Source organism: Balaenoptera musculus, chromosome 5 (genome assembly GCF_009873245.2).
Source record: "Balaenoptera musculus isolate JJ_BM4_2016_0621 chromosome 5, mBalMus1.pri.v3, whole genome shotgun sequence".
NCBI lineage: Eukaryota > Metazoa > Chordata > Mammalia > Artiodactyla > Balaenopteridae > Balaenoptera > Balaenoptera musculus.
The window spans coordinates 86,750,242-87,038,599 of record NC_045789.1 but is presented as its reverse complement, the minus strand read 5'-3'; the positions used below and the strand labels follow the sequence as shown (position 1 = coordinate 87,038,599).

At 39.3% G+C, this 288,358-nt stretch overlaps 1 long non-coding RNA gene across 1 annotated transcript; it reads left to right on the top strand.

Annotated features, from left to right (window-relative positions):
* Positions 1–54,659: 54,659 nt before the first annotated feature.
* On the top strand, positions 54,660–204,400 carry LOC118895697. Its single transcript, XR_005020005.1, has 3 exons — positions 54,660–54,948; positions 185,056–185,154; positions 204,309–204,400. It is a non-coding gene; the product is annotated as an uncharacterized LOC118895697 (long non-coding RNA).
* The last annotated feature ends 83,958 nt before the right edge of the window (positions 204,401–288,358 follow it).

The following is a 288,358-nucleotide window of genomic DNA, read 5'->3' as shown; positions in this document are numbered from 1 at the left end:
GAGTAGCAATACTTATATCAGATAAAATAGACTTTAAAATAAAGAATGTTACAAGAGACAAGGAAGGACACTACATAAAGATCAAGGGATCAATCCAAGAATAAAATATAACAATTATAAATATATATGCACCCAATATAGGAGCACCTCAATACATAAGGCAGATGCTAACAGCTATAAAAAAGGAAATTGACAGTAACACAATAATAGTGGGGGACTTTAACACCTCACTTACTCCAATTGACAGATCATCCAGATAGAAAATTAATAAGGAGACACAAGTTTTAAATGACACACTAGATCAGATAGATTTAATTGATATTTATAGGACATTCCATCTGAAAACAGCAGATTACACTTTCTTCTCAAGTGCGCACGGAACATTCTCCAGGATAGATCACATCTTGGGTCACAAATCAAGCCTCGGTAAATTTAAGAAAATCGAAATCATATCAAGCATGTTTCCTGACCACAATGCTATGAGAATTAGAAATAAATTTCCAGGGAAAAAACATAAAAAATACAAACACATGGACACTAAACAAAACATTAATAAATAACCAAGAGATCACTGAAGAAATCAAAGAGGAAATTAAAAAATACCTAGAGACAAATGACAACAAAAACACGATGATCCAAAACCTATGGGCTGCAGCAAAAGCAGTTCTAAGAGGGAAGTTTATAGCAATAAAATCCTACCTCAAGAAAAAAGAAAAATCTCAAACAAACAACCTAACCTTACACCTAAAGGTACTGGAGAAAGAGGAACAAACAAAACTCAAAGTTAGTAGAAGAAAAGAAATCATAAAGATCAGAGCAGAAATAAGTGAAATAGAAACAAAGAAAACAATAGCAAAGATCACTAAAACTAAAAGCTGTTTCTTTGAGAAGATAAACAAAATTGATAAACCTTTAGCCAGACACATCAAGAAAAAGAGGGAGAGGACTCAAATGAATAAAATTAGAAATGAAAAAGGAGAAGTTACAACGGACACTGCAGAAATACAAAGCATCATAGGAGACTACTACAAGCAACTCTATGCCAATAAAATGGACAACCTGGAAGAAATGGACGAATTCTTAGAAATGTATAACCTTCCAAGACTGAACCAGGAAGAAATAGAAATATGAACAGACCAATCACAAGTAATGAAATTGAAACTGTGACTAAAAGTCTTCCAACAAACAAAAGTCCAGTACCAGATAGCTTCACAGGTGAATTCTATCAAACATTTAGAGAAGAGCTAACACCCATCTTTCTCAAACTCTTCTAAAAAATTGCAGAGAAAGGAATACTCCCAAACTCACTCTACGAGACCACCATCACCCTGATACCAAAACCAGACAAAGATACTACAAAAAAAGAAAATTACAGACCAATATCACTGATGAATATAGATGCAAAAATCCTCAACAAAATACTAGCAAACAGAATCCAACAACACATTAAAAGGATCATACACCATGATCAAGTGGGATTTATCCCAGGGATGCAAGGATTCTTCAATATATGCAAATCAATCAATGTGATACACCATATTTACAAACTGAAGAATAAAAACCATATGATCATCTCGATAGATGCAGAAAAAGTTTTGACAAAATTCAACAGTCATTTATGATAAAAACTCTCCAGAAAGTGGGCATAGAGGGAACCTACCTCAACATAATAAAGGCCATATATGACAAACCCACAGCAAACATCATACTCAATGGTGAAAAACTGAAAGCATTTCCTCTAAATCAGGAACAAGACAAGGATGTCCACTCTCACCACTATTATTCAACATAGTTTTGGAAGTGCTAGCCACGGCAATCAGAGAAGAAAAACAAAGAAAAGGAATACAAATCAGAAAAAAAGAAGTAAAACTGTCACTGTTTGCAGATGACGATACTATACAGAGATAATCCTAAAGATGCAACCAGAAAACTACTAGAGCTAATCAATGAATTTGGTAAAGTTGCAGGATACAAAATTAATGCACAGAAGTCTCTTGCATTCCTATACACTAACAATGAAAGAGAAATTAAGGAAACAATCCCATTCACCATTGCAACAAAAAGAATAAAATACCTAGGAATAAACCTACCTAAGGAGGTAAAAGACCTGTACTCAGAAAACTATAAGACACTGATGAAAGATATCAAAGATAACACAGACAGATGGAGAGATATATCATGTTCTTGGATTGGAAGAATCAATAGAGTGAAAATGACTATACTACCCAAAGCAATCTACAGATTCAGTGCAATCCCTATCTAATTACCAATGGCATTTTTTACAGAACTAGAACAAAAAAATTGTAAAATTTGTATGGAGACACAAAAGACCCTGAATAGGCAAAACAATCTTGAGGTAAAAAAACGAAGCTGGAGGACTCAGACTCCCTGACTTCAGACTATACTACAAAGCTACAGTAATCAAGACAATGTGGTACTGGCACAAAAACATAAATATAGATCAATGGAACAGGATAGAAAGCCCAGGGATAAACCCATGCACATATGGTCATCTAATCTGTGACAAAGGAGGCAAGTATATACAATGGAGAAAAGATATTCTCTTCAATAAATGGTGCTGGGAAAACTGGACAGCTACATGTAAAAGAATGAAATTAGAACACTCCCTAACACCATACACAAAAATAAACTCACAATGGATTACAGACCTAAATGTAAGACCGGACACTATAAAACTCTTAGAGGAAAACATAGGAAGAACACTCTTTGACATAAATCACAGCAAGATCTTTTTTGACCCACCTCCTAGAGTAATGGAAATAAAAACAAAAATAAACAAATGGGACCTAATGAAACTTAAAAGCTTTTGCACAGCAAAGGAAACTATAAACAAGAGGAAAAGACAACCCTCAGAATGCGAGAGAGTATTTGCAAACAAATCAACGGACAAAGGGTTAATCTCCAAAATATAGAAACAGCTCATGCAGCTCAATATTAAGGAAACAAACAACCCAATCCAAAAATGGGCAGAAGACCTAAATAGACTTTTCTCCAAAGAAGACATACAGATGGCCAAGAGGCACATGAAATGCTGCTCAACATCACTAATTATTAGAGAAATGCAAATCAAAACTGCGAGGTATCACCTCACACCAGTTAGAATGGGCATCATCAGAAAATCTAGAAGCAAAAAATGCTGGGGAGGGTGTGGAGAAAAGGGAACCCTCTTGCACTGTTGGTGGGAATGTAAATCGATACAGCCACCATGGAGAAGAGTATCGAGGTTCCTTAAAAAACTAAAAATAGAATTACCACATGACCCAGCAATCCCACTACTGGGCATATACCCAGAGAAAACCATAATGAGTTAACCCACATTGGGTCATGGGGATGTGTGAATAAGGGCGAAGCAAACCTGAGGTTGGATAGATATTGAGCAGTGTCTTCACAGCTGTAATTCAGGATGTATTACCAGGTGGTGTTCAGAGTTGATTTGATGTGGGAGTGATGGGGGGCTGCAGATAAAGATTTGCGAGGCTGCTGTGATAGTCTGGGCAAAAGTGAGGAGAGTGGTCCTGAGAGTGGGTGAAGGCAGCACAGATGAACTAAAGGTGTCATCTTCATGGTGACTCCCCCAAGCCCCCTCCTCCTCTCATCTGGACCCTGTGACTGCCTCCAGACAGGTCTCTGCTTTCGTTCGTGCCCTCTACACAGCAGCCGTAGCAATCTTTGAAAACACATATGTCCAAATCAGAACAAATGGCTCTCTTTGCTTTAAGCCGTTGAGTGCCTTCCCATTTCACATATAAACCCTAAATCCTTACCATAGCCAAGGAGACCCTAGCGCATCTGGTGCCTGAGAAACTTCTCTGACCTCATCTCCTACCAATCCCGTCTTTCCCTCTGCTCCAGCCACGCAAGTATCCTCTGCTTTTTTGCATACAGCTCGATCCGGCCCCAGGGTCTTTTGACCGGCTGTTCTCCCCAGCTCTGCCATTCTCACTCTCTTCCCCCACACTGCTGCCTGGCTGGCTCTTTCTCATCTCTCAAACATCACCTCTTCTGAGAGGTCTTCCTTGACCACCTGTGTTAAGTTGTCAGACAGCCCATCAACCACCTCTCTCCTGTGGACATTTCTACTGTTTACAGCACGTGTGCTCCCTGAGAGTGGAAATCTTCTCCATCTTGTGCACCTGTGTCCCTGGTACTCAGAGTAGTGTGGGACACACGTAGGAGTTCTGTATCTAGTTGTTACCTGCATGTGATGAAATGAATTAAGGACTCAGTATTGCTGCAGGGGGAGGAGCTGATGTACCTTCCTCAAGGTGAGACATAAGGAGACTGAAAGCAGGGCTCAGTGCCAGAAATGCATCCAGGGGGCTCGGCCCCTGGTTGAGAAATCAAAGGCCACATAGAGCAGACATCCACATCAGATGGGAAGATGGGAGCCTAGAGCAGGATCTGGAGAACAGATGAGGTGATTGTAGACAGGAGCAAACTCAGGGTGGGAAAGTGCCTTCCAGAAGCCTGGCACCATCTGGCCCTGCTACTTTCGGGGTGGAACGGTCCTGTTTGCCCAGTTACGGGTTGTTTTTAAAGCCCTGCCTTTTGCATCACCAACTACCTTATTTAGTGGCTGATTAGATTTCGAGGGGCCAGGGAGAATCAAGGATGCCACTCAAGTTCTTAGCAAGGTGACAGTGACGTGGGTGGTTCTGTTGATTGAAGGGGGTCACAGAGGAGAAGTAGTTGGTTTAAGACATATGGGAATGAGCTGCTTGAGGTTTTATGGGCACTTCTCCAGGCCTCCTGTTCCTGAGAATGTGAATGTAATAAAGGGTGGTTGCCTAATCCTGCTGTGACCCCACTTTCCCTTCCCCTCTTGTGGTCTGGCTGAATCACTTATTTTTCATGCTGTCTCAGGAGCACCCGCTCCCACCCCCCTGCAGGGCTCCTTCCGCCTGGTGACACTTCCTCTGGCCCCTTCTGTCTTCCTTTGGGATAGATCTGTGGGCCGTATGTTTCTGGATTATACGGAAGTAAAATCGGGAATGGTTTTTTTTTTTTTCCCAGTTGTGAATTCTGGCGTGACGGAATTGCTTCTGTAGCAAAAAATAAAGAAAGCTGATGTAGAAATGGAAAGCTGCCCTCTACCTACTGCTGAAGGCTTAGTCTGGTATTTACAGGAAGCCATGCTTGGAGGATTTCACCAAGCTTTACAAGTACATTTAATTAACCTCGTAGGGTGCTGGAAAGCTGGAGGAGGGCACAAACCATTGGTCCTTGTACAGTGGATGGAGAAACTGAGGCTGTGCTTATTCTTGCAAAGAATCAGTGAAGCAAAGCAAGGCCTGACCCGTCGCCCTGTTACCGCTCAGAAAGGAGGGCAGGCATCCTTAGGGAGCTGCTCAGCACCTCCTTGGGGGCCTGCGAGTCAGGTCTGTGGTTTGCCCACACCCTTACCTTGCATCAAGAACCTCAGGCCAATCGAGCACGTGGAAAAGAGCCAAAGCCTTAACCGTGGTGCCTGGCTGGGGCAGCTTTTGATAGGAGCAGCTGATCAGAGAGAGCTTTTCTGGGTGAAATGCCTGTGTAGAAAGACACTTCACATTGAACAAAGATGAGGCAAAAAACCTGGAGAGTTCATGGGGTAGGAAGGTGGTGACACAGAGCCAAGATCCTTTGGTGGCTAGGTAATTCTAACCGCTTGGAGCTCCAGAATGAACGATTCCTTTCTCCTGGCTGCGTGCCCTGCCTGCATTTGCCCTTGGCTACGATGCTCTCCATCTCCATTTCCATCTGGTGACTCATTCATTCTTCAAGTCCGCTCGTGCTTCATCTTCCTGAAACTGTTCCTGGGTCCTGGTTGGAGGGAAATGCACGTTTCCATTGCAGGGTTTGTGTACTTGCTGTTCACTCTGCCTGGAGGCTTTTGCAGAGGTATTTGTCTAGCATGTTCCCTCACTTCTTCCAGGTCTCAGCTCCAACTGGACCTCCTCAGAGAGACCTTCTCAGATCACCCTGTTTATAATAACACCTGCACTGATCCCTTCCCCTGCTTCATTTTTCTTAGAGCCATTAATATTACTTGATTCTCTCTCTCTCTTTCCCTCTCTCTCTCTCTCTCACACACACACACACACACACACACACACACACACACACACATCTATCTTCCTGCCTACCTACCATCTATCTCATTGTCTATCATCTATGCAAATTTTGGTCTGTCACCTTCATGAAAGTATAAGCTTCATGGGTAGAGTAAACCTAATGGTCTTGATCATAGCTGCTCTCCAGCTGTGCTAGCCTAATGCCTGGCACATAGTTTGTTCAATGTTAAAATATTTGCCAATGAATGAATTAATGGATGCCTGAACTCTGTGCATCCACGGTACCCTCTTTTGACCTGTATTGTATACTTTCATACACTGTAGTTTTTCTATATCTCCCCCTTGAGAATATAAGTTTTTTTTTTTTTCCTTTTTTTGGAGAAGGGAATACTCCTGTAATTTCTTTTACAGAATTGTTCAGTCCCCTTGCTCAGAATCTGGCACAATGCAGTGCTCAAAAATATAATGGATTGGTAACTGACTGACTGGCTGAGTGTTCTGGTGAGAGACAAGGTTGGACCAAGGTCATGGCTGTGAGGACAGGGAGGAGGTGCCAGATTCTGGGGCAGACTCAGTAGCAAGCGATGACAACTTGTATAGGAGAGGAAGGAGCAGGGGGCGTTCTGCTTGACTCTGACAATTTCAGCAAGAGGGATTGCGTGGGTGGTGATGTTCACTAAGATATCAAACACCAGAGAAGGTGCAGGTTGTTAGGGGAAGATGGGGGATAACTCATCTTAAGTAGTTTGCATTATCTGACCTCCAAGCAGAGATAAGCCCTCTGTGTTCTTTTTTCCTACTTCTGAAATAAAAATAATTTTCCTCCTACCTTTCTCACGAGGATGTCATTTAAAAAATTTATTACATAAATAATTTTGTCAAAAAAGTGTTGAGTGCTTTTGATGTGCTGAACTTTATGCCAAGACAAAGGATAAAAACGATGCTTACATGTTTGCCCCCTCTGTCTCTGAGTGCCTTTTCTCTTTATCTCCCTTTATTAAGCGGAGTTATCACTTTCAAGGTACCACTGGGCATGTTCTCTTATACAGAAACTAGTCCAAGGGTTTCTTTTAAGCCCCCAGGGGACTGATAGGAATTTGGGCTCAGGGAGTCTGACTCAGTATATAAAACTGCAGTTGTCTGAAGTGGGCCACTCCCCAGCTGAACTGAAATGAAAGTAGAATTCTTGCCTTCTCAACAAGAGGAAATGTGCATGGTTACTTTCTATCCCAACCAATAACTCTTCAGCAATGGTAAAACTTCCCTTTGGGGATCTTGACTGAATCAGTCTTTTTCTTCCCCTGAACATATTTTTTAGCTTAGGGTATATTCCAATTTAGAGGCCAAGTGAGTGTGGTTGGGTGACCTGCTCAGGTCAAGTGCATTCCATATTCTAATGCCATTAATCATTTTTACTCAGAGTCCCTTTCACTCAGGTTTCTTTTGCCAGTGAAATGCTCCATTTAAAGTTCCTTGGGGAAAGTCCCTCATAGAAAATGTCAAAGAGGAGACACTGTTTGACTTAGTTCTTCAGTAACCTTGGAGAGTTTATTATTCCTTGTTCACACTCTAATATTTGCTTTATTTCCTTTCTCTGCACTCTTTCAAAAAGGAAATACTGATGTAATTGAAATGTAAGAGCATGAAAAGGATGAGAAGCAAATATGATATGAATGCGGGCTCAATAATGATGTGAGCATCTGATTTGTCTAAGAGCTTCCTGGTTACCAAGGCAAAGAGGGAAAAAAAGCAAATGCACATTTTCATTATCACAGAGAAGCACTCTGGCTCCTTAGAAAGGACTTAATTTTTCTTGGCATAAAATTTTTAGGGAAAAAAAAGTAGGAGGGATTTTATGTATATGATAAGAGTTCTATGATGAGTTTAAAAGTAGTTTTCAGTAGCTGTTTCACTTGTAATGATCAAGAGTGTCACATTAGTGTCTAACTCAGCAAATTGCTTGTGCCAGAGAGGAACTATTATGAGGTAATCATGTCAACTTGGGTTGCTCTAATTGGTCTCAGAGATCCCTGAAACAATCTGTCTCCAAGGGTAATCCACGAACCTGCGTTTGAACGATGGGGGTGGTTGTTAAAATGTAGATCCTCAGGCCCCGCACAGAACTATGTATCAATATTAGAGTAGAATCCTCCCAAACAGAGGTTGAGATAGGATTTGAGTAAAGTAGGCTAGGTGAATTAAACCCTGGAGGAGAGTGGGGAAGGAAACAGGGAAGACATGACAGACAATAATTAGTGTTTTAGTAAGGGACCGACCACTCTGAGCAACTGGAGGTTAATACCTGGGAGAAACTCTGTGGCCAGGGTGTACTTATCACCCCTGAGGGGTGAGGAACCTGTATTGTTTAGTCACCAACTTCTAGTACTTCTTAGGTAAAGGTAGCTTCTGGGGGGCATTAATATCCCAGCACTTCTGCCCTGATTCACAGATGGGCAAAGTAAACCTTGGCAGCCAGGAAAGCTGATGCAGGCAAAGCCAGACAAAGAAATGCAGGTCTGAAATTTGGACTTCTGGCAGCATTCACTGTGGTGGCAGAGAGGAGTGTATTCATTTTGTACGGCTGCCATGACAAAGTACCATGACTGGGTGGTCTAAAAAACAGAAATTTATTGTCTCAGTTCTGGAGGTTAGAAGTCTAAGAGCAAGGTATCGCAAGGGTTGGTTCCTTCTGAGGGCTCTGAGGGAGAGTCTCTTTCACTCCTTTCTCCGTGTTTCTGGTGGTTTGCTGGCAGTCTTTTGTAGGCCTTGGCTTTTGCTGTATTAACTTCATCTTCACGTGGCATTGTCCCTGTGTGCCTCTGTGTCCAAATTACTTCTTTTATAAGGTGTTATAGGCTGAATTGTACCTTCCCTAAATCGAAATGTAGAAGCCCTAACCTCTGGTACTTCAGAATGTGACTTTAGTTGGAGATAGGGCCTTTAAAGAGATGATTAAATTAAAATGAGGTTGTCAGGGTGGGCCCTAATCCAATCTGACTGCTGTCCTTATAAGAAGAAACTTGGACAATAGGGAGATACCCAGCAATGTGTGTGACAGAGGAAAGGCCATGTGAGGACACAGTGAGAAAGTGGCCATCTACAAGTCAAAGAGAGAGGTCTCAGAAGAAAGCAACCCTGCTGGCCCCTTTATCTTGGACTTCCAGCCTCCAGAACTGTGATAAAATATACTTCTATGGTATTTTGTAATGGCAGCCCAAGCAGACTAATTAATAAAAATAATAGTCATGTTGGATTAGGGTCCCTCTCTACTTTAGTATGATCTCATTTTAACTTAACTAATTACATCTGCAATGGCCCTATTTCCAAATAAGGTCACACACCGAGATACTGGGGGTTAGGACTTCAAAATACAAATTTTGGGGGGCAAAATAAAACCCATAACAGGGAGAATATTTGGGTGGATGTTTGATGGGATGGGCTGTAACAACTGAATCAGAACATTTGAGGATAGGCTCTGGATATCTGCATTGCTAACAGAGTTTCTAGGTAATTGGTTACATGCCAAATTGTAATTGGTCAATTGTAATTGGTTACACACCAAAATTTCAGAATCAACTACCTAGAACATGGGCCATTATTTTATCTTACCCAAGTATCTATTTTCTCCACTTTACTTTTGGTAAGAGTGGGAGGGCAGACAATCTGAGGCTTTCCATGAGTATGAAAAGCCAGTTTTGCTGCTAATAGAGAATTCCTGATCTTCAAATACCACCACTGCATTATAACTGGTTAATTGCATATCTGTCATCCTCCACTGGTCTGTGTACTCTTTTTATGGTAGACATTGGATGTAGTTCAGCTTTGCATTTCTTGTTCCTAGTACATTGTAGGTGCTCATACATGTTTGTAGGACTGAATCTGTCAATAGACTACCGATGATTGCTTGTTAGGTGAGTGAAAATGATCTGTGCATGTTGGCCAATAACCGTCTGTTGAATGAAGGAATAGATATTAAGAATGACACAGTCTCTGCTTCTTAACCCCTTTTTACCAAATGATATTGTAGGCCACAATATCCCCAGGGTTTCATCACTGTCAACCCTAATAGAGGAAACCAGGATTCTCCTACTGAAATTTATTTTACTGGAATTTCTTTAGGGAAATAAATCTAACGATGACTAGAATTTAATACATTCCCAGGTGTTTTTCACTGTATTACTTGTTAAGCAGGCTTCCAAAATTGACATATATATATTTCATTCTCAGTAGTCTCTGTTCAATTAAGAATGATAATGATAAAGAATAAATAATAAGACCAACTGCAGAAGGCATTCTAGCTGTTCACAAATATTTTGGCTCTTCTCTCCTTCATGTATAAGATAGGATTATACCTCTCGGATACCTTCAGAGTTAAGCATGGCTTTGTTACTTGTTTTAGCCAATGAAATCTGAGCAGAAAGGATATTGCTTCTGGGTAGAAACTTTAAGAGCCAATGGGAGATTTACTTTCCCATGTGGTATTGATCATGAAATCACCTGTCAAGATGAAGCTTCCATCAGCCTGGATCACTGTGTGATGACTAGATATCCCTCACCCCACCACAGTATTGGGTATGTAGTGTGAGTGAGATTAAGGTTAAGCCATTGAGGTTTTGTTTTTATTATTATATTGTAAAAATATCTCTCTTTTTGCATGATAGAATTATATGTGTGGAATGTGATATGAGGCACCACCTGAATATTTGGCCCATCACTAGAGATAAAAAATTAGAAATGTTGAAGTAAGCAAATCATGGTAACCATATACTAATACTTATCTACTTCTGTTTTGTTAAGTTATATGACTTCTATTATTTTTCTATTCAATTATATGTTATTTATTTCTACAATTTTATTTTCTACTTAAAAGAAACTTGCTACAGTAACTGTCTACTAGATCTAAGTTTGGGAATGTCAGAGTAAGGTCCTCTGAAAATCTGCTCCTCTGTGAAAGCAATGAGAACACTGGGAATACTATCAAAATCAATTTTTTCAAAACTCTGGAAATTAACTAAGTGCTTGCAACAATCTAAGGCACGTTTGTTCAAGGAAAACAGCTGAATCTTGGTAAAAACCATGAGCCTTGTGGTGTTTTTCACTTGCCTTAATTCCATCCCTTTTCCCCATCCTTGTGATAGCTTAAAAAATAAACACTCTTGCAAGCATGACTGTTGTGAAAACCAGCAGCTTAGCAGTCACTGGAGAAGGTAGAATGGAATTGGAGTTCCCTAAAGTCTCATTGTCAGTATTTGACCTATCTGGCAGCTTATTGAAAGTTTCATTCTCAGAGCATTATTTAACTTGACTCAGAATTCACTCTGCAAACAGCCCTATCTGCAAGGCATTTGTTGAAAACAGGCAGGGACAACTGTTTAACATCATAGCTGCCAGAGGTGGTGTTACCAGTTGGGGCTAACAGGAGGCTGATCATAAAACTTAACCACAAAAACTGGGGAATGAGATGTCCACTGAGGGCTTTGGAAAGCTCTGAAACATCCCTAGAATCTAGAAGGAATCTAGAAGGCCTGCTTGAGAAAGACCTGAGGGAACTCTAAGCTGCTCTAATTTATGGCTGAGATTGAAGCTCTGCACAAACAGGATATGAAGGCTGAAGCAGAATTGTATGCCTTTCCAACATACATAGAGAGCCCTTAGGCAAAGACTGGGAGACTTATTGGTTCTAAGAAGTTAAGGAAATAATTAGCTGACCACTATGTCACCAAGCAGAGACATCAGTGACTGCATAGAACAAAGAACACAGATTTTACAGAATTAGGCTAGGGAAGTCACTGAGTCAACAAACAGCAGCAGCAGCAACAACAACAACAACAAATCTTGAAGAGTGGAATCTGATTACCATAGTTGACACACTATATTATTTAAAATTTGCAATTTTTGACAAAATGTTATGAAACACACAAAGAAACAGGAAAGTATGGCCCATACACAGGAAATAAGCAGTAACTAGGAACTGTCCACAGGTGTTCAACTTACTAGAAAAATACTTTAAATCAGCGATTGTACATATGCTCAAAGAAGTAAAGGAAATCATGTCTAAAGAACTAAAAGAACGTAGGATAATGAAGAATATAGAAATGATAAAAAAAGAACCAAATAAAAATTCTAGTTGAGAAGTAAAGTAACTGAAATCAATTTATTAGAAGGGCTAGATTTGAACTGGATGAAGAAAGAATGAGTGAACTTGAAGACAGGTAAGTTGAGATTATCTAGTATGAGGAACAATAAGAAAAAAGTAAAGGGACAGAGCCTCAGACCTGTGGTAGATCATTAAGTGTGTCAACACATTAATAATGAGAGCCCTAAAAGTAGAGGGGAGAGAGAAAGGAGCAGAAAGAGTATTGGAAGTAATAATGTCCCAACCCCCCAAATTTGATAACATTTATTTGTACATGCAAGAAGCTTAATGAACTCCAAGAGGATAAGCTCAGAGAGATCTACACCAAACACATGATAATCTAACTGTCTAAAGATAAAGACAAAGAATCTTGAAAACATTCAAAGAATCTTGAAAAAAAGAGAGAAGTGATTCATCATGTACAAGGGTCCTCAATAAGATTAACTACCTTTTCACTATAGAGGTCAGAAGAGATGACATATTAAAAATGTTGAAAGAAAAGATTTGTCAACCAAGAATTCTATATTCAGCAAAACTATCCTTTACAAATGAAGGTGATATTAAGATATAGCCAGAAAAACAAAAACTGAGGAAACTCATCACCAGGAGAATTGCTCTACAAGAAATATTAATGGAAGTCCTTTGAGCTAAAATAAAAGGACATTATACATTTACTTGAATCCACATGAAGAAATAAAAAGAACACTGGTAAAGGTAATTATTTAGGCAAATATTAGGTAACTATTTTCTGCTTTTACTTGATTTAAAAGGCAATGACATTAAACAATAATTATAAAACTGTGTGGGTAAGCTCATAATGTATAAAGATGTAATTTGTGTGACAATAATAGTACAAAGTAGGGCATAGGGAATGGAACTGTATTGGAGTAAAGTTTTTATATACTATTGAAATTAAATTGGTATTAGTGAAAGCAGACTGTATTAAGTTTTAATTGTAATCCTCATGACAACTACTAAGGAAATAATTCACAACATATAGTAAAAAAACAAATGAATTAAAATAGTATACAAGAAAATATCTATTAACACAAAAGAAGGGACTAGAGGGACAAAAGAGACATAAGGTACACAGTTAAAAACACCAGCAAAATGGTGGACATATAACCTACCTTATCAGTAATTACATTAAATGTAAATAGATTACATTCTCCGATTAAAAGACAGATTTGCAAAATGGATTACCAAACTATGATTCAAGTATATGCTGTGTACAAGAGACATACTTAGGTTCAAAGACACAAATAGGTTGAAAGTAAAGGGTGGAAATTATATATCATTCACACAGTACTTAAACAAGAGCTAGAGTAGTATATTATCAGACAAAATAAACTTTAAGACAAAAACTGTTGCTAGAGAAAAAAAGAACATTTTATAATGATAAAACGGTAACTCCATCAGGAAGTTATAATAATTATACATATATATATATATATATATATATATATATATATATATACTTAAGAACAAAGCCCCAAAATACATGAAGCAAACACTGACAGAATTGAAAGAATAAATAGACAATCTAACAATAGTAATGTTGATAATGGATAGAACAATCAGACTTAAGATCAACAGAGAAATAGAAGACTTGAAAAACACTATAAACCAACTAGACCTAACAGACATTTATAAAACACTGCACCCAACAATAGCAGAATACACATTCATCTCAAGAGCACATGAAGCAGTCTCCAGAATAGACTATGTGTTAGGCCACAGAACAAAACTCAATAAATTTAAAAGGGTTTAAATCATAAAAAATTTGTTCTCTGACCACAGTGGAATGGAATTAGAAATCTATAACAGAAAGAAATTTGGGAGGTTTACAAATACATGGTAATTAGACAACACACTCTTAAATAGCCAATAGGCCAAAGAAGAAACCACAGGGAAAATTGGAAACTACTTTGAGATGAATGAAAATTAAAACACACAGTAGCAAAACTTATGAGATGCAGCTCAGTCAGTGACTAGATTTAGAGCTTTAACCATCTATATTAAACCACTTATATTAAACCATCTATATTAAAAATGAAGAAAGACCTCAAATCAATTTACTAATCTTAAGAAACTAGCAAAACGAGAGCAACTAACCCAAAGCAAATAGAAGGAAGGAAATAATAAGGACTAGGAAATAAATAAATAAAAGAAAGACTACAAGGACACTAGAGAAAATCTTGAAACAAAAAGTTTATTCTTTGAAAAGTCCTGCCAAATTGACAAAACTTAAAGCTAACTGACAGAGTGAAAAAAGAGAGAAGACTCAAATTATTAAAATCAGGAACGATAGAGAGAAAATCACTACTGACTTACAGAAATAACAAAGTTTATAGGGAATACTATGAACACTTGCATGCTAACAAATCAGATAACTTAAATGAATTGGACAAAGTACTAATGTCTTCACAGATTGTCAGTAGTTTGTGAATGCAATATAAACCACTGAGTTGTACACTTTAACAGGGTGAACTTGAATCACATGTGAATTATATTTCAACAAAGCTGTTATCAAAAAAGTCAGATCACAGTTTTTCCTTCGTGCTTTCTTAAATGCCAACAAAAGTGAGTGGTAACTTGGACATTTTATAGGGTAAAGGTAACTGCCCTTTGAATATCTGTATTATGGGTCATTTCAATCTCTCTTTTTTTTTTGGTGGGGGAAGTAGAGTGGGAAAATGGAGAAAACTTTAGAGGAGAGCAAAGTCAGTTGATTTATTTCTATACTTCCCATCTGTTTATCTTTTGTACATATCTCTTATGATCTTCTGTTTTTGCTTGTACCATTTTCTGTCAAACTTTGAAAAGTAACATGACTTCTTTGTAATTTCATTTTTTTTTTCTGAAATACAACATCAGAACTCTGAATACTTTTGAAAATGTTGTATAGTTTTTATCTTATTAGTTTATATGCCAATTTTCTAAATATATAGAACAGAGAAGAAATGGCTCCATGAAAAGTTTTGGGCTTTGAATCTGACAATTAGTTTCTATATAGTTTACAAAAATAAGTACAAGGTATTATTCCACTGAGGGAGAATGATCCAGATCATAAAATTTCTATTTCTATTCCTCGGTTAATCATAACGTATTAGAAACACAGACTTTAATGCCCCAATTTTACCCCTCTTATGTAGTACAAATTGTTTCCCAGATTGTCTGGTTTCAATTTGAAATATTATGCTCATAAAACTCCAAGGAGCACAATTTCTTTGTAACGCCTTTCCTCTCATCACTGCCTCTGTGTATAATTTATATAGCGTCTCTGACATTCTCTGTGCTTTGTGTAGCTGATATTCCAGTGTTAGGTCTTTACCCTGAAGAGCCTAGAATTCAGAATCTAAAGTTCCATGCACTATGAACAATAAAGCAAAAAATGATGGTGGTGGGTGGAGGTTTCAAGGTCTCTAAATCTGCTCTAACAAGATTCTCAAATCATCATTGAAATGGGTCCTTTTTATACTCAGTAGCCAGAATTAAAAATGGGAACTTGGGTAGCCCCAGTTCTTTTTCCTACTGAACTATGATAACTGGTCAGGCTCTATTTTCCTAATTTTCATGAAAACTTATTAGAGTGGCAGGTTGTTTAATTCATAACAATGAATGTCTACTCCTGGGTACCATATGTGCTATTTTATCTAGCATGTAAATTTCTTGGGGGAATAGCCTATGTGCTTTGTATTTTAAAGATTCTTTCACCATGTTAGAAACATAATTGTGTAAATCTTATTATTTCAGTAAGAAAAAAATCCCTAGCAAAACATTTAAACAAACCAAAAAGGGAATTTAATGACTTAAGTACCTGAAAAGTTAAGGGGTTTTCTCCTTCAGGTGTGGCTGGTTTCAGGCTCAAATGATGTCACAAATGATTGTCAGGTCCTGGTATCTCTCCGTAATTCAATTCTACTTCCTATGGTTTGTTTTAATGGTTGTTAGCTTAGGTCTCTCCTCTTGGTGGCAACCTGCCTCCAACTAATCCAGGCCAGAAGATGAGAAGATAAGAGAGCCTTTCTCTCTGTTTCTCTGTCTCTGTCTCTCTCTGTGTTTCAAGCAAAAGTCATTGGTTTTAATTGCTTATCCATCCCTGACCCATAATGGTAGCTGAGGAAGTAATGTTCTCACTAGCCAGGCTAGGTGTGGAATTAATATAATCTAAACACCATCAAATGAGAGTGAAAGAAGGAGTATTTCACTGAACAAAATTGAGCTATTGTTCCTATATAAGAGCGAGGGATGCTAGCTAGTCTATCAGAAGAGATAGTTGGCAATCATTTACTGACAGATGAATCTGGACCATTTAAATTTGGACTATCATTTGGATTTCTCAGATCCTCATCAGAAACTGCTGAGAAGACAAAAAACACATTTATTTTCATTAAGTCAATATCCACTAAGAATGCCTGCTAATACAGGACTGTTCAGAACCTTTAGTATCAACAGCCTTGTTTTCAAGTCTGAATTAATCATAAGAAATTTACACACTGATGCACACAGTATTCATGGTTCTGTTTAATCAATTATCTAGATCAGTGTCACCTGTTTAGCCAGTCTTTCTGGATCTCATTTCTTCCACTTTGTGCAATAGTATTTGGAATCTGGATAATGGCGGTGTCAAATGATGCTATTGAATGAGGGTAGTTAAGTAGATGTCTCTAGAGTCCCTGTTTTCAAATGGGTAACAGAAGAGTGCAAGACTGGTGATAGGACACGACATTTCTTCTAATATGTTCCACCACTTTGGGATGGTTTTCTGTAAATTAAATGATCTCCTTTGCTCTTCCTTTAGGCCAATTCCCTTGCAAGGGAAGACATTTATTTCCGACTTAAGGCGTCATCACAGGGAACTGACAGTGCCTTCTGGGGAGACCTAACTTCCCTCCTTTGTGTAGCAGTCTCTGAGGTCCCAATTCGCAATTCACCAGTTAAATCCCAACTCCAGGTTAACTGTGCCTATTAATTTGTAGACAAAAATAACAGTTAAGTAACAAGAAGGAAGTGTGCCCTTAAGGGAATACCCGATTGCTATACTGGAGTCTCACCAGGACCACCTGCATCAATTTAAAAACGGTTTTTACCAGCACAGGAAGAATTTTCTGCAAACGTTTGTGTTTGTGTAGCTTGTTTACCTCAGCCGGAAATTGCAGCACATTGCAACTTGCAGAGTGTTTACTTTGTTTCCTCTAAATCATACTCAGTGGTAATTATTGGGATCCAGATTTTGTTGGTCTTGCCTGAAAATGGTGGGAAGTAAACTTGGACTGGTTTCAGGCTCTTGAGACGTGGATGAAATAGGAAAGGTGTGATTCCAAATGATTTCTGGAAGGAGAGAGCAGGAAGAGTTCCTGTGGTTTGAGCCCCTCAAAATAGTCTTTCCCTCTTGCTTTGGGAGGGGTAATCCCCTCTCTGAGTAGTGTATCTTAAGAAGGATGACCCTTAGGTACTACATAATTCAGAATATCAAAGATTCTTTTATGCTTATTTGACTCCATTTAGTAAGTCACAATGGTCTCTAGGTACTTCATAAAGAATTTGTAGTAAATTTTTGGCATAAAAATTTTCTTGGTCTTGGTCCTGCAGTTGACAAGAATTTCAGCATCTCTGCATACCTTCTTTCTGGAGAATCCCAGGGAATCCAAATTTTATAGTACCTGGCAGGAGGAGGGGGTGGGATGGCTTGCACATATGCACCAGGGTGCCAGAAGCTGTAGGATGTTGGGAATTAAAGCCACAGAATGCTAGATCCGGGATGACTCTTGCGGAGCTTCTTCAGTATTTTTGCACGTGGAAATTAAAAATATTTAAAAAATATTTTCTATGCACATAGTGCTGAAATAGTAGGATGGTATGTGGCCAGAGAAAGCCACATGGTTTACCTCTAAGAAGCATGAGAGAAATTTGCTACGATTTAAGAACTAACCTTCAATCTCATAAACTTAGTAGCCTCCCTTTTTGAGTCTACTAAGAGAAGAGTCTTTCTTTTACCCACGTGGATTCGCATTAAAAAAGTGTGGCAGTAAAAGTAATATTCACAAAATATTTCATTTATTTGCCTACCTTTTCCATTGCCCTTGCAGTAAAGTAAGGCCATATGACTAGTTTTTGCTGGTGGTCTCTGAGCAAAAGTTGTATTTTCCTCTTCTGGGTTAAGACATAGAAGATTAGATGTGAAATTCCTGTACAATCTCTTTTGCTGCTGCAATTCAGAAGGCCTTGTGTTCCACATGGTTCAGCTCAACAGGGTGGATTTTTAGCTCTTGATTGAATATGTAAGAGCACTATCCCCCCACCACTGCACCACAATGGACTTGTAGCATGTTAAGGCACTTAGACCTTGGGGTTATCACTGCAGCATAATTCCGCCTAATATACCAAGTGTATGAGATCACTGTACAGAAATCAAAGGCTAATTTTAAAATGTGCAATGGTAAATGTAAGTGTTAAAGGGCTGCACATCTAAGTCCTTAGATCAGTGCTTTCTTTCCTTAAAGCAGATCATGTGTTAGTTTCCTAGGGCTGCTGCAACAAATTAGCACAAGACTGATGGCTTAAAACAACAGAGATTTCTTCTCTCACAGTTCTGGAGGCCAGAAGTCCAAAATCAAAGTCATGGCCGAACCACATCGACTACTCTGAAGGCTCTAGGGGACATCCTTTCTTATCTCTTCCAGCTTTGGTGGCTTCTGGCATTTCTTGGTTCATGACAGCATAGCTCCAATCTCTGCCCCCATCTTTATATAGCCTTCTTTTTTTGTGTCTCAGTGTCTCAAATTTCTCTCTCTCTCCTTTCCATTATAAATCCAATGACGTTAGTCACTAGAATCCAGAATTCTAGGCACTAAATCCACTGACTCTAAATCCAGGATGATTTCATCTTGAGCCCTTTAATTTAATTACATCAGCAGAAACCCTATTTCCAAATAAGGTCACATTTACAGGTACTGGCAGTTAGTACTAGGACATTATCTTTTCGGGGGACATAATTCAACCCACTAGAGACTACATGGGAAATCCCATCACAATCAAAATGTTGCTTGTTTAACATGGGCTCTGAATAAAAGGGAATTAGTTGCATGAGTTATTCTATTTCCTTAGGTTGACTCTGCTTATCTCTTCTCTAATCCCCTTTTATTAGTCTTAAAGTCATAACTCCAATCTTATTTTCCTAATTATTTCTAAATTCTTTGATGATTCCTCACCAGAACCTTAAGTACTAAATGTATCAAGAATTTGCCTCAGTAGTGAGACAAACTTCTTCGACCTTGTAGCTGCTTCCTCCATTACTTTTTTCCTAGCTCATTTTCCACCATGCAGATTTAATGGGCATTTTTTCACATTCTAAAAATCTTGAGATTCTTAACAAGGTATTGATATACGCTAGAAGTAGTGGAGAATATATGCTTTCTTCACTTTTTTCATCTCTTTTTCTCCCTGAGTGTTTTTAACAACGTAGGATAATTTTGCCTTTTTCTCTCTACTGCTAATTTTTTCCTTATTTCTTATAGCCTTTTTGATATAGTTGCCTCTGGCATTAAAACATACCAAGACTACTGTTTTCTCCTGCTTCATACTATGTAGGAGCCAGAGTTAGGAGCAGAAGCCCACACTAGAAATAGGATCCTTGGCTTTTATTTTCTACTTCCTGTGAGAATGTTTGCATTTAAAATCCTGGGATCCTGGGTATTTGCTGGTGGAGTGAAATCACTTGTCCTTTTTTTTTTTTTTTTTTAAATTAATTAATTTATTTTTTGGCTGTGTTGGGTCTTCGTTTCTGTGCGAGGGCTTTCTCTAGTTGCGGCAAGCGGGGGCCACTCTTCATCGCGGTGTGCGGGCCTCTCACTGTCTCGGCCTCTCTTGTTGCAGAGCACAGGCTCCAGACGCGCAGACTCAGTAATTGTGGCTCACGGGCCCAGCTGCTCCGCGGCATGTGGGATCCTCCCAGACCAGGGCTCGAACCCGTGTCCCCTGCATTGGCAGGCAGGTTCTCAACCACTGCGCCACCAGGAAAGCCCTTTTTTTTTTGTTTTAAAGAGAGATATGGAAGAGACTGTCCATCTGTCCATCAAACCCATTTTGTCTTCTTTCTTAGCATATGTCTACACCATATTTACCGTACTCTCTCACAGCTAAGTGTAGCCACATTTCTGAGTTCTAGCCAATAAGTTATCAGCAGAGGTGATACATGGCAGTGCTACTCCGTGTGTGGTCCAAACACCAGCAGGGTCAGCATCACTGGGGGGCTTGTTGGAAATGCAGATGCTTGATCCCCATCCCAGACTTCCTGGATCAGGGTCTCTGGGGGTGGGGCCCAGAAACCTGCAAACCTGCTCTCCAAGTATGTTACAGTTTGAGAAGCTCTGATGTAAACCACATCCAGATCTGCTCCTTAAAGACTTCTCTGGGATACTTCAGGTTTTTTCTCTTTCCTGGCTTGATGCAGATGGATTGCTGCATCATCATTTGCAGAAAAGGTTGCTCATCAATTAGGAACACCATTCTCGATTTCCCAAGAATAAAAAATAAACACCTCTTGAGTAAAATCACTAAGATTTTGGCATTTAATTTGAGAGTAGCTCATGTTAACCTAAACTGTTACAGTGATGGATGGGAAAATGACTTATTCAGGTAACATGAGTGAGTCACTTTTTATGTAGGAACATCTTACTTAGTTTTGGGTTGTCTTTTAAGCCAATTACTTAGAATTTACTGACCATACTCCTTTCTCTTCATCTCTACTGAGTATTAAAATATCCATGATTATTGATTTTCATATTTCAGTTTTGTTAAATTTTGAACAATTTAACACTCACGCAAGCATGTAGGGGTTCATGCGTTAGGTCAAATGCTGGAGAAGGAGCACTAGTGAAGTGACCAGTGTGTGAATCCTGGTTTTGTTATTTTCTAGATGTGTGACGCTAGGCAAATAATATAATTTCCCTGAGCCTTGGATTTCCATTCCTCAAACTGGATGGAGTGAACAAGAGAGATACGGCCTCAGCCTTTATGCATCTTACTGTCCAGGGGAGCAAGAGGGAAAAAAATCAAATAAGTAAATTATTCAGTGATTATAAATTGTTTTTTATTGCTGAGAGAGAATACTCACGGGATATGTGGGGAGTGTATATTTTACATTCAGGGATGTCCTCTTTGAAGATGTTTTATGTAAATTGTGACCTGAGAGGTAAGAAGGCTCTAGCCACTATGATGGTGTTAGGGTGGGTTGTGGTGGTGGGATGGCAGAAGGGAGGAGAAGGAAAAATGTCCCTTCCCTTCTGACTTGCTGAGATGACTTCATTTTTATAAGATCAAGATGGTGATGGGGATCATATTTTCTTTTTTGTTTGTTTGTTTGTTTTTTGTTTTGTTTGGCTGTGCAGCATGCAGGATCTTAGTTCCCCGACCAGGGATCAAACCCATGCCCCCTCGTAACCACTGGACCGCCAGGGAATTCCCGATTGTGAGAATTTTAAAAGATTTTTTAAAGGTTATTTATTTATTTATTTATGTATTTATTTATTTTGGCTGCGTTGGGTCTTCGTTGCTGCGTGTGGGCTGCTGCATGTGGGCTTTCTCTAGTTGCAGCGAGCGGGGACTACTCTTCGTTGCAGTGCACGGGCTTCTCATTGCAGTGGCTTCTCTTGTTGCAGAGCACAGGCTCTAGGCGTGCGGGCTTCAGTAGTTGCAGCACGTGGGCTCAGTAGTTGCAGCACGCAGGCCCTAGAGCGCAGGTTCAGTAGTTGTGGCGCATGGGCTTAGTTGTTCCGCGGCATGTGGGATCTTCCCGGACCAGGGATCGAACCTGTGTCCTCTGTACTGGCAGGTGGATTCTTAACCACTGTGCCACCAGGGAAGTCCCAATCATATTTTCTCACATCATCAGGGGTATTTCCATTTCTGACTGTATGCTCATTATTGTGTGCAAGAAACAGTAGATACTAAAGTAAATGACACTTGTCTCTAGAAAAAGTATCTCCTTATCCTTCTCTCAGGTTGATGGTGTATGAGGCTGAGTCAATCATATCTATAGTTGGGCTGGGTCTCATGCTTGCTCCAGTTTCCTTTAGAGCCAGTACACCCTGGTTTCAAACATTTTGAGGATGTCCCTTCAGCAGGGCTTAAGATGTTAACACCAGAACGACTCTGGGAATATTTTTGATGCTTTACAGCTCAGCCACCAGCTTTCTGAACAATGGGGAAGCTCTCTCTGCTTTACAACTTGGCTGCCAACTTTTCTGAGTCAGTGGGGAGTTCTCTTTGCTTTCCAACCCTGCCCTCTGGCTCTATCCATCTAGAAAAATCTCTCTCCCCCACTTGTGACAGCTGCCCTGTCCCCAGTCTTTGTTGGGCAGCTGCAGTGAAGTCAGTGAACCCTGCCTGCAGCCTTCCTTGCATTCCCTGAAGACTCCTTGTACCTACAAGGGATGTCTCCTTCTCTGCTCTGTGATTTTGGTGTGTACCTTTGTGCCCTCAGAGAAGGACTTTGAGGAAGTTTGGGAAATGGGTGCAGAATTATTCCATTACTGGGGCCCCTCAGGATTTTAATTTATATCCCTGGCTCATGTGTGCCCATTAAAAGTTTGTAGAAAGTTCATCTGGTTTCTCTTTATCTCCATCTATTGCCAATTCCCCCCCACCCCCTATTCTCATTGCTCTAACAGGGGTGAAAGCAACTGTGGTGTCTTTTCTCTGAGGAAGGACTTTCCACTTTGTGAAATTTAGTTCGTTTAGGTTTCTTGGAATCTTCAGCTCTTAGAATTTTTTAAAAGACTATTTTGTATGTAGCTTATTTTGCCCCTTTTTGTTGCTTAGAGTGGGCATGATACTCTCTTGCAACTTTCTACACCCTAACGAGAAGCAGTAGTCTTTTCAATGAGTTTCCTGTATGCGAATCACTACTATGCATTACCTGGGTATTTCCAAGCTCCCCAGCCTGTTGGGTTAACACAGCCCTTTTCCATTAAGTTAAATTATTCGGGATCCCAATAGCCCAGATGATGGGAGACTCACACTGTCTCCTAATAACCCAACATAATCTTGGGAAACACCATTTTTCCACTCACCTCTTGCTCTCATTTCATGTTTCTGTTGAATTCTCTCTAGCCTTTGCATCTCACTTCTTGCTGCTGTTCCCTTTGCTTTGACTTGTATCAATCTCACATGAATGAAAGCAGGAAAATTCATAGGACAGAAAGAGCTAAAAGGGTAGAGGGAACAGGATAAGGGAAAAGGAAATATGAGGTTGGGGAGGGGTCTGCACTGGCTGGTATAGGGAATGACCAAGTGGGGACATTCTGAAACACAGGTATGAGAGCCCGTGTTCCCTGTCTTTTTAATCATGTAAAAGAGATGAATTTCAATTTCCACTGCTGTCTCTCTCTTTTCTTAGAATTATGTTTTATTATTGAGTAAAGAGCTGCTTGAACTCTCTGTGTGGTCATTCCTCGGGGGTAATGATCAAGATGGTAATTGATGAAAAGAATGGCGTGATCCACAGCCAACACCCCTACAAGTCCATCTTCCACCTACAGGCGGGTGAGTGGACCCACTTGGGGAGAATATCTGGTTGGAAAAACAGCATGGTTCATTCCCTCTCCTCCCCTCCTTGCATCCTGGATAAGTCTACTCCAAGAGTCTATTCCCCCAACTTCACCATCCATAACTGGTTCTTGTAACAAAGAACTTAAAGAGAAAATTTTGCAAGAGAATAACCTTCTGAAGTGATTCAGAAAAAACTCTTCATCTTAGGGAATAACTGTACTGTCATTGAAATACAAACTCACTGTGGGTTTGAAAACATTAAATATGACTGGAAGGTAAGATTTAATACTGGGAGGTAAATTTCACAAGGGCATCTTCATGAAAGAAAATAAAAAGCCTAAACCACAATGATGCAGTAAAACAGGACAGAGAAAAAAGGAGACTACAAAGGTTTCTCAAGGACAACTTTTGTCTGCAGTTCCTTTAATGGACTCGGAGCTGAAGCTAAAAGAAAGGATCGTATGTGTGGCTGGTGGCAGGTGGCTTTGTCACATCACATATCCACCTCCAGCCTCCAGTTTATTCATCCTTGTGCGTATGGATGTGGTTTCTCCAGGAGTTCCTTTACTAACAGAAGGGGCAGCTGTAACACAAAGCTGATGACTCAGAGGCCTCTTAGAGCTGACTGAAGACAGACATAGTCTTTTTCTTCATGGCTTTTTGCCAAGTATGCTGCTATTTGCACTTTGAAGCAACCCATCTCCTCTGGGATACCACAGCCTCTTTGTTCAGGTATTTATCATAGTGTTTGGCACTTTGCATTGTATTATCTTTCTCTCTGCTTTGCCTCTCCCACTAAATCTGCACTTTTTACAGGAAGGGACTCTGTCTTGTTTGTGAAACATCCCCAGAGCCTAGCACAGTTCTTGGCAGGCTACAGATGCTCAATAAATATTTGCTGGCGGGATGAGTAAATAAATGTATGACGAAATAATTAATATACACATAACACATTGAACATAATTTTGCGAATTAAAAATACAACAATCCCTGAACACCAAAACTAAAATGCAAAACAATACTTTGATTTCTAACATTTTTGTAAGTTTGCATTAAAAGTTCCTTAAGTAGTTCATCAATTGTGTTAGGAAGGAATTTTGTTTGATTGCTAGGAACTGAGAGCCGATTGTAGGAGCTTAAATGAATTGGGAGTTAGTTTTCTCCTGTAAAATAAAATCCAAAGTTAGGGAATTCATAAGCAGGTGGGGCAGTGTCATGAAGTTGTCAGGGACTGAAACTTTTTCTCTTTTTCTGTCCAATCCATCCTTAGTGTGTGGCTTCCATTGTCAAGGTTCCCAGGGGCTGCTGGAGATCCTGCTAGTATGTCTGCATCGTATCCAAAATTCATACTGTCAGCTTTTTATTCAGCTCAGTTTTACCTAGAGGAGTTTTCAATGTCTAGGTAGAGCAGAGTTTCAACTTGGGTTTCAAAAGTTATACAGAATCAAGACCAGGTCCTCAGGAAGACGAGTCCCATCTTCACAGAATTATAAGAGTGCTAGCTTTCATACTTGTGCTGGGGAGTGTGATTGCCCAGCATCCTTGCCTTGAGCCTGCACAAATTCTGTGGGATAATTTATACTCCAGAACAGCACTGAGGGTTCAGACTGAGGCTGGGACTTGACCTGAAATGGCATCTTTGCTTGGCTTCTCCCCTCCTAAGCCCTTATCCGTTTCTCCTGGAAGCACTTTCTTAATAAATTGCTTGCGTGTGAATCCTTGTGTTCGGGTTTGCTTCTGGGGAACCTGACCTAAGATAATGCCTGCTTAGGAAAAGCTGAGGCGAAGTTCAAGATCAAGCATGAGTAACCTGCATCCTAAGGCAGTCTCTATGCCTGGTGAAGACACAGGCATTTGCTGAGGGGAGAAAGGCAGTGTTCTCTTTTCCTAAACCCTGTGTGGCCTGTGCTGGGTGAGGCACCCCCCCTCCTGGCTGGAGCCCAGTGGCCTCTGCCTTTGCTGAGGCCCTTGGCTCCCAGTCCTTTGATGAGACCCAGAAGCCTTTGCTTTAGACTTTCATGTTGAATCTGCCACATGGAAGAAGAAGCAGCTCTGAGTAAAGTGATCTGCGCTGCCGCCAAGATGATTAATGCCTCTTTGTCTGGCCTCGGTGGTTAAAGCCTACTGCACATCTGTAAAAAACAATTGCACGGATCAAAGTAAACATTTAGGCACCAAAAAGACCATAACACCCTGTCTGCACACTCACATCCAAGGCCCCAAATTGGGTGCCCTCGTACATCAGAAGCTTCAACAAGTCCATGAAGACTTTGTTGCCCCATATCTCATCCCTTATCTATTTCCCAATGTTCTTGACTCATGCACCAGAAGTTAGCTGTCCCCTGAATTGAATGTATCCTCCCACCGAAATATAGGACTTTCCTTCACGGGGTCCCGCTGCTGTCAGATATAGAGTAGGAAGTCATGGAGGAGATTGCATGCTTCTCAATCACAAGGAGAGGTTGGGGGAAGGGATGTTGGAATCTGTTGGCGAGTTTATCCTCCTAAACTTACCAGTCAGATACATCATCTCATTCCCCTTCCCATCATTTTGAATTGAATGGATTTGGAGGTAGAGAGGACCCAGGAGATTTATACTAATGGAGCTCCCTACAACATGGAAGGAAACATGAGGTGTGGGAAGCAAATATTCCTTCTTATATTTTCAAACAGCACTTTGAATTTTCAGTCTCTACTCTCCTCCATGACCAGGTGCTTCAGGAGATGCTATCTCAGCCCTAGCCCCAGCCCAGGGTGGAGAATCAGTTTGGTCTAAGCCCATCTTGTTGGTGCTATTCTAGTTGGCTATGATTGGATTAGGAAGATGGAAATTGATGAAGGTAATTCCCCCACCATCCACTGAGGCCACCGCAAGGACTGAATCCTGATCTGGATATATATTTCTATTTGTGTATACTGATTTTTCCATTTCTGTTGCTATTATAATATTTTGTTAGCTCAAGCTTGTATAAAACTAATAAGCCTAGATAATTTTTACATGGACAGTTATTAAACCAGATTATTTCTTCCATGCTAGTGTCTGTGATTTTTTTGAACTTAATTCAAGTGCGATATAATCTTTCTTCAACTTCAAAATACACTAAAATGGAATGAAATCTACTTCTGTACACCTGTTTGGTAACCAGCGGAATTTTGGTTCCAGAAAAACAGAATTGTGTGGATTGTGAGTCACTTCTGCTCTGGATAATCAGAAAGAGGAAACTGGAAGTTGGGAATAGAAATGGGAGGTAAAGCAGATGGCAGAGGGAGGTTAGAGATTTTTGCAGTGAATCCTTGGGGAAGACAAAGGAAAATGAAGCACAGCAAACTCAGAAGGATATTCAGGTGACATCTGTGAGGAAGAGTTGAGGAGTTGAGAGCTGAGATGCGAGAGAGAAGATTTGATCCAAGGAGGGAGTAGAAAGCATATTCTGAGTCATGCAATCAGGAAGGCACTGATCATTTGGGTGGAGAACCAGGCAAAGAAAAAAATAAGTTTCAACTTCACTGAAATTTTAAGAAACTCAAAAATTTCAAGAAAGTTAAATGGAAATTATTATTATAGCATCCATTATTATTAATTTAATAATGTCTTTATTCTTTTATTTTCATGAATGCAAAATATATTTTAAAGGGCTTTTATAGGTTCAATTCTGATTTGTTTCTTGAATTCTGGTTTTTGATATTATCTTAATTTCCCAACCTCAAAATCTCCGACAACGAGGATTTTCTGAACTTCAATTCAGTGTTTGATGAGATGACAATATTTACATTTATCTCCCCTAAATTTCGTCTCATCAGTTCATAAAAGAAAGATTGAGAGATTTGATCACTTACAATTACAAACTTCTGCATAGAAAAATGCATCATGAACGGAGTAAAAAGTCAAACAATGGACTGGGAGAGAATATTTGCAGCACATATGAATGACAAGGATTAATATCCCTCATCCAAAAAAACCTCTCTCAAGTTGATAAGGAAATGACATACAAGTCAACTGAAGACTAGGTAAAAGGCATGAATGAGCACCTCAGAAAAGCAATGATATGTGGACAGTTCACAGGAAAAGCTGTCCAGCTTCTCTAGTTATCAAGGAAATGCAAATGAAAAGAATGAGAGACCATATTGGTCAGCAGATTGGCAGACATTTAAAAAGTTGGTAACAATCAGTGCTGGTGAGGATGTGGGGAAATGGGACTTCTTATATATTGCTAGCGGGTTTATTAATTTTTATATACTGTTGAAAAACTATTTATTTAAAAAATGAGTATATCCTTTGACCCAGAAATCTTTCCCAATCTCCTGGTAATTCACCCCACAAAAACAAAAGTAAACTAACTAAGGGTATATATATATCCTTAGTAAATAAACAAAGATGTTTATTGCAACATTTCTGCAGTGGAAAAACTTGGAAGCATCCTGAATACTTGTCAGTTAGGGAGTGGATGAATGAATTATGGGGCATCCATATTACGGAGCCTCAATGAGTTATTAAAAATAACTATGTGTTTCTCTATGTTGTGTAATAGGAATTAGCATAGTGCTGTAGGTCAATTATACTTTACAAACAAACAAACAAACAAAACTCATTGAAAAAGAGAGAGAATTTGTGGTTACCAGAGGTGGGAGTGGGGGAGCAGGAATTGGATGAAGGCAGTCAAAAGGTACAAACTTCCAGTTATAAGATAAGTAAGTACTAGGGATGTAATGTACAATGTGATAAATATAATGAACACTGCTGTGTTTATATGTGAAAATTGTTAAAAGAGTAAATTCTAGGAGTTCTCATCACAAGAAAAACGTTTTTTTTCTGTTTCTTTACTTTTGTATCTATAAGAGTTGATGGGTGATCACTAAACTTACTGTGATAATCATTTCATGACGTATGTAAGTCAAATCATTATGCTGTCCGTATACCTTAAACTTATACAGTGCTGTGCATCAATTATATCTTGATAAAACTGGAAGAAAAGAAAACATCTTAAAAGACAAAAAAGCTCATGTGTTTCTCGAACATATTTTGCGTGTTGTCCATAGAATAATCGCATGGCTCACTGTCTCACTTCCTTCAAGTCTTTACTGAATTATTACCCTGTCAGAGTGGCCTTTCTTGATCGTTTCATCTAAAGTCACTGTCTGTACCATTCTATCCCCTGGTCTTGCTGTAGTTTCCTTAATAAGACTTACAAGTATCTGACCTTGTGTTATGTGTCTGTGTTTGTTGGTTGATTGTCTTTCTCCCCTACTAGAATGAAATCTCCATGAGAGCAGGGACTTAGGAGACTTTGTTCACTTTTGCATCCTCAGTGGCTAGTCCCTGGCACATAATAGGTCTTCGGTGAATTTTTTCCCATGGGTGAATCTATAATATTGGCCTAGAAAGCGATGCTTCCTTCCCTTTCCTTGCCCCCATGTTGTTCCTGAGAGCACTCCCCAGTGAGCTTCCTGCCTGCTCACCCTATCTCAGGGTTTGCTTTCCTGGGAACTTGCTCTGAAACAACGTGCACACACATATATGAAGAATCTTTTCAAAACATAAAAATGCAATAATTTTCTCCTCCTCTATTTGCTAATCTGAAGGACCGTCTCAGCCCCAAAGTTCCCCATGGGGTTGGCTGAGACCTTGGTTGAGACTTTATCATAAACCAACATTTTTTTCTCTGCTGAATTCTCTTTCCTTTCTTCCTTTCCATAGATCCTGACTTCTCTGGAATGTATTCTTTTATTCCACATCCCTTCTACTCATTTGCTTTTGAGGAGTCAGGAGGCAGATGCTTTCTTCCATTATCAGCTTTCTGGTCTTTACCTACAAATATTAATCGTAAGTTACTAGCAGCCCTATTCCCTCTTTCTAGCTTAATCCTTGCAAAGTGTCCCCTTCTTTCATGGAATTAGGGTCAGAAGCCGTGGGAAAATTGAATCAAATCTGAGATAGGTTTAATAAAGCGGTCACACTGAATTTCTACTCTCCCTGATTTTTCTCTTCTTCACGATGTGGGAGTCCTAGATCAAATTAAACTGCTGGGATATAGAGAAAGTGAAATGTAGAGGGAGGATGGGGAATGGGGGAGTGCTAAAGGAAGGCCAAGGCCGAATGCAGCTTGGGTGGAAGTGGGCAGTGGTCATTCATTCCTACAGATGCCTCTATTTCATTTACCCATTAAACATGGATGAAGAAATGTATTATCTGCACTATCACATCTATCTCAACTCTGGACAATGATGACGTTTCAGCTTTTAAAATTTGGTAGAGGAAGGTGAATAATTGCTCTTTAACATTTCCTAACTCTTTTATATTTTCCTGGCCACACTCTTTTTTTTTTGATGATGACATCCTAAGAAGTTGAGCCACATATTCTACTACTACAGTATAAGACTATCCAGCCAAGATGACGAGGCAGAAAGGTCAAAGGACAGAAAGGTTTTTAATAGATCAGCGTAGCATCCATTAGCACAGCTGCCTAATAAACAGTCATATTGTTGTTTGCAAATGGCATTAAAGCTGTATTTACACTTACAAGGAGAATGCTGCTTCAGCATATTGTTAATTAGGACACTACCCGAGGCTACTGCAGATTAATCTCAAATATGCTTAATGCATGGAGTAGTCATGATTAAGTAGCACGTAAGATTGGTCCAGAATGAGAGGATTTGAGGGGAATCTTGCTTTGCCTCCTTGGATAAGCAGCAGCAAAACTTGTAGCTGAGTGCCTTTAGCACAGAGTTCACTAGCTCATCCTAATAAGTACCATGGTGTTAGGTGATCAAGAGATGATAGATAGACATTCAGTAATACCCTTTCAATTACCCTTGTAAAACTGCTATTTAGAGACCTCAGGGGTATTGGATCAAGACACCAGCAGGCTAATGGTCAAGATGCCTTTGGAGAGAGCTTGGCGCTTTAGAGCTTGCTCTAAAGTCTGAGCACCACTTGGTGGCACTGACATTTCTCCCTTAATTTTTATTTTTTATTTTATTTAATTAATTTATTTTTTATAAATTTATTTATTTATTTATTTACTTTAGGTCGGGTCTTTGTTGCTGCGCGCGGGCTTTCTCTAGTTGCGGCGAGCGGGGACTACTCTTTGTTGTAGTGCGCGGGTTTCTCATTGCGGTGGCTTCTGTTGTTGCAGATCATGGGCTCTAGGTGCATGGGCTTCAGTAGTTGTGGCACACGGGCTTAGTTGTTCTGCAGCATGTGGGATCTTCCTGTACCAGGGCTCGAAACTGTCCCCTGAATTGGCAGGTGGATTCTAAACCACTGCGCCACCAGGGAAGTCCCTCTCCCTTAATTTTTAGAGCGCTTGCCTAGAGGTGACCCACTGTGTTTTTCCTGGGGATCAGTGGAATTATTATTGGTGCTAGGCTAGTTTTCTTTTATTTTAAAATATTTCTGCAGGTTGCCATGTGGCTGTCTTTGGCACTGCCCTATTGTAATAGTATGGACTGAACCTCCACTAGGCCCAGCTTTGTGGGCCTGTGCCTTCTCCAGCTTTGTTTTGCTGTGTCCTTCTCTGGATCGTACATCCAGCTCAGGTGTCATTCTACAGCTAAATGTTGCAGCTCCTGCATGGACCGTGCGAGGTGTTCTTTGAAATATGACAATGAACAGGACTTAGTTGCAGCCACAGGCAACTTCAAGGGTGACTTTGGGGAAGGGGCTTTATTATCCCCCTAATTCTCACCACTGTCCCAAAGCCATCCAAACTAAACATGTATTAGGGTTCTCTAGAGAAACAGAACTGGATAACTATCTATCTACCTTCCTTCCTTCCTTCCTTCCTTCCTTCCTTCCTTCCTTCCTTCCTTCCTTCCTCCCTCCCTCCCTCCCTCCCTCCCTCTCTCTCTCTCTCTTTCTCTCTTTCTTTCTATTTATTTTTTTGGCTGTGTCGGGTCTTAGCTGCGGCACGTGGGATCTTCGTTGAGGCATGTGAGATCTTTTTAGTTGCGGTGCGTGGGCTCTTCATTGCAGCATGCAGGGTTCTCTCTAGTTGTTGCATGTGGTTTTTCTCTCTCTAGTTGTTGCGTGCAGGTTTTCTCTCTCTAGTTGTGGCGTGTGGGCTCCAAGTGTGCGTGGGCTCTGTAGTTTGCGGCAGGTGGGCTCTCTTGTTGAGGCATGCGAGCTAAGTAGTTGTGGCGTGCAGGCTTAGTTGCCCTGCATCATGTGGGATCTTAGTTTCCTAACCAGGGATGGAACGTGCATCCCCTGCATTGGAAGGCGGATTCTTTACCGCTGGACCACCAGGGAAGTCCCCTTTCTTTCTTTCTTTCCTCCTTTCTTCTTCCCTTCCTTCCTCTCTCTCTCTTCCTTCCTTCTTTTCCTTCTTTCTTCCTTTCTTCCTTTCTTCCTTCCTTCCTTCCTTCTTTCCTTCCTTCCTTCCTTCCTTCCTTCCTTCCTTCCTTTCTCTCTCTTTCTTTCTTTCCTTCTTCCTATCTATCTAATCTATCAAAAAAAGATTTATTACGAGAAATTGGTTCATGGGACTGTGGAGGCTGAGAAGTCCCATGATTTTCCATCTACAAGCTGGAAACCCAGGAAAGTAAGAGGTGTAATTCAGTCTGAGTCTGGAGGCCTGAGAACTCGGGGAGCCAACGGTTTAAACCCCAGTCTGAAGGCTGAGAAGATGAGACGAGAGCTCAAGCAGGCAGGCAGGAAGCAAAAAAGGGCAAATTCCTCTGTCCTCTATGTTTTGTTGTGTTCAGGCCCTCAGCAGAATGGATGAAGCCTACCTGCATAGGGGAGGGCAATCTACTGAGTCCAGTTTCCAATGCTATTCTCATCTGAAAACACCCTCACAGGCACATTCAGAAGTAATGTGTTATATATGGGCATCCCATGGCCAGCTAAGTTGACACATAAAAACAACCATCACAGAGTGGTAGCAAAACCTGGGAGCTTGCCATGCAATCAGCTTCATACAACTCCAAAGGAATATACAAAAGGGAAGGAGAACCAGTGTGCTTGCTACACAAATGGAACTTCAAGGTAAATCCCCAGCCTCTCTTTCTAATCAGATTATCAACCCTAGTCTCCACTGCCAGCTGAAATTCAGGAGGCTCACTGGACCCACATAGGAATGATAGTCTGGCAGAAGAGGCAGGGAATTCCCAAACAACCTCAGTCAAAAGCAGAGTGTGGAAGGGACTCTAAATTAGGCATAAGTGCTGTGAGAGAAGAGAGATTGGGCAAGGAGTTTTGACTTCTGTAATAGACAATATTCAAGAGTGGGTGTGTCTATTGATCCAAAGTAGAGTTTCCTTCTGGAACAAGAAAAGGGATATATAACAGAGCACCATATTTTTCTGACTCAAAGAAAGAGCAACACAGAAACTCACAGAAGTTAGCGCTAAGTAAGCTGCAAGGAACCCGAACTGCATTTCATCTTAGAGCCCTGGGGGAGGGGCTCAGCCGGCTGGGTCCTGTTAAACCACGGGTGAAGAACTGAAGCCTGAGGTTAAGGCTTCAGACTCATTAGTTGGGAACTAAAGGCTGAAAACTAAGCTGTCTGTGTTTGGTCTGAAGCCCTGGCTTGCGACAGTGAGCTAATCGGCTCTCCCCAGGCCTCTGTCAAGAAGGGCCTTTCCTTTAGTGAAAATGGGGGATTATGTCCCTGGGAGGTTATAGAGCTTCTCTTAGGGCGGGAAGTAAATCAATACGGATGCTGGCAACAGAATCACATAATTCTGCCGACTTGCAGTGGTGTCTCAAATATTATCCTGAGAGCCGTGGAGCGACCCCAGGTGAAGTGTAGTGTGTGTGTGTGTGTGTGGGCATGCCTGTGCACACACAGAATCTAAAAGAGCTCGCCTTTCATCCTTCCTTGGACTCCCAGAGCACTTTGTGTGTTTATTACCCCATCATGCCCTTTACTGGGGTTGTATGTGCCCTCTCCACGCCCTCACTGGACCGTGAGAACCACAGGAGCAAGAAAAAACGTTCTCGGTTTGTTGTATAACACGCACTGTGCCAAGCACGCGACTACGCGTGGGCACACGGAGTTGCAGCGTCCTCCTGTAACAGGGCACAAAGTAAGGGGGTCGGGGGAGCACACGGAGAACAACCCACAGCCCTCAGGTTTTTTGTGCCCTGCCAGCAGTACGGTGACGTCACGTTCGCAGCTGTGGTCATTACACACTATTTGGAGCTCCATTTTCCAAATGGTGCTCCGTGGAGCACTGTTTAGCGAGATGTTAAAAGCATTTCTGCAAATAAATGAAACAAGTAAGTAAAATTTTAAAATGATCTGTATTCAAGTAAATCTATGATACACTCTAGTACTGCTGGTGACCTGTGCCTTTACGGTTTTTCTTTGTGTTGCTCTTGTTTTTTTTTTTAACCCAGCTAGATATAACTTTTATTATTTATTTATTGCATTGGAATGTAGTTCACGTACTATATTACGTTAGTTTCAGGCATACTACATCATAATTTGACATTTGCATACATTATGAAATGATCACCACAAGCCTAGTAACCACCTGTCCTCATTCAAAATTATTACAATATTATTGACCATATTTCTTATGCTGTATATTACATGCTCATACTTTATTTATTATAGAACTGGAGGTTTTTGCCTCTTAATCTCCTTTCTCTATTTTGCCAACTCCCCACATCCCTTCCTTCTGGCAACCACCCAGTTTTTCTCTGTATCTATGAGTCTGTTTTCATTTTATTTTGTTTGTCTGGTTTTTTAGAGTCCATATATAAGTGAGACGTGTGGTATTTGCCTTTCTCTGTCCGACTTATTTCACTTAGCATAATACCCTCTTGATCCATCCATGTTGTTGCAAATGGCAAGATATCTTTTTAAAGGCTGAGTAATATTCCACTATGTGTGTGTGTGTGTGTGTGTGTGTGCGTGCGTGCGTATCTGTCTTGATACTCTGAGCTGCGGTTCTCCATATAAATCTAGAAAGGTATACTCTACGAAGTGCAGGGAGTCAAGCTTTGGCATCAGCTGGGCCTCTGCCTTCCTCCTCGGCTGTATGCTCACAGACCTCAGTTTTCTCATCACCACACTGGTGATAATCATATCTATCACATAGGATTAGTGTATGCATTTGATGAATTCATTTAAACTATCAGCCACATATAAGGGATTCAGAGGTAAGATTCTATATCTTTTGTCTTACCTATAATGCTTAGCACTGTGCTTTGGAAATGACATATCCAACAGATATTGAATATTTGGTGAATGAATAAATGAGTTATTAGAATGTAATTTTCTAAAGGTTTTTCAAATAGGTGGACTTAAGTCTGTTTTGTCCTTCCCTGACTAAGCTTCCAATTTCATGAATTTAAAAGTAAACCTACTAAGCTATATTAATGTCAAGCACAGTATCTGGTACATAATTTGTGCTTTCATAAATATTTAGTAACTGAATTAACAAATAAGCCATTGAGTCTGAAATCTACAACAGCTGGATCTGGTATGTAGGCTAGGTGGCATGATTAAGAAAAACATTTTAATTTCATGAAAATTTACTTTTTTAAAAAAATACTGATCTATCGAGGTATAATCAATATATAAATAACTGCCTATATTTAATATGTACAACTTGATAAGTTTGGACATATGAAATACCTGTGATACCATCACTGCAATCAAGGTAATAAACAAATCTAACAGCTCCCAAAGCTTTCTGTGTCCTTTTTTCCCTTGAGTAATTTTTTTTTTTTCTGGTGGTAAGAATACATTACTACTCCTCTGTTAACTGCTTTTGGAGTGCACAATGCTGTATTGTTAACTACAGGCACTGCATTGTAGAGCAGCTCTCCAGGACTTATTCATTTAGCATGACTGAAGCTTTATGTCCATTGAACAACAATTTTCCATTTTTGCCAAGCCTATATCGTCCATTTGTGAAAATCTGTTCTAGATCCCGTAGTGCCTGCTAAGCTGTCTGATCTCATAAACCATCTCTGTTCACCTTCTGTTTGAAGTGTGCAGTTTGTCAGCTTGACTTCTACGTCTTTGGGGTTCTCTGTCTAAGTCCCATCATGGGTACAAGTGAGACTGGGTCATGCATGGAGTGTGTGTGTGTGCGTGTGTGTGTGTGTGCGTGTGTGTGTGTGTGGCAGAGCTGGGGGGGGGAGAGCCGTGGGGGACAAAAGAAGTAAGAGGTGTGCTTGATAAAAAATACCTGCTTTCCTACTGTTCTACTTTTCTACGTTCCTATTTTAGCACCTCACCCTGTCCTATTCAACATTCTAAACTTATTTTTAACCCATTCCCCAGCCTGCACCATCCTATCTCCAGAGATACTACCCATATTCCCACTCATTTTGAATGCAATGTAAAGCATAATAACTCACACACATATGGTGCTTTCTTTTTCATGTTACTTTCATGTGTATTATTCTATTTAGTTATCTCATTATTCCCATTTTTCAGATGAAAATTATTCCCATTTTTCAGATGAAAAGCAAATATAGAGAGGTAAAAGTGATCAGCTGGGGGTCTCAGGCCAGGAGAGAGTGGTTGTATTTGGAATTAAATCTTTCGTTCAGAGAGTCAATTACAATCGTCTGCAAGTTGCATTATTACGTTAAAGGAGATGGGGTTGGTGGCCTCTCTCTCTCTTTCTCCTTACCTCTTCTTTCTATTTCTGACCATTTGACCCAATCAGCTTGGTTGTTATATTTGATATTTACATTTTTTTCCTTTTTGATTTTTCTTTTAGAGCATCTTCCAGTTTCTCTCCTAGAACTGGCTTGTTTCCTGGAGGACTGCTTAGGTGACCAAACTTCCCTCTCCAGCCCGCCTTCTTTTTCTCTCTGTAGTTTTGTTCTTCATCTTAGTTAGCTGGTATACCAGCCAGGTGGTGGTTCAAGCCAGAATTCTCAAAGATACATTTACATCCACAAGAAGAACTTGATTTGTTGTGTTGGAAGATGTCAAACAATTGCCAGAAAGGAAACCAGTTGTGTTCTTTCCATGGGCTGGGCTCTGTATGAGGCATTTAAGTGATATAATCATGCGATTCAGTGGAACAGACTGCTGGTGTGGCTGGCTCTCACCCTGGAGGAGGTGTCTTTTGAGATTAACCTGGAACGAGGGGGATTTAAACAGGTGAAAGGACAAATTAGCAAACCAGGAAAAGTGCTAACCAAGGAGCTAAGAGCCATGTAGCATTAACGGTTGCATTTCTTGTGTATTCACAGCACAGGTTTTGTGATTAGTTCCTGTAATAGAGAGGGTAAGACTAAGCTGCTGCAGCAGAGACCCGACAGTACAATGACCTAATGAACACAGAAGTTTACTTCTCTCTTATGGAACAGTCCTGGTGTGAACAGTCCAGTTCGGTTGGTCTGCCGTCCCCTGGGGCACTGCCATTTTCTGCATGGTTGAAGCTGGTTTGATGCCACATTCAGGTTCCAGCCATTGGAAAGGGGTGCGGGGAACATGGGTGAGGCACATTCCATGTCCCACAACCCAGGTCAAAGGGACAAAATGAGGCTGGGCGTGTCGTCTAGCTAGGCTGTCACGTGCTTACCTTCAATTCCATTCCATTCAACTTGGCAGGTTGAGAGAATGGATTTTGTGGGTAACCTGCAGTCTCGCTGCCTTCCCAGCGATTTCCTCCACTCCTTTTAAAGTTTGTTGGGAGTGACCGTGACCGTGGGCTTTCTGGGAGCAGGAAGGAGTGTGTGGCAGGCAAGAGGAGGGAAGATCCTTCACAGAATCCAATGCTGGGCTGTGACGCTCGCACTGTATGTTCCCACTGACCGCACTGGACAGAGCCATTCTACTTCTAGAATCAAACGACAAAAGGAGACTTTTTCTAATTTGTAGAAACAACAAAGTTAGCCGTTAGATTGGAATGTTTGCAACTTAAAATTGTCTTCTGGTAATTTTTCATTAAAACTTTGGCACTTGCTAAGGCTTAAATGCAGATAATGTGAAGAGATGAGAAAGTAAATGAACACGTGACGTATCAAGAGGATGTTGATGCGAAGAGCTTTCCCAGCAGGACACAACCCTCTCAGTTCACATTTTATTTTATTCCTACTTGGGATTTCACTCCGCATACACATCATGCAGTCATGTTTCCTGCCAGAGGAAGCGTTTCCTATCCTGTAAACTGAAATGAAGCTCATCAGTATTTTGCATGAGTGGCAAAACCTTAGCGGTTCCCAGGCACTTCTCCACTTGAGTGTGTCTGAGAACTGTTTGTTTAGAAGACACGAACGACCTGCTGTTTCATTTGCTTAGAATAAACCCACCAACTGCCTCTGATGGCAGGTGATATGGGGTGCGAGGTGAGGGCCTCCCATTCAAGGATATATCCTGAGAAACGCTGCTAGAATCTGTTCTCAAGTGGAAGAGAGGACACACACACATACGTACACACACTTGCTTTAATACCTACAACACAATCCAAACTGGAGGCAGCGTGGGCTTGGGCACCAGATTTTTTGCTCCTACCTTCTTCCCTGAAGCACATGCCAGTTGGCGGCAGTTTAAAAGTTTGTATTTAAGAAGCTTAATTTTTTTTTTTCTTTCCAAAGAGCAAGACTCTTCTGGGCTGTCCTCTTCTTCAAATGCAGCCTGGTGGGAACGAATCCTGTAAAAATGAGAAACAGACCATCTCTTATCACGCCTGAGAGGGTCAGGGAAGGGGTACTTCGCTGCTCTGCCTTGTGACGTTTTCCCTCGGGGTCCCATCTGCCTCATCAAATTCTGCCTCTGACTGGCTGATATCAGCCCCCTGGGAGTTGTTCTCAAATCTAAAATCAATAAGCAGAGCTGTCAATCACCCCAGGCCTCCTCACCTGTGAGAGGCTGCCTTTCTTGACTGGGGCTTTCCGCAGATGCTCAGAATTGCATCTTTACAGCAGCTCACTTGGTCCTCAATGAAGTTGGCTAATTCTCAGGATTAATTGCCTCATTAATGAGGGAGATTCACATAGTACAAATGCTTTTAGCCAGGTTGTCAGATACCTTTGAAAGGGTTTAATGTCAATAAAAGTTTCAATGTTGCCATTAGTTTAGTTAGGAAAGCATTTAACAACTCCACTTGGGCGATCATTGCTCTGGGAAAAGACCCAGGCAGGCTACCTGCTAAATTCAGGGCTCCACGGAGACAAGAACTTGGATCCAAATGTAGAGAGGTTACTCTGTGAGGCCGGGGAAAGTGGAGGAGGTGATAGAAAAGTGAAAATGAATAAAAGCTAGATCGAACTTGAACATTACTCGTGTATTACTTAGCATGAAATTAAGCATGCCATTTGACTTACCAAATACTTGGCTCAAATTTGAAAGCTTCAGCATTACAATTTACTGACATCCTTTTGTACCTTATTATATCCTTCCTGCCCCACGACATTTGTATCAACTTTTCTTTCTACATTGATGTTTTTCTTCAGGTATTTGCAGTCACTCCTTCTTCAACTTCTTTTGATTCTTGATTTAAGTGTTCCCACCATGGGGAGGTTCTTTCATCACCCTCTTAAAAATAGCTCTGTCATCACTCTATCACCTTTTTCTTCAATACTGGCATGAGGGTAGGTGCTTATTTGTTTATCATCTGTTTCCTCTGTGGAACAGAAGGACTGGGTTTGTTCTGTTCACTGCTGTATCCCCAGAGCCAGGAACAATTCTTGGTATATTGTAAGTGCTCAATAAAAATATAAAAATCGAATAAATGAAATACTAATAATAGAAATAATATTAATAATAAGATAAACTTCCCAAATACTCTCATCCAGAAATAAACACCATTCACATGAGGAACCCATCTCATTGCAGATATTGTTCTATATATATACTTCTATTAAAATAGGATACAACTATCAGTGCTCTTTTAAGAGAATTTTAACTTTAATTTCATTTGAATTGAACAGAAGAAAAAAATGAAGATAAAAGGTGAAATTTTAAATGGATTTTTTTTTTACTGTAAGAGATGTTATTTCCTAAAACATTCCATTAAAGAGATTATGCAAAATATTAACAAGTTGGAATCACTATCATTTTTTAAAAATTTACAGTTGGAATTTGAGTTTCTACCATAAAAGATTAGTATTCTCACATTCCCTCTTTCCCAATTTTTAAATGTATATTATTTTTTAAATAATGTTCACAGTTTACTTTTTCTTTTGTATCTATAATTCATGCAGTTGTCAAGGATTTGCTTTTAAATGGAGTCCCTACCTACCATCAGTCCTTTCTAACGTGTTCTTCCATCCTTGAAATTTACATTTGATGAAACTCTTAACTGACTGGATTTTTTTGGCAAGTGGATTTTCCCAGCAGGCCCATGGGGTGGCACTGTAGCATTGCTGTTAACAGGGAAGTTTCCAGAGTCACCACCCGGGGATAACATCTCAGCTCCCCCATTTCCTAGCTGTGTGACCTCGGGAAAGTTGCTTACTCTCCCTGTATCTTAGTTTCTTTATTTGAAACATGGGGATAATAATAGAGCCTACTCCATAGGGCCGTGGTATGGATTAAAGGAGATAATGCTCTTCACACAGTGCTTGGGACCCAGTAAGCCTGTGCCTGAATTCCCTTTGAGAGAGATCTCATTCCTTTCAGGGTTGTCTGCCTGAAATATTTCTTACCAGGCCTAACTGTGGAGACCAGCAGATCAAAATTTCTTTCTTCCCTAGACCTCACACTTAAATTACACAAATATTGTCATTTCCTATGCCCAGTTCCCTCCAGTGAGGACTTGCAAGTTCAAACATTAGGATCTCTGACACTTAGAGCCATGAAATTGACTGACAGGGAGTCAAGGCAGCCAGCAGAGGGAAGACCTAGGTGGACATGGGAGGCTGGCCCGGTGCTGTTGAACCACTTTGGAATCATTCTCAGGAGCCGGGCAGCTCAGGAGAAGGTCTGTAGCCTGGATTGCAGCCACAGCCTGCATCTGACAAGTTTATTTCCACAGTTGGATGTGATTTGCCTTAATGCTAGTATCCCTTCTGCCAAGGTGCATGCTGTTTGCTCAGATGTTGGTCACATTTTGATAATCATTTAATCTTTATTTATTCTGTGCACCCTGTGGTGTAGATAATCATCTCTGCCTGCTAGAGGAGGACACCTGCTAGAGTCAATATGGAACCTCAGGACCCCTTCCTGACGGGATTCTTCTCAAGAGATGGATATGTTGATTTAAATGGAAAGTTCCTCACAAAACTGATTTGTAGACAAGACAGGCAAATGAGAAAAATGGGGAAATTTTCTTTATATTTTCACTTGAGGAATTCTGATTAAGTCTTCTTCTTCTCCTTTTTTTTTTTTTTTTTTTTGCTTACTATTATGCCTACGTTTTGGTCATTTCTTTATCACCTAACCCTTGACATAAGTATACTTGAACTCATCTATTTCTTTAACTGGACTAGAGAGATGAGAGAATTGAGAAGAGTAAAACAGTTTAAAAGGATTTTCAAATTTCATCAGTGAATCCCTGCACCGAGTCATAAAAGAAATAGGCATTTTAAATTTAATTTGTGTTCATTTTTAATCTAAGAAGTTCTTTTTTTAGGCTTTGTTATAAGGGTTATGGTGGTTTGACAAAAATAAATGAGGATGCTTTCTATATTCTTTTCTGTTTAAACAGTACTTAAATAGTATTAGAATTACATATTTCTATTTTATTCATGAGCTTTTAAAAAGTAATCTTTTTAATTCTCAAAAGAACTTTGTGTATTTTGTTCTTGGATGTACTTACTAATTTTTCACCATGGTACTTTCAAAACATATGGATTATTCTTTTTTATAAATTTATTTAAAAAATACAAATTATTCTTAATCAAGAAAAATATTACTTGGAACTTCCCTGGCGGTCCTGTGGCTAGGACTTGGCGCTTTCACTGCAGTGGTCCCGGGTTCAGTCCCTGGTCGAGGAACTAAGATCCTGCAAGCCATGGGGAGTGGCCCCAAAAATAATAAAAATAAATAAATAAAAAAAAAATAGGTACTTAAAAAAAAAAGAAACACGTTACTAGAACTTTAGACTCTTGCTATGAATATTATCTTCTTTGGTCTGTGAATCAAAAATTCAGTCAAGGGAGGTAATGTAGACAGAGTAGACTGAAGGGCATTTGAGAGGTCCTTTCATTCCAAATCATCAGAGAGGGGGTGAGTGGACCTCCTAGCCTTGACTTTCTGCTTGACACTGAATTGGACTTTGTGCCCTCAGCTTACATTGAGGGATGTCCTGAAGAAATCAAAGTTTTGTAGGGTGATTGCTGAAGACACTGTACTCTGTGTTACTCCTCTAGGTGGACCTAGACAAGCTCTTTCATTTAGACCTATGCTGTCCACATGTGGCTATTGAGCACCTGAAATATGGCTAATACAACTAAGGAAATCGATTTTATTTAATTTTTAAGTAATTTAAATTTATAAATGAATACTCAGTGATTGGAAAACTTTTAAGTATGTTGGAACTATTTGGTTATATGAATCTACTTTTTCTACTGTACATTTTGTGGAATCTAGATATAGATCAAGTATTTCCAATGAAAATTTAGTGCTTCTGAGAAGTGCTATGAGCATAAAACGTACATTATATCTTGAAGACTTAGTATGTAAAAAAACCCCTCATGATTAATTTGTATATTGATTATATATTGAAATGATAATATTTTGGATATATTGGGTTAAATAAAATGTTATTAAAATTAATGTTATTTTTCTTTACATTTTTAGATGTGGTTATTAGAAAATTTAAAATTGCATATGTGACTCACAGCATATTTCTATTGGACAGCACTGGTATTCACTAAAGTTCCAGGAAAAAACTTTGTTTCTTCTAAGGAAATTGTATGTATTTTTTCTTTTCTCAAAGAAAATATGGATATTATAATCAAATTAATTTATCTAAAAAGGTAAATTCTTGGCCATCAGAACATCACAGCCCCATTTTTGGCTCAGTATTATTTCCTCTAAGATCTCGTCACTTTTGTAGCTTCATTTAATTTTTCCTGCTGGTCTTATTTTCCTGCTATGTCTGTATTTTCTCTTGCTGTGATTTAATTTGGTTTACACGTGTCTAATTTATCATGTTGGGTGAATTCTTGTGAGCAACACCAAATTATGCTGTAGAGAGCCCATCTTCCTCATGTGCTTCCCTGTGAACCTGTCCAGGTTACAAACATGGCAGGACATGAAGGATGGTCGATTAAACCCTCAGGTTTGAAAGAAAAGAGGTAGAAATACAAAGGGATTGTCATTTTGAAAGCCCAAAGCTCCATAGAATTCAACACAAGTCTTCTATTTTTGAAAGCTACTAGGTTTGTGGTCAGATTCTGGAGATCTAGAAATCTTTCTGGGAGTGTTTTTTTTTTTTGGCCATGCTTCGATGCTTGTGGGATCTTAGTTCCCCAACCAGGGATTGAACCCAGGCCCTGGCAGTGAAAGTGCAGAGTCCTAATCACTAGGCAACCAGGGAATTCCCTGGAGTGTTTTTAATAGAAGAACCTAGCATTTCACTAATTGAATGTTGCCAGTTAACTGATAATATCAGTGTTGCTGACTGTTATCATAAAGAAATGATTTCCTGTTGCTGGAAAATGCTGAGGTGAAGCTTAAATAGAGGAGTACAGTATGAAAGATGTTGATAATATGGCCACATGATGCTACCATGATTGATTGGCTATGATATGGAATTTATAGGACTTCAATCTTTTTGCCTAGTGAAACCCAGCTGAGTGGTTCCCTATAATGATTGTATTTTGGGCTCTGTTAAAAGATCAGTTACTCTTATACATTAAGTTACGACAGTAAAATGAGCCTTGATTTTGAAGTCACAAAGACATAGGTTTGAATTCCAACTTTTCCCCTTCCCTGGTAAGTGACTTTTGGTAAATTACATAAAACCTTCCTGGGCCTCATTTTCTCATCTTTGAAATGGAGATGAAGGTAGCTATCTCCTGTGAAGTCACGTGTGAATAGAATTTGGGGTGCGCCTGGGCATGAATAAGTGCTCAAAATCACATACTTCTTGTGGCTTCCCTCCTTGCTCCCCATTGTTTTCCAGGCCACCATTTGTTATGCGCGAACATGTGAATTTCCTGACCACTTCCACCTCCCCTGACTGCTACTTCCACCATTGTTTTCCTGGTAACTAACATCTATTGAACGTTTACTCTGCGCCAGATACTGTACTCTTATCTCGTCGAACAATCTGTTGGACAATCAGGACATCAGAGTTTAGAGAGGTTAAATAACTTGCCTAGGGAAATTATTATTCCTACATGTAATTAGAAAGAAATAGAACAGAAATGCAAAAGTTCATCTGTCTGACTCCAAAGCATATGAACCTTTCATCAAACACATTAGTAGCAATAATCCATTGACTTCAGTTCTCTGAAACAGTGGTTACGAAAAAGGTTCTGAAATTGCAGGTCAATTTCTCTGAAGAATTTTGCCTGCCTTTAGGGAGCAGCTGCCCCGTGATTGGCTGGGGCCAGCGTGTCTTGGGGCTCAGCTGAGTCCTTTCTGGTGAAAACTACAGAAAGAAGAAAGGGTAAGTCATCTTATGAGATTAAATTTTTTATTGAGAAAGTGGCACATATATTAACTGTTATAAACATAAAATACCTCAATTAGGATGAGAGTTCAAATTATAATATATTCAAGCCTAGCTTTAGGACTTAGTTTATAAAGTAACTAGCATAAGCTCTTCTCTTTAAATATTACTTTAAAAGGTAAGGATAAAAGGCTGTGCTGGATTCTTCCCTGTTTAGTGAGTGTATGATTGTTGGTTTGCAAACTGGCTTCCTGACCTGGAACCAGGGAGAGACTGAAGAAAGAGGCAACCTCTCCAGATTGGTAGGTGGCACATTTAATAGGCCAGGGAACTGACATACGAGGCTGGTCTTCCGCAAGACAAGTAGATCTCCACGCCCATCCTCCAGAATCTTAAATGTTTATGTAGTGGCCTTAAACGGGACCAGTCCCTTATACCATACAGATGGTCTTAACAACACATGCTCTCTCAAGCCTGCATCGTTGAAAATGGCTCCCACTGTGGGAACGGTGGGCAGTGTCAGGGAGGAAGAAATTTTCCTCTACCCTTCTAGGTTCTTCTGGCCGGTCTAAGAATTAAGTTGACATAAGACAGATTAACAGGAGAAAATCATACAAAATGTTTATAACATGTGTACATGGGAGAGACCCAGGAAAACTGAGTAACTCACCAAAATGTCCAAAGCCCTCACCTTAAATATGATCTTCAGCTAAAGACAAGCGAGGATGTTGAGGGTAGTAGTTTGAGGCTTCAAGGGGGAGGAAGGTAATTCACATGGAGATGGAAAAGCAAATGTTTGGTAAATAAATGTTTGCTTGGCCAAGCACAGACAATGGACATAGAGTGGTCTCGGATCTCCACCACCCCATCCAGCCCATATACTATCTCTGGTGATGGCTCTATTCTGGGAACAGGCCTTTTATCTAAATTCTTTAGGTAACTTAGGAGGAGGTATTGTAAAAAGAAAGACTTCCTGAGTCTTCTGATTCTTAAAAATAATCAGCCTAAATTACTCCTCATGCCAAAGAGACACATCTTGGGGTGACAAATTTTGTTCCTCTACAACAGAAAGTACATTCTAAGGTCAGAGAAAGGGGCGAGGGACTTCTGATTGCCAGGGTCCAGCTTGCAGGTCAACTGGTGGTCACATCCTCCTAATGACCTCCTCCAACAATGATGCTATCATCTATTATTTTTTTAAAAATTTTATTTATTTATTTATTTATGGCTGTGTTGGGTCTTCGTTTCTGTGCGAGGGCTTTCTCTAGTTGTGGCAAGTGGGGGCCACTCTTCATCACGGTGCGTGGGCCTCTCACTATTGGCCTCTCTTGTTGCGGAGCACAGGCTCCAGACGCGCAGGCTCAGCAATTGTGGCTCACGGGCCTAGTCTCTCCGTGGCATGTGGGATCTTCCCAGACCAGGGCTCGAACCCGTGTCCCCTGCATTGGCAGGCAGATTCTCAACCACTGCGCCACCAGGGAAGCCCGCTATCATCTATTATTAAGCAAGTATGTTATGCAGTAAGCACTTCTTCCAATGTATATCTTCCAGCTTTTAGTAGACGAAATTTAGATGGCCAAAGTTAAGCAAAGCACACCACGACAAACCAAAAACTGATGAGAGAAACGTAATTTTGTTTGGCTCTAGATTTTCTTATCTCACATCCTCAGAATCTCTCCATCTTCATGTATGACTCCTTTCTAAAGAGGAAAGAGCCTATTCTTGCTAGTTATTTTGAGAACATATGGACAGGATAAAGTTTATTTGTTTAATCAGATATACCCAGTAAAGTTCATTCATTCATTTATTTACTCACTCATCAGAAAAATATGTAATGATCACTCTATTTGAATAATTAAATTATAAACTTTTAACTGTGAGCCATGCCCTGTTCTAGGCACTGGAGATAGAGTGAAGAATGTGTGGATATTAGAGTTTTTCTTGAAATCAAGTTTTGAGAGAGGAGACAGTAAGTGACCATGATGAGGTAAGGGGTGGACATGGAGACCCTGACGAGGGGATGGTGTCATAGAGAAAGGGCAGACGTTGCAAGGAAAGATGGAGACACCAAAATGCACTCTTTCCTTCAAACTGCCTCACATATAACAGACATTCAAAAATTATTTGTTGAATAAACAAACAAATTTTGTCAAGAATTGGTTCCTCTCCAAAAATGTTCCCCACAAGGCTTATATCATTGCACTGCTTCCCAATCCCATTGAAGGTATGCTGCACGGGTAATGGTGGCATCGAGAACTCTTATTCAAGATTCTCTCTCCTGAGAGGCTTTAAATATCATGGTCAAGGATAAATGAAAAGCGAGGTCAAGAAGATTCTCAAAATGTTTCTTTGTAAAAACTGCAAACATAAATACCAGTTTGACTTGTCTGTTGTTGTCAATCTTGTTTTTTGTTTTAAAATATGGATTTTGAGATCTATGTGTAAAGTTCACTTATCAGAAGGAAGTCTTTCTGACTCAATGTTCTTTGTTTAAGGGGTGCTGCCTACCCAGTCTGGGGCAGCAGAATCAAAGTCATTGCTTCTTTCAACATGTTCTGCAAAATGCTTGCCAACATCTATGTATGCTCTGTTGTTTTCAGGGTTTACCTTTATAGCCATTTCTTGTTCATTGCCATGTGGGATGTGTAAGGTAAAATGTTGGGTTCAAAAGTCTCATCATGGATGACAAGCCATTTTTAATCACTCACTCTTTTCTTTTGAGGAAGTCAACATTTTGTCATTTTGAGAAGACACTTAAGAGTCTAAATATATGCTTTTACTTATTACAATTGCCACTTTATTACTTGGGGAAAGTTTAGGTAAGATAAGAACAGCAGACTGATCCCCAAGAGGAAAATAACATTTTGCTGTAAACCAGTTTCACTGCAAACCTTGGGGTGTTAGATTCTTGAATGAATTTAGACTATACTCATTATAACTTGGTATTTGTCATTTCATGAGATAATCTCATTCGAGCTAAGTTGTATGCCCTTTCTTCACGGAGAAAATTTACGAAAGGTAGTGATTTCTGGCTGAGTGCCATGATGCTGTGTTTTACATGGGGCAGGAGGAAGTGGAGTGCTGAAGAGGGTATATGTAAGACCACAGGGATTCATGGGGGTCCCACATCAATATGGTGATATGCTTCCATTGGCTAGAGAAAGTTGACTCAAAGAGCTGTTAGAGTTGGAGAAGGAAACAGTTATTGATTAAAAAAATTTTCTTTTATTGTGCTAAAATGTAACATAAAATTTACCACTTTAACCATTTTTAAAATTAATTTTTATTGGAGTATAGTTGCTTTACAATGTTGTGTTAGCTTCTACTGCACAGCAAAATGAATCAGCCATACATATACATATATCCCCTCCCTTTTGGATTTCCCTCCCACTTAGGTCATCACAGTGCATTAAGTAGAGTTCCCTGTGCTATACAGTACGTTCCCCTCAGTTGTCTAGTTTATACATAGTATCAATAGTGTATATGTGTCAATCCCAATCTCCCAATTCCTCCCACCCACCCCCTTCCCCCTTGGTATCCATACATTTGTTCTCTATGTCTGTCTCTATTTCTGCTTTGCAAATAAGGTCATCTATACCATTTTTCTAGGTTTGACATACATACGTTAATGTACAATATTTGTTTTTCTCTTTCTGACTTACTTCATTCTCTATGACCTAGGTCCATCCACGTCTCTACAAATGACCCAATTTCGTTCCTTTTTATGGCTGAGTAATATTCCATTGTATATATGTGCCACATATTCTTTATCTATTCATCTGTCGATGGACATTTAGGTGGCTTCCATGTCCTGGCTATTGTAAATAGTGCTGCAATGAACGTTGTGGTACATGTCTCTTTTTGAATTATGGTTTTCTCAGGGTATATGTCCAGTAGTGGGATTGCTGGGTCATATGGTAGTTCTATTTTTAGTTTTTTAAGGAACGTCCATACTGTTTTCCATAGTGGCTGTATCAATTTACATTCTCACCAACAGTGTAAGAGGGTTCCCTTTTCTCCACACTCTCTCCAGCATTTATTGTTTGTAGATTTTTTTGATGTGCACAATTTCATGACATTAATTATATTCACAATGTTGCACAGCCATCACTACCATTTCCAAAACTTTTTCATCAAATTCCCTCCTGCACCTGCCACAGATACTCTGTAAGCAATTAATCCCCCATTTTTCCCTCTTCCTAGACCCTGGTAACCTCTAATATTCTTCCTGTCTCTATGAATTTGCCAGTTCTAGATATTTCATCTAAGTATATTCATACAATATTTGTCCTTCTGTGACTGGCTTATTTCACTTAGCATTATGTTTTCAAGGTTCATCCAGTTTTAAAATGTGTTAGAACTACATTCCGTTGGATGGCTGAATAATATCCCATTGTATCTATAGAGCATATTTTATTTATCTGTTCATCTGTTGATGGATATTTGTGTTGTTTCTACCTTTTGGTTATTGAAAATAGTGCTGCAGTGAACATTAGTGAATAACTATGATTGGGTTTTTCTTTTCAATTCTTTTGGGTATATAACTAGGAGTGAGAATTGTTATATCGTATAATTCTATGTTTAGCTTTTTGATGAAATGCCAAACTATTTCCACAGAAGGTTCTACCAGCAATGTACAAGGATTCTGATCTCTCCACATCATTACCAATGCTTGTTACTTTCTGGTTTTTTGTTTTTTCTTGGATTATAGCCAAAGTAGATGTGAAGTGATATCTCACTGTGATTTTGGGTTTTGATTTGCATTTCTCAAAGGACTAATAGTGCTGAGCATCATTTCATGTGCTTATTGGCCATTTGTATATCTTTTTCTTCAGAGAAATATCTGTTGAAATATTTTGCCCATTTTTAATTAGGTTATTTGTGGTTTTGTTCTTGAATTGTAGGAGTTCTTTACATATTCTGGAATTAAACCTTTATGAAATATATTATTTGCAAATACTTTCCCCCACTCTGTATATTTTCTTTTCACTTCTTTGATAATGTAATTTGATGCACGGAATTTTTTTATTTTTGTGAGATCCGATTTATCTTCTTTTTCTTTTGTTGCTCTTACTTTTGTTTTTATATCTAAGAATTCATTTCCAAATCCAAGGTCAGTCAGATTTACCCTTATGTTGTCTTCTAAGAGTTTTATAGTTTTACCTTCTATATTTAGGTCTTTGATTCATTTTGAATTAATTTTTGTATATGATGTGAGGTAGGGGTTCAACTTAATTCTTTTGCATGTGGAAATCTAATTGTTCCTATCACTGATTCTTTACTCCTCTCACAAATGTTTTTTCTTTCTTGTCAATATCTTTAAAACTTTAAGAATTCATCTTAACCATCACATAAAAATAAGACAAAATAAACTTCTTATTACCTCACATTTTAAGGGTTAACTCCATTTCTGACATTTATTGTTTAGAGAGAAGCAGCGTCCACAAACTGCTTTTTTCTCAGTAGGACCTGAAAATTGCAACTTCATTTTCTGAGGGGACTAACGTGTGACAGACAGCTTGTTATGGAACTATAAACTTTTATGGATAACTTGGAATAGAGCTTTTCTAAAGTCCTTTAGGGTTAGATAGTCACGTGTACAGTTTCTTCAGATGTCAGAAATAAGGCTGACTGGGTTGTTTGGAAGCCATTGATATCATGGGGATATTTTAGCATCCAGAAGATAATCAATAAGTATATACTGATTGATGGGCTTGAGGAGAGATGCCTCTGGCAGAATCTCAGTCCCATTTTGATTTTGACAGCTCAGGGCCCATGACTGTGTCTGTTCATCTCTCAACAATTTTCTTTGCTCAAGGAAAGTTGTGGCCTTTCTTTTTCGGTAAAACTTTTTCCATAAAGAAGGGTTACAGTTCCTATAGGGAAGCTGCAACTTTCCCAACTTATTTTATTTCAAGAAAATGTAATGAGCTTCTATTATGTGTTAAGAGTTATGCTAGGTATTGGGAATCCCAAGAAGAAAAAGAAACAGTGCTTGCCCCAGGGTAGCTCAATAATGCAGTGAGGGAAATAGATATGTATGTATTCGGGTGTACTAAGTTATTGAAGACCAAAGATAGTACTTTCCAGAAGTACAAGAGTTGTGATATTTTATAGGGGTGGCCTTTGGACCCCAAATGCATGGTTCAGATACTACCTCTACAACTTACTAACTGTGTGTGTGGGAGCTGGTTACTTAACCTCTACGAGCCTTAGTTTCCCACTGTAAAATGGAGGTAACCAAATTTAACTCAGAGGATTTTTACAATACAGTAGAGATACAGAAATACAATAGGTGAATGTTTCTAGCTGGCACACAGTAATTGCTTGAGAGCTAATGTTTATAGAGTGCCCATGCAGTTCCAATCTCTCTACATGATTATCTCAAGCAATCTATGGCACAGATACTATCCCCATTTTATTGATGAAACTGATTATGGAGGTTAAGTTGTTTGCTCCAGCTCCATAGCTAGTGAGCAGGGGCATTGACATTTGAAGCCAAGTGGTCTAGTCATAGAACTTATATTCTTCACCACTATTATATACTGCCCTTCACTGGAACAAGTCATGTCCCGTGGTCCCATGCTTGAAGGAGTAATTATTTAGAGGTGGGATACTCATGGAAGGCTTCCTGGAGGAATTAGACCTTGAGCCTGGCCTTAAGGTATAACAGAAAAACTTTAGTTATTATTTCTCTTTAAACTCTAGTTTAAACACATGGTGTTGTGTTAATGTTATGAGGATAGTGAACAGTATTTTGATTTTTAAAAAATGCCCTGTGGTTAAACCTTGTATGCCAACTTCCTCCTGATATTTATTAAACTTGACGATGCTGCATTTCTCTAACCATCACATTTCACTATTTAATACTGTGAATGACAGCATCTCCCATAAGAGCTGTGGTGCAAAGGAGTGGATAAGGCTACAGTCCAGAGGCTGTCACTCAGGGTTAGTGCTTTCACCACCTTCAGCAGGATGTGAAAATCATAGGTTAAAAGGGGGCAGAAGTTGAATTTGCTTCTTCAGGGCTATCCCTAGTTACCCAGTAAATACTCTTGATACTGGATAAACGTCAAAACCACCCCCCCAAACTTTGCAATCTGATAAAAATGACACCTTACACTGCTCAAGTGAGAACTCTAGGAAAGCTATAAGTTCATCTGTTTCCTTGTTGATAATAGGCACAGCTCATGATTATGGGCATTTGCCCAATTTGTCCCCACTAGGACTGTAGAAGCATATTCTCCTGAAGTGATTGACAGCACACAATATATTGAGATCTTTTTATTCCTTGTATTAATATAATATGAACTGTGAGAAGATGAAAGCCCCATTTACATAACCTGAGATAAAAGGAGGTGAAATATTGTAATTATCCTTTCAAGCTAAATTTTCACTGCTATTTAAATTAACCTAGGTGAAGAGCAAGTTAAATCTAAGGAGAGCTCTTGCCCCATGAAATCTACCTGTGAAATCAGGAGTGTTTATAAACTGGTCAATCAATTAGTTATTTGCTGTTGAGATGCAGACTTCAAGCTGAAAATAATGACAACAAACCCGGGAGTGCTGTGATGCTATGGGGCATTTAAATTTTTCTCCAATGACGTTCCATTTTTATTTAGGTAAAATGGACAAGATTATTACAGCTGGCTATGCTTTCTTGGTTTTTCAAAGTAGTGAGATGGAGAGAGCAACGATCCGGAGTCAGAGAATGTGGATTTTGGTTTGAGCTCTGCCACATGCTAATTCTGTGACCACATGAAAGTCACTACCCATCTCAGGTCAGTTTGCTTAAATTTCAACTGGTCTAGATGCTATCTATATACTCTACAATGCTGTGATTCTCAAAGAAAACTTATGAGTGCCTATCAGAGAGATAGTTAAACTGATATTTTAAAATCCACTATATCACATAATCCTTACAATCTAACATTAATCAAAAAAAAATCCCTGAAGTTTCTGCTCTAAAAACCAGAATGTTCAAATACTTGTTTTCATTTTAGTATAAGAAGAAGTATCGGAGGACAAGGAAGCTATAGCTTGTCTGATGCTTTGAATCCCATTAAAAATTAAAAAAAATATTAAAATCAAATTGGTTATTTTTTTATTATTCTGGAAGCTACCGTTAAATTCTTTGGAGCTTTACAAGAAGAAGAGTTCAGAAGATACTTGCTTTTTTTATTTTTAATTTTTAAATTGTTATTGAAGTATAGTTGATTTACAATGTTTTGTTAGTTTCAGGTGTACAGCAAAGTGAATCAGTTATATGTATACATATATCCACTCTTTTTTAGATTATTTTCCCATATGGGCCATTACAGAGTACTGAGTAGAGTTCCCTGTGCCATACAGTAGGGCCTTATTAGTAAAAGATACTTGGTTTGATTATGTACTCCTGTGTAACAAATCAACCCAAAACTTAGTGGCTTCAAGTACAAACATTGATTATTTCACAGTCGGAATGGATCAGGAATCTGGATGAGACTTACCTGAGTGTCTCTGGTTCAAGGTTGTGTGGTTTCATCACGCTGCCTGCTGGAGCCACAGTCTCATCTGAAGGTTCAACCTTGGAAGGTTCACGTCCAGGACCTCTTATGTGGTTGTAGGAAGATGTGGTACCTTGTAGCCTGTTGAAATGAGGGCCTCAATTTCCTGCTGATTAAAAGTCTCCTTTCTTGGAACCCTCTTGCACTGTTGGTGGGAATGTAAATTGATACAGCCACTATGGAGAACAGTATGGACGTTCCTTAAAAAACTAAAAATAGAACTACCATATGACCCAGCAATCCCACTACTGGGCATATACCCTGAGAAAACCATAATTCAAAAAGAGTCATGTAACACAATGTTCACTGCAGCTCTATTTACAATAGCCAGGACATGGAAGCCACCTAAGTGTCCATCGACAGATGCATGGATAAAGAAGATGTGGCACATATATACAATGGAATATTACTCAGCCATAAAAAGAAATGAAACTGAGTTATTTGTAGTGAGGTGGATGGACCTAGAGAGTGTCATAGAGAGTGAAGTAAGTCAGAAAGAGAAAAAAAAATACCATATGCTAACACATATATATGGAATCTAAAAAAAATGTGGTTCTGAAGAACCTAGGGGCAGGACAGGAATAAAGACACAGACGTAGAGAATGGACTTGAGGACATGGGGAGGGGGAAGGGTAAGCTGGGGCGAAGTGAGAGAGTGGCATGGACATATATACACTACCAAATGTAAAATAGATAGCTAGTGGGAAGCAGCCACATAGCACAGGGAGATCAGCTCGGTGCTTTGTGACCACCTAGAGGGGTGGGATAGGGAGGGTGGGAGGGAGGCTCAAGAGGGAGGGGATATGGGGATATATGTATATGTATAGCTGATTCACTTTGTTATAAAGCAGAAACTAACACACCATTGTAAAGCAATTATACTGCCATAAAGATGTTTAAAAAAAAAAAAGAAGGAAGTCTCCTTTCTCAATTCTTTGCACTGTGAACTTCATAGGACAGCTCAAAACATGGCAGCTGAATTCCTCAAGGTGAGTGAGGGAGTGAAAGAAAATGAACATCCAGGACAGCAGCTACAGTTTTTCTATAACCTGATCTCAATAGGGACATCCCATTACTTTTCTACATTAATTAGAAACATGTCAATAATTTCAATTTGCCCTTAATGAGAGAGGATTATGTAAGGCTGTTAAACCAGGAGATGGGGATCACTGGGGTCATTCTAGAGGCTTTCTACCACAACATTAAATATTCCTCCACCTTGTTTACTTCAGGACAATGGTTATGGATGTAGAAAGTGATTATTCTCTGTCTCTCACTGGAGGAAAACAATAATCTTTACAAAGTAGATGCCATTTATTTAGGGAAGGTAAATTCCAGCTCTCCCTTGAAATATGTGAAATATTGGTAATTTCAATGACTTTAGAGGACTGTGGATGTATGAAAATCAGTTACCAAATAACATCAAGGGTATAAAGGAGAAGCAAAGATGGGCCACCTTAAGTCTTGTTTGTTGGCTACAGGTAGCTTGTGATCATAGTTTATCAATCTTCTCTTTGTTCAGAAGTCACATGAAAACTCGTATCTTTCAGCTTGATTATTACAGTAGCTTCTTCATATACTAGACATGGTGACGAAGGCTGTTATTTCGGACCAAATAGCTAAGTGGACACAATTGTCTCTTTGCCCTCTTTCTTTTTCTGGTATTCTCAACATGTCTGCCAACTCCTGCTGGCAAGAAAAGATATGAAACCAGTAACTTGGAGGCACATCAAAGTATTAGCTCATCCAATGGTATTTGCATTTTAAGCCTGGCTTTGTGGAATGAAAAGCTTTGTGGACTGATGAAGGAATTTCAGTAAACAGGTGGGAATGGTGTTTTCTCTCCAGAGGGAGCCTGCAGAGGGAAAAAGCCTCAGTTCACACGTAGTAGGAATTACTTGCCCTTCTTAAAGATAAAGTCCTATTTCTAGTTCCAACCAAGTGTCATGGAGGAGTGTGCTGAGTTGAAGGTCATTATGTTTCTGCGGCACAGCAGATACAACCTCTGTTTCCTGGTGTTTAGCTCTTATGCATTGTGAAGGAGAGAAGGAAGGGACAATACATATTGAGTTGCTGGAGAAGAGCTCTATTCTTTCTTTTATTCAACTGAGTGAAGATTCCTGAGAGACAGAAATTGTGGAAAATAGTGAATAAGGTGAGTTTGGCGATGGGGCTAGGACGGAAGGAAATTGACAAAAATTGTGTGCTGTGCTTTTCATAATTTTCTTTATTTTTTATTCTTGAAGAGTAAATATTATTATTTCTAGTTTTTAAATGAGAAAACTTGTGCTTAGAAAAATTGGGTCATTTTCTCCCTCCTTAAAATGAGGATAACGCTAGTCTTTCCCTCATAGGGTTGTTGTGAGGATTAATTGGATGAACACCTGAAAGTGTTGGATAAATGCTTGTGTTGTTCTCATTACTATTACTGCTGTTTGACAAAGTCACATAGTTAGGAATTAGCAGGGTAAGAATATGAACCAAGATACCTTATTCAACCTTTTCTGCTTCCTCTAAAATAAATAATTCGATAGTTCATGACGGGAGGTTGATTCAGGTGGGTGAGAGAGCAAGGAAGGAAGGGAAAGAATTGCAAGTAGTAGAGGAAAGAGGCTGTGAGACGGTTTATGTGACAAGAGCAGATGAAGGGTGTGGGAGTTGATGTAGGCAGACATGAATTGCTGGAGGGTTTTAAAGTCAACTGTGATTTATTTGAATTTGATATGATATTGAATGTCAAGGGAGGATGTTGGGAGGGTGCATTATTTGGTCAAAGCAGGGGTGGGAAAAAAGTGTTACGGGTGACATTCTCAGCTATTAATAAAGAAGGGAGGGCAGAGGACAAGAGGCTTCTTTTAAAAATAAACCGAGACCTGGAATAGGAGGGAATAGCAGGCAGATGATACCTTAGAATGGGTCAGATAAACACTGGGCTGCAAAATGCTGCCTCAGTTCTTGGCCATTGTTACCCCTAGACTTAGAGTCTATGATGGGTTTCATTGAGATAATTGGCACCTGCAGACGATACCTGAGCACTGTGGGAATGAGTGGTTTTGCATGGAGCCAGAAATCCAGTGAGACTTGCCAACACATATTCTGGGTTTTATATTTGCCATTAATGAGGACCAAATGAGGTGTGGGTTCCTGCAAAAGGCTGCACAGATGAGGTTTGCAGAATTACAAAAGTAGAATTACCCACAGAGGCAGGGTGATTGCCAGCCTGAAAGTGTGGTGAAAATCTCTGGAATTCATGGCTTCATGACTCGCATTGGGGCCAAGATGGATTAATGTAAATTAGAGGCAGTGGAAAGTGCTGTGATGGTGAGGAGGATGCCTGTAGTGACAGAGGGTTCTAGTCTTGAAGGGACCTTCAACCTAAGCTACAGGTTTGGGTTTTGTTTAGTGGAAGAGAGAAGTGAATGCTATGCTTCTGTTCTCTTCTCTGTGTAGTGGAGAAATGCCCACTCCAGTGGGATGAGAAGAGGTGTTGTCCCCTGTTTGCATGTACTAACTGTGTTCCTTTCAAGGGAGATACCACCTTCTTTCAGCAGGGTCACAATTTCTTGTGACCTTGATACTTCATGGGAAGAAGTATTACATTCACCCGAGGCTTCCTGAGAGTCTACCAGATTCAGTAGGTGATCTCCCTCCCCAACCCTCAGTCCCACTCAATTTCTGAGCTCATCAGACCTGGGTAGGAAATGTATCAGCAACCTCAGCTTCTCTACCTGGTAGGATCTGGAACGCAACTTGCTGCTTTGGACACAGATCATAAGCATAAAGGATAAGCCCTCCCTCAATCCCTCTGAGAGACCTGTTTGTTGTATTGCCGGCCTCTGACTGGGAGTCCTGTGAATCAACAGATCATCAGGAACCTGCTCTAACCACCAACACTATTTTTAGTGGAAGCATTTGTTTTGTTACTTGCTACCTTATTGGATCCTTTCAGATATTGGCAACTGCTTGAGTCATCTTATTTCATGTATATTTTCTCAGTTCTTGACACTCCAATTTAGGCTTTCTTGCCAGCTGCAGGGTTCAGATTGTAGAACTCCCATACTCTGAAGGCAGCAGAGCCCCCTGGAGGTAAGAAGAGAATGGCAAGGGATGGGAATCGCCTACCGCGGGCTTCCCAGTCTCTTCCACATCATGATAATACTTGCACTGCTCAGGCACACAGGGATAAATGAACTAATCTTGCTGGAGGTTCTGGCCTCCCAGGCTCCACCCTTGAGGACCAAAGGGATTAAGATTCTGTTAGGTTTCACACTGGTTAAGAAGTTGTAAAACTAATATAATGTTATATGTCAATTATATCTTGATTAAAAAAAAGTTGTGGTCTATCTGATCATGGGCAACATTATATTTATTTGAGGGACGTAGCCTAAGGCAGAAAACAATTTTCTCTCAGTGAGCATTTATAGTTTGGGGACTATGATGGTCTCTCTCCCTCTGTTCTGATCACCACTGCCTACTTTGTCTGAACCAATCTTGCTTAGTTCATTCTTCTTCCTCTTGCTTCTTTAATTCTCCGTTCTCTCCCTCAGCCAACTCCTCACCTATACTCCAATTTTTAGCCCATTTCTACCAGTTTCCCTCACCTGGAATGTTCTCTGTAAGCACATCTTGATCTCCTAGGGGAGCAGCATGTGGTGTGCTTTGGCCCAGTTGAAAGAGCAAAGGATTTTGAGTTAGATTACCCAAAATTTGAATCTCAGTTCTGCCACTTATTAGCTTAATGACCTTGAGCAAATTACCTGTATAATGGAATAATACAATGTCTAAAAGAGATGATATAGTTAAAATGGTAGACATAGCTCAATAAATATCTGCTATTGTTAATTATTTATCTTTCTGTCACTAGTTAGCACTGTGTTGGACTATAGTTATTATGCAACCTCTGACAGTGTTTCTTTACTTACATCAGGGATTAGGAGTGTATTTACATTTATGTAATTCTAACAACTGCAGTGACCTAGTATTATGTGCCAATCACAGCACAATAGAAGCCATACATCAGGAGAGCAACAAACATGGGCCTAATGATACCAGCAATAACCTGAAAGGAGGGAGGAATTGGAAAATATCTAATAAAGTTATGTGAGAACTCAAAACTGTGTGTTAGTCTGTTTGGGCTGCTATAACACAACACCATAGTCTGGGTGGCTTAAACAACAGAAATTTAGTTTTCACAGCTTTGGAGGCCAAGAGGTCAAAGATCAAGGCAATGGTAGATATGGTACCTGATGAGAACCCTCTTCTTAGTTTGCAGAGAGCCATCTTCTCACTGTGTTCTCACATGGTGAAGGGAGAAGACAGAGAGAGAGACATCATCTTTCTCATGTTTCTTCATAAAAAGGCACCAATCTCATTTATTAGGGCTCCACCCTTTTGACCTAATTATGTCCCAAAGATCCCATCTCCAAATATCATCACACTGGGAATTTAGGCTTCACTGTATGATTTTTTTGTGGGGGGGAGCAAACATTCAGTCCATAGCAAACTGAAATGATAGTTTCAGCTGTAAAGCATGCTGGGAACTCAGTAGCAGACAGCGCAGAAAGAAGAAGAAGTTGGGACCAGGTGGGATTAGGGTTAGTGAAAATTTGTCAGTATCTAAGCAGTGTGGAAACACAACTGATTTTTGTGTATTAATTTCACATCCTGTAACTTTACTGAAGTTTGTTTATTAGTTCTAATAGTTTTTTCAGTAGAGTCTTTAGGGTTTTCTATATAGAATATCATGTCGTCTGCAAATAAAGACAGTTTTCTTTCTTTCTTTCTGATTTGGATACCTTTTATTTTTTTTTCTTGCCTAACTGCTCTGGCTAGGACTTCTGGTAATATGTTGAATAAAAGTGGTGAGAGTGAGCATCCTTTTCTTATTCGTGATCTTAGAGGACCATTGAGCATGGTATTAGTTGTGGGCTTGTCATATACAGCCTTTATTATGTTAAAGTATGCTCCCTCTATACCCAGTTTGTTGAGAGCTTTTATCATGAGTGGATCTTGTCATACGATCAGTTAATTTACAACAAAGGAACCAAGAATATACAATGGGGAAAAGATAGTCTCTTCTATAAATGGTGCTGGGAAAATGGGACAGTCACATGCAAAGGAATAAACCTGGACTGCTCTCTTACACCATACACAAAAATCAACTCAAAATGGATTAAAGACTTGAGCATAAGATCTGGAAACCATAAAACTTCTAGAAGAAAACACATGGGCTAATCTCCTTGACATTGGTCTTGGCAATGATTTTTTGGTTTGACACCAAAAAGCAAAGGTGACAAAAGCAAAAATAAACAAGTGGGACTACATCAAACCAAAAAGCTTCTGCACAGTGGAGAAAACCATCAACAAAATGAAAAGGAAACCTATGGCATGGGAGAAAATATTTGCAAATAACATATCTGATAAGAGGTTAATATCCAAAATATATAAAGAACTCATACAACTCAATAGCAAAAAAAGCCAAACAATCCAAGTAAAAATGGGTAGAGAGACTAAATAAACATTTTTCCAAAGAAGACATACAAAAGGTCAACAGGTACATGAAAAGGTGATCAGCATTACTAATCATCAGGGAAATGCAAATTAAAACCACAATGAGACATCTCCTCACACTTGTCAGAATGGCTACCGTCAAAAAGACAAGAGATAACAAGTTTTAATGAGGTTTTGGAGAAAATGGAGCCCTTGTGCACTGTCGTTGAGAATGTAAATTGGTGCAGCTAGTATGAAAAGCACCATGGAGGTTTCTCAAAAAGTTAAAACATTGAACTACCATATGATCCAGAAATCCTACTTCTGGGTCTATATCCAAAGGAAATAAAAACAGGATCTCGAAGAGATTACTGCACCCCTGTGTTCATTGCAGCATTATTCACAATAGCCAACATATGGAAACACCCTAAGTATCCATCAGTGGACGAATGGATAAGAAAGATGTATATATTCAGTGGAATTTATTCAGCCATAAAAAAGAAGGAAACACTGTCGTTTATGACAACATGGATGAACCTTGAGGGCATTATGCTAAATGAAATGAGCCAGACAGAGAAAGACAAATACTGCATGGTATCACTCATATGTGGAATCTTAAAAGAAAAAAAAAGTCAAAAACTCATAGAAACAGAGAGTAAAAAGTGGTTGCCAGAGGATGGTGAGTGAGGGAAATAGGGGAGGATTGGTAAAAGTGTACAAAGTTTTCAGTTATAAAATGAATAAGGCCTGGGGCTTTAATATATAACATGATAACTATAGTTGGTAACACTATATATCTATGTCTTATATTACACGTTATTACATAACTTATGTGATGTTTTACTATACATAAGTTGTATTATCTAATTAAAATTTTCTAAGAGAGTCGAATTTAAATGTTCTCACCAAAAAAACCCCCTCAAAAAACCAAAAAGACACAAGATGGATATGTTAATTAAATAGATGGTGGAATCCTTTCAAAATGTATATTTATATCATATTTATGTATCTCATATCACCATGATGTATATTTTAAATATCTTACAATTTTATTTGTCAATTACACATTAATAAAGCTGGAAACAGTCCAATTCCTTATTGCTACATCAAACTGTTTCCTTGGCAGCAGCTGAGCCATCACAAATTAGTTAAATTATGTCCAATGAACTCTGCTTGAAAATGTAGGGGAGGAGGTGATACACTTTAGGCATATTTAAACAAAAAGCTGACACTTAATCATGTAAGTTTCAGTTATCTGGATAAATCACTTAGGTGGACTAGACAGATAGAAAAAAGGAGCCACTGTAATGCTGTGTCATATCAGGTGCACTCTAAGCAATTACATCAAATATTGAATATTCACTTTTAATCTTGTCCCTCGAGTGGTGACATCAGCCTTTTGCTTCTCTTTCTCGGTAGAGATCTGTTCACAGTGTCCTGGATCTTTGCAGAATCTCTCAGCTTGTTGTTCAGACCCCAAATTTACTTTGTTTCCCCAGTTTGTGGGCTTTGAGGTCATGATGCTTTTTCTTAAAACAATATTAAGGATGTTAAGATTTCAGTAACTGAAGCTTCAGAAACTGAAGTTTCAGTAACTGAAGATCCAGATATGGGTTTTCTGTAGCATGATGAGAATGCCTTTAAAATCAATCTGTGAGAGTTGATCAACTGTGTCAACTACAAGTTTATAGATACTTATTCTGAATTTTTTATCTGATATCAGAAGTTGGTCACTTGTCTTCTCTTAACCTCCTTTTTCCCCTTAAGTTGTATACTTTTCCCCTGGCATAACATCAATTTCTTCAGCATTGCAATTTTGATTTGTCCATGAAATAAACATCTGTGGTCCTCTACGTAATGCTCTGGAATATTTTTTTCCTTTTGTATAAAATGCTTTGATTGTTTCTGAAATCATTCTGAGGATCTTTAATGTGTCCATTCCATTTGCCCTTGGATTCTTAGATAATTTTCTGAAAACATGAAAAGTAAGGATGGTTACCACCTTACAATTTAATCTTAAAGCTAGTATCAAAATCCAAATTCTGCTGAGACATATTTTAAAGAGTATTTCTATTGGTTGTTAAAATAACAGAGCATATTATTTTAAAAACAGCCACTTTGCATTTGAATGCATTTTGTGTTTGTGTTTGAACCATTTTCCAATTCCTCCCTTCCTTCTTCACTTTTCCTTCCTTCCTTCCTTCCTTCTCCCTTCTATAAATAGTTATCAAATACCCACGTGTGGCAAATCCTGTTCTAGGGGCTGGTGTGTTTCATAAGAACAAGGATGTCAGTGTGGCTGGAGCAGAGTAAAGAGGTGATGGTAGGAGGTGAGGCTATAGAGGCGGAGAGGTGACAGGGATCAAGATTCTGCAGGGCCTTAGAGGCCGTTGTAAAAATGTCACCTTTTTGTTCTGATGAGATGGGGGCCATTGTAGGGTTTGAGCAGCGGAGTGACATCATCCAGTTTACAGGATCACTCTGGTAGTGTGTTGAGAATAGACTATAGAGGGAAGAAAGATAGAAGCCGGAAGCCTAGCTAGGGAGTTTACATAATAATCTAAGCCAAAAGTGACGCTTCTTGGACCAGGGTGGAGATAGTGAGAAGTGGTCAGACGCTGGATGTATTTTGAAGGTAGAATCAACAGGATTTGCAGGTAGAGTAGACATGATGAGGAGAGTAGATGAGGAAAAGACAGGAGTCAGGGAGGATTCCAAGGAGTCTGATCTGAATAACCCCCCAAAAAGAAAAGAGTTGCTATTATGAGGCAGGAAGAATGAAGTTCAGTTTTTGACAGGTTGGGTTAGGGGTGCCTATTAGGTGTCTAAGTGGAGATGTTTTATTCTACACAGTTTAATTTAAAACTCTAGAATTGATGGGTGAGTTTGGATTGAAGATATACATCTGGGAGACTTCCATCTATAGTTGGTATTTAAAACCATGAGAATAACTGAGATTTCTAAAGTGACTGGTGACAGGGAAGAGTTTGGAGGGCTGGGCTATGGGCACCTGCGTTTGGAGAGTAGGGAGATGAGGAGAAACCAGCCAAAAAGAAGTGAGTAAGTGAAGAAAATGTTTCCAGGGAGACAGTAATAAACTATGCCACATCCTGCCCTTAGATACATTAAGATGAGGACTGAGAGCTGCCTATTGAGCACGGAAATGTGGGGGATTGGTAGCATCAACAAGAAAAGACAGTTTCACTGAGCTGTTTTGCTGGAAAGAGGTGCAGAGAGGGTGGTTGGAGAAAGATGAGAATTCAAGGTAAATTGATATTTAACTAATGTCATCAAAATGAACGGCAAGGGAAGGCGGCAATCTGAGTGACCCAGAGTATCTTAACTGCCTTTCATTTTGTCCGAGAAGACTGAATATCCTGTTCGCTCTTTATTAATTTTCTGAGATTTACCAAACATCAAACTTGGACTTTCAGGTCTAGAAACTTTTGTGATGAAGGGATTTTGCTAAGGGAACATCTCTGTGGTTAATTAGACTATTAGGGCTCAATCTAATCAGAACCCTGATAAGAAGCATTAAATATGTTTCAGCTATTTTGACTGATTTTTAAATTAAATTATTAATTCATTTGTTCAAAATATTTATTAAGCACCCACTATGTATGTGTGAGTGAACTGCTAAGGACAGAAAGATGAGTGTGGAGTAACCTTTTTTTAAAAATTAATTAATTAATTAACTTATTTTTGGCTGCGTTGGGTCTTCGTTGCTGCGCGCGGGCTTTAGTTTCAGCGAGCGGTGCGCGGGCTTCTCGTTCCGGTGGCTTCTCTTGTTGCGGAGCACGGGCTCCAGGCCCTCGGGCTTCAGTATTTGTGGCAAGCGGCCTCAGCAGTTGTGGCTCGCGGCCTCTAGAGCGCAGGCCTAGCAGCTGTGGCGCACGGGCCCAGCCACTCCGTGGCATGTGGGATCCTCCCAGACCAGGGCTCGAACCCGTGTCCCCTGAATTGGCAAGCGGACTCCTCACCACTGTGTCACCAGGGAAGCCCGCTTGGAGTAATCTTGAAGATATGATAAGCACATAAACCAATAATGACAGTACAAATTGATTTGGGCTACAATGGAGGGACTTTCAAAGTGCTGTAGTAATGGTAAACAGCAGAACCCAGCAGGACTAGCTGAAAGATTTATAAGGCCACTAAAAGGAGAAAGGGGATTTAGACCTCCAAGAGAGGGTTGAGCTGGATAATGTTGAGAGGTCCTTGAAAATTTGAACTTCATGAAAACAGTGAATGCAGTCCTCTCTCTGGGCAAGAAGAGCCGGGCTCACATGTCTGTGGGAAAATATTTATCAGGATACAAGGCGAGAGAGGTTGTGCCCCTCTGTGTGTGTTAACATGGCTGGAGAAGGTCAACTGATGCCCTAAGACCAGCTCAGCAATGGTTCCCCCTCAGCCCTTCCATCCCTTACAAGAAGGAGCTTAAGGTCTATTGCACAAATTAGCTGGTGAGTTAAATGCCAGCCAGATCCAGCCAGCTGTGTTTACACTCAAAGGGGAGTGGAAACTCTCATTTCATGACATGGAAACAAATGTTATGTCTAAGGATACCTTCAAACCAAAATTTTAAAATTTAATCACTCACCATGTCCCAAAAAACATTCTTTTTAAAGCAACGTAGATCAAAGTTAAACATGACAGATAAAGATAATGATAAAAAACATCCATTAAAGTTGAGATTGACTGTGAAAGAGTTAAGGACATGCTAGCTAGGGAGAAAAACTCCGAGGTGCCTCCTTTCCCTTCCATTCTGCCCTAAGCACGTACTTATTTTGTTTAATGGTGAATTCAGGGCTCAGTGTTTAATGCTGGTCCACAGCAACATGAATCAGATTTGAAGCAGGGTTTAAGGAGATAGTTATTATACATGGCTGAGCCCAGAGGGAAAGCCAGGATAACTGTGGTGATTTGAAAGGATGCAGATCTGGGTAATGATTTACCATTTTTTCCTTGTGGTATGCTAAGAGCTCAGGACCTGGCAATTACTTCTTTGGACAACCACAATCACAACAGCACTACAATTACAGGATGAAGAAGAGTTAACTTTTTGTAGAGAACTTAATATATGTTTGACATCGAGCTACATACTTATCATGAATTATCTCACTGAGTCCTCATAACACATTTTCAGTGTTAGTAATATTGCTATTCATACTTTATAGGTGAGGAAATTGAGCATCAGAGAGGTCAAATGGAGCGGGGATTTGAATCCAGGTGTGTTTGGCTCAGTCTCTATGCTACAGAGTTATCTGTGTCCACGATGCATCTTGCCTGTTACTCTGTAAACCCCTTTCAGTGGAATTGCATCTAGTTGACCCTGATAACCCTGTGATGCCTACCTACCACTGTGTCTTGCAGGTAGTAAGTTTGTTGGATGAATGAATGAATGAATAGAGCCTGTATCAAAAATTACACTTTCCCTTAAGAACTAGTATCTTGTAATTTCTAAAGTAGCATTTTATTTGTAACAAAACTCTTGGAAAACGGCAATAATAAAGTAATAAACAACCGACTATCTAAAATATTAGTTTCGACATCATCTTATTTATTTTCAATATTGCTGTAAGATTCCTCATTTAAAAAGGAAAAAGTCTCATTAAGCAAGAATCTTAAAACAAGCAGTGTGCAATGAATTTTTGTGTATGTATATATATAATATATATATATATATATATATATATATATTTCTTCCATGTGGTGATGCTTTGTGCACTTAATTTTTATCTCTAACACAGAATTAAATTGTTTAGCGACCTGAAAATTGAAAATTTTCTCTGTATCCAGAAAAAAAGGATCATTTCTGGACTGAGTGTGAATAAATGTTCCCTGGTTAGCACTTTAGTTCTTCACCAGTCTAATGTCAGAGATTTGTATTTTGTGGATTAATTATTAGTCTAGGCAAAGACTATGTGCTGTCATGATTCACAATCAATACTCAGACTGTTTTGAAAGAAAGATAATTTGGTGTTTTGAAACGGAGATAATTTTGTGTTTTCTGGCTCATTCTTCAGGGATAAAAATAAAGTGGAGAATATGCACTTCTCATCTTTATTGCAGTGGAGACAGCAGTTGATTAATTAAGTTGTCACCCAACTGTAAACAACCTATGTCAGTTATTTTACAACTTTAATAAAGTTTTTAGAAATTTACATCAAAATTTTAATCAACATTACATGGATTATTTATAGTACCCAGATAGTATCTGTGTGTTGTATTTATAAGCATTGGGCATGGTACAGAATTTCAACCTTGATTCTTTATTAAATTTTAATTCTCAGACTTAACTCCTCTAGGTGAGCACAGGGAGGAAATAACAAAGTTCTTGTCTTTGGACAAGACAAAGAAGTTCTTATTTTGGAAATGACAGTGCTCCCCAGACCTGTTAGGGCCTCTTGGAGCCCAGTAGGAATGCCTCACGGGAGTCCCCCAAGTCCTCCATGACTTTGACACTTGCTTTCTATTTTTGCCTGTTGAATTGCTGAGTTTACCAATATTCCTATATACTCAGTATTGTCCCAGCTAACTAGGGGTAAAAGTACTTTACAACACCCACCAAATACCTTGGAGGAAATAGATTATCCAAAGTCAAAGGATGATGGGGGAGAAACGCAGAAAACAGCAGGAGGGGATTGAGGAGGTGGAGGAAGATATCTGACACATAAAAAATTCATGCTGAGCCTTCCTAAGCTGCTCAAATGAAGAGTGATCAAGGCAAAACTAATGTCTTCGTGTCATTTAGAGGAGGAAAGACATACTTTTTAGAGCATACTTTTTATTCTGAGAATATATGTGAAGGGAGGGGAAAATGGGGAATGCAATTAAAATAACATTTTTGTACAGCATGTGCTGTTTAGATTGGCACTCATATTAATTCAAAAAGGGGAAGATTATCATCAAATATTTAGCATCCTTTTGTGTACTATAACAACTTCAGTAAACAGTCTCTAACTTTTTGGAGTTATCTTTCTAAGGCAGAATTAAGATACCGTAGGCAGAAATCTGACCATTTAAAGACAGGGACAGTATTCTCTGTGGCTTGAGATAAGCATAATAAACAAATCTCTTCTTATGCAGGAGCTGGGTTTGCTAGTTTGAAAAGCAGAACTTTCAAAGCCTGAGTGTATCACAGGCATGCTTCCCACAGGATAATTGTTCTATTCATTTTAAAATAGCTTTGTGGGCTTCCCTGGTGGCGCAGTGGTTGAGAATCTGCCTGCCAATGCAGGGGACACGGGTTCGAGCCCTGGTCTGGGAAGATCCCACATGCTGCGGAGCAACTGGGCCCGTGAGCCACAACTACTGAGCCTGCGCATCTGGAACGTGTGCTCCGCAACAAGAGAGGCCACGATAGTGAGAGGCCCGCGCACCGCGATGAAGAGTGGTCCCCGCTTGCTGCAACTAGAGAAAGCCCTCGCACAGAAACGAAGACCCAACACAGCCATAAATAAATAAATAAAAGAACGTGAATTTCTTTAAAAAAAAAAAAAAAGCTTTGGATGACTGAGGCCCCTTTGCAAAGGATTATTGATACCTTGGTAAATATTGAAGAGCCAGAAAAGTGTTTCTCAAATTTGCCAATGGGCAAATGGTTTTACTTTTGGGTTAAATGGTGAATGTGCTTCCTAAAAGAGTGCAACATCAATAATGTTTTTGCTCTTTGTCTAATTTAACTGATTAGTAACCACCAAGTGCTCTAAGGATATAACCATTCCTTCAAATTTCCCCTGAGGACGTTGCCTGTACACTGGCAGCTAGTGGGCCACATGGCCCTGGAGATATATTTTGTTTGGCTTACAAAGGGCTCTTGTTGATTTTTTTAAAAAAACAAACCAACATTTAAAAATTGGGAAATCGTATCTAAATACCTAGATTTATGCCTTGTCATGAAAAATATGGCCATACCATATTTTCACATAGGCACAACTTAGTTGGAGTTAAGAAATGGCTGCCTTTTTTGTTACCCAAATTCTTCAGTTTCCTGATTTTTTTTTTTTTAATTTTTATTTATTATTTATTTATTATGTTTATTTTTGGCTGTGTTGGGTCTTCGTTTCTGTGCGAGGGCTTTCTCCAGCTGCGGCGAGCGGGGGCCACTCTTCATCGCGGTGCGCGGGCCTGTCACTATCGTGGCCTCTCTTGTTGCGGAGCAGAGGCTCCAGACGCTCAGGCTCAGCAGTTGTGGCTCACGGGCCCAGTTGCTCCGCAGCACGTGGGATCCTCCCAGACCGGGGCTCGAACCCGTGTCCCCCGCATTGGCAGGCAGATTCTCAACCACTGCGCCACCAGGGAAGCCCTGATATTTTTAAATATTTCAATCGTTTTCCTCTTCTAAGAAGACTTTGGAGACATTCTTTTTCTTCCTAATTGGTTCTCCATCTCCATAAAATTTTAATACTATGGATATGCTATATACCTGTTTAGGTACTGTGGCCCTTTGGAGGATCACAAACTGCTGTGATATCTAAGGATTTTGTGTTCTTAAGAACCAATTTTTGCCCCCTTGGGAATGATATCACCTCGTGGAACACACGTGCCGCTCTAAACCCTATGGTTCTTCAACACGGAGCCTGAATATGTTTAGTGGGACTGAAAATAAAATATATATGACAAAATTGGAACACCATAATCCTATACCACCTCTACTTTACTACTTTATGTTCCTGGCCCATGTGGACATTTATGTTTGCAGTCTCTGATCTATTTGGAATAAAAATAATCTCTGAGACCTCTAAGGGCTTTGAAAGCAGGCCACTTGCCTGAGATGCCTGAGCTAGATAGCTATGGGCTTCTATCTTGAGCTGTGGAGTGGCCATTTTCTTCAATGATTTCCTTAGGTGAATGCAAGATAGGTGCTTTTTAATTCAGAAAAGAAATAATTGAGAATGTGTCCTGGTCTTGATCTAGTGAATTTCTTTACTTAACTGGTAGGTGTTTGTGCTCAACAAATATTGATTGAAACTTACTCTAATGCTAGGTCACTGACACCAATGAAACACTGCATCGTAAACCAAGCACGGCGATGAATTTGATCTTGAGAATCTTCTTCTGGTTCTCCAGTCTAACCATTGGGTGTTTGGTAAGAGTTATTAATTAGTGACTTAAAATAACCAACATTTAAATGCTGAAAATAGAAGTATTAGTAAAAGTAGGAGGCGTCTACTAATTCACTGATCATTGGTGATGGTTAGTAGGCTGAAGCAATTTGTCTGTGATATGTTCTTCCTTGCAAATGAAGCTTGTATGTTTGTTGGACAGAACAAGAAGATACAGAACAGTAAAATGCTAACGGTAGGAATTTAGATATTAGGAAGAATTATCTTTTGGCTTCATGAAAGCAAGGCTAGGGTTCAACTGTTGGGGTTTATTTGATAATTAGGAGATGGGCTAGATCAGAGGACTATTGCCAAACTGTATGCATAATGCCCACTGGCACATTTTGACGCTTAGTGTATGTAAAATGCGGTAAGCAATACTATTTTTAAAAATATTTATTTATTTATTTGGCTATGTTGGGGCTTAGTTGCGGCACGTGGGATCTTCGTTGTGGCATGTAGGATCTTTCACTGTGGTGCACAGGGCTTCTCTCTAGTTGTGCCTGGGCTTAGTTGCCCTGCAACATGTGGGATATTAGTTCCCCGACCAGGGACTGAACCTGGGCCCCCTGCATTGGAAGGCAGATTCCTAACCACTGGACCACCAGGTAAGTCCCACCAATACTATTTGGAGAGAGTTTTTTCCTATGTGTGTATTACATGTTACAGAAGTATAGGTGGTATGAAAAAAATCTCAGCTTTTTTTTTTTTTAATGTACAAGCATTGAATGAAAGATTTTTTAAAAAAATATTTATTTATTAAGGCCGCGCTGGGCCTTAGTTGTGGCACATGGGATCTTCATTGCGGCATGAGGACTCTTAGTTGCGGCATGCATGCGGGATCTAGTTCCCTGACCAGGGATCGAACCCGGGCCCTCTGCATTGGGAGCATGGAGTCTTACCCACTGGACCACCAGAGAAGTCCCAATTCTCAGCTTTGAATAGAATAAGTATAGGTCAACCACTATTACAGTTAAATACTATGTAAGGACTTGTTTCGTTACTAGTGACAAAATTAATTCCAATGACTTACTCAAAAAGGGGTGAAAATGTAAAATAGTTTGTTCACATTTTTGAAAAGGAGAGATTTGGATCTAGGTGTCAAACATAGATTATTTTTCTAATTTTCAGTTCTGTTTTCCTTAGCAATGGCTTTCTTCTCAGGCTGGGTCCTCTAAAGGTGGAGAAAGATGGCCTCCAGCAGCTCTGGTTTGACAAACCTACTGACAGCAACCCCAGAGCACAGAAGTTTCCCCTTCTCAAGAAGGCCAATGAAAGGGCCAGAGCAGGTTCTCAATGGCCTGCTTAGGTCATGCGATGGTTACAGGGAAAATCACTGTAGCCAGGGGTAATTTGACTTTGGCCTGGCAAGAGTCATACATCCGTTCTTGTGTTGGTGCTTGAGTCAGCTCAACCTGAAATGCATGGGCTTAGAACAGAGATTGTTCTTCAAGTGAAAATAGGGCACAGTTGCCAAAAGTAGGGGAAATTACTGCTGGGAAAACAAATCCTGTAGTTGTTCACCATAGATACCTTAAAATAGTAATAAATACCATCAACTGTGAATTTTCTGAGATAATAAAATCTACCTTTAATTCTAAGAGAATTTATTAATGTCTGGGTGGGTAAGGCTGGGTTTAAACTCCTTTTATTGTCATTAGTGAAAGATAATTTCAGAATCATGGATTTACCTGAGGAAAACAAAATTTTCCTATTCTAAAACAATGATTGAACTTACCCTAGGAAACTGAGTTTGTGTCTGAAAATATTTTTATCATCTTCTGTTGCTGATTCCTGAGTTAGAATGAGAAGAGGATCTTTCTCCTCTTGCAAGATGAACAGTGTAAAACTTGCGAATCCTGACACTTAAAGCAAATCAGGATCTGAGAGGTCAAGAAGGTCACATCTTAGAAGACACTGGATGAATCCAGGAAGGGATGAATTGGACACATATTAAAAACTCTGGAATCTGAAGTAGATGGGAAGACTTTCTTTGTAATTGGATTAGAGGATTTCACCTACAACTTTTTATAACAAACTGTCTAGCATCTAATGTCTGGTATTTAAATATAAAAAATGTAAATGTAAAAAAAAAATCCAATATTACATATTCCTTATCAACACATATATAGTAAAAACATGAAAAAAATATGCTTAGGAAAGATAAATGTTAACTTGAGGCCAGTGGCTTCTTCTGGGGAGGGAGAGAAATGAATCAGGGAAGTTTACACAAGGACTTTAATTGTATCTATACCATTTTATTTCTGTGAAAATAAAGATTTAAAGCAAAAAAAAAAAAAAACCTCTGGAAAGATAAATAGTAAAATAAGAGATGGTCATCTATCTAAAGGGATAACAACAGGAACAACAGTGAGAAAGTTTTTTTGAATACCTTTTTATATTTTTGATGTTTCAGTCATTCTTAACTATTTAAAATTTACAAATAAAAATTTAAAAGTTATTGGTCTATGACAGAAAAATCCTTTAAGTCATCATGTTACCGAGTCCTTCATGTTATCAAGTCATCATGTCACCTGCACGGCAGGCCAATAAATTGAGAGACTAGTTGTTGGGGCAAGGAATACTGACTTTATTAAGAAAGCCAGCAGACTGAAAAGATGGTGAACTAGCGTCTCAAAGAACCATCTTGCCCTGGGTTTGGATGCTAGTTTCTTTTATAGAACAAAGAGGGGGGAGGTAAGGAGGTAAAGTAAAAAGGCAATAAGTTGCTGCAAATATATCCTGGTTCCAGCCAAACTCCTGAGAGGATGTGTTAATTTCTTCTTGCCTACAGCCATTCACAGGTGGGCCTAGTCAGGATGTTTTCTGTGAGCTAAACAAAGGTATTTTAGCTTAATGCTCAGACATGGGAAGAGGGTTCCCAGAGATGGGCCATTATGTATACTTTAAGCAATAGGCACTATCCCTTTAGTGATCAACTTGCAGCAAAAGCGATAGAATACAAGATTAAGTAAAAGCAGTAGATCCAATATGGAGTCAGTTTTGTTCTTCCCTGTTACAATCATGTAAGCAAAACATGACCTAGTGTTTCTGCCATGTCAATTCTGATCATGTCTCTGTGTGCTTCATGGGCAAGCCATAGTTTTCCTGAAGCTTCAGACTGTGGCTCTTCTGCCTGGGATACACAAGAGACTTGCAAATCAGCCTTTCTAGGTGTACATTTCCAACCCCTTAACGATGATGCTTTTCTCAAGGACAGAAGCCTTGATGGCAAGCCAGTGAGATACTCTAAGCAGAGAAGAGAAAAATGACATTGCCTAGTGGGCAGATCAGAAAACCGTGGGCTCACAAATTCTGTTAAAAATCTGAGGAATTTCTCCATTTACAGCCATCTATGCTTTCACTTATGCAAGGAATTCTTTCTCTTCTATATGAATTTCTCCTGAAGAATGTTAATTCAAGTAGACAAAAGCCCCAGAGCATTGGTCTGTATATTCTATATGGAGAAATGATGTTTTAAAAAAGATTTTTGGAAAGCTTAGGCTGTTGGAGAGTCAGCACACCGAGAGGGCTAGCTTTCAGTTAGGGAGAAACTTGGCTAAACAGAAGGATTCATTTGTGAGGATTCTAGGAAACAGAGGCTTTGCTAGCAGGGGTGGTGGTTCCTGTGGTTTCTTGGGCTTGCTCAGGTGTTTTCTGTATTTGAATCACGGACATTTTAATGCTGTGGGGTCCCTTCCGGATTGCATGTTCTCCTTCCGTTTTCCCTGATATCCCATACTCAACACCAATAATGCAAATTGACAAATAAAAATAAATCAGTTTGTTTTTGAAACTTCTTGAAGAAGCAAGATAAATCTCCACCCAAATTAAATCCGTCTTTGAGAATGATACTTTGAAGAGGAAGAACTTGCCAACTCTGAAATCTTCTTGGAGTTGTGCTGACAAAGGATTGTGTTCACCTTGCTTTACCTTTTCAATGGCCGAGAAGTCATATCTAATTTTATTTCCTATTCAGAGCTGTTACCTCCTTCTCTCTGTCTTTATTTTGCGGGCTCTATGTTGATCTGGCACAAATGTGCAGCTGTTTTTTTTTAAAATGATGATGTTATCTGTTTAGTATTCCAACACAATTTAAAATCATTTGCCTCAGCACATTTGAATCAAAAATCCTATTAAAGATGCAATATTCCTCTGCTACCTAAAAAGGTAGTGCATTCATATGGCATTCCTTTCTCAATCAGAATATAATACTGTATACCTGTTCAGAGTGATGTGATTTCCAGCATTGAATCTGCAGTGCTTAAATGGGCTGTTCACCTTCCTATCATGGAAATTTGTTATTCATGCATAATTTTCTCCCCTACATTTACAAAATACATTAGCAGCCACGTGATCTTGCCCTGGCTCTGCTCTGTAGCCTTTTCATTTGAAATCTTCCAACTTATTATTTTTGCTCCTACCGTCTGATAGAAATCATGAAATTGCTGAGTTAAGATAAACACCGTCTGTTTCTTTCTTCCTTTTTTTTTTTTCTCCTAAGCATGATTGGAGATGGTAGTAATAAAGGAAAAGAGATAAAGAAAGAACAAGTTGATCATTTACCTTAAAGCAAAAAGTTCTGACCACTGGATTGATGAGAAGCATGTGTAATTCTAAATATTTTGCATCTGCTTAGCTGCCTAACTGCATGGGTAAATGAGCTGTAAGAGAAAGAACGCAGCTGAAACCTAATATCCGTTTCAGCTAGTTCTAAAACACTGACGGTAACACGAGAGGCTGCGTTTCTCCTCTGGTAAATTTTAAACTTCTTCAGAGGTCACTGTTTATTAAACAAGGCAGGCTTTCTGTTTGGGCAGACTTTTCCAATTACACAGGCTTGCCTGCAGTATCTGGAGATGGAATCAGAGACCACGCATGCGTTCTGGGCTGCGCCAGGCAGCCCAAAGCCGGCAAGTCCAACGCCCAGCCTCTCTCAGTGTGCTGCAGTCTAGGGTTGTTTCCAAATTCATTTGACATGTTTTCTGTGTGGTGAATATGTGGGAGTAGGTTGCCTGCAATAATAGGCTGGCTGGGATTGCCTGTGTAAAGCTCCTGGAACTCACCAACATCAGTTGCATCAATTGAAATCGTTATGTTGCTGTTGTTCACAAAGTGTGTGTGCGTGTGTATACACAGGCACATGCATGCATGTGTGCACACGTGTGTGCATGTGTGCTCGTATCCACACACATACATCTGTAGCTACTCAGGACACTGTTTTTTGTGTTTTTTTTAACATCTTTATTGGAATATAATTGCTTTACAATGTTGTGTTAGTTTCTGTTATATAACAAAGTGAATCAGCTATACATATACCTATATCCCCCTATCCCCTTCCTCTTGCGTCTCCCTCCCACCCTCCCTATCCCACCCCTCTAGGTGGTCACAGAGCACCGAGCTGATCTCCCTGTGCTATGCAGCTGCTTCCCACTAGCTATCTATTTTACGTTTGGTAGTGTATATATGTCCATGCCACTCTCTCACTTCGTCCCAGCCTACCCTTCCCCCTCCCCGTGTCCTCAAGTCCATTCTCTACGTCTGCGTCTTTATTCCTGTCTTGCCCCTAGGTTCTTCAGAACCACTTTTTTTTTTTTAGATTCCATATATATGTGTTAGCATACGGTATTTGTTTTTCTCTTTCTGACTTACTTCACTCTGTATGACAGACTCTAGGTCCATCCACCTCACTATAAATAACTCAATTTCGTTTCTTTTTAAGGACATTGGTTTTTTAAAGAGTTAGTAATTGTATAGAAATCTGGGACTAAATTATAATGGTACATTCATCAGGGCAAGAAAATCCACCTAGGTTGCCTTGGAAGATGGCTAATGGGGGATAGACTGTTGGTGGGGGTAGTCAACATAGTTAGCTCATAGCTGGGCAATCCCAGTTGTGATAATTATGAGAACAGCAAACATAGTACTACCATATAGTAATAATAAAAACAACAGCTTAATGTAATATGTATAATCTGTGCCAAGCTTTACTGGGCCAAGTCTTTCATGAGCACAGTTTCATGCGATGGCAAGAGCATGGGTTCTAGAGCCAGACTCTGGATTTGAATCTTGACTCTATCACTTACTAGTTTTGTGATTTGGAACAAATCAATTAACCTCTTTGTGCCTCAGTTGCATCAACTGTAAAATGGGAATAACAATTATACCTAACTCTACCAGATTATCTGTCGTTAGCTTGCTGCATCTGTACCACATTCTGAGTCTCCTGTGCACTGTGAAGAAGCCAGGAACTGTCGTTCCCAGAATATCCTTTCACATACGGCTTTGGGTATCATCTGCCAAGGAGAGGCACTGGTGTGAGATTTTCCTGGCAGAAGAGAAGTGTCCATTATGTCCCAAAGGTGGTAGCTACAGGCAGATGTGTGGGTAGGAAGATGTGAGGTTCAGAGTGACTTTCAGGTGGGGCTACTGAGAATCATCTGTCTCAGAGCTGCCCCCCAAGATAGACAGTGAGAGCTTCCCAGAGGTCCTTAGGGCGTGCAGTGGTCTCAGGGTGGGTGCTGAGCCCATTTGCATAGATGCATCAGGTCTCAGTGGCTTCCCTAAGATCCATTGCCCAGCTTTTCCAAAAGACTGTGTAAGCCCCTAAAATTCCCTGCATTGGAATTATTGATACTTGGCACATTCAAAGTAGCTTTTGTTTTCCTGACCAAATGCTGACCGGCTAACACATTACCTCATGGGATTGTTGTAAAAGTTTTACAGGTTAAAACAAGTGCTTGGACTAGTGCTTTCCACTGTGGCTTAGTCCATGAGAAGTGGATGCCTTTTCTCTTAAACTCGACCAGCTTACGTGGCCTGGCACCAGGCAGGCCCCATTTGCAGACCACTCCAGAATTTTGGATCATTCTAGCCCAATCTGGGGAAAAGGCAAGCACACTTTCTGTCTCCTTCATAATGAATCTGGACAAAGTGAATTACCACCTATGCTGATAGAAAAAGATGACTGACCTATGACCAATAAGATGTTACACCAGTCCAAAGACTGAGTACAAACTTCAAAGAAGAGTTTTTGACAGTAACCTAGAATATCATCAGATCTCTTTCTAAAAGCAGAGATAGCGATTGACATTGTGGAACACTGAGAAGTGGAACATTTGGAATCAGACAGATATGGGTTAAAACGTTGGCTTAGTGACCGCACTGAGCCTGCAAACCTTTTGACACTTCAGATTTCTCATCTATGAATATGTAGATAATTATATTTATCTTCCAGAACTGTGCTCAGCATTTGAAAGACAATGTCTGCAAAAAAGCTGAGCATATAGTATGTGTTGAATAAATTTGATTTCCCCTTCTATTTAAATAGTTTGTCCAAATATCCTCTTTGACAGTAATGAGGAACATAGGTTTGATATAAGGATTAACATATGTGAGTATATATGCTTAGAACAGATTGTGGAACATCAGAAATGTTACATGGGTGTTAGCTAAAATAAGCATTTCAATTTCATCATTAAAAGAGATAGACATTTAACAATGAGGTGTGGACAACTCATAATTATAAACTATAGAGGCTTAAGGACAAACCTTGCACCTTGACTTGTGTGACAATGTCAATAATGGTGGGAGCGTTTCTAAATTATATTTTTTCTAAAAATAGAGAACTGAATACATCCTCCTCAAAAATGGAAACTTTACAATTAAATTAGAAGGATTTTAGCAAGTGTCATACTCCTGCCCTAAGACTTCCTTTGAACCAGGTCAATGGTTTGAAAGATTCATGGATAGCTGTGGAATTTACATCCTGGTATGAAAATTCAAAATGGTGGCTGGCTGGGGCACAGATGATTCTGTGCAAAACTCTGAATTTTTGTCATTTGCAATGGTGACATTTTTCAAGTGACATTCCTGTAAATACTGAATAATAATATATCCCAGACAGAGCCCTCAGGCGACAGGAGAAGAGAATGAGGACGGAACAGAATTAACACTGACAAGAGTGAGAGAAGACATGTAAGATAAATAGCAAGTGCAGCCCTGTCAGAGGAGCACGGGCCGCAGAACCGCTCAGATGACTGCTTGATTGATGGAATCGGCGGTGGAGGAAATGTCCAGTAATGTAGCAGCAGATCAGTATTGAGAGATGAATCATCCTGCAATTGTACGCTTCTATCTCAACCCTAATGGGGTTGAAAAACAGCGCAGTTTTGAGGGAGGTCCTGAGATAATTGTTTTCTAACAACCTGTTCCCGTGTATCGGCAAAGTAGTTAAATCAAACTCAGGACAGCATTGTGATGCCACTGGTATAAGGACAGGGAGAGCAATGGACTTTCACCACTGAATGGGAATTTCAGCAGTTCTTGACTATTTGCCAATCTAAAGGCGAGAGAGCCTCTTTTGGTTGCAAATAGAACGCATGGCCTTTTTTTTTTTTTTTCGCTTAGATTCCGTATATATGTGTTAGCATACTGTATTTGTTTTTCTCTTTCTGACTTACTTCACTCTGTATGACAGACTCTAACTCCATCCACCTCATTACAAATACCTCCATTTCATTTCTTTTTATGGCTGAGTAATATTCCATTGTATATATGTGCCACATCTTCTTTATCCATTCATCTGTCGATGGACATTTAGGTTGCTTCCATGTCCTGGCTATGGTAAATAGAGCTGCAATGAACGCATATTCCCCACACCAGGCTGCCGCCTCCCTTGCCTGTCTTGCTCGTGAATTTTCACGGGTAATTCCCAGAGGAACCTCCTGGTCATCAGCCCAGAACATGTCTTCAGGGACATCGGGAAAATTGTTTTCTAAAGAATGCTAAACATGACCTAACTTGAGCTAGCAATTATTTAGGAAGGAGAAAGAGTAAGGGAGGAAGGACACTCACTGTCATTTACTGAGTGCCTACTGTGTGTGTGCTAATAATTAAGAGAGAAGAGGGTTAGTTGTACAACTTCAGGAATCCCAAAGGATGCAATCAGGTGGATCAATAGGAGCTGAATCTGTGAAGATGCATTAACTAAAGGCAGAAAGACTGTTTTCAGAGCATATGATTCTCAGCTTCTGACCGTGCTCAAGCAGGGATGGGGTGAGCATTTGTCCAAGTTGGAGAAGGCATCCTCAGACAAGGGGACTCTTGAGACCTTTTAAAGCATCACAGTCTATGGATTATGGGATATTCTTACATTGCTTTTTGTTCACAACAATTTAAGGGTAAATGCTACTCAGAGACAGAGAGGTGACCTCATTGACAACTTACTTCCTATTTTAATCTGGGTGACTGTGTTGGGTTAACCAAAAACGTGATCGGATAGGATTTGAAGGAGCTGAAACTCACTTTTCCACAACATATTCCTCTAGATTTGCCTAGCATTTATGACATTTGAAATGCTTTTTATATCGAAGAATGTGACAGGCACATAGCAGGTATATATATGTATTATATATATTATATATAATATATAGATATTTTATACATAAATATATACACTATATATAAAGTATAAGGGTGGATATATAAAATAAAATCCATTCATATATAAATCCATATATATAAAATATAAGGATGGATGAATGTAAGATTATATATATACACACACAATTTTAATAAAAGAGTACAAGTTTACCTTCACATGATCCTGAGAAGTATGTCGTCTGCCTATTTTACAGATGAGGCTATTAAAGTAAAGCAAGCTATTTCTACAAGCTAGTCTTAAAATTGGGATCATGCTTCCCCCAACCCTTATTTTTTTTACTTATGATTCTTCCAAAGAAGTGATTTTTCATGGGTTGTGTGCACCTTTATTCCTCCTGCAATCTTAAGAAACCAAGGCACCTAATGGCAACAAAGGTCTGTTTCACCATAAATACTTTGAGGTCATGACTCTGTCTAATTGCTAAAGTAACCCAGCTAAATATAATTCTGAACTATATCTCTCCAAAACAGACTCTAAGTCTTTCTGCCAGTTTCCGAATAGAACTTTCTCGGTTCTGGGCTAAGTTTACCCAGGCACTGAGGCAAAGAACTCTGATGCTTAATTTAGAGGAGTGGCTTGAGTTTAGATTAGATCCTTGTAATTGTTGGGACTCTAACAGGATTTCAACTTGTTGTTATCTTTACTTGTGGACAGAGATTTGCAGGGAGCTCCCTATAGCTTTGTAGCACCCTGAGATCCATTTTAATCCTAAAAAGATGTTATATTCACTCTTAGAATATTAAAGCTGGAAGGTAATCCTTAGAAATAATCTAGTCTTGCAACTTTATTCTACAGAAGTGGAAACTGAGGTCTAAATATTTTAAAAAAATCATCAAAGCTCACACAAAGATTGTCAAAGGTCAAATCTAGCCATTAATGGGAAATTTGAAACTCAGTCTTAGGTCACGTTCTGGGTTGTGTGCTAGAGTGGCGAACTTATTCCTGTTTGCCCAGGACTTTCCCAGGTTTAAAATAGAAAGTCTTATGTACTAGAACCCCCTGTAGTTCTGGGCTAACGGTGATAGCTGGTCACCTACCTTGCGCTCTCTCCAAGGTGTCAGTTACTTATTTCACTGGCATTAGTACAAAATGGACAGAGCTGGAAGGGAATCACACATTGCAGTTATTGGTGATATTCTAGAAACTAGATAGACAGATCCCAAGAGTTCTATTTGAGCTATCTGGTATGGAGCAAACACTCAACAGACATTTGTCAAATCAATTAATGAGCAGATGCAAGATCCTTGAAGTAGGAGTATCACTAGTCTATTTTTTTCACTGGTACTCTAATTCCCATCAAGAGTTATCAAGGATTTTCTGCTTTTTAACTTGCCCAGATTTTGATCTTGAGTTACTTGGTAAGAGGAAGCCGTGTGTAACCTACAGGGCTGCTGTTTTGCAGATGGTTCTTCCCTAGGTGTTTTTCACAATGTTTTTGAATCATCTTGCCAATATTTCAGGAAAGGTGGCAAAAAGAAGGGAAAGAAAAGCTATCATAATGAGAAGTGACAGGAAGGCAACTCCCTCATAGGGGTTGTCAGGGAGAGAACTGTTGAATAATTCAAATAACAGATTTACTTATTTCTAAGCCATTTCCCATCCCAGCTTTGGAGATATCTGTAGAATAGCTCTGGACTAGGAATTATCCAAGACCTGATTTCATTGCTGCCTGGGGAGGGATCAGTTGAAGGGACAAGTTCCTTCAGGTGACTTGGGGAAATCGCCATGGTTTGAGGTCACTATCAGAATTTTTTGGGTTGGCAGGCCCTGGTTGCTTCTTCCTTGCCCCAGGAAAGTGTGGACACAGCCAGCACCTCATAGGTCTCAGGACAAAAGGTACTGAGCTCTTTAGGGTAGATCAGCAATTTTTATGGCAGCTGCTCCAGTATTTCCACTGGCTGTTCTTTGTTTTTTGCAGTTGGGTCTGGGCACGGATAAAAGTCGGAACTGGCGGTGAAACTCACATAGGTTATGAATCTAGGTTAAAGTAATTTGGCTCCTTTTAAGGAATTTCTGCAAAAGTTTAGAGGTTGTAAGTGGTGAAAGGTATATTTTTGGATAATCTGTGAAATCCATTTATCCATATTATCTCTGGCCTTGTTATCACAGGTCACTGAGGGTTGGCTATACTTGTTCCTTATCTGCCCAAGAGGACTCGGGGAGGATTTATTATCCCTTCCCACTAAATCCCTGACCATATGTGAATCAATTTGCCAAGCAGCCTCACATCTGCTTGGGGACACCCCTGAGAGATGGTCCTGTCATAAGAGTGTGCTGTTAAGTTCTCACTATTACAAATACCACCTCACATTTGATAAGCTTTCACCTTTTTTTCAGGGTAATTTCACAGGTATTATATTTTTATCCACAAAACTCTTCAAGGAAGGTAAAAGTGGTATTAATATCCCCATCTTCGACAGGTAAGAAAATGGAGCAACAGAGAAATGAGGTGATTTTTCAGAACTTATTCAGGTCAGAGCTGGTCCTAGGACCCAGGTCTTGCATCACCCGGCCCTTGTTTACCAAGTCTTATATGAGGACCAGGAATTCAAACACTCACCTTTTCTGCTAGTGCTTGCAAGCTCCTCTAATATTACTAATTGAACTGTAACCATTTGATGAGATGGGTCTGAAGAAAATTCTTGCTTTGTTGGAAATTCTTATTGGAAAAGTCCATCAAACTTAAACAAATACTAGCTTATTGTCAATCTGAAAAATGAAGGGCTACTCAAATCAAGCTGAAGAGGAGTTTGTGTTGAGTAAGCATTTTTTCGATGCTAGTCACTGTGGCAAGTGCTTCCTGTACATTATCTGTGATAATGCTTGTGAGGTGTTTATGCCAGTGTCTGTTTTGTTTTGAGATAGATAGGGGCACTCAGGGGATGTTTAGGACAGCTAAGGCTTCTAAATTACAAGGTTTTATAAGCTACTTGGTTTGGCTACAAATATACACAAATACATATATACTCAAGTGATAAGCCAATCCAATTTAAATAAAATTCAATAAATATAAGCTGGGACTCACTCATTGTGCTGGACACTAAAAGAAACATAACCCCCTCTCAAGGAGTCTGTGGTCTAATGAAAGAAACAGAACACTAATTAAAATATGGGCCAAAAGACAATGGGCTGGCATAAATATGTTAGAAACAGCCCACAAGAAGGTAGACTTCATGGGCGGGAAGCATGATTATATTATTTATGGCCGTATCCCCAGAACTTAGTTGTCTCTTAGATTTGGTGAATGAAAAAGAAAATGAACTAATGAATAAATCATTGTTCTAGGGAAGCATGTTAGAAAGAACTATTCTAAAACGGTTACGGAAGGTTTTGTAGGAAGTGATGGTTGAACTTCAAACTAAAAGATGAGTAAGATGTCAGTGTATAAAGTTGGGAGGTCCTGGAAGAGAAGAGAGCTAACGAGAGGAATGTTTGTGAGAGCGTGGAGCATTTGGGGATTTAGAGGCTGACAAATAATAGGCCTTGGAGTGAGCTCTAGAAGGCTGGAAGGGATGAGGGGGAAGTCTGAGAGATGAACTAAAGAGGTAGGAAGTACCAAGCTAAGGCTTTAGATTATCTTATGCTATAGGGACCCAAAATGTTCTTTAAAGTAATAGAGCAGGCTCCAGTTTGTGCTTTGGTAAAACCATCTCTTGTGTCTCTGTGGAGGAGAGTTTAGAAGTGGGGAAGGCCCGGGGTCAAGCCAACCACTTACCCATTTAAGAAGTAATTAAATCCTTAATTGCCTTTTCAGCAGTAATGGGGGCCGGAGGCAGGGGAGTAGATTTCAAAATCACTAGAGAGGTAAAGGGTAGAGTTTGTTGACTCACTAGATGTGGGTGGCGAGGAGAGGGCGGAAGGTAAAGATGACTAAGGTTTCTAGGTAGGCCCTTGGGTGAATATACTCAAATTGCACATTTACAGAGTCTGTGGGTTTCTGAAAAACCCAATGATTTTAAACCCTGCTAACTAGAGGGAAAACTCTTAAATTAGAAATGCAATTTCCGTTCCAAATTCATGAGTGCTTTCTCTTACAGCTTTGCTATCTTTGGTTTCTATCAGTGTATATTAAAAAGGGTCAAGATGATGTCTCTTTTCATTTTGTGAAGAAATCAAGGATGATAATAATTTTTGTTTTGACATTTGCACAGTTTAGTCATGTCTCATAACCAGCTTTTTGGGCTTCGCTAACTAACGCAGTGACCAGAAGCTCCAAAATGGGATTTAGAAATCTCCAGATGATACCCAATTAAAAAGTGTTCCAGGCAAAAAAGTAGCAAACCTTGTTTTGAAACGTACTCACAGTTCCATTTCCCTAAAATAGGGAGGGTGCTTGGCAACTCCAGGCTGATGCTAATGCTAAAAGCATTTGACTGCAGCCATAATTATGGACAATCAGCTATGAACCAGAATTAGGATTATTGGCAATTACATCGTATGACTCAGGGCATGATAGGTTCATGGGTTTCTGTCCACCATTTTGCTTGAGGCAGATATAGGGTTCCAAACTTTAAAATTCAGCACAGAAGAGGCTAGGAAAGAAATTGCCTCCATGAGCTTCTTGAAAATATGAAATTAGTTAGTTGATCATTGTGACTTTTATCATTAAGATCACACTGAGTAAATGAGAAACTCAGAATCCTAAGACTTTAAGTTAGGATGAACTTAATTATATAGTTTTTTAAATTGAAGTATATTTGATTTACAATGTCATGTTAGTTTCAGGTGTACAGAACAATGATTCAGTTATATTTATATATACACACACACATACATATATATATATATATTCTTTTTCAGGTTCTTTTCTCTTATGGGTTATTGAGTATAGTTACCTATGCTACAGAGTAGGTCCTGGTCGGTTATCTATTTTATATATAGTAGTGTGTATATGTTAATCCCAAACTCCTAATTTATTCCCCCCTTCCCCCTTTGGTACCCATAGACCCACAGACATAGGATGAACTTTAGAGTTAATTTATTTTAATCATTTTACTGAGGAAACTGAGGCTCAGAGAAGGTAAGAGACTTGCTCATGGTTATGAAAGTCATCGATAATAAAACTAGAAGAAAGGAATAGGCATTCCAGATTGATGGTGCAAGCTTCATCCAAAATGATTTATCCAATTTTATAAAGATATTTCATGCATATGCGTTTGTGACTGCTGCTAGCATGTTTTATCTTTTTTTTAAACTTGTTTTTGCTTATTTTTAATTGTGAAAAACACATAGCATGAGATCTAGTCTCTTATCAAAATTTTAAGTGTATAGTATTGTTAACTATATGAATATTGTTGGACAGCAGATTTCTAGAACTTTTTCATCTTGCATGATTAAAACTCTATGCCCATTGAACACCAACTCCGCAGTCCCCAGCTCCCTCTAATCCTTTGTGACCACCATTATACTTTCTGCTTCTATGAGTTTGACTACTTTAGATACCTCATATAAATAGAATCATGAAGTATTTGTCCTTCTGTGGCTGACTTATTTCACTGAGCATAATGACCTCAAGGTTCATTCTTGTTGTAACATGTGTCAGAATTTCCTTCCTTTTTCAGACTGAATAACATTCCATAGTATGTATGTACAGTTTCTTTATCCATTCAACTGTCAATGGACATTTAGGTTGTTGCTAAGCCTTGGCTATTGTAATTAATGCTGCACTGAACATGGGAGTACAAATACCTCTTCTAGATCCTGTTTTCAATTCTTTTGGATAAATACCCAGAAGTGGGATTGCTGGATCATATGGTTGTTCTATTTTTAATTTTTTAAGGATCATCCATATTGTTTTCCATAGCAACTGCATTTTACATTCCCACTAACAGTGCACAAGTGTTACAGTTTCTTCACATCCTTGCCAACACTTGCCATATATATAATGGCCATTCTGACAGATATGAGGTGATATCTCATTGTGGTTTTGATTTGTATTTCCCTGATGATTAGTGATGTTGAGCATATTTACATATACCTGTTGGCCATTTGTATTTCTTTTTTAGAGAAATGTCTATTCAAGCCTTTTGCCCATTTCTTAATTGGGTTATTTTTTTTTTTTTTTTTTTTTGCTGTTGATTGTAATAGTTCCTTATAAATTTTGGAGATTAACCCCTTATCAGATATATTGTTTGCAAATATTTTCACCTATTCCATAGGTTGCCTTTTTGCTCTGTTGATTATTTCCTTTGCTGTGCAGAAGTTTTTAGTTTGAGGTAGTCCCATTTATCTAAATTTGCTTTTTCTGCCTGTGCTTTTGGTATTATACCCAAGAAATCATTGCCAAGGCCAATGTTATGAAGCTTTCTTCTGTGTTTTCTTTTAGGGATATTGTAGTTTCAGGTCTTATGTTTAATCATTTTGAGTTGATTTTGTATATGGTGTAAGATGAAGGTCTGATTTGTTTTCTTTTGCATGTGGATACCCAGTTTTGTCAACAGCAATTGTTGAACACTGTCCTTTCCCCATTGTATATTCTTGGCACCCTTGTCAAAGATCAGTTGATCATGTATGGGTGGGTTTATTTCTGGACTCTATTCTGTTTCATTGGTCTATACATTTGTCTTTATGCCAGTACCATACTTTTTTGATTACTGTAGTTTTGTTGCCTTTGTATCTACTTTGCTAAATTTATTAGTTCTATGTAGACTCTTTAGATTTCTGCATATGAGTTCATGTCATCTATGAATATAGACAATTTTACTTCTTCTTTTCTGATTAGGGTGACTTTTATTTCCTTTTCTTGTCCTATTTCTTTATCTATGATTTCCAGTGCTATACTGAATACAAGTTATAAGAGTGGGCATCCCTCCCCTGTTCCTGACCTTAGGGGAAAATCCTTCAACTTTTCACCATTGAGAATTGATATTAGCTGTGGGAGTCTCATATATGGCCTTTATTATGTTGAGGTACATTCTTTTTTACCCAATTTGTTGAGTTTTTTTTTTTTAATTATGAAATTGTGTTGAATTTTCTCAAATGCTTTTTCTGCATTTATTGAGATGATCACGTAATTTTTATCCTTTATTCTGTTAATGTGGTGTATCACATTGATTTTCATATGAAACATCTTTGCATCTCAGGGATAAATCCCACTTGGTCATGATGTATAACCCTTTTAATGTGTTGTTGAATTTAGTTTGCCAGTTTTTTGTTGAGAATTTTTGCATCTAAATTCTTATAACTAGGTTTTTAAAAAATCCATTCATCCATTCTACTTATTTTGATAGGAGAGATTAATCCATTTACATTTAAACTAATTACTGATAGGGAAAGACTTACTATTGTCATTTTGTTAATTATTTTCTGGTTTCTTATAGCTTTTTTTGTCACTCTTTTCCTCTTCTGATGTCTTATTTGTGTTTTGTTGATTTTTTTTTTATAGTGACGTGCTTCTCTGATTCCTTTCTTATTTTCTTTCTTGTTTTCTATAGGTATTTTATTTGTGGTTACCATGGACTTTACATAAAACTTCTTATGGTTATAACAATCTATTTTAAGCTGATAACTTCAATGGCTGACAAAAGGTTTATTCATTTACTCCCCTTCCCACCACCTTAAAAGATTATTTGCTGAATGACTTTTGCTCAAAGCCTCACCATTACCACTCCCATCTGATCCATTATCTTTCTTCTTAGGTATTGCCATATCCTCTTAGGGTCTCTCTGCTTTCTTCTATGCTCTTTTCTCCCTGACTGGCCTCCTCAACTTGCCCAGTTATTCTCTAAACAGCAGCCAGAGGGGTCCATCTAATGCTAAATCAGATTATGTCCTTCATTTGCTTATAACCTACCACTGGCTTTCTATTGCAAAGGAAAAAAGCCAAAGTCTTTTCAATATTTATAGGTCTCCGCAATCAGCCCCTGACTCTGCACCTCTGTGGTCACTCAATTCCAGCCATACCGGCTGTTTTGCTGTTCCATGACCACACCAAGTGTGCTCCCTCCTCAGAGGTTTGTACTTGCTCTTTCCTCTCTCTGGGAATGCTCTTTTCTATAACCATGTGGTTTACTTTCTCACTTCCTTCTGATCTCGGCTCAAATATTGGCTTTTCTGGCTACCCTGTATAAAATAGCAATTCTCTACCCCTCCTACACAGCTTTAGTTTTTTCCATAGCAATTATCATTGCTTAGTTTAACATATATTATTATTCTCTAGTCTAACATTTTACTATTATTGTTATTGTTATATTATTTGGTTGTTAACTCCCACAGCTAGAATGTAAGCTCCATGAGGGCTACAATTTTGTTGATTACATTCACTACTGTATCTCTAGTGCCTAGAACAGTGCCTAGCTGCCAATAAGCATGCAGTCACTCAATAAATATTTGCTGAATAAATGAATGAAAGTATTAGCACATGGATGCTGTTGGATATAAACTGAGGTGTACTCAGGGGAAAGTAGCCAGATCAGAGAATTCCAAACCATAAGAAATTATTGTTGATTCTAACTGTAGTCAATTTTCCCCTTACAACTTATAACATATGTGGATGCTGAGTCTGCAGAAGACAAGGCATAGTGAGTGGCTTCAGATATTTGAAGGACTACTTTGTGGAAGTAAGAGGTGAAGTTACTCATGGATTCCAAAGACTAGAACACCAACTCACAGGAAAGGAGCTATAGAGAGACATGCTTATTAAGCAAAAGGAAGAAGGTGCTCTCTGACCATTCGCACTTTCATAAAATGAATGGGCCACCTTGCTTAGGTAGTGAGCTCACCATCATCAAAGGTGCTCAAGCAAAGACTGGATGAGTAGTTAGTGGAAGGTGGAAGCAAGATCCAGAAGACCTCTGAGGTCTCTTTCAACCCTGAAATTTTAGAATTCTACAAACATGAGAGGAAGCAAGAGTGTCTCTAAAAAAGTATCTTACTACAGTGTGATGGCCATTTATTTTATATCATCTAGTATAATATTTTTTCATAGCTGGAGAGTATTCCATTATGCGGGAGAATCCAAAAAAATTTTAGCAAATACCTAATGTTGGGTATTTTAAGTTTCTACATTAAAAAACATTAGACCTGAGTTGGTCCCTTTCCTAGGGGGACATGCTAACAACAGTGGACTGGTGGAATTTCAAGGACAGCTTCCCAGAGCAGTATACGTTCAGGCAAAACTGAGAGTGGGTATCTTCATTTTTTGGTCAAATCCTTTCTCTGTGTTGAATACTACAATCCAGTGGCTAAGCCACCAATCTATTGTGATGGAATAATGAGGGGGGGAAGATATCTGGGGCCGTGAGTTTTTCCTATGTCTTCTAGGTCTGAACTTCTCATATTCAATGTGTACACAATCACTGGGGTTTTTGTTAAAGATTCTGATATAATAGGTCCGGTATGGGGTCTGTGTTTCTGTATTTCTAACAAGTTCTTGAGGGAAGCTGACCATTTTATGAATAGCAAGGTCCTAGTTCATATTCCTCAAGGGGCTCTCTATGAAATTGCCTTTCTTTGGAGTCAGAGGCAGCAAATCGCATCTCATTCCTAAAAACATTTGGAATCATTATGATGTTTACTTTGTATCAAGCAAAGCAATGACAAGTGCTTACTAATGAAAATAAGCTGTTGAAAGGAACTGCCAATTAGATAGAAACAATTTAGCTTGTATCTCACTCTCAAGGACAAAATTAGTCATGCATGGTATTTCCACTGGAAAAAAAGTGCTTTAAGTAAATTATTTAGCATTTATATTTGGTAGTGGTGCATGCCTAATAAAATCAGTGGTGAAAACAAATAATTATAGTATGTTATTGGCATCACCTAGAGTCTAGACCTGCTGCCCTGTTGTGGGACTTGGTGGATGAAAAATCCTGACTCTCCTGTGGAAGGGACAGAGACTTTCAATACATTTGTTTGTGGCTTCCCAAAGTGTGGCCTCGCTTTTTGTGATTAGTCGAGTCAGTCTTTTTGCTTGTTAAAAGTACCTGCTCTCAGGAAGTCATGTGCTCACCTCTATTGTAGCAGTTGAACACAGTATGTAGCAATTGCCTCTTTATTTTTCTGTTTCTCCCACTCTGTCATGGGAATGACAGGGACAGCATGCTGTCCACTGTACAGGCTAATATTAGGGAACTAAACAAATATCTTTCGGACTGAAAGAATGAAACTTCATTTGGGAAGAAGAAGCTCTATATGATAGCCCTGGTCATGCCGTCAGCTGCCCTGCAGACCTTGTCTAAAGCTTTGTGCACTGATAGTTCTTCTTGCACCAGCTCAGGGGTTGCCCCTAACATAAAAGCCCTATGTCTTTGTTTTCCCACCTCATATGAGCATCAAAAGAGGAGAATAAAAATCAAAACACTCTGAAGAACTGAAAGATGAATTTGAGAAAGAAAAATAATGACTGTACTTAGGGTGTATGCATGTGTATGTATGCATTTTTAGATGTTAAGAAAATACTACAAAAGTCTCCATAATTAAAATACTATATAACTCATACAAGCCAAGAAACAGATCTAAATATATAGAGAGTATGGATAGTTTAATATATAGAGAGTATGGGTAGTTTATTTCATAGATGTCTTGGAAAAAAATGGCTATCTGTTAAAACAAGTAAGTTAAATCTATCTTTCACATTCTACACTAAAAACAAACAAAAAAGCCACACCAAAACCAAACCATAACCCAGTTGGCTTATCTAAAGAAATGTTAACAAATGAAACAATAAAAGATCTAGAAGAAAATCTAGGTAAATATATTTTTGATGGTGGGGTAGGAAAGGCATTTAGCACTTAATGAAAGAAATTTGAAACTGATTTTCATGTTTGAGACAATGATGGTGAATTTCTAGTTTGGTGAGCATGTAAGAAATAGATACTCTCATATATTGCTGGATGGATTGTGAAATGTACTTACATTGGTAAAGTGCAGTTTGGCAAACATAGATCAAAAGGTTTCAAATTTTACATAGTATTTGGTGCAGCAGTTTAATTTCTAGAAAGTGGTCTTAAGAAAATTATTATAGATGTAGGAAAACGTTGATTTTGTAGAAAATGATTAGAAGCAATTTATCAATAAGAGGTCAATCAAACAAATCTTTATGCAGCCATGTGATGGAATACTATTCAGCCATAAAAATGATGCAGAATATTTAATGATAAGGAGAAGTGCTGACAGCACATCGTTAGGTAAAGTAGAAGATCAGAAAGCTAAACAGAAAATGTGGTTCCTACTTTAAAGACAGGAAAGATATATGTGCAAAACTAATAATGGTTATCTATTAGTTTTATATCATTATGAATGATTTAGTTTTATATAATTATGCTTTTTATATTTTCATATTTTCTTCAATAAACATATTTTACTTTCAGAATCAGGAAGGAGTGTTAATAAGAGAACAAAACCCTCTTATAGATGAAAGAAGCATTGTTGTAATTATTAAAAATGAACAGATGCTAATATTAACAATTGCACAAATTAAGGTCAGGCTTACAGTACTGTTGTCAACTGTTTTTTTCTCTGTTAAATTAGGTTTAAAAAATTTTTTTTCAAAAGTAAACAAAGAAACACGTTGAACAATACTTGAGTAATCCAGAAAAAAATCGCTCTTTTTATTGGTAGGATAGACCACGTTTGCTGTGGTAACATCTTCAAAACTCAGTGTCTTAAAATATAAAGGCTTATTTTTCATTCAGGACACATGTCTATTGTGGATTTTTAGATGGGAGGGAAAGTGGGAGATCTGCCCATCTTGGTCTCTTAAGAGATTACTATCTTAAATATTGTCAGAAACTGGCACAGTTAAACAGAATGCAGGAGAATCTCACATTGGCTCAGAAATGACATATGCTTTTGCTTACAACTCATTGGCCAGAACTAGTCATGTGACCCCACCAATCACATGGGGCTGGGAAGACAGTCAGAAATAGTTAACGAACAGCACAGCATTCCTGATTTCTACCCCCTCTTCTTTCCTTCTCTGGGCAGGGGGGTCTAGAACTAAAATCTGAAGGCTGGCAGGGTCATGATCTGGCAATGACCATGCTCAAGGTTGAAAGGATTAACATGAGCAAAAGAACAGAGCTGAGACAGAGAAAATATTGAGCACATTTCTAGGGAAGTTTGAAAAATGCTCTGCATTTCTCCTTCCCTACTATGATTAACATGGAATTCTGTAGGTTGTTCTTCATCTGTAAAGTAAGGGGTTTTGACTTTTAGGCCTCTACAGCCCTTCATAGCTTAAAATTCAGCATATGCTGAAAAGAACACTAATAAGAGCTAACTCGGATTTTGTGCCTTTTATGGGCTTCCTACTTTTCCAAGTTATTTCTTTGGATTATCCATTTGTTATGGGCCAATTTGTGCCCCCCTACCCCGAATGCATATGTTAAAGCCCTAACCCCCAGTACCTCAGAATGTGACTATATTTTGAGGGAAGGCCTTTAAAAAGGTAATTAGTTAAAATGGGTATGTTGGGGTGAACCTTAATCCAATATGACTAGTGTCCTTATAACAAGAGATTAGGATAGAGAGAAAAAGAGTGAGAGGAGAGATGCTAGACACATGAACACATACAGAAATGACCATGTGAGGACACAGTGAGAAGGCAGCCACCTGAAAGCCAAGAAGAGAGGCCTCAGGAAGAGACCAAACCTGCTGACACCTTAATCTTGGACCTCTATCCTCCAAAACTGTGAGAAAATATATTTATGTTGTCTAATAAGCCACTCAACCTGTGGTATATTGTTAATGACAGCCCTAGCAAACTAATGCATCATGTAATACATATGAAAATCCTATGAGTTTGGTACTATTTTCTTTTCCACATTTATAGGGGAGGATACTGATTTCAGTGAGGTGAAGTGACTTGCCAAATTGATACATTTAGCTCATGGTCCTAACTACTACACTTTAATTGAAGCAATGAAAGTAGAAATGAAGTAAGAAAACAAGGCTTTCACCTAATAACAGGTAACAGTTGTAGGACATTTGGCAGGCACAATTGTGTACACTTTATATGTGCGCATTTTTTTAACAGTAGCTGTCAGCTATTTCTGTGTAACAAATTATCATGAAATATAGCTGCTTACCTACAACAAAACATTAAATATCTCACAGTTTTTGTGGTCCAGGAATCCAGTCACATTGTGGCTGGGGACCTCTGACTCAGTGTCTCTCACAAAGCTGCATTCAAGGTGTCAGCTGTAACTGTGGTCATCACAGGGCCTGACTGAGTCCAAGCTTGAGGGAGGAGACAGATGGGCCCCTGGGCTGGATGCTAGTGTTTATGAAGTGGAGTAAAATTGAAGCTTTGTTTCCCCCCAGACACTCCAAGGACAAAGCTAGTGGCAGAAGCTGAGCTCTGCTGGAGTAAAGAGATGAGATGACCACTCCTGAGTCAAGGAAAACTTCCCCATCTGCACATGTGCAGGAAGGCTCCTTGGGGGTCAAAAAGAAGGGGGCGCCACCCCATAATAGGTGATGTCAAGACCCCCATAGGTCTCTGTGGTGGAATCCATCTTAGCAAAATGTTGCGCATGAATGCTGGGGAGGGTCCTAGGACAGGTCAGATGTGGAAAAAGAAACAAGATAACTGGCCAAAGGTAAACCAACACCCGGAAGGACTGTCTTATATAAGTGATTTAAATTACCTCTTTACTGCACTCCTCCTCATTAGAAAGGACGCCCACACCCTTTCTCTCCTCATGTGTATTTCTGCCTTGTTTCAGTCTTAAACAAGCTGTTTCTCTGTGTGCTCTCTCACTTGTTGTGCTGTCTCTGATAATAAACTTTGTACCTGTTTTTACACTTTTTGACTTCTTTAAACATTCTTGCTTTCAAACAGGGGCAAGAGCCAGGGCCACTTTGCTTCTAGCCTCTAGCCCCTGGTGGTCTAATGGCTAGGATTCCTGGTTTTCACCCAGGCTACACAGATTCAGTTCCTGGGAAATAAGATCTCTCTTCAGGACCGCTCACTGCTGTCTCTCCGAGATCAAGCTCACTCACATGCTTGTTGGGAGGATTTAGCTTATTGTACTGAGGGTCCCAGGTCCTTGTTGAGTGTTGGCTAGAGGCCTCCCTCAGTTCCTTGCCATGTGCAGCTCTCATGTGGCATCTCTCCACATGGCAGCTGGCTTTCATCCGAGCAAGCAAGAGAGAATAGAGGGGAGAGCAAGACAGAAGTCTGTCTTCATAATCCAATTTCAGAGGTGATGTCCCATCACTTTGCCATGTTCTATTGATTAGATGTGAGTCACTAGGTCTGGCCCATACTCGACAGGAAGGGATTACAGAAGGGTATGAATACCAGAAGGTGAGAGTAGTGGCTGTCTACCACAGATGAGCAAACAGAAGCATGGAAAATATAGACAACTTTCCCAAAGCCACACAGCTAGTAAGTGGCAGAGTCAGGATTAGAACATGGCTAGTCAACTCCAGGGCCTGTGCTTTTAAGATTTATGCAACCGTGCTCACTATGCATAGCAGATAAAATGTTATCAGCAACTATGTCTTAAAACCTCTTTGGACTAGAGGCGATGGGCCAAATCCAGAGTCACACTGCCCTATCCACAAGTCAGTTACGTACTTTGGGGGCTGAGGGGTCTGCTATCTATGTTGGGGTCAGCAGAACACTTTCTGTAAGGAGCCATGGAGTACTTTAAATATTGTGGGCCACATGGTCTCTGTTGCAGTGATTCAACTCTGCTGCTGTAGCATAAAAGTAGCCATAGGTAAGAGTTAAATGAATGGGCGTGGCTGTGTTCCAATACAATTTTATTTACAGAAACAGGCAGTAGGCTGGATTTAGCCTACGTGATATTGTGTGCTAACTCCTGGCCTGAATCACTGTGGGCCCACAGATGTACCAAGGAATTCTTAATTTTATAAAAGTTAGAGTTACTTGCTTTATTGGGATGTCATATGTCACTGAACCAAAAGATGGAGCAAAAGCCATTTTGAAGCAATAGAAGCAGCAAAGGTTGATATATTTTTCCAGGGTCCTCATGCCCTGAAGATACCTCTTGAATGTGTTCACCCATCGTCACTCCTTGTGCCTTGGACAACTTTTTTGCACTTGGTGGAAGGAATGCTTCCTTGCATTTCCCTTTGAACTTTCATCCTGTTGTATTCTGGCTTGAAGTTTCTTTTTTCTGCCTGAGTCCTTTCCTGTTCTTATCAACTTCCTTGCCGTAGGCCCAGCATTTTTCAGGTTGTTGACAACTTTGCATAATATCCATTATGTTCCCTTAGATGGAAGGGGCCCATGGTTCCTGGGAATTCCAAAAAGTCATAAGTTCCCCCATTTCTGAACAGAATGTATGCAAACTCCAGGAAACACCCTAGGCAAGGGATAATCATGCAACTTTCCTAAAATTAAGAGTGAGCCCTGGACCCTAGTGAGCTCTAATTTTGGAATATGTCTTTATTGATACAGACAGAATTTAGGAAGTAAGGCGAGTGGAGTGCTTTACCCCATTAGGGGAGCAGACCCAAGAATGTGAAGTTTCCTGAAGCCAAAAGCCACCTGGTGACAATGTAGAGTCTTACAAATGATCCCCACGAGACTTAAATTATAGTTTAAAGAGTTAAGTACTTATTTCAGGATCTCAGCAAATAGCCAACCAGCAATTTTATTTTTAGTATGTTTTCTTTCTCACTGGAGAAAATGATCTACTAGAAAAAATAATATTTGCAGCCTTTGCCTCAGCCTTTATTCTAATGCTGGGAATAGCTTCAAATAATATGATGAACAGTTTCCTAGCTCTTTGCCTAGGGCACTGTTAGTCTTTTATACATATTTATTTTATTTTATTTTGTGTCTTGGACCTTCTGACACTTAATAATATAATAATATAATTTACCTTGATTACACTGCAGATGGGACTCTCCCTGACTCAATTTAAAAAATTAATGCATTTAATTAGAGTAGAAGTGTGCAATAAGACACCAGGTGACTCAGCTAAGTAAGAGAAGGGTTCCTAATTACACTTCTAAATCAAATTGTACTCTGAGTGCCCTTCTGAGGTTAAATCCCGCAGAAGTTTGGGACCATTGAGGATTGCTGACTCAGTTTTCCCAAGCTGAGAATGGAGGGGAGGGGGTGATCTGTATTCAACATACCCTGAGTTTCTAAATATTTGAAACTAATATTCACTACTCTTCCTAAAGTATAGTGTTTAGGGATGCTTAGCCATGAGTGAATCTCTTTTTTTCTCCCCTTAGACAGTTTTCTGAATTCCATTTGGTATCACCTGCTGTTTTATTACACATTTTCTCATAATTGCTTTTGTGTAAGCAGGGTTTGTGGGATAAAGAAAAAAATGACTAATCATATCTCAAGATGTGGACTCCAGAGTATACCTCAGCATTATTTTAGGATTATTTAAAAATGTATTTACTGCATGCTTTTCTTCTTTCTCATAACAGTATTTCTCATTAGAATAGATTTATTTATCACTTTTCTCTTAATGTTGTAGTTTGTGACATGAGAATCAATTATAGACCTTTTCAGAGGGACTTTTTAAAATGACTAGATGATGATTTCTCCCCTGTGCCATTTGTTAGTGTCACAGGGATGAAGAAAACTTTAAAATGATTTTTCTGGGTAAGAAACTAAGATATATTCTTGGAAAGGGTGTGGATTATGCTTTCAAGGGGCCAAGTCTAATTACCAAGTTTCAAGGAGGAAATAGTTTGAAATAAAGCCTCAAATTGGTATATTTTGATAGAGATGGTGATTTGGAGGCGGTTGACTTGGTTGATGAACATGTTTCAAAAGTTTCTGGTCATTTGTTTGGAACTGGTTTCATTGGAATTAGGTTGGAATCTTTTAATTCTGAAGTTCTAAGCAGGGAAATAGGAGTGAATGGATTCAACGATGGGTGTGAATTGATCACAGAGTACTAAACTGAGTCAAAAGGCTTTCACCTAAAAATCTCAAAACATACTGTTGACTTAAACATGGGCCCTGGATAAGTGATTAACATTCTTTTGTTGGAACTTGAAAATGGAAAACAGAGATTATATGGAATTAGAGTGGTGGAAATAGGAATTCAAGAAAGGAAAACAATAATGGATTTCAAAACACTAGGGGTTCACTATGACCCAGAAGAAATGATGAAAGTTGAACAGGTATTAAGAGAGGGTCTTGATATCCAGAGGGTGATCCATGGACCAGCACTGTTGGTATCACCTGGGAGCTTGTTAAAAATGCACAGTCTTGGGCCTCACCTGAGACCAACTGCATTTTCACAAAATTCTGGGTGATTTGGTACAAATTCAGGTTTGAGAAACATCACTTTAAAGTAAGATATTAAAAAGATTTTCCCTTTACCAACAATGCTTCGGTAGCATAGGGTTACATTTCCTTCTCTGTGCTTGGAATCACACTATATGATTCTACATTAAATAATACATAAGCATAGTAGTGAAAATGTTGTTTTATAATTTTTAGTTTGTGCATTAATGTATAGGTAAAAGCTGGTACACTTGATATTAGAATTATAGAACAGAATGTAAAGGTCATAAATGTAGACAATTTAAAATAACAACAATTAAAGAAAAGAAATAGAGAAGAAAAGAGAGGTTAAAAAAAGAAGTAAAGAAAGTAATTTTCTCATATTTCATAGCAAGCAGTCAACAGATACTGGTTAAATTTGAAAATCCAGAAAACAGAGTTTATTTGTCATATTTCAAGTCATAAAAGAAACAAATATAACAACATAACCAACAAAATTTGAAGAGCAAGTCAGGGAGGGAAGTTGGAAGGCAGTGTAGATGAACTAAATTCTTCAACCTTCACAGCAAGGAGCTAACAGTTGCTATCCAGGGTTGATAAATCACAAAATAAAGGCAGTAGCATGTAGCAAATATGAGTCATATTCCAAAAATCCTAGTGGGTGAGAAATGTCCCATTTCTTTCTTCGAATCTAATGAAATCAAACTACAATATCTATGCTGCCAATTTGGTAAGAATTCAGTGACAGCTAGGCTGAGAGATTTCCCTCTCCACCTCCACCCACGTAGTTAAAGTATGGGCCAAGTCTGCTTCCTCTTCCTCTGGGACACATAGAATTTCCCAGGCTCCCTGGCAAGTGGTTATGGCTGAGTCACTGAGTTTTGGCTTTTGGAACATGAGTGGAGGTGATGTGTGCTGCTTCCAGGCCAGGATCTCCCAATCCTCTTCCCTCTTTGCTGTTTGAATCAAGAGGCCACTGAGGTCTGAGAGGAGAGTGCCGCCATAAGAGGGAAGGAGCTTGGGTTGGGGGAAGGCTGATTGGGACCATCCAGGTAAACTTGAGCAAGCAATAAATTTCTATTTTTTTTGGTCTCAAATACCATAATTTTCTTTTATCATTAGATTAGCCTTTTTGAATAACACAAAGATCATGGGGGTTTCACACAAAGCTGATTTCTGAGGATTCCCCACTTGCCTCAGTCAACAAATCACTGTGGTCCCTTGATGTCAGGCATTTGCTCATTTTTATGTCATGCGAGGACATGGGCATTTTTGCTGAGGCTGAGAAACCCAAGGACTGGGGTCTAATTTACTAAAGGAAGAACTGAAAACTCAAAGTGCTACTCTGGGGGGCCTGGATGAAAAATGGAGGGAGAATTTACCCTTCACTCTGTGTTCTGGTTATTGCTTGCATTTGTAAAAATCAAGTACATGTGATATTTTATAAGATTATCATTAAAAGTACTTCTCCTCTCTAGTCATTGTAATACTTTGATGCTTAAAGAAATCCAGCAAGGACTTAGATAAATGAGATATAAATGGAAATGATGTGTTAAGATTCTGATTTGGCTTAAAGTTTTCTCCTGAAACAAGTTCAATGACAAGGGTGGAATAAGCAAATTGCAACTTGTATAAAATGTGTCTAAGAAGTGACCTTATATGAGAAGGTCCTTTTACTTCTTTGAGCCTTAGTTTCCTCACCAGTCTGATAGTCATGCTACCATTTGCTCTCCTTTCCCAAGTTGCTATAAGGATCAAGTTCAATTAAATGTATAGAAGATTTGCTTAGGACTTAATGATAAATTGATATAAAAATAGAGACACAGAAATAAACACTACCATGTTCCTCCTCACATGGAGCAAAAACTCTAGTGGATGGGGGGGTAGGAAGACATGTACAAAAGCAAATGAATCTATGGATGTGGAAGAATTTCAGAAACTATGAAACATGACTCTAAGATGTTATTAATTTTCCCTAACTTCATGTAGCTGCAGACTTTCTAGTTGTTAAAGAGATAGAAATATATTCTTAATCATGGGTCCATGTAAATCTCTTAGTTCGTAATCAGAATTGAAAAAATTGCTGCAACTCTGGCTGCTCCTAGAATGAATAAATAGTTCAGGAATGAATTTCTCTTGAGGAAAAAGGGAGAAATGTGTTGGTCACATTTTAAAAATCCATGTGTTCAAAATGCCTGCAAACTTGGTCGCCCCTACCCTACACAGTTCAGAATTATTTTTTTCTTCCCTTCCATTAAGGAGAAGGGATGCAATCTTGAAATTGTGTTCTCTTTTACTCACTGAAGGAGTCAGAAAAAAAAAAAAAAGACATCATTCTTTCATCCTTTTATGGTCTTAGCTTCTTCAGATTAGTATCAATTAAACGTTTTTTTTTTAATGTGCCAGCTCTGTGCTGGGTCTCTGAGAGCATTGACTCATTCAGTGTCACTCACAATGAGGCTGGGAATGCAGGATGATGTAAGGTGGGGATGCACAGTGAAGGATCCTGTGTGCTGTATTGAGTAACCAGCACTCTGTGTTCTAGGCATTGAAGAGCTGTGGACAGTTTTGGGGACAGGCAAGCATATTAGTCAGGGCAGATGCAAAGTTCCATCCCAAATAGACCCTGAGAGTAGTGACTTAAAGTTTACAAGAGTTTATTTCTTCTCGTTTTTCACATCTAGGAGGGCAGCTTGTTCTATGTGATCATCTCAGCTCTTGCTAAGTCATTTCTTTTTCATCCCCTGAGCATTGTCTTTTGCATCTTCAAAGCTGCATCGCTGCTGCCTTCCGGGTTCCAGGGAAGAGGAAAGAGAATGTAGAGAAAGTATGCCTGTTGACTGAAGTCCCAGGCATAGAATTGGCACACGTCAGTGCTACTCACTTTCCTTTGACAATAACGTAGTCTTGTGGCCACAGCTAACTGCAGTTGGGCTGAATAGCCAAGATCTGGCTGCAATTCTATTATTAGGGTGACTTTTGTGGACACCTAGTCATGTCTACCATAACAGGAAATTAATCAGATATATGATTTAGAAAGAAAATTCTGATTTTTTTTTTTTTTTAGTATTCTCTGTAGCATCTAGCACAGAGCTGTCTATGTGGTAGGCATTCCATCAATAACTGTTGGCTCATTAATTGACTAATAGATTGATACACCCAGGATGAGGCTTGAGGGCTATCTCATTTACTTCTGGTGACATGTAAAGATCCACTGATGGCACCTGCCCAGCGATGCCTTCCTCAACACGATATAGCAAAGACGCTGCTGAAGGTCTGTTCTACTCTGTTAGAGTCATGTCTGGGGAATTTATAGCCCTCATGAGACAAAAGGGAATGATTCAAGACCCCGAATCAAGAGGTTGGGAAATGATCCAATGTGCCATTGTACCTGTTGCCCGGAAGGGGCTAACGACTGTTGTTATGTTACATTTAACCCACCAACCACAATTTATGGAGAGGGATTTTATGTGGTAGTCAAAATCAGGTTTTTTGTTTTTTTTTTTAACATCTTTATTGGAGTATAATTGCTTTACAATGGTGTGTTAGTTTCTGCTTTAAAACAAAGTGAGTCAGTTATATGTATACATATGTTCCCATATCTCTTCCCTCTTGCGTCTCCCTCCCTCCCACCCTCCCTATCCCACCCCTCTAGGTGGTCACAAAGCACCAAGCTGATCTCCCTGTGCTATGCGGCTGCTTCCCACTAGCTATCTATTTTACATTTGGTAGTGTATATATGTCCATGCCACTCTCTCACTTTGTCACATCTTACCCTTCCCCCTTCCCATATCCTCAAGTCCATTCTCTAGTAGGTCTGTGTCTTTATTCCCGTCTTGCCACTAGGTTCTTCATGACCTTTTTTTTTTTTCCCCCTTAGATTCCATATATATGTGTTAACATAACTGTATTTGTTTTTCTCTTTCTGACTTACTTCACTCTGTATGACAGACTCTAACTCCATCCACCTCACTACAAATAACTCAATTTCAGTTTTTTAAAAAGCACTCTTTTCCTTCCCTTCTTCCTTGTAGTGGTTAACCCAAAGGGTGAAGGTGGCAAAAGAGAGAAGCCTGCTTTAATGAGTAGGAGTATTTTATGCTGATATTGTTTAGAGCACCTGTTCCATGGTAATAATACAAAGCAGACTGACTTTTAGTCAGTTTAAAAAATTGTTTTAAAATTCTCTGTAGATAGTGAACCACCTTATTGCTTGTATCAAGGTGAGCTTCTCCCATGTCCCTTACTCCTTGGTATGCCACTCATTCTCTTCCTCCTTTCTTCTTTTCTCATTCTCCTTCCTTTACAGTATTGGTTTATTCTCACTGTCTTCTTCATCTCTCTTCCCATTCTCTCTGAAGGCTCCACCAGCCGGACTTCAGCTCCAACCACTTCATCCAATTAGCTCATGTCGAGGTCACCTTGCAGCTGCTACTTCTGACTGTTGACTGTCAGTTCTTGTTTTACTTGACCTATCAGCAACATTTATCACTCCTGCTCACTTCTTCCTCCTGGAAACTCTTGCTTCTCTTGGTTTCTGGGCACCATCCCAACTTGGGAGGTCCTCACTGGGCTTTCTTCAACAAAATCTTTTCTTCTTGATTTCCAAATGTTGGAGCATGCCAGGACTCAGTTCTTTGTCCTTTTCTCTTGTCCATGTACACCCACTTCCTTGATGATCTTATCCAGTCTCAAGACTTTTTAAATAGCACATATAAATGGTGACTCCTAAGTTTCTATCTCTAACCCAGACTTCTTCCTTGTGCTCCATATTCATGCATACAACTCCACCATTTTGCATCGCCATTGAAAAGACACCTCAAACATTACATGTCTATACCTGACTCCTCATCTTCCCTGCACAATCGATCCATTGCCAGTCTTCCCATCTGAGTTTATGATAACTCTAATTGCTTAGGCCAATAATATAAAGAATCATCTGTGACTCCTTTTTTGTTTTCATAGCCATATCCAGCTGGTTGGGAAATTCTGTAGGCTTTTTGTGGAAAATGCACCAAGAATATGACAATTATTACTATGTGTGCTGCCATCACCAAACCAACATCATCTTTCACCTTTCAACAATAAGTTACTGTAGTCTTCTAGATGGTCTCTAGATCCCATCCTTTTCTCCTACCTCATGTCTGGACAAAGAAGTAAAGGTGTGGAAATCAGACCAAACCAATCTTCTGCTCAAACCTTCCCTTGGTTTTCCTCTTTACTCAGTAGAATTACCAAAGCCCTATGATCTGCCCCTTTATCTTAACCTTTCTAATCTCATTTTCTGAATCTTTCTCCCTCTGTCACTCTTTCAAATATACTTGCCCCCTCTTTACTCCTCCGTGCTCCAGGTGTTTTCACAGCAGTTCTCCTTGACATTAGTTATCTTCCTCCAATATTGCATGACTTGCTCCCTCAACTTTTCCAGACTTTGCTCAAATATCATTTCAGTAAAGTCTTTTGTTACCATACTTTATAACATTACAATATTTCTGATCTTCCTTGCTTGTCTTTGCCTCCGTAGCAATGTACTATATTTACTATTTTTTTATGTTATTCACCATCTTTCACCCACTAGAATATAAGCTCCATGAGGGCAGAGATTTTTGACGCCGTGCCCTCAATGCCTAGACAGTGCCTGGCATATGGGAGGAGCTCAGTAATAAAGTTGTAACTGCAGTATAGTTGATTCTGTATTTGTTGAATGAATGAATGGTGCTTCTGGCTCCTGTCCTCTTGACAGTTCACCCCCTCTCCAATTTCTTGCTTTCCTCCAATGCTTTCCCTCCAACTATGACGTTTGGTAATTTTTCTTTTACCAAAAGTTTAATAATTTCTCTTCACCATCCATTCATTTATCCAGCTCTACAACAAATATTTTCTGAGCGTATCTTTGTGTACTGAACTGTGCTAAGAGTCTAAAGTGAGTAAGAAACAGTTTCCTTCTTCAAGCTCATTTCCTGTGGATGCCTTGGATTTAGGCTTGGCTGCTAATGAGTGCGCCTGTCAGATAATGAACTGAATCCACCATCTCTCTATACCTTTCTGGAAGTCATTGTCACTAGTGGGGTGTGCAATAGCTTTTGGCTGGATTGGGAGAAAGGGCTGAGAACCATTTGTCTTCAGTAGTGATGCTTCTTCAGGAAACGCATGATCTGCTGATTGGGAGCCTCACATTCATCATCTGTCACCTTGGCCCGAGTGGGAAAGATGAGAGGGGATCTCTCACCTTTTTTGGTCAGGCCAGGCAATCACGTGTGTGCCCCTGCTGGATGCGGGGCTTTTGTGGGGAGCAACATGAAGAGGCTCTTGTTTGTTGCAAGAAGACATTGCTGCTCCCTGAGCCTCCCTGCTGTGGAGTTGTTAAGTCCATGCTAAAAGTAAGGACTCTTCTGTTAATGATCCAGGTTACTGGTCCTCCCTTCTTACCTGCCCAGCTCTGATGCATGCCTGGAGGCCAAGGAGCCTGCAGTATGTGGGCTGGAATAGGGACCTTGATTCATTCAGGGTGAATCAGCCCCCTTCAGTTGAACCTCCGCATCCAAAGGCCAGTCTTCATTCCTAGGAGAAGGAACACAAACTTTAGGGTCAAAATAAACCTTGAATTGCATCCTGGGCTTTGTCATTTTCTAGCTGTTTGGCCTTGACTCTTTGAGCCTCAGTTTCTCCATCTATAAATTGGGGATAATAACAGCTACTTTACTGTATTGCTGAGAGGATTTAGTGATTTAATGCTTGCAAAACACTTACTTCAGAGCCTGGCATATAATAATCATGAACCATATGATGGTTATTATTATTATTTAAGAAGTTACTATTATTTTACTTGTATGGAAAGTTAATTGTTTCTGTTGTGCTAGTTGTCAGTTATTTTTGTAGAGTGTCTCAGAGGCACAGGCTTGAAAATATTATCATTGGCACAAAACAAAACAAAACAACAGCAAACCATCCCAGCAGGCTCCCAAGGCTGATACTTGTTTTCAATCACTGTGGTTATGAAAAAGAGAGAGAGGGGCCAGGAGAACCCTTATTCTCTTGTGGATCCCGGTGCATTTGAAGTGCTTCAAATAGCCTCCTGTGACAGGAGGAGTTGCAGGTAGCTCCCCACCCCTTAAGGGCAGAAAGCTTCTCTCATCTGACAAAGGAAAGGAGTAGGCTTCCTGGCCTCTGTTCTCCCCACACTACCTTTGTCCTCCCCAGATGCCTTCAGCCACTTTGCACACTCAGGGGCTGGTTTCTGGACATCCTGCTCTATTTTTAATGCCAGCTCCAAAAATGGGCCCAGACATCTGCTTAGAGGCCAATCTCTGCAAAAAGCAGCCTTTTTTTTTTCATTGCAAAGCTGGATCTCTGGAGTAGAGTGAAGCATATCATAACTTATGTAGCAGAGGAGCAAGTCTGCCCTCCCTGTGCTTTTCCCCAGACCAGGTGGGTGAATGCCCAGGGATCCTATGCCCCAGCTCCAGAGAGCAAGCAGGAGAAGGACCTTGGGAACAATCCCATCCCCTCACCTCACAAATTCCCCACACCTACCCTTCTCTCCAGTCCCCAGAATCTTCCATTCTAACTTGTAGCAAACATTGGCTTTGAAATGAGGCAGTTATTGCAGGACCAGAAATTTTTGTGTTTTGTTTTACTCACCCTGAAAAAATTAGTAGCTGCAGTGTGATATGGTAGAATGCTTAGTATAGTAGCATGCTTTGGCATTGGCTCAAATCCCAGCTCTATTTCTTTCTAGCTGTGTTTCCTTGGGCAAGATACGCACCATCTCAGAGCTCCAGTGATAATATGTGCCTTCAGGATTGTTTAAGGATTAAATAACATGGTTTATGAAAGTTCTCAGAAATATTAGTTACTTTCTGCTATTTCTCTATGACCTGTACAACCAAATACTTTAGAAAAGGATGGAACACAGGAAGGCTAGAATAATGACAGTGGGGAAGTGAGTACAGGCATACCTCAGAGAGATTGCCCATTTGGCTCCAGACCACGGCAATAAAGTGAATATTGCAATACAGCAAATATTGCATTAAAGCAAGTCACATAATTTTTTTCGGTTTCCCAGTGCATATACAAGTTATTAAGTAGTCTATTAAGTATGCAAGAGCTTATGTCTGAAAAACAATGCACATACTTTAATTAAAAAATACTTCGTAGCTAAAAATTCCTAACTATCATCTGAAAACTCAGGGTTGCCACAAACCTTCAATTTGTAAAACAGAGCAATATTTGCGAAGCACAATAAAATGAGGTATGCTTGTGCAGAATCAAGATAGGTGTTGTATTAGTTTGCTAGGGCTGTTGTAACAAAGTACCACAAACTGGGTAAACATCAGACATTTAGTTTTTCACAGTTCTAGAGGTTAAAAGTCCAAGATCAAGGTGTCAGCATGGCTATGCTGTCTCTGAAGGCTCTAAGGGAGAATCTTCCCTTGCTTCTTCTAATTTTTGGTATTTGCTGACAATCCTCAGTGTTCCTTAGCTTGTAGATACATCACTCCAGTCACGTGGCTGTCTTCTTCCCATGTGTCTTTACATCATCTTCCCGCTGTGCGTGTCTATCTCTGCGTCCAAATTTCCCTTTTTTATAAGGGTACCAGTCATCTTGGATCAGGACCCACTCTAATGACCTTATCATAGCTTGACCATCTGCAAAGATTCTATGTTCAAATAAGGTCATATTTATAGGTACTGAGAGTTAGAACTTCATTATATCTTTTCAGGGGACACAACTCAACCCTTAACAGGCATTAATATATTATTATATTTTATTTCCTTAGTTTTGTTTTTAGAGTAATGTGACCTTCTTTTCTTTATGTCTACTTTCCTACCTTGGCAGTGTTTCTTATTTAACTTCCCAGAAGAAGCAAATAAGAACCACTGCCAAGGTTAGGAAAGCAGACTATTCTACTCCTGCTTTATAGTATCTGATGTCTGTCTGTCTCCCTTATCTTAAGTATCTATCTATCTATCTATGTGTTTATGTATTATGTATCTATTATCTATCTAAACGTACATTTCTTTTTTCACTTGGAACTTTTCATCATTGGTGACAGATATATGCATGAACTCTGGGAAAGATTAGCATGTATTAGATTCTCTACTCACTGGAGGGTAAAAAGACACTAGAAGTCATAATGATAGTTAATTCTGTTGAAGAAAAATATGCTTTCTTTAAATAGTGAAAGATTCTTTTTATTTAAAATATTTATTTCCTAGTGAAAGGAACAGCTCTATCAGTTGAAACAATGCATTTGTGAACACAGGATTCAGCAACATTTCCTGGGCCAGCCAATAACATTGGTATACACACAGCAAATCATTTCAATTTACCAACTGTTCTGAAATTATCTGACCAAGCAGAAAGCATTAATCTGAATCCTGTTACAAATGGACTTTGAAATGGTGTCATGAACCTTGGAGAATATGGGGAAGAATCATCTTCTCTCTGATTTGGAATGGCCTCTTTTATCATTGTTCAGTGTTTTTCCTCTTTTTATTTGTAACTAATGACATACTGCAGTTCAGGTCTGCTGGTCTTAATCTACAACTAGGCTATTAGCAGCCCCAGTCGGCGTGATGACACACCAATTAAAACTAGGAGATTAAAGAGTAATGTTCCTTGCCTGAGACCAGTCTGCATACCAAAGACAATTTCTCCAGCTAGTGAATGAAGAAAGACTTAAATGGCAGTGAACTTGATATCATTAAATTTAGGCAACATTGAATAGTGGCGGGGGGGTGGGGCAGTCTGCTAGAAGACTGGGAATTAAAAGCCAGAGACAGAAGTTTTAATACTTGTTTTATTATTTAACATTTATCCATTTATTTTTATTTTCAACAAATATTAAAATGCCATCTAAATTATAAGGAGATCAGGCTGATGGAAAAGACCATCAAATTCCATATTTCTCCATTCCAAAGAGAACTTCAGAGCTCCGTTTTTTCTCTCTAAAATAAGAACAAGGACACCTAGCCTTGTATTACAACAAAGGGTGGAGAGATGGTTCGATAAATGAGATAAGTTTGGGATTCAATCTTAAAATTTTTAAGAAGATATCTAAAGAAGGATTCAGAAACAAGAAATGGGACTTCACTCAATTTAGCTTAAAAAATGGAAAATTTAATATAGGCTCACCCCATATAAATCCAGGGCCTCATGTCCTGTGTCTCAGTATCCAGACATTTCTGTGCCAGCATAGGCTAGCATCCAAAATATATTAAATAAGAATATTGTTTTCTTGGTTCATTTGAAGATGGTTTAAAATAACCAAATTTGTAAACTATAGCAACACTTTCACAAATCGCTGTTCTATGTGCCTTGATTCCCAGACCTCTCCAGAATCTTTCACTTCAACAAACTACTTCTAGAACTCTTCCTGATATTCTGTGCTGCCATAATTTTTTTTTTCATATTGATCCATATTTTCTGACTTTTTTCCTTTCTGATTCAAGTGAGAATTCTTCTCACTTTTCTTCCACCTTGCAGAATTTTTCCTATGCTTTCAATTGAAAGCAAACAACTAGTTAGCAAAGAGATAAACTTCCTTGAAGTACGAAGGAGGTAAGATGATTGGAAGTGTTAAACAAAATGTCAGAAATGGAGAACTGATTGAAATAAAAGGTGTTTATTTGGGGTTTGTTAGGCCTGCAGCCCCGGAGACACAGATTCAAGAAGCACTTGAATTGTGTTCCCCCAGACTTCAAAATGGGGGAGGTTGATAAAAAGCAAAAACAGCAAGGTTACTTGTTTATCATGAGTTGTTTATCAAGAATTATAGTTGGAGCTGGAAAAAAGTAAGGGTGCTTGTTAAGTAAGGATCGGTTGGATCAGACATGGTTGCATATTTACAAAGGGAGCCCTTGAGACACAAAGTTGCAGCTAGCGGAGGTTGTTTTAAAAACTGTTGGTTTCCTTGGCGAGGTACAGTTTACAGAAAGTTCATGTTCTCAGTGGTGCAGAGACGTGTCTGAGACCAGATCCTTAATGGCTGCCTACTCCATTTTTGTACACGTGAACTGTGATACTCCATTAAAATTTCACTTTGTCATCAGAAGAGATGGGGGAGATGAAGGGGAGGGCTAGGAGCAACCACACATGAATACTTCTTGTCCCTGATGCCCTCGGGTCGCTGGGAAGCTCTCAGGAATTGGAAAAATGTCAGACAACTACTGCTTCATCTCTCTTGTTCTTGGGCAGACAGTCTATCATTTGTGCTGTAGATCTGCTTGGCTTTTCTCTGATGGAAGTCCAGGTTCTCTGTCATTCATCTGCCTGTATTTGATCCTTCACAAGGACCACCTAAAAAGGGCAGCGTCAACCCTTGAGTTTTTATGACCTTTTAGAATGAACTGCCTTAATTGATTCCCGAGAGAGAATCTAATAGCCCAGTTTGGTTCAGGCATTGACTTCTGGTCCAATAAGCTATAGTCAAAGGGGGCAGGGGTCATGTTGGCAGGTGTATTAGGACATAATATAGCTGGTAGGCTTGGCGAGGTGAAGGACGGGTGTGAGGGGAAGTAAATAACGTGGTATACCCAGTCCAGAGGATATATTTAAACTTCTGTAAAGTAAAATAATTATTTCAAACTCACTTTATTTTTTATTTTATTTTTTTATTAGTTAATTAATTAATTAATTAATTTGTGGCTGTGTTGTTTCTTTGTTGCTGCCTGTGGGCTGCCTCTGGTTGTGGTGAGCGGGGGCTACTCTTCATTGAGGTGCATGGGCTTCTCATTGCAGTGGCCTCTCTTTGTTGTGGAGCACGGTCTCTAGGTGTGCAGGCTTCAGTAGTTGTGGCACATGGGCTCACTAGTTGTGGCTCATGGGCTCTAGAGCACAGGCTCAGTAGTTGTGGCACACGGTCTTAGTTGCTCCGCGGCACGTGGGATCTTCCAGAACCAGGGCTCGAACCCATGTCCCCTGCATTGGCAGGCGGATTCTTAATCTCTGAGCCACCAGGGAAGTCCCCTCAAACTCATTTTAGACACCAGTCCCTTCGGCTTGGTACTAGGTCCTGATTCTATACTGGCTACCTTTGGACACAGACACCTGGTTTACTTAGATTTGACTTAAAACCTGTTTGGAGGCTTCCCTAACTCAGAAATCGGTGACTTGATAACATCCTCCAAGATTATGAAAACTCCTTGCGATAGCTGCAGGGAATTCATCCTTGGAGAAAACTCTTGGAGAGACAAGATGGGGTTAGTACAATTGGAGTAGTACCTAAAACCAGGGGAAGCTCCAAGCCCCCAGTGGTATGTACTCTGAAGAAACTGACAGTCTGCTTTCTCTTGGTCTGGAAAACATTTCCATTAAGACCAGCAAGAAGGCATAATTCTCAAACTATTATTATGGATCTATTGAGCTAACCTTAACTTAGTTATGATATAGGTACCTCAAATGCAACAGGCCACAAGTAGTACTATGAATTCCCTTCCACACCCAAACCAAAGCAGGAAATATTTCCTATTCTGCATTTACCAATGTGATCAATGCTATCTAATTATTCAAGATAGAAAGTAATGAAAGCAATTAGAAAGTAATTATACAAGATCTACTGATGATGGTGGTGATGAAGATGATAATGAGTTTTGCTTGGACTATTGCAATAGCCCCTTAACTCTTTTATCTACTGCAAGAGTAGACAGATTAGAGTGTTATCTCTTTCTAATCTATTTCTAATAGGAACCAGAATTATTTTTCTGATATTAAAAAAATAAAAATTCTATGACCCCTTATTTTCTAAAGGACAATGTCAAAACTGCTTTACAAAAGCCCATCATTGACTTTTATCCTAACTGACCTTCAGAATCTCTTAAGTCTCATCACCTACCATGTCTTTTCTCTTTGTATTTATTATTCACTGCCATATCTCCAGCCCTTAGAACAATGCCTGGGACATAGTAGGCACTCAATAAATTTTGTTTACTAAATTCCTTTTTATCATTGTCATTCTTATTCTCTTTCCTTCTAAGGTTGATCTTTCTTGTTTTTCTTACATTGGTCTTTAAGTCCTTTTATCCTTTTCTTAATCCTAAATATGTTCGTGTTCATGCATGTTTTTCCAGTTTTTCAAATCCACATATGTGTCGCCTTTACCTCTTACCTCATGCTAGAATCCTGATAAGAAAGTAACTGATTGAATCCTCCTTTAGATTTGTGTTACTTTTGTCAAGGAAAATAAAGAGAGTGTGTTCACCTGTAAGGTCAGGAATACGGCATCAGTGATATCAGTAGGAATGACCACGAGGCTCAGACTAGGGCTGAGCTGCACCACTGACTGATGAAAGAGTAGACATTTTGCCTACTTATTCCGAGTGTCTTATGATTTGACACTCTGACTAGTCTCCATTCACCTGTCTAGTTTTTATCTGTTCCTGTTGTTTCTGTGCCTGCTAAAGTTGTTCTCGACATGGTGGTCATCTTGATGGTTCAAGGGGAATGATTTTTTTCTCATCAATCTTAACTTTATTCTCTCAATTTCTTGTAGGTCTCAAAATGTGACAGTCATTTTACTTAATTACGAAGAGATTGGGCTTACTCTTTCATTTCCTTAGAACCCCCACTATAAGAATCCAGATCTGTACCTTTTGGGGTGGACTAGAGGTGACAAAGAGTCTCTCCTTGACCAAACTTTAGACTGATTCCTCTGAACCCTCTTCTTAACTAGGCCTTGACCTTTGGACTTCCATGTCCATCTTTGCATCACCCAATGTTAGCAAAAATCCTGCTAAATCAGTTTAGAGAGAATTCTCCACCCTCAATCTTTGATCTTCTGATCAAATTCCTCATCTTACCTGTTCCCTCAGGTGATATCTCATCACCTTGGTTTGCCTTCAGCAAGAATCTTATTAAATATGTTTAACCAGACTCCTCCTTGTGCCTGATGTTTCCTCTTAGTATTTCTTCATCCACTGACACCCCACTCTCCTCCTTGGCTATAAATCTCTGCTTTTCCTTGTTATATTCAGAATTAAGGCTGATTCTACATTTAGGTTTCTTCTCCCTTATTGCTATCGTTCCTGAGTAAAATCTGTTCTTACCACTTTAAATACTGCCTAGTTGTTTTTTCTTTAACGGAAGATATTTTATGGTTGTATCCAAAGGATCCTCTACATTTAGTCAACTAGAACAGAGAAGAAACTTCTTGATTACCTCCCAGTAATTTTCCAATTCTTGGGAGACACTTCTTGACTGTTCCTCTTTCTTTCTCCTCTAGATTTTGATTGGTACACTGAATCTTATTGATCTAGGCCCAATGACTCTTCCAGTTGCAGGAAACAGAAACCACTGTGACTACTTTTAGGAGAATGAGGTTTAATATAAGTCTCTAGTGCTTACAAAAATCTTTGGAAGGGTTATAGGTTTCAGATGTGCGTTAGCCCCTGCGAAAGACCTCCAGAACAAGCCTATTAGACCTGCTATCACAGAAGCTGCTCCCTTTGCCAGGAATGTGGGGGTCAGGAGGCTGTCACTGGAACAGTCCTCAGGAACACATCCCCTTGCCTGTGATTCAAGGCCAGCTTCCTGACTTTCTCTATCGCACTCACATGAAGCTAAGCATTGGACATTAAATGCTGTTGCATACGGTAAACCCCAATATTTACATGACCACGTTTGCACTGGCAAAAACCAAAGCAGAAGGAAGACCTCCGCCTCATGATCACCTTCTAAAATCTCATGACAGTACTTCTAATTTAGTGGAAACTGGTTTATATCCAAAATCTCTCTTCAAGGAAGTCTGGGAAATGTAGGTCTTTTAGCTGTCCACAGTTTAAGAAGGAATTTGGAAGAGATGGTGAATGAGCTGATGTACCAGAACCCATCACAAGCCCACGTCAAACTTCAAGATTATACTGCTGGTTCTCACTTGGATTTCAGAATCCCAAAGGTGTGACTGCAGAGTAGACTATTTTCTTTGCAAGTGGAAGTATTACGTCCCATGGGGCCCCATCTCCTAGCTCTGGCTTATTGGGCCAGGGAAGAATCCCTAACCCAAGGCAGTGAATCCCTTGTTTAACCAGTAGCTAATTGGAATCTTTCGTTCTGGAATTTAAACTAAGACACATAGAAGGTAGTTTGACTAAGAAGACCCAATCTGAAAGATCAGAGGCTGACCTCTGCCTTATGGGCAAAGTGTAGGATGAGTAAACAGAGAAACTCAAGAAGAAGAATAAAGGGAACGGAGCACATAAACCGAGATGGAGTTAGGCCCCTGAGAAACAGAAAGAGAAGACTCAGTTTCTGAATTTACAATTTCCAGGAAGGCCCAGCTTTATTTAATTTCCTGCCTTTGGCTGCCCAATTGCCTATTGTATAATTGTAGGGGCACCCTCCCTCCCCTTCCCCCACCCTAGTTTTCTTGAGCTAGTTTGAGTTTCTGTTTCTCACAATAGAAAGTTGATTATAGTAAAAAATTCACAACCTTAGGATAACATTTATTTAATTATTAGCATTGTGTTAGAGAAAAACTGTTCACATGTATTATTATCCTCAATTTTCCAGCTTCTTCTCTCTCTGCTCCCAACAAGAAGGAAGATTATTGTTGGCTGAGAGAGATATTAGGCCAATCTACATTAACGATATATGTAGAAGCCACAGAGGCTATGTGAGGGAGAGAGTTTTTGGCCATTTGAAAAAAAATCACTGTTGGTTGCAGATGCAGGTGAGAGAAAAGTGTAGAGAAAGGGAGAGATTGTGATGGATTACAAATGGGTTTGAAGTCCTTTTTAACTACTGTGGTAGTTGTGCTATTTTTCTTTGAATAGAGTGTTCTGATTGAACCACGTAAAGGCTGTGGATTTACAAGGGCTACATCTACAAAGATCACGTGTTTGTTTGTTTTTGGCTGCGTTGGTCTTCATTGCGGTGCGTGGGCTTCTCATTGCTGTGGCTTCTCTTGTTGCAGGTGGAGCACGGGCTCTAGGTGCACGGGCTTCAGTAGTTGCGGCACGCGGGCCCTAGAGCTCACAGGCTTCAGTAGTTGTGGTTCATGGGCTCTAGAGCGCAGGCTCAGTAGTTGTGGTGCGCAGGCTTAGTTGCTCCGCGGCATGTGGGATCTTCCCGCACCAGGGCTCAAGCCCGTGTTCCCTGCATTGGCAGGCAGATTCTTAACCACTGTGCCACCAGGGAAGTCCCAAGATCATGTTTTTGTTGAAAACCTTCTGGTATATTTTGGCTACAGGTTGAAATATATATGTATATTCCAACAGTATTGTGATGTTATATAGTATTCATACCCATGTGTGCACACACATGTCTCAGAGAATAAAAATATTTGGGAAGACCCCCATACCCTTCCCGTTCATTCATAGAACATTGAGTTCACATAGCTCTGGGGACAGATTGCGGGGAGCATTCGTCTAGAAGGTGTTTTGTGGTCTGTCCATGATGATGTGGACTGTTCTGCAAGAAATGCCCGGTTCAAATGACTAAACTGGTTTTGTCCATATTTACGATTAAGTTCCATAATAATCCAAATTATTTCATAATAATGAAACCAAAATTTTCAATAGGGTTTAATTGTGGCTTGGATAGGTATAAGTGTTAATGACTGGAACAGATGAGCATATCCTTTTAAGATAAATGCTTGTATGAACAATGAACAAGTACATCTAAAAGCCAATTCATGGGGAATTCTTTTTTTTTTTTTTCACTGACTCATTGCCTGGTTTTAACTACATGCAGAAAAATACTTTAACCCTGCACCTTAACAATAGTTATTGGGAATGGTTCATTGTCCTTTGCTTGGCAGAGAAACAATGTGCTGTGAAGTACAAAAATCTGATCCCTGTCTCTTCTGTGTGGAGCACACTGTATTTCAAAAAATGCAAACCCTTCTTTGTTTTCAGGGCAAATAACATACTTAAGCCCAACCATGGTGTTAATTGCAAAAAAAAAAAAAAAAAAAAAGTCTGCTGGGAGGAGGGTGTTCAGAGTTTCCGGAAGGCTAAACGTGGAGGTATTGTTCACTCCCTCATTAAAGATATGGCCTTTCCCAACCTTAGATGCTGTTGGGTTTAGTTCAAGAACCAGGAAAGCCCAGTGTTTATAAATAATCCCTTGTAAGGATAGTTAGTTCTTTTGAAATGGCAATGGAAGCAGCAGAGCAAGGTGTTTATGTTTAATTATTATTATTATTTTCTAACATGAAGAATGTCATTGGCAGATGACAGGGGAAGAGCCCATGCCAAATGTTCTGCATCTGGACCCATCCTGTGTAGCCCCTTGCTTCCACTAAGATTTGTATCTGGCGTGGTGAATTACAAATGGCTTTGAACTACTTTAGTAGTTGTGCTGTTTTTTTCTTGGATGGGGTGTTCTGAAAGAACCACACAAGTCTCCAGGTTTATAATGGCCAAATCTACAAAGACTGTGATGCTTCCATTGTTTCTTTTCTTTCTTTCTTCCTCTTTTTTTTCCTTCCTTTCTTCCTTTCTAAGTTCTTGGCAGAGAACAAAAGAGGTCTCAACTGGTACTTTAAAGATGATTTAATGACAGGTTATTTATAGATATGTGGGCAGGGTTAAGGGTCCCAACAAGAAGGACTGAAGTATCTCAGAACCAACAAGGAGGAGCTGCTGTGCCCTGGGCCTCGAAGTCCAGGCTGGAGTTCCCAAAGCCTGGACCAGCTGAAGAGCAAGTTCTGGGCTGGCCCACATGCTGTCGAGCCTGGAGCCCAAGAAGACCTAAAGGGAAGTGTTTCCTGGAGAAGCTGAAATCCAGAGCCAGGCAGAGTCCAAACCAACAAAATAGTCTGAAGGGAATTAGAAGAGCGTGGAAAACAAGGTAAGCCATGGAGGGATAGAATGTGGACATTTTACTTCAATTGTAAATTGAGAAGAATGCTGGGGAGATTTTCTTAGTCTTTGCAGAATAGAACAGTCAGTGTGGGTGAGGTGCCTGCTGCCTGTTCTGTTGTTACTGAAAAATTAAGCAGGTTTAGACCTGAACTAACCCTTATTGTCAACAATTCAGTGGAGTACTATGTCTCACGTCTTACTTTGCAGTGTCCTGACTATATCACATATCCCTATAATATTTTCTTCAGGATCCATTTTTATGGCTGGCTTCATTTAAATTAAAAATAATTTAGTTTTTATCTCTCATTTTGAAAGAATATAGATTAAGAAAGTTACTCACTTTGTGCTCTCAGTCTTCGGCTACCTCACCTAAGGGCCTGGGTATCAGGAGGTAGAATAAGGCAGTAGATACTAATGTCACTTCTGGGTCAAGAAACCCTTGAATTGTAGGGGTTGAACACTGTTTACATTTATTTCTTTCTTCAACTACACTCTAGTGTAGGGTGGCTCTTTTCAATCTTTTAGCTATACCTTCTGGAACAGGTGGCTACCAACGTAACCACAGAGAGATATGGGGTATCGTGTGAGATGATTTTAAACATCAGGATTATAGCACTCCCATTCCACTGACTGGAACTCAGTCAAATAGCCTCAACCCAACTGCAAAGGAGGTTGGAAAGCGTAAGTTTTCTGGATGTTCTGGAAGAGAAAACAATGGGTCACTGCCATAATCACGGAAAAAGAAAACTCAGGAATCTGGGAAAAACTCAGGAAGAAGACATCCCTCTTGGACAGCTAGTGTGTGGCTTTGACATCTTTCTATAAGTCCTAATCCATTGATCGGGATCCTTTTGAAGTCAGTGGTTAGAGACCAGAAAGTAGTAGTAGGAATAATTTGGTTTTAATATAATAACAGCTAGGACTATGATGCTGGCTAAGTACTGAGAAAGAAGAAATGGATTAAGAACAACTATATTGCTGAGAGTATACAGTATTTGGAAACTGATCTGTAAACAAGAGAGATGGGTAAGTGAAACATTTTTTTCAAGAATGCCAACCTGGACAGACATGAAGATGGTGATTTCTATGTCAATGGTAGGAAACTTGAGAAGAGCTGTATTTCTTGGAATCCAAGATGATGAGATTGGTTTTTGATATATTGGCTTGAATTCCAAGCAGAACAGTCCTGGGGATGCTTGGAGAAGTGTCTGGAAGCCGTATCAGTGGTAATTTAAGCCATGGAAGCAGGTGAATACCATAGAAGCAGATGAAGGCATAACTATAGAGGGAGAAAGAAAGAATTTTAGAACCAAGTTTTGAAGAATATTCTTGGGCAATGCAAAAACGCATATGGCATGTCATAGGTTCTGCGTATAGGAAAATCAGAAATAAGATGAGAATGATTTCAATAAATTAAGATTTTAAAATGTATTTGTTTATTTATTTTGCCATTTTAATCCTTCCCTTTTATTGATATCTTTATTTTTAAATTTTAACATTAGGGCTACATGATACATGACACCTGTTCATTTTTCAGGGCAAAGCAGTTGGCATTTAATTTGATATAGTCAATAAAGTAAAACAGTGATTTGCTTATTCTTTTACCCCTAGAGTAAGTGGTTATTTTATAGAGCCTTGATCTATAACCTATGCCTTTGTCTACATATCTATATAAAACAATAGATATCTAATACCACTAGGGAAATCACATTTCTTATACTTATTTAACACATTATTAAAGGAACCATTTTTAATTTTCTCAAAGTTACATGGTTCTTTCTAGCCAGTTTTCAAAATAATCATCATTTTATTGAAAATAATTGGATGAGCTATGACAATGAATCAGGCCTGTGAAATATATTTCCTGCCTTGAGTTTTTCATTTGCTTGCATGACTCTAACCTGTCTTGAAGGCAGGTTAACAACAATTACCAACCCCCGAGGAAAAGTAAAATAATTAATAATGAATTTTAACAGATGGCACTGTAGCTAAAATGTGTGCAGTAGGAAGCAGAAGGGACTGGTACTCGGGGAGAAAATTCTGAGGCAGTTTATTTTTCTTGGTGTGTTGCATAACTGAAAGACTCTTTCATGATGGACTTTGAAGAAATCCTCTTAGTTTAAAGCCTCAGATAGGAACTCACAAGTGGGCTTCTTTAACCACAGACTCTGAACTCTATCTCTTGGTTTTTCTATAGGAAAATATCAGTAAGGATTTAAAAAAAAGATGATTAGAAAAATTCATTTTCTGACACAAGTTGTTTTAAGAGAATGTGGAGAAACTGGGTTCCGACTGAGGAAGACCAATGTCTTATCACTCTCACAAACTTGAAAAGTTTCCTGAGGTACCAGGAGCCTGAGTAGAATAACTGTAGTTTTGCTTATCAGTCATTGTTCAGTAATGAAAGTAGATGTGTTTTAATGTGTCATGATAATTATTTGCTGGAAATTTTTCCTGGAAGGTTGTCTGGTGTGTGTGTGTGTAAAGAGATGAAAAAACTCTGGGATCTAGGCACCATTATTGAATTAAAAATTATCAGAAAGGTAAGAGACTTTGCTTACAGGTAAAGACAATATAGTCTCTTCTTTTGATTCTTTGTATACCCAAAATATAACAGAGAGAAATGGGGGAGGCTCAGGGAATGTGGCTGGAAACACAGAATGCAATATGGACAGAATATTATTTTATGATTTGCTTTTAAACTCAACAAATATTTAACAAGTCCTGAGTGTGACTCCGGCTCTCATTCGGAGAGTCCAAAACTTACACAAGAGTTCTTGTTTATTGACTCTGAAAGCAAGAAATTGAAAACATTTTGTATAAACTGATTTTAAGAGTGGGCTTTGTAATGTCTTCCAATGTTGAGTTAGAAGGGGACAGAGTACCTTGGCCTTCAGGTTTAAACAGTTTAGATTTCTTACTTCTTTTTCCATTTCTTTCTTTCTGTCCCTAGAAACATCTGGGTAGTTAACAGAAATCCTTCAGTCTTCTCTGAATGTGACAGAGTTTGCGTCTCAGTTGATCAGAAAATCGAGCTGTGCTAATAATAGTGGGGACAACCTTGGTGGGGGTGATTTGTACAAAGGTCTCTGGAGGTTAGTACAAGTCTCAGGGTGGGGACCCATTCACCTCTGTGGAAGCTGCTTCTAAGACATCTCTGAGGAAAGGAGAATGAAAGATTCAGGCAGAGCTAGTATCTGGATCAAGAGAGTACATGCAGAGGGGGAACTGGGGTTTGGATCTCATGCCTGTTGCTGAGGGAACTGGCATCTGGTTTCAGAAGTACCTAAAGGACCAGAGATAAAAAACTAGGAAAACCTGCTTGTGCCTTGATATTGTATATTACACTTATAAAACTTAGGAAGGTTTTGGAGAGCACCTCAGAACATCTATATTATTACTTTACAGGTCAGGAAACTGAGGATAAATTTAGAGTTTGGCCTAGAACCTAGATCTACTGGAAGATTTCACTTTGCAATGCAGAATTAGGATTAAAGGAGTGGAACATTCAATAAAGTGTTTCTGCATATATTGTACCTGGTTAAGATTGGCAATTATGTTCTAACTAAAATCAATGGAAGAAAAATAAACTCAAACAATTTCAGCATTTGAAAACCTTATACGTGGGAGTTCAAATGATAACAAGATCTCTAGAGAACAAGAGGCCATAGAAAAACAAGGAGTAAACAGTTGTCTGAACTTCTCATATTGCTCAAATTCAGGCTGATGCTTGATTGCTGGACCCAAGCAGGGATTCTGGGAGTTCTGGATGAGTGTGGGTGTGGAGCCAGGCTTAACACAAGTCTGTACAATGAGGAGCTGAGAGAGGTCAGGAATTTAATATCCTTGGGTGATACTGAGTTTGAGAGCCCATGCAGACAGAATACACTAAAGCAGCTAACTGACGATATTGGTCTGAGCAGTAGAAATTGAATATGAGGCAACTGACTGAAAACTTGGTACAGCAGAACAAGAAAGCCTAGGTTAGCTGGAAGACTATGAGTTGATTATGGGTTGACATTCTAGGGACTTTCAAAGACAAGCCTAATGCCACACCTGAAGGTGGGGAGGGAAATCTTAATGGTACTAAACCAGTTTGGACCCCTTTGTCTGTGACTGTTTAGAGGAAGCTGAGTCATGAGATGGAGACTATTGATAGAATAGGTGTCCTGGGGTTTGCTTTGATGCCTGACTTAGGAAAATGCCCTCTGGCCCCCTGTGCAGGTGCGGGTCAGGGCAGTTAGAGTACAAGATGCTGATTGGGAAGAACTGTTGACTGTACCTTTTTTATTTAGACAATATTTATCAAGCACCAATTTGGTACCAGCCACTGGAGATGCAACTGTGAGCATGGCAGACAGGCTCCCTGTCTTCATAATGCTTATTATATTTAGAAAAAGGCAATAAGCAAGTAGATATAGGAATAAAAGTAAGTCCAAATGTGCTATGAAAGAAATAAACAATAGGGTAACACATAATGGAAGAGATTCTTAAAGTAGGTAGTTTGAGAAGACCTATCTGATGAGGGGATGTTTAAACTGATGAGAAATATTTACCTATTCAGAGAACTGATGAAAAGCATTCCAGGCAGAGGAAAGAGTGAAAACAATAAAAGAAACTGAGGAAGGAAATGTTTCAAGGAACTGTCTAGGAACTGTCAAAAGACCGTGTTACTACAGCAGAGTTTGCATGGGGCAGAATGGCATGAGGTGAATTTGGAGGCATAGGCAGAGAGGGGACCATGTAGGGCATTATGGGTCTTGGTAAGTGTGGAAGCCAAGATAGTGCTCAGTGATACTCCTTTCACATGTTGTACTAGGATTGGTCTGTGTGACCAATAGAATATGGTGACATCTGAGATTAGGTTATGAATAATACCATGGGTTGCATTTTGGGTGTGTGTTCTCCCTCTATTCCTCTTGTTCTTATTCTCTCTTTCTTGGATCATCTGCTCTGGGGGAAACCAGCTGCCATCTTGTGAACAATCTTGTGAAGAGGCTCACATGTAGCCTCTTGTCTACAGCCACATCAGGAAGCATGGAAGTGGATCCTCCAGTCCCAGTCAAGCCATCAGATCACTGCAGCTCCAGTCAACAACTTGACTGCAATCTCATAAGCTTATGCTGTGCTGGAACCACTGAGCAAACCACTTCCAGATTTCTGACCCTTAGAAACTGTGTGAGATAATAAATTGTTGTTTCAAAATGCTAAATTTGAGGTCATTTGTTATGTAGCAATAGGATCTTATATAGTAAGGAATTTGATTTTATCTAAATACAATGCCTTTTTGAGCCAAGGGAAAGAGGGGGTCCTGGCGACTATCACTGGCTTGGAGGTTGACCAGTTAACCTCTTGAGATTGCTGTTCAGTGACTGTTTGCTGGACCGCTTCCCTGTAGACAATGATATTTTCAGTCTTCTTGTGTTTAGGACTCAAGTACCAACAGAATGAAGAAGTCATCCTATTTGCAGTTGCCTTGAAAACCAAGATAGAACTACATTTAGAACTTTAATAAAATAGTGTTCCTCTCTTCAGTTACAGACTGAGAAAGGACATTTAGAGTATTGACGTCTACTCTAATTCAATCCAATGAACATTTGTAGAGTAACTTTGAAGAACAGTTCCGTGTTCAGCATTGTGAGGCAAGGACTTTGACTGGAGTAACAGTTCCTGTACTCTAGTTACTCACCATCTAGGGTGGAGATAGATTATTTTAGGCTCTGTGCAAATTGGCGGCATCTCTCTTCTCTTAACCAGATGGCAATTGATTCCTACTGATAACAAGGAGACTAAAATTGCAGAACACCAAAAGACAGACTAGTCTAAGGGTTTTCCCTTTCTTTGTTTCCTAGCAAACGCAAGTACTATTCATATTGTTTCCTGACCTATATAGAAACTGGAACTTTTTTCCATCTGAAGAGTGTTGGGCCCAGGAGTTGATAAGGCTTTCCTGTTGTTAAGGTGAGTGCTGAGGGGGTTAATCTGAAGCTTTTAACCAAGTCCACATAGAGGTAACTGGTGACTTATCTAAGACCATGGATGTTCTTACCCCCTTTGCTGCTTCATTCAAAGCACAGAAACTTTGAGTTTATCCTGACTCCCAATCACTGTCTTATATTCTCATATTTAGGACATCGAGAGAGACAATCTTTTCCCTAATTTTACATATCCATAAAGAGCAAGCAATCATAGTTTTAAAAAAAAGGAAGCTTGACCATCTACATGTATCTCTGCTGCAGACACTCTCTCTCTTAACAGTATACAGAGGCCTTTGCATTTCTTCCTTCAGAAAAATGGACAATTGACATTGTCCTTTAATTCCTGTGATCTCCAGGAGAAGCAAAACCCTTTGCCTGCCATTGACAGGGAGGCATCAGGCTGATCGTAGGAATTTTTTCCCAAGGGCTTCCTAAAACACAAACACACCCAGAACGAACACTACTATAAGATAAACTTGACAGGTGTGCCATTGGAGGCTCATATTTCAAGGTGACTTTGAGATTTGGGGACCTTATTTTGGAGTTCTGAGCAGTCTTTTTTTTTTTTTTTTTTTTTTTTTTTTTTTTTTTTTAAACATCTTTATTGAAGTATAATTGCCTTACAATAGTGTGTTAGCTTCTGCTTTATAACAAAGTTAATCAGTTATACATATACAATATGTTCCCATATCTCTTCCCTCTTGCATCTCCCTCCCTCCCACCCTCCCTACCCCACCCCTCTAGGTGGTCACAAAGCACCGAGCTGATCTCCCTGTGCTATGCGGCTGCTTCCCACTAGCTATCTATTTTACATTTGGTAGTGTATATATGTCCATGACACTCTCTCACCCTGTCACATCTCACCCCACCCCCTCCCCATATCCTCAAGTCCATTCTCTAGTAGGTCTGTGTCTTTATTCCCGTCTTGCCACTAGGTTCTTCATGGCTTTTTTTTCCCTTAGATTCCGTATATATGTGTTAGCATACTGTATTTGTTTTTCTCTTTCTGACTTACTTCACTCTGTATGACAGACTCTAACTCCATCCACCTCATTACAAATACCTCCATTTCATTTCTTTTTATGGCTGAGTAATATTCCATTGTATATATGTGCCACATCTTCTTTATCCATTCATCTGTCGATGGACATTTAGGTTGCTTCCATGTCCTGGCTATTGTAAATAGAGCTGCAATGAATATTTTGGTACATGACTCTTTTTGAACTATGGTTTTCTCAGGGTATATGCCCAGTAGTGGGATTGCTGGATCGTATGGTAGTTCTATTTGTAGTTTTTTAAGGAACCTCCATACTGTTCTCCATAGTGGCTGTATCAATTTACATTCCCACCAACAGTGCAAGAGAGTTCCCTTTCCTCCACACCCTCTCCAGCATTTATTGTTTCTAGATTTTTTGATGATGGCCATTCTGACCGGTGTGAGATGATATCTCATTGTAGTTTTGATTTGCATTTCTCTAATGATTAATGATGTTGAGCATTCTTTCATGTGTCTGTAGGCCATCTGTATATCTTCTTTGGAGAAATGTCTATTTAGGTCTTCTGCCCATTTTTGGATTGGGTTGTTCATTTTTTTGTTATTGAGCTGCATGAGCTGCTTGTAAATCTTGGAGATTAATCCTTTGTCAGTTGCTTCATTTGCAAATATTTTCTCCCATTCTGATGGTTGTCTTTTGGTCTTGTTTATGGTTTCCTTTGCTGTGCAAAAGCTTTTAAGTTTCATTAGGTCCCATTTGTTTATTTGTGTTCTTATTTCCATTTCTCTGGGAGCTGGGTCAAAAAGAATCTTGCTGTGATGTATGTCATAGAGTGTTCTGCCTATGTTTTCCTCTAAGAGTTTGATAGTGTCTGGTCTTACACTTAGGTCTTTAATCCATTTTGAGTTTATTTTTGTGCATGGTGTCAGGGAGTGTTCTAATTTCATACTTTTACATGTATCTGTCCAATTTTCCCAGCACCACTTATTGAAGAGGCTGTCTTTTCTCCACTGTATATGCTTGCCTCCTTTATCAAAGATAAGGTGACCATATGTGCGTGGGTTTATCTCTGGGCTTTCTATCCTGTTCCATTGATCTATATTTCTGTTTTTGTGCCAGTACCAAACTGTCTTGATTACTGTAGCTTTGTAATATAGTCTGAAGTCAGGGAGCCTGATTCCCCCAGCTCCATTTTTCGTTCTCAAGATTGCTTTGGCTATTCGGGGTCTTTTGTGTTTCCATACAAATTGTGAAATTTTTTGTTCTAGTTCTGTGAAAAATGCCAGTGGTAGTTTGATAGGGATTGCATTGAATCTGTAGATTGCTTTGGGTAGTAGAGTCATTTTCACAATGTTGATTCTTCCAATCCAGGAACATGGTATATCTTTCCATCTATTTGTATCATCTTTAATTTCTTTCATCAGTGTCTTATAATTTTCTGCATACAGGTCTTTTGTCTCCTTAGGTAGGTTTATTCCTAGATATTTTATTCTTTTTGTTGCAATGGTAAACGGGAGTGTTTTCTTAATTTCACTTTCAGATTTTTCGTCATTAGTGTATAGAAATGCAAGAGATTTCTGTGCATTAATTTTGTATCCTGCTACTTTACCAAATTCACTGATTAGCTCTAGGAGTTTTCTGGTAGCATCTTTAGGATTCTCTATGTATAGTATCATGTCATCTGCAAACAGTGACAGCTTTACTTCTTCTTTTCCGATTTGGATTCCTTTTATTTCTTTTTCTTCTCTGATTGCTGTGGCTAAAACTTCCAAAACTATGTTGAATAATAGTGGTGAGAGTGGGCAACCTTGTCTTGTTCCTGATCTTAGTGGAAATGGTTTCAGTTTTTCACCATTGAGGACAATGTTGGCTGTGGGTTTGTCATATATGGCCTTTATTATGTTGAGGAAAGTTCCCTCTATGCCTACTTTCTGCAGGGCTTTTATCATAAATGGGTGTTGAATTTTGTCGAAAGCTTTCTCTGCATCTATTGAGATGATCATATGGTTTTTCTCCTTCAATTTGTTAATATGGTGAATCACATTGATTGATTTACGTATATTGAAGAATCCTTGCATTCCTGGGATAAACCCCACTTGATCATGGTGTATGATCCTTTTAATGTGCTGTTGGATTCTGTTTGCGAGTATTTTGTTGAGGATTTTTGCATCTATGTTCATCAGTGATATTGGCCTGTAGTTTTCTTTCTTTGTGACATCTTTGTCTGGTTTTGGTATCAGGGTGATGGTGGCCTCGTAGAATGAGTTTGGGAGTGTTCCTCCCTCTGCAATATTTTGGAAGAGTTTGAGAAGGATAGGTGTTAGCTCTTCTCTAAATGTTTGATAGAATTCACCTGTGAAGCCATCTGGTCCTGGGCTTTTGTTTGTTGGAAGGTTTTTAATCACAGTTTCAATTTCAGTGCTTGTGATTGGTCTGTTCATATTTTCTATTTCTTCCTGGTTCAGTCTCGGCAGTTTGTGCATTTCTAAGAATCTGTCCATTTCTTCCAGGTTGTCCATTTTATTGGCGTAGAGTTGCTTGTAGTAATCTCTCATGATCTTTTGTATTTCTGCAGTGTCAGTGGTTACTTCTCCTTTTTCATTTCTAATTCTATTGATTTGAGTCTTCTCCCTTTTTCTCTTGATGAGTCTGGCTAATGGTTTATCAATTTTGTTTATCTTCTCAAAGAACCAGCTTTTAGTTTTATTGATTTTTGCTATTGTTTCCTTCATTTCTTTTTCATTTATTTCTGACCTGATCTTTATGATTTCTTTCCTTCTGCTAGCTTTGGGGTTTTTTTGTTCTTCTTTCTCTAATTGCTTTAGGTGTAAGGTTAGGTTGTTTATTCGAGATGTTTCCTGTTTCTTGAGGTAGGCTTGTATTGCTATAAACTTCCCTCTTAGCACTGCTTTTGCTGCGTCCCATAGGTTTTGGGTCGTCGTATCTCCATTGTCATTTGTTTCTAGGTATTTTTTGATTTCCCCTTTGATTTCTTCAGTGATCACTTCGTTATTAAGTAGTGTATTGTGTAGCCTCCATGTGTTTGTATTTTTTACAGATCTTTTCCTGTAATTGATTTCTAGTCTCATAGCGTTGTGGTCGGAAAAGATACTTGATACGATTTCAATTTTCTTAAATTTACCAAGGCTTGATTTGTGACCCAAGATATGATCTATCCTGGAGAATGTTCCATGCGCACTTGAGAAAAATGTGTATTCTGTTGTTTTTGGGTGGAATGTCCTATAAATATCAATTAAGTCCATCTTGTTTAATGTATCATTTAAAGCTTGAGTTTCCTTATTTATTTTCATTTTGGATGATCTGTCCATTGGTGAAAGTGGGGTGTTAAAGTCCCCTACTATGATTGTGTTGCTGTCAATTTCCCCTTTTATGGCTGTTAGTATTTGCCTTATGTATTGAGGTGCTCCTATGTTGGGTGCATAAATATTTACAATTGTTATACCTTCCTCTTGGATCGATCCCTTGATCATTATATAGTGTCCTTCTTTGTCTCTTATAATATTCTTTATTTTAAAGTCTATTTTGTCTGATATGAGAATTGCTACTCCAGCTTTCTTTTGATTTCCATTTGCATGGAATATCTTTTTCCATCCCCTCACTTTCAGTCTGTATGTGTCTCTAGGTCTGAAGTGGGTCTCTTGTAGACAGCATATATATGGATCTTGTTTTTGTATCCATTCAGCCAGTCTGTGTCTTTTGGTGGGAGCATTTAATCCATTTACATTTAAGGTAATTATCGATATGTATGTTCCTATTCCCATTTTCTTAAATGTTTTGGGTTTGTTATTGTAGGTGTTTTCCTTCTCTTGTGTTTCTTGCCTAGAGAAGTTCCTTTAGCATTTGTTGTAAAGCTGGTTTGGTGGTGCTGAACTCTCTCAGCTTTTGCTTGTCTGTAAAGGTTTTAATTTCTCCATCAAATCTGAATGAGATCCTTGCTGGGTAGAGTAATCTTGGTTGTAGGTTTTTCTCCTTCATCACTTTAAGTATATCCTGCCACTCCCTTCTGGCTTGCAGAGTTTCTGCTGAAAGATCAGATGTTAACCTTATGGGGATTCCCTTGTGTGTTATTGTTGTTTTTCCCTTGCTGCTTTTAATATGTTTTCTTTATATTTAATTTTTGACAGTTTGATTAATATGTGTCTTGGCGTGTTTCTCCTTGGGTTTATCCTGTATGGGACTCTCTGTGCTTCCTGGACTTGATTAACTATTTCCTTTCCCATATTAGGGAAGTTTTCAACTATAATCTCTTCAAATATTTTCTCAGTCCCTTTCTTTTTCTCTTCTTCTTCTGGGACCCCTATAATTCGAATGTTGGTGCGTTTAATGTTGTCCCAGAGGTCTCTGAGACTGTCCTCAGTTCTTTTCATTCTTTTTTCTTTATCCTGCTCTGCAGTAGTTATTTCCACCATTTTATCTTCCAGGTCACTTATCCTTTCTTCTGCCTCAGTTATTCTGCTATTGATCCCATCTAGAGTATTTTTAATTTCATTTATTGTGTTTTTCATCGTTGCTTGGTTCCTCTTTAGTTCTTCTACGTCCTTGTTAAATGTTTCTTGCATTTTGTCTATTCTATTTCCAAGATTTTGGATCATCCTTACTATCATTATTCTGAATTCTTTTTCAGGTAGACTACCTATTTCCTCTTCATTTGTTAGGTCTGGTGTGTTTTGACCCTGCTCCTTCATCTGCTGTGTGATTTTCTGTCGTCTCATTTTGCTTATCTTACTGTGTTTGGGGTCTCCTTTTCACAGGCTGCAGGTTCGTAGTTCCCGTTGTTTTTGGTATCTGTCCCCAGTGGGTAAGGTTGGTTCAGTGGGCTGTGTAGGCTTCCTGGTGGAGGGGACTATTGCCTGTGTTCTGGTGGATGAGGTTGAATCTTGTCTTTCTGGTGGGCACGTCCACGTCTGGTGGTGTGTTTTGGGGTGTCTGTGGCCTTATGATTTTAGGCAGCCTCCCTGCTAATGGATGGGGCTGTGTTCCTGTCTTGCTAGTTGTTTGGCATAGGGTGTCCAGCCCTGTAGCTTGCTGGTCGTTGAGTGAAGCTGGGTCTTGATGTTGAGATGGAGATCTCTGAGAGATTTTTGCCGTTTGGTATTACGTGGAGCTGGTAGGTCTCTTGTGGACCAGTGTCCTGAAGTTGGCTCTCCCACCTCAGAGGCACAGCCCTGATGCCTGGCTGGAGCACCAAGAGCCTTTCATCCACACAGCTCAGAATATAAGGGAGAAAAAAATAGAAAGAAAAAAGAGGATAAAATAAAATAAAATAAGCTATTATAATAAAAATAAGAAAAAAAATTATTAAAAGTAAATGTATTCAGAAAAAAATTTTTTTTAATTTTTAAAAATAGATTTATTAATTTTTTATAGTAAAAAATAAGAAAAAATTTTTAAGAAAAAAATTTATTAAGAAAAAAATTTTAATTTTTTAAAATAAAAAATATGAAAAAACTTATTAAAAATTTTTTTAATTTCTAAAAATAGAAAATACGGAAAAAATTATTAAGAAAACATATATTAGGAAAAAAAAATTTTTTTAAGTAAAAAAAAAAAAAAAAAATGGACGGACCTAACCCTAGGACTGATGGTGAAAGAAAAGCTATACAGACAAAATCTCACCCAGAAGCATACACATATACACTCACAAAAAAAGGAAAAGGGGAAATTAATATATCCTGCTCCTAAAGTCCACCTTTTGAATTTGGGATGATTCGTTGTCTATTCAGGTATTCAACAGATGCAGGCACATCAAGTTGTTTGTGGAGCTTTAATCCTCTGCTTCTGAGGCTGCTGGGAGAGATTTCCCTTTCTCTTCTTTGTTCGTACAGCTCCCAGCGTTCAGCTTTGGACCCACCTCTGCATGTACGTCGCCTGAGGGCATCCGTTCCCCGCCCAGACAGAACGGGGTTAAAGGAGCAGCTGCTTCGGGGGCTCTGGCTCACTCAGGCCGGGGGAGGGAGCGATACGGAGGAGGCGGGGCGAGCCTGCGGCGTCAGAGGCGTCGTGACGTTGCAGCAGCCTGAGGCACGCCGTGCGTTCTCCCGGGGAAGTTGTCCCCGGATCACGGGAGCCCGGCAGCGGCGAGCTGCACAGGTTCCCGGGAGGGGCGGTGTGGAGAGTGACCTGTGCTCGCACACAGGCTTCTTGGTGGCGGCAGCAGCAGCCTTAGCGTTTCCTACCAGTCTCTGGGGTCCGCGCTGATGGCCGCGGCTCGCGCCCGTCTCTGGGGTCTGCGCTGTTAGCCGCGGCTCGCGCCCGCCTCTGGAGTTCGTCTAGGTGGCGCTCTGAATCCCCTCTCCTTGCGCGCCGCAAAACAAAGAGGCAAGAAAAAGTCTCTTGCCTCTTCGGCGGCTGCAGACCTCCTCTCCGGCTCCCTCCCGGCTCGCCGCGGCACGCCAACCCCTTCAGGCTGTGTTCACGCCGCCAACCCCAGTCCTCTCCCTGCGATCCCACCGAAGCCCGCGCCTCAGCTCCCAGCCCCGCCTGCCCCAGCGGGTGAGCAGACAAGCCTCTCGGGCTGGTGAGCGCTGCTCGGTGCTGAGCCTCTGTGCGGGAATCTCTCCGTTTTTCCCTCTGCGCCCCTGTTGCTGTGGGATCCGCGCTGATAGCTGCGGCTCGCACCCGTCTCTGGATTTTGTTTAGGCAGCGCTCTGAATCCCCTCTCCTTGCGCGCCGCGAAACAAAGAGGCAAGAAAAAGTCTCTTGCCTCTTCGGCAGCTGCAGACTTTTTCCCGGACTCCCTCCCGGCTAGCACCAAAGCCCAAGCCTCAGCTCCCAGCCCCCCCCCGCCCCGGCGGGTGAGCAGACAAGCCTCTCGGGCTGGTGAGTGCTGGTTGGCGCCGAGCCTCTGTGCGGGAGTCTCTCCGCTTTGCCCTCTGCACCCCTGTGGCTGCGCTCTCCTCCGCGGCTCTGAAGCTTCCCCCCTCTGCCACCCGCAGTCTCTGCCCGCAAAGGGGCTTCCTAGTGCCTGGAAACCTTTCCTCCTTCACGGCTCCCTCCCACTGGTGCAGGTCCCGTCCCTATTCTTTTGTCTCTGTTATTTCTTTTTTCTTTTACCCTACCCAAGTACGTGGGGATTTTCTTGCCTTTTGGGAGGTCTGACGTCTTCTGCCAGCGTTCAGTGGGTGTTCTGTAGGAGCAGTTCCACGTGTAGATGTATTTCTACTGTATCTGTGGGAAGGAAGGTGATCTCCGCGTCTTACTCTTCCGCCATCTTGCCCCTACCTCCCTGAGCAGTCTTAATAAGCAGGTTCATCATCTCAGTGAAGAAGGAGGTCAGCTGGGTGCACCAATGTGGAACTGATTGGCTAAATTTCCAATGGCCACGGAATGATCCAGCAACAGCCTGACGCCGGGAGGACAGAAACAGCTGTATCCAAGCTGCACTGAAATCTGTCTCTAATTACATCCACCCAATAAAAGCTTGGTTATTTACCACTGGAGAAGGGTTCATAGTGGCACTTACTCTTTCATCCTTCTAAATAATTTTGCCAGTTTTTTTTCTTCCCCTAGGTTTTAGGTGCCAAATGTTTAGAGAACACATTTCCAGAAAGTCCTATTTCTTGCCTGGCAACAATGTAAAATCATCTAGTAATTGTGAATGCTAAGGGGATGTTTACTACTTGAAAAGAGAGCCAACCTGTTCACCAGGGCATTACTGTTATCTGTGTTGTTGTCCTAGGAAGATAGAGCAGCCAAAGTTCTTCATTTATCTGATGGCAGGCAGCCCAGGTTAACTGTATGTTTCTGAGTTAGTCCTAGTGATTGCCATCGGATACAGGTTTCCACAGATCCATCGTGGATAATGTATTACTCCATTAGCACTGGGAGTGAAATTAACAGGTCAATAAAGGTCTCATATAGTGCTTTGTATGCCAATGTCAGCCCGCACATAGCATGATACTGGTAGCCATTAAGCATTAACCATTAAGCCATTAAGCATTAAGCATTAAGCCATTGTGCTCATTTTCAGTCTTGTCAGTGTTACGTTCCTAAACAGAAGTGTTACCACGACACACGGGGACTGTACTGTTTTCTGAAGCCTCAGTCTTAGTCCAACCAACTGCCTGGCTGTAATTTGAAAAATGACATTTAGCAGTTTCTGTATAACAGAGTGGTTACTCTGATTAGCTTTGGGACCAGGCAGACTTAGTTTTTTAAATGTTGTGAGCATGAGTACCTTAATCTTACGGAGCCTTGGTTTCTGTCATGTACCTAGTGGGAGTAATAATACAAATAAAGTAAAAGGGTAATGCCTTTTCACCATTCCTGGTTCCAAGGGAGATATGCTTCTGGCTTTGATAATACATGCAAAATGCTTAGAATGTCTAGTGTACGTTAGATATTCAATAAGTGGTTGTTATCATTATTGGAAGAAATTCTGAGCCCCTGTTAACTAATAGGGAAATTGAAGGGTGGCTGATATCTCTGCTTACTCTATGAATTCTTTGTGAGAGCAGGGATAAATTTTCTAGTTCTTGATTTCCTATCTGATGTGGTTTTCATAACCCTTATTTGTCTTAGATGGTTTACACTGAGAAGATCTGTGTAGGAGGCATTTTTCGCAGATTTTATGTTAACAAAATAAATAGACCAAATTTCTTCTTTTTCTCTCAAAATAAGCACTTTGCATAGCCCAACCCACTCACTCCATCCTTTCTCAAGCCACGCAGGCCTGCCCTTCACTGTTACTCCTCTTGAGACTGAAGACTTGTCAGCGGGCATCTGGTGATCTCAAATGCTCTAGTTTTCCTCCATTAGGAAAGAATCCCAAGAAATATAATTAAAAAGAACATAGGAACAAAACAGAGAATATAGTTCTTTCTTTTTCAATTTGCTGCTTGATTCCTTTTAAATTCACTAAATGTATTGGTAAATCTGAGAAATAGGCGACTGGGTTCCATTTCCCTTCCCAATCTGGATCAACTGGCAATGACTTTCTGGAGCACTGTCTTCTGAAGTCTTCTTTCTGATGGTGTGTTTAGGTTCAACAGTGAAAAATTATAGTGATCAATTTAAAGTGAGTCCTATGAGTGCTTAAAATGAAGGGGATATTTGCTATCCTTGTCTTAAGATTTCAGGTTAATGGCAATGGTAGAAAATCTTTTAGAAGGGGAGTCATTGTTGACTCATCTTGATTTATCCTAACATACATTTGGTGTTTTGTATTTTGTTTCTCAAACTTATTTATTTATTCAGCAAATATTTGTTGAGTGCCTACAACATTCCAGGAATCTGACTATTCAACCAGAAAAGTGGGTTCCACTGACAATGTACAGGGTGTACCAAGTTCTGTAACTTACCATCCACTTGTTCTATCTCTTCCTCTTCCTTTCATTTGTTTTTGTCTCAGTTCAGGCCCTCATTATCATGACCTGAGCTGTATCATCATGGTTTTCTAGGGAAAGAGGAAACCACTCCATTCTACCTACTGCACAGCTGACCAAGGTCTTGAAACACTTATGAATTCTCCCAAGGGAGGGATGAAGCAATGGTGAGAGAAAAGAGAGAGAGAGAGAGAGAGAGAGAGAGCTCAAGGAGAGACATAAGGTAGAAGCAAGTGGATAAGTACTGTCACCGAGAAATTACTGGGAGAAAAAAAGATACTTATCTGAAGATAGTTTTCAATTAAGCACAGACATCAAGAAAGGCAAATTTTCTCTCTCTTGAATTTTGTCATATAGACACATGCCTTTTTTTGGTCTTTCTTTGTAAGCTGTAACAGCTAACAGCTAAGTCTCCTAAATGATATCCTAGCCATCATATTGCCCCATTCATTCCATCCATCCCATGTTTCTAGAAACATTTTTCTAAAATGTACATCTCCAACTCTCTTATTCCTCTGCTTAAAATTCTTTGATGGCTCCCATTACCCACAGTAGAAGTTTTTGTAAGGACTTATCAGTGCATTAGGATAGTTTGTGAAGTGTGAACTGAATGTCTGCTACTAATACTTTAATTTTTAATGTGAATTTTGCAGTGTTGAACTCCAATATCTTTCCTCAATGGAATAGAAAGAAATGAGTTCGTGTGTAATCTTTTTCTATGTCATGGGATACATCATGTGGCAACTGCCAGCAATGATTGTGATGATGTCATTGTTATTTCACTCAAATTCCAGGGATATGTGTCCTGAATTTCATCATCAATTGTCATAGATTTCACAGTAGAAAAGACTCTAACCCACCAAATAATGTCCAAATTCCATAAAGATTATATAATATTCTATTTATCTCTTTAGACAAATCTTCGAGAGTACCACACCCCCATCTACTTGTTCAATGTACTCTCTCTCTCTCTGAAATATTTTTCACCCTCCCCCTCAATCAATTTGGTAAGTGCCTCAAATATTTTAAGATCACAGTTCATTCAAGCATTACTTCCTCTCTGAAGTCTACCTTGATACTCCCTCCCCGCCTCTAGTAGAATTGAGTGCTTATACAATTGCACAAAAACTGGAAGTATGAGGTCTTTTCCTTGTGCATCCCTCTCTTTTCATTTCATCAGATCCCAGTAGAAAGTATCTATTGCATGAGTCAGGATACCTCAGGGCCTGCTATGGGAACAAACAACCCCAGAGTCTCAGTGGGCTGCAACAACAAAGGTCTATTTACTGCTCATGCTCTGTGTCTATCATGGATTGCCTGGGGTCTCTTTCTGCACCATCATTCAGAGACTCAGCATGAGTGAGCAGCCCCCATCTTAAAAATAACTGGTATTGTGCCAGAGAGAAAAGAGAAGATTACACATAAGTCATCAAATCCCAATGTTACTTGTATTCCTGATCTATTAATTATAACTATTAAAATGATTCCATCCAAACATAAAAAAGCCAGGAAGTGCAAGACTACCTTGTGCATGTGTGGCAGAGAGACAGAAATATTAGGTGAATAGCACTATTTATGACCATATATGCCCCAAATAAAACCACTCATGGTTATCCCCTGGAGTTCTGAAAGGGGCCTGTTTTCCTGGGCATGTTCATATGACATATCTGGATGCAACTGACATGTCCTTAACAATGAGAAGGGAAGAGTGGTGGTTGGGTAGATAACCAACAGTGTCTCTCATATGTTATTCCTTCAACTCCTGCATCTAACTTCTGGGGTTGGAAGGGTCTAGGAGCTACACAGAGCACACCATATTTTCAGTTCCATAGAGAGCCATGTTGCCCTGGAACAAATAGACTGCCATATATTTCTCTAGCAAAGATGGGTTTATTCGTGATTATCACAGAATTTCAATTCAGGGTCTGCAACCATGGTGAACCATGTGTGAATCCCTCCATCGCCAGGAAAAGAGAATGCTTTTATAGAGGAGAAAAGGAAGTTAGGAGGGCTCTAGTAAACAGAGTCCATGGCTTTTCATTGCTATGGCTGAGTTCTTGCCAGGAAAGGAGTCTTTCTTCTTCCTGTTAAACACTGCTACCATTGCAGGGCATGAGAGCTCCCCCTTCTGGTCTCCCAACTCTATTTAATTGAGATTTCTGTTTATAAAATTTTTACAGTCATGATAGGGTTTTCATAGCTGAAACCTCTGTGAACCATTGTTTTGGGAACTTCCTATATAAAATCTACCTACAGTCCAACAACCCTATGAGCTAGGCATTATTTTCCAGATGGGGAAACAGAAGACCAGAGAGGATGAATATCTTGCTCAAGGTCACAGAGCTAAAATGTGGCAGAACCAAATTTAATACCAGCCTGCCTTGTGACTCTGGAACTCTTGCTCTTTTCTTTATTTCCACAGCATCTTACATGAAACCCCTGGAATTATATGAACCTCTTTTAAAGTTAAACGTATTTTTAATCTGTACCCACTATCATCTTAGGGTACTCTAATTTTGTCGTCTGCTATGTAAACCACATTTCTTTTTGTTTTAAACATTTCTCTATCTACAGTTTTAAGAGAGGGTGTCAAGGGTTTATCTTCTTACACAGTCCTATTCTGACAACATAAGGGCATTTTGCAGTGACAGTGTGCTTTAATTCAGAGAAATGGATGGCACAGTGATTCTTCTGCAGTAGGAGATTTATACTTATTTCCTCCTCTCTGTTAACAGGATTTATTCATAGGCCCTGAACAACACATGCCAAAGGCTGCATTTTTTCCTCTCCCCAACCTCCAAAAGAGTCATTAATATTTAATAAATAATCATTGTTATGACTTGAAATGCTTGCTATAAACAGATCAAACAAGGCAATCAGTTTTTATGTCTTAAAGCAATGAAAGTTAGTTAGTTTATTGTGTCTCTTTCAGAGAGTTTGGGTGGGGTTTCAGCCACAACGATATCACTTTATTATGAATGTTAGTTGAATAGACTGAAATTAACATTTGATGACTTCGTTGATATCTGACATTTTTTTCATAGGCAGACTCTAATCAAGCAGTCAGTTAGAGCTATTAGACATATTTTAGGAGGATTTTTTGATGCATATCTTCACTTAGATTATGAAATTTAAATCATTGCTGCTATCAGTGTGAATACTAATGTTATAGCCTGCCAGATGGAAACCTTTCATAAATTTTCACTTTTCTCTTACAGTCAGCTGTAAATCTTAAGTAAATGACTTCTAGGGTAAACTATGTTGATGTCAGCTTTAATGCCTTATGTCCACACTGATTTCAATGTCATAAGTACCTGGAAGGCAGGCAACTCTTAATTAAATGTCATTTTCTTTTTCCATTATTGAACTAGAGCAGAGTGCAGACTCTGCTGGCACTGTCTATGGCTTACTGTTGAATAGCTCAGCTCCTGCTTTGTCACAAGTGGGTTCTTTGGAGCTATTTTAAATGCTTTGGTGTCTGTCATGCGGTTTCTCCTCTCTTAACTAAAACTGTCTCCCTCAGTGTGTCTTTCAGATAGTAAAACACTGTTTCCTTAGTCCTTTGTTCTCCATTTTGACAAAATACAATCCGTAGATTCTTGCCTCATATTAACAATTTTTTTTTTCCTTCGGAAATTGATATTTTAGTTCTCTTCAGAGTGCTAATCTCCATTTGAGAACTACACTGCATAAAACTTCCTTTTTCCCTATGGGGATATATCAGTATTCAGACCAAATCTTCCAAAGGACTTGTCTTACCAATTGTAGGAAGCTTCTGGTAACTCGTGGTTACTTATCACTTACATTTCTTGTGGAGTTTTTTCCTTTAATTTGCTTTTCCAAAGAGAGCCAAACTTTGAGAGGTATTATCCCTTATTTTTTTTTAAACAAAACGGGACGAAACAAAATAAAATTAAAGATTGTTCAAATGTTCTCATCTTTGGAAACCCAAAGGAGAAAGATGATAAAAAAATGCAACAAAAATATTTAGGTGAGTCAATAAATATTCCTGGTAGAAATCTTAGAAGTCCTACAGGTAAGACAACTTTTTACAGTTATTGAGTTATTGTCTCACCAGTTGTTTATTTATTTATTTGTTTTACCATTAAACCTACGAACCCAGTGATAAATGTGCTTCCTTTGTTGTTACAATGTAATATATTGAGCTTTCCTTGAAGCTTCATTAAAATTATATCTAAAGCTCCGATTATAAGAAAATGATTAATAATACAATAACATGGAGTAACTTCTCTGTGGAGCTGTTTGGAGTTGTGGGCTTTTTTACCAGCCCCATCATCTGTTTTGTTCTCTGCTTCCATCCACCCAGGGAAATAAATGCCTGTCATCATTTTTTTCAACAAGCAACAAGAACTATCTTTCTGTGGAAACAAAGGCACTGACAAAACATTCTACACCATTAAAATAATTTTCCAACATAGTTTCAATAATTAGTGTATTTCAGTTTCAACAACTATAATTAAACCTGACCTTTAAGCTAATTATGTCTTGACATTTATGATTTTAAACTGGCTTTCCCTGTGGTGATGGTGTGTTATATTAAGATTCTAATGAATAGTTTTGTAGTATTTACCTGTTGTTAAAGGGTCTCTGTTGGGGCTTGGGGTGGACCACTTCACTCAGCATCTTGTCACTGGAGACATAATGATGCCACTCTGAAAGAGAATTATCTGCCACAATATCAGGCTGTTACTGAATTTCTGTAAGAGTGTTTTGATATAATTACAGGTACAACAAAATCCTTGCTGGAAATTTTCAAAATAGGTAAAAAATTACCTCAGAGTTTGAGTCAGTGTTGATAAAGTGGGCTTTCTTGGGGTCTAGTAATCGGTGGCAGGTGAGTAGGATGAAGCTTCCTAGCTGCCATGAGAGAAAAGTTGTGTCAAAGAAGCTGGAAGGGAGGAGAAACCAAGATGGCAGGCTTGTCTTCTTGGCTCTCATTACCATTGAGCAGTAGTGGAGTTTTCCCCTTTTTTTAATCCTATCCTAGGGTACTTCCAGCTCAATTTTTTTTCCTTCTTGATAATAATAATATAGCTAACATTTATCAAACACTTACTATGTGTCAGGTACTGTGTTAAATACTCTACATATATTATCTTAGAATTTTAACAGCCCTATGAGGAAGGGGATACTCTAGCATATAGCACTGTCAAACCAAAGTCCTTTTTTCAAGTGTTTTTTGTTGTTGTTGGTTTGAGCTATAGAGGTTGACTCAGTGTTTAATGTCTTTTTTTTTTTAAATTTTTGTTGTGTTAGTTTATACTGTACAGCAAAGTGAATCAGCTCTATGTATACATATATCCCCTCTTTTTTGGATTTCCTTCTCATTTAGGTCACCACAGAGCACTGAGTAGACTTCCCTGCTCTATAAGTAGGTTCTCATTATTTATCTATTTTATACATAGTATCAACAGTTTATATATGTCAATCCCAATCTCCCAATTCATCCCACCACCATCCCCTTTCCCCCTTGGTATCCATACATTTGTTCTCTATGTCTGTGTCTCTATTTCTGCTTTGTAAATAAGATCATCTATACCATATTTTTCAGATTCCATATATATGCATTAATATATGATATTTGTTTTTCTCTTTCTGACTTACTTCACTCTGTATGACAGTCTCTCGGTCCACTCACATCTCTACAAATGACCCAATTTCGTTCCTTTTTATGGCTGAGTAATATTCCATGTACAGATGTACCACATTTTCTTTATCCATTCCTCTGTTTTTTGTTTTTTTCTTTATTTTTATTTTATTTTATTTTTAAAAATTTTAACATCTTTATTGGTGTATAATTGCTTTACAATGGTGTGTTAGTTTCTGCTTTAAAACAAAGTGAGTCAGTTATATGTATACATATGTTCCCATATCTCTTCCCTCTTGCATCTCCCTCCCTCCCACCCTCCCTATCCCACCCCTCTAGGTGGTCACAAAGCACTGAGCTGATCTCCCTGTGCTATGCAGCTGCTTCCCACTAGCTATCTATTTTACATTTGGTAGTATATATAAGTCCATGTCACTCTCTCACTTTGTCCCAGCTTACCCTTCCCCCTCCCTGTGTCCTCAAGTCCATTCTCTACATCTGCATCTTTATTCCTGTCCTGCCCCTAGGTTCTTCAGAAACTTTAAAAAAAAATTTTTTTTTAGATTCCATATATATGTGTTAGCATACAGTATTTGTTTTTCTCTTTCTGACTTACTTCACTCTGTATAACAGACTCTAGGTCCATCCACGTCACTACAAATAACTCAGTTTCATTTCTTTTTATGGCTGAGTAATATTCCATTGTATATATGTGCCACATCTTCTTTATCCATTCATCTGTCGATGGACACTTAGGTTGCTTCCATGTCCTGGCTATTGTAAATAGAGCTGCAATGAACATTGTGGTACATGACTCTTTTTGAATTATGGTTTTCTCAGGGTATATGCCCAGTAGTGGGATTGCTGGGTCCTATGGTAATTCTATTTTTAGTTTTTTAAGGAACCTCCATACTGTTCTCCATACTGGCTGTATCAATTTACATTTCCACCGACAGTGCAAAAGGGTTCCCTTTTCTCCACACCCTCTCCAGCATTTATTATTTGTAGATTTTTTGATGATGGCCATTCTGACTGGTGTGAGGTGATACCTCATTGTAGTTTTGATTTGCATTTCTCTAATGATTAGTGATGTTGAGCATCCTTTCATGTGTTTGTTGGCAACCTGTATATCTTCTTTGGAGAAATGTCTATTTAGGTCTTCCATCCATTTTGGGATTGGGTGGTTTGTTTTTTGAAATTGAGCTCATGAGCTGCTTGTATATTTTAGAGATTAATCCCTTGTCAGTTGCTTCATTTGCAAATATTTTCTCCCATTCTGAGGGTTGTCTTTTCATGTTGTTTATGGTTTCCTTTGCTGTGCAAAAGCTTTTAAGTTTCATTAGGCCCCATTTGTTTATCTTTGTTTTTATTTCCATTTCTCTAGGAGGCAGGTCAGAAAGGATCTTGCAGTGATTTATGTCATAGAGTGTTCTGCCTGTGTTTTTCTCTAAGAGTTTTAAAGTGTCTGACCTTACATTTAGGACTTTAATCTACTTTGAGTTTATTTTTTGTGTATGGTGTTAGGGAGTGTTCTAATTTCATTCTATTACATGTAGCTGTCCAGTTTTCCCAGATCCACTTATTGAAGAGGCTCTCTTTTCTCCATTGTATATTCTTGCCTCCTTTATCAAAAATAAGGTGACCATATGTGCGTGGGTTTATCTCTGGGCTTTCTATCCTGTTCCATTGATCTATATTTCTGTTTTTGTGCCAGTACCATACTGCCTTGATTACTGTAGCTTTGTAGTATACTCTGAAGTCCAGGAGCCTGATTCCTCCAGCTCTGTTTTTCTTTCTCAAGATTGCTTTGGCTCTTCTGGGCCTTTTGTGTTTCCATACAAATTGTGAAATTTTTTGTTCTAGTTCTGTGAAAAATGTCATTGGTAGTTTGATAGGGATTGCATTGAATCTGTAGATTGCTTTAGGTAGTATAGTCATTTTCACAATGTTGATTCTTCCAGTCCAAGAACATGGTATATCTCTCCATCTGTTTGTATCATCTTTAATTTCTTTCATCAGTGTCTTATTATAGTTTTCTGCATACAGGTCTTTTGTGTCCTTAGATAGGTTTATTCCTGGGTATTTTATTCTTTTTGTTGCAATGGTAAATGGGAGTGTTTCCTTAATTTCTCTTTCAGATTTTTCATCATTAGTGTATAGGAATGCAAGAGATTTCTGTGCATTCATTTTGTATCCTGCTATTTTACCAAATTCATTGGTTAGCTCTAGTAGTTTTCTGGTAGTATCTTTAGGATTCTCTATGTATGGTATCATGTCATCTGCAAACAGTGACAGCTTTACTTCTTTTCCAATTTGAGTTCCTTTTATTTCTTTTTCTTCTCTGATTGCTGTGGCTAAAACTTCCAAAACTATGTTGAATAATAGTGGTGAGAGTGGACAACCTTGTCTTGTTCCTGATCTTAGAGGAAATGGTTTCAGTTTTTCACCACTGAGAACGATGTCCGTGGGTTTGTCATATATGGCCATTATTATGTTGAGGAAAGTTCCCTCTATGCCTACTTTCTGGAGAGTTTTTATCATAAATGGGTGTTGAATTTTGTCAAAAGCTTTTCCTGGATCTACTGAGATTATCATATGGTTTTTCTCTTTCAATTTGTTAATATGGTGTATCACATTGATTGATTTGCATATATTGAAGAATCCTTGCATTCCTGGGATAAACCCCACTTGATCATGGTGTATGATCCTTTAAATGTGCTGTCGGATTCTGTTTGCTAGTATTCCGTTGAGGATTTTTGCATCTATATTCATCAGTGATATTGGCCTGTAGTTTTCTTTCTTTGTGTCATCTTTGTCTGGTTTGGTATCAGGGTGATGGTGGCCCCGTAGAATGAGTTTGGGAGTGTTCCTCCCTCTGCTGTATTTTGGAAGATCCATTCCTCTGTTGATGGACATGTAGGTTTTTTGTTTTTTGGCCATGCTGCGTGACTTGCAGGATCTTCCCTGACCAGGGATCGAACCCGTGCCCCCTGCAGTGGAAGCGCAGAGTCATAACCACTGGGCCACCAGGGAATTCCCTCTTCAAGTGTTAAATGCCAATACTTGGTGAAGCCAGATAATATTTTGAAGTATTAATGTCTGTGTATCTTTTATTCCCACTTTCTTTATATGATCACCTCACCCCACTTCCCCACCTCACCCTGTAATAAGAGGCATACACATTGCTTTTAGGAACCGCAAGAAACAGTCAAGTCTGATTTTCTGACCTCCAAAGTGGGTCCTAAGGAAGCAGGGCTATAACCAGAAAACTGGAGAGAGGATAGCATAAGAACTAGAAAGTCGGTATTTCCTCTCCTCATCTCACTAAAGGCAGGCCTCTGCATGAAGGAGAAGAGCAGGAGGGATGGGTGATCTTAGTGGGGGGGAAGTAGGAGGGAGATGAGTGAATGGGGGAAGGTGGTGTAAACCAGGTAGAGAGATGGTATGGGGCAAAGAATAGGAATAACCAAGCAGATCACAAGAGAGTACCCTGGAACCCAGCCATCATAGGCAGACCACTTGTTGTCAGTGGAGAGTATGGTTGGCCTTCCATATCCATGGGCTCTGCATCTGCAGAGTCAAGAAACCTCGGATCAAAAATATTCAGAAAAAAAATTCCAGAAAGTTCCCCCAAACAAAACTTGGATTTACTGCATGCTGACAATGAGTTACATAGCATTTCCATTGTATTTACAACTATTTACATAACATTTATACTGTTTTAGGCAGTATAAGGAATCTAGAGATGACTTAAAGTATATGGGAGGATGTGAATGAGGTTATATGCAAATACGATGCCATTTTATATAAGGGACTTGAGCATCTGCAGATTTTGGTATCCATAGGGTGTCCTAGAACTGATCCCTGGCAGTTGCTGTTAATGTTCATCTACAGGTGGGCAGAGAAGCCATGCTAGTAAGGCTATTAGTCTCATTGCCCTTGTGAGATGTGTACTTTTCATGGAGAGTTCCCTGTAGGTAGCTCATGGATTGTCCAGAAAGAAGACACCTGTTATGAGACCTTACTGAGGCCATCTAACTGCTCTGGGGGGACATCCACCTTTTTCCATGGCCTGAGACATACATAAGAGTTCCAAAATACAGAATAGAGGTCATTATACCCAGGCAGGCAGAGACGCTGTAGAAATAAAAAGTCAAGCTTCATGCTTGGATGGGACAAGATGGAGAGGGAACCCTCTCCTACTACATGAATTGCGATTGAAATTCCCACTAGATATTTATTTTTAACTGAATAATTTTGATAAACAACTACACAAAAGCTATTTTTCTTCAAGATTCAACCAGTGGATCTCTAATGGTGGGATTAGAGGCAGAGGGATACTTGTGTTCAAAAGGCATTCTAAACTTCCCTTAGATTCGATTCTATGTGTTTCTTCCTGTTTGCATCATATGAAGATGAATCTGCTTTCTAGGCAGGACCATGAAAACACTAGAAAGTAAGACGTGTGCTTCACCACATGTGATGCAAAGGAATAGGTTAGACCTGGTGTGTCCACTGACTGAGCAGGGGGTGTGGGCTTGGGAAGTAGGATCAATAGGCTAAAGGGAAGCAGGCAGATAGGAAGTGGTTGAAAAAATAGGATGTAAATTTTGCCAAAGCTACTCTAATTTCAGAATTGTTTGGCAGTCTTATTTAGTACCATGTTCCTGAAGATCTGGAGCCCCTGTTGTGGACTGTAATAAACGAAGTGTACTCTAAGTCACTAACCAAGTTAGTTACTAAGCAAGTTAGTAACTACGTTGCTAGAACATTGAGTGAAGAGGTCTTGGCCTTTGCCTCACTTTGGGTAGGTTTCAGTCAATGTCATTTAGCTTCATTGTACTCAGTTCATCTGCCCTGGAGGGAACTGATGGATGGTTGGTGACGCTAAACTACCAGCAGTGAGAAAGGAAGAGAACAGTGATTAGAAGAACGTTAAAAAGTTCAAATCAACAGCTGTTGGAATTTCAGATCAGCCCCAGGGCTTGTCTTAGTCCAGGGGTTGGTGGTGGTGTCAGGCATCACTTATGGCTTGCCTACCTCACTAGAGTGCGAGTGCTGTGAAGTCAAGGGCAACTGTTAGTTTTGTTTGGGTTTGTTTTGTTTTTTCGTTTGCAATGCCTGAAACCAGTCATGAATGCTTCTGGTTGAGTAAGTCTAGCTTTTGGAAAATATTTGCCCTTTCATGAAAGGGCCATCCATGTGTGGCCACTCGCTCCATTGTTCTAATCACCATCTCTCTGTTCCAGTCCCTGAGAGGAGTCAGCTTAATGAGTATGGAGGTTGCAAAGACTCCAAGACAGTCAGCTCCTTGGTGTTTGGGAATCTCCTGCTCCCATCAGCACGTGAACAAGGTGGTGTCAGCTGGCTGATGACCCCTGGGGCACCTACTGTGACAAAGGACCCCAGACCACGCCTGCTGTTGGCTTACAGAGGAACTAGGTGGATGGACCGGTGGTTCATTTGTTCTCCCTCTGGGGCAGCCTCTGTAGAAATGGGTCTTCTATACAACAGCACCTCACAGGAGACAAATAGACAAATCCTATCAGCACGAATGTGTTTTATGGGTCAGATGTCTAACATGATCTCTGTAGCTCTGACCCCTGGTGGATTTATTATCTGGGTCTTATAGTCCTTTGGTGTCTTGAAGACTATAGTCCATAAAATGTGTGTTGGGTAAGACAGCTAGCGAGATTGCCATTCCTGATGTGCTATAGGCCCGTAACTCTGCCAAGAAGGTTCAGAAAGCTGTAAATCTGATGTGAATTTATAGCGGCAGACTGAAGTGTAGCCAATGACAAGATGTAACCATCACTTACTAATGGGATTGCTGACCATACCCAGACCCACAGAGCTGGTCTATTATGAGTTAAAAGTAACATTTTTAGTTTAAACTGCTCTTAACCCAGACCAGCTCTAAATATTCACCATGTATTTATTCACCTCTGTGGCTTAGAGCTTTTCCTGACCCACATCTTTACCTTTCTGTACCAGCAGTTCATTCTTTATCAGTAATGATCTTTCTGGAGCTGTTTGATCTGTCTGTGCAGTGACATATGATATTTGAATAAACTGCTATTTATTTCCTCTCTGGCTTTGCACATGGAGCTTAGTGACATGTTTCACAGGAGATCACCTGTGATGAGGACAAAGGTCAGTGGAAAGCTGTTCAAACAGAGAGGTTTGGCCTGGAGGAGTCCGTCTGAACCTCAACTCTTGACCTGTCCATTGACTGTGTTTGCTAATTGGGTCTTCAGTGCAAAACAAAGAACAGTGCTCAGCACTGGTAACTATTTGTTTAGCCAGAACATGAAAATCAATCTACCAATGACCAAAAGGGCTTAGCAAACAACATCCCAGTGGAGTTGGGTGTTTTTGGCCTGGGATTCAACAGATGTGGTCTGAGAGCTCCTGCAATCTGCATGCAGATGCGGTTCACATAATTAATGCGATGTTTGCTTCCTGCATGAAGATTTTCTTCATGATATATAGGGCTGATGAGAGATGGATAGAGAAAGCAAGGGAGCCTGAGGTTAGTAGAAATAAGTGACCTTGAAGGTTGTCTGGGTCCAATTGATATGATGGTGTACATTCTGATGTCTTGCGATGTATTCTTTTCTTTAATCAGTGAGATGTGAAGGATTTTACAGCTTGTGATGGAAGATAACGCAAACATGAAACAAAAAACCTTTTTCTGAATAAATTCCTCCATTAGACTCTGAGGAAGTAGCTTGTCTGGCTGGCAGGGAACAAGGTCAGAGGAACCTAGTGGCTTCTGGGTCCCTAAGTTTCTCTTGCTATACTCTTGCTGATAGCCTTTGAGAGAAATTAAACAATTGATCTCATCTGAAAATCACATGGAAAGGAGGAACGTTTTTATCACACAGAAAATGAAAAAATAAGCTCTTGACTTTTCTCAACTCAATGCTGTCAGATCCAAAGGAAATTAAAAGAAGCATATGTTTGGCTTTAGGAATCCAATTAAGGAAATACCTTGGAAATTAGCCCCTAGCACTGGACCTTATTAGGTAGAATTTATTAGAAGGATCCTGAGTGGCAGGCATCTCTTATTTTCTTTTTCCCATTTAAGGTGGGAAGCTCTTTGCTCCTTTCTCAGATGCTTGTTGGTAAAGCAAGTAGAAAACAGGAAAGCATATTTTAGTTAGGGGGATATTTGCAAGGCTTGCAACAGTAAGTTACATAGGATCGCTCCAGGAAGACGTTTTTCTTAATAACAGCACCTCTTTGTCCTGCTGTAACCTTTGAAATTTATCCCTAACCAATTCAAGTTTACATAATTTCTTTTTAACAAAGGGAGGAAAGAAGAGAGAAAGTAAAGAAGGAATAAATCGAATGTAATGTGGCAGATGCTTTTCTTGCTGCTTATAACTCTGGAAAGAAGCAATATGAAGCAGTAAAACTCTGCAGATTTTATTTGGTTTATTATCTCTGACTGCATCTCAAGCTGTCTCACTGCTCCGGTTTTAGACAACACATGACATCATAATTGCTTCTGGCATTTTACAGTAATAGACACTGGTGAGAGTTGCATGAGCACCCTCCCCCCTCCCCTTTTTGATTACTTCTTTGGAAAATAGCAACCTCTCATTTGAAGAGCATGCACATTTTGACTAAGGTAGTTTCCCACCATGTTGCCTGCAGAGATAGTCTGCCCTATTTAAGTTCAAAAGCAGCTTTCTCCAATCCAACAAATAAATTCTCAGCGTTTCACATTGCACCTACCGGCGTATTCAGTGCAGTATACCTGTCCAAGGTCCTGAGCAATTAGCAAAAATTAGCCAAGACCAGGGCAGCAATTAATCTATCCTCAGAAAATCCAGATCCCCAAGGTGATACGTTGGACGACTTTGTAGTAGTTCTGAAATAGTATTTAGATTCTCAAAATATATGGAGAGATTTACTTTCCCTCTGCATGGATGACCTCTGTTACGTGCTGAAGACCCAGCTAAGGAACCAGTGGCAGGGAGATGGCTAAATGAAGTCACCAATGCAAATTTGAGTTTATGACTGATCCAAGCACTGGATGATAAGGACATCTTCAAAAACATGTGAAGCTGATGCAGACTTTGACTGCCACGCAGCAGATTAGCATTGTTAAACTGTGTCACAGTCCATACAGTGCCTGGCTTGAATATTTATTATGTTCTTTAATCTTGCTGAGTAAACAGATCTAGATTTATGAGCAAAGGAAAGGAGCTTCCTTTTCAAGGACCAGTGTGTCCAGAAAGGCTTCATAAAGACATTCATTGTGAGAGCTGGCAGGATTGGTAGAGATCATTTAAACCCCTCCTTTACACATGGGGAAGGAGAACCAGAGATGGTAAGTTACATCAAAGGTCACATAGCTATTATGTAGTGGTGTTCAGACTGGTTTTCTAGTCTTCTGATTTCTAGAGAATTTTTCTTCTCATTGCAAGCACCCTTGCAACTGGGGAACAGACTATGAACCTACAAACATTTTTCTGCTGTCCTGCAAAATCACATAGAGATAGTGGTCCTGAGCTGCTTTATATGTTTTCCCTTGGACACCTCTTCACACTGGCTTCTGGGAGGAATAGTATGAATTTCTCCAGCCCTCCTGCTACCTGAACCACAGCTGGAATGTTCTGACCTGGCCTTCTCTCTGCCTCATCAAATTGCATTTATGGCTTATTCCTTCAAGACCCTCCTCTCACTTATGGCTGTAAATAGTGTGGGCATAAATAGTCATACATTACAATGTGAGGCCAGAGCCAATTGGAAGTAAACACCCTTCTGGGTATGCAGAACCCTATAAATCTCTTGTACGGTTCTTAACACTTTCTACTTTGAATTATCATCTTATATCTCATATAATTCTGCTCTTTACTATATTGCAAGTGGCCAAAATTGGTATTATTCCCTCAATTTTATAGGTGAGTAAGAATTTAAGAGACTTATCCAAAATAAATGAAAACTAACTGACTGGCTGCCTGACCAGTGTTGAAACCAAGATGTCTAGTTCCTAGTCTAGTCTTATTTCCAGCCCCACATTATGCCATCTCCCTACAATACCTGGCACACAGACAATAATTAATACTCTTGTTTTGAATAAATGAAGCAAAAGTTGACTTCCACATACCTCCAATTTGATATTCAGAGATACCTTAATCTCAGGGTCCTGGAATGAATTTATCGTTTTCCTTCACAAATCTGCTTTCCAACTTTTGTTCCTTATTTTCCAAGAAGACACCCTGCTTATCTATCTGCCCAAAGCAAAAACCTGCAAGTCACCGACAATCCAGGGAATCCTCCCCAAATCTGGCTAATTCTTTCCTCTGTATCTTGGCTCCCATCTTCTCTCTGCTGCTGCTATCCTAGATCAGGTCCTCATTATCTCTGGACTGCACTCATGCAGTAGTCTTCTTCGAGGACTCTCTCCTTATGGGCTCACCTCTCCTCAGAACTGCCGGTTCTAATTCACAAATCTGATTATGGCTCTCTCCTCCATCATGGAGCCCCTTTTTCAAGGATCAGACTCTTAAGCATGTCGTACCTTTTATGAAATGGCCACTGCTTGTTTTCATAGAGTTATCTCTTGCCAGTCGGGACTTCTCACTCTGAACTCTAGCATTATTGAATGGTTGTCATTTGTCCCACAGGCTCTTTCATACTTCTAAGTCTTAGCAGGTGCTCTTCCCTAGAATGCCCTCTTGTTTGACAGAGTTGTACCTACAAAAATGATAGTTTGAAGACATGTAACCAGTTCTTCTACCGTTAATGTCCATGTCCTTTTCACAATGTCAAAGTGGCATTTTAAAAGCTTCTGGGATTTTTGCTTTGGGCAAGTGAGATACCGTATATGCTTACTAAAATGGTTAAAATTAAAAAGACTGACTATACGAAGTGTTGGGGAGGATATAAAGGAAATGGAACTGTCATACATTGCTGGTGGGAAAGCAAAGTGGTACATTTCCTTTGACACTTTCTTTAAAAGTTAAGCGTATTCCTACCTTATGACTCAGCCCTTACAGTCTTTGTTATCTACCCAAGGAAAAAAAAAATATGTCCATACCAAGGCTTGTACACCAATGTTCATAATGGTTTTATTTGTTATAGCTCCAAACTGAGAACAACACAGGTGTCCATCAACAGGTGATAGATAAACACACTGTGGTATATCTGTATAATAGAGGACAACTCTGTAATAAAAAGGAATAGACTATAGATATACTCTACCATATAAAAAATGTCAAAATACTGGCAGTGAATGATACAAGACAGGAAAAAACCCAGTAAATATTGTGTGGTTCCATTTACATAAAAGTCTAGGCGGTACATACAACCTAATGCATAGTGACAGAAAGTTGATCACTTCTTACCTGGGGAAGGGGATACAATGAGGAGAATTTGGGAAAGAAAAGGAGGAATGGATTAAAAAAGGCCACAAGGAAACTGTTGGGGATGATGCATTTGTTTATTATCTTCATTATGGTAATGCTTTAACAGGTGTTTACATGTGGAAAAACATTACATCTGTACATTTTAGATATGTGTAGTTTATTGTATATCCATTAACCTCAATAAAACTGTTTTAAAAATCAGGTTATAAAATCTAAAAATAATGAATTTTTCAGTTGTGAGAATTTCAGACGTTTTGGTGAGTGACACGATCCTGGTCAGAGACTCCTTCTTTGCCCTTGTCTATCTGTACCACCTAGGAGTAAGGCTTGTCCCAACTATAGCTGTTGACTATTTCAAGTAGAGTATTTTCTATGAGTAAGTTTCATGTCTGGAAATGAAGAAAGAAGTGGAACATCTTGCTGAAAAGGATTAAGAAATACCAGATAATTTTATCTGGGATTTTCTTCCTGTATTAGTTAGGGTAGGTTAAATGTTTTAACAAAAGGACCCAAAACACCAGTGGCTCAGGACTGTAGAAACTTGTTTCCCATTCTTTGCAGGTCCTTGGCTGGCAGTACTTCACATGGTGATTCAGAAACCTTTATCGTTCCATCTGATGGTTCCACCATCCCTCAAGACCCAGTGTCTTCTCTTGTATCTTGTCAGCAGGCAGAGGATGCGCGGGTAGATGGTGGCACTGGAGGTGCTACGTGGCCTTGGGCTGGAAGTGGTGAACCTCACTTTTGCCCATACACCCATGCATCCCATTGGCCAGAACCCACCCTCAAGACCACACTCATCATCAACAGGTCCAACTGCGTATCCAGGAGAAAAGGGAAATGCCTACCAGTCTCTATCACACTCCTTGATACTATCCTCACATCTACATTTCTTAAGAACCCATCACCACCGTTTGACAAATACACTCATTCATTATTTAATAAATATTTTTGGTGCACTCCCCATGAGAGAATACACCATAGACCTGGTCCCCATCCTCATTATATATACAGTATCACAAGGGGATATGGTGCACACAAGGAGAAGGGAATATTAAAAAGACACATTTATAAGTGATTCATTATAATTGAGGTAAGTATTACAAGACGAAGGATCAGAGCACCCATGATCTCTGTATGAACAAGATGAACACTTCACTCATCCAGCTCTTTCTTATTGAACACTTAAGTGTGGGGAGTTGAGCTGTCCTGGTACAAAACATCCAGTCCCATAAGTTCCAGTGCCCTCAGTGGCTAAGGTTGGTTCAGTGGGTTGTGTGGGCTTCCTGGTAGAGGGGACTGGTGCCTGTGTTCTGGTGGATGAGGCTGGATCTTGTCTTTCTGGTGGGCAGGACCACACCCGGCCATGTGTTTTGGGGTGTCTGTGAACTTAGTGTGATTTTAGCAGCCTCTCTGCTAATGGGTGGGGTTGTGTTCCTGTCTTGTTAGTTTTTTGGCATGGGGAGTCCAGCACTGGAGTTTGCTGGTCGTTGAGTGGAGCTGGGTCTTAGTGTTGAGACGGAGGTCTCTGGGAGAGCTCTCGGTGATTGATTGATATTCCATGGGTCCAGAAGGTCTCTGATGTTCCAATGTCCTGAACTCGGCTCTACCACCTCAGAGGCTCAGGCCTGTCACCTGGCCGGAGCACCAAGACCCTGTCAGCCATATAGCTCAGAAGAAAGGGAGGAAAAAAAGAAAGGAAGAAATAAAATAAAATAAAATAAGTTATTAAAATAAAAAATTAAAAATAAAAGAAGAGAGCAACCAAACCAAGAAACAAATCCACCAATGATAACAAGTGCAAAAACTAACTAAGATAACCATATAAATCAGAAACTAGTCAGTCGCATACAGCAAACCCCAAGTCTACAGTTGCTCCCAAAGTCTGCCGCCTCAATTTTGGGATGATTTGTTGTCTATTCATATATTCCACAGATACAGGGTACATCAAGTTGATTGTGGAGATTTAATCCACTGCTCCTGAGGCTGCTGGGAGAGATTTCCCTTTCTCTTCTTTGTTCGCACAGCTCCTGGGGTTCAGCTTTGGATTTAGCCCCACCTCTGATTGTAGGTCATCCTCTGGCATCTGTTCTTCACCCGGACAGGAGGGGGTTAAAGTGGCAGCTGATTCGGGGGCTCTGGCTCACTCAGGCCGGGGGGAGGGAGGCGTACAGAGTTCGGGTCGAGCCTGCAGCAGCAGAGACCGGCGTGATGTTGAACTAGCCTGAGGCGCGCCGTGTGTTCTTCCGGGGAAGTTGTCCCTGGATCACAGGACCCTGGCAGTGGCGGGCTGCACAGGCTCCCGGGAGGGGCGGTGTGGAGAGTGACCTGTGCTCGCACACAGGCTTCTTGGTGGCGGCAGCAGCAGCCTTAGCGTCCCATGCCCGTCTCTGGGGTCCGCGCTGATAGCTGCGGCTCACCCCCATCTCTGGAGCTTGTTTAGGCGGTGCTCTGAATCCCCTCTTCTCACGCACCCCAGAACAATGGTCTCTTGCCTCTTTGGCAGCTCCAGACTTTCCCGGTCTCCCTCCCGGCCAGCTGTGGTGCACTAGCCCCCTTCAGGCTGTGTTCACGCCGCCAACCCCAGTTCTCTCCTTGGGATCCGATCGAAGCCCGAGCCTCAGCTCCCAGCCCCCGCCCGCCCCGGCGGGGGAGCAGACAAGCCTCTCGGGCTGGTGAGTGCTGGTCGGCACCGCTCCTCCATGCCGGAATCTCTCCGCTTTGCCCTCTGCAACCCTGTTTCTGTGCTCTCCTCTGTGGCTCCGAAGCTCCCCCCACCGCCACCCCCTGTCTCTGCCAGTGAAGGGGCTTCCTAGTGTGTGGAAACCTTTCCTCCTTCACAGCTCCCTCCCACTGGTGCAGGTCCCGTCCCTATTCTTTTGTCTCTGTTTTTTCTTTTTTCTTTTGCCCTACCCAGGTACGTGGGGAGTTTCTTGCCTTTTTGGGAGGTCTGAGGTCTTCTGCCAGCGTTCAGTAGGTGTTCTGTGGGAGTTGTTCCACATGTAGATGTATTTCTGATGTATTTGTGGGGAGGAAGGTGATCTCCGCGTCTTACTCCTCTGCCATCCTGAAGGTCCTCCTCCAGGAGATGAGCATTTTAATAGGTAGACTGAGGAAAGACACGGCTCTCACCAATGCAGGTGAGCATCATCCAATTCACTGACAACTCGAGTGGAACTAAAAAGGAGAGGAAGTGTGAATTTTCTCTTTTTGCTTGACTGGAAGCATCCATCTTCTCCTGCTCTAGAGCATCGACTCCCTGGTTCTCAGGACTTCGAACTTGAACTGAATTGTACCACTGGCTTATCTCGTTCTCCAATTTGCAGATGGCAGATTATGGGACTTCTCAGCCTCCATAATTGAAATGAGACAATTCCTGTAATGAATTACCCCCCCCCCTTTTCTCTCTCTTATTGATTCTGTTTCTCTAGAGAACCCTGACTAGTACACCATCTTTCCATGCAGCTGGGTGTGGCCATGTGACAATATTTATCGGTAAAATGTGAGCAGAAATGATGTATTCAAATTTTATCTCTCTTGCTTAAAAGAACATCATTGCCCCTGGATTCCTGCTATTTCTCCTTCCTCTGAGCTCTTTTATGGATGTACCTGTGACTCAACTTCAACTATACGGATAAGGAAAATGACCAAAAAGATAGGGCAGAACCAAGGACGGAAGGAGTCTGAGTCTCCAAATGATGGGGACACACCTGGACTGCTCATTTCAGGAATCTTATGTCGGAAACCCATACACTTTCATCTTATTCAAGCCACATTGTTTCTGGGTCTTTTCCTTACCAGAGCTCAGTCTTTACTCCTAAGTGATTCTGAGAAATATAAGAAAATAGAATGACTTTCCGAGGAGAGAGAGCCTTTCCTGCTGCAGTGATCAGGGGGTGCTTCATGGTGAAGGCGACATTTAGGTTCAACATGTTTTAATGGGTCAAGGAAAGGGGACTTCAATGCAGGGATGAGCCTAAGTAAAGGTATGGGACTAGGAAAACATCAATTAACCACAAACTCACATCATCACACACAGTAGAGACAAATTCATCCTCTTCTGGCTCCCACCATGCAGGATGTAAAGTTCTCTAATTTTAGAAGTGCCTTTTTTTGTTTGTTCTAGTGTAAAGATGTTTAATAACCTGTAGGGTTGGCAACATACTTGAAATTACTTTTAGACCTTTTGGTGAAATTTGCCGTTATAATTAATCTTCTTGTATAGTACTACTCATAACCCCCAAACCATCACTGCAGTGAAATGAGGATAATTGAGAAAATTGGCTCTGTGACTCAGCTTCAAGTCTCCTGATGGCCTGGATAGCCTGGGTTGTTTAGAATTTGGGGTGTTAATCCTCTGAATATCTCTCTATCATCTACTTGTACCCCTTTCTGTGGGTCAATGAGTACAGCTTACACTTGCCTTTAAAGAGATTTTCTTTGTTCCAGGCTTAATTGTGTCCTCCACACAAATTCATATGTTGATGCCCTAACCCCAGTACCTCAGAATGTGACTGTATTTGAAGATGGGGTGTTTAAAAAGGTGACTAAGTTTAAATGAGGCCTTAGAGTGGTCCCTAAACCAATGTGACTCATATCCTGATAAGAAGAGGAAATTTGGATGCAAGAAGAGACACCAGGGATGCATGTGCACAGGAGAAAAACCATGTGAGGGCCCAGTGAGACAGAGGCCATCTGGAAGCCAAGGAGGGAGGCCTCAGATGAAACCAAACCTTCTGACAATTTGATCTCAGACTTGCCAAGCTCTGGAACTGTGAAAATATAAACTTCTGATGTTTAAGCCACCCAGTCTGTGGTATTTTGTTATGGCAGCCCTAATAAACCTGTATATCATCCTCTTACCCTCTTCTCTAAACGTAAACCTTGAGATTCTGTTATCTTTGAGCTCGTTGTCATGACAGTTTGCTTTATAGTTTAGAAAATGTTTGTTATATACAAGATCTCATTCTACTTTAGATAGCTGTGAAGTAGACTTCATGCTATCATTATCCCCATAGATGAGGAAAACTGAAGTCCAGGAAAGGTGTTAGCTTGTTTGCTTGAAGTTTTGCCAATAGATCATTATGGAACCAGAAATCAAGCCCAGGTCCCCTGAGTCTACCACTGGTGATTTAAAAGATCAAACCTCCTCTCCTGATGGTAGATTTGTTTCTTCAAGACTTTGCTGGCAGTGTCCCCATTGCAATATAGAGAGGCGTGTGTTGGTTCTGGAGCCATATTGCATGGGGCTAAATCCTGGTGTGTCATATCCTAGCTGTGTGACCATAGGTGAGTTAATCATTTTGTGCCATAGTTTCCTTTTTTACAAAACAGGGATAAGAATAATGCCAACCTTATAATATTTTGGGAAGATTAACTGATATAATATAAATAGCATGCTTACTATGTGTCAGTTCCAATGATTATTATTATTTTCTGCTTTATTTTGATAATCTAAGTCCTGAAAATTCAAGGCTAAATCTACTCAAATTCCAAAGGAGGACCCTCTAGGGAATTCCAGATTCTCTAAATTCCAATGCTTCCTCATGAAAGGGGAACTTCTAAGAGAGAGAAATCTGCACTTGTAAAGACTTTAATTAGTCAGAACCCAATGACACGAAGCCCTAAATTGACTAAAATTCCTTTCTTTAACTTTGTTTTTAGGGGAAAGAAACAAACCAGGAGAGATACTTGATATTTATTCATACTGTTATTAATGGTAATAACCATTAATAATTAATTCATATGGTAAGATACTGTTTAATGAGCACCAAAGTTGTGTAGCATATTCTGCTGGGTGCTGTGAGGGACACAAAGATAAACCAAATTCTTATTCTGTCCTCAAGCTGTTTACAGTTTAATAGCTAAGAGAGGACATAAGTTTAATGTAAGGCACAGATAATAAGAGCAATGAAAGGGATATAAGTATTTTTTCAAATTGCAAGAAATCTGGAATTTAGGGGAAAATGCTTTTTCAATCAAGGCAGATCACAAGCTCAATGGATTTTGGGTTCTGTCTCCTAGTGTCTGTACAATGAAACTAATGTTAAGAGGGTGATCCCTGAGGGCCTGCAAGAACCTCATTTATTACAGCAAGATTCACTTATGGTTTACTGGACTGATGTAAAAAATGTTTGCAAACAAAGAAATGAAACAAGATATTTTTATTCTTGCATCACCCAGAATCACATCACCAGGATATTCTGCTCCCATTAGCTATGAGACTCCCTGACCTCACCTGCAGGATAACAAAACACTTTTTAGTGGCTTCAGAAGTTCTGTGTTTTGGGAATTTTGAGAGGGCTGTTGCAAAAGCTCTTATTGTTTGACTAGACAGATTGGCAAAAACAGAAAAAGAGAAGTGATAAATAACAAGGATAGTTATCTCTTGATCTTATAATAATTATAATAGGTGGAGACAATATTATCACTTCATCTTATAGATTAAGAAACTGAGGCACAGAAAAATCAAGTACCATGCCCTATATCACACAACTAATAAGTATTGGGGTCAAGAGTCTAGATAATTCCAGCAGTATGCAGAGAAAGTATACTTAACCCTGCATTATACTCCTAACAATAGTGCAAAAATGAGCAAAGCAAATGAAGAGGCAATTCACAGGTGAGAAAATGTAATGGACAGTAAACATGTGAAAGGATAGTTAGCTTTTCTAGTAATCAGAGAAATATTTTAAAAAATACCAATGTTAGCCTTGAGTATCATTCAACTCTGTTATTAAAGCAGGAAAGCAGCCATAGAAACTATACAGAAAATGAATGTAGCTGAGTGCCAATAAAACTTTATTTACAGAAACAGGTGGTAAGCCCGATTTGGCCAGTGGGCTATAGTTTGCTGACCTCTGCATTGTGATATTCTGTGGAACATGATATAAATACCAAAAGGAACAGATAACGGACAAGAAGGAGTATCCCAGATATAATATTAAGGAAGAAAAATGCAAGTTTCAAGGTAGTATGTCTGGTAGAATGCAATTGTTGTAAAGAATTGTACAGCAAAATGCACATGACAGTTGCATGTTGAAACATGTCTTTCAACATGTATATTGAAATATGGGTATATGCCCAGATTAATATATGGGCATAGTGCACTGGAGCAAAATGTGGGCTGTGAAGACAGATTAGGTTTTGACCCTGTTTCTACTAACTGTGTGACCTTGGGCGAGTTAATTGCCCTTGCTGAGATAAGTCTCCTTACATATAAAGCAGAGATAATAATATACTTCTTCTTGTTGTTATGAGAAAATATGAGTGCCTGCACAGGGTCAGCACCCTACGTACATGTGGTCAGCATTACAAAGAGCAGTTTTACTATAGTTGATCTACATGCCCTCCGTTCCCATTGGTTCTTTGGTTGTTCCTGTGCTCTTTGTGGCTGTTAACATTCTCCTGCTTCTGTTCCCACTGGTAACAGGCTTCTCTTTTCCCTGGGGTTGTCTGCCACCCTCTTCTTTTCCTGCCTCTGCACCTTCTTGGCTCTCAGCGTTGGCTGCTCTTGTCCCACCTGAGTCTCTCTCTAGTTACTACATCTCTTATAGAGAATGGACACCTTTGGTGCATATTTCCTGCTGCCCAGGTATTTAGAACAAGCATCACCACCCTCAAAAAGTGTCTCTCACTGATGACCCTGAAATCCCGTGACTCTAGGCAGACTCTGGGTACCTGGACGCTCCTCTCCTTAGGGTGAACGTCTGCCATTCATCATCTCTAAGCCCCACATCCCTTCATATACTTTTTGACCTCATTTTTGTTCTTCACAAGAGTGTTCATCTTGGTGTCCGAGGATCTAACCATCTTCCCTCAGTTCTCTTCCCATTTCTCCCTAGAGTTTTACAAAGGGAACTCTTAGTAAACTGTCCTAATATGCTAGAATTCGGGAGAGCATATATATACCATAAGCATTTCCCCACTTCATCTGAAGTACTCAGACCTTTGCTATATGCTGCACTTAGAACTTTCTTGGAAATTGTGGGATGGGAGTGAGGAAGCAACCCTTGAAAATGAATGTATTTTTCTTCAAGTTTTAGTATTTTTGGCTGGTGGCAACAGACTTTGCTATCAGTTAGAAATGACTGGGGTCTAAGGTTCAGGAAAACTTCTCCAGGTAACATTCATAAGATATCAATTTCTTCTGCTACCTCAGCTGCATCAGATGACCTTCCCTTCATGTGAGATTAGTTGCAAAAGTCATGTGTGCCTGGCTTCCTGAACGTTTACCATCCCCTAATCAGAAAACAGAAGGTTAAAGCTTGTACTTACACTTTCTAACCTCTCTGAAGAAGTTTGGCTTTCCTTTTGTTGAACAGGAGGCTTTCCCCAAAGGGGAATAATGAGACCTGACCTCCACAGGGTCCAGAGATCACAGAGCAGACTGCACAAGAGCATGACATTGAAAATTCACTCTGTGCCCAAGGGAAAAGCAAGCTTAAGGACCAAAATCCTAAACAGATTTTGTTCCTTACTCATCCAACTAAACAGCTCTTTGTTTTTTCTCAACTTTTTACCCTCATTCTTCCCATTGGGTGTGTTTGGTCTTGGAATTCAGGCCATTTGTTTGACTTATTTTTTATGTGACTTGGGAAAATTACCTAACCTTTCTGAGCTTTAGTTTACTTTTTTTTTGCAAAATGGAATAACCATAACTGCATCAAAAGGAAGTTATAGACAACTGACATTGATTGAGTTCTGACATGTAGCGTGTATTTTATACGGTAGTGGACTTCCTTCATCTTGTGTGATATGTGACATGCATTCTCCTTCCCTCTGATAGCATTTGATTTCCTGTGGGAGATTTACCTCTTCCCCAGGTATGTGTACTCTTGGTGGGAATGTAGATCCAGGGGTCTCCTTTCTCAACCCTGGAGTTGATGGGGTCCTTTTTGCCAGATCTTTCTTTACTTCACCCAATATACCTAAAGGAAAGTCACATAATCAAATGTGGTTAACCAGACCTTCTGGTTTTGGGATCTTAAATACTGAGCAAAGTAACTGGAAGATATAGCTAGAATTCTTTCCCTACTGGAGCCTCCACTGTGGTACGGTAGCGTGCTTCCTGCCATGAACACTTTCTGGGAGTCTTTAGCTGGTGAGAGCCCTGCCCTTTAGCTTTCTCATTAATCTTTTTACTTCCTCCATTATTTTCTCCAAACTTTTTTTTCTTCAAGTCTTTTTTCACTTGTTTGCAACAACAAAAAAATATCCTTATTTACATACATGATCATTATTTTATTTGATTCTGACAATAATCTTATGACGTAGGTACAATAGCTATTCCCATTGTCCCTGTGAGGAGACTGGGGCTCCCAAATGTCAAGTAACTTACCCACATCATGTAGTGAGAGGAGAAAATTAAATAAAGGAATGAAAGATTAAAGAAGATAGAAGTATTTGAAAGCAACTTGAACAAAGTAGGCACTTATCAACATGAATTAGTTAATTCTAAAGTTAATTCTGAATCTTTGAACTCAGTGAAAAGTGACTACCTACTATGAGGGGAAAAAAGTAACATACCCTGTATGAGAAAATATAAAATAAAGTGGTGATTCAGTGGTTTATAATTTTACACAAATATTGTTCATTTCTCAAAACTTGGGCTTTTTGAGGGCATGTTCTTTGCTCTGGAATTTCATTGCATTTCTAAAGAACATTAGAAAATTGGGCACTCAGGTTGTAATGAACAAGGTCTATTAGAAACAAGCCACAGAGTTTGGATTCAAATCCTGTTCTTGTGGCTTAGTATGGTCCAGACCTTGACATAGCCATTGCCACAGCTTAAAGATCCTGCTGACACCTTTGTTCTGCAATAAGCAAGAACAGTCACCGAGCCCTCCCAGTCATTCCTGGAAGGGCATATACGACAGCAGTCAGGGGAACGTTTCCAAGCTAATTATTTAACAGAAATTTCACAATATAGCAGCGACTACTCACCAGGTGTTTGAGACTGGTAAAGGTCTAACAGCAGGGCAACCATTTCAATAAACCCTGTTATTAAATTTATCTGGACTTCTGTATATCTCAAGAGGCCAGTTTGATTTATTTTCAGGCATATTTTCATTTAAGCAACTTTGGTTTTTGATTCATTTATTGCATATACTTGATGCTCTACTGATATACAATAAAACCCCAGGCCCTTGAGTGTTGATCATGCATGGAAACATTTTTTAATAGAATAAATTCCAAGGGGAAAGTTGAACAGTGTCTGTTCTTTTCCTTTCCCTCTTTAGGTGTTTTCTACTTTTCTTTTTCTTTCTTTTTTTCTTTACTTTCTTTAAAATGTTTTTAATCCAAGGCTAACATAGAATGGACTCCAGGCTCCCTGTGGCCGATTGTGTCAGATTAAATCTGACGTTTTCCAAATGGTCATTTTAGTCATTTGGAAATGATGAAGGATTAACACTGGGTTAGTATAATCAGCATCGTGCTCTCCAGCTTGCTTGCAAGACTATTTTCCATCTCAATAAAGTGGTGTGGACTTGGAGGACTCAGGGATGGCTTGACTTCCTGACTGTTCTGCTCGGTCAATATGTCAATAATAGGGGGTGGGGGGAGGCTTTTCTGTCTAACTTAACCTCTGGCCTTTGCACACACTCACTCTTCAGCTGATTCCCTGATTATGCTGGGGCTGACTTTCACATGCACCTCTTGTTAAGGTTGTGACTGTGTTTTAAAATAATGAGGCCAGCCTGAACGAAATTGCTCTGGGAAAGGAGCAGGCTTCTTCCATGCTCAATAATACTTGGGTTTGGGCTCTCGTATTCTCATAAAGTTCTACTTTCAGAATTTCCCTGCAGCCTGGCCCGCCATAAGTGCCGAGTGTCTCCTCTGATGGGGGAAACTTTTCTTTATTGGATAGGTATCCTCAAATGTGGTTTCCAGTGTCCTTCTGGAGGGTCTGCTGGCAGAATCGGAACATACATTTGTCCTCTGCTTAAAGGACACTCTTTTGGGGATGATTTATTCTACAGAATAATTTGCCCAGAGGAACTTGGGAAAGGGATTTGAGGCAGTTGTATTTATTCTCCGTATAAAGAATAAGTAACATTGCCTGATAATGATCAGTGTACTGAAAACATGTCTTACACCAAAATAACATTACTGTCACAGAGCTCTAAAGAAAAGTTTACAGTCTTTCTTTATGGGAGGAATTGCAAACATAGATTTTGTTAGTTTTCTCGAATGTTAACCCATTACTCTGAATTTAAGGTGCAACTGTAAGGGTTAAAGGGGATGATCATTATACTTACGACATAGGGAATATAGAATGCATTTAAGGCATTTAGCATAGTAATCACACAATGAATGTTAATATTATTGCTATTACTCTCCTGAAAGAGAAAATATTTGTAGAAATGCAGTCGAATTCATTGCTGTTTTATATTTGACTTTTAGACATTAAAATACATGTTTTCATAATTTATTGGATCATAAAGCCCTAGATATTAAATGATTTGACCAAAGCCAATGTGGTGGTTTCAAAAACCATGTTGTAAGTTCTTTGACTTTCCTCCCATCAGGAAGTGGAGCCTAGTTCCTTTCTCCTTGAATATGGAAAAGCTGTAGTGGCTTGCTTCTACTAAACATTTAGGAATGCAGGGATGTGAAAATACACGACTTCCCAGGTCATAAAAGGCAACACATCTCGCTCTCTCTATCCCTGGCAACACTCCCTCTTGGAATCTAGCTGTGATGCCTCAAGGAAGTGCAGGTTACGCATAGGTATTTGGGCAATATTGCCTGTTGGAGTCCCAGCTGATTGCCAGTGTCAAGAGCCAGACACATGAATGAGGACAGTTTTGAGATGTCTCTGACTCTAGCTCCAGGCACCTTTGGACTCCAACTGCATGAGAAACCCTAAATAGGACCCACCTCCAAGCCCTGAAACTTCCAAAACTGTGAGAGGAAATACTAATAACTGATTACTGTTGCGTATGGCATTAAGTGTGATGTGGTTTTTTATTCCACAATAGCTAACCAAGATAATCAAAGTACCGTAATTAGAACTCAGTTCCTTTGACTTTTGTCCATTGCTTTGATTGCTTCCTTAAAATAATTTCTTGGCTTTCATTTGGTTTAAATTAGAATTTACAAAACACTTTTATTTCAGGTATACTGAGGCTCTTAGATTATTTTTAGAAAATAAGATACCTGGGAAGGCTATCAGAGCTTATTTATTTGAAGCTCTTTATTATACAGATGAATAAATTAAGCTTCAGAGAATTCATTGTTTAAGACCACTGTAAGTGGTAAGATGCAATGATTATTTAGAACTTCTTAAGTGTCTAAGTGCTGCATTGTAGATGGCAATGATAACAGTCATAAGCAATGGCACTCAACCAAGTTGTTCCCACACTCAATTGACCGACAATGCATAGTAGGTTACTATCAGGTTCACTTGATCAAATAATTTGGGCTTCTGCTTGATTTTGGAAGACCTGAATTGTGCCTGAGGAATGCATTTATTTTCTGGTATCCACTTCATTTTGTGCTTTGTTGACAGAATCAAAGTACTCACTTAAATGCATACAGAAGTGCACACGCGTAGGATTATTCATTTATATGCTTTTACATTAGAGTTTGAAAGCATTTTTCCCTTTTCTCTTGGAAGCTATTGGAAGAAATGGATTAGAAAATTGAAAAATATAAAAGACAGAATCAAGGTGTGTGAAAAACAGGGTGTTTGCTGAAGAAGGCAGTCTTCTGTGGTTGGGTGAGGGAATACATCTTGCTATTGTTGACAGCACAGCGGTCTCTCAGAATCCTGGGGGAAGATTGCAAGAAGGTGATGGGGAATTTCTATTTTTTGCTTTTGCCCCCTCTGCATATATCTGCCTGAGGGATAGAAAGTTAATCTCAAGTTACCCAGGTTTTTTTTTTTTTCTTTTTTCTGCTGTTGCCAGTGCTTTCTGTGACTTCTGCTCCTCTGTTTCCCTGAGGCTGAGAGAAGGAGGAGGCCTTGAGAGGCCCAGGTGCCACCACGTGGAGCACTTGATATGTTAAACATTGAGCCAGTTCTTCTCCACTGACTGCTCAGCAGTCTGGGTGCAATTTCACTAGTGCTCAAATACCCCTTTCTTAATGACACATTCTTACATGTCTAAACCTTTTACAACCTTAAAGTTAGGTGAATTATTATGGGTTTTTAAATATCTTTTGCTGTGATTTTGGTCAGCGGTTGATGGGTTGATTTGTGATCTCCATAGATTGTATGTGCTTTTCCACCAACTGTTAGGGAAGAAGAGAGGACACTATAACTTTTGGATTTGTCTGAGGTCTTAGCATAGCTAGACATGGCCAAGGAGAGGGGGCCTGGCGGTGTTTTATTCTTTATTTTCTTGGTCAGTGGCCCAGGATATAGTAGAAGTATCTCTGATTACAAAAAGAGAGTAAAATTAGCTACCTTTTTCCTGGTCCTATGATTCAGAGATTTGAGTCATATGAGAAAAAAATCCACTTTGGTGTGAAGAGACCTACCTAGGTTCAATCCCAGCTCCATCATTTATGAGACCCTAGTATGTTACCTAACTTCCCGGAACCTTAGGTTCCTCATCTCTAAAATGAGAATAATACTAATAACTTTATCAATTAAATGCGATGCAATTCAGCAGCTATCATTCAAACACTTGGGATTTTTTTTTTCTTTTGTGACTTTGCATTGCTTCTTGATAAAATAATCTAGAGCAACATTTGAATTGAATATACTGATAATCAAGCTGAGAAAGAGAAAATATGATAATTCCATTTTTATTTTATATTTAAAACAAAACTTCAAATTTAAGAAACTTTAACTCTAATGAAAACAGAAATTTTATCTGTCAGAATCTCCTCTGTGTTAAAAGCTCAGTTTCAAAAGTCTCTTTAAGTGTGTCTCCTCCCCTCTCCTCACTCACACACAGTTTCCAGGGAGAAGCAGTACTTTAACCCATTCTGTATAAATTAGTTTCAGATAAACTTAAAGCAAATCCTCCTGATAGTGGTATTACTTTCACAGCAGAAGATGAAAGCATATTACTACAGTTATGCTACACATTTTTCAAAGAAATGACTCCTGCTGAGTTTCATTATTGCAAACACTACATTTGATCACAGGAATGTGGCCAAAGCCCAGTGGCTGAAGGGGTAGTGCACTGTTACTTGTACAGGATGAAGCATGCTAATTATTAGGATGGGTGAAGCAATGATAAATATCCCTGCTCTCCTTTTTCTTCCACAAGATTGCAGTTCTATAAATCATCAAAACACAGTCCAATTAAATGTATGGGTGTGAACTTACAAGGCCTGATCCCTTGCATTATAGAAGGAGGACTGAAGTTTCTTTCTTCTAGGTTACATTAATGATCCAGGGAGAAAGTGCAGTTGTATACATTCTAAGTATACAGAACAATGGCTTTGCATCTAAGGTGAACATCTCCTGTTGTTAAGATTACCCTTGAAAATCCTCAGGAAGGCAACTCACTGGAGGCTGTCATTTGTGTCATGAAATCCACCGCAGCCTGTTTCTCCTCCGGTGTCGGAGTAGATGGATCTTGCTTTGGTCGGGCACCAGGGGAAGATGTTGGCTTGCCTTTGGGATAGGTTGTGCGAACAGCAGCTCCCCTTTAGCCCTACGTTCACACAGTGGTGAGGTGAGAGCTTACACTGGAGAGACACACGAGTCTACTGAGAGGTGGCCAAGTCACAGCCGGGTCACTCTCATTCTCAGGCACAGGAGCAGGGAGCAGGATTTTGGTTGGGATTAATTACATTCCTTCCGTGGTTATTTCTGTACCTTCCTGTCTCTGTGACTTTCTCTTTTTTTTACCTAAGAGCTATCTTTAAAGTTTAAAAAATTAAATGCGCATATAATAGAACTTCCCTGAATATGCACTGAACTCTGTCATTATTTTTAAATTCCTCTGTTTTCAGATTCAGGATTTATTAGCATTTCTGACTGACGTCCTCTTTTATCCCTAGAGCTCAGAGTCCGTCAGAGAGGCTGATAGAGGATGATGCAAGTTTGCTGAATGGCTGAGTCTAGGCTCTCCAGGACATTGATCCTTACCAGTGTCTGCTCAACTCAGCAGGGGACCGCGGAGCTTTGTTAGGTGGTCTGGGGCTGTCTCTTTTGTTCAGAAATGTTCAGCCTTTTCCTCTGTCATAGTGAATAATTTATTTAATACAGTCAGCTACAGTCAGGCACACAAAAGAAATTCATTTTTGTTTCATCAAAGCAGAGACAAACTGTCTATTCATTCTGGTAAAGATTTTTTTTTAAACAGTGCCAACTAAGAGGAGTTATGTCTTTTGGTCTGTGAACTGGATATTTGGTACACTGAAGTTGAACCTGGAAACTCTAAAGGTTTGAAGTAGCATGGAGAAGTGAAAAGAGCCGAGGACTTGTAGCCAATTGAATGTGACTTATATGCCAAGATTTAGGTAATGAGAGCTGATACTTATTATAAGCCAGATCCTGTTATACGAGCTTTTCATATATTAGCTAATCCTTAATCTTCCCCCAAATCCTATGATGTAAGGCTATTATCTTTATCTCCATTTTAAAGTAGTGGAAGCAGAGGCAGAGAAGTTAAACAACTTGCCCCAGGCCACTCAACTAGGAAGTAGCAGAACTGGGATTTGAACCTAGGCAATCTGGCTCAGTTCCTATGTATTTAACTGCTGCCTCTCTGTTTCCCCTTCACTCTATCTCATCTAATCCTCATGACAACTCTGCAATGCAACTACTAATATCTACAGTTCAAATATGAAATTACAAAATGAGCTCAAATTCACCTGCTTCTAACAGACAGATTCAAGGCTTGGGTCCAGGTTTCTCCAAAAAGTAATAATTGTCAAAATACTGTTTCAAAGAGGTGCCTGAGTTGAAGCTGTGGCTATGCCTCATACAAGCTCCATGACCTTGTGTCCATCACTTATTCTTCTGGAACCTCAGTTTCCTTATCTGTAAAGTGGTGATGATGATACAGCTCTGCCCACCTCATGGTGTGAGGATACAAGCAGGTGAAATGATATAACAGTGAAAACTTGTTTCTTTCCTGTATCCTTGGCAATGAGTAAGGGAGCCTGTTTTGGTCATTCCCCTCTTTCATTTTCCCAGAGATGATATAGCGAACTGCAACCTGGAAGAGCGCTTTCCTAAGCATAGAAGTTACTTCCCAGGAGGGACTTAGGTGCTGAAGTACTTGGATCTGCCTCATTAATCTACGTGGTAGAGAAGTTTCTAATTTTCCTGACTTTGCTTGGGAGCCCAGGCTCAGGTACCACCTGGAGGATAAAGGGAAGCTACTTAAAATAACACCAGCTATTTTTGTAAAAATGATAAAATATTTTGAGGAAGAGAAGTGGCTCCTAAAACAAGCTACTATGCTATGACAGTTCCTCTTGATGAAGAAGGTTTATTCTCATGACACGTAACTTTATAATCTGGGCTACTAGAAAACAGAAGGCCCGAGGATGCATTTATGACATCGTATAAGGGCTGATGTTATTATAAAACCTCATAAAACTATTGACAAATATTCTTCAAAATCTAAAAGTATGAGTCTTAGGGTGGAGGTTAGTGAGGGCCAGAGTTGGGCTATGATTGTGAGGAATGGGATTTGCGAGTGATAATCTGGTATCAGTGGAGGCAATGGTACCAGTGGTAGGCTGATTTGTAGGGTAGATGGGGAGGTAGGCTGGGTCCAGATTCTAGAAAAGGGCAATTAAAGTGGAACTTAACTTCATTTGCTCTCAATAGCTCCTGGGACCATGTTCATACTAAATTCCTACATCAGTTATCTACTGCTGTGAAATTATTCTGTTGGTTGGTTACGTGGTCTTCTGTTGGTTTTACCTGTGCGTATTCACATGGCTGCATTGAGCTGGAGGGCTGGCTGGAGGTTGGGCTCAACTGAAGAGCTGGGATGGCTGGGCCTCTTTCTCTATGTGGTCCTTCAGCCTCAAGGAGGCTAGACTGAGCCACGGTGGGGGCAGCATTACAAGAGGACATGACCCAAATGTATAAGTTCCTCTCAAGTCTCGATTTCTGTCACGTTTTCTGATGTCTTAGGGGCCAAAGGAATTCATGTAGCCAAGTTCAGAGTCAATGCAAGGAGACTCCACACTGGTGTGAACATTGGGAGGTATTCACTGGGGAGATTAATTTAACCATATATGATTGTCTGGTCTCTGTTCTCTCCCATATGCAAATACACTCATACCTTTTAAGACCTTCTGAGTCTCACCTAATTATGACATCATGGGAGGAACTTATGAATTCATGATTTGAATCAGGTCTAGATGTGGATAAGGCCTTATGGGTGTCGTTCCTCTTAATCTGGAGACCTGCGAACTACAAAGAGATGTTACCTGACTGCTTTACCCAATATACAATGGTAAGACAGAGGACAGAGTTAAGATAACCACTGTAGAAAATCTCGTTCGGAGGGAGAGGATATATGTATACATATAGCTGGTTCACTTCATTGTACAGCAGAAACTAACACAACATTGTAAAGCAGTTATACTCCAATAAAAAAAAATCTCATTCAAAAAGGAGAGAAAGGTAGTATGTGAGGGTGATATGGCTGTGACATCTGTCATGCCATTGATCGCCAGGGTTGATTCGGCTGATCTGGCTGGCTAGGCGGGTGGCCCCTTCCTCTGTAACTGCTCTGTGTGCATTCATCCCAAAACTGTGTGCCCAGTGGAAGAGGATGACCTTCCCTGAGAGAGGAGGATCATTCTTTGGTCAAGAGCATATGAGTAGCTGAGCTCCCCTGCTAGACCCTCCAAACAAGCTCTCAAGGTCCATTTGTAGGGGAATGCGGGGTGGTGAAACTCCTGAAACTCCAGATACATCCAAATGAGGCGCTGCCTGTGGCAGTCTGCCCTTCTTTAGAAAAACAAAGCAAGATAAAATGAAGCAAAATACAAAAAGCAGAGGGGTAGGAGCAGCTCAGAGCAGTCATGGGTCCAGAGCATCTTTGAACTCCGGCCAGGCACAAGTTGTCAGGGCTCCTTATTCCAAAGAAGGGAATGCTGCTTGCTGAGGGCCCAGTTCTGCCCCTGGGAGTGTTTTCCTAATCCGTTGTTCTCTGTGGCTTCTGCCTCTACCCTCTGGTCTTTCTTTTTCCAAAAGAAATGGCCTGTGTTTGCAGCTAAGCAGCTCTCTCAACCTACTCCCTGCTTGTAGAGCCTGTATTCATTTTGAACTGTCTCTACCCCTGTTAGTCCAGGCTGATACAAAGCTTTCACATTTGGCCACTCAGTGGGAATTCTCTGAATCTGACTGGGTTCACCTCATGGCCCTAAAGTCACATACATAATTCTTTTTGAGACAGACCTCTCTCTATTTTGGGCTGAGTGTCAGGGTGCTGTGGGACATTGCCTTTAAGATTTTTAGAAATTCTTTATTCTAGTTGAGAGGATCTAACTAGGCATTCTGCTGAATCCTTCTGAGGTCTTAACAAAAGGTCTTATAAATAAACTTATGATTTGATCTCAACCCTGAGGTCATTTCTCACTTTTTGAATCTTTTACTGACTAAAGATGGGGAAAATGTGAAACAGTTTTGTTTTTCAACCCATTGCATCCTGGTTCTTCTATATTTCCTTGAAATTCTGCTCGCAAACTGAACAGTTTGCTCTGTAACTAATCTCTCTTCCTTACACAAGAGACCCAGTTGGCGCTTTTAACATTCTGTCTGGGTATCTCCTTAGTGAGATGCACAAGTCTATGTTCTATCTTCCAAATTAATACAGGCAAGAGTTTTGCCAGTTGACTTTACTACAAACCATGAGCCACTATCTTCCCAGCCTCCAGAGGCAGCTTTTACACTGTGGTAAACAGAATAGTGACTCCTTTAAGAGATCCATGTCCTAATCTTCAAAAACTGTGAATATATTACATTACCTGACAAAAGGGACTTTGCAGTCGTGATTAAGTTAAGGATCTTGAGATAGGGGAAACTGTCCTGGGTTATCTGGGTGGGCCAGGTGTAATCATAAGCATCCTTATAAGGGCAAAGGAAGAGGGAGTCAGGATAGGCAGAGCGAATGAGAGAGAGAGAGAGAGAGAGAGAGAGAGAGAGAGAGAGAGAGAGAGAGATAGATACTGATTTAAAGACGATACCCTGATGGATTTGGAAATGGTTGAAGGGCCACAAGCCAAGAAATGCAGGCAGGCTCTAGAAGCTGGCAAAAGTTAAAAAAGGAATGCAGCTCTGCCCACATCTTGATTTAAGCTCTGTAAGACCCATTTTGGACTTACGACATTAGGAACTGTAACACCATAAATTTGTGTTGTTTTAAGCCACTAAGTATGTGGTAATTTGTTACAATAGGTGATTGGATCCATCCCATTGAGGAGTTCAAATAGTTAGAAGTTTGAGTTCAGAGATTCCCAACAGGATCTGGACTCAGAGAAACAAAGGTGGCATTGGCGTTGCCTTTTCTTTCTTTTTTTCTTTCTTTTTTTTTTTTTTTGAGCCCGAGCAGCCAGTTGGAGTTTCCAAGTTTTTACTAGAATGCATGGTCAGCACAGAAGGTAGTTTAGTACTCCACTAAAGCATCTGTGAGCTATTGGTCTCTAATGGGATATTTTAAGCATTTTCTACATATCTTGGTCTCTATTCAATCCTTCTTATCCACTAAAAAAATTTTAAAATTCGAAAAGAATATTGTTTGGTAATGCAGTCTGGCAGAGAAAGAACTAAGATCCGTGTACGTTAGCATAGCTAAAATTTGTATTATCTTAACCATGAAATTTTAATAAATCAGTCAACAAATGAAATTGGTGTGATAGAGTCATAACCTGAAAGTTTTTTGTCTGTCAGTTTCATGCTCAGATAATTATTAATGATGGCTATTAATGCATTCATGTGAAAAGACGCTAATTCATAACAGAGAAGTAGCAGCTCTCACTTATGATCCAACTCTGGGGCTTGTGGAATATGAACCAATCAATGCACCTGAATACTAAATGTTTACCAGGGCAGGCTTCAGGGACACGCTTGCTTGTACAATTTGCTCACCGACCAGAACAACCCAGGAAAGAGTCACAGCCATTCTGAAAACTTTAATGGTTTGACAAATGGACATATGAGCAATTTATAATAAGCTGCTCAAGAGTTCCTAATTTAATTTCTTATTTTAACTACTGTGAGAGTTCGGGGTGTCAATGTGTCTTGGGAATATTAAAGTGAAAATGAGAATTGTAAGTAGAATTTCAGTCTTTTCTGAGGGTAGAAGAAAATGCCCATTATTCATGAGTCTAAGATTAGTCTTTTATTAATTAATAAAGAAATACTTCTTGAATGTTCCAAAGAGTATGTGTGTGGTCAGCCAGAGGCTCACCTCTGCACTGGCAATGCTTGGTCAGAGGAGCAGGATTATTGGGCTGTGGGCAAGGGCAGGAAGCAGTGAGGTGCTAGTAAATGTTTAACAACTGGCTCTCAGGGGAAAAAAAAGCCCTGATTAGCAGCATTTGCCAATTTCCACGGTAAAAACTCCCACTATGACCAATTTCAAGCTACCCAATGACTGTCATTTCATACAGATTTGGGAAGGGATGTGTCCCATTGGCTCTCATCAGCTGGTACAACATGGCACATCCCTGCAAAGAGTTTTCAGGGACAGAAGACACACAGAAGTTGTTTCCATTTGGGGCTTTTCTAAACACCTGCATTTGGACTTTAAAACATTGTAGATATAGTGAAGGTGAGCTGTTTAAGGATTTCTCTTCCTTTCTTCGGTTTTTTGATTTTTTTTTTCCAAATGAAAAATAAATTAAGACTCCACTGATAACATGAAGGACAATACCATTTATATCCTCCTAGATATGTCTTAACATTAAAGACCACTGAGACCAAGTCCTGGGCCAACGCATCAAATGACAAATCCATCTAGGTGAGTGGAACCCTTGCTGGATTTTTTTTTTTTTTTACTGAACTGTGATTCCAGTTTTAATTTTTTAGCGATGTGTTATATGAGAGATTAAAGGCCTTTTGTCAGTGATTCATTTAAGTCAATTATGAATAAGTTGACATTCCTGGGAAGCCTTTGAATATTTTATGATGTGTACTGACAGCACTGCTAATTGGAGACAGATATACTTACCTGCTCCAATTCACTGTTTCCCCAGTGCAGCCTCCCAACTCCATCCATCTTAGAGCTGCTATGTTTAAAAATTATTCTAAAACCATTCAAAACAGAGTGAGAATAAAAGGACTATACGATATGATCCTACTGTTCTGAGTCCCTTAACACCTTAAGGGACTGAAAAGTGTCATTTCTGACCTAGATTCTTTGTAGGTTGGGGTGGAGTTTATCTTATCAGGTGGCCCCCCAGGCTGTGCTTAGTAGGGCTGACTTAGCTGATCTGTCTGAGAAATATGTGCTCTGTGTGTTCCCCACAAAGCAACTGTTCAATCATAATTTGAGGATGATGGTGGTGTCAGAACCTCCGAGGAGGCCTAAGATGACCCAGCTCCTGTCAGTTCTTTGGATGGAGTGTGCGGTGCTGTGCTTTCCTTTACCCCAGGCAACATCACCTTTCATAATCCAGGGCCTACGTCAGCTATTGTAATCCAGGCACTGAAACTAGGGAGGGTGGGACAGATGATTAAGCCACATGCCCACCAGGATGTTTAGAACAATGCGCAGTAATGTGTGTTCAAGGATGCTCTTCTTGGTTGCCTATAATAGCTAAAAATTTGAAAATAATATAAATGTCCCCAGTCAGGAAACTAAAAAATTAAATTATGGTTCAGTAATACAATGAAATTCTATGCAACCACTAAAAATATTAACAAAAGTGTATGTTTATGTATTAGGGTTCTCCAGATTATGTGTATATATATATATATATATGTATATATATATATATATATATATATATATATATATATATATATATATATGTATATATATATTCTGCAAGATGGGAGCTCAGGAAGCCAGTGGTATAATTCCAGTCCCAGTTTGAAGACCTCAGAACCAGGGGAGCTGATGGTATAGGAGAAGACCAATGTTCCAGCTTAAATAGTTAGGCAGAGGAGAGTGAATTTGGGGATTGAATGATGCCTACCCACATTGGGAAGGGCAATCTGCTTTACTCCATCTACTAATTCAAATGCTAATCTCATCTGGAAATGCCCTCCCAGACACACCAGAAATAGCATTTAGCCAAATATCTCGGAACCTGGTGGTTGGTCAAATTGACATATAAAATTAATCATCATAATTCATTAGCCCCAAATGAATGAATGATGTATAATTAAGTAAACATTTATAGTATATCTCATTTATGTAAAAGATGTATATATACAGATATATGCTTATAAATGGAAGGATTAAGGAGTTTGGGGATTATGAATATTCTTTTTTCTATTTTGTCTATCTACATTTGTACATTGAACAGACACCATGTAATGATGAAATAATGGCAATAGCTTAAAAATAAAAAAAGAAAGTTGTTATAAATACTCAGTTCAAGAGAGATCTTCATGAGGCTCTGGTCACGCCCCTGCCTTCCTAGACTTAGTCCCTCCTACCCCCATCCCTTACGTATCCCCTTCCTGCCACCCTCGATCCTCCCTTAAGGGGAATGCAACAGGAACCCCATGTGGTAGATTGAATAGTTTTGTTGCCTACACCTAAGGATTCTCCCCAGGACCATATCGTGAAGATGAAGACCAGGATATCAGAATTTTCTCATGAAAGTCAGGGAAACTGGGACCATTGAAAAATCCCAGCAGGGAAGAAGGTCACTGCTGGAATCCAGGGGCCGGGGTGCAGGTAATGGACCACCCTGGTCAGCAACATCACTGACTCAGACACCCAGACCTTGCTCTGGGTTTCCCTTAACTTCTCTCCCTTCCTCAGATATGCTTCTGCCGCAAGAGTGCAGAGCCTGGAGAAATACTCAAGTAGCTAATCAAGATGCAGCTGCCGGTCGGCTCAATTCTACTTAATGTCTATGTCAGCGCAGCCCAGGCCTCCTCTAAGTCTCAGTCCGAGAACTGTGCTTTTAGCTTTCTGAAATGGAAGCATGTCTCAAGAGGAGGATTAGCCAATTGGCGAAAGAACAAAGAATCAATTTAGTTTAAAATAGTTCCTTTAATGGTGGTATTTTGCATCCACAGTTACTTTCCAAGGCACGGTGTGCTTTTGTCTGGAATCCTCAGGGAGCCGAGAGTGGGCTTGCTTTTCGCCCTGAGACAGGGAGGGGTTGCAGAGGACCCCCTGCTTTCTGTTGGATGAGAAGCTGAGCCAGAAAAGGATAAAACTTTTAAACTATCTGAAATGCGATGGCAACTGCTTAGGGTGTTTCTTGGGTGTTTTATCTTCGATAAAAAGAAGAAAGAAAATTATCAGAACCTATAGAGAGAGGATAGTTAAAGAATTTATAGCCTTGCCTATACGCAGACTAATTGATTAGGAGAAATGGTCTAACAAGGTCCCCTGGCACTGAAATATATCCCTAGCAACACAGGGATTCAAAACTGTTGCTTTAAAGTAAAAAGTCTCTTATTGCATGGTTAGCCAAATAATTAGGACATGTACCTCATTTGAAGTAGGAAACTGGATTTGGGCAACACTATCTAATAACTGAACTCAGGAATAATTCTAAACTTTGAGTTACACAAAGAAAGCGCTGATTACTTCTTTAACGTCGCCACAAGAAATTTCCTCCCCCTCTCAAGATTAAATGACACATGATTCTAGCTTTTTTGTTGATTTGTTTTGCTCTCCAAGAGTTTAAAGGTAAAGCAATACACAAGTTGAAAAATATGAAAAAATACATATACTTTAATTTTCTGAACAGCTACTAAATGCCAAACACCAGGTATCAGTTACTTCTTTCCTGTATGATAATTGTGAAATGTAGACATGAGGCAGGAGATAGGTGGGCCCCAGGCTGGAGTCTGTCCCCTGTGGACAGATAAAGATAATAGCAGAGCAGAGAAGAGACAGCTGAGCCCTGCCCAGATAAAAGATAAAGAGACCACATATCCCTCATTCTTGAAGAACTTCCTCACTATATGTGCTCTGAAAGGCTCCTTGGAGGTCAAAAGGGGAGGGGGCACCACGCCATAGTAGGTGATGCCAGCCTACCCATAAGCCTCTGTGCTATAATCCATCTTGGCTAGGAGATGCACGCAGAACATGGGAGGACCCTGAGAAAAACCAAATATGGACTCAGAACCAGACAAAGCAAGATGATTGGCCCGAGGAAACCCAGAAGAAATGCCTCATATATAAGTGATTCAAGGTACCACGAGGACGTGACTCTTTCTCTGAGCCCGCCCGTGTGTCTAGCCACATGTACCCTTTTTCCTCCTAATAAACACTTTACTCGTTTCACTACTTTCCATCATTTTTTGGAAATTTATTTCTACAAAGCCGATGGGCCAGGGTCTTGTCATTGGCCACTGGCCCTGTGGTCTAGTGGGTAGGATTCAGTGCTCTCACTGCCGTGGCCTGACTCCAGTCGCTGGCTGAGGAACTGAAATCTTGCTTCAAGCTGCTGCATGCAGGCCGAGGCCATCCGAGATCAGACATTATTATTACTCCCACTTATCAGATCCAAAAACCAAGGCCAATGAGTTTCATCTTCCCTAAGACATTCCAGCCAGGAAGTGGTTGAGCCAAATTTTGAACTTTGGCTTTAAAGGTGCCTGGCTTCCGAGAAGCCACACGACCTTCTAGATACGTAACAGCATCCAGGTATAAAGAGAGAGTTGTATTTTAGAAAACCTAGAGATGAGAGTGAAATTATCTAAAAAGGATTTGTTCGGCAGGCAAATGTGAGATGAATCAAGTATGTAGGCTGGAGAAAGGAAGCGTTAGGGTGATGGAGTGGATCCTGAACCCTTCCAAATGCTAAAGCATCCTACAATCCATGGAGAAAGGAGGAAGGCAAGATTAGATGACGGACAGAAATGTCAGGGTGAAAACCAACACAAGGGGGTCAGTCATGAGTTCTTGGGAGACTGGGTCCTGCCAGAGCCCAGCACAGATCCTTGGTATTCCATAAATATTTTCCAAATGAAGAAGCAGCGTACTTCAGGACATGGATGTTGAGGACCTAGACTGAGGCTGAAATTACCAGCACATAGAGTCCAGGTTTTCACGTCTTAAGTAGTTCCCATACGACCTGGTACCTGGCTCTATTTAACCTAAAAAACAATCCAACCTAGGACATTTTAGTGCAGAAGTTCCGCAGCAGAGTTTCATGGATAGGCTTGGTTGGGGAAGGAAGTTCTACATGGCTGGGTGCGGGGGCCGTCAGTTGTAGCGTTTATGCACAATACAATTTTTAGAGAGCATGTAAAAAGTTTTTTTTCCCTTTTAAGAATGCTGACTTTATTTATTTTGAGGATGGCATAATTTTTTTATTCCTTGTTTTATTGTGGTTAGATATACATAACATAAAATTTACCATTTTAAGCATTTTTTTCACAAAATATTGGCTATGTACCTCATATTGTGCAATACAGTCCTATGGCCTATCTTACACCCAACTGTTTGTACTTCCCACTCCCCACCCCTATATTGTCCCTCCCCCCTCCCCACTGGTAACCACTAGCTTGTTCTCTATATGTGTAAATCTGCTTCTTTTTTGTTATATTCATTAGTTTGTTGTATTTTTAGATTCCACATATAAGTGATATCAGAGCATATGTACATTTTAATGAGGAAAGAGAACCCATAGCCTTTATCAGATTCTGAAGGAGGGCTCTGAATTATTAAAAAATATAATGATAATACTAAGATGAAGTAATGGGAAAACAAAGAAGATTCAGAGACTGGCTTTTCCATTCTACTCATTTTCTTCTCTCTATCTCAAAAACACCAAAGTTATTTTTGACTGACTGTCTTTTTTATGCTGTCCTCCTTCCTTAAATGCTGTCCCCTCAACATGTTTTTCAGCTAACTCCTCTACATCCTTTGGACCCCAGAACTTTCATCAAGTCTTTCCTGACTACTTTAGGTCACATGGATTTAATTTCTTCCTGCTCTGAATTCCTATAGAACACATGCTGTATCCTACACAATTTACCCTTGAATTATATATTGTCTGTCATTATTGTTTCACAAAGTGGATTTTTTCATGCTAATAGATTAACAGATCTTTGGGCAGAGGGACCACATTGTAGATTAGTGGCTCAGAGTGCACACGTGGCTGAGTCTTTTTCCCTTACCACGTGCCCTTGGGCAAGCTATTAAACCTCCTCACCGCTTGGTTTTCTCTTCTGTAGAATGATGATAAGAACAGAACCTTCACCGTTCAGTTCATGGAAGGATAAATGAGGTAACGCATAAAAGGTGCTTAGCACCAAACAATAGAAACAAATACATTGATTTTTATTGATTGTAAAGCAATCATTGTAGAACAATACATTGATTTTAACTATTACAGCATATTTATTATTACCTTCTATTTCTACCTTCTACTACAGGGGCTTCTCTGCTCTCACTCTTGAATTCTGAGACACTGGGAAAGCCACTTAAGCCTGTTTAGTCTCCGTTTCCTCATCTTTGAAACAAGGTGATAGTATTGGTAAATAGGTTTCTTGTAGGCTTCAAATGAGATAATGAACGTAGTATTGTTTTGGAACCCTAACCTCACAACAACCCCAGCCAGGAGGTCAGAGTCCTTCCCTAGATTTTCAAACTGAAGCCTTAATCTCCATTGTGATGTATGAGATAACAGCTTCCAGGAGCAAAGTCACCAAACTTTCTTACCGAAGTTAAGAGAAAACAGGTGATACGCAGAAAGAAGCTGATCTGGGAGAGGGAGTGAGGAATGCAGTGAGCCCCTCGGTCTCCTTAACCCAGGCTCTTGCCCTGCCTTCATGCTTACCTGAATCAATGACCCCAGCACCCTCCACTGGCCTCCGTGGCCTGCTCTTTCAAAGAAGCTAGTTAGAGCCAGGTATCTGTCTGGGCCTCTGGAGTAGCCTTTGACGAATACAGAGAGGCAAGAACAAAGCTAGCAATTCAGCAAAAGAAAGGATGGCAGGGCACAAGTGGATTTTTCTCGCTTCCTGTTTTGTTTCCAATCAAAAGAGAAATGGAGGAAATCTTGGCAACTTTAGAGAGAAGTCAGGCAGCATCCCTGCCACTGTCCTGACAGAGCAGAGGAGGGATCAACACTCTTCTCTCCACGGAATTTGAGGTACACATTTTCCTCTCGACTTGTGGAGCCCCCAGACGTTCGGGAGAAGCACTCCAATGCAGTGCAGGGTTTCGGCAAAAGCTTGCTCCAGGGCACTTGAATCCTTTCAGACGGTGGCAGCAACCCTGACCCCTCCAGTGTGGTATAAAACTAAAGTTTGGGGGGTTGAGGAAAACTGGAGCTTCATCAGTTATGCTGATCGGGCTCGTATTAAGACATATGTAGTTTTGTGGCTAAAAAAACTTAACAGAAGGAAGGTTACACACATCTCTAGAATCTAGGGCTTAACTTACCTTTCCAGCCAGGAAATAAATGTTACCTAAATGTCTAACCTGAAACCCTGAAGCTGTAGTCGGAGCTTTTACGCATGTGTGTGTACACGCACATACGTATATGAGGTACATGACGTATGTATACGGTATCTGTATATCACTGTATCCTGGTAGCTGCAGAGATGTATAAGACTTGGTCCAACACAGATTTTTCCCCTCTCTGTGCAGATGATCATTTCATAAAGCTAAGGTTGTAGGGATCATGGCGAAGCCTGAATTTTATGTATTTTCAGAATAGAAATTTACCCTCTTAGAGGCAGTGTCTTAGGGGCTTCTAAGGAGTCTTCATTTTTTTTATACAACTGATTTTCAAGTAAGTGATTATGAAAGTAATAAATGTTTGTGTCAGAGAACCTGAAAAAAGTGTATAAAAGGCCAAGGAGATAATGAAAATCACCCGCCAGGAGACCTTTTTGAGAGGAAAGGGATCCTTTGGCTATTTCAATATAAACTCCTTTGCATTCAATTCAGTTGGAAAAACATTCAGTGTGCCCGGAAGATCTCTGAGTAGGGTGTTGCCGGGAATGCATATTAGAGTCCCACTCAGCCCTCTTCAAGGACTTGGTGATGGAGGAAAGGCTCTAATCATTGTCCTGATTGTCCTTATATGAAATTCAGCACTACCTCGAGGATGACTGTTAGAATAAGGTTCCAGCCTAATCACACTTGTCATATTTGCCAAGCCACTGAGGGCTTTGGTGTAGAACAGAAGCCTTTCAAACTCCAATAACAGCCTAGATAAAATGTGAAAACAGCCTTTTATCCTTTTTTCCTAACGTCAGGCTCCAAATGACGAAGTTCACCTAAGACAAGACAGCAGTGCAGCAAACAGCTGATGGCAAAGGTGTCCTCACTTGCCTTGTCGTTTAGATGACTTGGGGAGGAGGCTCGTCAGAAAGATGTGATGCAGATTGGGGCAGACCATTAACCAGCTGGGTGTCTCCCATGGGTGGGTTGAAATCACCCTTACCAATTGCTTGAGTCAGGTTGTACAAAAGCTATCAGCTGCTACTAGCTTTTGACTCACCACCGGTTTCTTCTAGTCATTTCTTATTACTGTCTTCAAGCGTAAACGCTTCTGTAAGACGACTGCATTTACCCTTTGGGTAACATGTGCTTGGGAGGAACTTATATTTTCAGGGGAGGATTTGGGGTAGAAGAGGAGGCAGTGGAGGTTGGTGGGGGCATCGAGGCTACAGATGAGTTTTTGCAATTATGGGTGTGCACAAGGCAACCTCGTTTCCAAATGATTCCAGGACGCCCTGGAGCCTTTGTGCCTCCCGCAGGTGGTTTTACTGCTTCTGTAGTAGATCTCTGCTTGTAGGTGACAGCGCTATAGGTGAGACAGAGGCAGTGCAAATGTCTCCACGTGTACCCACCGCACCCACCTGCATACCTTACAGCAAGCTTGAGCAGAGCAATCAGAGAAGGGGAAAAAACACGGCATAACGAAACAAAACAAAACAAAACTTCACGCAGTGACGAACGAAATACACAAGCTAGAGAGGATTAGTAAGCAACTGTAATGATGGGTTTGGGGTTAGCTCTGCGTTTTAAATTAAAATCTGAAAATAAATTCCCGTCGGTTAGGAAGAACTAAGCATCGCCTTGTGAACTGTCCACAGCTGCTCAGATGCTGATTATCTTTCTTTTCTGCGGGCATTTTGGGGAAATAAGCAAGGAAGGAAATAAACCCGCACTGTTTGAAATGCTTCCTTTCATACACACCATCGTGTCCTCTGGCCATTGTCACCTCAGGCAGCTTGGTGGTTCACCGTAGTCATTCTGTTGTGTGAAGGTGGAAGGCCAGGGATTTCAGAAGACTTAAGGGCATCTTTCTCCTCTAAGGATGCAGGAGGCTCCATGGCTGCCCATATTCCTTTGCGCCACTGGAGTATGATCCGGTCGGGATGTTGTGTCGCCTTGGTTCTAAGGGGACCACCCCTGGAACTAGCATCGCATCCCTGCATCCATTCCAGAATTAAATCCTCCTGACTTTTTAAGGATTTCATCTCTCCCAGCTTCATTCGGGGTCATTGACTTTGGACTGTGTTGAGGTTGTGATACATTTTTCACAGCCCCTCACTTCTTTGTCTCTCCCCCAGCCCACATACTTCTAAGTTGGCTCCTTTGATATACTCCCTTCTACTTGGGTGCATCCTGGTTTTTGATAGTGCATGATGAGAAGTCAGCAATTAGGAATGAGCGATGCTCCAGGAATCAGAACAGAAGAATTGGGCTCTTGTCACAAGTAGGCTACAACTTTATGACCTTGGGCAACCTCTTTTAATTCAGAGCCTTATTTATTTATTTTTTAAAACTTATCTGTAAAATGGGGCTTATTATCTCTATCACAGGGGTGTCGTGAGGATCAAATACAATAATGGATCATTAAAAAACCTATGAAGATTGGAGTCCTCTGTGCAGTTGAAGTAATACATCTCTATTGTCTCTGTTTTGACTCAGTTTGGTTTTAGAAAGAATGTGGCTTTCTATTCGAGACAGATCTGCACTGCTAGGATTTTGGCTTCTGGATTCAGGTTTGAGCACAATTAAAATGGAGGCTGCCATTAACCACAAGATTCCATACAACCGTCTTGGATGTGTATTTCTGTGGTACCCCCCTATTTTTCCCCATTATTTGAGTCTGGTAAAAAGAAAGCCATGGACTGAGGATAATTTTTTTATAGAGTGTACTTCAGACAACTCAAAATCAATAGTTGTCTTTGCTGAAGGCACCCAGGAAAGTAGAACATAAGGAATCATAGGGGTTTACTATTGCTTTTTGAGGCCAGTGGTAAAGCTTTATGGTATTCTCATAAAATGCGTGGTTGAGTACAAGTGTAATTATATTTCATTATAGTTTATCATTGTCTGATGATGGATAATACTGTCTTTTGTAAAACTTGACATTTAATATATATGTGGTCAAAGAACTGAACTCTTTGTTTCTCTCCTCCTAGTGTCTTAGGATTTAAAAGGCAGCTAGAGAAACTGAGGGTGGAATTAACGGTGGGGATGACAGACTATGAAGGCAGCTGAGGCTTTTCAGAGACCCAAGGGATCCAGAAAAAAAATTTTTAATGATAACTTCTTGCTTAGAATGCCCTTGGCATAAAAGTGGGTAGTTTTAATACCAGTACTAATAGTAATAGGTAATAATAATAATCATAATCATAACTAATGCATATTTATGAAGCACATAGAATATCCCAGCCTTTGAGCTTATCATTTTACATGCATAATCTCATCTGAGCCTCATCTCACAACCTCCTTGTGAGTTAAGCACCATTATTATCCTGATTCTACTGGTAAGAAAACTGGGTCTGAGAGAGACTAAGTTGCCCAAGCTTGCCCACCTAGTAGGAGAAAATTTTGTTTCAGTGGAGTGGCAGAAGGTGACTAGTCACTCATCAAACCTGATTTGCTTCTTCTTTGGCACACAGCTATGCTGCATCTCCCAGCTTCCATGCAGGTAGGTGTGGCCATGGACCAAGTTCTAGCCAATGAGATGAGAGGGAAGTGATGTGCAGAAAGCTCACCAAGACTGGCCTATATAGCCTCCCATAATCTATCTTCCAGGCACTTTTCCTGCGCACTGTCTAGGCTTAAAGGACTCTAAACTCAAGGGAATGGCAGAGATACTAGCCCAAAGGAGCCTGAGACCCTGAGTGACCACATGAGGGAGAGCAGCCTGACAATGATGAACACTTGCTTTCTATTTTTTTTTAAGTGATGCTTACGGGATAAACTTTATTTATTTATTTTTAATTTTTTTTGGAGTATAGTTGCTTTACAATGTTGTGTTAGTATCTACTGTACAGCAAAGTGAATCAGCTATATATATACATATGTCCCTTCTTTTTTGGATTTCCTTCCCATTTAGATCACCACAGAGCATTGAGTTGAGTTCCCTGTGCTATACAGTAGGTTCTCATTAGTTATCTATTTTATACATAGTATCAATAGTTTATATTTGTGAACCCCAATCTCCCAATTCATCTCACCCCCTCTCTTCTCCCTTGGTATCCATACTTTTGTTCTCTACGTCTGTGTCTCTATTTCTGCTTTGTAAATAAGATCGTCTATACCAATTTTTTTTTCAGATTCCACATATATGCGTTAATATACGATATTTGTTTTTCTCTTTCTGATTTACTTCTCTCTGAATGACAGTCTCTAGGTCCATCCACTTCTCTACAAATGACCCAATTTCATTCCATTTTATGGCTGAGTAATACTCCATTGTATCTAAACTCAACTCTATCTAAGTGAGAAATCAACTTCTATTATGTTCCACTATTGAAATGTTGCTGCTTATTTGTTACAGCAGCTTTTTAGCATTTATCCATAGTCCACAATCAGTATATTCCTGGAAAAGATATACTATTGAATAGTACATTGCTCTCTACTTCCATGTGTTGTTATAGAAAGAAGTTCACTCATGAAGAAAAACTAAATCAACAGATATTCCATATCGTGGTGACTGAGAAGCCCATGATGTCTTTGTCTGCTGGAGTTCAACAACGTATTTTACTATAACATACCTTCGGTCTTTTGTTCCTTTTTTTGTTCTATCCTTCTTCTCTCCTTCTTTCCTTCCCTTCCTTTCTACTGAGTGCCTGTGGTGTTCCAAGAAGAAAATAAATGAATGTAATCCCTGTCCTTAAGGAGCTCAGACACAAAGGGTGGGTCGAGATAAATACATATATAATTATACTACAGTGTGGTGATGACAGAACACCTGCACTCTGGGAGCACAGAGGAGGGGTACTGACTTGACCAGCGAGGGGCAAGGAAGTCTTAGAGAAGGTGGGGACTGAGGGGAATTTCCTGGGATGTGGGACTTTCAGTGTAAACCCTAGCAATTCCCACACAGATCTGGACAAGTTAGTCACTGTATGTGGAGGTAATGTCTTTATCTCTTCTCAAAGGATGGGCAGGAGTTTGGAGAGAGCATTCTAGACCAAGGGCTAGCATGTGTGCTGGAGGAAAAAGTGCAAGACTTCACTGTGGAAAATGAGGCTGGAGAGTTAGGCGAGAGACAGACAGCGAAGGGCTTTGTAAACCATGTTAAGGAGCTAAGGGGCTGATGGCAGAGACTGAAAGCAGCAAGATAAGGAAGGAAGCCACTGCAGAGTCCAACCCGAGTCAGGTAGAGAGGAGAGGCCATTTGTTTAGATGGCAGAATCTTTAGTACGTGGTCGTTGATGAAACAAAAGGATCTAGAGAGAGAGAGAGAGCAGATCCAGGATGACCTGCAGGTGTTTAGAAGAGTAATTTCCCAGTGACTAGAATTTCAGCAGAGAGCCTTCCTTTCTCCAAGCCTGTGTGCTGTGCTATGTGCCTTGTCTGTGCCCTGTGGTTGGGTCACCTCGCCATCCCCCCACACCCCACCCAGGGAGGGCAGCTCTTGCTTCGAGGGCTTAGCAGGGTGCCTTCTGCACACCTCCTGGCACAGTGGTCCCAGTGCAGAGCAACCTTACTGAGGCCACCCAATGAAGGGGTTAAAAACCTACCTTAGTGTGGTTTGGAGAACTTAAATGACCTGTCCAAGGTTACATAGCTAGTAGGTAGGCAAGGAAGAGTTGACCCTCAGTTGTCCAACTGTCTTATTAATAAAACACAATACAGCTTTTTATTTTGATCCATCCGTAGGAAAGGATGAAAGGGCAGCTTGAGTTCCTTACAAAGTTTAATATCTGCCTTCCCTATTTCAATATATGGACCATGTCTCCTTCAAACTTGTATCTCCAGCACCTATCACTGTTCCTAACATATATGAGTAAATGCTTGATTGAATTCTGAATGAATACTGGCCAGCATGGACATCCTGCCATTGTAGAGTAGAGTAGATAAAGGATATATAGCACAGTTAGTCTAAACGGAAACATTTTTTTATCTTAGCACAAGAAATCTGAACAGGATAATGTACAGCCCAGAGGATTTATATTTATTTGATCCCAATTTGATTTTTGGTTTTAATTTTGTTTTGAGACTTGTCAAAAGAATTAACATCTAAACAAAACCGATGTTCACAGGTATCCTCAATATCCACCAAGAACTTTTAGAAAATAGATAATTTTTTTTTTTCTTGTAAGGCCTAAGACTTTACTTTTAGATTTAAAACTGCACCTAAGCTTGCTGGAGACATTCAATCAAGAAAATGTCACACTATGGTTCCATCTACTGAATTACTTGCTAACACTGAGGCCCAGTTAAAAAGGTGGACTTGACATTAGGGGGAAAAATGTCTCACCAAGATCCTAGAGATTTTTAGTGGCAGTAAGACTCCTTCAAGGAGAGTGGCCTTGAGTGATCTGTCCTTTAATATAAAATATCATTCAGCAAGCTGTACTCTCTGATAATTTTTATAGCAAAACATAACATGTTTTCCAGCAAGGTCAGAAATGTCAATAAAAAGGGACAAATGGACTTGCCTGTGATTCTCAATTTTTTTTTTTTTTTTTTTTAAACTTTGGGTTTATTTTATTTATTTATTTATTTATTTATGGCTGTGTTGGGTCTTCGCCTCTGTGCGAGGGCTTTCCCCAGCTGCGGCAAGTGGGGGCCACTCCTCATCGCGGTGCGCGGGCCTCTCACCATCGCGGCCTCTCCTGTTGCGGAGCACAGGCTCCAGACGCGCAGGCTCAGGAATTGTGGCTCACGGGCCCAGCCGCTCCACGGCATGTGGGATCCTCCCAGACCAGGGCTCGAACCCGTGTCCCCTGCACTGGCAGGCAGACTCTCAACCACTGCGCCACCAGGGAAGCCCCGTGATTCTCAATTTTGAAAACAGTCTGATCTCTTTAGCGCCCTGGTGCTGAGACTTGAAAAGCAAGTATAATTTCACAGGGACTCTTGAGGCTGCCCTATACTTTTAACCAGGGCATCCGCCCGTGCGGCCAGGGTGTCCTTTGGGGGATAATGTAGTACTTTGACCTCGGGTCAGGGGATATTGGCACCCAGGAAAAAGTGTGTTACATAGCTGCCCCTGGATCCACCTTTGAATTGGGTTTGACAGTGGTTAAAAGAGGTTTGGGGTAAAAAAAGAAACTTCCTATGTAACTAATGGACTGTGGTAGTTTTTTATTGATGCATAGTATATGACCACAAATGTAGTGGTTTAACACGACCCTCGTTTATTATCTCACGGTTCTGTAGGTCAGAAGTTGGCGGTGGCAGGGTAGGGTGGTGGTGGAGGGGAGTTTGGCGGCCTTCTTACAGTCTTATAGGCTGAAATCAAGATATAGGCCAAGCTATGCTCTCATCTGTGGGATGTGGGGAAGAGTCTACTTTAATGCTTATTTGGGTTGCTGGGAGAATTCGGTTCTTTGGAGTGTAGGTTCCTTGGAATGTAGGAATGGTTTCTTGCTGGCTGTGGTCTGGGGTCACCCTCAGCTCCAGGAGGCTGCTCTCGGGTCCTTCCGTGTGTCCCCCTTCATCTTCAGACATCAACTGCATATTGAATCCTCCTCACTTTCGGATTCTCTCTGACTTTCTCTTCTTCGACCAGCAGAGAAAATTTTTGCTTTTAAATGGCGTGTGATTAGATTATGCTTATCCAGTTATCTTTGTATTTTAAGGTTAACTGATTTGGGACTTTAATTACATTTGCAAAATTCCGTTATAAGCAGCACCTATAAAGCATTATAGATTATAGGTTACAGGTTATAGATTAGTGTTTAAGTGAATAACTTGGTACCAGAAACCTTAAAGGCCATTTTAGAATTCTGTCCACCACAGCACCAATGTAAATGATTTGCTTTGCATGTACTACTTAATCTAAACCTTTGAACAATCTATAAGGACACAAGTTAATTGCCTAATTCACCCACCCAGTAAGTGATGCAGCTGGCATTCGATCCCAGTCTATTCTGAATCTAAGATCAGTGCTTTTCCATGGTAATAATGATAACGATATTCACAAGAACAACACTCTCTATGTGCCAGGAACTGCCACTTTTCATGTGCTAACTCATTTCACCTTCACAACAACTCTGTACTACAATCTTGGTACTATTATTGCTCTCATTTTGTGGGTGAAGAAGCCACGGAGAAGCCAGCCAGCTCTCAGGACTCTCATTAGTATAATTCAACCACTCCAGTTAATCTCAACTTCTTTGTATCAGCACAGCATGTGGAAATTCAAAGAGCAAGCAAAAACTTGACCAACATCCATTCTAGGTGCTCACAAATTTCCTAGCTGGGTTACTTCTCTTGCAGGCATGTTTTCCTCACCTGCACACTTGGATGTGACACCTTTTAAGACTTTCATGGTGTTAAAGCAAAAGTTGTTTAACAGGCAAGGAAGACTCTACTGAAGACTATTCCAACAGGGAAGAGAGGCCGGAACACAGTCTGAGTTTAACTCTGCTGAAGCCAAGGGCTAGAGCGCTTTTAAGAGCTGGGACGGGAGGATCCCAGGCCATCCTCATTTGCTAATTGGTTTCACTGAAAGGAAAAATAAAGTTTCCCATATCTTCATGACAGGAGGTAGTTTTACAGCTTGGAGAAAGGTGTCTGCCAAAGTTAGGCTCCTACCCTCCCGGAGAAACTGAGAGATAGGGCCATCCCCTTCCTCCAAGATTACATTTCCAAGGGATGGCTCCCAGGTCCTTGAGAAAGACCTTCTTGGTCCCTAAAACTGGCAGGAAGCCTTTAAAAAGATTTACATCTCAAAGGAGAAAAGATGTTGAGCATTCTTTCATGTGTTTGTTGGCAATCTGTATATCTTCTTTGGAGAAATGTCTATTTAGGTCTTCTGCCCATTTTTGGATTGGGTTGTTTGTTTTATATTGAGCTGCATGAGCTGCTTGTAAATTTTGGAGATTAATCCTTTGTCAGTTGCTTCATTTGCAAATATTTTCTCCCATTCTGAGGGTTGTCTTTTGGTCTTGCTTATGGTTTCCTTTGCTGTGCAAAAGCTTTTAAGTTTCATTAGGTCCCATTTGTTTATTTTTGTTTTTATTTCCATTTCTCTAGGAGGTGGGTCAAAAAGGATCTTGCTGTGATTTATGTCATAGAGTGTTCTGCCTATGTTTTCCTCTAAGAGTTTGATAGTGTCTGGCTTTACATTTAGGTCTTTAATCCATTTTGAGTTTATTTTTGTGTATGGTGTTAGGGAGTGTTAATCATTAGAGAAATGCAAATCAAAACTACAATGAGATATCATCTCATACCGGTCAGAATGGCCATCATCAAAAAATCTACAAACAATAAATGCTGGAGAGGGTGTGGAGAAAAGGGAACCCTCTTGCACTGTTGGTGGGAATGTAAACTGATACAGCCGCTATGGAGAACAGTATGGAGGTTCCTTAAAAAACTACAAATAGAACTACCATATGACCCAGCAATCCCACTACTGGGCATATACCCTGAGAAAACCATAATTCAAAAAGAGTCATGTACCACAATGTTCACTGCAGCTCTATTTACAATAGCCAGGACATGGAAGCAACCTAAGTGTCCATCAGCAGATGAATGGATAAAGAAGATGTGGCACATATATACAATGGAATATTACTCAGCCATAAAAAGGAACAAAACTGAGTTATTTATAGTGAGGTGGATAGACCTAGAGACTGTCACACAGAGTGAAGTAAGTCAGAAAGGGAAAAACAAATACTGTATGCTAACACATATATATGGAATCTAAAAAAAGAAAAAAAAATAGTCAGAAGAACCTAGGGGCAAGACAGGAATAAAGATGCAGATCAACTAGAGAATGGACTTGAGGGTATGGGGAGGGGGAAGGGTAAGCTGTGACAAAGTGAGCGAGTGGCATGGACATATATACACTACCAAATGTAAAATAGATAGCTAGTGGGAAGCAGCCGCATAGCACAGGGAGATCAGCTAGGTGGTTTGTGACCACCTAGAGGGGTGGGATAGGGAGGGTGGGAGGGTGTGAGATGCAAGAAGGAAGAGATATGGGAACATATGTATATGTATAGCTGATTCACTTTGTTATAAAGCAGAAACTAACACACCATTGTAAAGCAATTATACTCCAATAAAGATGTTAAAAAAAAAAAAAGAGTTACAATTTGAAACATAAAAAAAAGGAGCAAAGAAAGAATTTACAAGTTTTTCTAAAGCAAATGCTTTAAGAGAAGGGAGGTCAGGGCTTACAGTCAGGAAGAAATCTGTCTAAAGTTTCGTCAGGGGAGGGACATGGTAAGGCCACCTTGGTCGACTGTGAAGACTAAACAGATAATGTATGCTACTGTGCCTTCTAATCTGAAAAGTAATATTCAAGTATCACTTCCTCCAGGAAACTCTCCATGACCCTTTAAGTCTAAATTCTGGGCTCTTTCTCTGTGGTCCCAGAGCTCCTATCTGTCATATGTAATATTAATAGTCTACGTAAGTGCCCATCAACAGCACTATAAACAGATATGTAAGTAAATAGCATACATATATACTATAAATAGAGGTATGTATAAACAGATATGGTACCTGTATGTGCATGAATGCTATAGCCATTAAAGATTGCATTGAAGAAGAAATTTAGTAACTTAGAAAAATGTTTATGGTAGATTTTTATGTTAAATAAAGGCAAATTATAAAACACTATGAAAAATATGATCCCAATTAAGTAACACAACAAAGAAATAAAACCCCCTGGAAGCATATACACCAAAATGACAGTATTTATCTGTAGGTAGTGGGGTTATGGATGATTTTTATTTTCTTCTTTGTGCTTTACCATGTTTTTGGATTTTCTACAATGAAAATATATAACTTCTGTCACCAGAATAAAAAACACAATTTTACACAAAGAACTCCGGACAAAAAAAGCCACAAAGGCAACTTTTATGACTCCCCAGCTCTAATCTAATGGAGGCAGACAGTTCTTTATAATGTTTCCTGAGTAATTTCTTGTCTTTCTTTTGATACTGTCCTTCTGGTGGTCCAAATCTTGACAGAGACCAAAGTGACAAAAAGAGCTCCATTCTTCCTGATCCATTGTTTAGTGCATGGGCTAGCAGCCTGGTAGGAAAGAGGGTTTGGGGGAAGGATATATAATAGGACTGTGATTAGCCTTTCTTGCTCTGGCTCTATCTGCATCCTCAGCCTTGACTTAATGTTATTAGTTGATTGATTAATTGATGGAAATGTTTATTTGCACCCATTGCCCCCTATGTACCTGGCCAAGAAGAGCTGCCCAGAAATGGCATGAACTACATCAGTAGATAATGAGTTTGCCGTCACAAGAGGTATTCAAGCAGAGTCTGAATGGCCACTTATCAGAAATGTGATGAAGAGACTTCTAGCCTCATATAAACCAGCTAATTACCTTTGTGAGACCTGAGACCCTCCTAGTTTGAGGGAGAGTCTCATGAGAAGGGTGTTAATTAGCAGGTTCCCTCTCCTGTAATCCCTGGACAGAACAGGAAGCACAGCGAGGCTTCTAGGAACTGAGATGGGGGAGCTGAGAAAGCCTTTGAGAGCTAAGGCAATCACTCTCTCTCAGGGGTTGTGAGGTATCTCTGCTCTCTTCTTTCCTCTGCAGGTGCATCTTGCATGACCTTTGCTAACTCAGCCTCTAAGCCACAAAATCTTTCTTCCAGCAAACTACCAGTGTGCTTGGGTAAAAGAGAGACACAGAGAGAGAGACAGAAAGAGAGAAAGACAGAGAGAGACAGACAGACAGACAGATTTCGATTCAGTGGTGCACGTGTGATCGGGAGAGAAACTACTATCACAGCTTAAAGTAATGAAAAATATATGAGTTGGTAAATATACTCAAACCTTCCCCAGAAAGTTCCCCTATACATGGGGCAAATTTTCACGGTAGTTTCTGTTTACCAGAATCTACTTCATCTCCTCTCCTTTCTTCATCAGATTGTTCGACACTGCAGTGGTAACTTGAGAATTCTTTCCAGGGTCCCTGCGTAGCTGATTAGAAAAGCATTCTGAAGTTGGCTCTCTGAATTGTTATTTGGAATATACTATCTAGAATCCAAATGGCTTATCGAAATATTTTAGCTCAATTATTCAGATTATAGGCATAAACTTGTGTTTTTGTGTTAATCTGAAGTCATTTCCTATATTTGTTCAGTGAGCAGAGCCAGCTAAGCAGGGAATCAAAAACATCTTTTAAAATATAGAAACCATTAACAAATATAGAAAACACTGGGAGTAAAATTCCCTCCTTTGTGTCACAGTGAGACCCTATGTTACAGCTGCCTGATGGTTCTATAACCTTTAATGATATCCAGCTTCCTCACTGGTTATCTTTGCCTGGAGCTGCAAAGATTTCCTTAATAATTTATGCCACGTTTTTCATTTCCGTTCACCTCATCACGTAATCAGCAGAGTTGTAATTCCTCTTCCCCTACTACATCTTCATTTTCGACCCCATTACCTGTACGAGCTCCAAAGCCTCACCCGTTCTTGGCATGGTGTTTCTGTCTTCTAGGTGCTCTCCTGGGTCTCTGGCAATCTGCTGCCTTCTAATTGGTGCAGATGCGAGTAGGAAGATGAGCAGAGCACACTAGGGAGGAAGCAGATTCTCCTGGTAAGTAAGGGGTCCTTGGGGACCAAGGCACTTTGGGGAAGATGCTTTAACACTGTCAAGCACAGTGAAAGAGCAATTTACAGAGTCCTGTTCCATGACATTTTTTCTTACCTTTCAAAGGGGTATTTCCAAAGCCTCCACTGGTGTTGGCTTGACCTCTTGAAGTGCACACCTAAGCAAGCTCAGAATTATAATGATAAATATCACTTATTGACCGGATGCTTCACAGATGAAGAACCTAAACCTCTGAGAACATAACATAACATTGGCCAAGAGTCTTAGTCCATTTGGGCTGCTATAAACGAATACTATAGACTGGTGGCTCATAAATAATGTAGACAACAGAAACTTATTGCTCACAACTCTGGAGGTTAGGAAGTCTAAGATCAAGGTGCCAGGCATTCCTCATCTGGAGAAGACCGGCTACCTGTTTCATAGATTGCTGATTTCTCACTGTATCCTCATATGGTAGGAGGGGCAAGGGAGTTCTCTGGGGTCTCTTTTATGAGGGCACTAGTCCCATTCATGAAGGCTACACCTTCATGACCTCATCACCTCCCAAACTCCACCTCCAAATACCATCCCATTGGGAGTTACGTCTCCACGTATACATTTTGAGAAGACATGAACATTCAGCCTGTTGTGATGGAGACAAATTGGTGTAGGAGATATGCTATTTTTGGCAGAATGGGGAGGGAAAGGCTTTCTGAAGCAGTGGTAATTACTGAGAACCGAGTGATTCAGCGGAGTCTCCAATGGAGCAGAGCCAGCAGGAGCTGCAGCAACATTGGTATAGACTTTCCTCTGCTGTTAGTCACATCTTGACTCTTCAAGTTCAATAACAACACAATGAAGTTTGTAGTGGGACCTCGATATGGACAGTCTGTGGCCCGGATATCACTTTTTTCATCCCTGGGAAGCTTACTTCTGGCTAGGTTCAGGGTAGCCCATGGGAGGTTAAAAAGAAGGAGGTAGAAAGAGCTGGGTCTGGGCGCCAGAAAAAAGCACAACCAGCCTACTGAGAAATCTTGGGAAAATGATTTCACTTTTAAGGATCTCAGATTTCTTGCCTATTAATTTATAGAGTGGGCTGGAAGCGGTGTGGGTATTGGAAGGAAAGCATGCTACTTCATCTCTATGGTACATCTGGGAGTCCTCACCTTCGATTTATCCATTAAAGTTATTCCAGAACAATTTACATTTTCAAAAATAACTAAAGCTGATATTTATTAACCTCCAGCCCCTATACATTTTATATACCCTCTTAGCCCTCACAACTTTACAAAGTAGCTGCCTTTATTATCTCCATTTTATAGATGAGGAAACTGAGGCACTGAGAGATTAGGAAAAGGAAAGGAGTCTAACATTTAGTGAACATTCACTCTTACAAGGGGCTGCATGTGGTGACTTTAAGAGACGATCATGTTTTATTACCATACTAACTGCCTGTTGGACCTCTTAAAGTCTTCATTTTACAAACAGGGAAACCGAAGCTCAGTGACCTTATACAATTAGCTCAAAGGGTGCAAACAAAAAGGGCATTTTTTATAATTTGCCTTTATTTAACATAAAAATCTACCAGCTCTGTGCTGCTGCAACTGTCCCTTCTTTTGCCACACATCATGTGTAGCTGGCAGATGGGTGATGTTTCTTTACCAGCAGTGAGGAAGGTGGACTTCTCTCTGCTCTCGTAGATACATCACTCCTAGAGGACTCTTGGCATATTTCCAGTTACAATGCTGGGCTTCGTAAGTGTCATGTGAGTTAGTGTCATGTGAGTTATAGGACCCTGGTGTCTAACTGTACCTGTCAATATTGCCAGTGAGGAACTAGTACCAACCTCATAGAATTTTTTATGAGGACTGAATGACAGGATGGATAGATCTAAAGTGCCTCATCCATGGATACATAAGAGGTACCTGATGAATGGTCTCTATTGTCATTATTGGGAAATATGTCCCTTCTTCTTTTGTCTCCAAACCTGAGCTCTGCACTTTACATTGGACTAAATACAAAATAGATGCTTGATGAATAAATGTAAAAAATAATAAGTTAAAAACTTGGAGTTTGGGGACCTGGATAACCCGTCCAGTCTCTGCCATCATTACTGTGAGACCATTCAGAAGTTACTTACCATCTCTGAGTTTTCTCCCTTGTATTAATATCATGGGGGAGTGGTCCTGCATGAGCTCTATGACCCTTTCTAACTAGGGATTCTTAAATTATTTAATTTAAAACCAATCAAACCTAAGTTAATTTTCCTCCTCTTGTCACTGCTTAGAGACAGTGCTTTATCTGATACCAAAAATACCTGCTTTTTTGCTATCCATGTGGGTTTCTTTGTGTGTAGACTGGGTTACACATTTTGGGCTTTAAAACAAGAGGGGATATCTCTCCTCTCCTTTCATTTTATTTTACGTTACCGGTTCTCCACTGAGGCCAGTTTGGCCCCTGAGGGGATGTTTGACAATGTCTGTAGACGCTTTTGGTTGTGTCACGGGGGATGGGACGTTACTGGCATCTAGTAGAGGCAAGCGAGGCTGCTGAACATTCTACGATGTACAGGGTAGCACTCCACCCCTAACGACGAATTACTTGGCTCAAAATGTCAGTAGCACTGAGGATGAGTACAATCTCTACTGCAAACATATTCTCCAGTGTTTCATGTGTGGAGAATATATTTGTGATGAATGAGACCCTCCTAACAGAGAGCTTGAAAGCACCGCTTCCCGTCATCTGCCCTGAGAGCAGGATGCTTGCAAGCAGAAATCTGGGCTTCGTGATTAAACGTGCATATAAAAATCCCCTGGTGTTTTAAAGGAGTCAGAGGAACAATGAGGGAGGCTGTTACCATGCATCAGACTCCTGTACTTAGCAAACACATTACCTACCTGTAATGAAGGATTTCTGAGTAGTAAGGGTTGCAGCCTCTACAGGGGAACGTTTTAGCTGAGGGCATGCAGATTTTAGCTGCATGAATAATATCATCATTAATGGGAAGCATTATGCCGCCCTGCACCGGAAATTTACCCCTGAATGGGTAGCAATAGCCCACAGACGGAGGCCATTGAAAATCTGTTTCACTGGCAGGATACGTGGAGAAGGATTGCGTGGGACGCAGTGTCGGCTGCCAGCTCATGAATGGCTTCAGGCCAACTAGTCTGTGTAGGGAGAGAGTAAGGCCAATAGGGCAACATTATCTAATAACCTGTGTGAGCTGGGGTGACCCTGGGACGGGTCATTGGTCTCTGGTGCCCCCCCTCCCCTTCTGGAGCCTTTTCTGTTCATGTCATAGCACAACAGTTCTGTCTCCTGTCACTTCCCTAGGATAGAGCCTTCCTGACACCTCCTTAGAAAATGGGCTAATAAATTCATTCTAAGGTGTTAAGTACTCAAGTATGACCTTGAGCCATACTCAAGGGGCAGGATCATTTGTGATTTAGAGGAATGCAGTCAGGGAGGCACCCACCCACCGGGCCACAGATGTTTGTTTTTCTAGAGGGTCTGCAAGGGTGTCTCCAAGGATGTAATCTGCCTCTGCATAGATCCCTCAGGTCTTGAATTAAGTTGCTGTGGAGTCATTTCTTGCACATCACAATTTCTAGACGTTCACTGTGCAAAGCAGTAAAGAAGCAGAGAGGCTGTGTTGGAATTAGGAAGTGGGGGACCCGGGGAGTCAGGCCCCTGCGTTCCTGCCGTGCCACCCCATGCTACACCACGCCACGCCACGGGGTCCTGGGGCACCTCTCTGGAATCACGTGGGCTCCCTGGAGCAGTGCTTCTCAAGCTTTTCCTCATCAAGGCCCACATAGAAAGAGGTACTGTGTGTTTGGAATCCGGAGTATGGGGAGAACTCTGCTCTAGGCTGGAGGTGAAGGCCCTGAGGGCTGAGCAGGTCAGGCATTGTGCAAGGTCTGGCCTGGGAAGCAGAGCCAGGGAGCAGAGCATGAAAATAACTGTCCTTGGGTGACCTTGACCAAGCCACTTTCATACCTTGAGACTGAAGTAAGTAGAGGATTTCAGCCATGGTGTCAACTGGCACCACACCAGAGTCAACAGGACTGAATTCATTCTTAGTGCATTAAATAAAGATTCATGGAGCACCTGCTATGCACCAGTTGCTCCTCTAGCTGAAGAGGAGATGGGGCTTAATAAATCCTTGTCTTCAAGGAGTTTATATTCCAGCGGGGTGGGGGTGGGATAGGCCAGGGAACAAATAGACCACGAATAAATACATCATATGTATAATCAGTGGGCTTCATAAAATAATGCAGGACGAGGGACTAGCTTGTGTGTGTGTGTGTGTGTGTGTGTGTGTTTGTGTGTTGGCTAACTAATACAGAGTGGTCAGGGGAGACCATTCTAGGGAAGTGGTCTTTGGTCTTTGAGCTGGAGCCAACCGTGGAAAGCTCTGGTGGAAGAGAGTTCCAGACACAGAGCACAGCGAGGGTGAAGGTCTGAGGTTAGAATATGATCAACATGCTCAAGAAACAGCAAGAAGCCCAGTTTCTGTCTTGGAAGGTTTTTAATCATCCCTGCCAATTCTTAGTCATTTGACAATTTCTATATTTTTTTGCATTTGATCCTTACCTTAAGGCTGTGAAGCTTATTGTAATCTATCATTTGCTATTTTCATACACGTGGAAAGGAGGTTTGGGGAAGTGGAATAACTTGGCCATCCCGTGATGCTTGGGAGTTTGGAAGCACCGGGCTAATCGCCCGCTTATATGCTTATATGGACTTTTAAAGGAAGGATTTCATTTGTTCCTCATAATGATCCTTTGTGGTAGGTCCTATTATAATTCCCATTTTATAGATGAGGAAAGTGAGACACATGAAAAGCAAAGTACTTGGGCAAAAGTTATGAGTAGCAAATGCAGAGGCAGAGTTTGAACCTCCGCCGACTGAATCCGAAGCCCATAATCGGAAGATGATCAGGATGTCCAGGCCCCTGTGAGTAGGGTGGGGTGAATCAGTCTTTCCCACTTGAAAGTCAAGGGCCTCTCTGGAGCCACTGGTGAGTCCTGTTTAATTCTGGCAGTGATCTGTCAGAGCCTGCAGGAAACTTTGCAGTGTTCTTTGTATTTAAACACAAGAACCGGTATCCATTTTCATTCTGAGGCAGGCTTTTCTGCCAGCTGGTAGGAAGTCCCAGTCGTTACTACTTGGAGTATCACTCAAGCCACTTTCTACCCACCAAGTCTATTTATTTATTTATTTATTTTTAAACATCTTTATTGAAGTATAATTGCTTCACAATGGTGTGTTAGTTTCTGCTTTATAACAAAGTGAATCAGCTACACATATACACACGTTCCCATATCGCCTCCCTCCCGCATCTCCCTCCCTCCCACCCTCCCCATCCCACCCCCCCAGGCGGTCACAAAGCACCGAGCTGATCTCCCTGTGCTATGCGGCTGCTTCCCACTAGCTATCTATTTTACATTTGGTAGTGTGTATATGTCCATGATGGAAGATAGGAAGACATGAGCTTCAAAACATTGGATTCCAAATGTAAAATAGATAGCTAGTGGGAAGCTGCTGCATAGCACAGAGAGATCAGCTCGACGCTTTGTGACCACCTAGAGGGGTGGGATAGGGAGGGTGGGAGGGAGAAGCAAGAAGGAAGGGATATGGGGATATATGTATACATACAGCTGATTCACTTTGTTGTACAGCAGAAATTAACACAACATTGTAAAGCAATTATATTCCAATAAAGATATAAAAACAAAAACAAAAGCATTGGATTCCTCCAGCCTCCTCTGAGTGTGGCCCCACTAAGTGTCTTGTACAAATAAGGAGCATTTTATAAACACAGAAGTGACAGTCTCATGTTCTGCAATGACTTTTCCTCATTGCTTCTTCCTTGTGTCAGAACAAGGACAAATCCCGGCCTTGTGATGCCTAGCCTCCATTTGGAGGAGCTGCAGAACTCCAAGTTTTCGTGTGCTAGGGCATAAAGAAAGAAACTTCTCACCTCCCTCCGCCCCCTCACTTGTCTTGGGGTGATCAGAGCTGGAATTCAGGTAAAGCTTCCTGCAGCTCTTGTGGTTCAACTCTGTACAGGGGCCCAGGCTGATGGCTTTGCAAGACCAGTATAACAATACCAATATCAAAAAACACAGTATTACATGAGAAGTTCACTTCTACTTGGGATAGTCATGTTTTTTCAGAAGACACAGCGTATGAACTTGTTCTCCTAAAATAAGTCAAATTACTTAACAATTCAACCTTGCAAACTGCAACTCCAGAGAAGGAGCCATTAGGCAACTGTCTCCTTGGGTAGCTTTCATCAGATGATGGCAATGCTCAGACAGGCTTTGGGTACCGCTATGTAGTTCTTATCAGGGCATAGAGAGAATCTACTGTCCAAAATTCAGTCACTGATGCACTATTCCTTACAAGCTGCATGACCTTGAAAAGATCATTAGATATCTTAAAACCTCCATTTTCTTGGTTATATAATAGGGATAATAATACCCATGCCCAAGGATAGATTGTTGTAAGGTGGATCAGTCTAGGTTCTGAGTTGCAAGCAACAGAAACCAAATCTGGCTGAATTAAGGAGAAATAGGATTTATTGAAAGAATCACTTGAAGTGATGGGGAACCAGGCATGGAGGCAGAAAGAAAAACAGCCAAAGCCAAGCCACAGGCTGGTCTGGAAGGGACACTATTACAGATAGTGGTGGAATTGCTGCTTCTTTCTCTCACTGGTCCCTTGTTCAAACTCTAGGGCAGGCACAACTGGTTGCTTGAAACTGGAGCATGTTCTTGACTTTGGCTACAAGGGATACAACTTCCAAAGTAAGAGGCAGGCTCAGCCTCCCAGCAAGACTCATTAGGGGGAGAATTACTTAAATACAGGAAAGGAAATAAGATGATGGGAAGCCAAAAATAAATACAAATATTTTTTTCATTTATTTCTGCTCTGCTCTTTCTGATTTCTTTCCTTTTACTAACTTTGCGTTTTGTTTGTTCTTCTTTCTCTAGTTCCTTTAGGTGTAAGATTAGGTTGTTTATTTGAGATTTTTCTTGTTTCTTGAGGTAGGATTGTATTGCTATAAACGTCCCTCTTAGAACTGCTTTTGCTGCATCCTATAGGTTTGGATCATCATGTTTTCATTGTCACTTGTCTCTAGGTATTTTTGATTTCCTCTTTGATTTCTTTAGTGATCTCTTGGTTATTTAGTAACGTATTGTTTAGCCTCCATGTGTTTCTGTTTTTTACGTTTTTTTCCACTGTAATTTATTTCTAATCCCATAGCGTTGTGGTCGGAAAAGATGCTTGGTATGATTTCAATTTTCTTAAATTTACCAAGGCTTCCTTTGTGACCCAAGATGTGATCTATCCTGGAGAATGTTCCGTTTGCACTTGAGAAGAAAGTGTAATCTGCTGTTTTTGGATGGAATGTCCTATAAATATCAATTAAATCTATCTGATCTATTGTGTCCTTTAAAGTTTGTGTTTCCTTACTAATTTTCTGTCTCAATGATCTGTCCATTGGTGGAAGTGAGGTGCTAAAGCCCCCACTATTATTGTGTTACTGTTGATTTCCCCTTTTTTAGCTGTTAACATTTGCCTTATGTATTGAGGTGCTCCTATGTTGGGTGCATATATGTTTAGAATTGTTATATCTTCTTCTTGGATTGATCCCTTGATCATTATGCAGTGTCCTTGTCTCTTGTAACATTCTTTATTTTAAAGTCTATTTTTTCTGATATGAGTATTACTACTCCAGCTTTCTTTTGATTTCCATTTGCATGGAATATCTTCTTCCATCCCCTCACATTCAGGCTGTATGTGTCCCTAGGTCTGACGTGGGTCTCTTGTAGACAGCATATATATGGATCTTGTATTTGTATCCATTCAGTGAGCCTGTGTCTTTTGGTTGGAACATTTAATCCATTCCCATTTAAGGTAATTATTGATATGTTTCTATTACCACTTTCTTAACTGTTTTGGGTTTGTTTTTGTAGGTCCTTTTCTCCTCTTGTATTTCCCATTGAGAGAAGTTCCTTTAGCATTTGTTGTAGAGCTGGTTTGGTGGTGCTGAATTCTCTTAGCTTTTGCTTATCTGTAAAGCTTTTGATTTCTCCGTTGAATCTGAATGAGATCCTTGCCAGGTAGAGTCACCTTGGTTGTAGGTTCTTCCCTTTCATTACTTTAAATATAATGTGCCACTCCCTTCTGGCTTGTAGACTTTCTGCTGAGAAATCAGCTGTTAACCTTATGGGAGTTCACTTGTATGTCATTCTTCCCTTGTTGCATTTAATAATTTTTCTTTGTCTTTAATTTTGTCAATTTGATTACTATGTACCTTGGCATGTTTCTCCCTGGGTTTATCCACCCTGGGACTTTCTGCATTTCCTGGACTTGGGTGGCTATTTCCTTTCCCATGTGAGGGAAGTTTTCAACTATAATCTCTTCAAATATTTTCTCGGGTCCTTTCTCTCTCTCTTCTCCTTCTTGAACCCCTATAATGCGAATGTTGGTGCATTTAATGTTGTCCCAGAGGTCTCTTAGGCTGTCTTCATTTCTTTTCATTCTTTTTTCTTTATTCTGTTCCACGGCAGTGAATTCCACCATTCTGTCTTCCAGGTCACTTACCTGTTCTTCCGCCTCAGTTACTCTACAATTGATTCCTTCTAGTGTATTTTTCATTTCAATTATTGTATTGTTCATCTCTCTTTGTTTGTTCTTTAATTCTTCTAGGTGTTTGTTCTTTAATTCTTCTAGGTCTTTGTTAAACATTTCTTGCATCTTCTCCATCTTTGCCTCTATTCTTTTTCCGAGGTCCTGGATCAACTCCACTATCATTATTCTGAATTATTTTTCTGGAAGGTTGCCTATCTCTGCTTCATTTAATTGTTTTTCTGGGGTTTTATCTTGTTCCTTCATCTGGTACCTAGTGCCCTGCCTTTTCATTTTGTCTATCTTTCCGTGAATGTGGTTTTCAGTCCATAGGTTGCAGGATTTTAGTTCTTCTTGCGTCTGCTGTCTGCCCTCTCAAAAATAAATACAAATGTTTACTGTCTGAAGATTAAATGAGATTATATTCCCAAACAGAACCCAGAACACAACTGGTCCTGAACAATTGTGAGTTCCATTTTTACCTTCCTTTGGGTCAATATGTTTAGTGTTGATGGTAGTATTAATGGAATTTATAAAGCACATTCAAGTGATTTGTAGCACTGACTTGCTCATTTATTATTTCTTTGCTTTTTTATAGCTGTTTTAGAGGAATTGTGCCTCAGGACCCTAAATACAGTAAATATTTGAAAGACTGAAAACAGCTTCATGAGAAGCTTGAAAAATAACAGTTTATTTCATTTGCATGTTTTGTAGACTTTGCTGTAACTTCAGAAACTCTGCCCTTATTCTTCCCTGTTCACTATAAAAACTCAACTTATACTTTCAGCATTTTGAATATGACAGAGCTTTAAACATGAGCCTTATGAGTGCTGATCAGTGGACAAGGATACTTTGGAATGTGATTTGTGTGTCTAGAACTACTCTGCTTATTTTCTTCCTTAATAACTATGCCACTCTTTGGAAATAAATGATCATTTTCAAAGAAACATGCAGACACTCAGGCCCTTGGGGAACTCTTTTAGTGACTGAAGAAAAATAGACTAAATGTGTAGATGTTGGTTCCAGCCTAATTAATCTGCTCTGAGGTTCCCTTTGGATATTCAAGTTGCTTAGGAAGCAGGATAACTTATTATTACAAGAACAGAACTGAGTTCAAACTCTTTTTCATCACTCACTAGCTGTGTGACCTCAGGCAAGTTATTTAACCTCTCTGAATCCCAGTTCTCTTATCAGAGGGTAAGTCTGAGAATTTTGTAAAACAGTCTATAAAGTGGCTTGTAGAGTGCCTGGTTCATAATTTATTCTCAATCAATTGGTGACACAAGTACCATTGAGGATAAATTTTCATTCTGTTGTGCTAAATCAATTGTATTTACTTTCTTTCCTACCAAAGATATGGATGGAATAAAAGCATAATAATGACAAAAACCAAACCGTTTGAGGACAGGGATAGTGTTTAATTAACTTGCCCTCCTGTGGTTGGTAGAGTGCTCTGAACAGAGAACAAAATATGTGCCCATTTCATGGTAGATGATGTATCTAGAACTCATGGATGGATCTTTAGGATTGATTGAAAAAAAATTCTGGAGTTTTAGGCAGTTGTACAATAGGCTCCAGACAAATTCCACAATATCACAGGGTGTGGTTAAGGAACAGGCTTTTTGGGGGACATTTACAAAACCAGGGTTAGTAAGAAAAGAAAGTACACAGTCCTAAAATCTTGCATTATCCCCAAGGAAAGGTGATCTAGGCCCAGGGTACTCTGCCGAACAAACTGTGGGAATAAATTTTGGGGCAGGAAACATGTCCCCCTATTACTATGCTTTCTTATAATGTGCCATGTCTGAAGGTTTGTGTCCCCTCAAAATTCCCATGTTGAAATCCTAATGCCTAGTGTGATAGGGCTAGGAGTTAGAACTTTGGGAGGTGCTTTGGTCATGAGGATGGAGCCCACATGAACACAATTAGTGTCCTTTTAAAGAGACCGCACAGATATCCCTCACTCCTTCTACTATGTGAATACACATAGGCACCAAGGAGAGGGCTCCTCCAGAACCTGACCATACTGGTGTCTTGATCTTGGACTTCCAGTCTCCAGGCTGTGAAAAATAAATTTCTGTTGTTTATAATCTACCCAGTCTGGGGTATTTTGTTATAGCAGCTCAAACAGACTAAGACAGGAAATCTAACATGGGAAAGGGGCCTTGTCAAGTGGGTGTGGTGTGGAGGGAAAAGACAAATATGCTACTTGGAATCCAGATACTCTGGATTTGGGTGCTGCTGTTACAGGGGCTGTCTGGGAAAACTAGCTTCCCAGAACCAATAGACTTTGGGACCTGTGGTCATTGCTGGTTCTCCTGCTGGGGAAGGAAATCCCCAGTCCCACTGGCAGTTGAGTTAAGGAGAAGCTCTTCTTGCTGGGGGAAGGAGTAAGCCCTAGTGCTAGCTAGCTCCTTGTTCAGACAATTCAGAGAGAACCCCTAGAGTCATTTTTAGATAATCTTATTTATAATATCACATAAATTATTTTAAGAATAACAATAGCTCTATCGTTGCTTTGATAATATTAATATTTTGTATCCTCTTTTTTCTTTAGTTTTTTAATTGAAGCATAGTTAATTAAATGTTGTGCTCATTTCAGGTGTACAGCAAAATGATTCAGTTATTATATATATATATATATAAAATGTTTCTTCTTAACTGCTTCTGTTTCTTAAGTTCTACTTTCTCTGAAATCTTTGCCAAGAACTACTATTTCCTATGTTCCTACTTTTTATCTGTCACTTGACATCAAATTCTCCCAAGAACCTTGAAAGGTAGACATTAAGTCCATTTTTCAGATGAGGAAATGAGTAGCACAGAATTGAAACAATTTGCCAAAGTCCTCAGCTCTAGTACCTAGTCAGGTTGGAACTGAAGCCTAGGTCTCTGCTTCCAGAGGTTGAGCTCTGTCTATCTGCTAGATGCTTCCCTAGAGATATTGAAGAGGAAGGAAGGGTTGTGCCTTTGTTGTCTTTTCCTTTTGCCAAGAAAGCAACAGGATGCACTGGTTTTCTCCTACCTCCTTAAGGCTCAGAGGAGTAGGGATCCTTGACGCACTTAGCAGTCAACACCAGGAATGCTAGTCCTCTGGCTTGACCAAAGAGGAAGCGATTATGGCCACTCTGCCCTCATGCCACACAGACTAGCGGGAGTGTGTGGATTGGAATGTTATGGATATCAGGCAGAATTATTCATGCACATCTACAGCCCTGCTAGTAATTCACTAACAGTCCATTTGATTCAGTTGGTCAACCAAATTAGCCAGAGCATGCTACCTGCCATATTGGTTTCCATAGTCATTAATGAGAAAAAAAAATTAAAAAAAAATTGGATGCCTGGAAAGCATGCCAAAAAAAGTGAACATCACCATTTTAATTTAGCTCGAGTGTTGTCATAAAGAATGTCTATTATTTTAGCCCAATCTATTTTTCTGGTGGAATTTCGAATTGTATCCTTCCCTGAACATTTATCATGTCTTATGATATCGGACACTGTACCCGAACTCTTGCAATTGCTGCAAAGCCTTAACTTATTATTAAAAAGGCCTGTCACTTAAATGGGAACCTTTAGCTGGTAGTTAGAGGGAAAAGCAAGGTGACCAAAAGACACATTTGGGGCTGAAAAAGACTTACATGTTGGCAAAATTCCACTCTGTTCTAACAAATTATTGTGATACACAGCGGAGAGAGAGAGACAGAGACAGAGAGAAGAATTTAGTTTCATCAATGTATCTGAGACACTTGAATATGCAAAGGCAGAGATAAGAAACTTAGTCTCTCCGTCCTCCGTCAATAGCTTGTCGATTGCATGAGCTGTTCACTAATGAGCCACCTTCGAGAAGGCCAGCACCAAAAAGTTTCTATCCCCAAATGTGCTGACATGTTTAAAATGGAATGTGTATTTGCAAGAACATCCGCATGTGAAACTGGGGATAAAACTCTTTGGAACCTTTGACTTATTTCTTGGGCTCACAGTTATATATTATTCATGTTGATAATTAACTGCAAGGTCTATTCACATCACAAACACGGAAGAGGCAGAGTTCAAAAGAATGCTGGAAGTTCATTGCCACAAATGAGTGTTTTTCTAAGGGGAGAATTTTTTACTCAGTTTTTCTGACTTGTGCTCTGCCTGGAAATGAGATGGGCAGGGGATTTCCTCAAAACCTAAGAGCTTGGCAAGATCATCGTTCTAGAAATTATGAGAGAGACAAGTCACCATCTTTTTGGGTTGAAGAATTAAATTGGCAGCATTATGACTGTAGCTGCTACAGCATAAAATAACATGTTGATTCCTCCAGAATGTAAAAAGTAAAGCTAAAATGTACACACACATACACACATATTAATGAAGCACTCACATGGCAGGGTCACTTTTGGAATCTGTATGTGATTCTCAGAGCTGAGGAAGGGAGCCACTTTGTTAACCACTTTGTTAGCTATCTGAGGCTCTCCCAGGTTCCTTAGGTGCTGGGCTAGGAGTAACGAGTCTCCCAACTTGAGTGTAGCCCAAGTGAAGTTTGCCATAAATTACACTTTAACTTTCATTTCTAATTAATGTCTAATATAAAAGGCACACTATTATATAGATATTAGAGTGCCAGGCACTGATCTAATCATTTCACATTTATAAACTAATTTAGTTCTTAGAATAGCGCTGTGAGGGAGGTACCATCTCTGTCGTCTTACAGATGAGAAAACTGGATTCTAGAGAAGACAATTGTTTCCTCCCCAAATCACAGTTCCAGCTCAAGGCCTCCTGGAATGCTCAGCCCACTTTTTATACTTTATTCTGCAATTCTCACTTTAGATCCTTATAATTTACCATCACTTTCCCTCAAGTTGCATAAAAATTCCATTAAGGTATTAGGTCTTTTTCTGGTTTCCAGTGAAAGAGACATAACTCAAACTACTTTGAGTGAAAATGAGATTTTTTTCCTTCAGTTCATAGAACTGCAATATTCAGGTGTGGAGCCAGGCCTAGCTTTAGACTTAGTCCCTGTTTCCAGATGTCCCAGGGACATTGTCCGGATGCTATCTCCAGCTCTCAGACCCACCTTCCTCTGTGGTGGCTTCATTCTCAGGCAGCCTGTGTTTCATAGGTGGTGGATAATGTCTTACATTCTCCCAGCTGAGCAATGCTACCAGAACTTGCTGCAAATTAATATTGTCTTAGTAGTTCCTTCCCTCTACAATTTCAGTTGAGATAGGGATAGGAACCTGATACTGGAAGGTTGTTGCTGATGTTGTTGTATTCTGAAACTCCATTTGTAACAAGCCCTTTAAATTCAACCAATTTATTTGCTGCTAATGAAATTAAGACAGGAAGAAGAGGTCTGGTGGAGTGGGCAAAAAATCTGGATTTGGGGGTCAGCATAGTTTTAAGTCTCATTTCTTATATATGCAATTTTGGAAAAGTCTTGCTATATAAATGGAGTCATAATAGATGATCAGATTAGTGATCCCTCAAGTCCTTTCCAGCTGTTAAAATCCGTGACCAGATGGCTTTACTAGAGGATCATGGCTATTTGATGAAAGCATTTCAAACTCTCCCCTAAACCTTTCCCCTTGACCTTTGGGTTCCCAATCCCATATGAGATACAAAATCCTAGGCATTCTTTCCAGTTAAGAATAACAGGAAGATTGCTGGTGGGTTTCAGTAGGGGCTAAAGTCTGGAGATTTCTCTCTGGGGTTGAGAGAAAGTATTTTGGCCAAGTCTGGGAGAAAGACAATGAAGAAAAAAATAACAAAATGGTTAAGGGGGCACTGGGGTCTCACTCTAATTTGTTACCATCATTACCTTTTGTCTAAAGTCTGAGTCCTCCATTATCTGATCTATTTTTCTTATTGGATTAAAGTAGGGTGGGGAATCATCCTGGATGGGGCACAGATGTCAGGGGCCTTGATCATAATTGTATTCTGGAGACCTAACACCTCTAAGCTGAAGTGAGGATAACCTAAGCCAGGTGGCCAGTCTGAAGCTGCAGGGATCAACTCTCTGACTCTTGTTTTCCTAAACTCCAAGGGGACCCTTCTCCATCCCTTGCCTTTGGCCCACTCATTCTTCAGTTAAGCTTGTACCTTTCATTATGTAAAATTCATTTTGATTTACTTGCTTGTTTATACCAAATCATTGTGTCTTTCAGGCATCTTTTGCATATATTACATCTGTTAGTGGTGACTTTATAGTTTAATTCTCAGAATTCAGGCTGTACGTTGCAGTTATCCTTATTTATTTCTGTTATTTGTGAAGAGATTTTGATCGTCACTTTCCTCTAAGAATTCATGATTGATTCACGGAAAGAAAAAACATTAACCTGTGTTTGTTTTGGAATTGTCCCTCTCTGCTGCCACTTTGCTAAAGAGAATTTTACTTCCCACGTTTACCCTCTGCTCTTCGTAGTGGGTTCTGCTGTTGCTAGGTTTGTTCCTTAGGTTGCTATGGTATTAAAATCACCTTTGGACTCATGCCATCCTGGTTAGACTTCGCTTCTTGATTGATAAAATAAGAACTTGGAGATGAGAACTCTGAAAGCTTTCTTTCTTCTAGTCTCAAGAAATAACATTTCTATGGTTCTTCTCCTTGGGCTGGGTTTCATGACATCATGGGGACTGGACTTTATAATAGAAGGATTTACAATGATATTTTAATGGGTCATTTAAAGAATGAGAGGGTCTCATTCTTGTAATCAGTACCAAGTGCTTTTTAAAAAATGTCTGGAGCCGAAACTACACTGCACAAGATGAGTCTGTGTGTGTGTGTGTGTGTGTGTGTGTGTGTGTGTGTGTGTAGGGTGTGTGTGTGTGTGTCTGTGTGTGTAGGGTGTGCGTGTGTGTGTGTGTGTCTGTGTGTGTGTGTGTAGGGTGTGTATGTGTGTGTGTGTGTGTCTGTGTGTGTGTGTATGTGTGTAGGGTGTGTGTGTGTGTGTGTGTAGGATGTGTGTGTCGGGGGTACAAAACATACTGTTAATTGAGAGTTTATGGGAGTTGCTTTTCTTTTTTCCGACTAGTTGCATTTAGTAGTCATGCTCCAATAAACTTTGGTCTGGTAAATAGAATGACAGTGATTTTATTGAAGTGAATTGGTTCATTTTCCGAGAGCCCCAAAGGATAACATTAAAGTGATGTGAAAGGAATTGTTTTAACTGTTAATTAAAACAAAACAAACAAAAAAAGTTCTTCTTACATGGGAAAATTTACTGACATTTGTTTTTCTTTTCTGTGGAAGGATTTTTATAGATTGTGCATTCAGAAAATTGGCAAGGTTTGTAAGAATGCATTGCAATCCTACAGTAACAGATATAACCAAAAAGCCATTATTTTAACACTATTTTAAAATGATGCTGGAAGAATATTAGGTTAATTTTATAATGGCTGTAGCATCCTCTGCACAGAAGAGGAAATGCCAGCTCCAAAAATTACTGCTGCGACATGGAAGCAGCTTATTAAAACTGTCACGGGACAAGAAAGCTGTACATCAATGGGTGGTATTAAAAGCAAACCTTGACAGTGATACAAAAAAGTACATTCATTCAAAAGAACACACACAACTTCTTTCTTGTGTTGATAACATAAGAAGTAGGAGAACTCACTGGCAAATCCAAGAGCCACTAAGGCAGTCCGTGTTTCATGAAGGGCCAGGCAAGCTCAACCTGCTTGTGGCCGGCTTGTTTTTCCATGAGACTTTCCACCCTGGCTGGGAAGCACCATGCAACTGCCTTCCTCTCCCTGCCCCTCAGTTCCCCTGTTTATAGGACTGGGCCAGCAGTCTTCTCCTGGTGTTGAGAACTTGTGAGGCTTACTTGATGTTTCCAGAGACCTGTGACATCTTTGGGTGTAAGACAGCATCATCAATAGGCAATATTATTACTTTAGGTGTGCACCTTGAATGGTCCTGAAACTCAGAATGCTTTGCAGAGTTGTGTGCTGACAGGTAGCCCTTTCCTGATAGGGGAGCAAGTGAAATGCAAAGTGGTTTGGGAGACCACAGTGAGATGGGCAATGCCAATATATTCACCCTCCAAATAGATGCCAGAATGAGAGAGGATACATTTAGATTTTATTCTCTGTATGTTGCTCTTAGATTGCCTTTTAGAGGGAATCAGCAAGTTGCCTTTAGGTAAATATTTTGAAGGTTTACAATTGTTGCTTAAAATTTTTTGGTTGGAAGTGAGCACAGTGCTTAATCAAATTCACCTGGTATCTCATTAGTTCATTAAAGGGTGGGGAATTAACATTCCACAGAGACCTATTAAGAGAAGTAATTTTATTAAAATCTTCATTATTATTTTAAGGCAAATAAATTAATATTCTTATTTGTGAAGTGTTCCCTCTCCCTCCTCAGGATGCTGCATTGACAATTAAAATATAATAAAGATGATTAATAATGAATAAACATAAAATTAAAATATCATAAAATATGCAATTAAAAAACACTAAAAATCCTAGCTGAGCGGAATCTTTAGAAAAGGCTAATCATGACTGGAAGAGAAGTGCTTCTGGAAGATGATGTTACAAAGCATTATTTAGCCATGGAGAGTTTTTAAAACATGCCTGATTCATGACTTAGGGATAATGATGTGAATCTTGTTAGACCCTTGATGCCCAAAATGAGAAAACCAAAAGGACCTGGATTATGCCCATATACATAATTTAACCTTCTAGTTACTTCTGTGTCATAAAAAAAAGCCCATCTCAAACCCAGAAGAAAGTGGCCAGGTGTGTTGTCAAGCATGTACCACAGATAATCGTAAATTTCAATATTATTTTATTAAATTTAATACTGTTTATGTGAGTATTGACATACATGCATTATTCAAAATAGCTGTCTAAGAGCTGGACTGGATAATCTTTAAAGTCCTTTTCTGCTTCAAAATTCTACCCCGTCCTGGGAAGTAGGGGGCTGTGGTGTAACAGAAGAGCATTGAACGATGATTTAAGACATCTGGGTCTGATGGTTTTGTTTTCCAGGACCTCAGTTTTCTTATCTGTAAAATGGGGAGTGTAATCTCTTCTTCACTGGATTGTTGAGAGGAACAAATAAAACATGTATGTGAAGATGCTTTAAAGGTATAAATTTTTAGAAACAATACAAATACTTTGCTTTAGCTGATAAGACACTCAGATCAATGTCTGATGTTTTTAGGCCCCATAGCTTTGGATGATCTTTTGGAAGAGCAAGTTGATTCCATCTCCTGTCCTGATTTCTGATTTTCAGTTTCTTTTTTTAATAACTGATATTTCACAAAATATATTGACTTCAGTTCTTGACAATCTCACATCTTTTCTGAAAAGAGACAGGTTGGAAATAAATAAAAAGTTAAAATGCTGTTTTCATTGTTTTAGGAGGAGGATTTGACCCATGGAAAATCTTAATAATAACCCATCATGGTGGGAAATTTTAAGTCTTTCTATTAGAAATGGATTCTTTTGTGTCTTTAAAGGTGCTCTGATTTTCAAGATGCTGCTAGTAAAACGCCCGGGGAGGGGAAAACATTTAAATACTTGCCTATACCTTATATGCATCAGGGAGGGGAAGTTCACTTTCTAACTGAACACGTAGCTGAGAGTGAGGCTATGGGGATGGGGAAGATAATAGCCACTGTGCTAGGTGTTATGTGAAGCGTGGTCCATAACTTGTTCCCCATCATTGTTAAGATACTGACATGTTGGCATTGTTTGCCTTCTGGTACACACGTGGAAATGGAGGCACAGAGGAGTTAACTTAGTTTACAAGGATGTAAGATCACAAGGCTGGTCAGCCTAGGAGCTGGGATCCAGAGTAGACATTAGAGAGGAGGGCTTTCCACCACGAAGGAGAAAGAGGCGCTGGCCGAACCTGCATCACAGGTTTGCCTGGGAGATCGCTGTCCTTCTCGTCTGATGTAGAAGGGGAGACCCTGTGGGCAGGGGACACACATGCTTTTCTAGATAGTGTTCCAAGGGGTGTTAGGTGGTGTTTGTACTCCTCCTTCATGTCGGTGACATTTGCTGCTTCGTTCAAGAGACAGGATAAAATAGCTTGTTACTCCTTTAGCTATTGTCTCTACTCAATACATACAGCAAGAACACAGGATTTTTATGTCAGTTTTCTCATCTGTGAAATAGAAATAACAGTAACAGCTATCTACTTAGGAGGATTAAATTGGCAATCCATGTAAATGTGAAACCTAATGCCTGCCAAAATTAAGGGTTCAGTAATGTTAGCTGGTGCTGCTGAAATGTTCTCAACTACTGGGAAAAATTAGAGTGCACAAAACTTGGGTTTCCTGTGATTGAACTCACTCTAGCTCATGAATCCTTCCTTGGTCTCTTATAACATATTATGGACTGAAAGTTTATGTCCCCTGAAATATGTTGAAACCCTAACCCATCATCCCTAATGGGATGATTTTAGGAGGTGGGACCTTTGGGAAGTGATTAGGTCATGAGTGTGGAGCCCTTAAGAATGGAACTAGTGCCCTTATGAGACAGGAGAGCTTGCTTGTTTACTCTCTGCTCTCCGCCACGTGCAGATACAAGAAGACAGCCTTCTACAAGCCAGGAAGTTGGCCTTTACCAGGCACTGGATCTATTGGCACTTTGATCTTGGACTTCCCAACCTCCAGAACTGTGAGAAATAAATGTTCATTACTTATAAGTTACTCAGTCTATGGTATTCAGTTACAGCAGCCTGAACAGACTAAACATGGCAGAAAACATAATCCCAAAGTTCTTCTGGTTTAAACCTTAGTGTCCTTGGGGTTGATATTCAGTGAGATTCCTCTTCTCCTCCTCCTTGGGATGGCATCTGAGTTAGTGGGAAGGAGGTTTGCCTGGATGATTCCTTTCCTGAGTTTCTGCTGGTGACTACTTTCCGTATCATCACTGGGTTGGTCCCCACTGTGGGAGTTGTTCAAGGCTGGTGGCAGCAAGTGCAGGGGAACTGAAAGGCATACACTGTCCCCATCTGGGCTGGTTTAATGTTGGGATTCATAGCTGGAATGGTGGTCTTGGATTATGGAGGGCACGCACGCCCCCATCCCCACCCATGCTCCACTGGCATTCAGCTTTCCTTCTGCTTCCTGGGGAGGAGGGGCTGTCACTTTCCCCTTTGGGCTCTGCCAGCCCAAGTGCCCACTTTCTGGACTGCTGTCCAGAGCAGTGTACCAGCACGATGCCTCTGCCGGCCTCTGTGCCTCTCCATTCAGTGGCCCAGAATCATACTGAGTGCCCTTCAGTGCCACCAGAGCACAAGGAATGGGGTGGAATCCCTTCTTTGGACAAGAAACACCTCAATCTGGTTCCCTCACACTCCACTGAGGGGGATTAATTTGTAAAGCTCCCGTTTTCAGCCATCTTCAAGTGAAACGGGAACGCCATTCTCCTTATTTTGAAATCACCCACACCTCAGGCGAGGTGATCTTGACACCCCTCCTGCACCACGTCCAGGAACCCCCGGCTGATACAGCTTATATTCCTCTTCCCCTGTCGTCTCCACTCTGCTCTTCCCCAGGCTCACTCCTGTATTTTTTCCGGAAGTGGTTGCAGAAATGAGGTGCACTGGACTGTGTCTACATTTGGGGTCACAGTCTCTCTGTCAAAACCACCTTGTCTCCCTGAAGGGGCATGTCTGGCCTACTTGAGTGAGGTGTTTCTTTGAGTGTCAAGCCTGAAGAATGGAATCTCTTTCTCCTTTTTCTTGGCCTGCCACCGTTTACTGGATGCTTGCCACACTCCAGGCTTGGAGCTCTGTACCTCCTGGGTAGCCTGGAGGTAAATCCTGAGAGCTCGTCCTGAGAAGTAGGCATGGGGACTTGGCCACTTTTACAGAGGATGGGGCTGAGGCTCAGAAAAGAGATGCTACAGGGTCAGACCAGGAAGTGGGGGGCTAAGGACTCTCAGCCTGAGGAATCTGGCTCCAGCAGCTCAAAGAATAATTGGGAAGCTGAATGTTTCATTCTGGAAAGCACTGGATTGTATGCGTACCCAGCTCTCTCTCTGTCTCTGTCTCTTTGTCTATCTCTCTCTCTCTCTTCATCTCGCTGCTTCTTTCTCTCTTGCCTTCATGAGGAAGATTCTGCCCTGAAGCCACTCTTGCTTCCCACCCAATGTCTTATTGTTTTGCTTTTTCTTTCTGGATTCTCTCTATCTGGAAAGCTCAACTCATTTTCCAGTGCTCGTATTTAAAAGGTTACCTTCTCTATCACATCACCCACATGCCCTCCTTGGAGAATGAATTGCTTGCTCATTTTGTGCCTGCATAAGGCATTGTGTGTCTAACTTATTATAGAACCTGTGCTGTGGTCGGCAGATCTCTCCTCTTCTGACAGTCTTTCCCCAGGTTAGAACCATTTTGAAACTTATATGTAGTTTAAAATCAATATGTGCATTTAAAGTTGCATTTTCCCTTCCCTTTCCTTTCTCAGTGTGATTTGCATGTTTTCCAATTGATGACATTTTAGGGTTAGGAAATATGGTCGACACTTACCTTTTACTCTTGCCTGGTGTGTGAACTCAGGACTTCTCACAGAGGTGGAATTTTTTCTTCTTTTTAGTCCCAAGTACTTGGCAATTTGTCTTGCACATAATAAGCCGTTGAATAAATGAATACATAAATGAATAAATGATGTACCATAAAAACAATGTTATTATGATCAATGAAATACATTTAACGTATGGCTTCATAGGGTATTGGGCATTTGCTTGGAAGTTTTCTTTTGAAACTCTGTGACTCGGAATTTTTATTTCAGGGAACCAGACACATTTTCACTAAATGTTTGACTCTCCATATGCAGCTGCCACTTCCTGACTGTATAACTATGTTAGCCAGTTGAACCTTGGTTTCCTTATCTGAAAAGATGGGATAATAGTAATTATCTACTTCAGAGATTTGGAAAGATTTTTATAAAGTAAGTACCTTGCCTGTGTGAGATACCTCTTTGGGAATTGCTATAATCTTCACATGTCAGAGAGCTAACTCAGGTTGCTAATTAATCATTGATGCTCTCAGTCTGGAGTACTAATGGTTGCTGACACAGCAGTTCCCTTTTCTTCTCTCTAGCATAACTTTTTTTTAGGTATTCACCCCTCCCCATGCAGCCATAGGCTTTAGCCTAAGCTGATCACCCCTATAAGAGCAGCAAGGGGCTATCCATTTGCTTTATGAGGAATGTGTTAGGAAAAGATGTGGAATCCAATCAATGGGATGTGAGGGGAAAAGACTCTGAGAGCTTCTTGGAAAAGTTTCATTGCTGGTAAAGAAGAGCTGCAGACTCTGACTCTAAGAATTATGTTTGCTCCAGTTCAGTGGGAAAACTATAGTCAGGGGATTACAAGCCTCATTAATAGTAATAAAGAGCATGCATTCTTCAAAAATAAATGAACGGCACATATATAAATAAAGCAGAGAGAGCCACAGTGAGCGTTTGTCTCTCTTCTTCCTGTGGGCATTGTAATCTAGACTTGACCGTTGCCTCAGTCATGGTGCTGCCATTCAGAGTTCATATTGATAGTGAGGATTCTGCGAAGCCAAGGGTTGGAGGGAACATGGACCCGTGATGACATTTTGAGCTTCTGAATTGCCCAACCCAAAAGCCTACCTACCCTGGCTTACCAATTATGTCAGAAAACATATTATCGGATTATTTAAGCCAGCTTGAGTTCCTATTTCTGTTGCCTACAGCCATCAGCAGCCATCGTCACTCTTATATACCCCAATTGCTATTATCCTCCCCAGTAAGCAATTTCTCTCTTGCATTTTTTTTTCTTTTGTTTGCTATCTCTCTGCAATGCTAATATTCTCATCCAGGAAGGACTCTCTTCTTTTTGTAGTGTTAATAACTTTTCTGCAAACCTCTTTGTTAATTAGTTTTGCTTGGCTCTGTTTCTAAGGCAGTTCTCAGTTTTTCCAGGCACTCTGGTGGTTCTCAACTCAGTGGAGTCCTGGCAGTGTGGAGGACACATGGCTGTTTATTGCCCAGAAGACTCATATTTTGGCTGCATGCTACCTGGTGGATTTCATCTTTTTTTCATTAATTTGTTAATTTCCAAAAAATATGTATAGAACAGCTATGGGGTAGACACTAGGTCAGGCTCTGGGGGTACAATAGTGAACAAATGGAAAGATCCTTACCTGGAGAGTTGTGAGAATTTTTATGGCTGAAATGGAAAAGGATGGGCTCCGAGAAAGTTTAAGAGAAGAGGAAGCATGTCATTTGCTCTTGACTGATGCTATCTCAAGATGAACCAAGAGTTTTAAAATTATTCCTAAAATTAGAAAGAATGGCTTAGGTGAGCAGTCATCTTTCTCTAGCTGAAGGCTAAACTCATGTTCTCTTTCCTAAACCTTATGGAGAAAAACACTTCTCCAGTATTAATGCTTCCAAACAAATGCAGGAACTGGAAACCAGCAGGAGGCAAGTGTTGGTGTTAAGATGACTTATAGGATGTAGGAACGCCAGGTGAGGAGTTAGGGACTGGCACAGTCCTCGCACGCTTCCAATAAGCTAATGCTTTGAGGTAAGCCTCTGGTTCTTTCTGGGTATTATATCTTGAAGCGTGTAGAACTGGATGTTGCCCAAGCTCACTCTGACCTCTTGCACTATGAAATTTTATCATTATGATTAATAAAGCCTAGAATCAATCATGAGTCAATTAACAAATACCCCCAAGATTCACCTTTGGGAAATATAAGGATTTAATTGATAAATAGCTAGAGACATTATTTTTACTGATCCAAATGAGGAACACTGAATTTTTATAAATTTGGGCAAGTTATTTTGGGTTCCCAAGCCCAGGTTTTTAGCAATGGTGATCCAAGCTCATACAGATTCTCAAATAACAATTCACCTCCTCTTGTGGGTGGTGGCAGATCACAAATCAGTGCTGATTGGCCATTTTCTTGTTGCTGAGGAGCTTTCTGGCCAGGTTTCAGGGAAGGAAATGTCTACAACCGGTAAGACCTTCAGTTATGGGCCTGTGGATCCTATTACTTTCTCTGTGCTCAGTTATTTGTGCATTCTGATGTTTTAAGCCTCTTGGGCATGGCTGTTAAGAGGTGGCATGAATGTCATCTTCCCAAGTTCTGCCCATCAAGCCATGAACACATATCCATTGACAGCCTGTCCATGTAATGAATTGTCCAAACTGGGGACACTGGAGAGTGAATGAGGACACTATTAATAGTTATGCTGGAGAATAGGGGTAAACTTGGACTTGCTTGAACAAACTGGGCCTTATGCATACCCTATCCATTGAACACCAGCTATTTAAAAGTGGGGAGATTATATATAATATGGAGACACAGAGACCCACCCAGGTCACGACTCTCAACTGGGTACCAACATCCCCGCTAGCCAACACAGTGGTCTCCAAATACCCCTGCACTCCACCTCCAACAGTCTGTGAGATCTTTATAAACCCCTTTAAATGTCTGATTCACTTGCTTTGTTTGAAATAACAAAAGTCGGATGACTAATTGCTTCATAGGAATTCCCTTCAATTTGTTACTTTGCTAAAAATTAAATAAATAAATGAATCATCCCTGCTTTATCCTGTATTCAATATAATTAATTCTAATCTTTTGCATTTTCATTTTCTCCATGTTTCATTCTATCATTTAGAAGACACAAACAGAAGAGAACTCTTTTAAAATTAGTGGAATAATTGTGCTGCTCATGCTACTTTGTGAAAAGGCTGTTGAAAAAAATACCATGACCCGATCTCACACATTAAATGGTTTAGAAGTGAGACCTTCAAAATTTGATTGAAGGGATCACACTGAGAATTGTTTTTATCTTGGCTTATATGCTTTCTGATGTGTCCTATCTCCCCAGCACACTGCTTTACTCTTGGAAAATATTAAGCACGGATTTTTAGTTAATTAGTTAATATTATGGATAGCTTCATTTTTATATTTCCAACTCATTGTTTCTGGCATTGAAGGGTATCATAAATAAACTTCAGTTTTACAGCAAGTAATCTAACTACTGAGGTAACCTGGAAAGTGCTTCAGTAATTGCTTCTATGCATACAAAACTCGTTACTACCATGGAGGATGAAGAAATTTCAGTGTATTTCAAGGCACCCAAGTTGGAGGAAAGGGCTCTGAATGCCCTGTCTCATAAAATATAATTTTTAGAGTCTGCTTGATCCAAAAATTTCAAGTGTCTCTTACATCCATAAACTCTCTTCTTTCCAAGGGGGCTACCACTCCCTGGTGGTAAGGTATTCATAAAGACATTACATATAGTAATTATAATAACAATAGCACTCTATGTTTGCGTAGCAGATTATAATGTACAAAGTAGTTTTGCACACTCATCATCTCATACGACTCTCTCCACAACCATTAAAAAAGTGTTTTTGGCAGAGAATGTTATGAGTTCATAGCACCCTATTTTCTTTTTCTCCTGGGTAAGCACAAGTTATTTTCCAGGCTTCCTTGGAGTTATGTATGCCCATTCTTGGGCCAATGGAATGGGCAGAACTGAAACATGCTATTTTTAAGCCTGGCCCATTAAAAACTCCTGGCCATTCCCCATACTTTGATTTTCCCCCACTAACTAGTTGGTTATGAGGAATCCAGAAGAGGAATTCAATATTCTGGTGTAGGGGTCTGAAAACCATGCCCAGTTGGTCAAACCTGGTCTGCCGTCTGTTTATATATATAAAGTTTTATTGAGACTCAACCACATTGCTTTATTTATATATTGGCAATGGCTGCTTTTATATCAGTACTACAATGGCAGAGTTGAGTAGTTGTAACATATGGCCTGTAATGCTTAAAATATTTGCTATCTGTCCCTTTACAGATAGTAAAGGGGATGACAAATCTACAAGACGGAAGGAGCCTGGATACCTGAATCACTGTGTGGAAGGCTACACTAAACACCCATACTGAACACAATGAATAAGAAATAACCTTCGGTTGTATTAAACCATTAAGGTTTTAATGTGTTTATGTTAGTCATTTCCTATATTTATTAACGTAATTTTCTTACAGTCAATTTATTGATGAAGTAATGAAGCGCAAAGAAGTAAATTTACCTATTTAAGCTCACAGAGTCAGAAATAAATAGTGGTAGACAATCTAGAAATTGAGCCAACTTCTTAGGTTTTTTAATTCCAGTGCCAGTGTACTTGTCAACATATTTCAGATGTCACTACTGAACATATTATATCAAAAGTGTATAACATAATACCGTAAATTAAACTAAATACCTAAAGTGTAATAAGTCTTTCCTGATCAGGAGTAGTTAATGTACCTCTCAAACCATCCAATAGGTCATAAAAAACCATATTGGAAAAAGGAAAGCTGCAACATCTCATTTTGTAGACTGGTAAAACTGAGGCTTAGTGAAGTCCAAAAACAGTAACATAGTTTGTGATAGTCAAGTGGTATAAGGTGATATAAGGTGTTGTGAAGAATTAAAATGAAGTCTTCAAACTATCTTCAGTGCCTTTCTTTCAGGCCATGTCAACAGAAAACAAACAAGCAAAAAAAAACACACCAAAAAAGAAGTCAACAAAGAGAACTTTTTTAGTGTTCTCTTTGTTAATAAGGCTGAGAAGAAAACCACTGAGCATTCAACTACTGAATGTCTGGATTTCATCATCTTTGAGGAGGGAACTGTGAGATTTGAGGTTTAGTGAGCTTCTTGGTGGTTTGCAGACTTGTTGATGTTCTGTTATATGGTGAGAAACTTCTGTTGGGTAGATTCCCACTAAAAGTCTAATCTCAAGTGTTATTTCACTCTTTGTCCATCTGGGGCCTACAACCCTCCTCTTTTTCAGAGGAACTCAGAATTGATACTGTGAAGAGATTTTTCAGGTGAGGAGTTTTTGAGGCAATGGATATATTTGAGCAGTAGAGACACAGGTTGTCAGAATGCTGTGTAGAGCTGGCAATAAAAATCATGGACGAAATAATGCAATGAATCCCAGGGCCCTAGAGTAAATAGAGCAAGCTAATTCTACACAAAACAACTTATGTTACTAGTCTTTCATATTGCACATCATGTTAGTGTAATCTGAATAAATCCTAGGGCTCCACATAGCCCAGTCTCACTGCAGGGTCACAGTTAAATGGCTACAGTCCAGAATTCTGAAATAAAATAATTATAATTTTATTTGATTGTGTTCAATAATGTCAAAGGAGCTCCACTTTATCATCCATGACAGTATTTCTTAAATTCTTTCCCCACACGCTTCTCATTCTCCTACGTATTTGCTACAGTATCCGTCCATGCATCAATTTTTGTTTTCTTTCCTGTATTTTAGCTTTCCATGAAATGCTTCTCCACACCCATTTCTGTGGGCCCCAGTTTCTGTCCCTATCCCCCTTTCCTTTGACAACTCTGCAAAATATTTCTTTAATGAGTAGATGAGGATGGGTTGAGCAAAGGAAGGAGGTTATATATACTCATATATTAATTACATTTGCCCCTCCTACATTAGAAAGGTAAGAATGGAGAGAAAATATTTTGAAACAAAGTATAAGTTATAAAATCTTTGCTTAAAACCAACTAGCCTTTGACTGCATATTAAGCAGAAGTCATTAGCTTCATTGGAATGAGAACCAATAAGCCTTGATCATCTTTACTTTCAGGTATATGGCCTTTGCAAGGCCCATTGAAGTTACATCAGAGTTGCTTCAGAGCCATTGTTAAACACCCAATGCTTTTCATTTTTGTAAAATAATAAGGTGCTGTGGCTCATTATTAGATACATGCTAAAATATCTACCCACTCATCACCTATTCATCACCCCATCAACCTCATGCATCTACTCTGGCATGGAGACTTAGTCCAGCCAAATGAACCAACTGAGAAAGAACATTTATTCAAGCCAGGCATGAACAAAGCGGCCCTGAACAAATGGTGTTAGAATTGTGTTGCCACTGCCTACTGTCACAGAATACTTGTGGGATGAATAAGACCAACACATTTTGGAGGTGATATTTAGGAACTTTCGCCTTGACAGGCACATAGGTATATACGAGGATATTGCATCTTTGGAGGTAATCCAGTTTAATGAATTGATGTCTGCAGTAGCTAAGATACCTGAAAAAATTATGGCAAATGGTACATAACAAAAGCTACTTCTTCCTCTTACCAGCCTTAAAGGATCACATAAAAGGACATGGATCTAGCGTTGGAGGCTAGGGGAAGCCTCCCTAGAAAAAGGAACTTGGAAGGTGAGATCTAAAGGCTAAGGAGGAGCTCGCCAGGTTCAGGTGGGAGGTGGTGGTGAGGAAGCACAGCGCAATGGTCTGGAGGAGGGAGGAAGAGGACCGAGAGTGGATATGGCCTTGGACCAGAAAATCCAGCAAAGTGACAGGAACTTGGGACCTGTGAACAAGGGCTACTCTTACCAGATGGAATTGTTGTTAGAACTTCGACTTGTCGCCTTAGGGAGCAGGGAGGGAAGGCCAGCGTCCTCACCTTGGACACCAGCGCTGGTGCCCTGCCGGGCTCCCCGCAGGTGTGGACTAAGGCCTGGCGTGCGGGTCATTTCACACGTGGGTGCTGGGACTCCAGGCCAGACGTTGCCCCTTTGCCCAGGTGGTCAGGCTCTTTGTGTGCGCTACTCTGACCTTGACACAAAATCTCTTCCCTTCCCAGGCTTCTCCAGGAAGGCCGCCCTGTAAGTGGGGATTGCTGCTGTTTGTACAGGATGCGCGGGGTTGGGGGTGGGCGTGGTGCTCATACAGCAGAGCCCAGGGCACCCCACGCCCTTAGACATGTGTTTCTTTTCTTCCCAAGCTTCTTTGAATGTGCCTTCCCGTGTGTTGAATCACATGGAAGTGCTCTTTCGTAGGTCAAAAATGGTTGAATAGCAGGAATTTCATGTGGTTCAGCCTAATGTGCATTTTCCCTTTGGTTGAAATAATTTGTAAGATATTTGGTAGTCATATTTAAATGCTGTCTTTGAAATTCCACTTATTGGAGGAAGCACACTGCTTGAGGCTGGAGCGTAATGTGGATTTGAAACCCTGCTTATCCATTTCTTATTGTGCTACTTTGAAGAGGCCGTTCCACTCTCTTTTCCTCAGTTTTCTTATGTGTAAAATAGGAATTAGGTACTTATAGGAATCAGAGGTTTGGGGGGAAGGATTAAATGCAGGAACCTGTGGGAAAAGCACCTCACCCAGGGTCATCACACAAGTAAAACTCTCCAGAAATGTGCTGTTTAGGTCAACCCAGACTGTCGCAATCGGGTCACCCAGAGTATGTTAGAAAGTGATGGACCACACATTGTCCATCAGTACCATTTAGAAGCTACTGAGCTCAGTTCAGTGAAAAGGATGCTTAGCAGTGACCTCTATCTGCTTGTCATTGTGCTCAGGCCTGAGGATGGAGGCAAGTTCTTGCAAGGTGTGTCACTTTTTGGTTTTTCCCTTTAGCTTTACAGGGCACTTGCTGGAATTCTTACATGCACACGATTGGTATGTAGGAACCAGGAATCTAGAAAACACATAAAAAAAAATACTAACAAATCCTGCTCAATTTGGTTTTAGAAAGAGGCATTGATTTAAATAGGGAAACTTTTTCTCTCAAGGTTATGTTTGCGAAATATTAGGCCACAAAGCATGGTGCAATGTCATACATTTTACTCATTTATGCATTCCCCAGATGCAGCACCATGTGTGACCTTGCTCAGCTATCCAAACTGTAAAATAAAAGATTACCCAAACATTATCAGGGGTGTATAAGAAATTACATTGCGAGTCATAGCTGATTTTTCAGTTCTTGTTTTACTCTTTCAGCTGAGCAGACAATTTCTTTTTTTTTGGTCTAAAATCCCCTAGATGGCACTAGAGAACCCTGTATTTAAGTGGTTTATACAATAACCCTAAGTAGATGAGGGGAAGTAATTTTTATTTTTCTGCAAATAAACGTTAATAAGAAGTTGAACGGAATGTGGTGCAATGTGCAAGGTTAGCGTTTATGCATTCTGTACTTAAAAGATATACTAGGTGCTCCTTGAAAGTAAAAATTGGTCATTTTTAACTGTGGATGTCTCGGAATTGGGTTTTGGTATTTTAATTAGCGTGAAATTCATTTGGTGTAGACAAAAAGACTTGTGGAAACAGCAGAGATCCTGAGGCTGATTCTTGACCCCAATGACATTCGTATCAGAGCCATGTAACACAGTATCAACATCTCCTAGGATGGGAGAGAGTGGGTTTACCTGGGGGCCCTGAACCCAATGGCCCAGGAGATGCACAGGTGAGATGAGTGAAGAGGCCTGGCTGTAAGAGTGGGATGTGGTGGCACATGTGCCAGAACCACACAGCTACCGGGCACACGGACCAGTAAAAAACAGCATTCCTGTAGGTCCAGGGTGGCCCATAGGTGTGAGCTGACAATTTTTGTAAATCTTATCCTGATAGTTTTCGGGTCATAAATCTAAGGCTGAGATAATGATTGACCTCACCCAAGGTCGCAAAGTTATTCAGTGATAGAGTTAGGCTTCGGTTTCTCTGACTCCACCCTCTCCCCCTTATAATTGTCCTATCATGCCAAAGTCGTCTCCACACCGCACACCCCTCCCATCGTTCTTTCTTTGTCCTCCCTTCAGACGTCCAGTGTCCTTGGATCACGTGGCAGATGGGGGCTCTGAGCTGCCAGTGGCTTGAGGGCCCCAATTCAAGAGCCTTAAACAAGGATAGAACACTTGAAGTCGGGCAGCTCCAGGGTTCGCTAATTTGCGGTTGAGTGATGTCATGATGGGCCCAGGATTTTTTCCATTTTTGCACTCTGCCATTTTTCCATTCTCACTTTTGGCCCCCATGGGTGAAAAATTGCCGTGGCAGCTCCACACATCACATACAGACATGAGCACACCCAGTGGTGGAAGAGGAACTGTTCCCTCCTTGGGTCTCTTTCATAGCGTGAGGAAACCTTTCTCAGAAGTTCCCAGTAGACCTCCCCTCATGTCTATACTGGCCAGAACTGGGTGATTCTGGGCACCAAACCATGACTACCAAGGCGAAGAGACAACCAGGTTGCCTGGTGGAGGTGCCCCTCTGCCAACAGAAGGATCTGGAAATGTGCAGGGCTGTCCTTGGTTTACAAAGTGACTGAATGCCATCTGCAGTACTTAGAACCCAGGATACAGGGACAAGAAGTGTGTGATATTCAGGGCAGTCCTTTGGGATGAAGAATCATCTCACCCAGATGCCAACATTACCCCTGCTGAGAAACCCTGGAGTCCAAACAGGACTTGCTTCTGAGTCACAAGGAAGGGAATGGACACTGAATCGGTTAGGACCCTGGCAACAGGAAAGACTGGAGGTGTGGCTACTGAGTCAGCAATCAACAGCCCACTTCTTCTTGTTCCTGCTCAGGTCTTATGAATACTTCAGAATCCTGTACAAGTGTGTAAGGTAAAGTGCTCAAAGAAGGCTAGCCTCTCCAGGTCTTTTGCTAATAGACTACAATCAAATCAAAGAGAATATAATAATTATCAGGAGTTTACTTGGATAACATGCATGGGGAAAGAGCTGTTATTCTTCTTGAAAATAAAAGAAAAATGAAAGCAACTAGTGCTTTTAGCTGTCACTGGGGTGCGATAGGAGAAAGGAGATATTGGTGAGGCTAGATGGGTTTGTTTGTTGGTTTGTTTTGTTGCAGGGTTGGAGGAGCTGGGAGGCCACCAGGAGCTGGAGAAGGGCACTGACTTCCTGCCGGACGCCCTAAGTGTCATGGGAGAGAATTAACAAAGGCGAGGCATCAGCGTCATTTTATGGAAAGAACTCAGGCTCCGAAGCCACAGAGAACTTGGTCACCAAATCCAGGGTTGCTGTGAACTATATGGGGAAAGTCACCAAAGGTCTCTGAACCACAATTACGCCTCTTTGCAACATGGCTCACAATGATATCTACCTGATACATTGTTGCCATGATTACATGGGCAGCAGAAGGCAAGGCCCTAGCACAGTGCTCAGTAAATGTCAAGTCCCATCTCTGTTTCCTGGACATGTCATTGTTATTTATTTACTCACTCTTTCTCCCCATATAGAGTTGCAAGATTTAGCAAATAAAAATAGATGACTCCAGTTAAATTTGAAGTTCAGATAAACAACCAATAATTTATTAGTATAAGTATGTCCCAGGTACCTTGGGATACACCTATCCTAACAAATTATTGCTTGTTTATCTGAACTGCAAATTTCACCGGGTGTCCTGCATTTTATCTGGCAACCCTATCCCTACATTCCCTCTCTTCCCTGGTTTCTCTCCAGCCAGAGTAAATAAATGAAGCCTAAATTAAATATCACTCTCTCACTCATCTGTTTTAACCTTACCGGGAACCTGGCAGACCAATGACATCACCTTCAACTTCTTTTGGTGAGCAAACATCCTCTGAGCTTGGGAGGAGAGGACCTTGCCTTGGCTGAGACAGGATCGGGTCTCAAAAGCCATCTTGGTCTTATGAACTTTGTGGTTAATCTTGTCGCAGAGTGTTTTCTTTCACAGTTGGCTGTTCCGGGCCTGCATAGATCTGCAGTAAATACTGTACTGCACTGCTGAAAAGGGAGGAAAAACATTACCATCTGCATCTACAGCTTGCAAATTACAGCTTGCAATCACCTGCTATTAAATAAAGACGCTTTAACAATATTTTGGGTTTTAAATTAGCAATTTACATCACAAGACTCTGAAAATACTAGTCTTTTAATACTGCAATTTTCTTTCCTTTTAAGCAGGCATCAACATGTATTGAATTTTTTAAAAACGCAACACAAAGTAATGTTTATTTAAACAATAGCCACCAATGGTATGAGACACAGATGGAAATCCAACAGTTCCTCACTCAGTGGGCAGCTTTACTGGAGGACCCTGATGGGCCTGCAACTCTCTAATTTACATCGTGGGGGGAATCTAGGCACTGCCTTTTTTTTTTTTTAACTGCCTGGCCACATCAGGCTATGTGTCATGTAAGAAAATGGTCTCAAGCCGGGAATTAGAGGCAGTCTCTGTATGAAGGGGACTTCAGCAAAAAGGCTGAAAGGGAAAGAGTTCAAGTGGGAGGATTTCCCTTTGTCACTTGACATCAGGACTGAAATGGAGGGGACTGGCATTTGTGCAAAGCACACTGCATGCAAAACAAGATGGGATTTGGAAGCATACAAAGAGAGAAAGATTAAGCAGCTTTGTGCCTCACGGACACTACTTATATAGACAGAGGGTTATATCTATATCTAAATATAGTGGTTTGTCTTCCAGTTCTTTTTATTGGACCTTTAGTCCCCTTTCTCTTGACATCTGAGTTAGGGAACAGAAAACTCAAAGAGCTGGCACAAGTTGCAAAGAGATAAGTATAAGCTTTGTGGTGGTGGTCACTGGGTTGTAAATTCCTTCACACAGACACAAAGCATTCCGGGGCATTATTCCTATTAGCAGGCAGACTGCTTTCCTGTGTGTCCCAGCTCTTCCCTGCATTCAGCTGCTGTTGATGAACAGCTGCTTCTCAGAGCTCTCCCAGATCCAGGACTGCTTTCAGTACTCTTTTTTCTTTAATCCTAAAAAAAAAAAGATACTACTCTTGTCTTCATTGTTCATGCCTTGCCATTTTTGCTTTTTATAACCCAAGACGCCTGCCTAAATCTTGAATTCTTTTCTTTTCATGGTGTGTTGAATTTTGATTCCTACACATGCTATGTGCTCAATAAATGTTAGATATTATTATGATTTTTATTTGTAGTAAAGGTTTAATGCTGTGTCATACAAAATTCTATTTGAAAGGGAAAGCGTCTTTGAAAAAGTTTAGAGTTTAGATTTCAGCTCATTCCAGGGGCTTGCAGTGGTAGTTGGTCTAGAGGAGGGGGCAGTGTTAGATCCTTTCTACTTTCCATTAATTACTCTGTTCAGCCTCCCAGGTTCAGTCATAAGTCACGCCCAACCCAGCTCCAGTAGAGCCAGCTTGTGGCCATTAGTAATTTACTTGGAAAAGCAGCAAACTGAATGACTCTTAGACTTCTCCACTCCTCTTAGGCTTATTGGTCACCTCTGATGCCATTTATCAACGTATCCTGTCATCACTGTTAAGGTCTAATGTTAGTTCCTCAGTTTAAGGATTAAATTGGTTTCAATCTAATCTCCTAAATAGAATTCAGATGATTTAGGGCCCAGCTCAACTGCTTCCTGGCCAGAGGGCTTTGTTCTGGTCTTTTTATTAGGTGCTATTTATAGTACCATTTTCTGATAGAATCGGGGCATAATGGATTGATTTTTATTTCTTGTTGATTACATGCACATTCTTTTTAAAGGCTTTTAGAAACTAAATGTACAACTTATCACCAAAGCTTAACACCGGAGTCATTCTCATTTGCTTAAATAGAACCTGCAAAGAATAAAATTCTCCCTTCAAAAGTATATACACATTCTTGAGTGACAGAAAAGCCCTTGAATGTCTATTGCTAGATGTTCTGGACTCATGACCTATCTCATGTCTTTTAATGAATATTCTAAATGTGAATAGCACTTAAATAATAATCACTGTCTGAAACAAAAAATCATCAGTGTCTTTGGATGATTAGACTTTGAATGTTTTCTCGGTGTGCATGTTGTTTTATGTATGTGTGTGTTGGTCACAGATGCCATGTATGGCATAAAGAATACAGTTGGTCCTCAAATTTTCCCCTGCCTGGTTCAATAGGGGCTGGAGTGAGGATAAAGTAAGATAGTTCTGAAAGCCCTTTGCAAACTGTGGAATGTTGCTTTTTAAAAGCAATTTGAATTACATAGTGAAAGCCCATCCTAGCATTCATGTCAGGCCCTAAGACCAACACTTAACTTTGTTAGTATTTTAGAAGGATATTAGTCTATTAGTCTGTAATGTGTGTGTGTGTGTGTGTGTGTGCAGTGTGTATGCAGGTACATGTACATACATGTATAATCAGGTTTGTTTTAAATGCTTCTATTGAATTTTCCTTGTAAATAATATTGTCCAAAGTATCTACCATAATTTCTTTTCAATTATGCACCTGCTAATTTCTTGCTTCTATGAGATGTTCTTGAATCATTTTGAGGAAGAGAGAGAAAGAGCCAGAGATAACAATCTAGTGAGAGAGCAATATGCCAACCTTTATTAAGACTTCAAAACACTTGGATGTACACTTCCTTAAAACTCAAGAGTTCACTGGGCTTGACATTTTCCAAATCCTTGGATGCTTGTTAACACTCTTCGTATCCATTTTCATGATCTCTCAGCTGGAGAAAAGATGGTTTATGTGTTTTAACTACCTTTAAGCCTTTAGCTAGTTAAGTAAACATAATTTCATGTAATGGGCTTTGCCATTGAGTTTACATTTTAAAGAGTCTCTCACAATCTATCCATTCACTCAGGTTTTACATAATGCACTTGGCATTACAGGACTATAGCTGAGAAAAGCACATGTTAAAGCCATGGTAAATGGGAAGATGCAGAATGTTTCAATCCCCAATCCTTAGTTTTACTAATGCTGTCAACATTTTTAGCCTCTCTCTCTCTCTCTCAAGAATTGCTTGCAGATAGCCAAATTGATTGTTTTTTTCTTTCACCTTTAAAAACTTTCCTCCTGCTTCCTCTTTTGGGGCTGGTAATAATCACAGAACCATAGAATTTCAATCTTAGAAGGTATTTTAAATGTCATACAAATCCAATAGTTCATCCCGTGCTTGAATCTTTTATATTACATTCCCACTAAAGGGCTAGCTAGGCTCCTCCTGAATTCCTTTAGCTATGGGACACTCATTACCTCTCAAGGGAGTCCATTCCATTCTTACACAGCCCTAGTAGTCAAAAAATTATTTGTTAGGCTTAGAAGAAATCCCCCTATTGAATTTTGCTCTGTTCTCAGTAAGTAGACAAAACATGTATAATCCTTTTTTCATATATTTGAAGACAATTATTCTGTCTCCTGTAAGTTTCTTTATGCCCAATATTTCTGATAATTTTATGATGTGATTTGGAGTCTAGTCATCCTAGATCCTTCAGCTCTGACCATGCCAAAGTTCACTGACAAGAATAATAGTGGAAATAAAACCTACCATATTAAGCTTTAAATGGGTGCCAGGTATCTTACAAACCTTACCTTTAACATCCACAATGATGTGAGTTAAGTATTGTCATCCTCATTCTATAGATTTAGATAAAAATCTATATCTCTCTATATCTGTAGTTAAGGAAACAAAAGTAAGGAGAAGTTGAGTAGCTCTCCCAAACATGCATATCTAGCATCAGTAGTTGGCAGACCCTGGATTTGAACTAGTGTCTTCACTGATTTTAGAGTGGGTGCTCTTAACTGTACATCATAATCCCTTTGTGAGATGTGATAACAACCCCCTCACCCACCCCATAGAGTAAGCTGGTCTGGTTTAAGCAGTTCAGAGTGGAGAAAGGTGGTAACTTACCTTGTTCTAGAAGTGATGCCAAACCAAAGGACTGATCAGGATGAGTCCAGTGGGAGAAAGAAGGAGAGAAGCAAAGGAACTGGATGAGTAATAGGATGGCATATGAGTCTCAGAATAATTGAAAATGGTACATCTGGCAAACCCTACCTATATCATGGCCTCCTTTGGAAGGAGGGCGTGGCTGTAAAGAAATAGTCATTGAAACTAGCCATATTCTGGGTGTACATGTGTCTCCCTTTGAAAGGATATAATTTTCCTCAGAATATAGGGACCTGAAAGTGGAAAAGAAACCTTGCATTCACAAATGTCCTTAGGAAACAAAGTTGATTAGAGATGAAATGAAAAAAAAAGGAATTCCTGGTGTCTTTTGCTTTTTTTTCAATAGACTCAAGTGGACCACTAAGTTAGAGGATATTATTGCTGAAAGTACTTAAGAGATTTAGTTAAAAACTCTCATTTTACATGTGGGGAAACTGAGGTCCAGAGATGAAAAGTGTCTTGCCCAGTGCTATACATCCAGGCAGGGACTCAGAAGAGTGTGTGATCAAGGTCTACTGACTGCAGGACCGAGACTCTTTTTACTCTATTTCCTTACACTTACTATTTCTTTGGTGAATCAAATAATAACTGTTCTATTGTAATGCACTGACACAATGAACAATTGCAAGACGGAAGCTTACACTGGAAGCTTCCTGTGCAACACGATGTAGAATTCAGTGTTTGATGCATCTTTCTTAGGGATGTTTGCTGAAAGTACCAGAGGGTGGAGGGGGGATTTGTGGCAACATTATTCCAGCTAGCATCACGGTTTCCTGTATCTTATGCGATTATTTATGGTGAATCTGGTTTCATTCGGTTTTGGAAACTTGGAATCAGAATCATGGGGGTGAGGAGGTATTCATTAAAAATGCATGTTCTTAGACAAACCGGCAGACAACCTATATCAGAATTTTGGGGAGTGGAATCTAGAAATTAATATTTGACAAACATACTAGATGAAGCTTATGCATATTAAAGTTGGAGAAGTACTTGTGTTAGCTCATCAGTGTGTTAGTTTCCTATTGCTGCTGTAATAAATTACTATAAATTCAGTGACAATACATATTTATTATCTTACAGCTGGGAGGGTCAGAAGTCCAGAGTGGACATCAGAAATACAAAATGGGTTTCATTGGACTAAAATCAAGGTGTCAGCAGGGCTCCATTCCTTCTGGAGGCTTTAGGGGAGATCTGTTTCCTTGCCTTTGCCCACGTTCCTTGGCTCATATCCCCTTCCACCACTTGGCTGTCTGCTTCTGCTGTCACATCTCCTTCTCTGACTCTGACTTTCCTACTTCCGTTTTTTTCTTATAAGGACCTTTGTGACTACATTATCCAAGATAATCTTCTTGTCTCAAAATCCTTAAATTAATCACATCAGCAAAGTCCTTCTTGCTATGTAAGGTAACATACTCTCAGGATCTGGGGATTAGGAGGTGGACATGTTTGGGGAGGCATTAAACACCTACCATTATTGGTTTTAAAATATTTCAAAGAAATAGAAAGGGGCTGAAGAGGGGAACATTAAGTACCAGTAGGGTCCCCGTCCCCCTCCAGGAGTCCCCTGATTTGTCTCTAGGAAACTCAAAGACTGAGGAGAACAGTTTGAGAAAAGCAGTCCTAGCATCTGTGCTTACTTAAGAGTCCATACGGGGGAATCTGACCACCAGGCTTCATTTAGTGCATCTTGCATGACTTTCCAACAGTTGACTTGGCAACTATCATTCAGCCTTCCCATTCTCAATTTTCTAAGAAACTCCATTCAAACTTACTGCAGAAAACAAACAAAACATGACCTTGATTTATTAGAGATAAAATTACTGCTTTAACTGATCGTAAGAGAAAGTGTCTGTTAGATAGGGGGTTTCCAGTCAACTTTGTTATTATTTTCCAACATTTTTCTATTAAAAAGAAAATAAACAGGCAATTAGTGGAATTTTTAAAGGTATCCTTTTCTTCCGTCTATCTGTATAGCTCTGTCTCTTGTCCATTACGAGCTCCTCAAAAATATTTCTTTTGAGATACTATTTGATTTCTGACAGAACTTTGTAGATGTTTCTCAATTAATATAAGAAAAATGGCCCTGAGTTGTATATTTTAACTAAAATATAATAGCTGTAAAAGTTATCTAATGGGAAATTAACCAAAGGAGAGAATTAATGTTTTGTCTTTAGAAGGTATCTTTGTACATCACTGTATCAGGATACTCTTGGCCATCTGCCCTATGACAATATTTGGAAAGAGATAGACAATAATAATTGTCCTTAATGTCTGTATTAGTCAGCTTAAAATTATACTGGGTGGCTCAAACAACAGAAATTTATTTCACATAATTCTGGAGGCTGGGAAGTCCAAGGTTAAAGTGCCAACAAGGTAGGTTTCATTCTGAGGCATCTGCTCTTGGCTTGTAGGTGACTGCCTTCTCGCTGTGTCCTCACATGGCAGAGAGAGTACAAGGGGTCTCGTATATTTTCCTCTTCTTATAAGGGCACCAGCTCCATCAGATTAAAGCCCCACCCTTATGACCTCATTTAACCTTAATCACTTCTTTAAAGGTCCTATTTCCAGTACAGTCATATGGAGGGTTAAGGCTTTAGCATACGAATTTTAGGAGGGCATAAATCAGTCCATAGTTTGTCCCTGGAGCATCACAAGTGTTTTCTGATTCCTGCAAGAGCTTGGCCATTTTATCACAAAAGATGGTTTATATAATGATGACAAGGGGAAGAAGCAGAAGCATGAACAGGTTGTTGAAACTCACATCTTGTTCTTTGTTTAGAGAGATTAGTCATCCTCGCTCCTTTGCAACATTTCTATTACACAACACAAGAATTCTGCCTTCAAGACTCCCCCAATTCAAGAAATGCTGTAACTCAGTGCAATCAGTGTCCACCACCCAGATACATTTCCTCTTAGGAAGTAGTAGTCATATCATATCCATAAGGGTTGGCTGTAGATGACTTTCACTCCTCTTCTCTCCTAAGATGGGTGGGATATGGATGGGGGTTCTTTGTTGTTCAGAGTTTTGAAATAAAAAAGGGAACTTTCAAGAGAGATCTTAGAAACCAGTGAGGAGGATATTGATCATTATCAATATTACCTTTGTGTGAAAGATCCTCTGATTAATATTTATCTCCTGGAGTTCTGCCCCTGAAAGTAGGGCAGATAAGCAGGAACAGGCAGAGAAGACTCTCAATCATGGTGCTGGCATGACTCTTCTGAAAGGAGAGAGGGAAGGGTGGACGGTTAGGAAGAAGGAGTCTCAGGTTGCCGTGCAGCTCGGAGAGTCTCAGCCAGGCTGATGAGAGTCTCGGAGCAGAGACTGCCCATCAGAGAAGAAGCATTGGACAGGAACTGTCCGGCTCTAGTCCCCTGCTGTGCTCATTAGTAATAGAGAGCAGCGCCCAGGAGAACGTGGCTGAGATGTGACTGCTATGGTGTGTGGCAGCTGGGGGCTGTCAGCTACCCGTGCTTCTCAGAGCAGGTTCACCTGAAGAGAGATCTGAGAGGCGGACCTGCATGGACACTGTAGAAATCTGTCATGCTTAACATCGTAAAAAGAACCAATTGATTAATTGGAGCATGGCAAAGGGAAAGGCATCCATCTGGATCTCTGGCCAGAAATCCCTGAAACAATTATATCTACATCTATATCTGCCTATCTATCTATCTATCTATCTATCTATCTATCTATCTATCTATCTATCTATCTATCTATTATCTATCTACCTACCTACCTATCTAATCTTTCTTCTGTTTAAGTAGTTATCTAGTACAAGGAGGAGACCACATGCTATGCTTGAAATAGAAGAAAGTGTTTTTTTATCAATCTAAAATCTGTTTCTCAGCCTGAATTTCGCCAGTCTCCAAGGAAACTTTTATCACTACAAAGAAGTGGCAGAGTTTACCTGACAAGCATCAAATTAAGTTATTTGTACATCACTTGCATTGAAGAAATAAAAGCTATTTTTTTTTTGGTAAAATTCCTGTTCAGACTTTCCTACTTTAAAATCTCCTTTCCTTTTTCTATATGCATAGGCCTATAAACTTGTCCATATCACTGCTAAAAACATAACACATAAAGGGGATAAAACCAAATCTCTTGGTGACCTCCTCCTCTCACACCAAGCAAACAAACACACAAGCATCTCTGTTTTCATCTCTGTACTTTTAGTGCTTATATCAATGCTTGTGAATATAAACAAATGAATGCATGAATAAATAAATTAAATAATGAATGAATGACTAAATGAATGGATAAATGAATAAGAGAATAAATGATGGTATGCTTTTCGTATGGGTGGAAGGAAGTGAGTTGGAGAGAGAAATAATTTATAAATTTAAAAAAAATGTCATAACTCCAAAATTGAAGAAATCATGGATTGCTTTCCAGGGGGTAATATGATTGGTTTCATAATCTGCACGTTAATTAGGCAGAATTAATCAGCTTAATATTTTGAGAAAGAGCCAAAAGAATCATTCCACAAAGGTGGCAAAGAAAATAAGCCTTGTCTAATTTGGATGAATCCTACAAGAAATGTGGGCATCTTTCGGTATGTTGTGGGAAGAGCACTCACCTCTGAGTCAGGAAACAAGAACTGCAGCCTGTTTCGGCCACTAACCAGCCTTATCCCCTGAACATCTCACCTCACTTCCTTTGATTAAGTTTTCTTTTCCTCTTGGTGGGATTAAATAGTCTCTAAATCCCCCAGCAGTCTAGAAATTCCCTATACGTAAATTGACCAGTTTAGGCTCTTGCTGGGGTAGGCTGTGGGAGAGCCCTGGAGATTATAGCTGGGGCATGCTTTAAAGAGAGAAACCGGCTAAGGATAATGTGGGCAAAGACAATTGAAGACCTATTTGGGGAAATATTGCAAAAAGCTGCCTAGAGAATCTCAAAGTGATTTTCAAATAACACCCGAGTATTCCCAGGGATGCTTGGGGCAAGACAATGCTCTGCTATTTCAGAAAAGAAAATATGTACTGTGTTCTGTGAACTTGAATATAGTCGAGGACTTATATCACAATTGTGTGCCAAACCAGCATTGTCAGGATAAGGTACTTTCTGGGAATAATTCTTTTCTGGAACAAAGCTCTGTGAAGTATGCAGGAACATGTAGTACTTTGAATATTATCTCTATGCTAATGTAAACTTTTTTTCTGTACGAGTCTTAACAGAATTAAATTCAGATATTATTAATATCATGGATGGTAATGGGAGACTTTGAAAGTCATGTGATAAATTGTGTTTTGAGTATTATGATGACTTCACCAATTTATTACAAACATCTTTTATTCACCAGTGCTATCAGGAAAGAAATCTTCCTGACCTACTATGTTCCCACCATTGATTAGGTGCTGGAGATAAAAAGTTGAGTAAGACAGGTTCCACAGTATATTTGTGTAGGTCTAAAGCAGCTGCATTTAAATAAAAGGCATCTGGTTATTTGAAAGTCTGTATGCATATGGGAGGAGTGTGGTGATCAACTAGAGCTTTTTAACTCTTTGGCAGCCACACTTCATGCCACAGGAATCTCTGGGAATAAAGAAAATCCCTACCCTTTTTAGCCTGCAAATAGTATTTTAAGTGCTTTTAAAATAATCTGTTTAACCTATTAGGGTACATATTCATGAAACATAAAGTCAGAAGGAAGATAGAAACCACATTTCATGCCTTTACTTGTTCTGTGAATATTTCCTCTCTTGATTTAAATTAGAGTCAAATCATCTATTGCAAATTACTGACTCATTTATAGGATGCCAGTCCGCTGGGCACAGGCTTTGTTTCCTTCTGGTTTAATCCTTCAGTGAGTCTGTTCACAGATTTGAAGATTGGCTTTGGCAGAGCTGCAAGTCCAATATTACTTGATGTCTTGCAGTTATCAATTTGGATCATTCCTTCTCAGAGTTCTTTTCTCCCTTGGTTCTATGACTTCTTCTGATTCCTCTTTACCTCTCTAATCCTTTCTTTACAATCTCTCTGGAAGATTCTTCTTCTTTTGTCTACCTTATCCCACCTGGGAATTATCAGACTCATTTTTTTTTTGTCTTCAAATCTGTATTAGTTTTCTACTCTTGCCATAACAAGTTACCACAAGCTTAGTGGCTTCAACAACATAAATTTATTATTTTATAGATCTTTAGGTTAGAAGTTTGACATAGATCTCACTAGATCTCACCAAACTAAAATCAAGATTTCAGCAGGACTATGTTTCTTTCTGAAGTCCCTGGAAGAGGTTCTGTTTCCTTGCTCATTCATTATTTTGACAGAATTTAGTTTCTTGTAGTTATAGGACTGAGATCCCTGCTTCCTTGCTGGCTATCAGCTGAGGCCCATTCCCAGCTTCTAGAGGCCACCCATATTCCATGTCTCCTGGCCCCCTTCTTCCATCTTTAAAGCCAGAAATGGAAGTTTGTGTCCCTCTCATACTTTGAATCTCTCGTTCCATTTCTTCTCTCTCTGGCCATAGCTGGGAAGCTACGAAAGTTTCTATGCTTTTAAGAACTCATGGGATTAGATTGAGCCCACCTGAATAATCCTGCTATACTCCTTCCATTTTAAGGTCCATAACCTTATTAATATCTGCAAAGTCCCTTTTGCCATGTAAGGTAATGTATTCACAAGTTATGGAGATTAAAGCATAGACATCTTTGGGGAGCCATTCTTCTGCCTACGACAAAGTCCAAAATCTAATTTGTTATCATATTCTTTACCTCCTTCCTGTTTTTATATCAAATCTCTACTGTGCATAACAAAGTATGTTGTTTCTAATCAAAAACTTCAGGCATCATTTAGCTGTCTATGCTTTGTCACATCTCCCCAGTTCATCTCAAATCTGGTCAAATCCTCTCTCCGCTAGAAAATCTTCATCGGCTTCCACTGCCCACAGAGTAAAATTCAAAACCTTTATCAATGCCTAAAGATTCTGATCTGGTTTTTTCCTATTCTTTCCTGTGGTTCTCCCTGACTTCATCCCTTTCTTCTCCCACATCCTTCATCTAGGTAGTTTTTTCTTTCCATCTGCAACATATCTCACCTTCAACTGCTCAACGAGTTTCTTCCAAGCTAAAATACTTTATGAACTGACTTCTCCCTTGTCTTTGACTACCATCTCCATGCTAATGGTCTCCTACAGAACAAAGATTGCTGCCATAACATCTTTCTTACTCTGTTGTCCTTCCTTTTCTTTTTGCCTGTAAAGTCACAGAGCACAATGACTTGGAATTATTCATTTTTGTATTCCCATTGTCTGAGAGAGTGCCTGGAAAATGTTTGGTGCTCAATATATATTTTTGAATAAACGAATAAATGAGTGAATGAATAAAAATAATTTGTCCCTGGATTAACTACATATTTTTCATAAAATCAATTAGAAAGTACTTGTTTACTACACATTTATACTCATTAAGTATGTGATCTATATACAAAAACTGGGTCATCGATTTTTGTGAACTGTGGGTAAACTAACACATTAAACTGTGTATTCTTCCAAATGCCTAACTCTGAGTTTTGTACATAGAAGGTGCTCAATACATCCCAATTAAATTGAATTTCTGGTTTGCTTCTCTGACAGTACACATTAGTTGCAGGGGCTGGAAATGTGAAACTCCGCATCTCCTGTAACCACATCATCCTGGGTATGTAATTGGCTGAGTTCTTGGAACACAAAAAACCTGGATTTTCATGGATTTGATACCTGGATTCTAATCCCGCCTCAGGCTCCTGTTGGTTATGCATGTGACTTCAGACATTACATTTCAGTGTTCTGAAAATGTTTTACTATTTTTAAAATAAGGGTTTTAATTATATGATTTATAAAACCCCATCACATTTTCTGCCCATTAATAAGAATTTCTTGATCATTACTCTGTGATTGGCACTGAGCTGAGAGTCATGCAAAGAAGTTATCAATCACAGTCTTTGCCCTCAAGGAATAATTAGCTCAGGGGACAGGGGGTTCGGTAGAAAGAAAGGTGGTTTGATGACAATAATAGGTTTGATATACAGCCTGAAGTGTGAAAAGAATACTTATATTCATTCTTGCTTTTATTTTTCTTGCCCTTTCCCACCTGAGAAGGCAAGATACTTGGCTTTTAGCTCTTCCTTTATACACAGGTGTATAATCTTGCGTTAGGATTGTGGACATGGGTATTTACAGCAGTGGGTGAGAGGTGTCAGCTCTGCGTTCATGGAGTGGGTGTGTAGCTGAGTGGCCTGGTCTCCAGCAGAGAGACCAGCAGGGATGGTGGTGAATCAGTGCTCTGGAAATAGTCTTAGGAGAGCAAGGATCAGGCACTATCTTCCACTACATTTGAAAAGGCTGTGGCCAAAATATATTTCAGAAACTAAAAAACAAAACAAAAAACAAGGTTTCTTATTGGCAGGAAGAAAAGAACAGAATATTTACAATGGTTTAGAATGCAAAGACAAAAAGTGAAGCTCTGTTCTCACTGAATTACTTAGACAAATTGAGATCTTCATCATCTCCATTTTCATAATATCGATTTTGTTGTTTATCATGCTTGATGGAAAGGCTGGCCTGAATTAGCTTGGATTGAAAGGAGTACTGCTGACATAAATGGTCGGGTGGCTGAAACAGTGCTCGACAGATAGGATTCATAACAAATCCTACTCTTGAAATCAAGTTCTCAATTAAAAGAGCACCTTTCTGAAAGGATGATGCCCAAGTGATCTTAAAAGGATATTTCCTCTGGGAAAAGAAGTGAGTAGAACAGAGTAGACAGCTTGAGAGTGTACACAAGTGGAGAGGAGGAAACCATCATTATAAGGAGAAAATAGCATTTTTCTTATAATTTTTGATTCAGCAAAGGAAACTATGAATGACTGTCTTCTCTTGGGTGCCAGAATGGAAACAGGAAAAGAAAAAGACTCAAAGTGATGATAATATTGCTTCTCAGAGGGAAGGAAAACCAAGGCTTTGATCTAGGTATGTGCCTTTTATGTTTTACATGATCTGCTCCAGGCTTCTCTTATTGGAACAGGTAATTGAGACCTAACTGGCTTCATGAGATCTATGATGTAAAACTTCATCAATTCTACAGCAGTGTCTAGACCAGGAAGAGAATAAAGGACTCAATAAACAAAGTGGTTTGACTTAATAATGTTTTTGGAGTGCGTACCACATTTTCTCCGGTCAACTTTTCTTTTTGACATAGATAACTTTTAACTCCTATGGACACACAAAGTACTCATTTGCTTCAGAGTTTGGACATATTGGAAAGTAGTATTGGGGAGTCACTGTTCTTCTCAAAGTCAAATCAATTGTCTGTTTTAGAGATAAGAATAGTCCCTCCCAGTCAATGGCTCCTTCACCGCATCCTCTGTGCTCTGTCAAGCAGGCATTGAACACCATCTGCCTATTGAAAAGGGTGTTACTCACCCTAACCCAAGGCACTAAGGTTACTCATGTTTCCAACACCAGCTAAAAGCTTGAAGAAAAGCAGAGAATTATGATTATTGCATTTCTCTCTGCTTGGGCTGGAGATAATGAGCCACTCCTGCTGCCCTTTTACATGTGTAATGCCTATTGATGTCAACGAGAACCTCACGGTGTGCAAAAGCCATTAGATCACATGTATCATCTTGAAAATAATAAGGACAAAGGGACACCTTTTTTTTTTTTTTAAACTTGGCAAAGAGAGCCTCTATGGTTCCAAGTCTCTCTAGATCGTCCCAATTAAGAAGAAATAATTTTCCTAGAGTGTCTGCCTGTTTCAAGGTGAGCTTTTTATAAGGAAAGGATAGAGCAGGTCCCGAGACTGTTTTAGATTTCCAAAGTCACTTCTCCGGGGAGACATGATTAGGAAGTATTAGCAGTCCTCTCAGAGAATGATCAAAAACATGTAACTTCTATATATTGCAAAGGGAATGAGGAAAGTTAAAAGAAGAAAGCAAAAAAGTAAAATTCTTTCTCAGATGTGGGAGGCGAACTGCTCCTTTTAGAAATTACTTAACTCCTTTGGGCTTTTCGTTTCCTCTTGTAACAAGGGTTTGGGTGTTGATCAGTGTTTCCCAAACTTAGCTCATCATTGATATAACTTGGGGGGAACTTGTTAAAAAAGAAAAATGGTAGGTTAATAGTTTCCTCTCTGGGAAATTCTGATTTAGTGGATCCGGGGTAAGTCCTGGAATCTGCACTGTTAACAAGTTATTGCGATAATTATGTAAATTTGGAAAACACTTGTAGATGGTTTCTAGTGTTCTGAACACTAGAATTCTTTCTTGTTTTAATGCTCTTTCTGTGTTCGATTATGGACTGGCCTAGTGCAGATGGCTGGGCACATTTGGAGAGACCAAACCCAGTAACTATATCTAGTTACCGGCCACACTGGGAACTAAGAGGACAAGTTTCTGAGGTTACAAAGATGTCTAATCTGGCAGACAGGACATGATATTACATGTTATAGCCACAGGTAGCAGACACTGATTCTAGCAAGGTAACGGATCTGTCCAAAGGATTAGGTAGAGAGGGAGATATTAGTCATTCATATTCAGGTCATCAGTAGGTATTTGACTTCACAGAGATCTTCCAACAATCATATAACAGAAACCACTGTCCCTACATTGTTGCTTCAAACAAAAACCTATGGCTATTCTTGATTCCACTCATGCTCTTACAGCTGAGCATGATTAAGCCTTTGCAAGGAGGGCTGTATCTACCCTATTTCTGACATACATCCTGAATCTGACTTCTTCTCACCATCTTCAGGGTCACAATCCCAGTCTAAGCCCCCACTGTTCTGTGCATGAACTACTGCAATAGCTTCCTAACTGGTCTCCTTGTCTCAAATCTGGCTTCCTTGCTGTCCTATACAAAGGAACCAGTATAATCTTTTAAAAACATAAATCACGTTATATCACTCCCTTATTTAAACTTTAATCAGATCTTTTCCCCAAATTCTTTTGGATGCAGGTTGTGGGTAGAGGGTCTATTTTATTTCCAATGGTGCTTTGAGAATGCTTAAGGTCACTCCATGACTAAATGACACCAAGAGTGTCCCTGAACTCACAAAAATGTTTTTCTGAATTCCCTTCCACTGTATTGCCTTTGCAGACGTGTAATTAACTGAAACTTCTGCACACATGAAATCTTCATCTCTCTTAATCATACCCAATGAACTTTGGAATCTAATTACGCTCTCAGCTTTTCATAAATGCGGTTGATGTTCTGTGGTTTGCTGTTAAGAGTACTTTCTCAATCAATTATTTATAATGACTTTGTTTTTCTTGCCCATAGTCCCTCTTCTTCACTAAACACTGGATTAAGTGATCTCTAGTAAAAGTCAGTCAGGTGAAGTGCTGGAGAAAGGCATTATGGGAAGAGGAACAGTAGGTCTGAAGGCACAGACGTATGAAGTAGCAAGACAGGTTCAGGGCAGTGCAAGTCATTCAATGTCCTTTGACTGAAGTAAGCAGTCAAATCCCTCTTGGAGGGACAGAGGTAGGTAAGGTATGGGTATGGACAGGTGCCAGGTCATGAACCGTCTTGTGCTCTATATTAAGGAATTTATATTGTGAAATTTACGGAGAACCATGGAATGTAATTCAGGGAAGTAGGATGATAACATATGAAGTGTAGAAGGACCTCTCTCATCAGTATAGCAGGAGAGATGGTGATTGAGGGTGTGAGGTAAGACATAACAGAGAAGGTGGATTGACAAGACACAGGGAAGAATTAAACATCAATATCCAGAACTCTTATTGACTCTACCTTCAAACAGAGCATGACAAATTCTTACCATGACAGAGCATGACAAACATCTACACTGGTACCATCTTGAAACAAGACACTGTCATTGCTCTCCTGGATTACTGAAGTGGTTGCCTCACAGATCTCCCTGCTTCTGTCCTTGCCTTACTTCCTTCTATAGTTTATTGTCAACATAGTAGCCAGATGGTGCAAAAGAAGACAGATTTTCTTACTAGGTAGCTAAAAAGAATGATGAATGTCCACCAAAATCTATATATTAGCAAAAAATATGCCTACAATTTGTGTATCAATGGAAAAATCAGTGTCCAATAAACACAGGTGCAGATAGCTAAAGCTGTCAAACTATACATAATCAGGTCTCCTGTCAGTGGTAAAAGACATGGGCTGGTTTGTGGAAGAAATTTTTCAGATTGAGAGTCTTCTATCCATAGATTAAGTTTTCTTCTATACATTAGTCAACAATAGTCAAGATTTAATTTCATTAGCTGATCACCTGGGTTCAGCTTTTCAAATTCTGTTTGAGGAAGAGCATAGTTTGAGAGCCAGAACTTAGTCACAGGGGGAGGAGGAGAGACTGAGGAGAAAAAGGAGGAAGCAGTGGTAAGATGGGAAAGGAGGAGGGGAAGTAAATCTTTCCAAAGGGAAAACTATTCATTCAAATGTTTGTCCTGGTGGTCTCAAGGATAGCAACTAGTGGCCTATAACTAAATTCAATTTGCATTTGTGTTTTATTTGGCTTTCATTAAACAACATTTTTTACATTTTAAAAAAAATCTGGAGATTTCTCATAAAAATCTGTGTTTGTGGTTTCTCTTGAAAAATCAGAACTGGATTTCTGATTTCTCTTGAAGAATCTTACCTGAACATCCTGTGTTCAGGACTGCCCTTGCATGCTCTTCTGGCACTAATTGGTTGAAGCTGAGTAATTGGTGGTTCTCATTTGGACAGGTGCCACAATCCCCACTATTCCCCACTACCTACCCATAACTGAAGTTGTATGTCAGCCACTGCATGTCATCATGCTTTTATTGTCATTTGTCTTTGAGCAGAGAAGTGTTTTTCTACCTATGTCTCTATTAAGAGTGTGTTTCAAGAAAACTGAGAGAAAGCATATTTCTTTGTGGAAATTAAAAGTATTTATATATTTTCAACAAAGTGTCTCTGTCAAAAGTTCAATGCAAGATGTCCATGTAAAACAAACCAAAATGAGAATTATGAAAATCGTGTGGAAAAAATGTATATGGAAAATGTACATGGTGAAAAATTTCATGATTTAAAAAAGGAGGCAGGACTAAACTTTCAATAAAGGCTGTTTTTTAAAGTGAATAAAGTAAGTACCTCAGCTCATATTAACCAGTCCATTTCACTCACTAGTGTTACCTTCTTAGGCTATGAGGCATATGAGTTTGTTACTGGTCTTTGCTGTTGGAGACATTAATTCCCAGAATGTTTAACCAGATAGTTAGTTCCCAGGATAAAAAGGCAGGGAAGGAACTTTAGTATTTTACCATAAAAAAACCTTCTCCCCAAACTTTCTCACTGATCAGTGTTGTGGGTTGAATTTTTATCCCCAAAATGGATATGTTAAAGAGCCAACATCCAGTGCCTGTGAACATGACCTTATTTGGAAATCGTGTCTCTGCGGAAGTAATCAAGTTAAGATGAGATCATGCTCCATTAGGGTGGACCCTCATCTAGTATGCCTGGTGTCTTATAAGAAGAGGAGAAGAGACCCAGAGACAGACACATTAGGAGAACAATGTGATGAGGCCTAGGGGAGACCTCCATTAAAAAGTGGAGAGAGAATGGAATAATGAATGTACCAGCCAGGGTGCACCAAGGATTGCCAGCAACCATAATAAGTTAGGAAAGGGACTTCCTTAGTGGTCCAGTGGTTAGGACTCAGTGCTTCCACTGCAGGGGGCGCGGGTTCCATCCCTGGTTGGGGAACTAAGATCCTGCATGTTGCACACAGTGAGGCCAAAAAAAAAAAAAAAAAAGAATGTAGGAGAGAAGCATGGAGCAGAGTCTTCTTCAGAGTCTCTAGTAGGAACCCTGCTGACACCTTGATTTGGTACTTATGGCCTCCAGAACTGTGAGAGAATAAATTTCTATTGTTTCAAGCCACTGAATTTGTGGCAATTTGTGATGGCAGCCCTAGGAAACGAATACAATCACTTTAGGAATATATTTGGATGGCTGGTCTTGACTCACATCATCTTGTTTATTCTTCTGACTCTTCATTGTCAAAGACATCAATTTATAGCCATAGGTATCATGCTTCCATATCAGACTGTGATTCTTTGATTTTCTCTGCAGAAACTTAGGAACTTACTTTTTCTATCCGTACAGAGTGGTTTAAAGCTATTAATTTGTGGCTCATGCCCAAGGTGAATCTCTGAGCATTCTCCACTGAGTGCAAACTAGTATGTTATGTGCTGTTTGCTAATTGAAAGGCAGTTTAAACTTATCTTTTATCAGTGTACTGTGATAAAGGGAGGCTCTCAATTGCTTGTTGACCTTGCTAAGAAGGTTCACTTTACCCCTGAAATAATAGTCCTTCCTCCTCTAAACCTGCTGCTTTTGCCCCTGTGGTGTTATCATTTCACTCCCTTGGAGAAGATAACACGGTGGGTTGACTCATCTGAAGTAAATTGGCTAAGATTATTTTCTTGGTGACAGCTTTATTGTCATTCTGCAACACATTCTTAGATGCTGATGAACTTGTTAAACAGGGATGTTTTCCTCTATCTACAAGAAAAAAGAAATGTCTTGAAAAATGCAATTTTACTTTATGTTTCGTATCAGACATCTACTCGGGAGCTAACCCATTTGCCCCAAAAGAGAATTTCACTGAGGTCTTAGTTTAAACTCTCTGATTTAACTTTCTGAAATGCAGACTCATTGATAGAAAACTAAGAAAGGATGTAGGCATCCAGATTCATTAGCTAGACTTCATTCACCCCCATGGTGTCATGCAATTATTTCTCAGATTATTTTATTATGCTTATGCAACCTTAAAAATGATTTAAGATGCCTTCCAATTTTCATGCTTTGCTTTACTTTTTGTGTATAAATTATTTACATTGTCACAAACTGGGATCCTTTGAAGTACAGGTGGCAACTGAGGGGCTGCTGCACCCAGGGAGAAAGACTTTTAGGGCAAAATTCCTCAGAAATTGAAATCTCTTTGGAACAGATCTAGATCATGATTAATGATCTGTGATTGTTATTTGCTGCACTGTTCCAACCCTGGCTGTTTACCCGGCATTATAAAGGAGAGTTTCTACCGAGTATTTAGGACCAAGCACATACAGTTTTCTTTCTGTTTTTCTTTTGTTATCCTTTGATACACTTTTCTCTATGGTCAATGTGTGCCCCACATTTATTTATATATTTAGATAGCTGTTTTTAATAATGTGATAAGGGGAAAGGAGGGATAAATTAGGAGGCTGGAATTAATATATACACACTACTATATATAAAATAAACAATAACGTGATAAGCATCTGTGAGCCTACCATGCAAAACTGAAGCTAAGATCTTGAAAATAATCTACATGCAGCTGTATGGTTCACCCCTTTCATTCTATCCTCCAGCCAACCCCCTCCTTCTGACTCCTGTGTTCACCCCCTTGCTCTCATTTTCATTGTCTCTATAACCATTCCTAAAACACTATGTCTTTTTTAGTTATTTTCAGCTTTTAAAATAGAGTATAATGCTTCATGTAATCATTTGAGACTTAGAATTTCACTTAATATATGACTAAGATTCATTTAGTTTGTTGCATGACACTGTAGTTCATTCATTTTAACTGCAATGTTCTATCATGTGAATATAGCACATTTTGTTTTTACAGTCTCCAGTGAGCTATTGGGTTATTCCCAAGTTTTTGCTATCATGAACAGCACTGCTGTGAATATTGAGAATAAATCTACTATTAAACCGCTGCAAGAGGTTCTATTGTGTATAAAATAGGAGTTGAACTGCTGAGCCTTCAGATATAAGAGAAGTCAGTAATAGACTATAAAAATCAAACTCTTTTCCAAAGTGATTGTGGTTATTTATATCCCTACCAGAAAAATGTTAGAGATACTGTGGATCCTTTCTAACATTTGGAATGTTCAGACATTTTAATTTTTGTGAATTGAAAGGATGTAAAATGGTATCTTATTATGGTCTTGATTTTAATCTCTCTGATATAATGAACAGCTTTTCATGTTTATTAGTCATATGTTTCCTATTGTGTAATTGACTCTAACATTTCTTTCCCATTATTCTGTATTTGTTCTGGATACTAATTTATATTGTATTATATCTTCTTGATATTAATCTTTTGTCTATTGTGTGTAATATAAATATATCATAAAGGAATGGGACCTGTATTTTCACTTTCTTATAAAATCTTAAGTTTTTTTTTGCTGAACAAAATTATTAATTTTAATGTAGCATAATTTACCAATTTAAAAATTTTTTACAGTAAACATATAAGAAATCTCTTCATATCTCAAAGACTAAAAAATTGTAATCTCTTATTTTCTAAGCATTTTCATTTTTATTACTGATGTTTAAGTCCTAATTCATATGGAATAGATTTTGCATTTTTGTGGGAGGTAGGGATCAAATTTCATCTTCTTCTATATGGATAATAATTTTTTCCCTGATTTACTTACTGAGTAATCTCTGCTTTCTTCATCTTACATAATATATCTGTCATGCCAAAGATCCGTGGTCATATTATCTATCCATGATTACTATATTTCATAATCAATCCTGATATATAGTAAGAAGAATATTTCCTTGTTGCTCTTCTTCAAAATTGTCCTGGCTAGGCTTGGTCCCTTATTCGTCATACACATTTAGAATAATCTTTATAAAGTTCAATTAAAAAAACATTTTGGAGAAGCTGTTTGAAATTTTATTGATCTTATAGATCAATTTTTGGAAAACTGACATCTTCATGATATTAAGTCTTCCTATCCAGAAACATAGTTTATATTTTCTAGTTGGGTATTCTTGAATACCGCTTCCTAGAGTTTTAGAATTTTTCCTTTACAGGTATTGGGCATCATTTTTTGGATTTATTCTTATGCACTTAATATTTCTTTGATACAGTTCTAAATGGAATCCTCTCTTTAATTATGTTTTCTATATTTTTCCTGCTGGAGAATAAAAATATATCTGACTTTTGTGTTAAGGTTATATCCATTCACATTATTAAATGCTGCTATTATTTCTAATTATTTTTCTGTGCGTTTTCTGGGGTTTGCAAGTGAATGATAATATATCCAAATATGGCAGCTTTATGTCATCCTTTCTAATTCTTGTGACTTTAATTTCTTCCATTTACTTAATTCTAGTAGCTCGAACATTCAATATACTGTTGATTAGAAGTGATAATTGTGCTTCCTTGTCTTGTTCTTGATCTTAAAGCTAATACTGTAGAATAATATATGATTTTGGGAGACATATATTTTTTTGTCAGGTTAAGGATATGCTTTTCTATTCCTAATTTACTACTAACTTACTTATTATCATGAATGAGGTTTGCATTTTACCAAATTTCTGCATCTATTGAGATGATTATATAATTTCTCTTTTAGCCCATTACTGTGGAAAATTACATTACTGGATTTTATAAACTATTCTGGCATACCTGGAATAAACCCAGTTTGGTCATAGTGTATTATCTTCTTAATGCACTATTGTATTAATTTTAAAAAAAATTTTGTTTTTTAGGAATTTTGGTTCTATATTTATGAGTGAAATAGGCCCATAATGATTTGTCTGGTTTTGGTATCATACTTTGAACTGAGGAATAATCCTCCATTTCTGCTGATTAGGAGAATAGGTACAGAAATTTGTTGAAAGTTTGGTAGAACTTGTCTCTTAAAACCGACAGGGCCTGGTATTTTGTTTATAGATTTTTTGATCACTGCTTCAATTTCATTAATGGTTATACAACTATTCAAGATTTTAATTTCTTCCTAGTAAATTACATTTTTTCCTTAGAAATGGCAAAGAGATGTTAATAATATTTTCTCATCTTTTTATTCTTTATATTATCTGTGATTATATTCATTCATAACATTGCTTCCACTCTCTTCTCTCAAAGAGTTGACAGGGGTAGGTTTATTTTGTTATAATTTTTATTAAAAGAACCAACTTTTTCCTTGTTGATCTTTTAAAATTTTTTATGAATTTCTGTTTATATATTTATTATCTCTTTTCTTGTATTTTATTTGGTTTTACTTTATGGTTTCAAGTGGACTGCCTAACTTCTTAGTGTAAATACTTAGCTCATTCATTTTGAGGCTTTAAAAATTTCTGACAAGTATTTAAGGTGATAAATTCCTTCAAACAACTGTTTGATGCATTCCACATATTTTGATATATAGTGTTTGCCATTCTCTTTAAAAAATGTCTCATGATTTCTTCTTTAACTTGTGAATGATTTAGCAGGATGTTTTTAAAAATTTCTGCTGTAAACACTTAGAGTAGTTTTTATTTGTTTCCTTTGAGGAACCCTGATAAATACAAACTCTAAACTCTATTTCCTGATCTATAAAAGTAGGATCTTAATAACAGGTACCTTGTAGCTTGTTTGGAGGATTCAGTGAGTTAAAGCATGTAAACCACTTAACACAGTTCTTTGCACATAATTGTCTATCCAAAATATTAGTTGGGATTTTTTTTACAATATATTTATGAATCATTATATTTGTCCAAAATTGGAGATTTTAGGCTCTGTAAAGACACTCTCAGCATGCTTAGAGATAACATGCCTGGCAAATTGTGTATGAGGAGCTATTTTTCATTTAATTCTGTATTAATGGAAAATAAGAATTTGGAAAATACTGCTACATGGACATATTATTATATTTTCCCATAGCTTAATATACCTCTCTTTTTGTATATCAGAAAAAAATCTTGTGTTCTCACTAATACAAGAGATAATCCAAATTCAACAGCTATACCCAAGAGAAAATAAAAGTCATACCTCACCATCCCTTAAATGAACATAAAATATTTCTGAACAATATGCACTTATACATTTACCTTAATTGAATAGCTGCAATCCATAATTAGTGAGCAGAAAATCAGAGAACAAAATGCTGGTGGGAATTTAACACAAATTTACTTGCATAGGTTTAAATTGTAGTTTCTATAATAAAAATAGAAAGGTTACCCTTTCACTTTTGCAGATAGCTAATTAGTATCCTTCCTCTAGTGTGAAAATGCTCTTGCTATAAACAAGACCCCATGCAAAAGTCTTGGCATAAAAACAATGCATTTACTTTGTGAGTTTAGTTTTCTCTATTTGGGCACAAACTGTAATTTAAAAAAAGAACCATTATCTATATTTATACAGTGCCTCACAGTTTTCAAGGCATCTTCCTATTCACAATCTCATTTGATCCTCACAGTTTTTGCTGAGGTAAATGTGCGAATGTTATGATATACATTTCACAGATGAAGAAACTGAAGCCCCGATCAGTAAAATGACTTATTCAGGACTGGCGAGTCTGTAAGTAGCAGAACCAAGGCAAAAGCCCAGACTTCCTAACTTTCAGTCAGTGCCCTTTCTAGTGCCCTTTCTACTCCCTATTCTCAAATGTATTGTCCACTCCTTTCCTACATGCATTTTAATCTGAATCAAATTAGTCAACCTGCTTTATACATGCCCAGGTATTGTGTTCTTAAAGGCAGGGGGCTTTTAGAGGATACATCTACCTATTTATCTTCAGCAAGAACAATGCTGTGTCTTGCTCATTTGCCATAAATGCTATGAACTATATTGAAATTGAAAATTACAATGCCCTGTTTAAAAAGATGATTTTATTTAACTCACATAACAACATTTTGATGAGGAATCTGACTCAGTGGTATTAAGTAACTTGTCACACTGTCCATGAATATTGGAACCAGGAGCCAGGAATCATCCCTAGTCAGTCTGATCCCAAAGCCATGCCTTAATCACTGATTACACTATAGCAAAGGAATAAAGATGAAGGAATGAATAAGGTGGATTTGGTAGCAATGACATTTTCATGCACATTAGAGAAAAAATAAAACAATTTTGACCTCCAAGCATTTATTTGGTCTAAGAATAAAAATGATTTTCTCAAGCATTTAGCTTTGCTCAGTGTTTTACATATATTATTTTTAATTTCCACATCATTACCATTACACGTGACTTTGAGATTCGTGACGGTTAAACAAGGTCTTGAGGAACTTGTTAGTGGAAGCCTGAAAGGCTTCAAGGAAGCTGTTGGTGAGGGCTTAAGGGAGACTGAGCAAAATGTTATTAAACCTGAAGCAGTGAAGATCCTTATAAGATAGCAATTCAAAATTTTTAAATAATGTCATCTATAGGAATGTGAAAAATGAATAACGTTCTTAATGAACTGACGGATCTGGCTAAGGATATTTTCAGAAATAATGTTTAAAGTGTTAGCTGGTTTCCTTTAGCTGTATATTATAAGATTAAAATCTAGAGAAATGAGCTAAACAGGAATTATTTAGTTTTTGAATAGTATCTAGAAGAACTGTAAAATATCCAAGACTTTCTGTGTTTGAAAATACAAATATTTATCACCCCAGTCTCTTGGAGGGCAGATGAAATCCAGGGCACTATCAGGAAAATGTGGTCTTAGGGTAAATAAGTCAAGGGTGGAACTATAACACTTTTTGCTAGGACCTCAGAAATATTTAAAAGTGGTGCTTCATAATTCTTCTCATTCAAAAAGCAATCTTTATGGTTATAGCTCATACACCCTCTCTGTTCAACAGTTGAGTTTCCAGGAATCTTTAGAAATTTGTCCACCGTAGCCTCACACCAGACCCTGAGTAGAGCAGACCTTAGGAAGAGATTTGTGTGACTTTTGTTCAGTGGAGTAGATTTATAATTGATACATAAGAAACTGACAAAGTTTGTAAGATAACTATATTGACAGAAGCACCACCAGCTCGAACTAAAAGTGAGAGAGCAAAATAAAAAAAGGCTCTTGGACCTTCATATTTTAATGGGCAGAAAAGAGGCTGAGAAAAGTGCTTGGCAAACATAGGGTTATTTTTATGGAAAGGAAAAGGTGACTAAAAGGGAGAGTCCAGAGCCTAGAGGCTACAGCTAATATCAATGGAGAAAAACTCTCATAAACTAGAACAGGACTATAATCTAGGAACTGGCAACACGTGCCCATCTGGATTTCAGAATTATTATGAGCCAGGATAGCTATGTGCCTCCCAGTACCCTTTTATAACACAAGTATCTATGTGTTTATTCTATGCCCATCCTAGCATTGCATGCTGGGCGGTTGTAAGGACACATACATCTATTTATCTTCAATAAGAACACCACTGAGTCCTGTTAATTTGCCAATAAATGCTATGAATTATTGAAAAATTATAATGCCCTGTTTAAAAAGATGATTTCATTTAACTCTCACATAACGACACTTTGATGAGGAATTTGACTCAGCGGTATTAAGTAACTTGTCACACAGTCTGTGAATATTGGAGCGAGGAACCAGGAGTCATCCCTGGTCAGTCTGATTCCAAAGCTATGCTTTAATCACAGATTACAGTAGAGCAAAGGAACAAAGATGAAAGAATGAATGAAGTGAATTTGGTAGCCATAGCTGGGTTAGCTGATCTCTTTAGTTCACCAGTTTTCCGATAAGAGGAACCATGCTGATGACTCTTCACACTTGAACTTAGTTTAAGTGACAAAATCCTGAATTTGAGCCAGAGACTGATACTATAATGGAATGATTCTTTGAGTACTATTTAAAGAGAATTTAAAATGGATAACCAACAAGGACCTACTGTATAGCACGCGAACTCTGCTCAATATTAGGTAACAACCTAAATGGGAAAAGAATTTGAAAAAGAATACATGTATATGTATAACTGAATCACTTTGCTGTACACCTGAAACTAACACAACATTGTTAATCAATTACACTCCAATATAAAATAAAAAGTTAAAAAAAAAGAGAATGAGTATATTATACATGTGGAAGGAATGCAAATAATTTGTGATGAGAAGACAGAGTGTAGAGGTTTGGAAATATGCTACACAAAATCTTTGACATTACTTCTTTCAATAGATGGTGACTATGTCCCCTCCTTCTGACAGGCATAATATTTGTAGATATGGTGTAGGTTGTATTGTTATGTATATATCAGTCTGCTAGGGTTGCCATAACAAGTACCACAGACTGGTGGAGTAAACAATAGGAATTAATTTTTTCATAATTCTGGAGGCTAGAAGTTTGAGATCAAGTTGTTAAGCAAAGTTTATTTCTTCTGTTTTTCTCTTCTTGGTTTGCAGATGGCTGTCTTCTCCCTGTGTCTTCATTTGCTCTTTCCTCTGTGTTTGTCTGTGTCCTAGTCTCCTCTTCTTAGACGGATACTAGTTATATTGGATTAGGGCCCACACTAATGACCTCATTTAACCTTAATTAGCTCTGTAAAGGTCTTATGTCAAAATACAGTCATATTCTGAGGGACTGGGGGTTAGGATTTCAACATAAGAATTTTGATAGGGAACAATTCAGCACCTAACTCTCTCTCTCTCTTTCTGTGTGTATATGTATATGTGTGTGTATATATCTATATATATACTTATAGATAACATCTATCTATCTATCTATCCATCTATCATCATCATCTCCATCTAGGGGAGGGTTAAGCAATTTAACATGCTGACTTTAACCTCATAAACACATTTTGCGATATCTCTTCTTGCATTCTCTGAGGCACTTGCATTTCATCTAGAAGTGATTTCAAGTCTTTGCTGAGAGTATCATTCCTAAAAGAACAATATCTCATTGACGATGCTTCTTCTAGTTTTACCCTTGAGGAAGGAAACAGGGGGAAGAAATCTAGCATTCTTTCTCTCTGATACAGCTGAATATTGGATACCATGGTTCCATCTTACCAAATAGATTTTGTAAATATTTAGTTGAGTTGATCATAGGGTCCCAAGATCTGCTCACCAGACATTCTAATTTATGTATCTCAACATTTTGAAACACATCAAGTTCAGAGAATCCTCAGTGAAAAGAATACAGAGCCTTCATAGATAATACTTGTGCTGTGTTTTCTCTTTGTGAGAGTAGAAGCACAGAATAGTCACAGAAAAAAAAAACTGAAGAAGATAAAAAAATTTCCTTAGAAGCGTTTCTTTTTCTACCTTATATCTAATAAAAGAGAAAGAAAAATTCGGTGTTTTCCTTGCTAGAGAAAAATGCCTCTACATTGTAAATATGAACTGTTCAGATGATAATGCGGTGTGCTAGATATCAAAGCTCTTTTTATATTAGCTGAGAAACTTTCAGAGTCTCATGAAGAAGTAGAATTATTTTGTGGAGCAAACCAAGGCTTTATCTGAGGAATATGTTGTACTCTGGGATGGAACACTATTAAAAATAATAAACCACATCAGTGGCAAAGGCTAAAATAAACTTCAGCCAGAGAGAATCAAGTGAAATTGTCATAGTTTATGGCCCATGACTCCAGGTCAGCCAGATTAAAGTCTACGAGACCAAACATTCTCTCCGAATCTCTGGACATTTTCCTTGTTGTGGGTTGGGTCTCTGCTGCCCACTAGGAATGATTTTATTTTATATATTAATGTGTGTAGGCACAAGCAGTCTTAGAGAGCTCCTGGTGATACCGACGTTCATGGTGCTCCTGTTGAGAACCAGACTGAGGCCATCTTGGGGTTTCACTTGCAGTATTTTATGAATCTGGTCTTATGTTCTTGTCTTCTCTCCTCCATTTCCAAAGACAGAGAAATAAACAAATTAAGCAACAGACCTTGGTCCTGTCAGTGTGTTCTCTCATCTGCTTCAGTCAGTAATTTACATGCGAGACAGCCTGGGTGGTTTGTAGGGCTGGCTTAATTTTTCTCTGGATACTCTGTACTTCCTGGCAGAGACCTTCCTTGATCATTTATTATCATCTGAATATTTACCTGCCCCCTTTCTTCCCCGTCAAAACACTTTCTCTCCTTCATTCTACTCATTATAACATGCAATTATTATTCTTTCTGGTGTATGGATTGACCCATTTACTCCACTGCAATAGAAGTTCCATGAAAGTTCAGGACCATGCTTTTCTTGTTCAGCTTTATAGTCCCAGAGTATACATTAAATGTATATACTAAACAGATATATATTTATTAAATAATGAAGGATTATGGGAAAGCAGCTGCAGTGTGGGGTTTCTTATGTGGTTGTTATATATTTCTGATCAACCACATTTAGTCCTTACCAAAGTTTCTGGCTTATAACAGAATTCAAAGTCATAATATCCACCTCTGGATTTCAGAAAGAACTTATAAGAATCATTTTCTTTCGGATATATACCCAGAAGTGGAATTACTGGGTCATATGGTAGTTCTATTTTTAGTTTTTTGAGAAACCTCCGTACTGTTTTCCATGGTGGCTGCAGCAGTTTACACTCTCACCAACAGGGATTGGAGAGGGAACAAGAATTCCCTTTTCTCCATATCCTTGCCAACATTTGTTGTTTTTGTCCTTTTTGATGATAGCCATTCTGACAGGTGTGAGGTGATATCTCCCTGTGATTTTGATTTGTATTTCCCTGATGATGTCCAGCACCTTTTCATGTATTTATTGGCCACCTGCCTTTCCTCTTTAGAAAAATGTCTATTCAGGTCTTCTGCCCATTTTTTAATTGGGTTGCTTGTTTTTTGGATGTTGAGTTGTTTATGTATTTTGGATATTAACCCGTTATCATTTGTATCATTTGCAAATATTTTCTCCCATTCTGTCAGTTGTCTTTTCATTTTGTCAATGGATTCCTTTGCTGTGTAAAAGCTTTTAAGTTTAATTAAGTCCCATTCGTCTATTTTTGCTTTTATTTACTTTGCTTTAGGAGACAGATCCAAAAAAAATATTGCTATGATTTACTTCAAAGAGTGTTCTGCCTATGCTTTCCTCCAGGGATTTTACAGTTTCTGGTCTTACATTTAGGCCTTTAATCCATTTTGCATTTATTTTTGTATATGGTGTTAGAGAATGTTCTAATTTCATTATTTTACATGTAGCTGCCTACTTATTGAAGAGACTAATTTGAAAAGATATGTGCACCCCAATGTTCATAGCAGCATTATTTACAATTGCTAAGATATAGAAGCAACTTGTGTCCATCAACAGATGAATGGATAAAGAAGATGTGGTATATATATACAATGGAATATTACTCAGCCATTAAAAGGAATGAGATTTTGCCATTTGCAACAACATGGATGAACTTGGAGAATATTATGCTAAGTGAAATAAGTCAGGCAGAGAAAGACAAATACTGTACGATATCACTTATACGTACAATCTAAAAAATACAACAAACTAGTGAATATAACAAAAAATAAACAGACTCATAGATATTGAGAAAAAATTAGTGGTTACCAGTGGGGAGAGGGGAGGAGGGTGGGGCAACATAAGGATAGGGGATTAAGAGGTAGAAGCTATTATGTATAAAAAAAGCTACGATGATATAACTCAATACAACATGTATTATGCATTAACTATGTTTTCTTATTTTCTTTATTCTTGATGCTATGGCATCTGAGCCCTTATTGACTTGGGAGACACTGCCCTGATTCTTAGAGACAGCAAAAGATTTGCCCAGAAGCATTACTTTAATACGCAAACTAACCAATCCAGAGTCCATACTCCAAACCGCCTCTTCTGTATGACTTTTACACTCCAGGAGGCAATATTTCTCTGCCCTAATCATCCCAGGGCCAGTTACCAAGGAACTAGAGGTCACCCTTTTTATCCCAGAGATGCTACACCCAGAAATATTTCAAACTAGCTCATCCTAAGCCTGCTTACCCTGCTTGCCTTACCTTTCCCATGAGAACCACAATTAGGGCTCCCACCTATACTTTCCCTTCACTTCTGCTTCCTGATTAACCCTGGTGCTTCCCCATGTAGTCCTGTGTGGCATGGTGTGCCCCTTCCTCTGGAGAACTGTGAGTATCAAACTATCTTTTTAATGGTAGTCATCTCCCGATCTGTTGGCCTCACCATACCTAAATAATAATAAAATCTACGTTTTAAAACACAACAAAACAAACATAAAATTTAGTACTACGATGTTTTTATGAATCATTCTTCTGAACAATCACAATTAAGACATGGTTAATTCCATAATTTGGGTTGGGTAGGAAGACTTAAATGAATAATCAATCAACCAATTAGTAATAAATAAAAACTCTTAGAAAACTCAGAGCATGTGACTATCAGGAGATAAGGTGATGGTGGATGGTGAGATCTAATGGAAAAGATAAAACTGAGCAGAAAAGTTTAAAAATAGCTCTTTCATCAAAATATCATTTATAAAGCATATTTTATATAACATCTCCAGGTATTCATTGATATAGAATAACATAGCATCATTAGAACTATTTATATATTGCAAGCAACAGAAGAAGCAAATCAAACAGAGAAAGAAAGAAAGAAAGAAAGAAAGAAAGAAAGAAAGAAAGAAAGAAAGAAAGAAAGAGAGAGAAAGGAAGGAAGACAGAAAAAGAAAGAAAGAAAGGGAAAAGAAGGAAGGAGGGGAGGAAAGAAGGATGGAGGGAAGAAAATTTTCTGGCTGACAAAACTGAGCCAGCATGAAGGATTCAACATTCCAAACTAACACGGGCAGCAATGTTGGACACCTGATGTCAACTAATACATTTACCAAGAGAAGAAATAAAGGAATTGAGATGGTGGGGGTGGGAATGAGGGTTGAGGAGCTATTTAATACAAGGAAATGTATATTACAAAGTTGTGCTTGGAATAGCTCTTTCTCTTTTCCCGATCTCTTCAGATATTATTACTTCTTATTAAAAAATCTGAAATGTGAATCAGAAAATCTCACTATAGTCTTTCTTTTTTTTTTTTTTTGTCTTGCTAATCATACGTTTTAACTACTTGGTTTATGGCTTCTACATACAAACCCTTATTACATGTCCTTTTAGTCAAACAAACCAGGGCAATTTTGAAGCTTACAATTTAGTTTCAGCTATTAGCCTTTTAAACGTATTTGATGATTTAAGAATATACATATATATATATGACAAAATCACTTTTTTGATTTTAGATAAAATTGTGGTTTTACTTGTTTTTGACAAGCTGGTTTAAAATGCCTGAAGGTGTAATAAGTTTTCCATACATACTTCCTCAGTAGCTTGCCCTTCTGTGTTCCCACCATGGTTACTGAGGTTTATCCACTTAGATATAAGCAGAGATTGCAGCTGACAGTTTGATATAGTTGGGAAAGATTGGCTATCAATTCCTCAAAAGACCACCAGGGTAACCTATTATTCAAACAAAGCTAAGTTCATTAAACCTACTGCAGGAAGGGAGAGTAGCACTTTGACAGTCTCAGTAGTGCCTCAAAAAGGAGAAGTCAGGGGTAGATATTGGTAGGAGTTTGGGCTCTGGGATAAAATGCTTTAAGACAGGTCCTTCAAGGCACATTATCTGATTGGGATTGGGTAAAGTTCATGATGTAGTATTTCTGGTTTGGTGGACACAGGGAAGCAAGAGTCTTAACAGGAATTTTGATAAATAAACAGCTGTTTGATAAGTGAGCTGTTTGGCCAAGTCAACAACTCATTGTTCCTAGAGCAGGGATTGTTTGCCCAGATGAGCAAACTATTCATTCAAAAGTATTGGCTTTTAGGAAATTCCTGAAACCAATAGTGAAGTTATTTATTGGTTTACAGCCTTATCTTCCTGGCCAAGAATATTCTGGAACAAATAAGAAAGAGTCATGTTGACACAAGTGGCTTCAGATCCCAATCCCCATAGTAAAAGCTGTGTGGATGCAGGTGGTCTGGGTTCTCAAAATAAATGCAGAGGATGGAGAATGCCATTTTGTTGTAAGTACTCTGAAACCATTGGGATGGTAGGTGGGTTTGAGAGGGGTCAATCAGAAAGAAAGTCAATTTTGAAGATGTTTCAAGTGCATGCTAAGATTTAAAACAAGTCTAGAACTTCCTTGAATGTGAGAAGTATTTTTAACCCAAGTGCATATATTGTAACAGTTCGTGTTTTATTCATGAAATCCAAGACCTCCATTGTCTCAGGATATTAAGAATGGAAGCCTTCCATATTCCCATTCAAAGGTATGACCATGTGTGAAGTCATTGTTTGTCACTTGGTATTCCGGCTTCTGAGGTCAGTTATTTATATGGTTCTGTTTGCTTGTTGGTTTGCTTGCTTGTTTCCTTGTTTGTTTTGCTCCTATCCTCACTCCACATGTATAATAGTTGAACAGTATGACCCATCCTTCCTTCAAGACAGTAGGTTTTATGATCCCAGCAAATCATCACTGGTTGGCTTGCCCCTCATCACAGTTCCTCCTTCTATAACTTACAGCAGTTTAATCACCATTGGCCTTTGCTCCTACATGGACTAGTTGATATAAAAGTAAATTCTGGAGATTTGACAGAGGAGATTAAGTGGCCTCAACCTGTGTCTTTCTATCACACTATGGTCACAACATATGCCCTAGTGTTGAGCTGAGTTGAGTCATGGTTAAAGGGTAAACAGTTTTTGAGTTAGTGAAGGGCTACTGTTGCAGATAGAGACAGGTAAATACCTTCCACTCATAAGAAGTTTCAAAGGGATAGGTGCATACAACCAGAGAATACATGAAAGGAAATATTTAACCAACCCTGGCAGTCCCTGGATTTGATTAGTTGTTCTGGGGCTCTCTTACTCTAATACATGAAATCTACCTGACACTCAATACTTTTGCTGGTTAGGATTTGGAACTGACCTTTCTGAGATTTCCTTGAGAATTACTACAGGAAGTTATGAATTATTCAATCAAATGTTTTGAATGAGGTGTGACCAGAGGAATAAATCAAATATTTTCTGGTTAGAAAGCAAACCCCTTGTCTAGAATGTCTCCTCACAGATGAGAAAACTTGCAGAAAGAGTAGTTAGTACTTGCATTCCCAGAGCTTTCCAGATATGTGACAGTAAGTACTGTACGCCCTGAAGAATAAACTGGAATTTTAAGCTGTGCTCTGGAAGAGGGATTCTGCAGCTAGGTCCAAGCTTCATTACATTCTTACTTATTCTCTCACTCAAAGGCATTACAGAAAGCTTCAACTTTGATTGTTCCCTACTAGAATAGCACATCTGACTTTTCTTGTGTCACTTAGAGGAGTACTTCATAATATATCTGGCTTCTATTTTGGTCATATATTGTCTTATCTCCTACAATACTAAGGGGTTTTAAGCTCACAGACTTGATGCATTCATGCAATTTTTAGTAGGTGCCAACTACATGACAGTTCTGTGATAGTTACTAGGGAAACAAAAAAGAAGACATCATGCCTGTCCTCAAATAACCTATTTAAAAATTATCATTTTACTCATGCATTTTACTTCTTAAGTCCTTCACATCTTATCTTATATGCTATGCACATTCCACAAATACATCTAGTCCTTAGTTAAACTGACATTTGTTGTTTAAGAATGAGGACTTTAAAGAACTAGGATCAGTTCCCCCAAGGTGAGCTTAGGTACTAAAGTTTAGTTCTCATTTATATGTTTTCACAAATATAAATGAAGTAAAGCATAAAAAGTTGTTAGTATAGTATGTGGAATATAGTAAGTGCTCCACAAATGTGCAATCTTATTAGTCATTATTATCTAATTCAGGTTTTATAAACTTCTGTAAATATTTTTGGCTTTGTAGCCTTATATATGGTCCCAGTAACAACTACTCAACTTTGACATCGTGGACAAAAGCAGCCCCAAATGGTATGTTAACAAATGATGTGACCGTGTCCCAATAGAGCTTTATATGTGAATGCTGGGGCATGAGCCATCGTTTTCCGATCTAGTTCAACTTTCCAAATTTATAAAAGAGAAAATGAAAACTACAGCAGAAAAATGAATTATCCTGCATACCATATACATGTTTGTCTTGTTAAAGGAATTGCATTTGCACCATTTTCCCTGTCAGTTGAAACGCTGATGGTAAGTTTACATAAATCAGGCGGAAATTTCTTGCCAGTTCCCTTAATGGGATTCCCAATTCTTGCTTTTATTGTAATAATTGAGTCCAAAGTCTAAGGTAATAACAATAACACCATTATTTGCCTCTCAGATGAAATTGCCTTTTATTTCAAAACTGAAAAGACTAAGAAAACTAGATTGTCCCAAATAGAAAGGAATGAAATTCAGTTTTTATTGACCACTGTCTTCAGTGTAGGAGAGCTCATGATCTGCCACTTTTTTCAGTCTAAATATTGCTATACTTCATTTTATATTCTGTTTCCAATATTACAGGTTTCCTTCTTTTTGGCGTAAACATAATTTTTTGGTATCTTTTCTTCTTTGGCCACAAGCAATAGTGTTATAATTAACAAAAGGAGTTTTTACGGGAATTATAATCAGAAATAAAGAGGCAGAAAATAATTTCTTGTTTTGGGAGAAGTTATTTTCAATTCTGCCTCTCATATCCTTATCTAGTCTCATATTCATGACCGAAAGATCATATGCGTATTGGCAATGGCACTTTGCTTTTGTTGTGTTGAAAACTCCTCTTTTAAGGTATATAAGTAATTTGCAGTTAAAATTGCAAACTGACTTACTTTGGTATTTCTGGTATTTTAAGGGTAATCATTCCAGCATGATGATCTTTTCTCCAATACTTGGCATAAAAGGAATGGTCTCAATATTGACACACTTCATCCAGATGATTTTTATTTTTCCCTGAGAATATAAAACAATCTCAAGTTCTATTAAGTGAAAAAGCAAAAGATAGAACAGTGTGTACGTAGGGCTAACTTTTTTAAAAGAGGTGTGTGTGTGTGTCTGTGTGCCCAGAAGAATTTAAAAACTTGTAAAAATTGTTGCTTCTGAGAAGGCAGATGAAAGAACAGATAACGAGAAGAACTTTTATCTGATTACTTTTTTTTTTAACATCTTTATTGGAGTATAATTGCTTTCTTATAATTTAAAAATTTTACACTATCGGTATAAATAAAGTATTCAAAAATTATATTAAAATTATACACACACCTTAATGCCCAAGAATCTGCTCAATATGATCAATCAGGTCACAGTTTTTTGGGGTTGGACTCAGGCTTTTGAAATTTAAATTATTCAGATGATTCTGATGATCAGTCACTTTAGGAACCACTTAATTATTCCACTCACTTGGTGCTTATTTCCTTGTACCAGAGTGTACATGTGAGAATGTCACTTTTATCCCGCTAGTTAGAGAAGCATATGGGGGACATCTTTTAACCTCCTAACTAGAGAAGCATATAAGGGAATATCTTATATTTTGTTTTCTTTAAAGTTTCCAGCTCAGAGAGGGTATTCAATGAATATTTGTTGATGACAATAGTACAGAAGAATAATGCCCATTCCTCTACTATATTTTATTCCAGTGTAAAAGAGTTTTTAGAAATACTTTAAACACAATAGTATTATGAGAATTAAAAGTTATCACTTACTATATATGAAGGTCCAAATATCAACAAATGCCTAAAATAAGAAACTCTCAACAAAGGCCATTGGTATGGCTAGTCTGTAAAGAGAAAGTGGTGAAGTTCAAAGCTAAGACCATAGGACTTAGAGCTGAGTCAGACTTCATATTCTACATGAATGAGTAGAAGCAGAATGCAAAAAAAAAGTGTGGTTACCAGATTCCAAAAAGCTCTGTTTTATTCCAGAGAGCATACAAAGCCCTCTGCTCATGAGGGAAAATACTGGCCCCCTTCTTCAGAGTGATATATGTGGCAGCCCCATAGTTCCCAACTTTCTCTTCCACTGTGAATCTTATGTTAGTGTTTATAGAGATAGCTGATGTGATTGTTAAGGCTGTGTGGTCACCAATGAACAACTGATTTCCATCAGTTTTCTTCATTCAGATGCAACACAGCCATTCATTCCCATTCCAGCCTCAAAGCTGTCTGGAACCCTAAGAAATTCTTTGATGTGCTTTCCAACTTCCCTAGGATCCCAATGCTGTCATACACCCTGAATATAGCCCTCTTTTCATTCCAATGATCAACCACTTTGGTGTGGGCCTCATAGGGGACAATCCAAGAAAGCCCTTTCTTGTTTCTTTGGGTTCCCTGAACTGTGAAGGAGATGAAAGCCTAGAACCTGGAATCCAGAGTTCTGGGTAGTTCAAAGTGCAACAATCTTGTGCCGTACATATTTTTATGACCCCCATTTAACAGAGGAAGGAAATTTGAAGCTCAGAGAGTGAAGTCATTTACTGGATGTCACATACCATAAGAGGCAATGGGACGTGGATCAGAGCCCAAGTCCCCCTGTACTGGGGAATGACTGAGTGGGTCAGTACCCTTGGGACACTGGCAGTGTCCAGATCAAAGCAGCATCTCCAGCAGGCATTGCCAGGGACCTTCCCTAACTTCTGTGGAAAAGGTGATGCTGCAGGGAAGAAGGTAGTTACAAGGAGGAGGAGTTAAAGAGTGGAGACATAAGCCCAGAAGACTTTTATAGCATGATGCATCCCCATGCAGTAATGGAGCCTTTTATTACAATAAGTCACGTGATGGTCAGCTTTATTTATGCCTCATGTTTTTGGAAGGACAGCCAAGATGGTCCAGACATATGCTATCATGAAATACATAAAAGAGTCAAAATCTTTGGCTACCGTGGTTTTGAAACCATCAAATATCATCAACAAAAGCACAGATCTAGATTGCAGTGTGTCAACATTTACCCTTTCCAGGGGACCTTTTCCTTTTAACATTTCTGTGCATTCATCTGACATCATTTTCCTCAAGCCTAAGAAATCCTCTTTATTGTTAATTTTAGTTCAGCCATTTAGATAACAATTTCTCTGTGGTTCTGTTTGTCTGAAAATATTTAGTTCAACTTTATGTTTTGATGGATATTTTTATAGGATAAAAGAGTCTATTATGACAATTATTTTTCTTTCAAGACTTTAACAATGACATTACTTTGTCAGTTGGCTTTTGTAGTTTCTGTTAAGAAATATCAATCTTATCTTGCTCTTTTGAAGATGATGTGTCTGTATTACCTTTGCTCATTTAAGATTAAAAATCTTTGATTTTTAACAGCTTGAAAATGCATCCACTTGCTATTTTTTTAATGAAATTTTATTTTTTTGCATTTATCCCTCTTAGGGTTTCCTGGGGTTTTGAACCTGTGAGATAGTGTCTTTCATCAGTTCTGGAAATTTCTTAGGCATTAAACATGGAGTAGTGCTTCTAGCACATTCCCTGTTTCATTTTCTTCTGAGAATCCAATTCCACTTATGTTAGAATTTTCTTTATCTTTTCTCTTAAATTCTCTTAAATTCTGTTCTGTTTTTTTTTTTTTGTTGTTCTGTTTTTTAAAAATTATTTCTGTGGAAGAGTCCTTTTTCTAAGAAGACAATCTTGAGCATGGGGCTTCCCCTGGTGAGGAAGAGACTTATCAATCTACCCATTGTAAGGAAACCTGAGGCTCCAGGGCCATTAATTTTATTTCTATTCTTCCCACAAATTCTTTGTGTTAGAAGATAAAAATCAAGGAAGATTGGTTAAAAGTAGATAAATTATATGGGCTTTGGGGGAGAATGTTATGAAAATTGGGGATTCATCCAGAAAGAGCAGTATTACAATAACTATTATTCCATAAATGCAGAACAGATTAAAAGAGGGGAATTTATACCAAAGAAATAGTACAAAAGTTTCCAGAATTGAAGGACATAAGTCTCAATAGTGGAAGGGTCCAGTAAGTGACTGCCACAATGGTTGAAAATGACTTGCACTTAGGCAAATCACTGTGAAATTTCAGAATCCCAGTGCTGAAGGGATGAGGCTAACATCTCCCAGAGAGAAGGCCAGCTATGAAGGACCGAGGATGAGAATGGCATTGGAATTCTCATGATCAACACTGGAAAAGAAAAGGCAGTAGATAAATGACTCAGTTTTTGAGAAAGCACCAGTATCCAGTTTTGACACACCAGTGAGGTGTTTTGCTTTCCAGCCCTTTGGCTGGTGTCTGGAAATTCCATTTTCAAATGACAATAGTTGAAAGAGATTGATAGATCAGGCACAAAAATAGTTTGAAATAATAAAACAGCTTAGTGAAGCAAATTCACATAATCAGGTTTCACATTTCAGAGAAACCATCAATATTCTCTAGGATATATGTAGGTACAAATGCCCTGGTGCAAAATCTCACCAATAGATATAGAGTTTTAATGATACTGGCTGAATGAGTGTTGAGCATCCTTGCAACCTCAGTTCTTTGCCTTGGGGTTTTTTCTTAAACAACTTTTACATCCCAAAATGTAGAATAAATATAACAGTGTGCTACTCTTACATATATTTGAAATATCCAAAATAATACATTATAGTGCTTATAAAACATTTTACATACAATGTATACAATTATATATTTTAATATGTATTATACTATTTTATAATTTTTCTCCAATACAAAATGTTAATCTACCTTTTTTTATATTTTGTCATTGAATGGTTTTGGATTTGCCTGCAAAATTCATAAAAGTATGTTATTCTGTAAAAATTTTTGCTTTTGTTGTTTTTCATGTGGACAAATAATCTTCATGCATACTTCATTAGGTAGCAGTCAGAGGTCAATTTCTCATTCATTCTTATTCACATGAGTTATAAACTCGTAACTGCATCATAGCCCAAATTTTCCTCATTCAAAATGAAAACCACTGAGCCACATATTATACTGATACACAGAGCCATATGTAGGACTTTCCAAATAGCAGCTTTATTTTCAATGTACCAATTGAATTTTTAATCACAATGAGAGCATTGGGGGTAAACATCACTTTGTTCAGTGCTTCCTATTGGTCCCAAGTTGAAACTTGTTTTGAAAAGATAATATGTATTGGAGTGTATTTTGCATACAATAAATTGAGTTGATTCAGAGGTTTAATAGGTGTGAATACTCATGGAATTACCCACTAAGTTAAAATATAGAACATTTTCATCAACCCAAAATTTCCTGTGTACTTTGCAAACTATACTACCACCCACCCACTTTCAACTCCAAGCAAACACTGAAGGGTTTTCTGACACTATGGCTTTGTTCCTCTTGTTTCAGAACTTCAAATAAATAGTCGTACAGTCTGAACTCTATTTTGTCTTGCTTTTTGCTTTTTTCACTCAATATAGTGGTTTTTATATTTGTGTTATTGTATGCATCTGTAGTTAAAACTGCTATGGTCTCTTTTGTACAAGTCTTTATGTGGACATATATTTTCACACACACACAATATCAAAAGATTTGAACAGGTACTTCATAAAAGAAAACATGTGAATGGCCAGTTAGCACATGAAGGAATCAAAGAAATGAGATGTTACTAGGTATCCACTAGAATGGATAGAAGTAAAAAAATACTAGCTCACATCAAATATTCATTAGTATGGGGAGCAATCAGAACTCTAATATTCTGTGCATTGTAATGTATAAAATTATACCATAATGGAAATTAGAATTAATAATTGGGCAATACAGGAAAAAAATAATGAATTTTTTGAGTAGAGTTTCTGGAATCAATAAGCTTGAATGATAAGAGAAGTTGCAAATATTGGGGATGACAGTGGTGATAGTAATTGGAGGCTGAATTGGGACGGAGGAAGATAATTGTAAATGAGAAAGTTAAGAAAAAGAGAGATCAGAGTCATGAATGGATTATCCAAGAGTATCTCAAGTGTTTTCAAGGATACACTTGATTGGAGAAGAGGTGAAGACATATATCATGAGCACCTTAACATTTTAAAAGAAATGAGAGGAATGCCACGGAGAGGTCAGGAAATGACATTTACAAAAAAGGGGAGGGGTAGTGGTTGTTAGTTACAATGATTAAAACTTCAAAGTCTATGATCTAAGATTTTTTGTGAGTGGGAAAAGGATAAAAAAAATGGCTTGGAAGTGAAAATGGGACAAAGAGTACTCTGCCTACTTCTTTACCTTGAGGTGCTTGGTGTGTAGGAGAAAAAAGTCACTCTCCACTTGAGAAGCCTCAGGGCAAGTGGTATACTTATGGAAAGACCATATTCAGTAAAGTGGGGAAAAAATGCTTAATAGAAACTTCAAAGAAGTTAAGGATATCAAGGTTTTTAATTTTAATTTTTGCTTTTTAATAAGACAGTCTGTATATTTCAGAGGATACAGTGGAAGGATGTGGGAGGAGGGGGAGATTAGGTTAGTTAGTGAAATGTGCAGCCAAGTGTGGGGATTAGGGTAAGGGTGATGATAAAGAACTGGACGGGGTGTTGGGGCTTCCTATACTCACAGAAATAAACAGAGTTTGTAACTTTAATGTCAGATGGTAACTTCTCTTTTTGTAGCTGAGAGAAGCAACGACCTCTATCTGGGAGCCCTTATGCGACTGTTCTATTCTTTTCCAAATGGTACAATATCAAAGTGCCTCAGAGAACGACCAATAAAAGTGTTCAATCTTCTATCTCATGAAGATGTTTTAGGGTCCTAACAATGTTACCAGAATTTTTGATACGTTATGCCATCTGCAACACATAAACTAAGCTATTGGTTCTGGGAAATAAATAACATTAAACTATATTAAAAATTTTATTCAAGGTCAGATTTCAGGTTGGGTATAAGATGGAGAAGTAAATTCAGAAAGCAGCAGTGTTGGTCATATTGTTAAGCAAGAAAGTGTTAAACATGTTTTATTTGTTTTTATGATACTATATCAGAGCATCCATCCTTTGCGAAAAAGATTATAATTTAGGAAATGAAGGAAATAAGTAAAATCTGTAAATTTTAAGATGTTCACTGTTGTTTTAAAACTGTTTTCCTAATAATATTCCTGATAGATTGCCCTATATTCAGCATATGGACCTCATGAGTAGGCACTGATATTGATGAAAGAAAAACATAGGTGAACTTTGCCTTCCTTAGTCACAGATGGAAATTGGTGAAATGAAAAAGACTCAGTAACCATGACCTTTTTACAGCATGAATAAAGAAGTTTGCCACAATCCTTCGTTCACTGTTTGGCTGTTTTGCTTAATATGTCAGCCTATGTGTCTCTATTGAAGTTGACTGGGGAATAAGCATTTGGGTCAGTCTGTTCTCCTTACACCATACCATGGCCTCTCAAAAGAAAAGGAATGTAGCTAACATTTCTTGGAAAGGTCCTATGAGCTACTTCCCATGTTATTACTTGCAGTCCTCACAAGGGACTAAGGGACTAAGGGAGTAAGGGAGATATTACTATCACCAACCTCACAGTTAAAGAAAACGAGGTTCAAAAAGTTAAGTGAATCACACAAGGGTGTGCAACTCATAATGCTGGAGTTGGGACTTGAAAAGAAAAGGCAATATTTCATCCCTGTATTTTGGGGCTCTCAGAAAACCTTCTGAGTACCTAAGATCTAGGTTCTCAGGGCAGAGACACCAGCAAACAGAGTCTGTTAAGTGGGAGGTGTCCCCCAGCATTTTATCTAGGCTACATGGAGTCTATAAATTCCTTTATACAATTGATGGACTGATATACAAATAATTTGTTTCATCAGCTGCCCAAGGGAGCCTGCAAATGCCCTACATGCTTTATAGGACTGCTCTGAGGTTCAAGGAAGATCGTTTATATTAAAGTGCTTTGAAGGGATAGGGCCACATAGATATGGGTGTCCTTAGTGGTGGTGGTTTATCATTGCTGGCTTTTTCAAGGAGGAGTTGAGTGAGCAAGGTGTTGCATATTCTTGTATGGATTTGGTATTTTTATGAAAAGTTGAAGGTACTGTTTGAGGTTTCATTGGGTTCACTATGCATGCATGTGTGCAAGAATTCTAGAGGCGGGATCAGTACCTTGTTATTTATCAGCTGTCCACTGTAGAGCTTTAGGTCAGCAGGCACCACAGCCAAACTAATTTGCTGTTCTCGGAGGCATCTAGCATCAGGAATAAGGCAAAGGTATAAAGATTAATTGTTTTTGGATAATTAATCAAATGTTTCTCAAGGAAAGGCCACATAGAGTTGTTCTAAATTTCAGTTGATAATAAGAACAAGAATAGCAAATATTTATCAAATTCTTAATGTGTGACAGTTAGTATGCTAAGATATTTTTATGCAATTATTCTCCTACCTCCCAAAACCGCTCTATGTGGTAGGTATATTATTATCACTACCTTTTAGCAGAAAGGGAGATGAATACAATGCTTATGTCCCTCCCAAATTCCTATGTTAATATCCTTACCCCAACTGTAATGTTATTAGATGTGGGGCCTTTAGGAAGTGATTAGGTCATAAGGAGCTCTCAGGAATGGGATTAGTGCCCTCACAGAAAAGATCCCAGAGCACTCCTTTCCCTCTTCCACTATGTAAGGACACAGTGAGAAGACAGCAGTCTATTAAACAGGAAGCAGGCTCTTCAGACACCGAATCTGTCAGCACCTTGGTCTTCCACTTCCAGCCTCCAGAACTGTGAGAAATAAATGTTTGTTGTGTAAGGCACCCAGTCTATCATGTTTTTTTTATAGCAGCCCAAACAGACTAAAGCAGGAGACTAAAACTTAAAAGTATTAAATGACTTGCCCAGAGCCTCACTGTTAGTGAGAGACAGAACTCAAACTTAGGTCTTCCTGACTATAACACCCGAAGGCTTAATCCTTAGAGGATATTTACTAATAATAGTTAATTAATTAAATTAGACAAATCCATATTGAGTTTACTATGTGATAGGTATTCTCTTAGCAAGGAGAATTTATCTATTAGGTTTCCAAAAAGTAGTTATAATAGAGACAATTATAATAGGAGAGTAATAAGTGTCATGTTAGAAATAACTTAACCCAGAGGCATCTGTATCAGTCAGTGTTCAACCAGAGAAGCATTAATATTCATTAATTCATTGATTGTTGCATTCATTGATGCAATCATTGATTCATTGATGTATGTATGTATGTATGCACGTACGTATGTATGCATTGCAAGGAACTGGCATACACGATTGTCAGGGCCAATCTGAAATCTGTAGAGCAGGCCATCAGAAGGGGTGGGTGTATCTCTCAGGCATGACGCTGCTGTTCATAAGCAGGATTTCCTGTCTCACAGGGAAGACCCAGCTCTGCTGTTAAGGCCTTTCAATTGATTTAATCAAGTCCACTCAGATTACCTTGGATAATCTTCCTTGCTTAAGGTCAATTGATCATGGACTTTAATCACATCTACAAAATACCTTCATGGCAACAGCTAAAATAGTGTTTGATTGAATAACTGAGGACTGTAGTCAAGCCCAATTAACACATAAAACTGACCATCACAACACCTAACTCAGAACAGGAGAGGGGGAGTAAGGCATCAAAAAAAGTTTTGTGAAAGAATTTGTCGTAAGATGATTCTTAAAGGATAAGTAGAAGTTAATCAGAATCAGAACGGAGTAGACAGTTTCAGCTGGCAAAGGAAGATACATGCTTTTTTGTTTTTTTTTAAATTTTATTTATTTATTTTATTTATGGTTGTGTTGGGTCTTCGTTTCTGTGCGAGGGCTTTCTCTAGTTGTGGCAAGCGGGAGCCACTCTTCATCGCGGTGTGCGGGCCTCTCACTACCGCGGCCACTCTTGTTGCGGAGCACAGGCTCTAGATGCGCAGGCTCAGTAGTTGTGGCTCAGGGGCCCAATTGCTCCGCGGCATGTGGGATCTTCCCAGACCAGGGCTCGAACCCATGTCCCCTGCATTGGCAGGCAGATTCTCAACCACTGCACCACCAGGGAAGCCCCAAGATACAGGCTTTTGAGATTACTAGACTGTAAACCCCATGAGAGAAGCGAGGGCCTGTGGCTCTTTCCTTCACCTCTGCTTAATCACCTCCTGGTATAGAGCATGAAACAAGACAGTACAGTTGACCCGTGAACAACAGGGAGGTTAGGGGTGCCAACTCCCTTGCAGTGGAAGATCTGTGTATAGCTTTTGACTCCCCCCAAACTTTTAACTACTAATAGCCTACTGTTGACCAGAAGCCTAACATAAGCAATTAATTAACACATATTTTATATGTCATATGTATTATATACTGTATTCTTACAATAAAGCAAGCTAGAGAGAAGGAAATGTTATTAAGAAAATCATAAGGAAGAGAAAATACGTTTACAGTACATATATATTTATTTTAAAAATTTCAAGTGTAAGTGGACCTGTGCAGTGCAAACCCATGTTCTTCAAGGGTCAACTCTATTTTCTTGGGAAAAAATAAGTGAAGTTAAAAAGAACTATATTCATCCTGGAAGTTAGAAGAAATAGATGGCTTGAAGCTCGGCTTTGAAGAAAATAATTTAGAAGAGCAGAGACACTTGGGTGGCATTTCAGAGAGGGCCCCAAGTGACTATCAGCTGGCTGTGGTTCCATATCCACCAGCCTCCCCTGCGCTCCTGGCCCCTCCATAGCTTCTTACCTAAGTACCCCTACTCCCTGTTTCCATCATTATGCAAAGATGACTGCTACTGTTAACTGTTTCTGTTAATGCTGTCCTTAAAACCGATGGCTTTTGTATTGCCTACCATGTTCTAGGTCCTGTGCTAGGATTCTAGATTCTAACATAGATCTTTACAATGAGCATGTGAAAGGGTATTATCTCTATTTTACAAGTGTGAATTTTGAGGTTCAGAGTGGTTAAGGGATGCTTCCAAGATTATATATGTGTACGTAACTATTTTTTTAACTATGCCATTAGAAATCATAAGAATTTTTAATTTCTCTTGCCGTTAGAATCAGACCTCTACCAGTAAGACATTTATCAAGCCCAAATCATCTAATCCAAGCGAACTATGTGTCATTTAACTTTTTCTGTCTTGGGTGTCAATCAGCACACCTGGCTCAAAGGTTTCCATGTCTACCCGCCAAGTAGTAGGGTTGTGGTTGAAAGGCATATAACCTTATGTTCCTGGATCTCTTTTCCCATTTCTATTAAAGAGGAGTAGTAATGCTGTGTCTATCTTACTGAATAAAAGAGATGGGATCACAACAATTGCTACATCACCATCACTGTTGTTGCTATTCCATGATTCACAGCAACAAAACAAAATCCTCGCGCTTTCTATGAGCCAGGGACTCTGCAAGGTGCTTCATCTCACACACTGACATTTGAGGTAAGCCTATGATCCCTGTCTTATAGATGATGAAACCAAAGCAGGGAGAAATTAAATAAATAAATTGCCTAAAGGCACATAAATTTTAAGTCTTGAGTCAGGATTGCAGTGCTCTCAGTTCAACATCCTGCCTCTTCTCCTCAACCCATGGAAGCCTTCCCCAGAAGGTACATTTTTTTCCCTGAAGGTGAGCACCGAGTCCTAATAAGCCAATGATATTTTCTCTACACTTTTGCACCCTGTTTTCAAGAACAAAAATTCAGCTACATGCCCTCAGAAGAAAAACAGAGTTATTTTGCACACCTTGGATGCCTGCATTTTAACCTTTGGCCTCAAGTCGATAAAACGGCTGTTTGAATTTACCGGCAACAAATTATACGGGTGATTCAGAGGGAACATGGTAATATTTCTCAAGAAGATGAAAATTGGAACTTGCAAAATTTATCAGGGATATTCTTCAAAGACTCCAGGATCCTTTTTTTGTTATGTGTTTTTCACAGTGACTGGCAAAACAGGGGTAGTTTATCTCTAATGCTCTCATTTTGAGAAGTACTCTCTGATTTGTGAGATAGCAGATATGCCTTTTCAGTCTCTTCATCCAAGGATATTACATGAATGTCAAAGAACAGGTGAAAAAATACATGTATATATTAGAACAAATCAAAGTTTTCTGAAAATGGAAATGGATCTATTTTAAGATTCCATAGCAAAGGCAACCACTTTATCAAGATGCAGAGAAAAGAGTTGGAGTTGGGAAAATAGAGGGTAACCTTTTTAAAGATTTCACCAAGTTTGACTAAGGTTCTTATTCTCCAATGATAGTCATTAACTCAAATTTTATTCAGCTCTAACTAGGCAGGTTTTTTTTTTTTTCCAATTGGTTTCTTCAGTTTGAACTGTAGGAAAGATCGCTTGGTAAGATCTCTCTGTATATATTAAGAATGTGCATATGCTTTGATCTAGTTCCTTCTGGTGTTTTATCCTACTAGTATGCATGTATGTGTGTTTGAGAATTTAGGTACAAGAATATTCAGTATAGCATGATTTGTCATAGAACATGTTTAGAAACAGCCCAAATCTTTATCTTTAGAATCTTACAAGATAGCTTCAACACATGGCAAACAAAAATCAACAGAATTTCAATGAGGAACTGACTAATCAACAAGTATTTTTTTAAAATTTAACATACTTCCCTCAATAAAAATTGATTGAGCAGTCAAGTGACTCAGGCTCTAGATGATCTGAATAACATAGTGAAATCCTACTCTAATAAACATACATAGAGCATCACACTCAATGTTAGTGACACAATCTTTTCAAGCACAGACGGGACCTTTGCAAAAATTAACTGTGCACCCTTGTGCAAGACAGAATTAACTAAATATTGAAGAACCAGAGTCAACCAAAGACCTTCTCTAACTACAATGTAATAACATTAGGAATCAACAAAAAACACTGGAACTGAAAAATCCAGCAAAGAATTAATATCTGGAATATATAAAGAACTTCTACAATGAACAACAAAAATAATAAAATAGCCTAATACATAAATAGACAGAGAATATAGACATGAAATTCTCAGGAAAGGAACTGAAAATCTCAATAATTGTATGAAAGAAAACCTTGGCCATACTAATAATAAGAAAAATTAAAATTAAAATATTAATAAGACACCATTTGACAGATTGACACACTTTAGGAAACCTGGTAAGGCTGAGTGTTTGCAGAGATGGTGGGGCCATTAGGGGAAAAGACACATTGATTGTTGGTGGATGTTAGTTGGTACAATAAGAAGGACATGCTCTTTTTTGGGCAGCAATACTACATGAAGTTTCTACCCTAGAAAACGGCTTGCTCTTTTATGAGTTCCATGTAGAAACATGCTTACCATGATGCTACTAGTAATTGTAAAAACATGGAAACAACACAACTATCCCACAGAAGGGGACTGCTATATTCATACAATGGAGGACATTTAAAAATGCTTTCAAAAGTGAATCAGATATTTACATGCATTGAAAAAAACCTAAAAACATAATATTGTGTAGAAAAGGAGATTACAAAATATACGTAGAGTATTGATACCATTTATGTGAAGTTTAAAACAAGAAGTTATTCTTATCCAGTAAGAAGTTAATCCTACCCACACATATAGTTAGTAAAAATTTTTAAAAATATGGGGAAATAATACATATCAACGTGAGGAAAGTAGTAATATCTGCAGAGGAATTGAGGAATTAATGATGAATTTTTTGTAGATATAAAGTTTTTCATTCTTCCTTTCTTCCCTCCCTTCCACCCTTCCTCTCTCCCTCTCTCCTTCTTGTTCTTCCTTCCTTTCCAGAAGAATTCTTAAGCAAATTCTTAACACAATTAGCACAATTTTGATACTTAATTTTTTTTTGTTGGTGGTGGACACACAGATTTTGGTTATATTCCTTTCCATAGTTTTTCTGAACGTTTTCATTATTTCATTATTAAAAGTAAAACATTTTTTAAAAAAAAGTAAAAAAAAACATTTAAAAAAGTATCACCTATCTCTAAGGCTCTTTTCTGTTCACATTTTTCCAGCCCTGAGCCAGATCCTTATTACTGCATGTCCTGTCACTGCTGGACTTACCTTACCAAGAGCCCTAGCCTCCCATGCAATCTAGCTGTCGTATTGCTTGCAGGATATTCCTAAAAATACTGTGAAGCCAGTAGAGCAAGCGTCAGTGAGTTATCGATTTTATAGATGAAGAGAGAGAGCCCTTTTGCCCAAGGTCTTCTAAGCAGAAATGACTTAAATCACTGGGCTTCCAGTCTAGTGCTCATTTTGTTATTACACACTGCCTTAAATAATTTCATGTCTTTTGCCTTGAAAGATAATTCAGCAACATTGTATATCATATACAAATATGCTGAAGAGTAGCAGAGCAAATAGATTTCACCCCTTACATCAAACCAGATTAATTAGTAATTATAGTCTATATTATGAGTTTCTGGCATTCATTGGGCATCAGCAGAAATTGGATTCTGATGATACCTCAAGAGTTGGAAATATATTGCTCATGCCTTGGATTTACATCCAGGGCAGTAATAGCCACATGGAAGGTACTTATTTAATGATGATTCTTAACTACTTAAATGTAAGATGAGTTTGTGTTTCCTTTTCCACATACTCACACAGAAACACGCACATGACTGGCGTGATTTTTACCTCTTGTCTGATCTGTTTTATACTTTGACATGATAAAGTATATATATACTGTGACGTTTTATCCTGAAATTCATAACCGTTATCCCACTGGAGAGCTCGCAGCCTTGTTATGTTGGGTGACTCGCCCCATGTCATAGAGTTCAGTGGAATCTTTTATGGATTCCACTGCAATTTCTTCACATCCAAGAGTGCCATTCTCTCCCTGAGAATTGCTTACATGATCCACATCAGGCTGCAAATCTGTAGGTGACTCAGTGTTTCTGAGTGGTTTGAAATCTTACCCCATGCCACGCCAGCCACTTGAAGCAGAGAAATAGCAGTCTGCCAAATTAAGCCATCAAACCACTTCAGTTGCATTTTTCAGCCAATTGCAATTTATCTTTTCCCCCTTAATGCTCCAATAGTATTAACAGAGTCAGTCAGAGCTTTCAGATCGTGTTTCTTTCAAAGGTTGTATATGGAGAGGCTCTTAAAGTCTTTGCCTCAGCCAGTCATAGGAGTGGTATGTCTTTGTCAGAGAGAATTCTGGATCCCACTTCTCTGTTAATCTCTGAGAGACAAATGCAAGGCAGGTGATGAGGCTGGCCCCCGAGCCTTCCGAGGGTCTCTTGAAATCCTCAGTCAGGAGGTCCTTTTCCTCCTAACTCCTCAGCATAAAATCTGGGGTGTGGAATCTTGCTCTGTTGTCGTATCCATCCAATCTCTTGCCATCTATTTCCATGATCAGCGCTGAGCACAGCTGGACTTAATTATCTCTTGTAGCAAAATGAATAGGAATGGAGGACCATACAAAGCGAGTAGGAAAAGATTAGGATGTCTTTCTACAGAAAACACCTCACGAGGGAGAAAAATGTTAATTTTTTTTTCATTCTTACAATGAAAATCAAGGTAATAAACCACAGGTCCTAGATTCTACAGAAAAAGAAGAAATGACAGTAATTCCTTATATTTAGAATATTCCCTCATTCAAAGTGGCTCAAAGCTTTTAACAATCTTTTTCTCAACCTCAACTCTCTCATGCCTTATTGAAGCCTTCTTGAACCACGTGTTAAGAAATTATATTCTTTTATTGGTTATTTCCTTATTCTCATACTCCTAAAACTTACTGGTCTGCAGACAGTAAACCTTTCACAGTGGAAACATTCTGTTTCTATTTATTCATGAGTATTGATCTTTCTGTTCTCTTGGCTTTTAGGATTCTTCCCCTATGGTTTATTTTCAATGTTCTTCTCTAAGAACATCCTACTGATGCTTACCTTAGAAGGCAAGTTCAGAGAAATGGAGAGGAATAGCCTCAATATTTACAATCCAAAGACCTAGGCTTGAGTCTCTTATCTGACCATAAGTAAATTAATTTATCTTTCTGGACCCTAGTCTCCTTATATGTAAAATGAGGTAGCTATTCTCTTTCCAATGACAATATTTTATAACATGATAGCACGGAAGACTCAATGAACACCATCTCTGTCTATACCTTTATTAATGCCAATTCCTTTGTCCTCATGGGGGCTCCTCTTCATTGCCCATCAACCCAACTTTCTTATTTGCTCTCCATTAGAATCTGTTGTTTCAAGAGTTAAAAAAATTTCTTTTTTCCTAGTACAGGTTGGATAAAATAATATTTTTTCTCAGTGAATTGAATAGAAATGATTTAATTTGACTACTACTTGGTTGTGTTGCTGCTGACTAGCATTTAAATTCTTTTAATTCCCTTGGAATGGAGGATAATTTAGCATTACCATATGGTGTTCACACCATCTCACCCCTGATTATTCCTGCAAAGGTGCAATGGAGTTTGGTGTTCTGTATCTCTGTTCTGAGATGGTTTTACAGACTGAAGTTAGGACTGAAGACTTCCTTACTGTCTTTAGGATATAACTATTAAAAATAGCCAAATAAAACAATGAAGGTTTAAATATATTTTAAAATTTGCTTTGTTTTTGTGGGTCCTATTTTCCCTATAAATCTCTTTCTTACATTTTAAATCAGCTCTGCTCTTTCTGGAAGGCCAATGACTTCATATTTTTTATAAAATATGTTCTTGTTGGCTTTGAAGCATGTGCAGGACACTTGTCTTTGTAGAAGGGGACATGGTTGGCTTTTACTTTTTCTCTCCTTTTTCTTGCCCTGAGTGGGGGAAGGAGCTTGAGGGAGAGAAAAGTGAAGGTGTCCTGATGTTTTTGCTGACTTGGCGCTCTGATAAAATGGCTTTGTGCATTTGGGGCCTGGCAGGTATGAACAGTACCCTCTGCGGGTGCTTTCATGAGGTGTTTGGAGGCTTTCCTCCTGGTTCTTTGGATGTGGACAATATGTTTTCCTCTGGATGCTGACTGCCTTTGGAAGTCTGGCTCACACAGACCTCACTCTGTTGCAGTCCTCTTGCCTTGAAAACAAGATAGCTAGCTGGACACTGGCTCTCTTCGCTGCAGTTGGTCCAGGGGAAAGGCTCACACATCTTTTGCCTTGAAACTCAGGGAGTGTGGCACTACCAGCCCAAGCTGTTTCTCCTTCACTAAGCTGCCTGCTGGACCATCTCTATCACTTTCTGGATTTCCCACAGGTGGATCAGACACATCTGCCCTGCTTTCCAAACTCAAATTTACACATATTAAATTCCGTGAATGGTCCCATTGAAGCCCCTCAATTTTCTGCTTGAGTGGAAGGAGGTTGAGCCCCCCAACCCTCCCTCAGGTGCAGGTGTGTGTGGGGGGCGGCTCTCAGCAAGAGACTCAGCACTCCATTTGTTCTCTGCAAAGAAACCCTCCTCACAAATTCCTTCTATGCCCCTTTTATAACCTCAGTATGAGATGACAGATCCAAGATACCTGCAACTAGTTCTCAAATAGTGGCTTTGAAGATTTGTACAAGAGGAACTGTCTTACACTAACTCTCAGAGACTTCTGCTTTATTTTGGCCTCTCAGCAGAAACTTTGAACTTAATGTCATATTACAAATGTGTTCATAATTTTACAAGAAATAATATTTAAAAATATACGTCTCTCCTCACAGTCAATCTTTTAAGATTACACATCCTCCAATTACTTATTCTTTTCAAGAACTGTTTCCTAAATAATACCAGATCCCCATAAAATAAAATGAGAAATTCTTTCATTTATTAATATTTTCTTACAATACACTAGAATTCATTTTACAGATATCTCTTGAGCACCTACTCTATGACTTTTTGCTGTGTTCTTGTTCAAAGGTGAAAAAGACTGAGCCTTTTTTCTCAGAAAGTCTGTAAACTAATGGGGGAAACAGGTAATTACAATACTCTATATGAAGTGCTATGTTAACAAGTATATACAGAATATCACAAAGACACATAAGAGAAGTACCCAACCCTATCAGTGGGATGTCATGGAAGGCATCCTGGAAGAAACGGTGGAAAGAATGAGGCTAAAGGTTGAGTAGGATATAACCAAGAAAAAAGACATTAGGAGGGCTCCTGGCACAGGGAAGAACATATGCAAAGACCCCAAGGTGTTAGAAGACCAATTCATGAACTCAGAATGGCAGAATCACTACAATTAGAGAATATGATAAAAAAATGTGGCAAGAAATAATGCAAGGGATATGATCAAGGGCTAGATCATAATGGGCTTTTAAAAAATAATAAGAAATTTAGATTTTACTTTTTGGGAAATTGGGAACATTATGTTAGGTGTTGAGAACATAAAGATAAATAAAGCAGAGGTCCATAATTATTAAAGACTCAGAGTATAGTGGTTATATTTATTTGCATACGTACTTCATATTTTATAATATTTTTCTGTATTTTCTTACTTAGCTATTATAATAGAACTATGATAAATGTGTTGTTCTCTTATAAAGATGACTAAAATGGGCTTACTGGTGTTAAGAGAACTGCCCAAAGTCACACAATAGTGTGGTAGAGCTCGATTTTGAAGCTATACTTTTAAACTCAATTCTGCATTATTTTCACTGTGCTATAGGTTTATGGGTATTTTAAGAACTCTAGATAATGTCATGTTTTAACCAATGATTATTTATACATAAACACCAATAGAAGTACAATTCTGAGAAGATTTCATAAAAACTGAGATAAGTCTATTTTCAACTAATGCCTTTTATTCCCTTTGTTTCTAGCTACATGCAGAGTTTTCAACAGGTTTATCTTATACTAAAATATCTTCCCCAAAGGAAGTCCATGAAGTTACTCTAGCTCCATATTCACTCCTTGATATCTACCTTAATCCATACCTACACATTTAATCTGGGGAACAAGTAACCCCACTTGATAGATGGATGTATAGATAGATAAATAGATAGACAGATATACTCTGACTATTTATTAAATTATTTCTTCAAGATCAATAAGCCCAGTTTCCCTGTTCCTTTTAAACTTAAAATAAATCTTGTTACTAAAAAGAAAAGAAAAATGAAATCAAAGGCTAATACCTTCTAAAATGGCATTTAAGACCTAGAGGTTGAGAGAGAATGGATTCTAGATAAAGATATTAAGTTTTCTGGGTAAAGAGAAAAATAATGACTGATTTTACCTTGCAGGCATGCTGTCTTTCTGCCATGTATTAACATTTGCTATCTTCTCATAGCATTATCAGTTTATTTCTGGAAAGTAAGGACTGGATTTTCTTTTTCTGCTACAGTGATATACTTATCCATAGCTGGCTACCACACTATAAACTCAGGTAGAGTTATAGCAGGACAATACAAATAACAAATGCCAGGCCAAAGGGCATTATGCATGGGTCATTCTGAGGCAGACGCAGAATCACTGAAGAGTAGAATGGCAGAGTTGCTACCCACCTGGTATCACCCAATTTGTTATCTAATTTGGTTTCCAATTTTTTTTTTTTTTCCAGCCAAAAGGAGAATCTACTGGAAGAGCAGAGATGCATCTGGTTTTGTGGATAACTAGAAACAGACTAGAAGGCCCAGAGACCTTCTCTCTCCATCACCTAGATCTGCTTCCGACCAATCCATGACCAGTGAAGGGTTGACTGAGAGTCATCATAATGTTAATGCTATCTAAGGTTTTAAACATTTTTTAAAATTAGAGACTTGAATTTTGGGGGGAGCAGTTTTAGGTTCACAGCAAAATTGAGGGGAAGCTACACAGATTATCGTATATACCCCCTGCTCCCAAACATGCATAGCCTCCCGCATTACCAACATCCCCCATCAGAGTGGGGCGTTTGCTACAGTTGATGAACCTACATCGACGCATCATAATTATCCAACACCCATGATTTACATTACAGTTCACTCTTGGTGTTGTACATTCTATGGATTTAGACAAAGGTATAATGACATGTATCCATCATTTTAGTATCATACAGCGTATTCTCACTGCCTTAAAAATCCTCTGTTCTACACCTCTCTGATTATCCTCAACTTGTAGGTGGAGGAATTGATATGAACATGTGGAATCTGGTTTGACAGCCTAAAATCTTCAACTCAATTCCCTAGTGTTTCTCTCAGATCCAGTTTGAAAAGTATCAGGAAAATTTCCTGATGATCCTTTTTGACTTATTTGCCTATTACTAGGCCAATAATTTGCATCCGGAGTCAAATAAAAACATGACATGAATGTTGCCATTGAAAACCTGTTTGGAATGTCGAGAAAGCATCTTACAGTCAAAATGGGGAGGAATGCTGGGGAAACAAAACAGTGGAGGTCATGACGCTCCCTGCATTCCTATGGGATAGTTGTCTGACATCTGCTTAAATGCTTTAATGATGGGAAAACCATTACCTCCAGGTATAAACGCTCTGTATGTTAATTCTGAAAGTTTCCCTTTGTGCTTGATATCAGATAGAAGATGCTGTTTCATTAACTGAAACACATATCAAGCTTAGAACCCTTTGCTTTTTTAAGATTTTTAAAACGGCAAATCAAACTCTAAGAGCAGAAGGTCTGAGATATTTGGAGACCACTTACGGTGCACTTGTTGCCAGAGGAACTGGAAATGAAAAGACCAACAGTGTAGTATTTCCAATCACTTGAACTCCAAAAAATTTTGTTTGTGAGAACTTTGTTTTATCATTTTTTTTTCTAAATAAAGGCTTAAGGTCAAGTAGTTGATGTTATTGTAAACACATAGAGGAAGAAAATAGAATTGATTTGATTCCTCATGAATGTTAAGTAGCATATTGTGAATGCAACAAAGGGCTCTGAGTACCATTGTGCCCAGGAAATCGCATTTTTTCTCACTCTGGGAGTGGGGCAGAGGGCACAGGAAGAATGTGCACGGGTAAACAGCTACCAAGGAGTGGTGAGGAGAGAAGTGGGTGGGATGGAGTGACATCTTGGATTTGTCCTTCTGAACATGTGTGTGGTCTGGATTCTCTGATATTTCATCAAAAGCAGGTTGCTTCTCTGTGTCTTTAAACAGGGTCAGGAATAGGAAAAATGGGAAGGTGAGATTTTTTTAGCTGTAGCCTTAGGAAAGCACTAGACCAGGGTTGAGAGAGCTGAATTTAAGCCCTGATTTTGATTGTTTCCAAGGTGGCATTCTTTTTATTAAGTGATTATGATATGCTAGACATTGTTCTAAATATAATTATGTAATTATATAATTTGTTACTTATAATAACAAATTTAATCCATCTTCAGAACAACCTTTGAACATACTGTTATTATTTTTCTCCAGTTTACAGATGAGGAAACAGACACAGGGAGAGAAGTACTTGCCAAAATCACCAATCTAGTAAGTGGGAGCGTCGACTTTCACACTCCACTGGTGTGACTCTAGTGCCCAATGCTCAGCTCCATGTTGTCTTTCAATAGTTCATTTTTATTGAGAACTTACTACATAAAAGATATTGTTTTATGTGCTTTGCATGTTATTTAATTTTTATCATAATCCTAATTAAATCATGGCTTAAACTGTGAGGGTTCAATGAAATAACACAATTCATCAGGGTAAAAAAAGAAGTGAATGCAGGACTGTGTTATAATTATTAATTCTTTTCTAAATTTAGAGAAAATTTATAAAGTAATATTTATATTCCTAATTATACAACTAATATTTTATATTATATATTTTATATAAAATATGAAATTTTGTGATTTTATAATTTTATATATAGTATTATAAAATATTTTAAAGTATTATATGTAAAATACAAAATTATATAATAATAATAATGGCACTGTTAGGTTCTATTATTACTGTTTTTAACCAGTTTTTAATTGATGTATAGTTAATTTACAATGCTCTGTATTATTACTCTTTTGTATCTAGTATTCATATAGTCCTAAAAGCTACCTGTAAGAGAGTGCTAGTATTTTTCCTTATTCAAGAATCAAAGAACAGAGGTCCAGAAAATAGTCAGGATTACTCATTTGTGATTCTTAACCCAAGCTTTAACTGCTCTAAGAGTCTGGCTCTGACAGCCCTAATTTTCTAACCTTTTCTTAGTCTCTTTTAACCTATCAAAATTGTACTTTTTACTTATAAGTGACAGAGAGCTAATCCACACTAAAGTTTTCAGCAAGTTCTAGTGGATTCTGGTGCCTTCCTCAGACTGTTGTCCTGAGTAAGAGTGCCTGTAATTTACTGCACACTAATTACGCACCAGGTAGGATTCTAAATGCCTTATACACATCATCACAAAATGCTATGAGGGAATATCCTCTTTCCATTTCTATTTCAAGGACCCAACGTTCAAAAAGTAGAGGTATTTCTTCAGGTCACCCAACCAATAAGGGCAGAGTCAGCAATCAGATGGGAATTCCTCATCTTTGTATCACTAAATTCATCTGTTCCCATAATTTTTCTTCCTTTATGTAACTATGAAAGTATTTTCCCTACTAGTAAAGTGAATCCTCCACCTACACTCTGTATTGCGTCTTCTCTCACCTGCTCAATGATTTACCTATACAGTTACCCACCCCCCACTCCTTTCTCCTGTATCAACAATTCCTCCTACATTAGATAACCCAGTTAGCACACAGTTATGCTCTAGAGTCCTTCATAGCTAAAAAAAAATGTCCTCCTTTGACCCCATGTCATCTCTCTACCCCCGTGTCTCTTCTTGCCTATAATAGTAGAAATTTTTTAAAAATTTGATAAAGACTGTCTATTTCTTTGCCTCTTGTTCTCTCTTCATCTCACTCCAAACAAGCATTTATTTAAACTAGTCTTATTAAAATTGTCATGAACTGGCTATTTTCAAAGCAACCATCACTTTTGTATGTTTATTTTATTTGATATATCAACGAATCTGTAATGTAACCGCCATCAAATACCAAGCTGCCATTTGTACATTGGTCAGATTTTATACTTGTTAATCTATTTTTATACTGTATCAGTATTCTCTTTTAATTTTTATAACTTTGTAGAACTTCTGGAGAGCTGTTGGAAAGAGTGTATCATCTTTCTCTTAATCGCCTGTTTTTTTTCTTTCTTTAATGTTTCCTCTTTTTCTTCTACCTCCTCCTCCTCCTTATTCCTCTTGAAATACTATTTTATCAAATTTTAACTCTGTTTCCAAAATAATTTTAGGATGGGTTTTTCAAGTTTGGTGAAAATCCTTTTAGAATTTCTGTTGGAATTGCATCAAATATAGAGATTAATATGGAGAGCATTGCCATCTTTGTGACTAGGCTGTCACACAAAGATACCTACCATCTGAGTAATATTATAATACTCCTGATATCAAATCTCTGTGTCTTCCCTTTTGTTCTTGATCAGTCATACTAGAAGATTGTATGTTTTATTACTCTGTTAAAATAACAAATTATGTTTATAGTGATTTTTCATTTCACTAATTTTTCCTCTTTTCATTATATTCATTCTTTAGCCTACTTTTATTTTTTGCTGTTATTCTTTATCTAACTGTATCAGTTGAATGATAATCTCATTAATTTTCAGTTATCCTTTTCTCTAAGGTATACAATTAATATTATACATTCCTGTCTTGATATTTTGTTATGTATATCCCACAAAACTTGGTATGTAATGTTTAAACTTTATTTCAGTTCTAAATATTTTTTAGTATTCATCACAATATTTGATTAATAAATTATTTAAAACTATGAAAGGCATATATGTTTAAACACATGAGTTCCTAATTATTAATATTTTATCCTTATATTCTAATGTTATCCCATTGTGAGAGAATATGATCCTGGGATACAATTTTTTGCATGCAAATTCCCAGTCAGATAAATCATTTTTTCCTGGGAAAGAAAAAGCTGTAAAGAAATGCCATGAATATTACAATAACGGTAGATCTGTGCAGGGAAGGGATCATTTGGAATGGGGAAGAAGCATTCCCTAAGACGCAGGTGGACCAGGCTATCTAAATGAACAACTCTACAACTGCATATGAAATCTACACTCTTTCACTGCCTTCTGTTTCTTTGGAGAGGGAGGAATGGGTGAAGACTTATAGATAAAGCAGGCAAAGTATCCTTTTTCAGACTTAAAATTCTCAGTGTGTGGATATGAAACCATATGTGTGACATGTGTGACCAGAAATTTCCCTTAATGGGCATTTCTTTTTCTCCCCACCATGTCTCTACAAGAATGCAACCCTGGGCTTCCCTGGTGGTGCAGTGGTTGAGAATCTGCCTGCCAATGCTGGGGACACGGGTTCGAGCCCTGGTCTGGGAAGATCCCACATGCCGCAGAGCAACTAGGCCCGTGAGCCACAACTACTGAGCTGCAAATGGCATTCTTTCTTTCTTTTTTTTTAATAAATAAGAAAAGTTTTTAATAGGTTAAAGGTGGTATGTGTTGAAGAAAACAAAAGTAGAGCAGGATAGGGAAGCTGGAAGTGCTGAGGGTTGGGATGAGGGCACTTTGCAAGGTTAAACAGGGGTGAAAAGACTTGAAGGTATAGGGCTTAACAAATGACATTATTTCATCCTTTTTTATGGCTGAGTACTTTTCCATTATGTATATACCACATCATCTTTATCTATTCATCTGTCAATGGACATTTAGGTGGCTTCCATGTCTTGGCTGTTGTAAATAGTGCTGCAATGAACATTGGGGTACACGAAACCACACTTGTAAGTTACATTGATGACATTATGCTGATTGGACCTAGTGAGCAAATAGAAACTTCTCTAGACTTATTAGCAAGAGATTTGTGTGTTAGAGGGGGCAAAATAAATATGACAAAAATTCAGAGGCTTTCTAACTCAGTGAAAATTCTAGGGGGTCCAGCAGTGTGGTGTATGCAGAGATAACCTTTCCAAGGAGAAGGATAATTTTTTGCAACTGGCTCATCCTACAACCACAAAAGAAGCACGATGCCTGTTTGGATTTTGGAGGCAACATACTATTTCAGCCCATTTACTGAGTGACCCAAAAAGCTGTTAGTTTTGATGGGGTCCAGAACAAAAGAAGACTCTGGAACGGGTTCACGCTGCTGTGCAAGCTGCTCTGCGATTTGGGCCATTGGATCAAGCAGATCCAATAGTGCTTGAAGTGGCAGCGGCAGATAGGGAAGCTGTTCGGACCCTTTGGCAGGTTCTTATGGGTGAATTGCAGTGTAGTCTCTTAAGAGTTTGGACCACAACTCTGCTATCCTCTACGAATAACTACTTCCCTTTTGAGAAACAGCTCTTGGACTTCTACTCGGCCTTAGTAGAGATTGAACACTTAACCATGGGCCACCAAGTTACCATTTGACCTGAGTTGCTCAACATGAACTGGGTATTACCAGAAACACCAAGCTATAAAGTTAGTCATGGAAAGCAACATTTCATCAATCAACTGGAACTGGTATATATGTGATTGGGTCCAAGCAGGCCCTGAAGGCACAAGTAAGTTACATGAAGAAGTGGGCCAAATAGCCATGGTCCCCACTGCTGTTACACTGCCGTCTCTCTCTCAGCCTGCACCTTTGGCTTCATAAGGAGTTTCCTACAATCAGTTGACAGAGGAAGAGAACACATGGGCCTGGTTTACAGATGGCTCTCCATGGAGTGCAGACACCACTTGAGAGTGGACAGTTATAACACTGTAGCCCCTTTCTGGGACATCCCTGAAAGGCAATTGTGAAGGGAAATCCTCCCAGTGAGCAGAACTCTGATCAATGCACTTGCATTTTGCTTGGAAGGGAAGAAAGATAAGTAGTTATATACCAATTCAAGGCCTGTGGCTAACAGTCTGGCTGATGGTCAGAGGCTTGGAAGGAAAATGATTGGAAAATTGGTTTCAAGGAAATCTGGGGAAGAGGTTATGTAGATAGACCTCTATGAATGGAAAAAAAATTGAATATATTTTTGTCTCATGTGAGTGCTCACCACAGGGTGCTCTCAACAGAGGAGGATTTTGATAATCAAGTGGATAGGATGACCTGTCTTGTGGATACCAATCAGCCTTTTTCTCTAGCCATCCCTATCATCACCCAATGGGCTCATAAACCAAGTAGCCATGGTTGCAAGAATGGAATTTATGCATAGGCTCAGCAACATGGACTTCCATTCACTAAGACCAGTCTGGCTACAGACACCTCCGAGTGCCCAGTCTGCCATCCGAGACCAACACTGAGTCCCAGATATGTCACCATTCTGCAGGTGATCAGCCAGCAGCTATCTGGTGGCAAGTTGATTACATTGGACTCTTTCCAGAATGGAAGGGGCAGCATTTTGCTCTCACTGGAACACTTATTCTGGATACAGATTTGCAATTTTCTGCATGCAATGCTTCTGCTAAAACATTCCTGGACTTACAGAATGCAGTATCCATCATTATGGTATTCCAGGGAATTCTGATCAAAGAATTCACTTCACAGCCAATGAAGTTCAGCAATGGGCCCATGATCATGGAATTCACTAGTCTTACAAAATTCCCCATTATCCTGAAACAAGCTGGCTTAGTAAAATGGTAGAATGGTATTTTGAAGACTCAGATACAGTTCCAAATAAGTGATAATATCTTCTAGGGCTGGGCAGTGTTCTCCAGAACCTGAATCAATGTCCAATATATGGTTCTGTTTCTCCCATAACTACGATTTATGGGTCTAGGAATCGAGTGGTGGAAATAGGAGTGGCACCACTCACCTCTAGTGACCCACTAGCAAAATTTTTGCTTCCCATTTCCATGACATTAGATTCTGCTGGCCTAGAGGTCTTAGTTCCAAAGGAAGGAATGCTTCCACCAGGAGACACAACAATGATCTATTGAAATAGAAGATAAGATTGTCACCCAACCACTTTAGAATCTTCATGCTTCTGAATTAACTGCCAAAGAAGGGAGCTACATTGCTAGCTGGGGTGAATAATCCTGACTACCAAGGAGAAATTGGACCACTACTCTCCAATGGAGGTAAGGAAGAGTATGTCTGAAGTAAAGGAGATCCCTTAGGGTTTCTCTTAGTATTACCATGCTCTGTGATTAAAGCCAATGGAAAGTTACAACAACCTAATCTAGGCAGGCCTAATGATGGCCCAGACCCTGCAGAAATGAAGGTTTGTCTCACGCAACCAGATAAAGAATCATAACAAGCTGAGATGCTTGCTGAAAGCAAAGGGAATACAGAATGGGTAGTGAAAGAAAGTAATTATACACACCAGCTCTAACCATGTGACCAATTACAGAACCAAGCACTCTAACAGTCATGAGTGTTTCCTCCTTAGTTAGTAATGAATGTTTGTGTGTGTGTATGTGTATTTATATATACACATATTAAGCAAATACCTTTGTTTTCTTCCCTCTCATTCTCTTATCATGTAATGTAAGATGTACTAACTTTACAGCATAGTATTTAAGTTACAAGAAATCAAAAATAAAATTAAATATCTCTCAGGGACTTTACCTCTTCTTCTGGGGAAGGAGTTAGTGACTTTTTGGCTGTTCGCATAGTTGTATCATGTTAGGCAGAATTATGACCTTTTTATTGTCTTTATTTGGAGATTAAGTATGATTTAAGGAGATGTCTGTGGGAACCAAGTTGACAAGGGGCGGACTTGTGAAGGCTAATTTTATGTGTCAACTTGACTGGTCCATAGTATGCTCAGTTATTTGGTCAAACATTATTCTGAGCATTTCTGTGAGGTTTGTTTTGGATGAGATTAACATTTAAATCAGTAGACAGAGTAATGCAGATTGCTCTCCCTAATGTGGGAGGGCCTCATCCAATCAGTTGAAATCTTGACTAGAACAAAATGCTAACCCTCCCATGAGTAAGAGATAATTCCCCCTGCCTGACTGCCTTTGAACTGGGACATTGGATTTTTCTTGCCTTTGAAGTTGAACTGAAATATCTGCTCTTCCTTTGTCTTGAGGCTGCTTGTCTTTGGATTGGAACTACATCATTGGCTCTCCTGGATCTCTAGCTTACAGACTCACCTGCAGATATTAGGACTTTTCATCCTCCGTAACTGCATGACTTAATTCCTTATAATAAATCTCTCTCCCTCTCTCTCTCTGTATATACACATACATCCTATTGGTTCTGTTTCCCTGAAGGACCCTGACTAATACAGCCAGACATCCTGTGCAGGATAATAGACACTGAGGTAAATATTTTATGCCTTGAAATAAGCACGCCTTTTCCTCTTCTAAGCCTTTAGTTGTGGGAGTATGAGTCAACTTAGAAGTTAATCAGTATTTGAGTTGTTGTGTTGATCAGCATTTGGGTGGTTTTGTTGTTATGGCTGCCCTCAGTGCATTACAGCCATCAGATTCCTAAGTGCCCCCTTATGTTCTGAGTGGTAGTAGGATTTCCAGAAGGTTTTCCTTAAAGTTGGCTCTACCCTCAGCTTTAAGTCTCCCTTTACTGCTGTACCCTTTCTTCTGTGTTTGTAACATCTCAGTGGGATTCCTCTGCTCTTTGATACTTAATGCTTATAGCCTCATGTTAAGGCTGGTAGAGGCTTTCTTGGTTGCTCTAATGAAGCCTCAGTCTTGGGCAGGCACTGTGTCTCTGGATCTTGGAGATGTGATCAGATCAGTGCTCCTATGCCTTCTCTGGCTATAGTTCTGGATTATTTGTCCCTCTCCCAGGCATTGAAGGTTTTTTTCTGTTGCTTTCCCTGTTGCAATGGGTCTTCACCCTTATCCTCAAGAGAGTAATTTTTGCCCCTCTCACAGAAGTTTGAGGCTCTTGTTCCATGGGGGCACCAGAGTAGAAGAAGTTGGATGGGATTTTTACTCCATAGTGATTATTGTTTCCTTATATATTGCTTGTACCATGGGGAACACTTTCTCAGCTTTCTTGTTTAATATGTTTGTGAAAACGTATTGAATGGGAAGGTGGAAGGGGAAGGGCCGGCAAGAAGCTGAAAATTCCATTTATGTCTGCAGCCCTAGCAGTTCGATATTCACTCATTAACCAAAATTTGTCTTTACCAATTTATTAACAATTTTAGCTTAATTTTTTATTGGTGTCTCAGGTAAGCAAGTGCCCTTTCTCTCCCTGCTGACATCTGTGTATTCTAAAATTTTGGACTAGCTGTTTTCTCTGTGAACTCAGCTCTCAAGCGAGTTCAAGAAAAGTTGTGAATTCAGATATCCAGACTCCTTTTATGGTAAGGATGTGAGAGGTGTGATTTCTAGCTTTTTAAAATTTCAGGCAGAAATTGGAACAATTCACAGAATTGTTTTAGCCTTGGAACCACTTCTGACGGTCCCATGAGGTTCACTGTTTGAGTTTAGTGCAGTGAAACAGTATAGTATAGAGCACAGGACCCTGCGCTGGCACTTGTGTCTTGGCCCTAAGACAGAATAATTTACAGTATGTTCTCAAGCAAATCTTGTATTCTCTTTGGGTATCAGCTTACTTGATGTAGACAAGATATCTCTAAAGTCCTTTCTAGACTGATGACAGTAATGAACCTTTTTTGCCTAGGGTATAAGTCAGTGCAGAAATAATCATTAGCATGTTGGCTAATGAGTATCTGGTTCCTAATTTAGATTTCTTCTAAAAAAATCCCTTTTTTTAAAAAAAATTTCTTTCCTAGGCTATCATAATATTTGATATTTCTAGTATTAAATTTTAATTTACCTGCTTTACTAGTTAAGTATAGTTTTGATTGTGGACAAGAGTAAAATACAAAATAACAGTAGCAGGAATTTAGGAAGAATGTTAATAATGATTAGAAAACAATATGCATATTTCATGCTTTTGCTGTATACTAGGTACCTTTTAAAGCATGTTCTATGTATTAGCTCACTTAATTCTCAACGTAAATCTTATGCAACAGACAGTATCATTATTATTCCTATTGTATACAAGAAAAGACTGAGATTTTTCAAAGTGAAGTGACTGAAGGTAGGTATTCTTCAGCATCAGGATATTAATAATTGTGGATTTTAAAACTACACTAGTAGATGTAGTTTTCTAAACAAAGCATAGAAAAAGGGAAGTAAATAACTAGTTTTAAAGTAAAACTCTTTCAAGATACTACCTTGCTCAGATAAGAAGAAAGACTTTGTGCCAGTTATCTATTCATGTGTAGCAAACCATCCCAAAACATAGTGGTTTAAAACAGCAATTTTAATTTGCTCACAGCTCTGTGGGCTTGCACTGAGCTGGGCTCAGGTGGGATGGCTTCTCTGCTTCATGTGGTGCTGGCTGGGCTCTTCATGGTGTGGGGCATCAACTAGGATGTCTGAGATAATTTGGGCAGCTGGACCTCTTTTCACACAAACTCTCTCCTTCTCAAGAGTCAAGCTTGTTCACAAGATGGCATCATTGCAAGAGGTATATGCTCTATGTGATGCCTCTTGAGGTCTATGCTAAAAATGTGTTCAATTTCACTTCTGCCAATTCTAGTAGTCAAAGAAGACACAAATTCAGCCGGTAATTGAGAGATAGAAAGGCAGACTTCTGTCTTAATGGGAGGAGGGGCAGAGTCACATTGCAAAGGGGCATGCATGCAGAAATTAGAGCATTTTTGGTCATTTATTAGCCTACCACCACGTGTCCTGTGTATACAAGTTACACATATTCCTCTCATGTGCTAAATGTGCTCATGCCCATCTTAGAACCCCAAAATTCTAATCTAACTTTGTCATGAAAATGTCAGTCCATCATCTCATAAGCTATATCAGGTCTAGATGAAAATGAAACTCTTCGTGTATGTCTTCTTGTGTGTACACCTGTAAACAGAAATGAAAACTTATCTGCTCCACACACATTCAGCATACAGTACAGACATACAATAATGCAGTAATCATTCCCATTTATAAAAGGAAGAATGGAAAGGAGATAACACTCTGGACCATAGAAATTCTGAAATCTGGTGGGGCGCAAGTTACCACGTTCTCAAACTTGAGGTCAGTGGGTGTTCTTTGATTAAGGCCTATTCTCTTCCCTTGGCATGGTCCCCTAGTCCAATATTTCTTTGAGGCTCTTGACTCTGCCCATTTGGTGCTTGGATCTGTCCCCTGGGATGCCCTTACTTTTATGTAAGAAATAAACACTACTCTGTGTTTGCCACTGAGTAGTTTTTCAGCAGCTTCTTAGCCATAGAAAGCTGGAAACCCAGAGACCCCTTTTTATTTTTAACTGTCTCAGTCTCTTTCAGTTCATATTGTTACATGAACTTTAAACACTTTACCTTTCAATACTTTGTGGGTTTCCTGTGCATCATATTATAAAAGCAACTTCATTAAATAAAAGTCACAGAAAAAAAAATTTGAAATAGTTCTCTCTCTACTTTGACATCCTGAAGACCTTTAAGTAGCACTTTTGTCTACCTGAGAAGATCTACTATATACCATCTTAAATCTTTCTGAGTTATTCACAAAGGGTCTTATAGCCACATCCTCACTCTGATCTTTAGATTGTGGCTCTATCTTACTTTTATAAACTTTTGATGGTTTGAGACTAGAATTAAGTTAGAGCTTTATTTTCCAACACAGAACATCCTGGGCCTTCTATATTTTGTTCAAATTCAGCTTGTGGATTAGAACAGTTCCTTCTTTGTTCATTTCTCTCTTCTTGTCTCATGTAGCTGAGTGGCCAATTAATAATTTTATCTCTCTGCTTGCTAATATTCTAGCCAAATCCATAACTTCTTTAGGTACGTATGCTGAAAAAAGTTTCTCACCATTTTTTATCTTTTCAATAACTTTGTTAATAGTTTCCTTGCTGCTTTTTCAGCCTTTACCTACCTACTGGTTCTGGAGCCAATGCCACCTGTATTATTAGAGCTTTGTTACAGCAGCATCCTACTTCTAGGCGTAAATTGCTACATCAGTTAACTTTTACTACCTAATAAGTCACCACAAAACTGGGTGGCTTGAAACAACAATCATTTGTTTGCTCACAAATCTGTGGGCCAGCAACTCAGCCTGGGCTCAGTTGGGTTTGCTCATCTCTGCTCCATGCTATGCACCTAAGCCCACTCTTATGTCTGGGACTTCAGCTGTGATGGCTGTGATGTTTGTAATGTCAGGAATAACTGGGCCTCCCTAACTAGAGTCTGGCTTGGGCCTTCCCTCATGTTGGCAGCATTCTATTAGTCAAAGCAATTTGCAAGGAAATCCAGATTTAAGGGGTGGAGGGAGAGATTCCATCTATTAGTAGGAGAAATGTCAAACTTTCATGGCAAAGCGGTGCTCATACAGAATGGAAAAAATTTGTAGATTCTATAATTTATCAGAGATTTATAACTGGAAGGCAGAGGAGTTTTAAGGGAGAGGTTTTTTGGGGTTTTTTTTGCGTGTTTTGTTTTTATTTTTTATTTTAAGGGAGGACTTTTTTTTTAATAATGGAAGAAATGTAAGTATTCTTAAAGATTCAGCCAGGGGCCAAGAGTTTAGCAGAGTTAGAAGATTTAGGTAATAGAGTAGATTAACTGTTGGAGCAAGTTTCCAGAGGTAATTGTGGAAAATGGGATCCAAAGCATAGGATTGATTATCCTCTTTGGACAAAGGGAAGAGACTACTTATATGAATCAGAAGGGAAGGAACAAAGCTATGTGTGCATGAAACTAAATTTGGATGGGGAATTGATAGTTGAAGTAATTCTCCCCTGAATGTGGTTGACTTTCTTGATGAGGTAAATGGCAATATAATCTGCTGATAGTTATGAAAATAGTGACTTGAAGATGAAAGATAGAATAAACCTTGAGGTAGTGAGAGAGTTCATTGACTAGGGAAGAATTAAAGGGTTGTTGATTCATGTTGAGTAGAAATTCCTGGGTCTTAGTTTGGACAGCTATAACAAATTACCATAGACTTGTTGGCTTACAAACAACAGGAATTTATTTCTCACAGTTCTAGAGGCTGGAAGTTCAAGATCAGAGTGCCAGCATGGTCAGGTTCTGGTGAGAACCCTCTTCCAGGTTTCAGACTGCCAACTTCTCATTGTATCCTTCCATGGTGCAAAGAGGGTGAGAGGGAACTCTCTGGGATCCCTTTTATAACGGCACTAATATATATATATATATATATAGGTTCTTCCCTCATGATGTAGTCACCTCCCAAAGGGCCCACCTCCTAACACCATCACTTTGGGGGTTAATATTTCAACGTACGGATTTTGAAGGGACATAACCATTCAGCCCATTGCACGCTGTTATGAGGCTGTTCCACTTACTATTCCTGCATAATCAATTTCCCTCAAATGCAGTAGCTTAAAACAACCGTGGTAAAATATTCATGGATTCTGTGGGTCAGGAATACAGAAAGAGTACAAAAGGGACAACTTACTTATGCTTCATGGTGTCTTGGGTCTCAAGATTTGAAAGCTGCAGGTGCTGCGGGTGAATTGATGGCAGGGGGCTGAGATCACATGAAAGCTTGTTGACCCACATGGCTGCTCCATGGACTGGGAAGAACAGAAGTCTAGGACTCCGAACTCAAGCACCTATTTGTGGCTGTTCCATGTGGCTTCTTTTCCCTGCAGTGTGGCTGCCTGAGGGTATTTTGATTTCTAACATAGTGGCTCAGGGTTCCAAGTATAGTGTGTTTTAGGGAACAGGTGGAAGCGGAATCACACTTGATGATCCAGCTTTGGAAGCTGCATAGAGTTACTTCTACAGCATTCTATCGTTTATAAGCAAGTCACACAACCACACAGATTCAAGCGAAGGTGAAACAGTTTGTCCCTCTTGATGAGTAAGCAGCAAGATTCTAGGAGAGCATGTGGGATGGAGCTCTTGCATCTATCTTTGGAAAATACAATCGGTCATAGGAGCTTTATGGTCATCTGAGTAAACAGTTGAAGCCTGGAAATGAGGTAATAATAGCAGAGATGGAGAGACAGGCTTGGGTTTGTAAAATGAGCCATCTATGGAATCAACCAACTGACTCTATCTCCTAAATCTTCTTCCTCACTGAGAATGTTGCAGGACACAGGTGTAAGGTCTAAAATGCTTACTCACTAAAACAATAAGTCTCAATATTTTCACTTCTCTATTTAACCAAGCCATATAGTATTGGTTTCCACTCACTGTGTATAGATAGCATTGTAGAGGCTTATAAAGAAAGAGAAGTTATGGTCCTTTTACCAGGGATACACAGAAGCTCAAGAGATATGGGGTTCAAGCACCTGGGAGAGAAAATGTTATATATGTACAAACTCATTTTAAAAATGGAATGTGATTACCACCTTTTAGAATGACATACATGAATCATTGCTAAAGGAAAAGAAAATTTGAATATTTGAAGAGATAACTAACACACTAGGTTGGAGAAATGCAAAATACTTGGGTGAAATGTACAGCTACTTAGTATAAATCAAAACTCAGTCTTTTCCTCAAGCAATTGTCTTCTTTCATTTTGAGGTTGTAAATGACAGTTTTTTAATACTCTTCATACATTCAGATGACATGGCAAGCATAACTTTGGTTATGTTTTTAACTGATTAAATACATATATTTAAAAATTTATTTCCTGTTCCCATGGATCTCCTTGAAGCAAGGTGTTGAGTGAGCCTTACTTCTGGAGGACAGGAATTCCTAACTTCCCTTGAATGTTTTTAGCACTTGGGTGTATTTGTTCATTCTCTATCTCAGTTTTATCATATGAAATGGAAGAATGAGCCAAAGGCCATCATAACTTGAAAAATCTTCATAAAGATAATGGTGCAATAATGCAAAATGCTCATATGCTCATTCAAAAGACTTGCTAACTCAGGTGGAGCCAAAGGGTTTATCTTCAAGATGGGAATTCAGAACCAGAGCTGAGATTTGACAAATGAAAGTGTATGTTATAAAAGCCAGGATGGTGCCTTTTCTCATAAATATTTACACAGAGATCTCAGGTGGCTGCAAATCTCTAAATGTCAAATACTAATGACTGTGTGGGCTTTTATTTATTACCCTCAAAACAATCAACTCTCCACACTAATATTATTTCAAAGGGAATTTTGGAAATGAAATGAATAAAGTAGCAACTTCAAAATTAGGAACTAGGGTAGTTGTTTAATGTTCTGATATTTATGAAAAGAATTGCTCTATTTGCTTAGATTTGTAAAGCTTAGGTTTCTAGGAGTTTTCAATTTTGGTCTTGTTTTGTTTTCTGAAAAGAGATTTTTTTCAAAATAAGAAGATTTTAATAAATTCGATTTTGTGCGTCAAAAAAATGTTGATGCAAGTGGGTTGCCAACTTTGAGCCGAAAGACTCTCTTTGAAGGTAAAATTCGCCACACAATTTTTTTCCTCATTCATCTTGAGACCCAGTGTCCTAATTTTAACATTGACAAAGTTCTCTTTTTACTTTTAATAATGAATAAAATAATAATAAATGTTGATGTTTTATGAATGGTTGAAGGATCAGTTGAAACTAAAGTGTAGGGATATTGGAAAGATATTTACGTACTAGTTGTATGACCTTGGGAAGTTCACTTAACCTTCAGTTTCCTTGTTGTAAAATGGGGATAATAATACTTCTTTACTTTATACGTTTCTTATTTCTTGTTAGTGCTAATTGATGTACTATTATTCAACTATCATTTTTGAATACTTTATACTCTGGGGATGGGCAGGTGGACAGAATGTAGCCCCTGTGTTCCAGGCACATTCTGTTTTGGGGCAAAACGGTTGATCATTTTCCTGTATTGAACAACTGATAGTTGTAATGTCATACACACAGAATCTCTGCCACTTTTTTTTTAACACGAACAAACATATTAAATTATTCCATGGTTCACTACCAGAGGTTTCCCTGTTGCCTTCAAAGAAGCAGAAAACACTATTCTTTCTTCAACATAGAGTTTTAGCTACAAGATAAGTTTGATACACTTGATAGTTGATCATATATATATACATTTACATATACATACAGAGTTTTTAAAGTAAATACGTTGTGTTTGCTGTTATTTATGTTAACCCATTAATATACTTGTTTTTCCAAGTCCAGCAAACAATCCACCTCATTTGTGATTCTTCCTCCTTAGGCCCTCTGGAATTTGTCACTTCCTTATTCCTGCAAATTTGAAATATGACACTTATTGCATAGTATTTTATTTATTTGTTTTTCTGTCTGACTTCTCAGACAGTTTGTTTGGGATCTCAGGATCCAAGAGAAAAAAGTGTTTGAAGAAGAAGGTAGTGAATTAAAGAGTCAAATATTGCTGAGAAATACAGCACAGTAAGAAAGGAGAAGGCACCTTGTCATGGCAAAATTGGGGAATCTGGTGATGTTGGCAAGAGGAGTTGTGAGTGTGAGAGTTCAGTGGAGTGTGAGAAACAGAAGCCTGAATGAAGGGAGTTAAAGAGAGAATTGGAGATAAGGAATCTGGAGTTTTCTTATTAAAGTGTTATGGATAATTCCAAAGGAGTTACAAAGATTCTGGGGCCTGAGAATTTGTAGTTGTTGCTAAGGTAGGACATTAGCTACAATGTTGTGCTGGTCAGAGTGATTTGGTAAAGATGAAAGCATGAACTTTGACCTTCGGTAGAAGCCAGGGGATTCCACTCACTGACGAAGGAAGATGAGCGAAGAATATAAATACAGATACAGATAGTAGGTAGGTCTAGTGAAAGGATGATTAAGTAGTCTCTTCTCTCACTTCTATTTTACTAGAAAATAAGTTATAGGGTCAATGTCTGTGATGGTTAACTTTGTGTGTCAAGTTGACTGGCCACAGATTAAATATTATTTCTGTGTGTGTCTGTAAGGGTGTTTCTGGATGAGATTAACATTTGAATTGGTGGACTCAGTAGACTGCCTTCCCCAACGTGGAGGTATCATCCAATCCATGGAGGGGCTGAATAGAATAAAAGGTAGAGGAAAGAGGAATTTGCCCTTTTTTGTATCTTGCCTGCTTGGTTTGGGACATCTCATTTCATATTCCCTGGCCCGGTGACTGGGATTTAAACCATAGGCTCCTCTGATTCTCAGACCTTCTGAATTGAATTGAATTACACAACCAGCTTTCTTAGGTCTCCACCTTACAGATGGCAGAAATTATAGAGGAATAAGCCTCCAGAATTGTGTGAGCCAATTTTTCACAATAAATAAAGAAATAAATTGTATTAAAAATCTATTCTCTATCTATCTATCTGTCTATCATCTATCTATTTATATATCTATGTATCTCCTACTAGTTCTGTTTCTCTGGAAAATCTTGACTAATATAATATCTGAGAGTCAGAAAGGAGAAGGCACATTGGAAAGAAGAGACAAGCGTATAAGAAATACAACTGTCTTTTGGGGGGGGGGGATGGTGAATTGAGGATGGGATGTATTAGGGCTTCCAGGCGTCAACTGAAAAAAAAAAGCACAATGTGAGAGATGTGAGTTAAGTTTTGCTTGGTGCATAATGAGGACTATAGCCTGGGAGACAGCCTTTCAGCTCTGAGGAACTGCTCCAGTGAGGTATGGGAGGAAGTCAGTATATATGTGATTTTGGTGAAGGGAGATACAAACAATCAAGACACATTTTAGCAGAGGGTTGCTGCTAGTCATGAGGAGCAGATGTCTCCACTAATGATTTTAGTTTTTCTCTAGATATGAGAAGATTCAAGAAACTGGGTTCATAAAATCTTCTCCTAAAAATATCTGACTATCTGAAGGCCTGTTCTGTTAGTTTCTCCAAGAGCACAGAGTGCCTCATTCCTAATCTCCATCCTGAACTCCTTTCGAGGTGTGTTGAAGTGACTGTAGCAGCTAGTGACTTAATCCTTGTAGAGGCAGATGGCAAGTGACAATTTTTAGTTGGCACACAGAAG